This window comes from Sciurus carolinensis, chromosome 3, assembly GCF_902686445.1.
Source record: "Sciurus carolinensis chromosome 3, mSciCar1.2, whole genome shotgun sequence".
NCBI classification, from domain to species: domain Eukaryota; kingdom Metazoa; phylum Chordata; class Mammalia; order Rodentia; family Sciuridae; genus Sciurus; species Sciurus carolinensis.
In genome coordinates this window covers 43,750,952-44,011,939 of record NC_062215.1, presented here as the reverse complement: position 1 = coordinate 44,011,939, position 260,988 = coordinate 43,750,952, and the positions used below count along the sequence as shown (strand labels likewise).

General features: G+C 41.6%; 5 protein-coding genes, 1 long non-coding RNA gene, 4 other non-coding genes and 4 pseudogenes across 16 annotated transcripts; 4 read left to right on the top strand and 10 right to left on the bottom strand.

Moving 5' to 3' along the window:
* The first annotated feature begins 33,289 nt into the window (after positions 1 to 33,289).
* Lrrc75a (leucine rich repeat containing 75A) lies at positions 33,290 to 72,755 on the top strand. The gene is made up of 4 exons (XM_047546430.1): positions 33,290 to 33,680; positions 63,187 to 63,315; positions 69,545 to 69,660; positions 71,253 to 72,755. Exons 1-4 carry the CDS (start codon positions 33,435 to 33,437, stop codon positions 71,788 to 71,790), a joined length of 1,029 nt encoding a protein of 342 aa, XP_047402386.1. The 5' UTR covers positions 33,290 to 33,434; the 3' UTR covers positions 71,791 to 72,755.
* Trnat-ugu (transfer RNA threonine (anticodon UGU)) lies at positions 41,541 to 41,615 on the bottom strand. The gene has a single exon. It is a non-coding gene; the product is annotated as a tRNA-Thr (tRNA).
* A 369-nt stretch (positions 72,756 to 73,124) lies between the features above and the next one.
* LOC124980641 (uncharacterized) lies at positions 73,125 to 75,491 on the bottom strand. 3 transcript variants are annotated; one of them, XR_007107834.1, is made up of 6 exons: positions 75,477 to 75,491; positions 75,106 to 75,371; positions 74,826 to 74,871; positions 74,194 to 74,253; positions 73,720 to 73,757; positions 73,125 to 73,491 (listed from the first exon to the last, which is right to left on the bottom strand). It is a non-coding gene; the product is annotated as an uncharacterized LOC124980641 (long non-coding RNA). The 3 variants fall into 3 exon arrangements; XR_007107833.1 differs by lacking the exon at positions 75,477 to 75,491 and adding an exon at positions 75,446 to 75,460; XR_007107832.1 differs by having other exon boundaries at positions 75,106 to 75,483.
* LOC124981561 (small nucleolar RNA SNORD65) lies at positions 73,565 to 73,637 on the bottom strand. The gene has a single exon (XR_007108067.1). It is a non-coding gene; the product is annotated as a small nucleolar RNA SNORD65 (small nucleolar RNA).
* Positions 74,334 to 74,404, bottom strand: LOC124981536 (small nucleolar RNA SNORD49). The gene has a single exon (XR_007108046.1). It is a non-coding gene; the product is annotated as a small nucleolar RNA SNORD49 (small nucleolar RNA).
* Positions 74,955 to 75,025, bottom strand: LOC124981537 (small nucleolar RNA SNORD49). The gene has a single exon (XR_007108047.1). It is a non-coding gene; the product is annotated as a small nucleolar RNA SNORD49 (small nucleolar RNA).
* A 1,303-nt stretch (positions 75,492 to 76,794) lies between the features above and the next one.
* On the bottom strand, positions 76,795 to 98,430 carry Trpv2 (transient receptor potential cation channel subfamily V member 2). Of its 4 annotated transcripts, none has more exons than XM_047547280.1 (15): positions 98,157 to 98,430; positions 96,473 to 96,767; positions 93,587 to 93,720; positions 91,744 to 92,034; positions 90,861 to 91,159; positions 87,473 to 87,646; positions 86,882 to 87,037; positions 86,206 to 86,304; positions 84,783 to 84,853; positions 84,103 to 84,268; positions 82,051 to 82,117; positions 81,618 to 81,946; positions 79,993 to 80,120; positions 79,083 to 79,162; positions 76,795 to 77,286 (listed from the first exon to the last, which is right to left on the bottom strand). In XM_047547280.1, exons 2-15 carry the CDS (start codon positions 96,658 to 96,660, stop codon positions 77,192 to 77,194), a joined length of 2,277 nt encoding a protein of 758 aa, XP_047403236.1. In that variant the 5' UTR covers positions 96,661 to 96,767; positions 98,157 to 98,430; the 3' UTR covers positions 76,795 to 77,191. The 4 variants fall into 4 exon arrangements, with proteins under 4 accessions (XP_047403236.1, XP_047403238.1, XP_047403239.1 ...); XM_047547281.1 differs by having other exon boundaries at positions 76,796 to 77,286; positions 86,206 to 86,301; XM_047547282.1 differs by lacking the exons at positions 84,103 to 84,268; positions 84,783 to 84,853.
* Positions 98,431 to 103,131: 4,701 nt separating this feature from the next.
* Positions 103,132 to 105,845, top strand: LOC124979311 (uncharacterized; annotated as a pseudogene).
* An 11,110-nt stretch (positions 105,846 to 116,955) lies between these two features.
* On the bottom strand, positions 116,956 to 119,243 carry Ubb (ubiquitin B). The gene is made up of 2 exons (XM_047546608.1): positions 119,088 to 119,243; positions 116,956 to 118,023 (listed from the first exon to the last, which is right to left on the bottom strand). Exon 2 carries the CDS (start codon positions 118,015 to 118,017, stop codon positions 117,100 to 117,102), a length of 918 nt encoding a protein of 305 aa, XP_047402564.1. The 5' UTR covers positions 118,018 to 118,023; positions 119,088 to 119,243; the 3' UTR covers positions 116,956 to 117,099.
* Positions 119,244 to 138,126: 18,883 nt separating this feature from the next.
* Positions 138,127 to 147,778, top strand: Cenpv (centromere protein V). Its single transcript, XM_047543254.1, has 5 exons — positions 138,127 to 138,678; positions 141,194 to 141,292; positions 142,919 to 142,988; positions 145,956 to 146,070; positions 147,387 to 147,778. Exons 1-5 carry the CDS (start codon positions 138,275 to 138,277, stop codon positions 147,509 to 147,511), a joined length of 813 nt encoding a protein of 270 aa, XP_047399210.1. The 5' UTR covers positions 138,127 to 138,274; the 3' UTR covers positions 147,512 to 147,778.
* Positions 147,779 to 156,868: 9,090 nt separating this feature from the next.
* Positions 156,869 to 158,764, bottom strand: LOC124979064 (endoplasmic reticulum-Golgi intermediate compartment protein 2-like; annotated as a pseudogene).
* Positions 158,765 to 165,512: 6,748 nt separating this feature from the next.
* Positions 165,513 to 260,744, bottom strand: Pigl (phosphatidylinositol glycan anchor biosynthesis class L). Of its 2 annotated transcripts, XR_007107625.1 has the most exons (8): positions 260,506 to 260,744; positions 243,775 to 243,874; positions 194,596 to 194,686; positions 177,839 to 177,906; positions 174,814 to 174,845; positions 172,991 to 173,124; positions 169,403 to 169,574; positions 167,123 to 167,222 (listed from the first exon to the last, which is right to left on the bottom strand). XR_007107625.1 is itself a non-coding variant. In XM_047543256.1 (7 exons), exons 1-7 carry the CDS (start codon positions 260,738 to 260,740, stop codon positions 167,124 to 167,126), a joined length of 759 nt encoding a protein of 252 aa, XP_047399212.1. In that variant the 5' UTR covers positions 260,741 to 260,744; the 3' UTR covers positions 165,513 to 167,123. The 2 variants fall into 2 exon arrangements, 1 of the variants encoding a protein (XP_047399212.1); XM_047543256.1 differs by lacking the exon at positions 169,403 to 169,574 and having other exon boundaries at positions 165,513 to 167,222.
* On the bottom strand, positions 203,598 to 203,860 carry LOC124979068 (cytochrome c oxidase subunit 7A2, mitochondrial-like; annotated as a pseudogene).
* LOC124979067 (poly(rC)-binding protein 2-like) lies at positions 241,752 to 242,805 on the top strand (annotated as a pseudogene).
* Positions 260,745 to 260,988: the final 244 nt, after the last annotated feature.

Genomic DNA, 260,988 nt, shown 5'->3' with positions numbered 1-260,988 from the left:
CATCAACTAGGAATGCACAAGAGGTGGGGTCATAATTCTTTTCCTTTAATTACCACCTTAGGAGTTTAATTACTGGTAAGGCATTTGGTGCCCCATTCTGCAGTGATGGCAAATGACTCAGTGTATTAGTCTATTATAATCATTGTTTCTGATGTTTAAAGTACCTCAGATTTGGCTAGTGGGAAACCTCCAAGTAGTTCTAATGTCCTTTTGACATTCCCTGTCTGTTCTTTGGGCACTTAGCTGCATTCTGACACAAGATATCACAAGTTCACCCCACATTTTTGGTGCTCCCAAGCACTTCTCCAGAAACTCTAGGATGCTTTTAATAAGTAGTTACTTAGAAACCAAGCTCTGGTCCTACACATGCTCACTGGAACCTGAGTGTCATTACCAAGTCTTTCCAACCATTCAAGGTAGTTCACAAAGAAATGCCAATGAGCACTCATTTTGTCAGTTACATGTTTAATTATGTAATGAGGTTATAACTACATAACTGGGATAAACATTTGGGAGCAAACAACTAAGTCTTATTAAGCACACAAACCAAATCAAGTATTACATGTACTGGAAAGCAAACTTAACTACAAAAGATCTTATGCCAAGGTCATCAGCAACACATAGAGGGAATGGAATTTGTCAGTTAATATGGCAAGTGGGTTAAGTAGAAGGCAATTAAGAGAGCAACTAAATGTATGATACCTACTATATTGTTTTTTGTTTTTGTTTTTTGAGGGGCACTCAGCCACTAAGCCACATCCCCAGCCCTATTTTGTATTTTATTTAGAGACAGGTTCTCACTGAGTTGCTTAGTGCCTCGCTTTTGCTGAGGTTGGGTTTGAACTCACAATCCTCCTGCCTCAGCCTCCTGAGCTGCTGGGATTACAGGCATGCACCACATTGTGGCGCCCAGCTATATTGTTTTAACTATTACATGTCATAATAGCTTATTTTATAAGCTAATCACCTCTATCACCTCTTTTTTCTTTTTCCAGTACTGTTCTTGTACATGCTAGGCAAGCACTGCACCACTGAGTCTGCTCCAGTACTTCGTGTCACATTTCTTAAGACAGGTTTCTGGTACATTCTAATTCTGAGGATCTGTTTCATGCAAACTTAAGTATTAGTCTTTTTTATTTTTTTTAATTGTTGGTGGACACTTATTTTACTCATTTATTTATATGTGATGGTGAGGATCAAACTCAGTGCCTCACACATGCTAAGCAAGTGCTCTACCACCGAGCCACAAACCCAGCCCTGTATTAGTCTTTCTTACTAAGCTTTTATTTAGTCTTTAAACCTTTAAGACTGGTATGTTTCTTTCTTTTGTATCGGTTCATTTGCATGGGCAGATAAATGTATTCTTCATTCTCTATTTCTATATTTCTCCCAGTGGTTCTACATTTCACTCCAATTATTAGCTCTTTAGAACACTATCACTATTTAATATAGTGGACGTGTACTACAGTGATATGTATAAATGTGTGTAGGCCTGTAAGGAACATCTGGTCTTTCACTCTATATGGTCTTTTTCTCTAGATGGAGAAAGTGAAACCTGTGACATTGAGCTGTCTTGCGAGAGATCATATGTCATGTAGTGACAGAATAAGAAATGGAATCCATAGCTCCAGCACTTAGTTGAGTAGTTCTTGTAAAATAACAGTAAATGGAAATTCTGAGTATAAGCAATGTGTACCTACAATTTTATAAAATTATGTATTTTTATGAGATTAGAGCATTCATAGTCTTTTTTCTTCTCTCCCTTAGTTTCTTCTATTCAAATCTTTCAATGAGACTAGCCAAACTCAGAATGCATCTCCCTGTGTCAATTTTTGGTCTCTAACCCATCTCTGCCAAGTTTCAGAACTATGTATTCAATGATTACCTGGATTATTTTTACAAGAAACTTAAGTGATTTAATATAAAAATGAATTGTGTTCATCCCAAAACTTCCCCTTTTAAATTCACTATAACTTTGACAGGATGTTTGAAACCATCATCTTCACCAATAATCATCTTAGTCCTATTGATTTTTACAATGCAGTTACCTGTTTAATACCTACATAACAGAAGGCTTTTCCTGAAGAACAGTCTTAAGCCATATCAAAATAAGATCTATATCCAGAAGTTGAAAATTAATTATTTACACCTGATTGGACACTGATTGAAAAATATGCCTGGAGTATTATATTCATTCTCCACACCATCCATTACACTAGGGTCCTAGGAAGCCCCAGCAACTAAGGGGATTCTAGTAACACTAATACTGGAGGGTCATCAAGGATGGTTGGAAGGATACTCATGGCCTTTTCTGGAACCAAAAAAAAAAAAAAAAAAAAAAAAAAAAAAAAAGCAGTCATAGAGATATGGAGATGATTCACTTGAGAACCAGAACAGCACCAAAAAAAATACACAAAAGACACTTGGTAAGTATTAATTGAATAAATAAATTCATCCTGATAATTCTTAATTGTGCAAAGTGCTAGCCAAACACAGCTGTTCAGGAAGTACAAAGTATTCTTTAAAGATAACTTCTCATTTTCTAAGAAAAAGAAAGCTATCAACCATACTTTTCCTTTAATACATTTGTAGAGTGCATTATAAGCTGCAAAGCATTTATACACATACACATTTATTTCCTCTTAGTCTGTGTGTTGAACTCCAGAATGTAAAATGACTGACCCAGCTACCTACTCTCTTCTAGTACCTAGAACACTAATAATGAAATTTAACTTTAAAATATTATACAATAAAAGAAGTTACTTATGAAAACTAGAAATCAGAAAAAAGGCCCAAACCTGCCTGAGACCTAACTGCAAAAGGCTGGTAACCATTTCTACCACTGCCTCTCAGAACTATAAAGAGCTGTGAAGGGAAACCTACCACGGACTCTCAGACCTACTTTGAAAGAATTCCCACAAATCAGTATGTACTACATGTCAAACAGGCCAAATGAGAACCTGGAAATAAACCTACTCTCTTCCAGGTCCATAAAAGTCGGCCACAATTATTTTGACTTACTTTTTTCATAAGTTGTTTTATTATTTTGGCCAGCACCTCTCTCCATGAATTCCCACATCTAGGTGAACACTGTTCTGTTTTTCTACTAAGAGTTTGCAAACTACTGCTGGCTAGCAACTCAAGATAAAAATAATTTGTACATTTTTAAATGGTTGAAAAAAACTAAAAACAAGAATATTTCATGACACATGAAAATTATATTAAATTCAAATTTCTGTGTCAATAATGTTATGTAGGACCACTGTCACATTCATTCGTTTAAATATTGCCTATGGCAGCCTATGGCAGCCTATAGCCTAAAAAATTTATTATCTGTCCCTTTATAGAGAAGTTCACCACTGTCTACCCAATAGGGTGGGGATTTAGGTCTACTGGTTAAGCCAGACACAAGGCAAAATAATAAAAAGAACAATACTCTTGGAGCAGAGGAGGGGAAGGGAGAGTGTCCGGAAAAATCAACCAGGAAAGCCTTGACACATGGAAGTGAAGATGTACAGAGACACATCGCCAGAAGTACAGATTAAGAATTAGTCTCTGTTCAGTAGCAGGTGCACCATGTAGCCTCGAGAACGCTGGACACGCAATGCCACCCTCTTCCAATCTTTCCATGACTGCGCATCTATGGTTCATCTTCAATCACGTGAAGGAATGGAAGGAATGCAGCATTTGGATTATTTGAGAAGGGTATCTGAATGGATTCAAGGGGAGTGGTCTTCCCTTTCTGGAATGGCTGTTGTTTGCCTGTTTTGCCAAAGTCTTGCAAAAGGAATCGTGGGTTCAAGTTAGCAGTTTGTTCCTAATATGCCCTGTAACTCGGGCATCCTTTTCCTCTGACGTCAGTCTTTCACTCAAAGAAGAACAGCTTCTTGGAAGTGGGACCCTTTTCATTCTTCACTATAATCTCCTTTTTGTACACCCCCTCGCCCACTCCTTACCGATGCCCAACCATCTCGCCTCCTGGGGGCTCCGAGTTCACTACGCAGAGGGGTGACCCCACCTCCAGAGACCACCTGCCGTCAGACCGAGTGACACGTGACTGCCAAGGGACCACCCCACCTCCCGCAGGACAGAGTTCAGCCCTAAAGCCCACCACCAAAACGCACCCACCACCACCACCACTAACATAGGAGAGCTGCACCTCCCTGAATTGTGATTTCATACCCTTCAGGACTAGTGACAGCTCCCCAGCCCAGAGAGAAACGCCGGGGTACACCCAGCTTCCGGCTCGAAGGGGCTTCTGGGGCGCTGAGCGGGGTCGGACGCGCCTGCGTTCCTGGGAAGAGTGAGCGGCAGCCTCCGCTGCGCAGGCGCACCGCTGTGCCGTCCTGGCTCTGCCCCGCACGGTCCGCACGCCTCGGGAGGAGGCTGTCCTGCGCATGCCCCCAGGGAGTAGGAGAAGCGGAGGCATGTGAACGCTGTATCTTCTCGCCCTGGTGGCCAACTCTCCAGGACCTGCTGGCTGTGATGTGGTAGGGGTGGGCGGGTTTATTCAATGTTGACAATATATTTAAATGAGAGGGACACTTTTTTGTAAGATCTCCCTCGGAGGAGGAAATCTGGAGTTAAAGAAAGCGAAAGGCCCACACGTCGCCCTAGAGGCCTGGACATCAGCTGCCTTACTCTAGGGAGCTCTGCTTTCAAGGGACTGAAACCACTGTTGATGTGGTTTCTTGAAGTAACCGCACTGGTCCCCATTATGGCAGCCACCGTCATCTCTGCCCCACTCCCTGAAATTGCAGCAGCCTTCTTACTGTCTAAATGAACCCTCACTGGCATGTTTAAAAGTTCTCTGATGTCCTAAAAACGTCTACTCCATCACCACCACCATACACCCGCCCTATTTATTTATTTATTGGAGACATGTCTCCCTATGTTACCATAGCTGGTCTCCACTCCTGGACTCAAGTGATCTCGCGCCAGCCTCTCCAGTAGCAAGGACTATACTTGTGCCACCATGCCAGCTTTTCCACCCGTTATTTTGAAGCACATATCAGCATCATATTACTTAATCTGTAAACATTTCAGTGTCAAATTCTAAGGATGGAGACCAAATATTGCTTCTTATGTTACAATATTAAAAATAAAATTAAAAATAATCACAATATAATGAATATCAAGTAAGATTTCCATGATTGGTGTAAATTTTGTCCCTTTTTTCAGTTTATTTGAATCAGAATCCAAATAAATTCCACACCCTTCAGATAATTGGTATTCACTTAAATCTCTTTCTTCAATCTGTAAATTCTGACATTTCTTTCAATATTTTTCTTCGATTGTGGTGGTGGTTGTTTGTCCCAATGAGTTTCCCACAATTCAGACCTTGATGATTAACCTGGGCCCTGTTTTACATGTTGTTTTGCCCCATGTGTTTGCTGTTAAGTGATAGCACAACAAACTTGATCTAGTTCAATTTTTTGGCAAAAATAACTTCATAAGAGATTTGTGTTCTATCCAAAAGCATGTGATGTCTGAATTTCTCTTTTTGTGATGTAAGCAAAAATTGATAATCATTACCTAGAACCATTAATTCATTAGGTGTTGCAAAAACCTATCATTCATTCATTTATAAATAGGATTATTCCTACAAAGAAACTTCCATCATCAATTAGTTGACTACCCTAGGGTACAATTTATGTGAGAAAATGATAAATATTTGATTTGTTCCTTGATTTAACAGCTATTGTTTCCTAGTGTACTCCAAAACTGATCAGTGAGTTTTTTGTTAAATTAGTTGTTTGTTCCCTTGTTTAGTTATTTGTTCCCTTGGTTGTCAAGTGTCATTACTTCAACTGACATGTATTTCAAAGTCACTGTAGTTATTATTCTTCCTGATACTGAAATTGTTTTATCTTTTACCTATGACCTATGGAAGTTTTGTTTTGTTTTTTTTTTTTTTTCCTTTAGGTTGGTTCCCAAACCCTTTGACATAACCCTAGTTGTCTTTAGTGCTTCTGAAATGATCAGGTTTACCAGGTTCATCTTGCACATTTCCTGCCCTGGACCTGGGTTCAACCATTTCTTCAACCTAATTCCCTTCCACACCCATAGTTAACCATTTTTTTTAATTTTATGATTTTAACACAAGGAAATATGTACACATATATTCATACCTCCTACAAACTCTTAGATAAAATGTAGCATAGTGTATGCTGGGGATTGAACCCAGGGCTTTGTGCTTACGAAGCAAGCACTCTACCAACTGAGCTATATCCCCAGCCCTTCTCATTTCTTTTAGCTGCAAGTTAACTCAAGTATTTGGATGCAACATAGTGTATTTGACCAGTCCTTTAATAAGAGATATTTGGAGAGTAATGAAGAAGAAGAAAAGAGGGGGCAATGAAGAAGAGTAAAAGAAATAAATTATGTGGGACAAGTAGAAAACAAATAGCAAGCAATCCAAATACATCTAGGATTACATTAAATACCAATGAAATAAGCTCATCAGTCCAGAGTTATTTTACTATCCTGTTTAAAAGAGATGCACTTTGTATTTTAAATTTAATGTTTACAATATATTTAATTGACATAATAATTGAACATATTTATGGGATCCAGTGTAACATTTCAGTACATATATACAATGTGTGATGATCAGATCAGGGTTGGCGTGTATATCACCTGAGGCATATATTATTTCTTTCATTCAAAATTCTCTCTGCGAGTAGCTATTGTGAAATATTCTATTAATTGTTGTCAAACATAATTATCCTTCTGTTCTAAAGAACATTAGAAGTTATTCCCCCTATCCAGCTGTACTCATGTACCTCTTGTACATTCTCTTTCCATCCTTCCCACTCACAAATTTTTACAAGGCTCTGGTAACCAGTATTCTGTTACAATATTCTATTGTCTACCTCTTTGATACCAACTTTTTAGCTTCCACGTGTAAATGAGAAAATGCAGTATTTCTCTTTCTGTGTCTGACTTATTTAACATAACATCCTCCATATGTATCCATGTTGCTGCAAATGACAGAATTTCATTTTTACAAATGAATAATTTTCCCTTGTGTATATATACCACATTTTCTTTATCCATTCACCTGTCAGTGGATATCTAGGTTGGTTTCACATCTTGGCAATTATGGACAGCGCTTCAATAAACATGTGAGTGCAGATGAGGAAATGCACTTTATAATAATATAAGTTCACAAAAATACTCATCAACAGATGAATAGTTAAGGAAAATGTGGTATATATACATAATGGAGTTTAACTCAGCTATAAAGTAAGAATGAAATTACAGTGTTTGCTGTAAATGGATGGAACTGGAAAATGCTGTGCTAAGTGAAATAAGCCAGACTCCCATAGTCAAGGGTCAAATATTTTCTCTTGTATGTGTAAACTAGATCAAAGTAAGGGGAAAGGGGGAGGGTACCATGAAAATAGAAGAGATCAGAGGAACAGAGAAAGGAGATTGAGGGAGAGGAAGGAGGACAGGAAAAGAGAAGGATGGTGGAGTGAAATTGACAAAACTATGCTATGTATGTATATGAATATACCACAGTGAATTTCACCTTTATGTATATCTATAAAGCACTAATTTTGAAAACCATAAATAAGTAGGAATAGAACCAATAGAGTAGAAGAAAGGGAATGGGGAGAGAAAAGGAAGAACTATGGACTGAAGTGGAGGAAATTATATTCCATGTTTGTATGATTATGTCAAAATAAACCCCAATATTATGTATAACTATAATACACTAATAAAATAAATAAAAGTCAAGAAACCATTAAAGGGCTGGGGTTGTGGCTCAGTGGTAGAGTGCTTGCCTTGCATGTGTGGGGCACTGGGTTCGATCCTCGGTACCACATAAATAAATAAAATAAAGACATTGTGTCCATCTACAACTAAAAATTTTTTTAAAAAAGAAACCATTCAAGTGATAGAATTTATTAAAATATATAATGCACAAAAACAGATAGTAAAATATGCAAAAAAGTTAATGCAAGCACTAATCAAAAGAAAGGTGATGGTACTATATTAATACCATCCAAAAGCAATTTTAAGGCAGGAAGCATTACTAGAATTAAAAGTGATGTTTCATAATATGAGTCCACCAGAAAGATAAAACAATTCTGAATTTGAGAAGCATTTAGTAACATAACCCCAAAATATATAAAGCAGAAACTGTCAAAATTGAAAGGAGAAATAAACAAATCCTCAATCATAATATAATAATTTACTATTCGTCTCACTACCTGATAAACATATTTTTTAAAAATATTTTTAGTTATCAATAACCTTTATTTTATTTATTTATATGCAGTGCTGAGACTAGAACCCAGGGCCTCACACATGCTAGGCAAGTGCTCCACCGGTGAGCTATGACCCTAGCCCTGCAAATAGATATTTTTTAAAAGAGTAAAAATATAAATGGTTTAAAGAATGTAATTATACTGTACCAATAATTGCGTAATTTGCTCTCCATTGAACTTTCCTTAACTGTTTGAATTTTTACTTTCATGGAAATGAATTTTTTTTATAAATATCTTTGAACAAATATGTGTAAAATCTGTACAATAGTTCCCCTGTTATGTGCCAAGGATATGTTTCAAGAACCCACTGGAGTGGGCTGGGGAAATGGCTCAGCTGGTAGAGTCCTTGCCTCACAAGCACAAGGCCCTGAGTTTGATCCTCAGTATGGAAAAAAAAAAAAAAAAAAAAACCCACTGAATGCCTGAGGCTATGAATAGTACTAAACCCTATATGTATTCTGTCTTTTCCTATATATACATAACTATAATAAAGTTTATGAATTATGCAAAGTAAGAATTAACAATAACTACAAATAAAATAGAATGATTACAACAATATACAGTAATAAGTTACATGAACTTGGTCTCTGTCTCTCTGTCTCTCTCTCTCTCTCTCTCTCTCTCTCTCTCTCTCCCCTTCTCTCCTTCCTTCCTTCCTTCCTCCCTCAAAATATCTTATTCTACTTTTCCCTTTTTGCTTAAAGGAAGCACTCAATGGCTTCTCTTTAGCATATCTGAATTTCTAACATCACTCTTGTTGTGCTTTGGGGGTCATAATTAAGTAAAATAAGGATCGTTGAACACAATAATTGGTATCATGACAGTGGATCTGTTAGCCAAGATGGTTATTGAGTAACTAATGGGAAGACAGCATATACAGCATAGATATGTTGGACAGAGGGATGGTGCACATCCTGGGCAGGACAGACCAGATTTCATTATGCTACTCAGAATGATGTACAGTTTAAAACTTGCAAATTGTTTATGGAATTTCCCATTTAATATTTTTGGACTGAGTTGACCTCAGGTAGCTGAAACCACGGAAAAGAAACCTTATAGGAGGGGACTACTGTATTATCAAAGATACAAAATTATCAACTTTCAACTCTCTTTTTGAACCAGAAGTATAGCCCAGTGGTATCACATGCCTAGCATGTGCAAGGCTCCAAGGCCCCATGTTTAATCCCCAGCACTGCAAAAACAAAGAAAACAACAACTCTCCTTTTGGGAAAATAGGAACTTGGTATCCCCTGCTTTCACTTCATAACTTATTATACTCAGCTTCCCAGTATTCACTATGCTAATCTGAGGGGGAGAACCTAGTCCTTTTTCCCCATCTTTTTTTAAAGCTATATTCTCTTTGCATGTTTTAGGTTGCAAACCTGAAATCTATTGAAAATTGAAGTGTACAACAAACCAATATACCCAGCACTTTGTCTTGTCCATTGTTAATCCTGCCCACTAGCCTCATATGTTTTTAAGACATAAAACCTTCTCATAAACGTTTTCTTCCCTCTGGTTTTTCGACTAGAAGTCATTATAACTCCTCTTGAAGTGTTTGGGCACCCTTGAAACCCAAGAAAGAAAAGATAAAGGCCATAGAATTTTCTAGTGCCTTGGAGGCTGCTGCCCCCTATACCCTGTGAAGCTTGCCAAAGTGGTAGAGTCTTCCCTTTTACCAAAATGAGTGAAATCAAAAAGATAAGTTTTTTCTTTAAGTATGGAAACCAACTTTTAAGCAGTATGTTAGTTATGAGCAAGATTGAAGGTGTACCCTGGGGCCCTGGACCATTGCTATTTCCCAAAGAGTTGCAAAGAACCATTCAAAACCAGCTATCTTTTTGGAGCTATAGGAGAAGCATCTTATGAATCAAAGAACAGCAGATCAGAAATAAAAATTAATTATTAAATGATCATAGAAAGTTTCCAAGCAGTATACCAGTTGATAGCAAGATTGAAGAAAGCAGATATCTGAAGGTAATGTGTTAGTCAGTTTTGATTACCCTAACAAAATACGCAATTCAAGCTACTTTGTAAAGAAGAGGTTTGTTTATTTAGCTCACAGTTCCAAGGGCATAGTTCCTGCATAGGCTCAGTTCTGGTAAGGGACTCAGGGTGGATGGTGGATGATAGATGGTGCATGGTGGATAGTGGATGGCAGATGGCAACAGTGCGGCAAATGGTCACATCTCCAGTTAGGAAACAGAGGCAGTGGGGGACCAGGCTTGCTCCTTTTACACTAATACTCTCAAGGTCACAAGGTTGCTTGAGAATTACCTTCTGAGAACCTGTGCCCAAAGACCCAAGGACCTCCTACTGGGCTCTGTCTCCCAAGGGTTCTACCACCTCCCAATAGTGCCAGCCTGAAGATCAAGCCTTTAATCAAAATGGACGCTTCAGGGACACTCAAACTATATCAGGTATCTTCTCTGGAATGTGGCTGGGCTGATCACAGTTCCCTTTCACCTCTTTTAGCCACCCATGTTGTGTATTGCCTCCAACTACTGTCCCACCACCACTGTCACACTTCAAGCACAAGTGGGGGAATTTGGGAGGTTTCTACAGAGTCCTGTCCAACATGCCAGCCCCCACCACTACTATTTTTTTGGGGGGGTACTGGGGACTGAACTCAGGGGCACTCAACCACTAACTCACATCCCCAGTCCTATTTTGTATTTTATTTAGAGACAAGGTCTCACTGAGTTGCTTAGCACCTCACTTTTAATTAAGGCTGACTTTGAACTGCAATCCTCCTGCTTCAGCCTCCTGAGCCACTGGGATTACAGGTGTGCACCACCACACCCAGATCACCAATACTCTTTTTAAAATAAAAGTAAAAACAAATATTTATAAACCACCTACTGATCTCTCCTCACATGAAAAGAGACTACCAGTCTGTATGACAGGGCTGACTAAAATTTGGCCAAGCAGACTCAAATTACAGGAACTCTATTTTTCGACACTAATTTCTTTACTCCACCAGAGTAGCCCTCTAATCAACATCAACTTCCTTGATGAAACCAGTGGCATTTTAGGATCTTCTGTCTCCTCTCCTCTTCCCTGTTGTTAAAACACAGTGTAGGGTGTAGTATTGACTTCCCTGATTCCCCTGTCTCTGTTTGCTTTCGGAGTTCCCTGTCAGGGTCCTCACCTCCTTTATCATGTCTTCACACCCGTTCTTACATGTCCCCTTTCCCAAAGGTTTTCCTGAGGATTTTCTGGTCCACCCTCTGCTCTTCTCTCTTCAGTCACTCCCTTTCAAAGCTCAGCATTTATGTCCAGTTCAGTCCTCAGTTCTCTGCTAACAGTTCCCAGTTTGGGATTCTCAGACCTGTGGCTTTTTTCAAACCCTCCTTTCCTTTTTCCCACCTGCCTATGGAATAATAACACTTGCATAATCATCCTATTGTAGAATGAATTGAGTTGTCTTTCATATATTTCTTGCTGCCTATAGCTCATCTCCTCCCAGTTTTTTAAATGCAAAGAACATTAATTTCCAGCAAGCAAAGACTAGTTTGAGAAAAAGAAATATATCTAACAAAAAAAAAATCTGGTGGGAAAACCTACATTGTAATTATGGCTTTACTAGATAATCAAAAAGGTTTATTCAGGAAAAAAAATATACCTTCTGGAGCTTGATTTTCATATCCAGGATGTGGCTTTTTTAATTTAATTTAAAATATTTCATTGTAAGGTGAAGGTTGGATATATTCAAGGGTTATAATTTGATGGTTATATATGTATATATAGTATGCATATATTCATACATAGTATATTGATTACCACAATCAAATAATCACCACTCTTGCAGTACACTAGATCCCCAGAACTGGTTCATCTTATAAATGACAGTTTTTATCCTGTGACCAACATCTCTTCATTTCATCTCCTCACAATTCTTATTTCTTCCTTTGAATTGAATTGGCTTATACTCTCTCTTATCTCTATTTTCTAATAACTTTTTTACCATTTAATCAGTGTAAATAACTTATAATTCATTTGAGAGAGTGGTGGGGTGGGGAGTACTGGGGATCAAACCAGGACCTCACACATGCTAAGCACATGTTCTCCACTGGACTACAAATGAGAGCACATGGTTGATATGGGTTGAATTGTATCTCCCAATAGAAGATATGTTGCAGCCCTAATCCTCAGTACCAGTGAATGAGATCTAGTTTGGAAATAGTCTTTGTAGTTGTAATCTAGTTAAAATGAGGTTTTACTGGATTAGCATGGGCCCTAATCCAATGGCTGTGTCCTTATAAAATATAGGGAATTTGGACACAGACACAAAGATGAGACACCATGTGAAGAAGGCACACAGGGAGGATGCCAATCATGGTGGAATAGTTAAAATTATAAACTTTATCATTTGCAAATTTTACCATAACAAAAAAAAGTTTTCCTGAAAGAGCAAACTAATAGAAAACACTAACCTCAATGAATGTTAGTGGAATTGACTGCCATGACTCATAAATATTAGGTGCATCTTTTGGCAGGTTTATACACCTTTACCCTGCTTAACTCAGGCATACTACTATGATCTAGGCAGAAGTTTTTAAGGCTACACAAGCTTCCCTTCCCTTTCCCAGTCTCTCTAATGACAGAATTACCTGCAGAACCTGCACCAGCATATATCTTCTACGGTGCTACAAGAAGACAAGCCCCTGCTGACCTCATGGCTGAGAATTTCCAGGGTCCAATATTGAGAACTGCAGAACTCTTAGCACATCATGACTCCATCCAGACCTCTGCACTAAGAGACAGCCAGATTTTAGCACAACTTCTGATAGCATGTGACCCTGACCCTAGGATGACCCTGGCCCTCATTAAAAGACCTTCCTGAGAAAGTTCTAGACTGTCAGCAGAATTCACTGTTTACTCCAGTCACAACATAGTGAAAGGCAGATAGAACCAGAGACACCCTTATCATTACAACAGTTACTTTAGAAATCTTGCAATTATTTAAAAAAAAAAAAAAACTTTTTCTGAACTTTGAGATATAAAACTACCACCCAAAACTCTTCCTGAAAACCTGAGAACTACCTCATTATAATTTAGGCATTCAGGAGAATAACTCTTCTCTCTCACCCAGATTCTGCAAGAAGCTGAGTATCAAAGTGTGGGTGCTCTGCTGCACACTGCATTACTGACCCATCACAAAGTCTGTTTCTCTTCCAGGCAAGCACCAGCCAACAAACCCAGGTGGCCCAGTTACAGGGACCAACCCCCAACCCCCCCCCCCTTTTTTTTTTTTTTTCTTCAGCACTGGAGATTGAACCCAGGGCCTTGTGCTTAGGAGGCAAACACTCTATCAACTGAGCTATATCCCCAATCCCCAGGACTAACCCCTTTAACACCTTCAATGTTTTCCCCTTAGTACATCAGCACCTTTAAAAAGTTAGTCTTTTGTTTCAGGGAAGCTTAGTTCAGTTCCTGCCTTACCCTCTTCCGTATTGCAACAGTGTTGCTGAATAAAACCTGTCCTTACCTCTTTGACTAATGTCCAATTTTGCTTATCTTGGAGTGTCATAGCAAAGCCTAACCTCTCCTGACTCATGCTTACTGGTTGTTGCTGTTGTTTGCCACAGAAACCAATTTTTAGGGGTACCTGAACTCTTTATCCCTAATCCTCCACTAATCTCTCTTATTGCACCAATTGTAAGAGTATGGTGCCCAATAAATGGAAGCAACTCAGCAATCATCTTTAGAATGTCAAAAGTTCTCAATGTTCTCAGCATAACCTGTTTTAGTTTCAGAGCTGTATATTTCCCAAGCTAAACAGATTCAAAAAAAGCACATTTTCAGAGTGACCCTTTATAACGCATCTCATCACCACAAACAAGCAAGAAACAGTGATTTGTGAACAGAGTTGTACCTACTTCTCTGAGGGACATACATTCCGAGACACCCCCCCAATAGATGTTTGAAACAAAGGGTAGTACCAAACCTTTATATACCCTCTGTTTTTTTCTATACATACCTATGATAAAGTTTAATTTATAAGCTAGGCACAATAAGAGATTAACATCAATAACTAATAGTAAAATAGAACGGTTATAGCAATATGCGAAATAAAATTGTCAGCATTGCTACCCCTTTGCTTTGAAGTCATAATTACATAAAATACGGGTTACTTGAACACATGTAACACTGCAATACCATGGCAGTCAATCTGATAAGTGAAACAGGTAGCAGTGCATACAGTGTGGATACACTGGACAAAGAGATGATTCACATCCTGGGTGAGCAAAGAAGTATGACACCAGATTTCATAGCAATATTTGGAACAATGCACAATTAAAATTTTATGAATTGTTTATTTCTGGAATTTTCCATTTAATATTTTTGGACCATAGTTGACCAAAATCAGGGGAGGGGGAGCTGTTGCTTATGAATTATGACATTTCCAAAATGCAACTTCTAATGGCATTTGGAGCTGACCACCTAGATAAAGTTGATATAGTTCTTTGCAGTTGCCAAAACTTACAGAGATTTCTGTCCAACAACTGATTATATAGCTCAAGCAATTGGGAGCCTGCTGCTCTGGATTATGCTTTAATATAGAATAATGACAGTGCATTTAACAAACTGCTTTCCCCTCTCTGATCCTCCAAAGATGCTGGTGGTGGCTGGTGGAGACTTTTCATAATCCTCTTATCCATCCACCAGATGGCAGGACAGTGACGTCTGGCAAATCCCCTGCTTTCTCTGAGCCTCAATGTCCACATCTTTAATGAAGACTCTCCCATCTGACAAATCATAACTTGCTACTTAAACATGCTCACATTCAAGGGAAGGCTCCTTCCAAGATGGACAGGTTATTTCCTGAGGTACAATTAGGGTGGCACCAGTTTGAAGGGGATGAGGACAAAGCAGAAAGGAATCTTGGGCAAGTAAAGAATTGATGCTAAGCAGGTGTCCTGGGGTTGAATTTGCCTGAGGTCTCACAGATTATTATGGTAAAGGAGTGGCAAAGCCCCTTCATGCCTTCCCTAACCCCACCCTCATCACTCTGTGTCCTGAAGACCACTGGGCAATCGAGACTTGTCCCAACAAAGAGGCCTGCACCAGGTTGCAAAGTCTTCCCCCTCCCCACCCTCTGCTGGGCTGCTGGGGGACAGACTCACCAGAAAGCAAGACCCTTTGTGAACCACAGGCTCAGAGACAAGGCCCAGATCCTGAGGTATGGGAAGATGCAGATATGATTTATGCAGCAGCCCAGTGAATCCCAACAATACCTCACTTCTTTCTGACCTGTTATGATTTTTCAAAGCACCTTCCTTTGTGTTTACTCTCTCGACAGCCAACACTGTTGCTGAGGCCAAGCACAATATTTCTGTGCCAGAGCTGCCCAGTCTTCATCTTCTCAGAGGCATCTTCAGCAGGGATGAGGCAGGGGAACTTCTGCTCCTCTGAGGTCCAAGAACCAGCAGCACAGTGCTTGCCCTCAAGAGTTTGAGCTCCAGTCCTACAGGACCTCCTCTGGGAACTTGTGGGTTCCAGCAACTTGACTTCTCCCTTTTTTTCCCACAGCCCTAAATGTGGTAACTTCTTCCTGCAGTTATTAATCTCTGGTTACTCAGCTTCTCAGGTTTCCTCTGAGTCTTCCAACACCCATGCAAACAATCCTTGTATTAAATATCCTGTTTGGAAAAAAAAAAATGAAGAAGCAGTTCCCCAGCTAGTTGAAGCAGAGAGGAGACTAACAGATCCCAGGCTCTTCCCTCCCAAGCTGGTCCCTCCCTGGCACACTGGGCTTTAGGGAAGAGACCTGTGCGATCTGCCTTGGCCTCTTCATCAGCCTGCTCAATGGTGAGAGGCATTGTGAGCTCCAAGGTCATGAGCTGGGGTTGGGAAGCAGATAGGCCTTGTCTAACTCCATGCTCCATCACTTACCAGTCCTGTGACCTTTAGCCTGTGATTCAAACCTGTCTGGGCCTTGGTGCTTCATCTGTAAAATGCTAAATCTGATTGCACCTACATTTCAAAGTTGCAGTAAGGATAAAATGAGATTGTGTGTGTTAAGGGATACCTACAATACCTGATATGCAGTTCTTTGTAAATGATGAATCTAAAGCCAAGTAGAACATTTAATAGCCACAAAAACAAACAACTTATTTTTAAAATAGTCAAAGGATTTAAATAGACATTCTCCATAAAGGATATACAAGTGGCCAATGAGCACATTAAAAGATGCTCAGCATCACTAATCATTAGGGAAATGCAAATAAAACACACAATGAGACAACACTTCATACTCATTAGGATGGCTACCATCAAAACTAAAAAGGAAGAGGGCTTGGGAACATAGCTCAGTGGCAGAGTGGTTGCCTAGCATGCGTGTAGCCCTGGGTTCTATCCCTAACTGCAAAAATAAAGAAAAAGGGAAAAAGAAAGAAAAGGAAGGAAGAATGAAAAAAGGAAAGGAAAGGAAAAGGGAAAAGGACAGAACAAATACTGTAATGATGTGGAGAAAGTGGAACCTTCATACACCATTGGTAGAATTGTAAAGTAGTGCTGCCAGTGTGGAGAACAGTATGGGGTGCCTCAGAAATTGAAAAACAGATATGCTCTAGCAATCCCAGTTCTGGATATTTGTCCAAAAGAATTGAAAGCAGGATCTAAAAGATACCTTTGCAAGTTCATGTTCATTCCAGCATTATTCACAACAGCCAAAAAAGAGGAAACAGCTCAGCCATCCATCAACAGATGTATGATGTGTTATTGTTTGGATATGAGGTATCCCCCAAGAAGATCATGTGATAGATAATACAGGAATGTTCAGAGGTGAAATAATTAGTAGATTATAAGAGCTATAAATTAATCCGCTTCATGGATTAGTCATTTGAGTCCAATACTGGGTAGTAACTCTAGTCAGATAGGGTATGGCTGGGGATTATATCTTATCCCCCCGGCTTCTTGCTCTCTCTTTCTTCTCCCAACTCCCTTTCTCTCTCTCTCCTTCCTGGTTGCAATGAACTGAGAAACTTTTCCCCATCACACCTTTCCACCATGATGTTCTGCCTCATCTCAGGCCTGGAGTGGTGGAGTTGGCTGACCATGAGCTAGTGAAATTATGAGTCAAATAAGTTTTTCCTTTTCTAAGTTGTTCTTGTAGGTATTTTAACCATAGTAATGAGAAGCTGATTAGCAAAATATATATAAAATGTGATATATAGACACCATGGGATATTATTCTGCCTTTAAAAGAAAAAAACCCTATCAAATGCTACAACATGGATTGACCCTGAGGACATTATGCTAAGTGAAATAAGCCAGTCACAGAAAGACAAATACTGAATGACCGCATTTATATGAAGGATGTAAAATAGTCAAACTCACAGAAGTAGAACCTTCTTCCCCAAAGGAAAGCCTAGATTGGCTATCCTTACAGGAATCATGAATGGAGGAAATTGCCCTTTCCTCCTGCCAAGCTACTTCTAGTTCATGGTTTATTTGCTCAATCAATGTTTGTTGAGCATCTGCTATGTGCCAAGCCCTGTGTTAAGACTCTGGAGACACATAGAGGATAAAGGTAGGACCCTGCCCTCCAGTTATTTTCTTTCTAGTAAACAAAGTAACTTTAGAAGGTGTAGACACCATGATGGGAAAAACAGTTATCTGCAGGAGTCAAGAGAGTGCCCTAAAATGTTCTCTCCTAAGAAAAGGATGTTCACTTTGGGACTTAAAGCAGGAATAATCAAGGAGGGATAGCAATTCCAGACAGAGGAAAGAGTGTATACAAAGATGCTGGGGCAGAAAAGTGCATGTCATGTCTAAGAAACAAAGAGAAAGCCAGGGTGGACCAAACACAGTGGGTGGGAGGGAGAAGAGAGCAAAAATTAATTGGAGACATAGCCAGGGCCTCATGGATTGCTATAGGAGCAAAAGTAAAATGTAAATTAATATCACAATAGATTGTCTTGTAAAAAGTTGTCAGCTGTTAACATGCAAGTAAACTTGCCACCTATGTGGCTTTAAGTCAGAGAGATTCTCAAAGTTGAACATGCATTTAGATTACCTGGAGACTTGTACAATAGACTACCATGCCCTAGCCCAGAGTTTGATTCAGGAAATATGGTTAGGGTCCAGAATTTGCATGTGTAACCCTCTGATGCCGATGCTGCTAATCCTTAGATAACACTTTGAGAATCATGCTCTAAGCAAATCAAGTCAGTGATTCTCTCTGAGCCTTGAGCCTTTTTTTTCCTTCTGTAAAACTGCCCTTCTGTCCTAGTTGATGTTATCAGTGAGATAAAGTACAGAAAGAAAAGTCCGAATGTTTTCTCTGATATGCACGTGCTGATTCACAATAAGAGAGGGGGCGCTAGGGAAGAATAGAGGTTCCTTGAATTAAACAGAGGAGTGAAAGAAGAGGAGGGAATATGGAGCTATGAATGATAGTAGAATGAATCAGACATTATTACCCTATGTGCATATATTATTACACAACTGGTGTAACTTTTTATCATGTACAACTAGAAAGAGAAGTTATACTCCATTTATGTATCATGTGTCAAAATGCATTCTAATGTCATGTATAACTAATTAGAACAAAAAATTAAAAATAAAAAAGAAGATAATAAAATGGATGTTATTTTTAAAAAAGCACAGAAAGACCCTTTATGAAGAGCAAAAAAGACAAATATACGGAATTACCACCTTAATGATGTTTAGTAAGCACCCCCTCCCATGTGTTTCCTTCTCAAATTTATGAGAATTAACACTAGCAACTGACTGTTTAGGAGTGACAACTATTTATTTCATTCATCTCAAGTCTGTCTAACTAACTCTCTAAATGTGAAAGCATTTGACAACCACAGTGCTGGAAGGATGGATAGCTACTTCATCCTGCCTGGGAGAAACCTTCATATTCACCCCTATTGTTCCCCCTCTGAAAGAGGCTTGTTGCTGCTTCAAATGCCTGTAGTTATTTTTGTCAACCACCATTTCCTCCCACTCCTCCCAAAGAAAGCTCTCCTGTGAGTCATCTGGGAGACCAAGAGGCATCTGATAGTTGTTCAGCTGGTATCTGGTCATTGAGGGGAGGGAGGAATATTGATGTCCCCTTGGACTCACTTTGAAAAAAAACCTATAAATTCTTCATAGACTCCTAGAAACTCAGAATCTAGAATATGTGAGTATGACAAACACTTGGTGTGTATGTGTTTATTCATACTTACAGATTCAATAAACATTTGTGGAATATCTGCTGTGTATATCAGGCATTGTGTTAGGCTCTGGGGATGCAGTAGTATATGAAGCAAAAGAGCCTCCTTTTCATGGCGATTAGGTATAAAAGTCACTCATGGAACATACAACAGTCCCCCATTATCAGTGGTTTCACTTTGTATACTTTCAGTTACCTGTAATCCAAAAGTATTAAATGGAAAATTCCAGAAATAATTTGTAAGTAGTAAATTAAATGCTGTTCTGAGTTACATAATAAAGTCTTTCTTGCACTGTCATGACGTAAATCCTTAGTCCTGAGTATCTACACAGTATACACTAATACCAGTTAGTCATGTAGCTGTCTGGGTTATCAGACTGAAAAAAACATGGTATCTAGAGGGCTCAGTGCCATCTGCATTTTCAGACCTCCACTGGGAATCCTGAACATATTCCTCATGCATAAGGAGGGACTACCGTATACTGAAAATATACAGCTTGTACCATAAGAGATATAGTCTGGCAGGGAAGATAGTCATGTAATCAGATAGATGAAATGATGTGTAATAGGGCCTATAATGGTGGCGAATACCAGGAGAAGTACAGTGAGGCATAAAAGAGGAAGAGGGTTCCAACAGACATCTCAATAATTAGATATTTAATTGTGAGTGGCACGTTTCTGGTTCACTAAAGGAAGGCTGTTATGGGTTGTGTTAACCCCCAAAATATTCTTTTTTAAAAATTGACATCTGTATTCTTTCACGAAAAGCAAAACAAAAAGTCCAAAACAGGAAAGTAATAAAGAGTTAGTGATAAGTAATCAAATATTCTTTGAAATCTAAAAAAAGTCTGTATTTCCAAAAATATTCTTAAGTTGAGGTGTCCTGACATGTGCCCCTTTCTCCTTTCCATTTTCTCTCTTTTAGAAAGAGAATGACTATCCTATGATTGTCCCACCATTGTATTTTGGTAGCAGAAAACTTGTCTGGTTTCAGATTCACAACTTGAGAGAAATTTTGCCTCTGGAAGAATCATACTTGATTTAGATGAGATTTGGGGTGTAGAGCTGATACTGGAAAGAGTTAAGACATTTGGAGGTACTGAGGTTGTGGCTCAATGGTAGAGTGCTTGCCTAGCATGTGTGAGGCACTAAGTTCAATACTCTGCACCACATATAAATACATAAATAAATATATAAAATAAAGGTCCACTGACAACTTTAAAAAATTTTTAAAAAGGCATTTGGGGTGTTGGGATGGGATGAATGTATTTTGTGTGTGAGAATGACTTATGTTTTGAGTCAGAGGGAGGAGTGTTATGAGCTGAGTTGCAGTCCTCCTAAAGTTGTACATTACACTCCCTCAGGACCTCACAATATAACTATGTTTTGAGATAGGTTCTTTAAAGAAGCAATTATGTTAAAATTAGGTCATTAGGGTGGGCCCTGATTCCAATATGACTGGTGACCTTATAACAAGATCCCCTCAATGGCAAGCTTGGACATGTGCTGCCCTACCCAAGAACAAAGACTGCTGCCATGTTTTTTTCATTCAGAGCCCTCTTTGCTTTCTAAGGCTCCTAAGTGTCAAAACAGGTTTGAGGGTATTGGCTGTTTATTCACTAGAATTAGCCAAGCTACTGTGAAAATAGATCTAAAGATGTGTATTGGCTCAAAAAAAAAAACAACAGAAATTTACATCTCACTCACATAACAGACTATAGCATGTGCTATATTGATGGGTGACTCTCTCCTCTACAGTTATTCAGGGATCCAGGCTCCAATTATTGTTCTGTCATACAGCCTAGTTATCATCTACATCTGGCCAGCAGAAGGGGAAATAGATTTCTTAGAAGTCTCCACCAAGGGCTGGGGATATATCTCAGCTGATAGAGTGCTTGTCTTGGAAGCACAAGGCCCTGGATTCAATCCCCAGCACCACCAATTAAAAAAAAAAAAAAAAAAAAAAAAAAAAAAGGTGTCCACCAAGTGCAGCACACATTACTTTAGGTTACATTCCATTGGTGAGAAATAGTCACACTGCAAAGGAGGCCAGGTGAGGTGATCTCACACCTTACTATACCTCCTATCACTATAAAATTAAAAAAGCATTTGAGAAAAGATTGACCTTCTGAGAGAACCAATGACAGGCACTCAGGTACTTAAATCTAGCTATATATCAGGGTGTCTTAATCTTGACATCATTGGCATTTTAGACTGGCGAATTCTTTGATGGAGGGAGAGGAGGTTGTCCTGTGTATTATAGAATGTTTAGCAACATCCACGGCCTCTACTCACCTGATGCCAGTAGCATCCCCCCAATCCCAGTAATGACAATCAAAAATGTCTCCAAACATTGGTAATGTTCCTTGGGCACAAAATCAAAATCACCCCTAACTAAGAACCACTGCTGTAGATAACAAGAGAAATAGTCAGAATCTTCTATCAACCAGATATGAAATGTAATGAAATAACGTGCTCACATTTTCTCTTTGTCACTTGAAAAGCTCAGGGTATTACTGCCAGTTTCTGTTCACAAAATTACTGACAGAATAAGGGTTCTAACCTCAAGGTAATTCTGTCTCCTCTTGGTTGGAAACTCCCAGTAGTTTCCCATGTCCTACAGGGAATATCCAGACACCTTGTCAGGTCCCATAGCCCTCTGTAGTCTCACCTGTGTCCTCTACCCTGTTTTCTACTGATCTAGCTCCCTGGCTCTACCCCTCTACACCTGCACCCCGCCCCTTCCCACAACACCTTGAGCCCTGAAGAACCAAGTGCAGATCCAGGAATGTACCAGCAAGTATGGGGAATCAGGCATTGCTCAAAATTCTCCCTCCTCAACCAGCAAAGCTTAGTGACAATATTTTCAGTTTTCAGGATCAAGTCACACATTACACTTTCCAGAAGTATTCCTGTGGCTTCCCAGGAAAAACTGGCCACTTCTCTCATGACACTGATAGGCCTTTTATCACTCCAAACACTTCATAGTACTTTCTTACACAGATTGCTTACAGCTCTTCCCAGACCTAAACTCTGAGGACAGTTCATGTGTCTTACTCTTTTGGGGAGTCTCGATGCCTGACGCAGGATATGGAGAATGTTTATTCAGTAAAAGCTTGGTGAAAAAGAAACAAACAGTAATCTTACTGTACATGCAGATGCTGCCATGTGCTATTCCTTTTTTTTAAATTGTGGTGAAATTCAACATAATATAAAACTTACCAGCACAATTATTTTTAAGTGTTCAGTTGTGTGGCATGAAGTACATTCATCTGTTGCACAACCACCACCACCATTCACCTCCAGAACTCTTCATCTTGCAAAATGGATATTCTGTACCCATTTAACAATAATTCCCCGTTCCCCGTTTTGCCCCAGCCACTAGAAATCATCATTTTACTTTCTTTCACTATGAATTTGACTGTCCCAGGTATCTCACATAAGTGGATTAACATAATATTTGTCCTTTTGTGACTGGTTTATTTCACTCAGTATAGTGTTCTCATAGTTTACCCATGTTGTAGCATGTGTCAGAATCTCCTTCCTTTACTGGGCATGGTGGTGCATGCCTGTAATCCAAGCAACTTAAGAGGCTGAAGCAGGAGGATCACTAGTTGGAGGTCAACCTGGGAAACATAGTGAGACCCTGTCTCAAGATAAAAAATAAATGACTGGGGATATAGTTCAGTGGTAGAGTACCCCTGGGTTCAATCCCCAGTACCACAAAAAAGAAGGGAGCCGGAGAGGGAGGGATCTCCTTCCTTATTAGGCTGAAAAAGGCATACTCTTGTATGGATATGCCACATTTTGGGTATTCATTCATCTGCCAATGGACACTTGGGTTGCTTCTACCCCTTGGCTATTATGAATAAATTTGAGGTGTTTTAAACTACAAAAGTCGTGATAATTTATCAAAGCAGAAATAAGAAACTAATACAAAAAAATAGAAAAATAGATTAAAAACGTGAACAGGGCTGGAGATATAGCTCAATTGGTAGAGTGCTTGCCTCCCAACACGAGACCCTGGGTTCAATCCCCGGCACCACAATAAAAAATAAATAAAAATTTAAAAAACCATGAACATATATTTAACAGAAAAAAGGAAATAAATGAGCCAGTAAAAAGGTGAATAGATAATCAGTAGCATCAGTTATCTTAGTCAGCTTGGGCTGCCATAACAAAACACAGAAGGATGGGTGGTTCAAGCAGCATAAATTTGTCATATTTCTAGAGGCTGAAAGTTGGAGAATGCCAAGCTGAATTCTGGTGAAGATTCTCTTCCTGGCATATAGGTGGTCACTTTCTTGTTATATACTCACATGGCCTTCCCTTGGTGAGGTGGGGGAGAGGGCAATAAGCTCCCTTGATCTTCTTGTAAGGTCTCCATATGGTCTTCTGTTATGAAAGTCTCAACCTTAAGACCTCATCTACACCTAACCACTTTCCAAAGGCCCCATCTCCAAATCCCCACATTGGGGATTAAAGTTTTGATCTATGAATATTGAGGTATACAATCTAAACTATATTATTGCCCCTCAGCTCCCCAAAATTCAAACTTTCTTTGTTAAAAAATTTTAGTTGTAGATGGACACAATATAGTTTATTTATTTATTTTTTATGTGGTGCTCACACATGCTAGGCAAGTGCTCTACCACTGAACCACAACCACAGCTCCAAAATTCATGTTATTAACACAAGTGAAATACATTTTTTCCATCCCAACAATATCCAAAGTATTAACTCATCCTACTATTAGTTCTAAAATCTAAGTCCAAATTTAATTTACATATCATAAATCAGATATGGGTGAGACTTGAGGTATGATTCATTCTAATTACAAATTCCTCTCTACCTGTGAACTTTTGAAACCAGACAAGCTATGTGCTTACAAAATAAAACAGCAGGGAAGTCATAGGATAGACATTCCCATTCCACAAGGGAGAAACAGGAAAGGAGAGTTGATGGGTTCCAAGTGAGTGAAAACCTGTCTATGGTATCTTGTGGCAGCTTGGACTAAGATACCACTTATTGAGGCAATGCAAAATAAGAACCTAATAAGATTCCATTTTTTTTTAAATTTTTTTTAGTTGTCAATAGATCTTTTTTTAAATATTTTTTTAGATATTGATAGACCTTTATTTTATTCATTTATTTATATGTGGTGCTGAGGATCAAACACAGTGCCTCACATATACCAGGCAAGCGCTCTACCACTGAGCCACAACCCCAGCCCCAAGATTCCATTTTAATTGGCCAAGTAATTGGGAAAAATCAATAAGCCTATCATTAACAATACTGAAGGGGAGAAGAGGACTGGATGAAGGAGGGATCTTTCATACAATGCTAGATGTGAGAGGATGTAATCTGGTGCAGCCACATCAGAAAACAATCCAGTTTTTATTCTAAAGTTAAATAATTCCACTCACAGGGCTATTCCAAGTACAATAAGAATAGATAAGAGGGAGCTGAGGTTGTGGCTCAGTGGTAGAGCACTTGCCCAGCATGTGTGAGACACTGGGTTAGATTCTCAGCACCACATATAAATAAATGAATAAAATAAAGGCCCATCAACAACTAAAAAATATTTTTAAAAAAGAATGTATAAGAATATTCCTAGAAGCACTCTTTACAATAGCAAAACTACAAACAAATTAAATGGCCCTCAGTGAGAGAATGGAAAAATAAGACAAGATACAGATATACGACAGACCATTATACACAGTCAAAATGAATGAACTATGGTGATATGCAGCAATCAGGATGATTCTTACCAATACAATATTAAGCGGAAAACATTGCTCCACAAAAAATTCATACAGCAAGATGTATTTTTATACAGTTAAAAACAACCAAAAGTAAAAATAGATATCCTTTAGGAACATGTACAAATGCAATATAACTGCCTAAAGAATGTGGAAGCAGAGGAAAACTGTTGAGGGTGGGATGAAACAAGATCAGGCATATGTTGACAAGTTAAAATCTAGACCCTAATAGGATCACGTGGGTTCATCAGCTGAGTCTCTCCAGCTGTGTGTGCATGTGAAATGTCCATAATATAAAGGACATGTTTAAATAGTATAAAGAGGGAAGCAAAGGATGACAAACTCCAGATTCAGGGTGCAATTTACTCAAGAATTGGGAGGTAGAGCCATGAAATGGAAGGAAACCCTCTGATTCCTTGTCAGCTCTTGTCAAGCGTGTTAATCAGCTCTCTGTTATTATAGATAATCAACTTAAAAAGAGGAAAGTCTTTTTCTGGCTCATGGTTTGGGAGATTTCAGTTCATGGTTGATTGGTCCTGTTGCTTTGGAGTCTGTAGTGAAGCAGCACATCCTGGTAGAGAAAGCAGCTTATGTCATGGTACCTGGGAAGTAAAAGAGAATGATAGGAAGGAAATGAATTCACACAATCCCCTTCAAGGCCGTACCCGCAATGATCTACCTTCCTTCCAATAAGTTCCACCTCCTAAAGGTTCTTCACCTCCTGATAACATCATGGATTGAGGACAAAGCCTTCAATACATGAGCCTTTGTAGGACATTCAGATCCAAACTATAGCATCACAGACCACAGATCTTGCTTGGCTTTGTTTGTTTGTTTGTTTGTTTGGTTTTGGATGGTGAGTTTATGGTCACCTATTACATGATAAACTAAATGACTAAATTAAAGCAAGCCATGCATATAGCAATGAATAAATAACTAGAGAAGGAAAAGCATGAAGAGAGCCTGCCAACATTTCTTGATGTCACTAAGTGAATAAACCCAGAGATGCGTCCTTCTGGTGCTCTGTTTGTCAGGAGACAGCTGAGACCTCATGGATACCTGAAACTGGATGTCAGCTATCCTGCCCTCCACTGGCTCTCTTTCCCTCAGAGATCATTTCTCTCATCAGCATCTCTGAGCATCTGACAGTATGATTTCTGGTAAAAGCCTGAGAAGGTATCCTGTCTTTCAGGTTCCAGATTAAGAGCTATACTAGACATCTATGATGTCACACAAGTTGTTTACTTGTACTGTTCAATTTTCATACTAACCTATAGGGGTTTACATTTGTCCCTGGCATATGTCATTGTTTAGGGACCCTGAAACGTTTTACCTGGTCACTGAAAAAAGGTATCAGGTGTCAGAAGAGCTGATAAGAGAAAAATGGACTAACTGGGGCAAACTAGAAAGATGGCAGATCTTCCTTTGAGGAGAAAATGAACTTGTCAAAGAAAAAATTATTCAATGATGGTTGTTAAAACACCATAAGAAAGACTTTATTTAAGACTATTGCCACAGATATAGGGGACACAGCAAGATAGTCTTGCAGTGGGGGAGAGATATTTGGATCAACTCTGAATACAGCATGAGCAAGTGGAAATGTATAGCCAAGAAGCAGGATAGAGGTCAATGGATGAGAAAATGAGTCAGAGGAAACATCAAAGGTAAGAGGGATACTTGCTGCAGACAGGCCAGGGTGACCAGACATTACCTAAGGGATGGTGAAGAAGAAGGAACTTAATCAGATATTGAGGATGGGGACAGGGAATTCCTTGCTAAACTGACTTAGCAGAGTTATTTGCTAAAACTGGATTTTATAAGGAAATACACAGATGGGTCTACGAGAGGAGCCTGACTAAAGTTTTGTCAAGCAGAGAATCATCGTCAACTAAGAGACAGGGAGCCCTTTGCTGCATATGGGTTGGGAGGTGGGTATGTTTTCAGTGTCCCAGGAAAAATAAAAAACGGGTCAAAAAAAGGAAGAAAAAGAGAAAGAGGATAAATTCCATGATTGCCTCTTTTTTTTTTCTTAATTCTAGATGAACTTTTATTTATTTATTTATTTGTTTGTTTGTTTGTTTGTTTACTTATATGCGGTGCTGAGGATCAAACCCAGTGCCTCACATGTGCTAGGCAAGTGCTCTACTACTGAATCACAACCCCAGCCCTCATCATTGCCTCTTAATAAAATTATCTATCTCCTTTGAAAACAGTGGCCTTCTACACTTCCTCAACTTTCTTATCTTCTCCCTTTTGTTCCTTCCCCTCAGATTGATTTCCTGCAAATTACCAGTAGCTTCCATGTCAGCAAATCCAATAGCATTTCAGTGCTCTGGAACATTCAGTTGTTTTTAATGCGTGTCTGCCCTATACTGAATTCTCAGCATGAAACTAACACAGTGGAAGTGGTCATGGAGTATTTCCCATGTAACAAGTTCTTATTGAGCTTCTCCAATGCACCAGGCACTGTGCTATGTAGGTACTGATGGACAATGGCATCCACCAATGACAGCCTGCCCTTACAGGCCATTATGCATAGCCTGGTACAAGCAATGAGACTTGGAGAACACATGAGATGGACACCTCTTGTGGGAAGCAAGGGAATCGCAGAAGCCACCCTGAGGAGGTGACACTGAATTTAGTCTAAAGCACAAGGAGGGATTAATCTATGAGGAGATGAAGAAGGATGGTCTCAGCAGAATAGCATATGCATAGTAGAAGCATAGTACCAGATAGACCATCATAGTCACAAGGCATTATAGTCACATAGAAGAGGACATTGGAGGCATTTGTGGAAGTTTTCCTAAGGGAAATGGCACCTGAGTAAATCATAAGGGATGGCCAGGTATCCATTAAGGAGGTAAAGGACATCCCAGGAAGATAATGCAATATGTGCAAAGGCATGAAGTATGGTGTCTTGGGAGAACTGTAAGTAATACAGAATGATGACTTAAGTGAAGGACATGAGGACATAGTAGCACCTGAGGAACATCAATGTCATGTTTAATAGTCTGCAGTGTGAATGGTAGAAATCACTGAAGGAGAGAGAGAGAGAGAGAAGGGAGAGAGAGAGAGAGAGAGAACTAGTATAATTTGGATCTCAAATGCCCCCCTGCAAAGATCTGTGGTAAAGGCTTGGTCCCCAGCCTGGAGCTGCTTGGAGGTGATAAAGCGTTTAAGAAGTGGGGCCTAATGGGAGGTCTTTAGATCACTGGGGAAGTGCCCTTGAGAAAACCGTGGAACCCTGGTCCTTTCCTCTTTCCTTTTCATTTTCTGAACATAAGGAAAGCAGTTTTAATCCACCATTCCACCATATGCTCCCCACTATTGCCACCTAGCACCCTCACCAAAGGCCTAAAAGCAATGAATCTGCCTGATCATGGACTAAAATCTCTAAAATTCTAAACCTTTTCTCTTCATATGTTAATTATCTCAGATGTTTGTGATAGTAACATGAAGGTAACACAAAAAAAGAGAGGAAGGGAATTCCCAGTTTTGAACAATCACTCCAATAGCTATGTGGAAGATTCATCAGAGGAGCAAGACTGGAGATGAAAAGACAAGTTAGAAAGAAGGTTGGGGTGAAAAATGACATCTTCAACCAAGGCCATGGCTATAGAATGGAGACATATTTTAAAAGCCAGACTGATGATAATACAGTAGTACTTAACAATACAAGCTTTCAAGTCTGATAAACCTAAGTGTGAATACCAGTTCTGCCCTTTACTATTTGTGTGACCTTGGGCAAGTCATCAACCTAAGAATCAATTTCCTCACCCTGGAAATCAGGACAATAACAAAGCCTAGCTCACAGTTGTTGAAATGATGAAATACATAATACATTCAAATGACACAGCCCACCACCAAGTACACAGGGAAAGCACAGCAAATAAACACCACCATCCTTGGCATCACTAACCAGGTATAAGTACTGAAAGAGCACACAATGACTCTGTGGCTTCTGGCCTGCTATTTCTAACAGGCAGAAGAGACAAGCAAAGGTAGGTTGGGAAGGAGACCCAAAAGAGAATGCACTCATTTGTTGAATGTGAAGTGCCCACTGTTGGAAGAGACAATCCTCTATGGGTCCCTGGCTGTGTGAGCCAAAAATGTAAGACCCTGGCTTCTTTTTACCTGAATGACTTCTCAGTATTATGTTTGTAGCAATCAACCTTGAAGGATGAGGTTCCTTGACAGTCACAAAGAGTAGGCTTGCTTACTGTTTCCTACATGAGAAGTAGATTCCCCAGCTCAGTGTTTCTCAGCTATGACATAAGCCAGCATCATGTGGAGCATCCATCTGGGCTCATCACATTGCCCCTGAGGAACCTGGAGGCAAGAGGAACTGATGCAAATATGCTGATGCTCATGCTACTTGCTGTGCCCTGAGCAATAAAGTTCTAGATCTCTGGCCCTGCAGTCTGTGTCTTCTGCCAAAAACCGTATATCAATGACAGGTTAATTTATTACCTTATAAGCTGAAAAGAAAGACTTGAAGTCATCAGTGTGTGCATGGCAGATAAAACCATGAGTACAAATGGCATTGTCTATAGCCAAGCTTCGTGGTGCATGCCTATAATCCCAGTGACTCAGGAGGATGAGGCAGAAGGACCACAAGTTGGAGGCCAGACTCAGCAACTTACCAAGACCCTATGCAACTTAGTAAGTCACTGTCTCAAAATAAAAAGTAAAAAGGACTGGGATGTAGCTCAGTGGTAAAGCACTTCTGAGTTCAATCCAGAGTATAAATAAATAAATAAATAACATTGCCTAGAAAGAGGTCTGAGGCAGCACCATATGTCACACCAATAAATAAAGGCCAAGGGTAAAAAAGAGGAGCTCCAGAGGAACTCAAGAAGGAAACTGGACTGGGAATGTAGAGCACTTGCCTCACATGCACTCGGCCCTGGGTTACACCCTCAGTACTGCAAAAATAAAGAAGGAAGGAAACCTAGATGAGAGTAGTTCTCTACAAGCCAAGGGAGTAGAATCTGAATCAAAACAGAGTAGATAACAAAATGAGATGCTGCTTAAAAGCCAAGTAAATGAAGATTGAAAGCGGCCACTGAATTAGCAACTAGGTCACTGGCAAAGGCATTTCAGTGATGTGGTATGGTCAAACTGAAGTGAATAAGGAATGAATGGAGGTAAAGAAAATGTAACAATAAACATAAGGTATTTTGGGACTGAAGCTGTAGCTCAGTGGCTGAGCGCTTGCCTTGAATGTGTGAGGCACTGGGTTCGATCCTCAGCACCACATAAAGATAAACAAAAAATAAAGGCATGCTGTCCATCTACAACTATGAAAAAAAATTTTTTTTAAAAAAAGGTATTTCTAGAAATCTTGGCTGAAAAGGAAGGTGAGGGCAAATGAAACTTTTTGTTTGTTTGTATTTTGTTTTTGCAGTTGGGGATCAAACCCAGAGCCCTGTGTATATGCAAAGCAAGCACTCTGCACTGAGATGTACCCCGTTTCTGAAATCTGTTCTCTTCAATATATACATACAATTTGAGTGATCATATATGAGAATGAAACAGAAAAGGAAAACAAAAATATAAGAGCAAGGAGAAGGAGGTTGGATTCAAGACTCTGAAGGAGAGACGAGGAATGACATTCAGACTCCAGGTGAAAGACTTGTTCTCCCCAAGTGAGGTGGCATTTGCCCCAATCACACACCCTCAAGCAGGCCAACTTGCTAGCTCAGTTTTTTGGCCTATACAGTATGTCTTCAGGTGAGTGGTGTCCTATCCCTAGAGAAAGACTTAGTCAGCAGGTTTCCTTAATGGCCACTTTGCTGGGTGTCCAGTAAGCCCAAGATGAGAGACACAGAAATATCTCCCAACTGGATTCTCTTGAGGTGCCAACAGGTATGTTCTGCATACAAAGTGTATAGATAAGTTTAGAAAGTGCTGCTCTAAGTTCTATAAAGCCTGGTAGGAAGACTGATTATGCTCTGCCTTTGGAGGCAGGCATGGTGGCACATGCCTATAATCCCAGTGACTCAGGGGGATGAGGTAGGAGGATCACAAGTTTGAGGGCAGTCTGGGCATCTTAGCAAGACCTTGTTTAAAACTTTTTTAAAAAACGTGAAAAGGGTTGGGGACACAGCTTGGTGGTAGAGCACTTTGGGGTTCAATCTCTAATACCACACACACCCAAAAAATAGACCTTTGGGAATGAGTGTCCAAAGGGAAGAAAAGTCTGCTGAGGGAGATAAAAGACTTCACTCTCAAGGCACATAGAGTTGACAGAGAGGATACCTATGGGAAGATACTATGATCTACCAAGTAGGAACATCTCTGCTTGGAGTTTTGTACTGATAGAATTTTCTCCTTGGCCAAACTTTATAGTCAAGTTTCTGAACGTTTTCCTAGGTGCCAACAGGTATGTTCCTAGGCCCATCTGTGCACTTCCTTATAAAATTCAGTTTTAGCAAAGAACTCTGCTAAGTCAATCTAACAAGAACTCTGGATATCTGATTACCACCCTTCCTCCCAATATCTAATCACACTCAATATCTGATCAGGTTCCTCATTTTTCACCATCCCCCCAGGTGATGTCTGACCACCCTCTTCTATCTTCAGCAAGAATCCTGTTGGGTCAGTTTAGCCAGAATCCCCCTCACCTCTTAGTGATTTTTCATCCACTAACCTACCACTTTCCTCCTTTAGCTATAAATTTCCACTTGTCCATGTTATATTCCAAGTTGAGCCCAATCTCTCTCTCCCACTGAAAAATTCCATTGATGATGTTCATGAATAAAGTCTACTTTACCACTCTTCACAAAGAGCATTGAATAATTTTTTTCTTTAAAAGGATCCACCTGTTTCACTCTCCCATTTCTTGATGCAGACTCAAGTACTTGCCTGGTACTTTGGGCTTAGTAAGTGTTGGAGTCCAGTTCTCTATATTTGAGATCTACCTCTCCTGACCCATACAGTTCTGTTATCCTTAGACCTGAAAGCTGCACCCAGGGTCTGGGTCTGCCAACCCTCTTGTAATTGAGACCAGGGCAGTCACCCAGGCCTACCAGGGTAGCCTGTGGTCTGTCAGAGAAGGTCTCTATGTGCCTTATCCTTCTTAGTGACAGGTTCATTATTGGCTTTCCAAGTACCACCAGCTCCCAGGGTTCTAGTCCCTTATAGGCTTGGGTCTGGCAGAGGTGGCCAGGAAAGAAGGCCGCAGTAGCACATAGTTGGGTCTATTTTCAGGCATATCTCTGCTTTGTTGTACCAGATAGTAAAAACAAGAGAAGGCGGGAATTTTTCACTCCTTTCCAGTTCAGATCCTTTGAGAGCTTGATGGAAGCAACACAGCCTCTCCATAAAAGGGCACACACACACAACACAACCTTTTACTGAGTTTCCAAGTTCACAAACCAAACACCACCACCCGCGACCCCCAAACAGGCCAGGCCTCTAAGAAGCATATATCAGAATGACCCAAGATGCTAACTAAAAACGCACATCTCCAAGCCCCAAGGGAGAGATTTTCATTCAGTTGGTCTGGAGCGAGGCCTGGGAGACTAGGCTTTTGACTAGGCTCTTTCGGATGATTTGGGTGCTGCTGTTCACAGACGCCCACTCTGAGAAAATCGACTTTGGGGCTGAGAGACAGACCCTTCCCCCAGGCTCCAAACTTTCCCCATCTAGCTGGCGTACCAACCTCCTCCCATTGTCTCCCGTGGGCCTCAACCTCGTCAGAGGTCGTGGAAACCTGCGGGGGACCTGTGCAACTGACTGGCGCCTGTCCGCCGCCTTCCATACGGCGCCACGACCCGGGGAGGCGCCGTGCGGCGACCGACAGGGGGCGCAGTGCCGGAGGCGGAAAATGCAGGGATCTGGTGCCAGGCCACCTCGAGCCCAGAGCCCAGCGGCGGGAAGGAGCGCGAGCTAGTCAGGGAGGAGGCGCGCAGCGGCGCGTAGCCCGGGCGCGGGGGCGGAAGCCGGGGGCGGGGCGGGCCGAGCCGGGCCGGGCCGGGGCGGGGCCGGCGGGCTGGTGGCGAGCGCCCGGAGAGCGCGCCCGAGGAACGAGGAGGGAGGAGCGAGGGGAGCGCGGGCAGCCACCCGCCCCCGCCCCCGCGCCGCCCGCACGCAACAGTTCCCCCAAAGTTGCAGTCCAGGAGGCGGGCGCGCTGGGGCAGTCGAGGGGCGGGCAATCGGCTGGGGACGCGGCCTCGCGGCCCAGCGTGAACAGTCCGGGCGAACGGCGGCGGCGGCATGGGTACCCGGCAGACCAAGGGCAGCCTGGCGGAGAGAGCCAGCCCCGGCGCGGCTCCCGGTCCCCGTCGGGAACGGCCCGACTTCTGGGCGTCGCTGCTGCTGCGCGCCGGGGACAAGGCGGGGCGCGCCGGCGCTGGGCTGCCCCCCTACCACCGGCGCGTCGGCATGGTCCAGGAGCTACTGCGGATGGTGCGCCAGGGACGGCGGGAGGAGGCGGGGACGCTGCTGCAGCACCTGCGCCAGGTGAGTGCCGGGAGGGGGTCGGAGGGCGCGCCGGCCCCGGGAGCGCCCCGCCCCTTCACGGGACGCCCTGAGCGTTGAGGGGCACCGCCCAGGACCCCCCTTGGGCGAGGATGGAGGCTTGCCTGGCGGCAGGTGCCTTGGTGCTTGGGCTGAATCTGGGGCCTCAGGGTAGGGCGGAGGAAAGCTGGCCGAGCGAGGCCCGGAGAAGTGAACCTGTTGGACCAATATCCCCGCTTCTTTCCTCCGCAGGTCTTCAGGAATAGTTAGAGGGAGGGGATGCAGGGATGCGTGCCTGGTCTGATACAGGTCTCTTTTCTTCCTCTCTACCCACTGGACATCACCCTCTGCCAAGGGTCCTCAAAGAATGCACAGTTGTCTGCTGATCTTCACCTACCGCCTACAGAGGAGGAGTCCAAGGGCATGGCCCTGGGGCTGATGAGACACCAGTCCCTAGGTCGTTTACCTACCTGAATTGTGTTTCAAGGAGGACATAGTGTTTCCTCTCCTCTAACTTTGATGGATCCTCAGGAATTAGCCCTTGTTAAAAGTCTGAAGCGTGGAGAGACAGGAGCTAGGTTTGGTGTACTGGCCAGCAGGAACTTCAGGAGGCTGCTGGCACTCTGCCTTCATCCTGGTCCTGCCTCACTGGTTAGGGACAGACTCTGCAGATCTGGCCAGTTCCCTCTGTTTGGGGGCTGCCCTGAGCCTGATGATGTCACCCACCTCTTTGGCTTGTTTTCCTTCTCATTTCCTTTTGAGGAAAGGGGTGGCCTATGCCATGGATTTTGATGTGGGAGAGAGGCGGGAGAAATCAAAACTGCCCTCCGGAATTGCCAAACAGGTTGCCTTGGCCTGATTTCCTGGGGTAGACATGTCCAGGCCCTATGTTCCTGTTAGAGTAACCCCAGTAGAGATGCAAATGGGGGAGGGGGAACCTCAGGTGACCTTTGTGAGGTTTTCCCATTACTGATGAAAGAGGCTATAGGAATGCCTTCTTGGGAGGAAATCTAGTCAGATCCACATCCCTCCTGGATTCCAGAGCACCCTACACACACTTTTGTATCTGGTGCAGTGTTAACCTGGAGTGTGTGTTCCCAAGGCATGCACTGCATACAGGGAGGGAAGCAGCGATTTGGGGACTTTGGGAAAACATGAGGCTTCCACCCTTGCCTCTGTTTTTCTGACAACATCCAGAAAGTTGGCCCAGAGACTATTGGATCCGAAGGTGCCTTCCCTGAATTGAATCATCAAAGAAAGATGACATTCCGTACCACATAACTTTAGCGGCATGTATTTCTCTTTGTCTCCAGAAAATTGGAAACTAACATAGGCTTTTATGGTAACTCTTTCACTTTCAAGAAACAGAATAATGGATTTTCCAGACCATCATATCTCATTTTCACACCAGACAGTAAGAAGGTTTTACTGATCACGTGCTATTCCCCGGGTCCTGGGAGGGGTGATTTGGCAGATCCACAAACCCTTTTTAGGGGTTAAGAGAACAAAGTGAAGTCAACATTCTCAAGCTCCAGTTGGAGGCCCACAGGAGGAGGCTGGACTCAGTCTGCAGATATCTGGGCTCCAGTGTGAATCTCCCTGCAGGGTCCTTGACAGGGAAAACTTCCTCTGCATGTGGGTCTTGTTGATCCATTGTCACCCTCAGTGGCAGAACTGGGAGGGCTGATGGAGGAAGGAGGGGTTAATCAGACTCTCCCCCTCTTTTCGTGGGTTCCCTTGACCTCTGGCTGATGGATGACAGCTGTGGGCCTAGAGGGCTGCTCCACATTGCCTGGAATGTAGGGATCAGGACCCCTCCAGGAAATGGTAATGGGCCCTGGGCAGTGTGGGAGGGGAGCCCAGCAGTGTCCAAATGTCCATGCAAATGGGAGGAGGTCTTCTAGGGCCCCGAGACCCACTGGTGTATTGTCCAGCTGAATTTGTGCTATGCACTGAAGTGACTCTTTCTCCCAAATGGTATTTTCATTTCCAGTTTCTTTCTCTAGTCTGGAGGTAGTGATGTTCAGAAAGGCAATGATCAGTCAGTGAGAGACATAAAAATGCCTAGGGCCTCATGAGGGTTAGACCAAGGAGAACCTGTTCTTAGCACAGTAGGCAAAGATGGGGTTCGCACAGTACAAGGTGCTCAGTCCTTCCAGGATGTTGTCTGGGACCTTCAGGATGAATGTTGAGGAACAAGCCAAGGAGCTGCAGCAGTGGGAACAATGATGATCACCCCATTTGCATAGCATGTTCTCCTTTTTGATAATGTATTTGGTGGCTGAACATGTATGTGTTCAGAGCATGCACAGGGTTGAAAGGATTCTTAATACCTGTGGTTCTCAACCTCTTTTGAGTCCTTGATCTTACTTTTTTTTTTTTTTTTTTTTTCCCCTTGAGACATGGTTTCACTAAGTTGCTGAGGCTGGCCTTGAACTTGTGTGATACTCCTGCCTCAGCCTCCCCAGATACTGAGATTACAGGCAGGTGCCACCATGCCTGAGTGGGTCCTTGATCTTCCTAAGACCCTAGAAAAGCTATACCTACTCTTCCCAAACAAACAGGGGGACTGTGTACCCCCTATACACAGTCCTGCAGGGAATATCAGAGGGTGCACAGAGACCTTAAGCACTGTCTACAGAGCCTATGTTCAGAATCACTGCTCCAGTCTGATAGCTTGGCTCCCCCTGCTTGTGATTTCCTTCAGACTGGGAATATAGAAACAGGGACTTAGAACCATGTATGGAGATTCATGGTGGACTGATGGATCGTGGCTGCTGGTACCATCCCTGAATGCCCCTCTTTTGTGTCTAGGATTTGGAGAGTACTTGCTTGCTTAAAGTCTTTCCAGCTTGCCACTTGCTGGAAAGGTACCAGGAAACCTCTCTCTCAGAGTTCATGGGTGCGGGCAGGATGCCAATTAGTGATCCCCTTCCCTTTAGGGGCAGTGTAATTTGAGAAGAGCTTGGGGCCAGGGATCAAATATAGGTGACTTGCCTTTCCTTCTTAGTCTTCTGTAACCTTGGACCCACAGATAATCTTTCTGAGTTGTGCTTTCTTATTTCCCAAAAAGGGGATCTGGGGTGCTGATCAGATCAAATGCTAAAAAGTATGTGAAATTGTGTCGACACTACCAGTCAAAACATGTTCTGAGCCAGGTGCAATGGTAGCACATAGAATCCCAACTACTTGGGAGTGTGAGCCAGGAAGATTAGAAATTTGCTGCCAACCTAGGCAACTTAGTGAGACCCTGTCTCAAAAAATAAAAAATTTAAAAACAGACTGCAGATGTAGCTCAGTGGTAGAGCACTTGCCTGGCATGTGTGAGGCCATAAGTTCAATCCTCAGCACGCAAAAAATAAGTAAGACATGTTCTCAAAGCAACCATAATACGAAATAGGAGAATCTGCCCTGCTTGGGATATAGCTAAGTTAGGGACAAAGTCATGGTATCCTTTCCTTTCAGGCCTGGCCTGAGGAGTTTCTGGATTCTCTCTACCTGGCCAAGGATCAGAAGTTTGGAAATGGTCTGGAGAAGGTAGTAATGGGGACAAAAGAAACCACTTTGGAGAGAAAGACCATTCCTTTTCTGTTCCCTGCACCCCCTCTCCACAGGCTTTCCCCTTTACCAGATTGCTCTCAAGTCTTGGTCTCAGGTTTGCCATCTTTAAGGAGTTATGGGGAAGAAATGACCTCCTGTCATGGAGAGAGAGTGAGGAGTTAGGTTACTGGAAGATGGGGTGTCATCTCTTCAACCCAGCAGTTTAAGACCCCAAAATTCCACACTGGGAGCACCAGAATAAGAGGTCTTGTTTCTCCTTGGTTACAGGTTGCTCATCTCTACATGTTCACCAGCATCCCTACTATGTTGGTCAGCTTTCTGTTAGTGTGACAAAATATCTGCGATAATTAACCTGTCAGGAGGAAGGTTTACTTTGGCTCATAGTTTCAGAGATTTCGGGCCATAGTTGTGTGGCCCCATTGCCTTTGGACCATAGTGAGGCAGAACATCATGGCAGGGAGCATAAGGCAGAGGAATCTGCCCACCTGGTGTCAGCCTCAAGCAAAGAGATACAGAAAAGGTTCAGAATTGCACTATCCCCTTCAGGGATATGCCCCCAATGATTGGAAGGCCTCCCAATAAGCCCCACCTCTTAAAAGTTGTACCACTTCCCAGTTGTACCATGTAACACTCATCCAAGGCATTGCACCTACTTTTCCATAAAGAGAATGTGATTGGGTTGGTTTACTGTTAGTGTAGCACACCTCTACTGGGCAAAGCTCTTCCTACGTTAGCCTGCTGAGCCTCACCTGGCAGCATGGTTTGGACTGAAATTCCTGATGCTGCCTGCTGTTGAGGATAGCAGAGCTGGTTTCACTCTATGCCTGGGAGCAGGAGCCACATCAGCCAAAGCAAAAAAGAATCACGCGGGACCTACAGTGTTACTTGCACCTCCCAAGAGGAGTTGAATAATGGACAAACACCTGGAGGCCCTCTGGTGACTCCAGGTCTCTCGTACCTGGAGATAGAAAGATGAGCAGGATGACCTTTTTAGGTGACCTTTTTCCTCCTACACCCCAGCTAAAAAAATCTCCATGGGTGAGTTGGTTGGAAGGCCACCATACACTGAACAGGGAAGTCTCCACTATTGGCCTTGCTCTTCTTCCTTCACCTTGGAGTGCATTTCCTTATGTCCACCAAATGTACTTTCCCTTTCCAAGGCTACCTTCTTGCACATGCCAGCCCAGGCTCTCAGATCCAGTTACTGTTTAGGTTCTACCACTCTAGATGTCATTTAATCATCTATATGAAGTTTTTCCCCTGATGACCATTTTATCTGTCAGTCAAGGTCTTGTGCTTCCTGAGGATGTAGACCCATCACCACCATTGTCCATGAAATAATATTGAAAACCTGCAGGCCTGTGATGTTCCTTAGTAAGTTTGAAGATGTGTGTACACACATCTGCCACCACTGCATTATGGTATGTTCTCAGAAAGTGTTCAGATGACTTAGCTATAGCTGTGGATCTGGATGCTGATTTACCTGGGTATTGTTACTATCATGAAATCCTGTGTTTGCTTTCCAAGTAGCTGGATTTCTGGGAGTGATATCCACGGGGCCTGACTGTTCCTGGCAGCCTGCCAGGTGGTGGTGTTCTTGGAGAGAGGAGTGGCATGGTGCCTGGCCTTGGTGGCACTGCAGGATTCCATCTGTCAGGTGCAGTCTGGGGCCTCTGCTGAGGTGGCAGGAGAGGAATGGAGCCTGATGGGAGAACCAGCCTCCACATTCCTGATCTGTTCCTGTGCTGAATCATATGTGCTCCCTCCACAAAGAAATCTTCCTTTTTAAAATTCGCCGCTCTCTGACTGAGCTAAATCCAGACATTTCCAGTGATAAAGACACAGGAGAATTCTGAGGTCAGGGCCTGCTTTGTTGGTTTCCAAGGCTCCTGGGACACCAGCCAGGGATATGATAGTCTCTGTAGTGACCATGCGTGATCACAGGTTCTATGGGTAGGCCAATTATCCTGACTTCAGGACCTGGTAGGGCAGGGGTGGAGGTCTTTTTTCTGAAACAAATGCCATCTCCTCAAAGAGGACCAGAAACTGATTTGCCAATTCTCTTCAGCCTCTGCCTATGGATGTCCAGGGTGGTGCAGCCTTTCTCCCATCTTCTCCAATGTCATTTCATTTCTGTGTGTGCTTTCTTGGGGCAGAGGCCATAGATCAGGTACTTGGCACATGGTCAGTATTCAAGAAATCCTTACAGACTGGATTTTAAATGTCTCGTCAGGTACACATCCCCCTGGCCTCTGTCCCCGGAGTTCTATCTCAGGAGCCAGCTGTGTTCGACTCACACTCCCTAAGTGTTTTCCACCCTGAGCACAAACCAGGGTGGGTGGCTCTCCCACACCTGCAGGTCCGGTGCGCTCCCTACACCCCATGCTCAGGTGCCAGTGACTGTTCCCACATCCCACCACCTTCTGCAGGCAAGAGGCTCCTTGCCAAAGGGTTACCCACCTGACTTGTGTCTCTCTCCAGTTTCCCCATCAGGATGCCCAGGGTATGGAATCAACATTGGAGATCTCTCCCTAAAATGGGGATCATCAGACAGCCATCTGGCTCCATTTCCCCACCAGGAGCACCACTGCAGGTGTCATGAGAAAATACACACACATACACACATACATTTACACACATGCTCCATACCCTGGCTCCTCCTGTCTGTGTTCTTGCCCATTATCTTAGTTTCTTCAGGCTGCTGTAACAAAATATCAGAGACTGGCTTATGAATAACAGAAGTTTATTTCTCACAATCTAGAGTCTGGAAGTCCAAGATCAAGGTGGCATCAGCAGATTTAGTATTTGGCGAGGGCCCGTGTTCTGTTTCATAGACATTGCCTTCTTGAGTGTTCTCACATGGGAAGGAGTAAAGGTCTCTCTGAGGTCTCTTTTATAAAGCCCCTTATCCCATTCTGAAGGATTATGACCTTATCACCTCCAAAGGCCCCATCTCCTAATACCCTCACCTGGCAGGTTAGGACTTCAACGTAAAACTTTAAAGGGGGAAGGGACACAAACACTCAACTCTTCCACTATCCTGTCCTCTTCTGCTAAGAGAAACTGGAGGAGGGATGGGTCCAGTTATCTAAAACAGTGGATTCAATTGCTGTATCCTGGACTCACCACTACTAGAAGAGTATTTAAAATGAGAAGAGACCTTGGCACGCCAAGCAGGGGTGGAGTCCCCTTTTTACAGCGCCTGCTCTCCTCCCTACCACACCCACCCTGGCCCTGAGCAGTGCCCACGTGGCTCTCTGGGAGCATTTCCCAGCATTTTTTTTTTTTTAAACTTTTATTAGCTCAGACTCCTGGCTGCTGCAGCCATATGGAGTTCTGCCGACAGCTGCTGCTCAAAGGGATGTGGCATTTTGATGTTTCTAACTTTATCTTAACCAGGATAGACACAGGAGTCCAGCTGAGAGTGGAGAGTACCCTAGTATGCTTGCCTGCAGAGGCAGTCTCACTGGGCCTGAACCCCATGTGCTATGATTTGAATGTGTCCCCCAAAAGTCCATGTATTGGAAACCTAATCCCCAAATTCATTATTGATGATAGATGGAAGCATAACCTTTGCAATTTAATTAGGATTAAATTAGGTCATCAGGGCAGGGCCTATCATGGGACCAGTGGCTTTATAAGGAAGACCTGAGCTGACACACAATTGCTCTACCTTGCAACGCCCTCTGCCATGTTATATGCAGCATGGGTCCCTCACCAGATGCTGGTACCATGCTCTTAGACTTCCTGGACTCCAGAACTGAGAGCTAAGTAAACTTCTATTCATTATAAATATCCCACCTCAGGCCTTTTGTTATAATGGCAGAAAACAAACTAAAACACTACATTTAGCTCCAGAGCCACCCCTCACCCCTGCTTCATCCTCGGTAACCATCTTTCTGCCTCTGTCTTCCCACTTGTGTGTCTTCTCTTTGTGACTCTGTTTCTCTGTGTGTCTTTCCCTTAACTGGGTGAGAAGCCAACTTTTTAAAAATGTCTCTTGATAGTCTGCCAGAGCTTGATTGGGCTCTCTTTGCACCCCTCCTTGCCCTTGCAAGCAAGAAAATGAGGTCTAGGACCTTGAGAACTGGAAAGAATTAGAGGTGGTGGAATAAGGGACCCCAGCCCATTTCAGTTAGAGTGTTGGCCCAGCACCTTGGGCAGAATGGTGGGCAATGGAAACCCTATTTGTGTGTGACTATCTAGTCCATAAAGTATTTTTTCATGTTCGTTTTGCTTCCTGAATAGTTTCATGAAGTTAGTACAATATTATTTAAAATGCAAAGAGTGATGGGTTTTTTTTGGGGGGGTGCTGGGGATCGAACCCAGGGCCTTGTGCTTACAAGGCAAGCACTCTACCAACTGAGCTATCTCCCCAGCCCCAATAGTGATGGTTTTTAATGTTATAAAAGCAGTGTACAATCACTATAAAAAACAAAATATTGAGGAGCTAAAAAAAAAGAATATGAATTAATTCATTTTTTTCAACAATCAAGTATATTTGCTTCCAGGTACAGTTCTAGGCAACTGGGATTGCAGCAAACAATCCAGTGGGAAAGATTGGGTTCCACAGTAAGAACTGTGTCCCTCCCTCGTGGAGGAAAGGTGGGCACCCAAGAGACCAGGTTGCATTTATGTGTGTTCAAGTGAGAGTCCTGTGGCATGGCTGCCTTCGCTGGGAATCAGAGCCCACGGTTCTAGGCCACAGTGCTCATTTCTAGAAGGGATCAGAGGAGCAGTGATTGTAGGATTAGCTGCCACAGCTCTTGACTAAGGCCACTGATTCAGAGTGGCCAGAGGGGCATACACAGGCACAGGGGCACACAGCACACACTGGCTGCTGTGCAAATCCCCTCTTCCATAGGGCTCAAAAGTGGACACAGTGTTAGACCTGGGAGCTGCCGGGAGCTGAGCCTGCCCTACTTGGCATTTGAGGTTTGCATTACCTGCCCTGCCAGGCACCTTAGCAGGGCCCTGCAGAAAGGACCCCCACCTACCTTTGGGTCCCTCTCTGCCCCTCAAAAAACTCCTCCCTGGTTCCCAGCTGCTGTTTCTGCAGAGCCACCACCCACAGCTTCAGTCTGCCTAGACACTCCTCTCCCACAGAGGAGCACCAGGCAAGGAATGGGACCCCAAGGAGAGCCCCAGAAGTTCTCCTGCCTCAAGCACCGTCCACCTCAGGGAGCCAGCACTTCCACCGCAGGAAGTCAGAAGGTAGTCACCCTACATGCTGGCCCTTAGTTCTGTCCATGCAGTTAGTGCTTCCCAGAGTTCTGGGCTAAGGCTCCAGATGACAAGGAGGGACAGGAATGGGGCAGGATTTCCTCCCATGGTGCTGTGGGCAGGAAGAGGAGTCTGCCTCACACCTAGACAAAACAGACAGGATTCCCACCCTGGACCTATCCAACCTAGTACCTGCTGTAGAGCTGGTCACAGCACACTATTACCCCACCCTCACACTTGCTCACTATTATCTGAGTGAGCAAGAGAGCAGGGAGGTCAAGTCCTACCTGGTACCAGGTACAGGTACAGGGTGCAGTCTGATGGCCCTACAAGGGCTACTTGACCAATTTTGGACATTGTGGTCTCACTGGCTCGCTCTGGCAGTGGTCCTGAGTCCCTGCCAGCAGAGGATAGGTAGAGCTGGGGTTTTAATGTCCTTAGAGGTTCAAGGGGCCTGGATCTGTTCCTCCCTGGAGGAAATGGAGGGAGAGAAAAGGGTTCCCTCGGCTCCTTCTCTAAGCGTAGAACCTGCTACGCTTAGAGCCCACGTGTTCAGTAGAGATGTAGAGAGAAATCATAGCCTTTACAGAGTCACACAGTACTGGCCAGGACCCAGCCTCCTGAGCCACTATCCCATCCTGCGATGCCTGGAGAAGTACTAGAAGCCCAGGGTTGTCCTAGTGAGTAACTCAAGTGTTTTCTGAGCCTCCTTGGGTTGGTGCAAGTAGCTTGGGTTCCCTCCTCAGGGACCTGGTGAAGGAAGGGCTCTGGATCACAGAGGATCCTTCACTGTTGCAGGAGCTGGTGGGAACAGGAGAGGGGAGAGGTGAGGAATATCATGACCCCAAACACATTTTCTAAGTGACACTTTTTTAACCATTTTGGAGTTTGTTTTGTTTGTTTCATTTTGTTTTGTTTTGTGATGCTGGAGATTGAACCCAAGGCCTTATGCATATGAGGTAAACATTCTACCAACTTAGCTATTTCCCCAGCCCACTCATTTTCGTTTTTCATGGTACTGGGGATGGAACCCAAGGCTTCTCACATCTAGGCAAGCACTCTGGCCACTGAACTACACCCCAACCCCAATAGTGTCTTTTTTGTTGTTGTTTTATTTTTAACATAAGACATTGAGACAGTGGAAGCTGAGACGATGAACTAACACTGGAGAAAACAGAATTTCACAAGCTCTTGGCCTCCACATTAAAGCTTGGCTCCTCAGCTCCTGACAACCCCAGAAGATACAGAGGTCATTCACTGAGTGGGTACAGGTCACCCAAAGTTGTGCATCAACTTGGTGTCCTTCAGTGCCCTTCATACAGGGAAGCCTCTAACCCATATGATGTGTTTGTAAGAAGCAGAAGCCTCTCTTTGGGTGTATTCTCACCCAGATGCCCTTGTGCAGTGCACTCCCTGCACAGCTCTTCTGGCCAACCTAGGTGAGAGTATGCAGAAACTCAAGAGTCATCATTATCAGCTGAGGCTGATCAGAAGCCTTACTCTCTCTCAGAGGAATGGTGAAATGCCAGCCAGAATTTGACTTAATGACACAGCTTGATGCTCGTCTTCTTCTTCCTGAATTAGGGAGCTGAAGCAATTGGGCATCTTCTTCTAGAAGGTCCCAGCTCCCACTCCCACCTCTCTAAAGGGCATCAGACAGAATTTAGGACACCTAAGTGGGTCTAAAGTCAGGCCCAGGGGACCAGAGCATAAACAGGAACCTCATGATGTCCTTCCTTGAGGCTTCTAGGGGTCCAGAAATCCAACCCCACCTGGCTTCCCACACTGTTTACATTCCCACCTTGAACAGTTCTGGAGGAATAAGGTCTGGCTACGCCCCACCTGAGTAAATGATCTCCATCTCTTCAGACTCATTAGCTCCAGCTGATGTTGTTTTTCCTGGGATGTACCAGGTCTTCTGAACCTTTCATTATTCTCAGCTGCGGACTCAGGTGTTCCATGTCCTTCTGGAGTTTTGAGGCTTTGGAGTAAAGCAGTGTTAGGCAGCATCCTCACCGGTGGGGTTTCCATACAGCTGTAGGCCCTAGAGACCATTGGGAACTCAGAGGTGGAGTGGGTTTTGGATATGGCAACTCAGACACAATAGAGTCTGAGTTACCTCTTTCAAGAATTCCCCGCTCGGGCTGCAAATTAGTGCAGCCACTCTGGAAAGCAGTGTGGAGATTCCTTAGAAAACTTGGAATGGACCCACCATTCGACCCAGCTATCCCACTCCTTGGCCTATACCCAAAGGACTTAAAATCAGCATACTACAGGGATACAGCCACATCAATGTTCATAGCTGCTCAATTCATAATAGCCAGATTGTGGAACCAACCTAGATGTCCTTCAGTTGATGAATGGATAAAGAAACTGTGGTATATATATATACATGGAATATTACTCAGCTATAAAGAATAATAAAATTATGGCATTTGCAGGCAAATGGATGAAATTGGAGAATATCATGCTAAGTGAGATAGGCCAATCTCAAAAAACCAATGATCTCGCTGATAAGCGGATGATGACACATAATGGGGGGTGGGAGGGGGGCAAGATTGGAGGAAGGAGGGACTCTATAGAGGGAAAAGAGGGGTGGTGGGGAGGAAAAAATAACAGAATGAATCAAACACCATTACCCTATGTAAATGTATGATTACACAAATGGTATGCTGTTATTCCGTGTACAAACAGAAACAACATGTATCCCATTTGTTTACAATAAAAATAAATTAAAATGAAAAAAAATAATAATAATTCCCCACTCTCCAGAGTTGACTTGCTGCTTAAAAATTGTCCCCATCAGGCAGGATGAGAATAATAGAAATGGTTTTGGTGTAGGACATCTCAGAAAGGATGGTTCATGAATGAGGACCTGGAAGAGAGTAGTCTCAGGGCAGTGGGAGGGATGGAGGGCAGGGGCAGGCCTGGAAAGTAGGGAACTGAGTTATAGAATTGTTCTAGGTGTTTCCTTCTTTGTGGTGTGCATGCTAGACAAGTGTTCTACCACTGAGATACACCCCCAGGCCCTACAAGTTATTCTAGAAAACTGGCAAGAGACCCAAAGGAAAACCAGAGGAGACAGGGCAGACCTCTGGGAGTAGAGAGCCAGTGTGGAACACTGACATGTTCTACCTGGGCTATGCTTGTGGGGGAAGATGTCCACATGGGAATGCTATGGAAGGATCCAGGGATGCTGTTGGAAAGCACTGAGACTTTGCTAGACCTGTGGTTCTGGCCCGTTCACCTTTCCCCCTGCCAGTATCCCTGGGAGATCTGGACACACTCAATGTTCTCCCAGAAACCAAGCAAAGACCCTCCCTTCCCCAGGGACACCACGCCATTCCCTCCATCACAACCTTAAAGATTCATAGGTTTCTGCTTATAGATGCTGCTGCTGGCCCCTGGCCCCTCCATCTACAGAGAGAATCAGACTCTGAGGAGCAGGGCTTCAACCAGGAAGATTCTGTCTGGCTAAGGGGTCCAGTCAGCCCCTTAGGATTCCACCAACTCCTGCTCCTGAGATTCCAGAAAGTGTATCCATGACTCCTTTCCTAGGTCAGCCCCTGCCTTCCACTATCCAGAGTGACAGGCATCTCTTGATGATAGGCTATGGTATTCCCTGGGCACAGGCTGGGTCTCACCCTTAGATCCCGGAGGAAGGCTGCCCCCTCCTCCCTGCCCGGAGATGGAGCTAGCTGGATTTGGGCTGGTTTCCTCATCCAGTATGACTCATCTTTACCAGCCCAGAGGGAAGGCAGTGAGAGGTCTGAATCCAGATTCTTAGAGGTTTCATCTTGGCCTTGACCTTATGTCTGATCTAGAAATTTAAAGGGTCTTTACTTCACTCATTGTAGTGATTAATTTTATATGTTAACTTGGCCAGACTGTGGTACCCAGTTTTTGGCCAAACACAAGATGTTGTTGTGAAGGCATTTTTTAGATGTGATGAAAATGTAAATCAATAGACTTGGAGTTTTAAAAAAGCAGATCACCTTCCATAATATGGTGGGCCTTGTCCAATCAGTTGAAGGCCCTAAAAGAAAGAAAGAGGGTCCCCCAAGGACAAAGGAATTCTGTCTCCCAGGGTCCTTTAGCTACAAGACTGCAGTGTCAACTCTTCCCTAGGACTTCAGCCTGCAGACCTGCTTTTGCAGATTTCAGACTTGTCAGCCCCCACAACCATGTGACTCAATTCCTTAAAATAAATCAATTTCTCTTCCTCTCTTTCTCTGCCCTTCCCCCACTCACACACACATACATACATCTATTGGTTTTATTTCTTTGGAGAACCATAATACACTTAACTCTCAAGGGTAGGTGGTGGGTAAGGTGTAATTAGAAACTTCTAGAAATTCTGGGGTCTTCCCATCCCACTTCCTCACTGTGGGAGGCAACCCTCCAGGCCTCAGTTTCTCTCTCTGAGAAATGGGCTCTTCTCTCCTGCTTGGAAAGCAGCTTATTGGGGAGTCAGAAGAATCCTCTAAAATACTTTGCCATCACCTAATTATCTGATTGGACAGAATTCACCAAGGAGAGGGACAAATGGACTTAAATGTATTCTCCAGAAGGTGTAAACAACGGATTTGATTATTTCCCAAGCAGATTAGGAGGGCGCTGCATGACAAAGTGCTGAGAATTCATGGAATGTAGGAGCTTGTGGACCTCAGGGACCATATGGCCTCAGCCTTTCTGTAGAATCCCAATAGCACCAGAGGCTCTGGGAAAGCAAGGGAGGGACTTGGAAAATGAGTCTGGGAAATGCTGCAAATGCCACCACCCTCAGAGAGTCCGAAGGCACAGGAGGGCTGGGGGTGTAGCTCAGTGGTAAAGTGTGTGCTTAGCATACATGAGGCCCTAGCACCAAACCCCCCCCCAAAACACACAGGAGCCGAAATGTCTAACAGGAAAAAGAAAGTGGTTATTTGTTGAATTGTGTTAATACCAGCTGGTCCAAGTCTCTGCTCTCTCCTGCTTTCTGCCACTGTTGGGACAGATGAGCCTTAGCAACCCCTTCATTTGCAGGTGGGGAAACTGCGATATACAGGGGGGATTGGCTCAGGTCCATGCAGTAACTTAGGGACTAACCCAGGAATGGGCCCAGATCTCCTATCCCAGCCCTGAGCCATGCCTGGGGTGTGGGAAGCTATAACCATGGGAGAGTAAATCAAATTCTCCATTGCAGCCCCATAGATTTTTCTAAAGAGAAAGCATCTTTTGTATTTATTTGTTGCTATTGCTGTTTCTGGGATTTTAATTGAATTACACTTGGCAATGACCAGGCATCTGTTTCCAGAGGCCTGTTTCATACAGAGGGTGTCATTTTTAAAGACTTCAAAGTTAAAACACAAACAACACACAGTAATGAAGCCCCTCGCTGAGCAAAGCTGCCAAATGTTACCACCCAGCCTACTGCATCCCATGGCCAAGGCAGACCCTGCAAAAATACTTGTCACCATTCAGGAGGACCATCCTGCCAGGACACCAGGCTGCAAAAGCCTGCAAGGACCATGTGACCTTGGAGGAACAGGAGCCTTGTGAGCTGCCCGTAGGAGGAGAGCAACCCTGAAGGGGGACTAGAGAACCCCACTCCCTGCCCTCACTCCTCAACCAGGCTGGGCAAGTCAGGCAGGGGGAGTAGGTGGCCTCCACCAGCAGTTTCTTTGCTTGGACCTCTGCAGGACAGCCCTCCCTGGCAGCATCTGGCTGGCATCAGCTGGGGTCTAAAGGTCATCTCCTTGGGCACCAGGCTTTATGGTTCTCTGGGAGTGGTAGACACTAAGGCCATCTGCCCTTGAGAGGACCTTCAAAGCTAGGACCAGGGGTGGGCCACACTCACCCTAGACATGAGCAGGGTGAGGAGACCTCACCTTCAAACAGGGCTCCCAGGCACTGGTGTTGCCTTTAGGGAGAGGGTAGTGTGGTGGTTGCTCATGTTACCTTTACCAGTTTGCTTTGTTTTGGTGGTTCCCAGACCTAAGCAGTGGACCTCTGCTCCTAACTTAATAGTCCTCCCTCTTCTAATAGGCCAGTGTTCCCATTCCCAGGGCAGGAACTTCCCCTCCTAGCCTCTGCAGGGCAGACCCTTCACCCCTTGTTCTTGGGGGTGTGTTTGTGCAAATGCACGTGCAAGGGCAGGTGCACATGCATACACACACACACACACACACACACACACACACAGAGGCTACTTAAAACTATGCATTTTGAGAAACACAACATTAGGTGATTCTTTTTATTTATTAACTGTACTAGGGATTGAACCCAGGGGCACTTTACCCCTGAGCTACATCCCCAGCCTTTTTTTTTTTTGTGGTCACGCAGGATATAAAACCCATGACCTCCTATATCCCTGGGTTCCCCCAGCCAACTTAACGATCTTGAAGTGATTTTCTAAATTTAACATCCAGTTTTTTTGTTTGTTTTTGATACTGGGGATTGATACAGGGGTGCTTAACCACTTATCCACAACCCCTGCCCGCCCTTTTTATATTTTATTTTGAAACAGGGTTTCACTAAATTGCTTTGGGCCTCACTAAATTGCTGAGACTGGCTTTGGACTTGAGATCTTCCTGCCTCAGCCTCCAGAGTTGCTGCGATTATAGAAGTGTGCTACCACACCCAGCCCATATCCGGTTTTATTTATAAGTTTATGAACACCCATCATAGCCCGGCACAGTAGCGCACACCTGTAATCTCAGCAGCTCTGGAGGCTGAGACAGGAGGATTGTGAGTTCAAAGCCAACCTCAGCAACTTAGCAAGGTGCTAAGCAACTCAGCAAGGCCCTGTCTCTAAATATAATATAAAAAAGGACTGGGGATGTGGCTTGGTGGTTAAGTGCTCCTGGGTTCAGTCCCTGGTACCAAAAGAAAACAAAAAACATAAACACCCATCCTACAAAAGCAGAACTTTCCCTGGTTCCACTATAGCTGTTAAATTTTAATAAATTCAGCTTATAAATGTGACTAGGAAGTTCTCTGGCATGTTTCAAAACTTATAAATTTGACCAAATCATTCTTCAGGGCTTAAAATCATAAACCTGGGAGGCTGGCAGTGTAACTCAGTGGTGGAACACTTGCCTAGCATGCACAAGGCCCTGGGTTCCATCCCCAGCCCCCCACACAGATAATAAACCTAAAATCAGTAATTCTCACTTACTCATTTTAAATTGGAATTGGAAGGTCCATCTTGAGGTGCCAACTTCTCTTGAACTTTACAGATGTGTGAAATATGAGACTTACACATTCCTAAGCCTACTTGAACTTGATTTACTTCCATTATCTCTCTGTTTAATTCTAACCCTTTCTGGGTTAAGGCCACCCTATCACTGAGGAAGTAATTCTGGTCTAGAACAAACCAGCCCTTGGCTCTCCCTGTGCCCACCTCCAGTGGGTGATTCAGCCCATGGGCTTCTGGAACAGTGACTTGTTTCCTCTTTCTGATCTTCAGTCCTAATCCACATCAAGTCCCTCTTCCTCCTCCCCCCACATCCAGAGGACTTCATGACTGGACTGGATTTTGTTTATTGCTTGATTCTTTTAGCATTCTTCTCCTGATCTTCCTATCTCTCAGGCCTCACCTCTATCACCTGTTTAACAGAATCTTCTTGATGCCAGGATCTTGTTAGCCAGCTTTTCATTGCTGTAACAAATATCCAAGATAATCAACTTATGAAGAAGAAAGTTTTGTTTGGGCTCACAGTTTAGAGGTTTCACTCCATGATCAGTTGGCCCCATTGCTTTGGGCCTGTGGTAGTATATCATGTTGGGAGCACGTAGCAGAGCAAAATAGTTCATCTCATGATCTGAAAGTGAAAAAGAGAGGAGGAAGGGAACTGGGATCCCACTTTAAGGGCAAACCCTCAATGACCAGGAGACCTGCCACCAGATCCATCCTCTTTAAGTTCCACCACCTCCCCATAGCACCACAGGTTTGGGACTAAGCCTTTAATACGTGGGCATATGGGAGACACTTATTCAAACCACAGCACATAAAATTTACCATCTTAACCATTTTAAGTGTATAGTTAGTGGCATTAAATCCTTTCACACTCTTGAGCAGCCATCACCACCATTCATCTCCAGAACTTTTTCGTCTTCCCAAACTGATAACCCTATGCTCCCCCACCTCCACCCGAGCCCCTGGCAACCACCATTATACTTTCTACCCCAAGTAATATGCCTCTCTAGGTACCGCATACAGGTGGAATCATACAGCAATTGTCCTTTCATGTCTGGCTTATTTCACTTAGCATACTGTTTCAAGGTTCATCCATGTTAGAGCATGTGTCAGGATTTTCTTCCCCTCTTATTTTTAAATTTTCTTTCTTATACTGATCTGGGAGCCATCTTGGGGCAAGTGGTCCTACAGGAAGTATTTCTGACCAGCCCAGCCCCCATGTGGGACAGACAGCAAAGGAGAGTATGTCAGGGATACATGCACCCACAGAAGACCCAGGGCTGGTGGAGACAGAAAGTGGATTTCTGCAGTGCAGTCTCTTGGCTGGGGTCTGCAGTAGAGGAAGAGAGAAAGATCCCAGTCCTCTTTCCTGCTCTTGTCTCCCTTTTGCTTGCTATATTCCCTGAGGAAAGTGCGAACTTGGTCTCAATCCAGTGTCTTGGTTTTCTAGAGCTGATGTAACAAATTACTCCTAACTAGATGACTTAGAACAATACAGATCTGTTTCTTCATGGTTCTGGAAGCCAGAAGTCTGAAATCAGGGTATCAACAGGGCTGCTACCCCTTCAAGACGCTCCAGGGAATGTTTCGATCTTTCACTCTTCCAGCTTCTGGTTCTTCCTCCGCCTCACATCACTGCCTCCTGTCTCTTAAGGACACCTGTATTGGATTTAGGATCTACCTGGATAAACAAGGATGCCGTCATCTCCAGAGTCTTAAATTAATCATATCTGCAAAGGCCATTTTTCAAAATGAGGTCACCTTCACAGGTTCCAGGGATGAGGGCATGGGCATGTCTTTGGGGAACCACCATGTAGCTCCCTACATCCCACATCTATTTGCTGCATTCGGTGTGTTCATATACCCCCAGCATCCTCTCCCTTGGGACACTTAAGATTCTGCCCTTCCTCCTGAGAAACCACTGTCTTCCTAAAGAAGCAAGTTTTATGGGCTACAGCCTCTTTAACTCTGAGATGCCCTGGCTTCTCTCCCTGGTGGCTTCCTCAGGCTGTGTTTCCCTAACAGCACCTGACATTTCCCTTCCTTCCCCTGGGATTCCCCTGAAGGCAAGCTAGAATGTCACAGGGAAGGACATGGGAGTTCAGGCACCCAGCTGCTGCCCAGTATTCCCCAGGCTTGTGCCCTTCCTTAGGAGAAGCAGCCTAGGCTTTCTAGAGCCAGGAGGAGGAGAGGCAGCTCTGTTCTGCTTCCTGCTTACCCTCTGGACTCTAATTAATTTCTCTCTGGTGGGCTGGGTTTGATTACAACCTCATTAAGTAGCTTTGCACATTCGGGCTCTGGTGGTTTCAATATTGAAGCTGTCTACCTTTGCTGGTTAATATTCAGAGCTCACTGCCTCCTTTCTCTGGGCTGTGTTATAGCAGAAACTGTGGAGTCATGCCTAGAGGAGAGACAAACGCCAGCTCATTTCCCACAGGGCCTTCCTTCTGGGAGTGGGTATAAATCCTGGGATTTCAAAGGGAAGGGGAGAGTTGAAGTTTAAAATAGAATATGCCTGGCAGCCCCCTCTGTGGCTTCTCCCAGCAGTCCCCTCACACACCTCAGGGGACACCCCCCCAAAAAAAAGACATTCAGAGGACACTGAAAACAAAGACAGGTGGACAGTCTGAGAGGAACCTCCACTCACTGTCAGACAGATGGAGCTGGTCCAAGAAAGAACCAATCCAGGCTTCCCTCAGGAATGTGAAACCTCCTCCCCCAAAACAGTAGGAAGCCGCTTTCTCCCTCATTTTGAGGATTACACTAATTAGAAAGTCAGGCAACTGGCCCTATACCACGCAAGTGATGATTTGGGGATAAGAAGAGTGCTGCCCCCACCCTCCCTTTCTCATCCTCTCCCAATCCTGTCTGCATCCATTTCTTGAGAACAGGCTTCAGAAATTACCAAGCTGGAAGGGGAGAGAAGTTGATCTAAGAAGTGTGGCTCCTGTCCACACCTGTCTCACATCCAGCATGGCCCGTGGGCTCTGCCAGCGACAGGAAATGTCCTGGAGGCGCTATAGCAGATTTCTGTGGAGTCCACTTGCATTTGTTGGAGATCCAGGTGGGGGGTAAGCCAAGATTTGCCTCTCAATTATCTAATGCCTGAGGCACAGCCCAGGGCTGGTCTCCTTCAGCAGGCCTGATCCTGTAGAACTGGATTCAGCTCTTACCCAGGGAGGCAGCCATGAGGACAAGGACTGACTAATAAGACATGGATCTCTCAATTTCTCCTTCAAGGGTGAGCAAGTGGGGAAAGGAAAAACAAAGTGGACGTAGGATAAATGCCATGGAAGCTGAACCCTGACCTCTGAAATTGATCTATGGCAGGATGTGCAAGAAATGAACTTGGTAGGAAAAGAACAAAAGGCCACAAATAGAGGCCAAGCAGAGATGGAAAAGAAAACCAACAGGATGAGATGAAGAGGGAGATTAATAAGCAAATAGAATTACAAGGAAATGAAATGCAAGCAACTTGCAGTCTTTATTGGTGGCAGTGAAAGTAGTGAGGATGCCGTGGAATGTGAATTCAGTGGTGTGGAAGATGAATTTGAGACCCCCTAATAAAAGCACATTATTGAAAAAACGTGAAAAAGATAAAGGCAAAGATACTGAGAGCGTATGATTTTCCTCCTGAACATACATGTTAAATAAAAGTCCACATTTGTCGATAGAAAGACCCTAACATTGCAGGTGAATTAAAAGAAAACAGATTCACCACTAAATACATAGTGGCAAAAAATCTTTTTAAATTCGTTTTACAGTGCTGGGGATTGAACCCAGGGCCTCAAGCATACTAGGAAAGCACTCTACCACTGAGCAAATCCCCCAGCCCGGTGGCAAAAAGTTTCAGTAACCAGCCAGGTGTGGGCAGCAAGACCCTAAGCAACTTAGGCCCTGTCTCAAAATAAAAATAAAAAGGACTGAGGTTGTATTCAGTGGTAAAGTGCCCCTGGGTCCAATCCCCAGTACCAAAAGAAAAAAAGTTAGTAACCAAGTATCACAAATGGTGGGGGGTGGGGGGGGGGGGGCAGATATACATGCACCCTCCTATCTCCAGGTGTCTGTGTTTGCCTACCTTGGTCTTGGGCCCATTTTTTTTTCTTTTAAATTGTAAAATATATACAATATTAACTTTATTATTTTAACCATTTTTAGGTGTACAGTTCAGCAGTGTTAATTAAGTACATTCACATTGTGCAAGCAGTCTCTAGAATCTCATTTTGCAAAGATGAAACTCAATACCCATTAACTATTAACTCCCCACTCCACCTTCCCCAGCCCTTGGCAACCACCATTCTATCCTGTCTCTGAGTTTGACTACTCTAGGAACCTTGTAAGTGGAACTGTGCAATACATGTCCTTCTGTGATTGGCTTATTTTACTCAGCATAAGGTCTTCAAGGTTCATCCACATTGTAGCATGTGTCAGAATTTCCCTCCTTTTTTTTTTTTAAATTTTATTTTATTTTATTTATTTATTTATTTACTTTTATCTTTTCTAGTCCAACCATTTTTATTTCACAAATGAAACAGATATATACTGTCTTTGAATGTAATAAGCCAATGTGAAACAAAGACCAGAGCTAAGCCCATACTCCCAGGCCTGTGTTTTTTTGTTTTGTTTTGTTTTTTGTTTTTTCTTTATTTTTTTTTTATTATTGTACACAAATGGGATACATGTCGTTTCTCTATTTGTACATGGCGTAAAGGCATACCATTTGTGTAATCTCCCTCCTTTTTTAAGGTTGTATAATTTTCAACCGGGGATTGAAACCAGGACCTCTTACATTCTAGGCAAGTGCTCTACCACTGAGCTGCATCCCCAGTCCAAGGCTGTACAATATTCCATTGTATATATATATATCACATTTCGTTTATCCATTCATCTGTCAGTGAACATTTGGGTTGCTTCTACCTTTTCGCTCTTGTGAATGCCACTCCTATGAACATGAGGGTACAAATATATTTTTGAGACCCTGCTTTCAATTCTTTGGGATGTATACCCAGAATTGCTGGACTTTATGGTAATTCTGTTTGATTTTTTTGAGAAACCCACACCATTTTCCACAGTGGATGCACCATTTCACATTCCTACTAGCAATGCACAAAGGTTCCATTTTCTCTACTTTTTGACCAAACTTTGCCATTTTCTGGGGGTTTGGGGGAACTTTTTAGATCTGAGAACTAGGTTAGCCAGAGAAGATAAATTGATTTGTACTAGGAAGAGAAAGGAACTAAGCAGCAAGAGTTTATGTGGTGATGATGAGAAGCTGAGGGACAATTGGGGTGGTTAGATACAGGGAAGGATTTAGGGGACATCACAAATAGGATGCTCATTTGATGATTTTAAAATATTGTTGCAAAGATATCAATTGCCATCCAGGTGTGGTGGCACACATCCGTAGTCCCAGAAACTTGGAAGGCTGAGGCAGGAGTATTGCAAGTTCAGGGACAGCCTGGGCAACTTAGCAAGACCCTGTTTTAAAATTTTAAAAAGGGTAGGGGTTGTAGCTCAGTAGTAGAGTGCCCTTGGATTCAATCCTCCAAAAAAAAAAAAAAAAAAATCAACTGCATTATAGGCTACATTGTATGTTGAACTGACATTCCAAGAAAAGGAATAGTGTGCTAGGACCTTCCAGGAAATAGCTGGGGTCTAATAGCAAAAACAGCCTTACAGGAGCCTGGGATTGAAAAGGCAACTAAAAAAACAAAAATCCAACAGCCTCAAAACCTTCTACATTACTGAATACAAGAAGGCAGCCAAGTAACATACAGTGTCCATTTGTTTTTGTTTTTTTGGTACTGGGGCTTGAACCCAGGGGTGCTTTACTTATCCCCTGTCCTTTTTAATTTTTATTTTGAGACATGATCTTGATAAGTTACTGAGGGTCTCCTAAAGTGGCTGAGGCTGGCATTAAATTTGCAATCTTCTTGACTCAGCCTCCAGACTCACTGGGCTTATAGGCATGTGCCACTGTAGCCAGCAAAATACAACATTTTGAAGAGCATTTCTATCAGGCCAGGTTGTCTTCAGGTATGATTTCAACATAAAGAAATCTTGACATAATTTAGAGCTCAAAAAAGAAACCATCTGTGTATTCTTTCTGGGGGTAAAGCAAGTACCTAGTGATTGATGTTCCTTAGCAGTACAGTACAAGGTAGAGGTCTGAATGTCACTGTGGGAAGGTTTTGAGAAACAAGGAGCAGCTTTGAGCATGTACACTTAGTGCCAGTAATGTGTACATGTGTATGCTAACCTGAGTGCAAAATGCCAGATATGATCATCGAAAGGGTCATTTTCACATTTGAAAAATAATAACCGTAACCAGGATCTAAAATCCCCAGTTATACCAATAAAGACTAAGAAAGGAAGGGAGCTGGTCCACAGGCAAGTGTTGAAATTCCCAGGTGACCCTCCACTAGGGTTCTAGGTCAGTGCTATGGTTTGGATGTGGTTTGTCCGCCACCAAAACTCAAGTTGCTGTAATCCCAGTGGCTCGGGAGGCTAAGGCAGGAGGATCAAAAGTTCAAAGCCAGACTTAGCAATTTAGCAAGGCCCTGAGCAGTGTAGAGAGACCATGTCTTAAAATTTTAAAAATAAAAAGAGCTAGGGTCATAGCTCAGTAGTAGAACACTTGCCTAGCATATGTGAGGCACTGGTTTCGATTCTCAGCACCACATATAAATAAATTAAATAAAGGTCCATCAACAACTAAAAAAGCATTTAAAAAAAAAAAAAGGAGGGAGGGGGCTGGGGATGTGGCTCAGTGGTTAAGTGCCCCTGGGTTCAATCCCTGCTACAAAAAAAAAAAAAGCCTCAAGTTGAAGTTCATCAATGTAGAAGTGTTGAGAGATGGGGTCTTAAAGAGGGATAATTATCTTTCTTGAAAGCCTAGACAAGTTCTCTTGGTAATAGATAAGTCCTCTCAAGAGCAGTTTATTGTAAAACAGGTCAGTCACCTTGTCCCCTTCTCATTTCTGCCCACTCCAGCTCACCACTCTCATCAGCACACCGCCATTTGATACTGGCCACCCAATCTTCAACTTCCCAGTCTCTAGAAGCATAAGTCTCTTAACGTTAAATATTACCCAGTCTCAGGTATCCTGTTAATAGCAACACAGAATGAACTAAGACAGTTTCCTGGATTCTCGTGCTGGTGGTACCAGCTCTCCATTGCTAAGTAGAAAGTCAGGGCCCCAGTCCTTGGTTGATGTTTCTCCTTCTCCCAGACACCCTATGTGGGACTGGGTCTCCCGTGGGCCCCCCAGTACCACCACATAAGCTTTGTCTGCCTAAACAGTGTGCTTCACTGGAGTGGGGGTAATAGGAGACAGGAGAGATGAAGCCAGCTCTGTGTCCATAGGAGTTTTCTCAGGATCCAAAGGGAAGACCTAGAAAGTTAAACCCATCCCGGGGGGACCCCTTTCCTAACTTGACCCCCTATGCTTCCTTAGCCCCTTTCTTCCTGTTTTTGGGGATCAGGATCCTTTTATAATCTTTGAAATTATTGAGAATGTCAAAGGGATTAGATCATATCTAATGTGAGTTACAGAAATTATAACAAAAGGATTTTAAGGAATTGTTCACTTTTTAAAAATTAATAATAAGGGAGAGGGAGATCTTGATCAAAGGATATATAAATACAATTAAATAAGAGGAAAAGTAAAGTTCAGAATAGGCATCTATATAGACAGAAAGTAGGTAAGTGGAGCCAGAGTCAGGGAGGATTAAGTTAGTGGTTATGGGGTTTCTTTTTTGGATGATAAAAATGTTCTAAAATTGATTTTGGTGATGGTTGCACAAATCTGAGCATACTAAAAAACATTTGTTGTACACTTCCTTTTTTTTTTTTTTAATCATCTTGGGGATTGACCCCAGGGATCTTCTACCACTGAGCTACATCTCCAGTCCTTTCTATTTTTCATTTTGAGACAGGGCCTCGCTAAATGGCTGAGACTCACTTTGAACTTACAATCCTCTTGTCTCAGACTCCTGAGTTGCTAGGATTATAGGCATATGCTACAGCACCCAGCAAAATATAACTAAATTTTCCAAAAGAAAATAGATAACATAAAAAGAAAGGTGCCAGGCCCAGTGGTGCACACCTGGAATCCTTGCCTCCTAAGTTAGGATTGCAAGTTTGAGGCCAACCTGGGCAACTTAGCAAGAACTTGCCTGTAAAATAAAAAGGCCTAGGGATGTAGCTCAGTGGTAGAGTGCCCCTGGGTTCAATCTGCAGTACTGTAAAAAGAAGAAGGGGGTATTGTTTTATAGTCTGGGGAATCTCTCATGTCCAGCTTCCTAGCAAGACAGTTCTTTTCTCAGGCCTGCCTCCTTGACACTCGGCCTGTTGCAACAGGTTGTTTTGGTTGCTGCCTATGAAGAAAATCTAGTGTCACACAGATTATGTCATTGGAAAAAGGTCCTTTCAGAGCTGCAAAAGGGTCTGCAGGGCCCTCTCCTTGAGATCTTTAGACTACACTTAGGGAAGTGCTGTTCCGATCTCCCTGATGAATTCCTACTCACCTTTTGAGAGCCTTTACCCCTTACCCCGGCCATCATCTCATCCCATCTTAACAAGTTCCCAAAACTGGTTATTCAAACTCACATCATATTGGCTCCACTTCTTTGAGATGTCTTGTGTGGCCTTGGCGAATAGGGTCTAGGAGTTCAGGGAGCAGCTAGTGACTCACGGTCAGGCCGCCACACCCTCTGAGAATACCTCCTGCCAGCAGTGACTCAAGCGCATTTGATGATTAATAATAAGCTCCCAAACTTACTGAGAAAGAACAGTCCTTGTTTGTAGTTCCTGGAGATGGTACCATTTAGACCCAGAATGAGGAGGATGAGATTTTCCTCCATGCCTCCTGTTTGGGCAAACCACCCTCTCCAAGGCAGAGCAGAGCACAAGGAGCCCCCATGGGGCAGCATTGATAGAGACCCTGGGGCTCCTGCAGCCTCCTAAGACACCCTGAGGGTCTGGTTAGCTTCTCCCCTTCATACCCACCCTGGGGGCAGCCCAATGGGCAGTGAGACCATCATCTTCAGTAAAATGGCTTAGAGGAGGAATTGCTAGAAGACACCAAAGAGGCTGGAGTGACCTGTGATCCCCAGGATGCTGAAGTGCCTTAAAGCAACACAAGTGTTCTGTGGAGCTAGGCAGGGTCAAAATAAAGAAATAAAGCAATGAGGTGTGCAGCAGCCTTTGCCCTGCCCCTATCTGATGTTCCCTGTTGTTGTCTGCAACCTTTGGGAGCCCCACCCCAGCTGGAATTCACAGGGAGTGCCTTAGCCATGACTCCATCTCCCAGAATGCCATCCTGGCAGACCCTCTCCTTCAAAGCCCATCCTTCCTTCCCACTACCCCCATCAGGCAACAACTGCATGAAACCAGACACCTCTATGGAAAGAAATCCACTGTCAGCACTAAGGCACCAGGGCACCCAGGTGATAGGGAGGACAGAGGAGACTCCAGGAGAATGGGCTCTAGGGAAGGCTACTTTGTATCTTTTCAGACCTGCCAAACCCCTGGGTTAGCCAGTGGCCTTTTCTTGGTCCTTCCAGAATGGGATGACTTTAGCTTGCCTGGAAGTGTTGTGGAGCTAGTAGAAACACAACAAACTGAAGCAAACACCTAGTACTGCGTTTTCCAACTTTTCTTTAGCAATGGAGCTACACTTGTTTGTTTGAAGCCAAGATATATTCTGCTGAAAACCACAACCTGCAGTCTTGCTGACTCCTCTAGCCTCCCTCTTTTCTACCCTAGTCCCTACCTGCCAGCCTCAAGACCATCAGATACAGTTTGATTACTGTTGTGGTTTGCCTGCCCATTTCACAGATGCAGAAACAGATCCCAAAAGCAAGGTCTTCTGTTCACAGACTTGTAGTGAGGCGGAGACCTAGGGCCTGAGACCACTAGGTATCAAGGGTACACACAGCTGGCATGATCCACTACCACAGAGGAACAGCACAGCTTTTAGGATATACTAAAAGAAAAATAACCCCATGCCTCTGACCTTCCCATGTTGCATCTGGCCATGGAGATCACCACCCGTCTGCTTTTACCCTGTTCCTCTGCCGTCCTGTCCCCAGGAAGAGGAGCCTTGAGCTCTAAGCAGGGGTCTGCCTGGGAAGCTGGATACTGGGTTATGGCCCTTTTACTACCTTGGCCTTCTGAGACCCTACAATATAAGCCCTTCGACTTGAGGCCTTCCTGTATTCCCAGCCTCCTCCTGCCCCAGGCAGAACAGGGACATATCTGCATATTCCTGAGTAATAGTGTATGTCTTGGGATCCCATGTGTCCACACCACCCAGACACAACCTCGGGACCTTGAAGCCAGCATAGACTTCGTGCACAATGTTGCATATCCCAACTCTCCTGCTCTGACACCCTTGTTTTTCTGGAAAGTTCATGCTTTTTGATTAATCCTCAGATGTGTCTGTGGTCCAGAAAGGTAAAGAACTACTGCATGGGAAAGAAGGAACTCCTCAGGCCCACGGAGAGGAAGCAGAGGGGAATAGGTGAGGTAGAGGAGACTCTGGTCTCTACCAGAGGCTTTAACTATGTTACTTACTTTTGTTTCTCTCACTGACTTGTGATGCTAGGGTGACTTCCCCCATTTTATGAATGAAGAAACAGACTCAGTGATGTTACATAGGTTGCCCCTGGACATGCATCATAGCTGAGGGACTGAACAAGCCATAGTGGGGAAAGAGTTCAAGGCAAGTGTTACACTTGGTTCTGCAAAGGATCCAGTTCTGGAACTTGGCAGAAGCTCTTTCCACTCATCTATGCCTCACCTTGGGTCCCTAGATCTAGGTTCCCAAGAAACTATTTCAGCCATCAGAGAACCTGGCACAGGGCATTACAGTTTGTCTCTCAGATGGAAAACAAAGCTCCCAAAACTGGCCCCTTGGTATTCTCATTGAAACTTGAGTGAAGCCATTATAAGGGGTAGGGAGCAGAGTGCCCCCTAATCACTGTAGGTAGGACTCGGCCAATACCCCTTCACCCCTCTGGATTCATCTAGCAGAGACTGTTCGTGTTTCTTTCTCTCTCTCTCTCTCTCTCTCTCTCTCTCTCTCTCTCTCTCTCTCTCTCTCTCTTTATTTTATTTATTTATTTATTTATTTTTGGTACCAGGAATTGAACCCAGAGGCACTTAACCTTAACCACTGAGCCACATCCCCAGGCTCTTTTCTATATTTTATTTACAGAGAGGGTCTCACTGAGTTGCTTAGAGCCTCACTTTCATCCTGCCTCAGCCTCCCCAGTTTCTGGGATTACAGATGTGTGCCACTGGGCTCAGCAAGATTATTCTTTGCTCTTAGAATTATCAGCCTCCAAACCACTGGGCAACATCCCTACCCTCCAGCACCTCCTCCCAGCTTGCTCCCAGTAGTGAATAAGAGCAGATGTAAGCCTTGCAGAACAAGCCTAGGCTTACTCAACCCCACCATTCCTGAAATTGTGACAGCTAAAGATGTCAGCATATCTGGGCTTCCATTTCTTCACCTGTCAATCAGGAATGATGATGTGCTGCCCACTTCCTTATAGGGATTTCTAGTACTCACATGGGGAAGATGTTTAGAAAAGTTCTGAATATGTATCCTAGGAATTCAGAAGCCTGAGGTAGGAGGATCTCAAGTTCAAGATCAGGCTGGGCAACTTAGCAAGACCCTGTTTCAAATAAATTAAGAAGGGTGGAGGATGAAACTCAGTAGTAGAGTGCCCCTGGTACCCAGTACCACAAAAAAGGCGGTTGGTGGGGGCAGTCTGAATATTCCATTTAATGTCAGGTAAACCCCAGGTGGAAATCAGCTAGTCACTGCCACATTTCCTGTCCAGGGCCCATGAACTTTTAGTGTTTAGTCTAAAATTCCAGGGTAGATAAAGCATGTTTCTTCACTTTTTTAAAGCAAAGAACTCCATATTGAGCTCCCACTAACCAAACTTAGTTGTATTTGGGAGACCTACCATTTTCCTGGCATTAGGGTTTAAGCAGCTCAGAACAGTTGGAACAGAGCCCTTGGATCCCAGTCCACACTGGACAACTAACTGCTCTGGGGTACACCCATGGTGGCCCTTACTGGCAGGGTCTCTGCACAGTCCTTGGAGCTGGAGGCTCTCTGTATGTAGTGCCCCCTGTAGGAGGAAAAAAATATCTTTTCCACATGCATCCTAAAGTTCATAGCTGAAATGTCTATGATAAAAAAGAGATTCACAGCCAAGCACAGTGGTTCACACCTGTAATCCCAGCAACTCAGGAGACTGAGGCAAGAGGATCACAGGTTTGAGACCAGCCCCTGCAACTTAATGAGACTATCTGAAAAAAAAACACAAAAAAGAGCCTGGGATATAGGTGGTACAGCACCTCTGGGTTCAATCCCCAGGACCACAAAAATAATAATAATTCACAAGAGGAAAGAAAGCATACAAATATATATAAGATTTACATGACATGGGAACCTTCAGAAATAAAGCCCCAAAGATGGGTTGGGGGTATGGCTTAAATCCATGTAATTTTGTGGACAGTCATGCAGAAGTCTCACCAGAGGACAAAAGGGTATAAACTAATGGTGATAAGCTGGCGGAGAATCAGAAGGCCTGTTTATTCAGATTCTCCTTGGTATCTCTGTTTTCAAAAATGAAGACATTCCTTCCCTTCTCATAGAGGAATGATGGAATGATGTCATGATCTACTATAAAAGGTGAAAGAGTTCTTTTCCCACCTGCTACAGGGAAGAAGGGTGGGGGAAGAAACTTTTCTGCTTCTGCTGTTTTCTCAAATGGCACTATGCCATATACTAGGGTAACATGTCCTGAGCCTTGTCACTCCCAAACCCTTGTCCCTCCTCAGACCAGGAAACAAGCTCTGCTCCAGCAGTTCTGCCACTGCCCTGTGTCCCCACTCACTTCCATCCCTCTCATCTCTCATTAGGAAGACCCCACTTAATATCTCTCTGTGGGGGCCCTGATGGGGTTTTCTTCTAGGTGCCTGGCAGCAACTTGAAGAAGGAACCTTACAACTCAAAAACCTCCAAGGCAAAGAACACTGAGGTTGGGTCACCTACAGGATGAGCAGTCAGAAGAACCTCAGAAGCAGGGGTTGGGGGAGAATAAAAATCAAAACACTGTCCTGACGCAAGGCAGAGATGTTTGTTGTGTATGCTGGTTCCTAACTCTGCCCTCATGGAGAAGCACTACCAGGGTTAAGGACAGCCGCCCTTAGCTTCATCCTCCTGGAAACCAGAGAGGCAGTCTGGGGAGACTATCTTGGGAGAGGTTCACAAATCAGGATCTGCATGAACTGTGGCGCTCAGGAGCCTACAGATATGGGTCCCTCTTCCTCACCTGGAAGATAAAGAGATAGGTAGGGGCTTATTCTGGTCCCGAGGGATGTTGTGTAGATGCTTCCTTGCCAGGACTCTTGGGAAGGCTGTGCTGCCTCCAGAAGCTGCACCTATTTCTCCTGGGAATGCCAGATGATACCTGACCTCTGGGAATTTGTCCCTAACCTCTGGACATCTACTCTTACAGGATCTGGGCATGGAGTCAACCTCACTGGATGATGTTCTGTATCGCTATGCCAGCTTCCGGAACCTGGTGGACCCCATCACACATGACCTTATCATCAGCCTCGCCCGCTACATCCACTGTCCCAAGCCGGTACGGTGGTAGTGGTCTGAGCCAGCCAGGTCTTGGGGTGTGAAATGGGCACCATTCTGGGCAGAGCAACTTAGGGCCCAAGGAGAATGAGCCCTCTCCTGCAGGCACCAAGAAGGTGGGCCCAAGGTGACCCCTCAAAGGCACTATCAGCACAATTGAGTTTTATTGGGCTTATGTGGCAAATTCATTATCAATTTTTTTTGTTAATTTAAAATAATCCCTGCCAAGTGCAGTGGTGCACACCTGTAATCCCAGCAACTTGGAGGCTGAGGCAGAAGGATAACATGTTCCAGGCCAGCCTCAGTAGCTTAGCAAGGCCTGTCTCAAAATAAAAAAGGGCTGGGGATGTGGCTTAGTGGTAGAGTATCCTTGAGTGGTAGAGTTTAGTCTCCAGTACCAAAAAATAATAATAATAAGCCCTATATTCCACTGAAAAATTGGAAACTTCATCATGAGACTCTCATTCCTACAGAGCTACAGCTGAGCAGCCATCCTGTTACTGCACAAAGACATGCTAGAGAGGTGGCCAAGATGGAGGAGGCAGGAGATAGTTAAAATACAGCCCTCTTTCTCTGTCCAACAAGCCATGGGCATGGGTACAAGAAGTGTCCGCCTAGAGTGGGCTTTTCCTTATTGCACAAAAATACCATATAAGTCTAGCAGTGGCCTTACCTTGGGATTTTCCTGTTTGCTTCAGTCCTCACCACTCCCAGAATTATCTTCAACTCTGAGGTAGGGTGTCATTCATGTTATGCCACTTCACTCATGTCCCTTTCTTGCTTGACCCTAGGGAGCTAGTAGTCTCCAGACTTTAGATTTGTTGCTCAGCCAGGCACAGTAGCATGTGTAATCCCAGCAACTTGGGAGGCTGAGGAAAGAGCATCTCAAGTTCAGCAACTTAGCAAGACCCTGTCTCAAAGAAAAAAATTAAAAGGACTGTGGGGGCTGGGGTTGTAGCTCAGTGGTAGAGCGCTTGCCTGGCATGTGTGGGGCACTGGGTTCAATCCTCAGCTCCATGAAAATAAATTTTAAAAAAGGTATTGTGTCCATCTACAACTAAAAAAAAAAAAAATCTGGGGATGTAGTTCAGTGATAAAGAACCCCTGGGTTCAATCCCAGTACCCACCCCAAAAATTGCACTCAACCTCTTCTGGATGGTGCTACCAGCTCCAGGGTCTAGTCTGGCTCACCCAGATCTGTGCAGCAGGATCCTGGGTGTTGTTTTGGTGCCTTCCCTCCTGACCCTCAGTTTTCAACAACTTCTAAAAGAAGTACTTCATCCATGATAGCAGCAGGAAATCAGAGCAGGAGCAAGGGATATGGGAAGGAAGCATCCCTTCTCAGAGTAGGATCTAGGATAAGAGTAGGGAGCTGGTGTTCTAAGGTTATTCCTCTTTTAGCCTGTTCCACAATAACCCAGGAAGGTGGGACTTCACTCAAGGAACCGGAAGCTCCCAGGACCAAGCCCTATCTGTGGTTTTGTCTAAGGCCTTTTGTCTGGCTTCTGGGGTTATAGGGCTGACTTCAGAGGGCTGGGTATTGGCCAGGATTAGGATGGGAGGCAGCAGACAGCAGGAATGCTGGCCTCAAACAGGAGACAGTAAGAAAATCCAGTAATGAGATTGGTGGACTTAGAACTCAGGGACTGGTAAAGAAAGCCAGTTGGTGCCAAAGGCCACAGAGAACCAACCAGCTGTCTGGAACCACCCCAGCCTCATTCAGACTGATCTAACCTAGGGAAACAGGAAAGTATCCGTAATGGAACTATGGAGAGCGTTTGAAGGCACCAGACCACTGCATTTTCTAGAACAGGAATTGAATTAGCTTACATGTGAGAGGAATGACAGGTATATGCTATCAAAAAACATAGGAAAGGGGCTGGAGTGGTGGCTCAGTGGTGGAGCACTTGCCTAGCATATGAGAGGCACTGGGTTTGATTCTTAGCAATGCATATAAGTAAATAAAAACAGAGGTTCATCAAAACTAAAAAAAAAAAAAAAATTAAAAAAACATAGGTTAGCTATAATTTTTATGCGCATGAGAGTTGAGGAAAACAAAATTCAGTTAATGTAGTGATCTGGAAAAGGTTATACCTCACCTCAGAGCTGCAGGGGTTTGGGGCCCATGCAGTTGCCTGATGCTGATCAGGACATGGGAAGTGGTTAACTGCCCTTGTTAGGGCCCATGAGATAGAACCAGGCAGAGCTAGGAGAAGAGGGCCCTGGGTAGGCGCTGGAGGGTCCATATGTGCTGTTAGTTCAGGTTGCAATAGAAAGTACCATAAGCTGGAGTGCTTGTAAACAGAAATTTACTTTGCACAATCTGGAGGCTGGAAGTTGGAGATCAGGGTGTCTGATGAGTGGTCTCTTATTGGTCACAGACTTCTGTCTTGTGTGCTCATTGTCCCAGTTTAGCCAATGAGACTGAGGTTCCCTGAATTTCTCTCAATCCAGAGCCTTGACCTGTGCACAGCTACCCCCTTGTGGCGTAAGTGGTGCATTGACACCCTTCTTTTACTTCTTTGTTCTCTTCTTTTAAGGCTCTGCTGCCCAGGTCCAGAGAAAGGGTGGAGGGAAAGACTATGCCACCCCCCCACACACCCCCACCCCCCCACCCGCTTTTGGAATCCTGGAAAGTGGTTGGAGGAGGAGCCAGAGATAAGGAACTCAGTTCTCAGCTTTGGACCAGCTGCTTCAGGAGACTGGCAATGTTCTGTCCTGGGACATCCTGGGAATGTTAGGGAGGCCACTTGATCCCACCCACTGCTTTCCCACTTTGGCTGTACAAGGGAATCACTTGGGAAAATGGTTTAAGATCCCCATGTACCAGCTGCCCATCCATCTCCATTGTCATATCCCATTTTCATATCCTATTGTTTTGCCTCCAACATGGGCATCCACCATGACCCTATACCCAAGCCTGTGCTGCTTAAGGCCTTCTTATTTGAGATCTAGTGGCCTCCATGGTTATCTGGTGCCCACAGCTCCTGCTTCTTTGTACCTTCTCCATCTCCCGTGTGTGCAGTATTCCCCCTGCTTCACCCTTAGCATATTCCTGTCCACTCCATGTGACTAGACTAAGTAAGAATCTGAGTCTAGGAATCTGATGTCAACTCCAGAGGTTGTCAGTGAGATTGCCTAGAGTGCCATGCAATTCCTGTTTATTTATCAACCAGGCTGCAGCACCACATGCTTCTACTCCCAGTGACTCGGCAACTTAACAAATGCTGTCTCAAAATTAAAAGGGCTGGGGATATAGCCTAGTGGTAGATGGACTTTGGGTTCAAATCCCCATATATATGTGTGTGTGTGTGTGTACACACATACAGAGAGAGAGAGAGAGAGCACGCAACAGGTGGTCTGTAAAAGATGCCATCCAGTCTGAGCCCTCCCTTGCCTCCCCGATTCCTGTTCTCTTTTATTGTTTCCCCATCAGCCCTGCCTGGCCCTATGGACTTTAGTTTTCTCCTTTCCTCCTCTGTGTAATGACGATGGTAAAAGATTTATTCTTTTTTTATCAGCTGGGTTTGTGGCTCAGTGGTAAAGCACTTGCCTAGCATATGTGAGGCCCTGGGTTCAATCCTCAGCACCACATATAAATAAATAAATTACATTAAGGTATCATGTCCATCTACAATTAAAAAAAATTTTTGTAAAAAGAATTTACTCTTTTAGAGTATGGGAATTCATGCCATAAAGTTCTAGCATAACACCTGGTGTGCAGTAATCCAGGTGAGGGAATGATAGAGGCCTGGACCAAAGTGGTAGCCAAAAGTGGCCAGCCCCCAGATTCTCACCTGCTCCCGTGCCACATAACACACACACAGTCTGTTCCCTCATTCAGGGATGCCTCATGTTTCCTTTCTCCCCCTAAATCATTGATCGGTTTGCTCTTAAAGCCCAGCTCAAATATGAGCCTTGGCAGAAGTAATCTTTACCCTGTAGAGGTTTAGTGTGTTCATTCTGATCTTAAGAGTATAGCACAACACATCCATTCCTCTGTTTCTACAAGAGATTGGTTTCAGGACCCCCTGCAGACACCAAAATCCACAGATCTTCAAGTCTTATATAAAATGGTCTTAATATTTTTCCATATTGCCTATGCATAGCCTCCTGTATGCTTTAAATCATCTCTAATTACTTATAATACCTAATACAAGGTAAATACTATATAAATAATTATATTACATTGTTAGAGAGAAATGACAAAAAAAAATTGCACATATTCAGAATAGACACAAGTTTTGTTTTAAATATCTTTGATCTGTACTTGGGCTATTTATTTAGCAGGCAATCCTAGAGCAATTACTATGTGCTGGGTGACATAAAAACACTGTACAAGTAGTAACTCATTTAATCCTCCCAGAACCCCTGTGAGGTTAGTACCGTTATCTCTTCACAGATGAGTGTTGGAAGCAGAGAGGTCAATGATTTGCCCCAGGCCACATAGGAGGAGACAAAGCCAAGACTGAATCCACACAATTTGGCCTGAAGTCCACACTCATTTTATTTAAATGGTGCTAGGAATTGAACCCAGGGTTGCTTAGCCACTGAGCCACATCCCCAGCCCTTTTTTGTATTTTATTTAGAGTCCGGGTCTTTTAGAGTTGCTTTAGGACCTCACTAAGTTGCTGAAGCTGGCTTTGAACTCACAATCCTCCTGCCTCAGCCTCCCAAGCTGCTGGGATTACAGGCATGCACCACTTGCACCCAGCCCCAAGTCCATATTCTTAACTACTTAATATGCTGCTTCTCTATTATCAAAGTGATGATGGCAATCCTAATTTAAAAGCTAGCCATGCATTTATGCATTGCACCTTGCCACATTCCCATTGGTGTCCACGAGAGCCTGAGCACTTGCTGGCTCTCTGAACCATCTGGCAGGAGCCCACTCTTGGCCACTCACACCCCTAGGCCCCTTCCACCTGGCACAAGTCTGGCACATGGGGCTGCTGACTGGAATCACATGGAATGGAACTGGAATCTTTCTGGTACCTTTCTGCTGCAATTAACCCAGTGTAGTCAGCTTGGCTGATATAAAAAAAATTAAATAAAATACAGATGGTGGCTTAAGCACAGAAATTTATTTTTCTCACTGTTCTAGAGGTCAGAAGTACAAATTGGCAGGATTGCTTTCTTCTGAGGCCTCTCTTCCTAGGCCTTCTCCCTGTATCTTCACATGGTCTTTCCTCAGTACCAGAGAGACTTCAGCTCCATCCAAAGTGATATCAATACAGCAGAGTCCCCTGTATCTGGTCTTTATCCCCGCCGCCAGGGGAGTATTGGGGATTGAACCCAGGGGTGCTGTATCACTGAGCTACATCCCCAAGCCCTATTTATTTTATTTCTAGAGAGGGTCTTGATAAGTTGCTGAGGCTGGCCTGGAACTTGTGATCCTCCTCCTTCAGCCTCCCAAATTGCTGGGATTACAGGCATGTGTCACTGGGCCCAGTGGTCCTAATTACATCTCATAAGGACAACAGCCATATTAAGACCCACCCATGACCTCATTTTTACCTTAATTACCTTGTTAAAAGCCCTGTGTCCGAAAACATTCACATTCTTCAGTATTGGGGGTTAGGACATCAACATAGAAATTTTGGAGGTACAAAGTTCAGCACATAACGCCTAGGGTCTCAAACTCAGATGCTGATGGGTCAGACAGGTAATACAGATGAAAGAATTTGGCTGAGCTAGATTTGGTCCTCTTTTATTTTCCCGCTTTTGGAAGAGACGGATAAAAATATTTCACTTTCCTCTTTACTGTGTGACATACAAGAATCAGGACATTTGCTCATGGCTGTAGCCAGCTTCTTAGAACAAGTGCCTGACAACTACTAAGTGCTCAATAAGTATTTGTTGAGCAAGTGAATGAATAGAATGGCCCTGGAAGTTGGGGAGTAGTAAGGGCTGTGATGAATCCCAGTCAAAGGGATTAGCTGGTGCTCACCACCAGCCAGTTATTGCTAGAATGCCTGGAATCCAGAATTTTTAAATATAAATCTTAATATTTTTATCAATGCACAAAAATTAAACCACTGTGCAGACAAGCTCATGCCCACTGCACCCTGCAAAGGGCACCCATCCAGGGCCAACAGAGCAGATATTCCTCTGCTCAGCCTCAGAGTGCTGTGCTTGTCCCAAGAAGACAAGAAGCCTGGGGAGGCAAGGGCCGGTGTACCTCTGTACCTGGTGCACTCAGGGTCCCGCACCTGTGGTTGCCTCTGCAGGAAGGAGACTCATTGGGCGCTATGGAGAAGCTATGCCGACAGCTGACCTATCACCTTAGCCCCCACTCTGAGTGGAGGCGGCACCGGGGGTTGGTAAAGAGGAAGCCACAGGCCTGGTGAGTGATGGTCCCCTGAGGCAGTTCCTCCATGCTTCTGCCCATCCCACTGTGATACCCTCCTAGGGTAGTGGGAAGAAGGGCTAAAGACAGTCAGGGGGTGGGGGTTGTCTAGAAGGCTGCCAGGAAGTGAGATCCAAAAGAACTTAAGGGTGGGAAAAGTAGCCAGGAGGGCATTTGAGGTGCATGTGAGGAGCTGGAAAGGGATCCTGGGTGTGTGAAGTGGGAGGTGGGGAATTAAGCCCCAGATGGGGTGAATAGAGAGGGAAGGGAAAGAACCTTGTCCATCTTGTTCACCATTATGACCCTAGTACCTAGAACAGTTCCTTGCACAGAGCAGGAGATTAATAAACATCTGTTAATGGAAAGAATGAGATAGGATTTCAAACTCAGGTCTGTTCGACTCAGGGGCTCAGCTGTTCACCACACTGTTGCCCTGGTGTGATGTGTCTGCTTTGTTAATAACACTGATAACAGAAGTCAACACTTACATCATGAACAAATGCCAGGCATTATTCCAGGCAGTTAAACCTCATACCTTGAAAGCTTTAATTTTAAGCTCCTTGGGTTAACCCCTTACCGGAAGCAAAATGAGCAAACTATGACCAATCTCCCACCTTCAGCAGACCCCAAGAACAAGGAATTACCTGGTTTTGCCAGGAAATCTGTGACCCCTGAGCTGCTGGTGTTAACATATGCTAATAGAACAAGCTGTAGCCCCTTCTACTCCCTCTCCTTTCCAGGGTTGGACCTCAGGGCTTGCCTAGGCACTTGGGAATGCAAAAAATGAGCATTTCACCACTGCCTGAGCCTTTGAGCCAATATACAGAGATGGATGGTGGGGAGGGTACACTCCCTATCATGCTGAGTAGCCTGGGCCCTGGCCCCAAAGCAAGGAGCAGGGGAAAAAAGATGGGCAAAAGCTGGCAGGGAATGGAAATAACACTGAACTTCCAGGAAGCAAGCAGCTGCCACCAGGTTCAGAGTCCTTGTGCCTCCCCTGCCTACAGTCTGCAGGCCTCTGCCAGAGTATCTTCCAACTGGTGGGGAAGATGGGCTCAAAAAAGGAGCTTCAGAGAGCCTTTGTGCCATTCTTGGGTCAGCTCAACTGCCACCCAAGAGTGGTGGAAACAGAAGCTCAGCCCAAGTGATCAATAATGACAGAAGTATTTATTCATCACTCCCCTACAGAAGGCACTGTTACATGCTTTGCATTTATTATTCCACTTAACAACCCTATGGTACTACTCTCTTATCTCCATTTTTGAAATAACTGAAGCCTCAAAGGTTAAGTAACTTAACTGGAGGTCAGAGTAGGAGGCAAAGGAGTCTAAGATGCAAACACAAGTAACACATGGACCTTTCCTTGTGGTCCTGCAGGAACACCAGCCTCAAACCATTCCACTGTTAGATGTCCAACAGTGCCAGGACACAAAATGTCCCTGTTTTCTCCTACTTCTGCATTTGCAGTTTGATCTGCAAGTTTGTGAAAACGATCCCTAGAATTAGCAAAGCAGAGGCTGGCTCCATGGTCGTGCCTGTCTCTGCCTCTCAGGGAAGTCTGCTTCACTTGCTTGTCTCTTCCCTTTCAGCCTTAAGGCTGTCCTGGCTGGGAACCCCCCAGACAACACAGTGGACCTGTCTGGCATTCCACTGACCTCCCGTGACCTGGAACGAGTGACCAACTACCTGCAGCGCTGTGGGGAGCAAGTGGACAGTGTGGAGCTGGGCTTCACAGGCCTCACAGATGACATGGTCCTGCAGCTGCTGCCAGCACTCAGCACCCTGCCACGCCTCACTACACTAGCCCTGAACGGCAATCGGCTGACCCGGGCTTTGCTGCGGGACCTTACTGACACCCTGAAGGACCCCAGCAAGTTCCCCAATGTCACGTGGATAGATCTGGGCAACAACGTGGACATCTTCTCTTTGCCCCAGCCCTTCCTGCTCAGCCTACGCAAGCGCTCTCCAAAACAGGGCCACCTACCCACCATCCTAGAACTGGGTGAAGGCCCAGGTAGTGGGGAGGAGACCAGGGAAGAGATAGTGGGCCAGGAGGACCCTGGAGGGGACCCTGTGTCGCTTGCCAAAGACCACCATGAAGGCAAAGATGTTGTGACTCAGACATGACATGGAAGTGGTAAGCCTCACCAGGGAGTCCTTGTGGAGCAGGATGGCTGAGACAAGTTAGGGGCTCCTCCCATCAGGAGGCTCAAGCTACAGCAGCCTCTCCAGACAGAAGAGCAGACCCTAGCACCTGGGAAAGGGGGATCAATGCACTATTTCCCTCTGGTCCTTTGAATCTCTTATAAATCCCAGCATCTGCCTTCTGGCTCCCAAGAACTTATCCACCCCGGCTCAAGGTTCATTACCCTTCAGCTCATCCCTTGGCCTCAGATTTGGAATAAGCATATGGCTTGGAGATGGAAGCTTTGAGCCAACAGCTTTCCCCAAAATAGCAGACAGGCCCCTGCCACCCAGGATTTCCCAGTTCTGCATTAACCTTGTCCTAGAGAGGAGCAAATTCTATCCAGGCGTTAAATGTCCAGCTGAGGTTGAAGCCTAGTTCTTACCTATGCTAAGCATGGATTGAAGGAAGGTTCTTTTCTTGCTGGGCCTCAGACCCAAGTTTCAGCCTCCATGACTCCAGGGACCTGCTAAAACTAGCTCTTACAGCTTAAGATATTTAGAGCATACTGCAGTGACAAGTGCCTGTGCACAGGCATGCATGGGAAAAGCTACCAGATATCCTGGTTCTTAGCAGGGTGACACACACCTGTAATCCCAGCTACTTAAGAGGCTGAGCAATTAGACTTGAGAGCCTGGCCAAAAAGGGTGTTGCTCAGTAGCAGTTACTTGTCTACCACTTGAGACTCGCTTCAACCTCCTAATCTGTGAAGACATTCTTGGGACCATGAAGCTGAAACTATGGCAGTTACCAAGAGAGCTGTTATAAATACCTAGAAGCCTCCTCAAACAAGGTTGTCCACTTCCCCTGTACTCCTGGCCAAAAGGCCCTACCAGTTTAAAAAAAAAAAAAAAAAAGGTTTTAAACAGAAGTAACCCCTAGACCCACATTCAGAGAGACTGGGAGCCAATCATTCTTAAAACCAGATTAAACCACAATACTGAGGCAAACACAAGCATAGGGAAGCAAAGCCTTACAAGATTGGCACTAGTAAGAATTGGACCCTGACCTCCAGGCAGATAGGCAAGATTATACCCAAAAAGGCAATTAGACTATGGGCTTAAGGGTTCTAGATGGTTATGTACAGCCAAGTCATGATCAAAATGCTCCAAGGAATAGAGGCAGCAGGGATTGGCTAGAATCAAGTGTGGGTGCCTTAAAATGCTCTGGAATTTTTGCCCTCAAAGTCTAGTTGTTAAGAGGAAAAAACAGCTTAGACTGACCAAGTTTACAAGCTCAAGTAATAGCTGATAAAAGTAAAATTTAACTTTTTCTTCAAGTATGCATTTTTAAGAACCGACACCAAAGACTGTTGTTTATTATGGTACTAGTTGAAGGTAAATCAGACATTACATTGAAGCAAGATAACAGTGTCCAGCTTAAAGATCTCACCCTTCCAATATAAGAGCAACTAATTTGTACACATAAAATTTATTAAAAGGTATAGAAGCTCTTGTTGGGCAGGGAAGAACACCAAACGGGCCTGTCCTAGATAAAGCTGCCAGATAATCTTGACTCTGTTGAGAACAGCCTGATACATAAGATGAGCATGTTTCCAAATGTTGAAGGCGTTTACGTTTCCAGAATCCAAATCAATGGTGGTTACTGATCCCTGGAACTGACCATCCTATGGGGGATACAGCCTGCAAAGAAACTAAATTTTAATCGTACTTTTCTGCTCCAGTTGACAACACTCATTCACAAGAGAAAAGATATCTTCAGAAAAACCGTAGGTTCACCACTACCAATCTGCCGGTAATTCCAGCTATTTTGGGTGATTTCATCATTTGATATCCCTTTTCAAGTTAATTTTAACAAGTAGCTGCTTAGTCATTCTACTAATAAGGTAATTTGTGTCAATCAAGGCTTACCTCACCCTGGGCTGAAGTGCTGCAACCAAGTCTGAAACCTGAGGGAATGGAGAAGGCAAAAAAAGCACCTAAGTCAGACCACAGGAGAGACATTTCTTATAGCCTGAGGACTAACTTATAAATTAAGTTCATCCTAACAAAAGCCCTTACAGAAGAGAGATTTTTGTAAAATTACTGAATTCTGTAAGTCCTAATTAGCTTCTTTGGGGACTGTAACTCAAATTAGTCACATTTTAAACTTCCCAAACAAGATTATTGTTCCTTCTGACAAATGAAGAAAACTATACAGATAAAAGAGAACCCCTTTCTGGCTATGCATATCATTCTGTTCCACCACTCTCATGAACCATAACCAACATCTCCAGGATATTGTCAATAAAGGTTAAGAGCTATAATGATACACTAGATTAACTAAACAGAACTGCCAATATCTGCCATTCTCAACCACTAACCTCTCCAGAAGTAAAAACTTACTTCATGAAAGGCCAATGTCGCAGACTCCCGTTACTCAGCTGCAGGTGTTCCTTTTGCAACCTAGGTGAATACAGCCAATTGTCACAATTCAGACCAACTTTATCCTGGGCACCAGCAACTAGTTAGGTCTTGTTGACTGCAGTCAGCCAGGAGTAGTTATCGTCAGTTATCGCTTCTGACGGCACTTCCTATTAGTGATTTCATCAGAGCAGTCAAGCACCTCACAATTCAATACTGCTCTAGAAACCTGTACCTTGCCTAAAACAAAGTTAACATTGCCTTAAAAAACAACTAGAACAGGACAAGGTGGCCCACAACTACAGTCTCAGCTATGGTGGAGGATAAGGGAGGAACACCACGTTCAAAGGCCAGCATGGGCCATTTAGATCCTGTCTCAAAATTTAAAAAGGCTAGGGATGTAGCTCAGTAACATATATCATCCCTGAGTTAAAAAACAAGTTCCTACACAGATTCAGTTTAAATGCAGCCATCTCCAGCTTCTGAAGTTCCACATAATGCAGCGAAACGCTCCATAATGTTAAATGTACAAAACTAAAACACCAACTTTAATGCTTAAGGTAAGTAAGTTACAATTTAGTTACCCGTTAACCACTACCCTGACTACGTCTTACCTTATGATAGGCCGCTCCCTTCGATATTCTGTATTAAATCGGCCATCTGAAAACATGGGAAAAGGGCAGAAATTGAGGGCAGATTCTAGCAGTAATATTCAACTAAACCACTGCGGTTTCTGCGACTGCAGTCAGGTAAGTATAAACCTCGTCAGTTATCGTTTCTGACAGCACTTCCTATTACTAGTATCATCAGAACAGTCAAGCATATCTCCCTCATGGTCCCATTAAAATCCGTCCGTATATAGTTATTACAAGCTGCAGGCTGACCCCAACTTACCCAGTTTCCTCATGTTTGCACACTCCTCATGGCGGGCCGGGGTTCCGGGTTTCTTAATTTTGCGAACCCCAGGCACCTGCCGCGATGGCCCTGCCTGAAAAACACGCGATCCGCGACCTTCGGTCCACGGCGGCCGGATTCTGCTCAGCGAGATGCCCAACACGCGGCCGCAGCGTCAGCCACAAAGCTCACGTGGACACAGGCGACGCGGAGAAACGCTGTTACAACAGCTGCCCCTTCCACTACCCTTCCCAGAAACATCTTTCCTAAAAAACAAAAAGGTTCTAGCTCTTTTCATTCTTGCCGCCAACACCCAAACCCACACAAAAGAACACCCTACCTCCACAAGATCTATAGTGAAAAGGTCGAACCTGCATTGTCCACAGATCTTAAGATTTCAGAATATCTCATTCCTCACGTAAGAGGGTGAGATGGCAAAGATTCAGGAACTTCCAGCCCACTTAACACTACAGACGCCTCCCAGAACTTCCCCCGTACCCTTGAACTGGTGGTCTCTTCCACGGCGCCGAGAATTCTGGGTAACGCCGCGCTCGCCGCGTCTGCGCGGAGATTGAAGTGGAGAATTTCCAGTCGTAAATCCGGGCCTTTAGTCCTGCATCGCCCCCAGTTAGCTACGTAATCCTGAGCAAATTACTCGTCCGTTGTGAGGTTACGATTGTTCGTGTGGGAAGTGAAGACACGAGCACCCCATGATGTAGTTTTAAAGATCCCATGAAATAACACTTGAAACTGAAGAGCCAGGGCACACCGCCTGCGTTCAGAAACAATAGCTGCTCTTCAATCTGATAAACAGGCCAGTCTGCTCTTTCCACAACAATTTCAAAATATCCACAGTGTTTCAAACCCCTGACAGCCCTCATCAGTCTTCTTTTAGAATGACCTTTAGGGGGCAAGTAGAGGTATCTGGATCCATCCCCTCCTGCCCTCTGCGGTGAAGATCCTTCCCTTCTTCCCCTTCATGATTCCTCAGAGACTCCATCAGATCCCATCTCGTGGGCAGTGGGAAACCCTCCCTCGGCATATGAACGTGTTCGTTGTTCTCCTACTTGAAAAATATTCAGCACCCGGACTCGGGATATGGCTCTAGTAAAACACTATAGCATGCATGAGACGCTGGACTTGATCCCCAGCACCAAAAAAAAAAAAAAAAAAAAAAAAAAAAATCCCCCATATTATATACCCATTTTGTTATTTTGTACGTAAATTATACCAAGGGAGAACGATTCGTTTTGACTGGAAAAAACTGATAAGGCAATCATGAGACAGCAACTTTTGAGCTAGTCTCAGAAATAAGTATAGGATTTAAATGGAGAGGGAAAGAGAGGGAGACTTCTAGCAACAACCAAGTCAAGGGATCAAACAGGAGGTCCATCAACTTGCATGAGGAATTTGGTGAAAATACTGACTTCACCACATTCTCCTGCAGGCAGCAGGATTATGGGGAAGAGGTGTCTGGAAATACTTAGGCAAAGTCATAGAAGGCTGAGGATGCCTGTGACAGCATTCTGTAGACACTGGGGAACCTCTCAGGCCTGTAGAGCACAGGGATGACATGTTTGTCTTGGGTCTTAGAAAGATCTAAGGAATGGAATTGAGCATGAAGATCATGTGGGTGAGAAAGCAATGATTCTAAGCCTGAACTAAGCCAAAAAGCTCAAAGGAAACTGTCAGATATCTTAGAAGTTAATTTAATGGGTGTCTGGTGGAAGAAGGGGGATGTGTGTGGCTGCCATGACAGCAGGCATAGCACCTCAGCCAGCAGCCTGCCCCAAAGAAGAGAACAATCCCAGGACTGAGGGCAGAAGTGGGTAGCTAAGGATTTCTGTGTCCAAGTAAAACTGGGATCAGCCTAGCCCCATACCCAGAGGCATATACATAGAGACATGCAGATGTTACTAGACCAAAGGTCCCCGCAACTTTGCTCTAATAATGTTTCCAGAAGAGTTGGTTGTGAAAAAAATATATGTTTATATTTGCCAACAAAATTAAAGCTCCCCAGAGCAAGCATGTGTGGCTGGAAAGATTCTTCACTCTATCTTGCTGGCCTTCTGCTGCATCTGGACCATCAGTGGGACTGAAGCACCTGAAGAGGCAGATAGTCTTCCTCTGATGCATAATCCTCTCCAGGTTGGGAAGCCAGAATGGGGTTCTTCATGGAACCTATAAAACAGAAAGGGAACACTGTGGCTTGTCCACTGGGTCTGTCCCCACGAGGCAGGTGCCAGGGAATGGGAAGGGGCCTCAGCTATGAAAGCCCATCACACCCTAGGGACAGTCCTGAAGTCCCTCTCCCTGCCTCCTTCCTTCCATAAGCATTTCCTGAACTCCTGTCATTTGCCAGTCAGAGTCCTCCCCCCAGAAGCTTAAAGGTGACAGGCCATGTGTCAAAAACAAGAACATGTGAGACATGCTAAAGAGCAGGACAGAAATGGTTTAGGTGCTTACGAAGCTCAGAGGAGAGAAGAAGCACATTCTGTAGGAATGATGATGAGTTTAGACACCTACAGGGGCAGACAAACACTTCCAACAGAGACAAGAGCCAAGGGAAGCAAAGAAGAAGGAATGCTGCCGTGCTGCCACATGGACCCTGGCCTTGGCCTCAACATTGAAGAGTGTGGCCCTCCAGACCATGGGAGGTATTGTTTAGTAAGAGCCATGTGAAGTTTTGTCTCCATTAGTAGGAATGGCAGGCAGTAAACCTGAAGCAGAAAGACTTGTCTGAATGTCAGGTTGTAGGCTGGGCCACGATGCAGTGGTGCAGAAGCAGGATAAATGAGGGGCAGAGGCACAGGGGTGAGCTTCTGCCTGAAAGATCAAGGACTACAGATGAGTGAGTCAATGTAGGGGAGAATGGGTAGAGACCTTTGAGACCTCCCACCTGTATGTGGAGAGTGGCCTAATAAGGCAGCCCCAAGGCTATTCCTACTGAGGATGTCAAGTTGGCATTGACAGGAGACGGTGAGGTGTGGAGTGTTTGGGGCAAGATGAAGGGCAAAGTGACTCTCAGAGTCTTGGTACTGAAATGAAGGAAGGGAGCAGCAAAGAGAGTGTAATGGCATGTGAGGGCAAGGAGCTGGGAAACCAGCAGGTTTTGAGTCAAAATGAAGCCAGAAGAGCCTCTCTACAACAAGGCTTTTGGGAGACTCAAGGGGGCTGTTTGGGATGGGGGTGTTTGGGTCACAGGTACAAGCAGGTGACATTTTTCAGAAAAGAAAAGAAGAAAGGAGAGAAATTGAGTTAACAGAAGATAAGGTGAGAGCTCTCAAAAGTTCCAGAAAGAAAGTATAGGCTGTAGAGAGAGTTAATCCTCAGAACAGGCCTCTGAGGTGGGAGGAAGCAGTCCATCTCGGTGTCAAGTCAGTTGGGTGGGATTGGGGGGAACCATCCTATACTAGAACACCACAGAGGATGAACACCACAGAGATAAGGCAAGGCAAAGGGAGTGGCTTCTCCTGCAGAAGGTAAAAAGTAAAAGAGGATGTAGTAGGAAAAGCTCAGCAAAGCTGGCCTGCCATACTGGGAAGTGCCCCAAGAGCTCAGGGAGATGCCATTTGTGCTCTTCCTAACTTGTGCCCCTGTTGAGTACTCAGGCTAAACCCAAGTATGACAGGGAGCAGAGCTTTAATGACCAACTGAATGGGCAAATTACAACTCCAATAGGAAGAGAAAATGGGAATGAGTAGGTTGGAGGTGAGGCAGGGAGAAGGCTGGGCTAGAGGAAACACTAAAAGCTCAGAGGTTTCCCCAGACTGCCTGAAAACAGGCTAGCAAGGAAAGGAAGCAGAGAAGAAAGGAGATGCACCATGCTAAGGGAGGAGCAGGCATGGGGTGCAGCTGTAGAGCAGCCATGGAGGAGGTCTCAGGGTCCCAGCCCAGACTCTCTATGGCTGTATGGCCCAGCAGATGTACACATGCACATGCCCTAGGGCAGGGGCTCCAGTCCCACATCTACTCACCAGGGGCACCGCCCTCAGATGGTTCCTCGCGCACTGTGGACAGTGTCTGCTCCCATGCAGCCCAGTTCACTTCCTCTACCCTGCAGGCAACAGAGCAATTCTAAAGCTCTGGGAAGCCAGTGGTTCAGCCCACTTTGCCCCAAAGAGGGACTGAACCCCCTAAGTGGGTGGACTATGGAGACACTCTCTTGGATACAGGACGGTGAGGAGGATGAGGTTTCTCTACCCTTCTCTTTAGGGCACTGGGCCACCCACATCCCACCAGGAGCCCTGTCCTTGCAGCTACCAGATTCAGTCCCCAGGACTAGGTGACCACACGGAGGAACAGGCATCCCTCCTTTCCAGATATTCACAGCAGCCTGGTTTGCCCAAAGCAATCAAAAAGGAATTGAGATCAGGTGTGTCTTTGTGCTCCGGGTTCTGGGGCCCTTTTGTGGCTGTTTCTCAGACATAAAACCTTCATCCTATCCCCCCATTCAATTATGCATTTGTCTCTAGGTTTCCTCTCCTGACACTCCAGTCTTCCTTGAGTGTAAAAGGGTTTGTTCTCCAAGGTAAGGATTACATCTCCAAGATCAGATTGGAAGAATTGAGGGAGGGGCACAGAGCAGCCCAGCTGGGGAAGGGTTGTGTGTTTGTAACCCCAGCTAGAAGTCAACAGGGAAGGACCTTCAGTATAAGCCACTGGGAGAGTTAGATGGCCAGACAGGCAGAACCACAGGCAGTGGCAACCTGGGGACTGTGAGATCCAGCATCCCTGATCCCACCTGACCAGATGCAGTCCCCTGGCATTCCTTGGGCTTGTCTCTCCCACCAGACATGGCTACTGGCAGCTGTCTTCTGGCTTGCAAGTGGGCCCTAAGGATTCCTGGTTAACAAGGCCTCCACCTCCCCTGTCCACCTCACTCACCTGAAGCACCAGCGTTCATCAGGGCTACCATCTGGCCTGGTGCCAACTGTCAGCAGCACACCTGCCCGTTGCTTCTTCCTCCTGCACCACCAGTAGCCATTCTCCATCTCCAAGACAGAGATGGCTTTCTAGAAATAATGAATGCATCAGAAGAGCGGCCTGGGATACTGTCTGGAGGGAAAGATACACAGGGCAAGGGGAACAGGAAGATACCCCACAGCAATTTACAGTATAACCCAAAGCCCATTAAGCACATGGATTCAAATCCAGCTCCAATGCCTGATTACTTCTCTGAATCTGTTTTCGATTTGTAGACCAGAGATAATGCACCTTGGATGCTGGTTGTGAAGTCAACACATAAGTGCTAGAAAATGACTTGTTCTTATGTCATTTCAGACTCCAGAGTTTCACGCCATTAGATATAGAACTTCCTCTGCTCTACCTCACACATGTGCCTACAACTGACACCCATGAGTCACATGGGGCACAGAGCTTTGCAGGTGAGGACACCAGGTTAAAGAAAGAAGGAACTTGCCCCATGGCAACAGAGAAGTGGCCTCCTGGGTAAGGGTTTGCACCAGCCCTTCAATACCCTCCAATCCTTTCTCTGATCAGATTCATATATTGCTTCCACTATAGGCGGGTGACATATCAGCCCCACGGTTTTCCCCTGCTGGACCTGCCCCAGGATTTTATATCTTGAATACCCCACCACCACCAAACTGGCCCCACTTTACCTACGAGGAGCACAGAATGGGGGCTCCATGAGGGCAAGGTGTTGTCTTATTCTCTGCTCTGTGTGTACCACCTACAACTGTGCCTAGCCCTACTAATAACAGGCACTCAAGAAATACTAGATAATGCTGGGCATGGTGGCACACACCTATAATCCACCAATTTGTGGGGCTGAGGCAAGAGAGTCACAAATTCAAGGTCAACCTCAGGAACTTAGGGATACCTTCCACAACTAAATAAGACTCTGCCTCAAAATTTAAAAGAAAAAAATTTAATTAAAAAAAGGACTGAGCTGGGTGTGGTGGAGCACGCCTATAATCCCAGCAACTCTGAAGGCTAAGGCAGGAGGATTGCAAGTTCAAAGCCAGTCTCTGCAATTTAGCTACACCCTAAGCAACTTAGTGAGACTGTTTCAAAACTTAAAAATAAAATAAAATAAAAAGGGCTGGGGAATGTGGCTCAGTGGTTAAGTGCCCCTGGGTTTAATCCCTGGTACCAAAGGGGAAAAAAAAAAAAAAGACTAAGGATATAGTTCAGTGGTAGAGCACTCCTGGGTTCAATTCTCAGTATCAAAAAAAGAAAAGAAATATTAGATAATAATAATGATAACGCTAATGATAATAATGAATAATACATTGACCACTCACTAGGTACTCGGCACTATTCCTGAGCACTTTGTCTATGAATTTATCTGATCCTCACAACAACCTTACTAAGGAAGGAATGGATGAGGGAGTCCAGAAGTTGGTCCTGCTGAGCTTGGCCCACTCAATTAGGTACAGGGCCCTGGACAGCCCCCAGTGGGATGGACCAAACTCAGCCAGGTCCTGGGAACCCCTCAGCAAGGATGCAGAGCTTGGCAGGGGTGGGGGGAGCCTCAGTGGTGGCACCTGCAGCTTCCAAATGCTCCAGCTATCGGTGGCAACGCTGTTGACGGTCTCACTCATGAGAGCGATGAGCATGTTGAGTAGAAGGACGTAGGTGAGCAGCACGTAGGCCAGCAGCAGCAGCAGCACCACCCCGCGGAAGCGCAGCTGTTCCTGGAAAGCCAGCTCACCCATGCCTATGGTGAACTTGAAGAGCTCCAATGAGGCATCCAAGATGCCCCTGTATGGGGCTGCCTCATCCTCCTGTTCTGTCGCAGGCTGAGCTACCTCGGTGGCATTGTTTCCTTCAGGGGCTCCAGGGCCCCGGGCCTCCCGGCTTAGGCTCACCAGGGCTGTGGGAGGGTGAGAGAGGGATCCTCAGCCTAGGAGAACAGCCAGCAGCCTGAATGTGCGCAGGGAGGGCAGGGGAGAGGTGGGGACCAGAAAGGACCTTTACCTACAGCAAAGCCGAAAAGGAAGACTAAGTAGACCAGAAGGAAACGGAGTAGGTCCCTCAGGATGACCTGGAACACACAAGCCAGGAGATGGGCTGGGTCGGTGGGCCATTTACTGCATATGAACCCAGACCCCACAAACATGGTTCCCACGTATAAAACGCACTACCACACACACACACACACACACAGAGACACACACACACATATGCATATGCATATACAGGCCCTGTGAAGCCACACTGAGCAGAAGGGTCTTTTAAAATCTGCCACAGGTCAAATAATTTTCCTTCTAGAAATCCTTCAGCACCAAAAAATTAAACATAGAATTATCATATGAGGGACTGGGGCTATAGCTCAGTGATAGATCACTTGCCTAGCACATGTGAGGCACTGGGTTCAATCCTCAGCACCACATAAAATTAAATAAAATAAAGGTATTATGTCCATCTACAACTAAAAATATAAAAAATAAAATAAAATAATTATCATATGACCCAGAAATTCTACTTCGAAGTATACATGTACCAAAAAGAATTGAATGATTCCACTTAGGATGTTTGCCAGGACCCAGGAGAAGGAGGGAATGGGGAATTAGTGTTTAATGGGCATTGAGTTTCAGTTTGGGAAGATGGGAGAGTTCCTGGAGATGGGTAGTGGTAATGACTACCCAACAGTGTGAATGTACCAAATGCTACAGAACTGTGTACTTAAAAATGGTTAAAATGAGTCGGGTGTAGTGGGGCACACCTGTAATTCCAGCTACTCAGGAGGCTACGCAGGAGAACTGCAAGTTCAAAGCTAGTCTCGACAACTTAGTCAGGGCCTACACAATTTAGCAAGATCTTTTCTCAAAATAAAAATAAAAAGGGCTGGGGATGTGACTCAGTGGTTAAGTGCCCCTGGATTCAATCCTTCATACCAAAAAAAAAAAAAAAAGAAAGAAAAGAAAGAAAGAAAAAGAATTAAAATGAACCAGGCATAGTAGTGTATGCCTGTAATCCTGCTACTTGGGAGGCTGAGGCAGGAGGAGATCACAAATTCAAGGCCAGTCTTGACAAATTAGCAAGACCCTCAGCAACTTAATGAGACCCTATCTCAATATAAAATGAAAAAGGATAGGAATGTAGTTCAATGGTAGAGTGCCTGTCTAGTATGTGCAAGGCCCTAGATTCCATCCACTAAGAAAACAAAACAAAACAAAAAACACTCTGGGAGCTTCAAATCGCTTCCCATGAACAAAGCCCCTAGACAAAGCCCCTGGCTCCTACCTCCCTGCTAACTCTTCCTTTACTCTGCCTCACTCTCCCAACTCCTGGCTCTGACTCAAGCACTCTCATTGCCTTCTCCTTTGTTTTTCTCTATGAAGGATCCTTCCTCCTCAACACTGGCGACTGAATCACACTTTCAGGTCTCCATTTCACCATTACCTCTTGAGAGAAGCCATCACTCTCTGAAGCATCCTCTATTCCCCATTTTCTGTCACCGTATCCTACATATTTCCTTCACACAATCTAGCAGTTGCAACATTCTCAGTTGCGATCATTTTTGTAGTGTTTTCATTTCCCCTACTGGAATGTCAGCTTCAGAAGAGCAACAACTTGCCTGTTTTGTTCACTGATGTATTTTCAACATGCTGCAGAGCAGGGCCTGACCTATAGCAAGTACTCCCTAAATATTTGGGGAATAAATGAATGGACATGCAGATGCCCGCATGTCCCAGGGCACAGACACACAGAAAAGTGTATGTGCATATTCTCTGTTCCTTCATTAAAAAGGATACATGTGCCCATGTGTAAATACCTCCAAACACACATGTGTGCATGTGTGTGTATGTAGACTGAAGCAGGTACGTCCAGATATTCATGCCCTTACTTAAGGTGACATTCAGAGAGTGTCTGAGTGAACAACTCACAGGCAGACACACTCATCCCCTCTTCTTCCCAGGTTAGCTGTGGAAAAAGGTTCCTGGCTGCTGGGGACAATGGGAGTCCCATTGGCTGTGGTGTCCAGCTTTGTCCAGTCTGGCTGCACCTGGGTTACCTTTCTCTCACCTTCTGGATCATGACGCTGTAGATGCCTGTGTGCTGGAAGCCACGTGTATAGTAAAGCAGGTTCAGCCAGCCCAGAACCAGTGAGGACACAAGTAGGGGCAGGTACCACTCGATGGCCATGAAACACAGCACCTGGGACAGCACCGTGAGCAGGGCCTGGACCAGACTATATGGGGGCAAGGTCTGGGTCACCTTCTAGACCATTTGGTAATATTCCCCCAACTCCCACTGGCCAGCACTAACCACCACTGCCTCTCCCACCACAGGCTGCCATTCATTTGGGGCCAAACCCAATCAGGACATGAGCTCCCTCTTGGGCAAGTTATTAAGCCTCTGTGGGCTTCAGTTCCTTCCCCTGTAAGATGGGCATAACAATGGCACCTATCCATAGAGTGTCTTTGAGGATTAAGTGAGACACTACAAGGAAAGAATCGGGGATCCATGGATAAATAAAGAGGGTTCAGTAAAGGTAAAAATCACAATCTTCATCTACAAGGAGGGGAGCACAAAGGAGTCTCCACTGGATGGCAATCAGAACTCCCAAGTTCAGCCATGTTAGGAACTTCCTGGGCCCCTGTGTCCTCTAATGCCAGCCTGGTACCTTCTGCCACAACAGCCTCTCCCAGGCCTCAGAGACCCAGGGAGGTGGGGGGACAGAGGAGAGCGAGACCCCCACATACAAGAGAATTTCAAAGTAACTGTCCACAAAGGAGATCCAGATGAACAGACGGCGGCGCCAGAAGTACCACAGCTATGGAGGAAAACAGAGAGATGTGAAACTTACTCTCCAGGCACAAACACAATCTGGCTGCCCCTCAGAGCCTGGATCCCAGCTCCCCACTTGTGCCACTCACCCTGTTGTGGGAACCTGACTAGCACCAACTTGGTGGTTAAGGAAGTAGCTTTGACTTTGAGGGGATTCATGAATCCTTCTCTTACTAAAAAGAGTAGCCAAGCTGAGCATGGTATTGTGCAACTATATATATGGGAAGCTGAGGCAGGAGCATTGTTTGAGCCCAGGAGTTTGAGGCCAGCTTGGGTAACATAATGAGACCCCCATCTCAAAAAATATATAAGTAGCCGGGCACAGTGGCACACACCTGTAATCCCAGCATCTTGGGAGTATGAGGCAAGAGGATCATAAGTTTGAGAACAGCCTCAGCAACTTAGTAAGACCCTGTCTCAAAATGAAAAATATAAAGGGTCATAGATGAGGGATGTGGCTCAGTAGTTAAGCACTCCTGGGTTAAATCCCCAGTACAAAAAAAAAAAAAAAAAAAAAGTATATATATATATATATATATATATATATATATATATATGTATATATATCCATCTGAACACAGTGGGTGCATGCTTTCCAGTTACTTGGAAGGAAGGCTGAAGTAGGAGAATCATAAGTTCAAGGCCTGCCTCAGCAACTTAGAGTGACCCTGTCTCAAAAAATAAAAAGGGTTAGGGATATAGCTCAGTCATAAAGCACCCCTGGGTTCAATCCCCAGTAACACACACACACAAAAAAAAAAAAAAAAAAAGGAAGAAAAAGAAGAGTAGCCACCTGTAGACACCTAAACAATTCTAGAGGCTTCCTGGTGCTCATGAATCTAGATGAGGAGCCCAAGTGGAGAGGAAGAGAGCTCCTTCTCCCACCCCCAGCCTTCTGGGGAGCACTCTGTACTCCAGCCAACCTGGGTTTGGTGCCTATGTTCTGCCAACTCAGAGAGGGTCCTGCGTCTGGGTTCAGCCTGACTCCTGCAAGCTTGCAGCATTTCTGACTAAAGCTATCCTACTGCAGGGATTAAACTGAGCCCCACCTGCCATCAGTCTTCTGTGCTCCCCAAGTGTGGAATGCCTCAGCCAGCTGAGGGACCTAGAGCAGGGGCTTTCAGTTTGGTTCCCAGGGAAGCAGAGCCTTCACTGCCAAGAAACCATAGGAGCTATCTGCTATTCTTCCCTTAGCCCAAAAAGCATAACAGGAAAAGCACCAGGGCCCCAGAAGACAAAACCAGAACCTGCAGCCCTCAACTGAGGTAAGCGTGGTTGTTCTGAATAGGACTGGATATGATAGTCACATAGGGTAGGGAGATGGGCAGGAGTCCTCACCTGGCCCAAGAGGAGGTAGATTCCCCCAAGCAGGATCAAGATGTGGCCCAGCAGCAGCATGGAGTTTCCGGCTGTTGCTTTCAGTGGGAGGAAGGCCTGCTGAAGACACACACACTGATAGCACCTAGGACCTGGATTCTCTCCCTAGCAGCTGACCGACCATTCTGAGCCTGCGCTATGAAGAGGTCACTCAGAGCAGCAGAGGGAACATGGGCTCCAACCAAGGACCCCTGGATTCTAGTCACTTGGGAGGCACATTATATAGTGGTTATGAATGTGGGGTTTGGAACCAGACTGTGTGGTTTCAGATCCTGTCTCCACCACTTACACTCTGTGTGAACTTGGGGAAATTACTGAACCTCTCTGTGCCTCCCTTTCCCCAAATGAGAATGTTAATAATCTGCCATCCCTGAGAGTTGTTGTGAGCATTCATTAGTTAAACATGTCAGTCACTTAGAATACAGTCTCACATATGGTGAGCACTGGATAAGTATTCACTACTATTATTGTTGTTAGTTATTAAGAGACTGACCTCCATAGAGCTTGGGTATATCCCTCAAACTGCCTAAGCCTCAGTGTTATCCTTTATAGGATGTGGACAGTGGTCCCTGCCCCATCTTCCTCCAGTGTTGTTTCAAGCAGGCCTTCCTCAGAACATCCCCCTCCACGCCCTTGCCTTCTCCAGAGCAGGCTGGTGGTAAGCCACAGCAGTGAAGACCAACATGTAGACCAGGTAACACAGGAAGTTGAAAAAGAACCGGGGGATGAGCAAATCCCATTTTGCCTGTAGCAGTTTGTTCAGTGGCTCCAAAACCACCATGCGGTGTCGGTGCTGGGGTGGGAAAAAACAGAGCTATGGGCATAGGTAGAGATGGGATAGACAGATAGCAGGTATAGATAGGGTGCCCACTTCATGTCAGGCTCCATGTAAGGGCCAAAGGAAATGGATGTGGGGTCAGAATGGGGCTCCCACATCACCTGGGAGTCCCAAATATTCATTCCCCACCTGCCTCCACCCCAACCCGCCTGATCTCCAATCCAGAGCAAGTGCTGGTCAACAAGAGAGACTTCAATAGTTGCCAGAGGACCTTGTCCTGATCCCCATGTTGGGTAGGACTAAAAGCATGGAATAAGTGCAGGCCTGACGGCAAGAGTCAGGGTGTGCAGCTACAACCCCACTTGCACAAGAATAGGGCAAGCGTGGTCCATCAGGCAGCCCTGACTTGGACCAGGCCCTTCAGGCACACCCACACCCCCATGGGCTCACCGGGCTTCTGCAGTGAAAGGCAATGATCTCCAGCACTGAGTTCTCCTCCCAGCTGTCCACAGAGGCCAGGTCATACAGTGACACCCGAACAGGACCATAGCACCACTCAGTGAACTTTCGGGAAAGGGGCTGGCACAGTCCTGAGAACTCCCGCTGCAGGATGTGCCTGAAAATCTGCAGAACAGCCACATGAGCTTCCTGCTTGGACCCACAATCAGCACTCTGCAGAGATGTTCACCATCAGCAGAGGTGCAGAGCAGGCTCCCACACCCCCTGGAATCCCCAAATGGCTCCTTCCCACCTGCCTCTACCCCAGCCCTCTGGCCCTCCAGACATGTGTCCTTGTGTGTCTTAGCTCTTCCACACATTATGCCTGCTCAGCCACAGGACAACTCCCATGCCCACTCTTCCACATATATGCAGGCCTGCCAGCCAGTCAACCTGGCTCTTCCTTCCTCCCTCCTGTCCCTCTTTCCTGGATTCCTCAGATGGCAGAGAACCCCCAATCTGGGGGCTCAAGACCCCTTGAAATCAGAGACTAATGATGTACATATACATGTATATGTATATTACATATACAGGTGTATGCACTTCTGTGGTCAGAGTACACAACTTTCAACAGAATAGAAAGGGGTGCCTAACATGAACTGTTAAGAAACAATTTTGATTTCACAAATGAGGAATGGGGGAAAGAGGCTACAGATTGGAGGGCCATGCCTCTAGACAACAAAGTTAGTTGCACACACCCCAGCAGGCGCTCAAGGAAATGTGGAGGGCAGGAAAAAAGTGTTAAAACTTCAATTTACGGTAATCCCAGCTAGTCAGGAGACTAAGGCACAGGAGGATCCCACATTTGAGGCCAGCGTGGGCAACTTAGTAAGACCCTGTCTCAAAATAAAAAAAATAAAAATAAAAAAGGACTGGAGAAGTAGTTGGTGATAGAGCAAACCTGGGTTCAACCACCAGTACCAAAAAAAAAAAAGTCTACTTTTGTTTATTTTTATCTTTTTTGAGGGGGGTGCCTCTTAACCACTGAACCATATATAAACCCTTTTTTATTTTTTATTTTGAGACAGGGTCTTGCTAAATTATTGAGGCTGGCTTTGAACTTTTGAGTCTCCTGAATCACTGGGATTACAGGACTGCACAACCACACCAAGATATATTTATCTTAACCTTTAAAAAATCCTGTCTTTCTAAGTGTTGACGCTGTGTCACTGCATAGGTTGCATGCCCATGAAGCCAGAGCTGTGACCATAAAGTTCAGATACTAATAAGCTAAAAAGGAAAAAAGAAAAGGAAAAAGAAAAAAGAAAGGAGAGGTTCAGGTGGATCATGCTTACTACTTCTATCAAAAAAAAACTAGATAAATCAAATTTTGGGCATTAAAAATCAAGCTGCAGCTGGATACAGTGGTGCATGCCTACAATTCCAGAGGCTGGGGAGGCTGAAACAGGAGGATCATAATCAAGGCCAGCCTCAGCAATTTAGCAAGGCTCTGTGCAACTTAGTAAGACTCAGACTCAAAATGAAAAATAAAAAAGGGATATAGCTCAGTGGTAAATTGCCCCTGAGTTAAATCTCCAGTACCAAAAAAAAAAAAATGGAACTGCAAATGTCTAGAAGAAAATGCAAATATGGATATGCTATTATATATATAATTTATACACATACAACTATGTTATTTATAACAATATAAAATTATATAACAATTTCCCGTAACAATCACATATAATTATATACATTATACATAATTTAATGATATAATAATTGTATTATACAAAATCTGGAGAAGGAATTAAGCAATAGTAAAACTTAAAAAACCTTAATTATACTTACAGATATAATTTATTTTTGTGGTATCAGAGATTGAACCCCAAGGCCTTGTGCACCTGTGCACACTAGAAAAGTACTCCACCACTGAGCTATATCCCAATTCTTGTTTTATTTTTTGAAACTGGGTCTCACTACGTTACCCAAGATGGGTGATATTTAACTCATGGACTCAAGTGAGCCTCCCATCTAACTTCCCAGGTAGCTGGATCTACAAGCATGTGCACCATGCCCAACTATATATATACATAAAACTCTTAATGTTCTGGATGGCAAAAAAACACACCATAAATTTTTCTTAAAAAAAAATATCTGGGAGGAAAGATTGCAAGCACTATAACAGACAAAATACTAAATCCATTATAAAGAACAGTTACCAATCAATATGAAGAAAACATAATAGTAAATCTAATAGCAAAAGAGGCAAAGGATATGAAAAGACTGTCTCCTAATAGGAAATCCAGGGTTGGGAGCTGGGCCCAGTAGCTCATGCCTATAATCCCAGAGGCCTGGAAGGCTAAAGCAGGAGAATCGCAGGTTCAAAACCTCCCAGTAACTTAGTGAGATCCTGAGCAATTTAGCAAGACCCTGTCTCAAATTTTTATTTTCAAGTTGGGGGTTTGGGGATACTGTTCAGCGGTTAAGCACCCCTGGGTTCAATCCCTGGTACCAAAAAAAAAGAAAGAAAAGAAACCCAGGGTTGGAGGTGTAGATCAGTGTAGAGTACTTGCCTAGCATGTGCAAGACCCCAGTACTTCAGAAGAAAAGAAAAAGAGAGAAACCCAAACAACTAAAAATATTCCCCTATGTTGTAAATGCAATTTATTGACTGACTGCTCTATGTATAAGGTATAATTAAAAACATACATTAAAGGTTGTTATGATTTGGATCTAAATGTCCCCCAGTCTCATGTAGTAAAGATTTTGTCACCAACTGGTGGTGCTATTTGGAGGGTGGAAATTTTGGAAGGTGGGCCTACTGTGAGGAAGAAGGTCACTGGAGACCCTTGAAGTGGATTCTGGGTCCCTGGTCCCTCCTCTAGCTTTGCTTCCCAAATCACCATGAGATGAGCAACTTTGCTATATCATATGCTTTCTTTTTTAATATTTTTATTTTTTAAACTTTTAGTTGTAGATGGACACAATACCTTTATTTTGTTTATTTTTCTTTTATGTGTTGCTGGGGATTGAACCCAGTACCTCAGATGTGCTAGGCAAATGCTCTACCACGGAGCCACAACCCCAGCCCCTCCACCATTTGCTTTCTATCATGATGTTTTACCTTTCCCAAAGTAACAGGGCCAAGCAACCATAGACTGAAACTTCTGAAACTGTGAACCAAAATAAATATTTCCACCATTTAAGGAGATTTTCTTAGGCATTTTGTCCCAGTGACGGTTCATACTGAAAATTGTTCTTATTAATAGGAATATTTTATTGAAAAGTAGAAAAACCAATGCTCTGGTCCACCACTCAGGCTCTCTCCACAGAAGTTTCTGACTGAGTCCTGCTGCTACCAGGAAATAGAGGGACAGGGAAGGGGACAGCAGCTTACCTCAATTTTACCCTCCTTGGCGGCCAACTTCAGGGGTGTGAGACCCTCTAAGTTGCAAATGTCCTCAAGCTGCACAGTGGGGCAGAGGCGGGCGCCTGCTTGGAGAAGCCCATCATACATGCGGATCACCAGTGCACTGTTCTCTTCAGAGTTGTCTGCAATCATCACCAGGGCATGTAGGACTGTGTTGCCTAGGGAGTCGGTTGCCTGCAGGCTAGCAGGCTGGTGTGAGTTCTCCAGGAGGTAGGTTACCACATCCCATTGCTTAGTGCACGCAGCCAGAGACAGGGGCAGCTCACCTGTGGGCAGAGGGGGCAGCTTGGGCCTCAGGCCTCTCAGCTTCCATTCCTCCTGCTCCTCAGACAAAATGCGAGGCCTCCTTGGATCAGGTCAGGCTTCATTACCACATAAGGGTATAAAACGGGTCACCCAACTAAGGTGACCTATCTCTCCTGCCTCTTACACTATTCTTTTCAAGAACCCAGAATATTGTCACTTAATTCAGATTGATGAAATCTTTTTTTTTTTTTTTTTTTATTCCTTTTGGAAGTGCTTGGGATCAAACCCACAACTTTACTGAATACTAAGCATGCACTCTACCACTGAGCTACATCCCCAGATCCCTCAGTCAAGTCTTGACACAGGTCAGTTCTAGCATTCCCCTACCCTCCCTGTCTGGGCTTGGGTGCATGCTGAGCCTCCTCAGTCAAATGTGGATAAAATAATATCTCTTAAGACAAATTGCTTTTGCAGAGAGCCTAGTGGTTTGAAGGGTCAGGCAGATGTGGGTTTAAGTGCCAGCTCTGCCACACACTAACTGTGTGAACTTGAACAAGGACTTGCCTCCTCCATACCTTGGTGTATCCAAGAAAGATTCACTCACCGAAATAGAAGCAAGTTCCCTGTCTCTTCTGGAAGAAGTGGCCACAGGCACGGGCATGCACGTTTGCCCCATTCTCCACCAGGAGCTTCACACACTGCAGGCTCCTCTTCTCGATGGCAATATGCAGGGCACTGTGGCCTCGATAGTACTCATCCGTGCACTGGGCATTAACCAGGGGCTGGGGATTTCCAGAGTCTCTATCAATTTGCAGCAATGGCAAGATGCAAGCATTGACCCCCTCCTGAAGGTTCAGCACAGCCTTCATCAGACATGTCTTCCCTGTGGAGCCCTCTGTGGGAAAAAGGGAGGGGAAGGGGCCCACAGTGCTCAGAACTGGAGCAGCTGGGCTGCCTGCCAATAGTACAGCAAGCCCAGGCTCCAAAGTACCCCATGGGAGGATAAAAAAAGATTATTTCTATATACTACTGGTGGGAGCATAACCATGTAGCAGGGTTTTAAGACTCCAGGCAAGCCAGGCGCAGTGGCACACGCCCGTAATCCCAGCAGCGCTGGAGACTGAGGCAGGATGATCACAAGTTCAAAGCCAGCCTCAGCAACTTACCGAGGCCCTGAGCAACTTAGTAAGACCCTGTCTCAAAAAAGTATTATAGGGGTTGTGGCTGTGTGATAGTATGCTCGCCTAACACACATGAGGCCCCCTCAGCACCACATAAAAATAAAATAAATGTATTGTGTCCACCTACAACTAAAAAAAATATTTAAAAACTACTATAAAAAGGGCTAGGGATGTAACTCAGTGATTAAGCACCCCTGGGTTCAATCCTTGGTCAAACCAAACAAACAAGCAAAAAAACCTTTAGGCAACAGGTATTAAAATCAACAGATATGATTACAAGTTTCTAAGACATAACTCATCACAAATGCAACATAGTATATATATGAGAACATTCAGAGCAAAATTTGTAAGTGATCTCCCCATTTAATGGCTCTGTATCCACCAGCAAGTCGCTTGGCCTCAACCTGTTTTCCTCTTTGAAAAATGGGAATATTGGGGGTTACTGTAAGGATCCAAAGGAATAATATAAATAAAGTGATTAGCATCAGAGGGCTTGGCTCACTGGAAGTTGAGGCAAAAACTATAAATGACCTAAATTGCCATCAAAAGAAATTAGTTAACTAAATTATGATTAATCTACACAATGGAAAACTCATTCTGTAGTCATCAGACTGAGCAATTTACTGAAATGGGAAGTGCTGCAAGACATATAAGATGCATTAAGTATGTCGGGAACACATTACAAATTAGCATATATGAATGTGACGATGCCCCATTTATGTGAACATATACCTAATGTTCTAAGAAAGTCTGAAAACATATACCCTAAACCATTAATGGTGGCCCAGGATGACAAGCTATTTTTACCCTTGACTTCATAAATTTCCTTACTGTCCACATCTTCTAGGGTACACATGTGTCATTTTTCTAATCAGTTCAAACAATAAAGATATTCAGACATTGAGAAAAGATGCTCTGCAGCAGGGGAAGTGTATGGTATGTGTAATATATATCCCAATAATACTGTTCTTTTAAAAAGAGGGAGAGATAGAGCTTTGCGTATTCACTTAGCCACTGAAATGGACTTAAGTGGCAAAGACAGGTTAGGAGCCTAGTGGAATGGGTGAAAGCAGGAGGTATGACCAGGACTGCCTAGGGGCCTATCTTCAGTCAGTTCTAGTTGCAGGGCCCTCTGCAGCCATTCTAGCAGAGCCATAGAGAACACTCCCCTCTCTGATCCTGATCATGGTCCAGGCCCACTCATTCAGTCCAGCTCTCAGCCCACAGGACACCAGAGCTGAAAGGTTGCCACAGGGCAGGGTCTACCTGTATACTCTGAGTCAGTGAGGTACTTGCTGGTCCGGTTCAGGTACTCTGGTAGCCCAGCCAGGTCCTCAGGGAAACCTCGGGAGACCACGCGGAAGAGTCGATCACGGTCAAAGCGGTTTGGGTCTGGCTGGCTGTGGGGAATGCAATTTACAATACTTTCTGAAGAAGGGCCATTTTCCCTCCACCAGAAATACTCCCAATCCAGGGAGTCCTGTAAACATTGCTCACCCCAGGTTGAATAGGAGCCCTTCTGATGGCCTAGAAGGCAGACCAAGGTGAACCCAACTGCTCAGGGTCCCAGGAAGGGGATTGCTATTCAGGCATTAATCCACTGCACCCCCATGACTCTATTCATCACTGATAATTTTCAGCACGAAATGTGTATCATCTGCCAAGTACACTGATGTTTCAGACATTATCCTATAGAATCTTTTAGCACACACACCTTATGGTGATCCTAGAACTTTTGTACAGTTCTGGACAGGGTCTCAGGAGGTACCTAAAGACTGATGGTGACTTTATGCACTAGTGACCTTGATGAAGAAATGGAGAAGGGTCTGGGGATGTGGCTGAGTGACAGAGTGCTTGTCTAGCATGCATAAGGCCCCAGATTCCATCCCCAGCACCACAAAATAAAAATGAAGAAGGAATGGAGAAAAGCTCCCTCCTCCTCTCAGAAACTACCTATTGACTAATTTTAAAGTATTATGTACCTTTAATTCTCATTCCAGCCCTATAAGTTAAAAAAAAGAAAGAAAGAAAAATGGGGAAGTTTCTAGAAGGACAAGGAATCACTCTTTTCTCCATTAGACAATCAAGGAAGTAAAGTAACTTGCCTGAAGTCATACAGTGCAGAGCCAGGACTCTCACAGGGGTTATCTAATAAAGTTCCCTGATTCTGGGCCTCCAGAGAGAGTTTAGGCTAGTCAACAGGAGGCTTCCAGAAATGGTCAGAGTAACATATGGACCCAGCACTGCAAGAGAATCAGACACTATGACTAAGAACTCACACTTCTGGGAAATCTCTCCTACATGCCCCAAAGGAGCTTCTTACTTCATCAGAATCTAGCAGTCTATTGACAGAGAAGGGGAAAGGGCATAGGACACCCTACTCCTGGGCCTTGTCCATATTTACAAGGGCCAGGTTACCTCTGAAGCCCCTGAAACCATAACCAGAAGATATGAAGTAATAACCAAAGCAGAAGGGGCTACTTGATGCTTTAGGAACCCTCAAGTCACACCTTAACATCTCCTGGAATGAGTCAAGCCAGTAAGAGTCCATGATTCTCTGATGAATAAGATGATTGTTGGAATCTGTCACATTTTCAGCCTTATAGTTATGATGTTATTAGAGCCAGCCTCTGCGTCCTCAACACCAGGAAGCTGCAGTCTGCCTCATCCTGGTCCAATGTCTATCATCCACATAGCAGATCACATAGCCACAACATGGCCATAATGACTCCACTGCTGACTTGAGAGTCCTGTGGACAGTCTGGTTCACAAAAATGATCCTTCGGACAAAGCATTTCCTGCCACCAGAGTGGTATCGCAGGGTAGAGAAGCTCAGAGGGCATAGATTGAGGCTCCAAAGGGCATTGTGGGGCCCACTCTGTCTCTATCAGGCCAGCGACACTACTTCTAGGAGTCTCCCAGTTATCCTCTCCTGTGCTGGTGCTGAATTTGATCATGATCCTCCAGCACAAACAGCACAGGGGCTCTAGCCTGGGAGGGCAAGGCTATTGGTCACACCTTAGGCATAAAGAGGGAAGAGGGGGTTTTCCTGGCAGTCTTGCCTGGCCCATGTGGATTTTCCAGTCTCATGGGGTAAAACTCACACTAAGGGTTATGGCAGAACTGGAAGCAGGACCCCTGAACTTACAGTCTAAATTGTAGAGAGATCACAGGCAAATCAAAGCACAGAAACACATCATCCTCAATCCCCAATGTCCACATCCCCTGTGACAGCTTCATCCTTGGGACAGAACCAAGGAGTGCTTGGGACACTTCCAGATATCCTTGCCTCTGTCCCAGGATGAAGTGCAGATCCTAAATATCCCACAAGTTCCATGTCAGGGTTGGGGGTTGGGGCACAAAAAAAGGGGGGATTGAATGGCTAGGTTAAGTACTTTGGAGCTGGAAGAATGTGTCCCTATGAAGAAAAAGATAATCTCAGAGAGCAGAAGACCAAGAATCAGGAAGTTGGCCAGGTGTGGAGGTGCATGCCCATAATCCCAGGAACTTGGGAAGCTGAGGCAGGAGGATCACAAGTTTGAGACCAGCCTCCTCCTTAACTTAGCCAGACCCTGTCTCAAAATAAAAAATAAAAAGTTGGGGCTGAGGTTGTGGCTCAGTGGTAGAGCGCTTGCCTAGCATGCGTGAGGCACTGGATTCAATTCTCAGCACCACATATAAATAAATGAATAAAATAAAGGTCTATCAACATCTTTAAAAATCTTTTAAAAATAAAATAAAATAAAAAGGTCTGGGAACGTAGCTTGGTGGTAGAACACCCCTGGGTTCAATCCCTAGTACCAGAAAAGTGGGCGGGGCTGGAGTTGTAGCTCAGTGGTAGAACGCTTGCTTGCCTTGCACTCGTGAGGCACTGGGTTTGAACCTCAGCATCACATAAAGAAATAAATAAAATAAAGGTATTGTGTCCATCTACAGCTAAAAATATTTAAAAAGTAGGGGGGACAGGAGAAGGAAGGGTGGTGGGAATGGCAAACCTCAGAGAACAGAGTGGAGGTCGGCCTATGGGGCCCAGGAGCCATCAGAATCAGGCCGTACAGAAGTGGTGCTGGGCTGGCCACTGAGTCTGACTTGGGGTGCTCTGCAGAAGATGAGTGGGCCCCCACCTTGTCCCATCCGCATCTGTTGCCTCACCTATCATACGCTTGTTTTCGGTAGTTGAGGTTCACTTTTATCTGAGGGGAGAAGTTCCTGTCCTCGCCCTGGAATGGTGACTCCATGGGGGGAGGCCCATGCTTTCCTTTGTCAACCTCAGCACCATCTTCTTGGTTTCCATCTGATGTCTCTAGCCTGAAAGCTGGAGGGCTGGAGGGCGAGGTCATCCTAAAGGGAAGAAGCTGCTCAGCCCAACTGGAACCTCTGTGGAGACGGAGATGTCAGGGGTCCCTTTTTCCTTGCAGCCCTGGTTCTGGGTTAGTCTGGTTGGAGCCTGCAGAAGGAGATGTTTAGAAGTTGAGAGTTTGTAGATCTACCATGCAAGAGTTCAGCCCTGTAAGAGGGGAAGTGAGTGGGAAAGGAGAAGGGAAGAGAGTGAGGGGAGAGGGGAGCCCTGTGGTGTGAGGATGACCCCAGTGCTGGAACAGGGGAAGAACAGGGACTCAACATGGCTGCCTCTTTGATGCTGTCCCACAAAAAGACCCATAGCTGTTCCCAACTTCCCTTTGAGACTTCCTAACATCTGAGAGGCCACAACCCTTTCTCTACACAATATCTTACCAGTGGACAATATACGCCACAGATAAAAGTGAAATTTCTGGGATGGAGCAGGACATGCAACTCCTCAGCACAGAAGGGAAGAGTTCTGGGGAAACCAAGGGGAAAGCCACAGGTCCATCAAATCCCTAATTTGTTGCCAAGGGAAACTGAGACTTAGAAGGGGAAGTACCTTTCTCCAGGTCATCATTGGCAGAGCCAGGTCTAAAACTCTCTCACTCTATACCATGACGTTCCTCTTCAGTTCTCAGATTCTTTCAGGGTGCATCTATGTTTTCAATTTGACTCATGTCTGAGGGCACAGAATATCATCTCTCTAGGGGCTTCAGAGTGGGGTGGAAAGCTCTTTCTTAGTTGATAAACTCCCTGGGCCTTCCCAACTGGGCTGGGCTTGGGGAGGTCAGCTGACAGCGCCATATCACCCTCACAGGAAAACTGAAACCACAGCCTCTATCACATGGTGAGGGCTGGGGTGCCAGTCAGGGTCCAGGAACCCCTGGCCCCCAGTGGGCAGAAATAGAACGAATGGAAAAGAATCAGAGCTGGGTCAGAAGACAGCAGTGAAGGAAGTATGTAGGAGGCAGTGGAGAGGGAGCAGAGAAGAGTAGGCCACAAAAGGGAAGGGGACAGGGCTGGTTGCTTACAGGGCATGGGCCCACTCCCAGTTTTGGGCTCCCAGTGTCTTCTAGGACCTGAATGGGGCTTTTCCCCAGAGTAACCAGGGAAGGCCAGGGCCTGTCTGGCAGCCTCCACTTGCAGTTATGACCCTCCATCTTTCTGCCCACACCAGCATCTTACCCTGGCCACAAACCAAGCAACCTAGCTTATGTCCCCCCCCCAAAATCCTGGCTCATTCTGTCTTCCTAGTCTAGCCACCCTGCAATCCACATTCCTAAGCCCAAGCAGTAAGAGCTGTCTGTGCAGCCCCGTTTCACCTCCTGGACCCCATACACACTGGAAGCAGAGGAAGAGGTCTGGAGGTCCACAGAGAGGCAGCCCCACATAAACTCTGGCTTCAAACTGTCCTCACTCAGGATTCCCCACCTCATTGTCAGGCTTGGGGCCCGGCTCCCTCCTACCTCCCCGGAATTGCCCACCAACTTACCCCGCAAGCTGAAGCCAGGGCGTGGCGGCGGCTGGCTGCGGACGGCTGGGAGCCCTGAGTCTCTTGGGCGGTGGGGGCTGCAAGAGGAAGTGAAGATGGGAGGGGAGGCCGGGGCTGACAGCGGAGGAGCGGCAGGAACCACCCCACTCAGCTCCGAGCTCTGAGCTCCAGCTAGGGCGTTACGATCACCCTCAGCCCGCCCGGCTATCCAAGCCAGCACAGTAGGGAGTGGGGATTTAGCTCTCTCCTATCAGGACCCGCTGGCCAGCAAAGACTGACCATCTGGACCACTGGCCACACCCTACTCTAGGGACACACGCCCCGCCCCCACGGCCCGTCCCCTCCCCCGCCGCCACTGTCTTGTTCTGAAGCCCCAGGTGGGAGGGGGGAGAATCCGAGGCAGGCCTTGGATGCTCCGGCCTTGTCTTTGGTGGAAGCTGATCTGGAGAAAGGGATTCTTGCCCCACTACACTGACATCTACCTTCTGCCTTTTCCCACCTCCAGGTACCTTACTGTAGCCATGTGGCTCATAACTGAGTCTTGGTTGATCCATCAGCAGGGGAGAGAAAACTGATGTGAACGGCTCCAGGGAGAGGAGAGGCCCAGCCCAATAGATGTCTCTGGGAATGAGGCCCCACTTATCCTGCTAGCAGTATAGAGGCACTTCCCACCTTCCAGGGACTTTCCCCCAACCTCAGGACCCCATAATTCTTCCTGAGTTTCTCCCTCTTAAAGGCACTTCCAGAACCAGCCAGCAGGTGGAGACAGGGAGACTAACCTGTAGGAGCCACATTCCTTGCCCTGCTCTGCTCTGGGTTCAATCCTGGGGCTCAAAAACACAGTCACCAGCTGAAGAGCCTTTGGACTCCTTCCTCTCCCTCACTCTCAACTCCCTGCCCCAGCTTTATCTCAAAAATGTGTCTTTCTATCTAATCTAAATCACCATCTTCTCTCTCCTGTGAGACTACAGCCCCCGCCAAACTGGTCTCACTACTTCACTCTAGACCTACCCCCATTCTCATCCATTATTATTCCAGTGATTGAGGTGATCCGTTAAAAATAAGCGCAATCGGACTGGTAGAGTGCTTGACTTGCAAGCACAAGACCCTGGGTTCAATCCCCAGTACAGAAAGAAAAAAAAAAAAAAAAAAAAAAAGCGCAATCAACTCAGAGACTCAGGTAGGAGGATCAAGTGTGAGGCCAACCTGGGCTACTTAGTGAGACCCCGTCTCAAAAAAAGAAAGATTAAAAAGGTTAGGGGATGTTACTTCGTGGTAGAGCATCCCTGGGTTCAATCCTCAGCACCACAAAATAAAAAATATTGTTTAAACTAAAAATAAAAACCAAGGAATGAGAGTTTAACTCAGATATGTAGTGCTTGCTTAGCATTCATGACGCCCTGAGATCAATCCCCAGCATTCAAAACAAAAAACAAATTAAATTAAAAAATAAAAACCAGGGCTGGGGATATAGCTCAGATGGGAGAGTGCTTGCCTTGCAAGCACAAGGCCCTGGGTTCAATCCCCAGCACCACAAAAAAAATAATAAATAAATAAAAAATAAATAAATAAATAAAATAATAAATAAAAACCAGGGCTGGAGGGATAGCTCAGTCGGTAGAGTGCTTGCCTTGCAAGCATAAGGCCCTGGGTTTGATTCCCAGCACCACAAAAAATGAATAAATAAATAAATAAATAAATAAAAACCAGATCACTCCTCTCCTCAGCTTAAACCCATCCCCTGTCACTTGGAATAAAGTACAAACTCCTTATAACAACCCCAAGGAATTTGCAATCCTGTCTTGCACATTACACTCTTATACCTTCATCACCCAATCTGGTAGTCACTAACCACAGTGGTTATTCAAATTTGAATCAGTTATAACAAAACAAAGTTCAGTAAATAGAACAAACATTCAGTTCTACTGTCCCATTAACCACATTTCAAGTACACAACAGTCACACGTGGCTAGAAGCTACTGTATTGAACAGCACAATTGTAGAACTTTTTCCATCAGTGTAATAAGACTCTATTGGCCAGCACAGCTCTAGACATTCTGAACATACGTGCCATTCTCCCCAGTATGCCATACCTCTTCTGTCACACAAGCTGTTCCACCCGCCAGGAACACTACACACCACACACACACACACACACACACACACACGAACATACACCATACACACATTGATTGCCCCTAGCTCTAGCCAACTCCTACTTATCCATTGTCTCCCCATTTATTTATTTAATTTTTTGTGGTACTGGGGATCAAACTCAGGGCTTTATTCATATTAGGCAAGATCTTTACCACTGAGTTACATCCCCACCATGTTATCTCTCAACTTAAACAATGCCTTTTTTCTGGGTAACCTTTCCTAGATCCTGGACTGGGTTTGGGATCTCAGATATGTACTCCCACATTTGCCTTGCCTCTAGAGGTGATGTAGGGCAAAAGAAACAAAACTAGGTAGAAAAGAGACATAAAGGAAGGACAAGGAAATGTATTTTTATTTACTTATTTACAACTCCCAGTATCAAATAAAATAAAATTCTCAGGCTGTCCTTGAATTTACTAATTCTCCCTGCCTCAGCTTCCCAGTTGCTGGGATTATAGATATGCACCAGCACACTCAGCATAATTGAATTTAAAGTTCCGCATACTTTCCAGGCCTGTCACTTCCTAAGCCAGTTTCTCTCCCTAGCCTGTTACTCCCAAATTTCTGGGAACTCCTTAAATCTTAACCTTAATATCAATAGACCCACTTATGACAATTACCTTGTGCACTGTTAATTAGCTAAGAGATACAACATTTTATGAGATCTATAATTTAGGGAACTTTCCAACATTATCTACCAATCAGATAATGAAGAACATGTCAACCTAAGGATCCTGGTAATGACCAGATTGTTGTCATCTTTATCTACCTTCCCTCATTCACCTTGCATCAAGTTTTCTTTAAAAGAAGAGCTGGGAAACCAAAAATGCTTCTCTCACTCTTGAGATGGCATGCATTCTCCCTCAAATGTGTAGTCTTTGTTTTCCTAAATAAATCAGTGCTTCTACTGACACATGCTGAAATTCTTTCCTGTCATGTATGTCAAAACTCCACTGAATCCAGTGTCCGCCCTCTCATCAGGAACTCCTCAGGACCCTCTTCCAGAGAACTCTCCTCCCTGCTGGCAGGGGGAACTGGCATGTGTGTTCTGCTTCCTCAATCGTAACTCATTGTTGTTGTTAATATTTATTTAAAGCTGAGGATGTGGATCAGTGGTACAGCACTTGCCTAGCATGTCCCATGATCTATGTTTGATCCTCAGCACCGCAAAAAATTTTTAAAAAGCTACTTTTGTCAATTTACTGACTTCACCTTTAACAATAATAAATACTTATCAAACACTCACTATGTGCAAGACACTGCTAAAAACTTTATGTGTAACTCTAAGAGCGACTTTATTTTATTTGATTGTTTTTATTTTGTGGTACTGGGGTTTGAAACCAGGGACATTTTACCATCCTTTTTATGTTTCGACACTGAATCTCACTAAATTGCTCAAGCTGGCCTGGAACTTGCGATCCTCCTGTCTCAGCCCCCCAAGTTCATGAGATTACAGGTGTGTACCACCACACTCGGCCCAGCCCTTTTAATTTTTTCATTGAGACACTGTTACCCTAAATTTCTCAGGCTGGTCAGGCACAGTGGTGCACACCTGTATTCCCAATGTTTCAGGAAGCTGAGGCAAGAGGATCCTAATTTTGAGATTAGCCACAGCAATTTAGTGAGACCCTAAGCAACTTAGTGAGACCCTGATTCACAATAAAAAAAAATAAAAATGACTAGGGGGATAGCTCAGCAGTAAAGCACCCCTGTGTTCAACCCCTAGTACCAAATAAAATAAAATAAAATGCTCAGGCTGGCCTCAAACCTGCAATCCTCCTGCCTCAGTCTTCTGAATAGCTGGGATTCCAGACATGTGCCATTGCACCCAGCACAACCTTATTTCATAGACAAGGAAACTAGAGATGGGCAAGGTAAGGCAGCTCATCCAAGGTCATTGCTGGAAGGTGAGAAAGGATTGGAATCTAGGGCCACATCCTTACCCATTACGCTAGGATCTTGCTTTTTTGGTGTATCCACAGCACCCACATAGTGTCCAGAGCCCAACTGTACCCAAGAAGCCTTAAATGATAGGGTAGCTAGCCATAATTACAGTGCAGAGGGTATCACTGTGCAGTTGGGGGGGAAATGAAGAATGAGCGGAGACTTTTAAGTCCTCCAGTCTTCATATCAGGTGAGAATGAAAATTGGACAAAAAGACAACTGTAATTTCAAATTCAGCTTACAAAACATCCTTGAATCCTTAGCCATTGACAAAATGCAAATCAAAACACAGTGAAGGGCTGGAGTTGTGGATCAGTGGTAGAGCACCCCTCGGTTTAATCTCCAGCACCAGGAAAGGAAAAGAAAGAAAAGGAAAGGAAAGCAAGAGAATGAAAGAGAAAGAAAGAAAAGAGAGAGAGAGAGAGAGAGAGAGAGAGAGAGAGAGAAAAGAAAGAAACAAAAAAAGGAACAAAGTACTAATACAAGCTACAACATGTAAAAAAAAAAAATTGAAAACTAGGTTAAATGAAAGAAGTCAGTCAAAGAAGATTACATACTGCATGACTTCATTTGTATGAAACCTATAGAAACAGAAAATAGATTAATGGTTTCCTGCAGCAAGGAGATTTGAGGGGAAATGGGGTCTCTTTCTAGGGTGACGGAAACAGTCTAAATTTTTTTTTATCAAATTCAGGGCCTCACATATAGGCAAGTGCTCCACCACTGAGTTACATCCCAAGTCCCAAATGTTCTATTAAAAAAAGTGTCCTACTCCATCAACCTCTGCTAGCACCTCCAGAGGAGAGGAAGTGGGAGAGGAGTTCATGTCACCTGTCACCCAGATCCTCCAGCCCCACCATGGGAAGAGTCTAAGATGTTCTTCCCTAAGCTCACCTGCACCTCCACTCTGATCCAAGCTGGATGTGGAGTTGCACACAGACCAATTTCTGTATCATTGTTATCTCAACCAGGGCCTAGACCTGGAGAGCACTCTACAGTTTTTAATGGGGCCCAGAATAGTGAATGTCAGCTAATCCAAAGGGAGTTTCAGACGAGTGCAATTAGCAGAGACATTGATACTAATGCCAAATTTATTGGTGCAGGTGCTGCAACAGTAGCAGTGGCTGATTCTGGTGCTAGTATTGGAATAGTCTTTGGCAGCCTTATCATTGGTTATGCCAGAAACCTTCGCTGAAGCAGCATCTGTTCTCATATGCTGTCCTGGGATTTGCCTTGTCTGAAGCTATGAGTTTCTTGTTTGATGGTCACTTTCTTGATCTTGTTTGCCAAGTAATAGAAATTATTTCTTGAAATATTGGCATTCATAGTAATTATGGTTGTAATTCTGTCTATCTTACTCCAAAAACTACAGGGTTAGTATCATAGAAATGTGTGTTATTTCCAGTCATTTCATTAAAGATGAAAACTTAAAAGGAAAAAAAAAAAAAAAAAAAACTATGCAGAGAAGAATGCCTGTTTTTAAAGGGAAATGAATCAAGCAGAGAAGCAGAAGTTCCTCAGTCTCAATACCACTGGACTCATATCTAAAGCTTTACTCAGTCCATTCTCCATGCAAAGAAAATTTCCCCTGGAGCTGGGCATATAGCTTCACTCAAGCAGTCATTAACCTATTTTTTCCCCCTATTATAGTTTTCTTCACATTCTGTAGCTTTTTGCAAATGTTTCTGTCATTTCATTTGAATTTATTTTTGGTAGATTGTTAACAAAACAAACAAACAAAAAATAGAGCTCACACACACACAAAAAGAATGTAGCAGATGTGTCCTCTGGAGAGGAGAATGAGGGATGGGAGGGTATCTTCCTTTTTAATGTGTATTCTTTGTTCTATTTGAAATTATTGTCACTGCTTTTTAAAAACATGGCTTTGGCCAGGCCTGATGGCAAACACCTGTAATCCCAGAGGCTATGGAGGCTGAGGTAGGAAGGTGGAGAGTTCAAATCCAGATTCAGCAAAAGTGAGGCCCTGAGCAACTCAGTCTCTAAATAAAATACAAAATAGAGCTGGGGATGTGGCTCAGTGGTCGAATGCCCCCCCCCCCAAGTTCAATCCCTGGTAACAAACAAACAAACAAAAACTCCAAACAGCAACAACAACAAAAAACTACATAGCAGTCTTTTAAGTGTAAAAAGCAATTTGACTCAAACGTGTAAGAGATATCTAAAGCAAGTACAAAATTCATATGAATTCTAAAAAGAGGTGAAAAGGATGTCACAGTTTCGAAGGTGGAAACTGCTCTGGTCTTGGAAGGAAAGGTTGGACATCTTCTTCCTTGGAAAGAAGAGCAGTGGATGAGCCAGGGTCTGGATTTGCAGACTTTGCTTCTCTTTTTACCAGTTCCCAAAGTGGGCTTAGAGTCAAGGTTGGGGCCATGTCTACTGGCCAAATAGAGCCACTCTGAGCAGATTGAATGAGGCAGAAAATAAATTGAAATAAACCAGCTTGGGTAGCCTGAACCGGTTAAAATAAGGGGATTAAGGCTGTGATGCGGGGGTGGGGGGTGGGGGGGTGGCAGTGCTTAACTGGTTCTCCACGGAGGGCAAGGGGCTCTCTTGGAGAAAGAGTCGAAAGTCTAACAAGCCAGGCAAAGCCTGATGGGCCTGGGAGAATTCCTTCTCTCCCAGAAAGTGAGCCGCACCTTCCCACACCGCCCCAGGGAGTCCCAGAGGCCACTGTTCAGCAGGTCCGGATGTGCGGCTTCTCTCCCAGGACCCAGAATAGCCCCAGCCAGGCCCCAGGCCAAATCTGGAAGACTCCCTAGGGAATTTTCATTCCCAACAACCCCTGCCCAGAAATGGATATTTGATTTTAACGGTAACAAGACCACGAGAGGGGGATGTTCAGTGATCTGGGGGCACTGAACAGAGAAGAGCGAAGGAGGAAGGGTTGAGCTGAGACAAAGAGGGAGTAAAGAGAGAAAGCGCTTAGTGATAGCACAGAGGGAAGAGATGCAGACTGAGGTCAGAAGCCCCAGAGACGTAGCAGGCCAGAACCAGCGACTAAGAGAAAGACTAGGCACAAGCAGGGTCAATTTAAGCTAAAGATGCGTCAGACAGAGTCCGAGGCAGAGGATGATCCCGGCTGCATGGGACTGCAGGGCTGAGTGATGAAAGCCGACCTGGAGCCAGAGCTGCGTTTGCAGAAGCCGCCCCCGCTCCCCGCCATCCCCCCGCCTCACCTCCCTCCCACGGCGCCTCAGCCACTCCCTCATCCCAGTCGCCGACCTCCCCCCCACCCTGCGCTTCTGCACCCCACTCCGGGACCTCCCTCCCCGCCCCGCCTGGAGCGCCCCGCCTCAGCCTCCCGGCCACCACGTGCCCCTCCCGGAGCTTCGATTGCGACCCTACCCCGCCCTCCTAGGCCCTCTCCGCGGGCACGTGAGTCCCGGTGCCCCACCCCCACCCGCACCTCGGCCCCGCTCTCGGCGGTTACCCGCACTCCCCCCTCATTCCTCGGATCCCCAGGCGAGGCCCCGCCTCTTTCTCGCCTTAATCGTACAGAACGCCCCTTCCCAGGCACTAGGGGAGCGAGCCCTTCGCTGCCTTTGCTCCACAGACAATGGGATATGAGCGCCAGTGGCCTCCGCCTTCCCTGCAAAGGTGCGGGTAGGAGCTAGAGGGGTGCAACCAGGCAGCAGGACGACGTAGTGTCTCCCCATGATTTGCAGGATCCTGAGTCAAACCTGAGAGCGCTCCAGAGCGGTTAGTCAGGCCCTTTACTGCCATGTCTTTATTAATCGGTACCAAACAATCCTTTTGTTGACTCCATTCAGAGGGCAAGAAACAGAGAAAGTAACCCTCTTGCTCTAGATGACAGCACTGTTTTCAAGTGATAGAGGTGGGATTTGAAACTAGGTGGTCAGCTTCCTATAGACTAGGCTATACTCTCTCCCGGTACCTTGCTATCTCTCTCTTACTTACTTTGTGTGTTCATTTGTTTATTTATTATTTATTTATTTATTCATTTATTTATTTTTTGCGGTGCTGGGGACGAAACCCAGGGCCTTGCGCATGCTATGCAAGTAATTACCACTGTTACATCCCCAGCCCCTCTCTTTTCTTAAGAGTCAGGATTCTTAAGGTGTGACCTGTACCCTATTTTAATTTTTAAAATATTTAATCATATAATTTAAAATGCAAATTTTAAAGTGAACATCCATTTTAAGTGTATGCTTCAAAGAATATTGACAAATTAATACAACCGTGTGACCAGCATCATAAAGATACTGTGTAGAGCATTTCCATCACCCCAAAATATGCTCTGGTGCCTCCTTGACCTCCTCTCCCCCTCTGCTGGACCCTGATACCCACTAATCTGATTTCTGTCCTTGCAGCTTTGCCATTTCTAGGTGAGTGGAGTCATGCAGCATTTATCTCGTGTACCTGGCTTCTTTCAAGTCTCCATAGTTCCTGTTCTTGCTACAATTCTACAGTTGGCAGTGTCTGACCTCCCTCCCAGATCCACTGACTTTAAGAAAAATTCTTTGTCATCTCCTGAGGGTCTGGAAAAGGGAGGATGGGCTGGGTTCATATTTTAAGGAATTAATATATTGGCTAAAGAATCAGGGGCAAGAATTTATAATGAGTTTAGGAACTCTCAGAAATGCCACTCAAATTTAGACTTTACTTGTAAGTAAAGGAGAATGCTTTAGATTTGTGTGTTAGACTCTCCCTGAACCCTAGGAGCCCAAAAGCCTTTCTCAGTGGTAGGAAAGCCTATTTCTAAAGAGAAAATTTGGTGATAAGAGATCCCCGGGCTGAGTACTGCCTGAAAGTAGCACCTGGAGCCCATATAACTAGAGAGAAAATGGGAAAACTCATGCATCAGAGTTTTATTTCCCTACATTTTCTCCTTTTGACCCACTTCCTCTTCCTTTGGATCTCTGGGGGTTTTTGTTTTCTTTTTTTGTGGTGCTAGGGCTAGAATCCAGAGCCTTGTGCAGGCTAGGCAAAAGTTCCACCACTGAGCTACATCCCCAGCCCAGGTCTCCACCTTTCTTGATAGAGACTTTCTTTTAATGTCTGATACCAAAAAACATGATAGGGCTAGGGATTTATCTCCTGTGGTAGAGCACTTGTCTAGCACATGCTAAGTCCTGTAACACCACTGCCCCCGCCCCCCAAAAATACCAGTCAAATACATAGATAAGGCTTGCCTGAGCATTCCTGAAGAGTGATGTGATGGTGAGCATGCAGGAGGCCCTAAGCATGGTGTACGAATTTCCTTAATTCTCCCTGGTCAGCAGGGTTTTGCCTTGGCTCTTGTCTGGACTTGGGTATTCAGGACTCTAAAATCTTAACTTCTTTATTGAGTTATGAATGATGTCCATCCTACAAAGACTGCCAGCCTCTTCCCTCTCTTTGTTCCACTCTCTTTGTCCTTGTGGGTTTACACCTTTTTTTTATACTTTTTTGTTTGTTTGTTTGTTTGTTTGTTGGCAATTCTGGAGATGAAATCCAGAGTCCAGCATATCCCAGATATGCACTCCACTTTTGAGCTACATCCCCAGCCCACATTTTTTACTCTTTTATAGTCATTTTAGAGGGATTTGGACAAGAAGCCATGTTTAAATTGAAAGCTCAACCATAACTGTGATACTTTATTTCCTTTTTAAAGACAACCTAGAATTTTAAATTTTTAAAGTGAAGAGGTTGAGACAATGTGTGCAGACCACCCTTTGGAGATACCTTATTACATAAGGAATCAAGGAGGTAGGAAGGAGATGTGAGGTTGAGAGAGGGAAGTTGCTTGTGTAAAGATCAAAGGCATATGAAATGTTCTGGATCTGTCTTTCTGTGCTGATGGAATGACCCACTAGGCAGGGAGACATTGAGGATGCAGGGGAGAGGAATAACTGCAAGAACAAAGTTCTTAGCCACATAGTAGCACACGTAATCTCAGTGACTGGGAAGATGAGGCAGGAGAATCTCAGCCTGGGCAGTTTAACAAGACCCTGTCTCAAAATAAAAAAATAAAAAGGGCTGGGGATGTAACTCAGTGGTAGAATACCCTTGGGTTCAATCCCCAGTACCCAAAAAATAAAAATAAAGCACAAAGTACCAGAGAAGGGGAAAGGATGGCCCAAGTAACAGAACATGAACAGAAGGCAAGGTGTCCTGGATGCTGGCAGATTTCAGGCCAATAGTAGGGAAACTTGATGGCCTCTGTTTTCTCAAAGAAGAGTGAAATTAAAGTCATCAAATCAGAGTTGGGGTGGAGTGGGTATAAGGGAAGGGAAGAAAGAAAATATATCGTGTCTTAGAGAAATGGAATAAATTTGCAGGGCAATGTTCAGAACCCCTTGGAGTTTGGCGATCATGATTTTGTGTGTGTGTGTGTGCCCGCAAGCACTGGAGGTTGAACCCAAAGTTGCTTTACCACGGAATTATATCCCCAAACTTTTTTGCTTTTTCATTTTGAGATAGGATCTCACTAAGTTGCTGAGGCTGGCCTTGAATTTGTGATCCTTCTGCCTCAACCACCTGAGTCGCTGAGATTACAACCATGTGCCGCTTTGCTGTACTGTGATTATGACTTTAAAACCAATCCACTTGGGTACAGGATTTCCCCTGCCCCCAACAGTTGAGTGCATGCAGAGAGAAGGCAGCTATTAGGTTCATATGGGCTTGGGTGTTTGCTAAATGAAGAGGAAGAGGGATATTTCCAAGGGATGGATCATGTTGAGAAATCAAACTGTCTCTCCCTGCCCCCACAGAGGTGCCATTGTATGTCTTGGGATGATCAGCAGCTCCTAGGGCCCTGTATACCCCAAGGTTTAAAGGGATGCCAACCCTCTCTTGTAAATAAGCCAGCAACTCCATTACTATTATAAATAAATAAATAAGCTGAGCACTAAATGACAGCTGGTACACAAAACTGCCAAAGCAGGAGAAATTCAGGCAATGCCTCAGAGAAGTGAACAGATAACACCTGTTTTCCAAAGGATGAGGGCAGTAACCTTGAAATAAGAGAACTGATCTGACAAAGTGACCCATGTTAGGGGATGGGTGAGTGGGGTAGGCTGGTGATTCTGAATCCATTTCTTTTTTTTTTTTTTAATCATTTTCTTTTTAAAAAAATTTTTTTAGTTGTTGATGAACCTTTATTTTATTCATTTATTTATATGTGGTGCTGAGAATTGAATCCAGTGCCTCACACATGTAGGCAGGTGCTCTACCACTGAGCCACAACCCCAGTTCCTGAATTCATTTATCTCAAATCTGTAGATATGCAAAGGCCCCTCCTTCATATCTACTACCTCTGAACCCATATGTATACAAATTATTTTAATTCTAACTTTAATTATTGGTCTTATTCATTTTTGGGGGAGAGGGAGGCACTGGAATTGAACCCAAGACCCACTTAATTATTGAGCCACATCCCAAACCCTTTTTAGTTTTTATTTTGAGATAGGGTCTCACTAAGTTGCTGAGGTCCTTGCTAAAATGCCAAGGTTGACCTTGAACTTGCAATTCTCCTGCTTCAGCCTCCTGAGTGGCTGGGATTACAGGCATGTGCCACTGTGCCCAACATAAATTTATTTCTTAGCTGTTTTTCCCCCCTTTTGCAGTACTGGGAATTGTACCCAGGGGTGCTCTACTACTGAGTTACATCTCCCAACCCCAACCCTCCCCCTTTTCTTTTTCAATACAGGATCTTGCAAAGTTGCCAAGCTGGCCTTTAACTGGCAATCCTCTTGCCTCAGTCTCCTAAGTCCCTGTGATTATAGACATGTGCCACCACACTTGGTTTTTAGCCTTTCTTTTTTATTTCCTGTTCTTTTGTTCTTTCTTCTTTTGGGGAAATTTCTTTTACACCCGTTCACTAATACATTCCTCAACTCTCTCCATTCTGCTATTTGTCTATTGAATCATTTGTAATCTTTAGTACAGATACTATATTTCAACTTTCTTTTATTTCTTAATATGTTTATTAGGTTAATTTAAAATAATTTTTCTGAAGATAATACAGTTTATAGTTTTCCTTTTGAAAGTGGTGATGCTTTTGAAATATCTTTTTATTCTGATGTGGAAATTAATTTTTCCTAGAAGGCTATATTCTTTTCTGTCAGGCAAGCCCCGTGAGCTCCGGCATGTGATGTAAGGTAGATGAGCCCTAAAGAGAGGCATCATAAAAACACTTCACCTCATGAAGCAACTCCTCAAGTCAAGTTTTCACACTTTGTCCTCCAGAGAGAAGCAGCATTAGGAGCCCTCACCCTTAAACTGCCATTCCTCAGACCTGGGTTTTTGGAATGGAATGGTTACTCAACTGCAGGAAATCAGTCCCTACCTGTTTTCTCAGCATGTCACAAAAACAGGAAGTCTGGGCAGACTGATTTGACTCCAGGTATGCCTGGAACGGAGATCTGAGTCATTGCAGATGTGGAATCAGGTCCTGTCCTGGGGCAGAACCTCCGCCCCTCTATGCTATCTTCCCAGTTAGAAACAGCACACTTCTTCCCATCACCCCAGGAGCTTCTTTCACATTTGTCCCTGCTGGACAGATCAGGAGTCATGCCAATTCAGCATCTTGTGTGACCCTGACCTGGCATTGTATTTATTGTGCTGTATTACAAGTGTCTGTTTATTTGTCTGTCTTCACTTCATGACTGAGCACATTTGTCTGGGTAGCTTGCACACTTTGCACAGAGTAAGAAAGACCAATTTTGTTTATTACAAATATCATACTTTAAAGTAAAGCATAGAATAACATACTCATCATTTACCTGGCAGGTGTTTTGGATCTGAATTATGACAGGGAGCTTCCTCCCCACACAGAGTGATTTGGCTCCACCTTTCCAGAATGGTGGGGGTGATATTTGGCTGTTCTGGGCATACCCAAACCACACTGTGCAGAAAGGTAGCATCTCTACCTTCTCCTCCTTGGATTCTGTGGTTTAGGACTTGAGGAGTTGCTTCATGGGGTGAAGTGTTTTTCTGGTGCCTCTCTTCAGGGCTTGTCTACCCTACTTGAGAGAGCCCATACATTGGTTATACTTCCTTTGTTGTATGTCTTTAGGTGTGGGCCCCTTCTTTCCTTATAAATTTCCATATTAGAAGAGCTGTATAAAGCTCCACTCACTTGAGCCTGGTGGCCAGAGTTTGAGGCCCTCCTGTGCTGCCCTGACCTAAATACAAGTGGAGAAAACAGTGTTGCAAATAAAACCAGCAAATTATTTTAAGTGTATGAAGTCAGCCTGCAGAAGAGCAGCCACTTAGAGGAAATCAGCATGTTACTGGAAGCTTTTGTACATCCCCAACCTGAGTTCTTGTAGTTTGGCAGAATTGAGAGTGGAGACACCAACCGCCAGTAGTGGTAGAAGCCCACAGAGGCCAAGAGGATTAGATGCCACTGTTTTTCCATCTCCAGACTCTTCAAGCACCTGCTTTTTTTTTTTTTTTTTTTTTTTTTTTTGGTACCAGGGATTGAGTCCAAGAGCACTTAACCACTGAGCCACATCCCCAGCCCTATTTTTTATTTAGGACCTTCCTAAGTTTCTGAGGCTGGTTTTGAACTCTCCATCTTCCTGCCTCAGCCTCCCAAACTGCTGGGATTACACGTGTGTGCCACCATACCCAGCTAAGCACCCACTCTTGCCCCTTCAAATTCCCCTCATTGTCTCTGAAGACAATGTCTATTTTTTCTTTTCTATTTTTTAATTCACATAATAATTTTATATATCTATAGGATACAGTGTGACATTTTAATACATGTGTATATAGCTGTAATGATCAGATCAAGGTAATTGGCCTAACTACCACCTCAGATATTTTTCATTTATTTGTATCAGGAACATTAAAAAACATCCTCTCTACTAACTTTTTGAAATATTCAATTAATTATTGTCAACCATAGTTACTCTATTGTGTTACAGAACAAAAAAAGTTATTCCTCCTACCCAACTACATCCCTGTGCCTGTTAAACATCCTCTCTCCATTGGAGGCCCCATTTTTCTAAGTTCCTTTTTCCATGTCCTTGGGTGGCTCATCACTGTCTCCCTTCTCAGTCTAGACTGGTGTGGGGATAGGAGCCATATTGTTCCAGTAAATTTTGCCATCTGCTTCCAGGAAAAGCCCAGTGGGGACAGAGAGGAGGTTAATTTAAAAGACTATCAGAAATTCTGTATTTAAGTGTTGGAAAAAAAAAAAAAAAAAAAAAAAGCAGGCCCTTTCAGCTTCTAAAGGAGATTATGCTGAAGCCTGATGCTTAGAAAAACAGTTTTTGGGAAGGCTGCTTCTCAGGAAGCCAAGGAAAAAAGCAGGTGTTGGTGGCTGGCCGCTAATCCACAAATGAAAGGTAGAAGCCATGGATCTGTCCCAAGGCTGCTTGGCATGGTAGGAAGATGCAAGTAAAGTTTTTGTCAGATAAGACCTGAGGCCCTTTTCTCCCCACCAAAATCACTGGAAACATGCCATTTGTTGGAAGCAACAGCCAGTATTTTCCACTCATGGGGTAAGAATATTGGGTGCATTACCTCTTCCTCAAGCCTGGCTTTTGGGAGGCCTCAGCCACATATTGAAGGAGGCCAAGGGGCTGGGTCACTGTGTTGTACCTGCTATGCCCAGAGTATACTTAGCCCTCTCAAGTAAATAATTCACCTAGGTTCATATAGTAGGCTCCAGAGAGCAAGGCTGATGGATGACTCATTGTCACTTTTCTTAGGTACCTTTTTATGCCAGCTGTTGACATGGGGCCTAGACCCTTCACTCAAGTTTCAGGAGAATATGCCTGGATAAAACTCCACGATGACTTAAAGAGTTGGCAAACACCAAACTGTAAAATTATACCCTAGTGTGGATGGGAAATGGTATAAAAAGATGGATTGTGCAAAGGACATAGGCAAACTGCCTTTAAAAACCCATAATTCATCCATATTGTGGTGTCAGGATTTTCTTCCTTTTAAAAACTATTACATTGTATATGATACTGTCTTTTTGAAGGGCATTTTGTAATAATCAAAAAATTTAAATGTTGTTTTTTGACATAGAAATTCCACCTGAATACTTGCACTTTGGTGTCAAGAGACAAGAATATTTATTGCATTATTAATAGTAAACAGAAACAATCTAAATATACATCAGTAAGGAAAAGGGTGAAATATGGTATATCCACAAAATAAAACATATCGCATTTCAAAAATAAGGTACATCTATATGTACTATTTGCATGAAAATGTCTCCAAGATGGGCATGTTCTGTATGACTGCACTTATGTTTAACTGTAGAAGTATGCTTTTATATGACATAATCATGTGAACACTTTTGAAAATATCTGGTGGTAAATATACCAAACTTTTTGCAAGTGGCATAAAAATGTGGGAGAATGTGAGAAAAGGAAACTTAGGAGGGACACTGAAAAATTACTTTACTGTTTTACTCCATGTATTTGTTGATTCTTTACAATTGATTGTATGCCTTATTAAAGTAAAAAAAAATATGAATACTGGGAAAATAGAAAACATGCCAAACTGAATATATTTGGATTATAGTGTTAATGAGCCACAGTGAATCATTATTCTAGATAGCAACATTTTTACATAAGCAATCTTATCAATCTTTTAAATTGAAGACATTTTTCTACTGTATTGTTCTCATTTCACTAAAAGCTGGCAAAAACTTATCTTGTACTGGCAGTAGGTGTTAACCTTAGAGTCTAGGATCTACTACTTTCATTATTACAAGCAAATATTCTTTTTATTTATCTTTACATATAGGTGCTATCATTCTATCAGGAAAGATGACAAAAAATAGTCTATTTTATTGAATTCTTAAGTAGAAGGGAAACAATGAAGATTACAGCTCAGGATGCCAGTTTATTCTAAAAACTGGAATCTCAAGTATTTGAGATTCCTGACTGAAGTATTTGGACGAAGAGCTATAGAATATGTATTGTTCTTCCCATTTTTTTTAATTTTTTAAATTTTTTTTTTGGTACCAGTGATTGAACTCAGGGGCACTCGACCATTAAGCCACATCTCCAGTCCTATTTTGTATTTTATTTAGAGACAGGATCTCACTGAGTTGCTTAGTGCCTCGCTTTTTCTGAAGCTGGCTTTGAACTCACAATCCTCCTGCCTCTGGGATTACAGGCGTGCATCACCAAGACAGGATCCATCTATTCTTTTCTTTTTTTAGTTGTCTTTGGATCATTATTTTATTTATTTACATATGGTGCTGAGAATCAAACCCAGTACCTCACACATGCTAGGCAAGTGCTCTATCACTGAGCCACAACCCCAGACCTCCATATATTCTTTAGAATCTGGATCAGTATTGTAACGGACAACTACTCCTGACAGTTAAGAGAAGTTAACTGGACAACGAACATTAAGTTGAATCAACTTGTTCTGATACATGAACAAAGCTTTTATCATGATTTTACCTAGGGCCTTATTTGTACTTCACTAGCACACTACCGCTGAGCTACACCTCCAGTCCTTTTTTGGTTGTTTTTAATTATTATTTTTTTAATTCTAAGTACATATCAATTTCATTTGGGAACAGGAAAAATGTGAACATTTCAGAGTAATCGTAGTAAAGTAATATGTGGTATTGAAAATTTTTTCATTATCTTCGATATTTTTTTCATAGATGTATATTGGTAATATTTCATTCTGCCATCCTTCCCATCCCCACTGCCCCACCCTTCCCCTCACTCCCTTCTGCATAATCCAAAATTCTTTGTCTTCCCTACCCACCCCATTGTAGATCAGAGAAAACATCTGGTCTTTGGCTTTGGGGATTGGCTTATTTCACTTAGCATGATATTCTCCAGTTCCATCCATTTACCTGCAAACTCCCTAATTTCATTCTTTAAAGCTGAGTAATAGTCCATTGTGTAGATGAACTACATTTTCTTTACCATTCATCTGTTGAAGAGTATCTAGGTTGGTTCTATGGTTTAGCTATTGTGAATTGAGCTGCTATAAACATTGATGTGCCCAGCCCTTTTTTGAGACAGGGTCTCAATTGCATTCTGGCCTGGGACTTGCAATCCTCCTGCCTCAGTCTCCTGAGTCACTGGCACATGCCACAGCACCTTGTTTAAGGAAGGTTTTTTAAAGGTCTGAAATAATTTTTTCCATTGCTACCCAGCAAAGGCTTTCCTGGTCAGAATATTACCACCACTCCCAAGGCTGAAGCATCAACTTGTCCTAACAGACAGGAAAATTGTTTCTCACAGAGCCTAATTTACCAAGTAACTCAGGCACTTCAATTTGGCATTTTGTTTGAAGTAGAGGGCATTTTCAGAACCAAGTTTTTGAGAAGTTCCTAAAATGATGCATCATTTTCAGATACACCTAGAACATTGGAGGCTTATTTCTAGATGTGACAGTTATCCCAATTTTTGTAATACACCTGTGGGTTATTTCTAAAATGTTAAAACACTCCCAAGATCAACTAGTGATTTAAAATGTTACTGCTCAGGATTATGATGCACACCTTTTTCTTTAATGAATTTTTAGGTGTAGATGGACACAATACCTTTGTTTTATATGTGGTACTGAGGATCAAACCCAGTGCCTTACATATGCTAAGCAAGCACTCTTACCACCGAGGTACAACCCCAGCCCTGTGATGCACACCTTAAATCTCAGCTATTTCAGAGGTTGAGGAAAGAGAACCCCAGATTTAAGGGTAGAAAGGGTAACTTTCTGAGACCATCTCAAAAGTGCTGGAATGTAGCTCAGTGGTAGAATACCCTTGAGTTCAATCCCTAGTACTGCAAAGAACACATCTTTCAGTGCACTTATGACATTTTAGTGCCAGGAATTACTTTCCCACTATAAACTTGAAAAAACCAGGAAGGTTTCCTCAACTTCTCTTTCTTATGTCTTCCCCATGCATTTTTATCCCAGGTTGAGAACTTCATTGCATTTAATTGGTGGTACCCGATCTCCAAGTACCCCCAAATTTTTGTCTATTAAAAATCATAAATGGGCAAGCACAAGGCCCTGGGTTCAATCCCCAGCACCGCAAAAAAAAAAAAAAAAAAAAAAAAAAAAAAAAAAAGGGCTGCCTCCTATTTAGTGGTATAGCAGCAGAGAGAACTGCTTACCTAAGCCAAGAATGAGCATCTGTACCAAGTACCAAAAACCTCATTTGTAGCAATGTCTTCAAGTCATTAACCCTCCATGTAAGAAACCCTTATTTCTGGCCCATCTCACCAAAACCAGCAAGTTGCCTTAAGTCAGGATATCCTCATAACCTCTTCTGAGCAGTTCTCCCTCAGTCTTCTTTCAACTCAAGTGACTCGTGTTCCATTTGCTTCCTGGCTTATAAATTAAAATTTATACAGCATAGTAATGGGATTAGGTTTCTACTTCACTACCCTGGATTAAGTATTTGTTTATAATTCACTGGATAGCACTAGACACACATCTCCAGCAAATAAGACTTCAAAGTACTTATACCACCAAATTTGCTGTCGCCCTAAGTGTGTGATTAGCTATAGGCAGGCATGTTTGTTTCCCCTCAATGTGAAAAAAGGTCCATATTGTTTATTTACATGTTTGTCACCATTTTAGTAGGACAAAAGCTCCCTCTCCTTAGCACAATCAAGTGTTAATTTTGGCCACATTACCAACTTCAAAGTGAAACCCTCATCCCAACACCATTTTAACTAGTTAAGAGGTTGTAACATCACTACAAAATTTCATGACAACAGACACCAAATATGCTACCATGCAACAAAACTTTATTAACATTTTGGACAGGTTCAGCTATTACTGAAACTGGTAATTTCTAAACTTAAATTGGGGCAAATGGCTACGTGCAGCATAATACTATCACTGCACACCATGAATGCAGACAGAAGAATTAACAGCCACCCCTCAGGCGCAGGACCAGGTGCAGGGTGGACTCCTTCTGGATGTTGTAGTCAGAAAGAGTGCGGCCATCTTCCAGCTGCTTGCCTGCAAAGATGAGCCTCTGCTGGTCAGGGGGAATGCCTTCTTTATCCTGGATCTTGGCCTTCACATTCTCAATGGTGTCACTGGGCTCCACCTCCAGGGTGATGGTCTTGCCAGTCAGGGTCTTCACGAAGATCTGCATACCACCCCTCAGGCGCAGGACCAGGTGCAGGGTAGACTCCTTCTGGATGTTGTAGTCAGAAAGAGTGCGGCCATCTTCCAGCTGCTTGCCTGCAAAGATGAGCCTCTGCTGGTCAGGGGGAATGCCCTCTTTATCCTGGATCTTGGCCTTCACATTCTCAATGGTGTCACTGGGCTCCACCTCCAGGGTGATGGTCTTGCCAGTCAGGGTCTTCACGAAGATCTGCATACCACCCCTCAGGCGCAGGACCAGGTGCAGGGTGGATTCCTTCTGGATGTTGTAGTCAGAAAGAGTGCGGCCATCTTCCAGCTGCTTGCCTGCAAAGATGAGCCTCTGCTGGTCAGGGGGAATGCCCTCTTTATCCTGGATCTTGGCCTTCACATTCTCAATGGTGTCACTGGGCTCCACCTCCAGGGTGATGGTCTTGCCAGTCAGGGTCTTCACGAAGATCTGCATACCACCCCTCAGGCGCAGGACCAGGTGCAGGGTGGATTCCTTCTGGATGTTGTAGTCAGAAAGAGTGCGGCCATCTTCCAGCTGCTTGCCTGCAAAGATGAGCCTCTGCTGGTCAGGGGGAATGCCCTCTTTATCCTGGATCTTGGCCTTCACATTCTCAATGGTGTCACTGGGCTCCACCTCCAAGGTGATGGTCTTGCCAGTCAGGGTCTTCACGAAGATCTGCATTTTGACCTATAGTTTAAAATGAAAAGTGTCATCTCAAAATCAATCTACTTTAATATTGAAAAAAAACCTTTACAAATATTTTTCCAAAATGCCTTAAAAACACGTTGCTGTGATAGACCACTTGCCTAACAGCAGAATTCAATCGCCAGTAAAAGGTGTGGGGAAAGCCAACAATCTCTCAAACCTACCTCCTACTTCCAATTTCACTACACTAGTCAATACAAAATTCGTTTACAGTCAGTGGTTTTTTATTGATACTAGGGACTGAACCTAGGTATGCTTAACTACTGAACCACATCCATAACCCTTTAAAATATATATTTTTAGTTCTAGATAGACAATACATTTTTATGTGGTGCTGAGGCTCGAACCCAGTGCTTCACACATGCTAGGCAAGTGCTCTATCGCTGAGCCAAAACCACAGTCCCATCCACGACCCTTTTTGAGACAAGAGTCTCATTAAGTAGCTGAGGTTTGGCCTTAAAATTGCAATCCTCCTGCCTCAGTCCCCGGAGTAAATGCGATGATAGTCGTAAGCCACGGCACCCGGCTGTCATTAGTGGTTTCAACTTAAAATCGTTAGAAAAGCCAAAGCGCTTTGTAAACTAGCACCCCCTTCTTCCCTATTGCTCCGGTTAAGCGCCCCTCCCCCGCACTAATTTCCCCGAACCTAATTATGCTGATACAACGAAGACAAAAATCCTACCCAAGACCCCAAACCCCCATAAAACAGGGGAGGCACGTTTCCCACATTGAGATCCGATAACTAAAGATTCCCGGAAATCATGGAAGACTACCTTTTTTCCACCTTTCCCCTCTGAAATAAATGCGATGGAATCTCCATCGGTTAAGTGTCAGTTAGTCTTCGCCGGCGCGCGCCAGCAGCCCCCGCTCCCGCCACAAACGAGGCCCCTCTCTCCCGGAAAGGGTAGTGCCGCGTCACGTCACCTAGCCCTCCCCTCCCCCCATCCCTCCTAAGCCCCCTCAACCAGGCCCAATAAACCGCCACCGTGACCTCACTCAAGCCTCCTCTCCAATACTACCAGATCCAGAACTCCGCAGACCAGTACCTGTTATCGAATGCGAAGAGGCCTCCAACCAGCCACGTCGACCAACTCTAACGCACAGAACCACCGCTCCACAAAGCCTCTCGCCACTGAATGCGCCGCTACGGCGGAGCTGAAATTTATGCAACGTCTGTTGCGTCACTTATCACCTCTACGTAGTCGTTGTCTCCGTGCGCCGCTGAAAGTAGTTCCTTCAACTCCACATCCCGCGGCGCGTTAGCCTTTCAACTAGGCCCCAAATTCCTCCAAGTAGAAATAAAGGATTCTAAAAAATTATATTTCTTCTCATTCTGGTGCTCTATCTCCTACTTTACGAAAAAGTGGAAAAATCACCAGGCGGATGAATCCAAGTTCAAGGAACCTTCTTCGAAAGCTCTGGAAACTTCCTTGCGGCGCCTGCGCTGATTGGTGAGGCGGTGAAGGTGAAGCGGGCGCTGATTGGTAGGGGACGCGGAGGTTCTATTGTTGCTGGGCTTCAGTAGTCGTTAGGAGCTGATTTTGCTAAGTAACTGAGTGCGCGTGCGCCATGGAGAAACACCTTCCCTAAAGACGGGTATTTCCAGCCGGAAGTGGGGGGTGAATGTCGTTTCTCCTACAAAACAAGTTTCGCTGTGTTGGCTGGGAAGCACGACTTCCCTTTCCACGCCTTAAGGAAGGCGCCGCCTTCACACTCAGAATTAGCTTTTAGGTACTTTGTTTTAATCCTAAATCTATAAATCTAGACTCCGGAGTGGGGCTTTGTCCGGGGACACGGCCCCCTCGCGGAGGCCCATCCAGAAAGGAGAGCTCGAGCTCAAGGTGACATGCTGGCGGGTTTTGGATCTGGCAGCGGTAATACATGTAAATCCTTTTTCCTCCCCTGTGTACCACCTCACTGTTAGGAAGAAGGAGATATATGGATAGGGGAGCCGAAAGCCCGTGTCAAGAGATGGAGAGTCCATCCACAATAAAGTATTTCTTCCTTTGAGGTGCTTACTGTTCAAGAGAAGCAAAAGCAGGAGTTAAGCAGCTAGGACCAGACGACTGGTTTCCCTATACTCTGGATGTGACCGCACGTCCCGCAAGGAGATAACCCCATTTAAGTGAGTAAGGCAGGGTGTTTGGATCACGGTTTCTGGCGGAGTCATGGGTGTAAATGAACATGTAAATGAACATAAAAATGTTTATTTCTCCAAGAATATCACACAAAGTAAGTCACTTATAAGTTTGCATGTTAGTACAAATTAGGTATATTTCACTAAGGAAAGGTTACCAGTCATTAAATTGTCACCAGTTAAGCCCTAACATTAAGACTGGATCAGTAAACACGTACTTAATGCCTAGATCATTTTAAATTAAAATGATTTTCTGCTGAGCGAAAGAAAAAGTTTATTTGAAAGTTGATTCAAATGATTTGGAGCTAATTTATAAAATGTATATTATACAAAGTATGATTTCTCAATTTTGTTAGCCTAACAGTGAGTTAGAACTTGGTTCACCAACCAGCAGCTCCTGAGTCATGCATATTGATCAACTGATTGAGCTAGAGTGCCGATCTCGTGACCAGCGTGATGATTTCACTGTGGTTCTAGCAGTTGCCAGAACTTAACTCATATTACTTGCTGGTTTAATATTTCCCAAGGTAGGTCATTTGGTAACTTCAATACAACCAAATGTTTTTAAAAGGAGAGTATATGCTATCATGATACAGTAAATAAGATCAATTTTTTTTAGGTTTATAGACAACTTTTAGTAATATTATTTCTGGTAATAAAGTGCAAAAGTTAATTTGTAAGCAAATTACATAAAACAGTATTTGTCACTATGCTCATGTTCGCTTAATAAAGTGGAGTTTCCTCTTTTGTTCACCTGAAAAACAAAAAGTTGTGACAGTCTGAAGTCACTAAAACAAAGCAGAAAGACATTTAATCTCCATAAGAATGTTTTTTGCCTAGACTTACCTTGAAACTGAAGAGGAATTGATTCTGAAATTCTTAGTGATTTTACCTGGCTACATGTCTCCTACTAAAAATCTGCAAGAAAACTGGTTTCAATTAAAAATGCTCAGTTGTTTCCTTGACATCATCAGGTAATATTTAAAATACGGTGTTAGTCTGTGGTTTGTAATTTTTGTATTTCACACTTGACTGTTTATCCGAAATCAGTTATGAGATTTATGCCTAATTTATTATAAGCAAGTTGAAACTTTGATATTGAATGCCCAGATGAATGCAGCAAAATTCTTTACTGTCTTCATAAATCTATCCATATAAAAATAGCTCCTTCAGAGCTGGTGAAGGAACTTAGTAGAAGAGTGCTTCCTTAGTATGCATGAAACCCTGGGTTTAATCCCCACTCTTAATAAAACTAATTAAAATAAATAGCTGCTTTAAAATGTTTTTTTTATGAAAGACTGTATACATACATGAACACTGAGTTAACAAGTACTGTATAACCATAAATTTGCTTGAGCTTTAAATTTGTTTCTTTTGCTCATTTCTTTCTTTTTGCATTGCTGGGCATTGAACCCAGGAGTGGTCTATGACTGAGCTACACCCCCAGCTCTCTTTGTTTGTTTTTTGACATAGGGTCTCCCTAACTGTTGAGGCTGGCCTCAAACTTGAAATCCTCCTGCCTCAGCCTCCCAAGTAACTGGGATTACAGGTGGGTGCCACTGCATCGAACAATTTTTTTCATTTTTAAGTGGGGTAAAAAAACATGTAAAATGACCACCTTAACCATTTTTATTGATATAGTTTGGTAGTATTAACTATGTATATATTATTGTACAACAGATCTCAAGAACTTTTTCACTTTGTAAAACAAACACTATACAGTGTAAACAACTCCCCTTTTCCCTGCCCTTCCCACCTCTGGCAACCATCATTCTGCTTTCTCTTTACCAGTTTGACCGCTTTAGAGATATCTCATGTAGTATTCATCTTTTTGTGACTATTTTCATTTAGCATAAGGTCATTGAGGTTCATCCAGGTTGTAGCATGTGACAGAATTTCCTTCTTTTTTAAGACTCATATTCCGTTGTATGTACATACCACATTTTCTTTGTCCATTCACCTGCCAATGGCTATTTGGTTGTTTTCACCCTTTGGCTAATTCTGAATAATGTTGCTTTGAACATGGGGGTACAAATATCCACTTCAGTTCCTCCTTTCAGATCTTTTGGCATATATATCCAGAAGTAGATGGTCTCCAGAGGTTCTTTAAGGTTTAGAAATAGGCTACAAATCTTGTGCTAAGCTACCCAAGTAACCAAGGTAAAGAGATAAACATTAGACATGAATCAGTGTCCCAAGCTGTGTGTGGTTGCATGTGCCTTGTAGTCCCAGCTACTTAGCTGAGGCAGGGGGATTGGGAGTTCAAGACCAGTCTTGGCAACATAGACCCCCCCCCCAAAAAAAAAAAAAAAAAAGAAATCACACCATCCCTAATATACAGACAGAATTATTGCTCAAGAGAAGTAATTTTTTTCTTTTGAATTGAACCCAGGACCTTGAGCATGCTAGGCAAGTGCTCTATCACTGACCTATACTTCCAGCCCCTAGCCCTGAAACAGAACTTTTTCTTTCTCTCTGGTTTTATTTATTTATTTTTTGGTACTGGGGATTGGAAGGAACACTCTACTACTGAGCTACATGCCCAGCCCTTTTTTATTTCAAGACAAGGTCTTGCTGAGTTGCTTAGGATGACCTGAAACTTCTGTTCTTCCCACTTCAGCCTCTGGAGCAACTGGAATTACAGGCGTGTGCCAACATCCCTGGCATGAAACAGAACTTTTTGTGAGAGAAATGTCTCGTATAAGTTCTTACAAAGAACACTTCATGATGAGTGGTTGAAACCCTATACAACCCTCTAATGGAGAGAATCAAGAATTTTACTATAGCTGTTCCCTTTGATATAGACCAGCCCTTGGTATAGACCAGTACTTGATATAGATCAGCTGTTTTATGACTATTCAAACCAGTTTTTTCAGTATCTCAGATACTATGGTTTGGAACAGGGGTAAAAATGTTGGGGTAAATAGATGGGCCATAGTCAATCTACTATTGGTGCTCTTTCAAAAGTAATCTTCATTAAAAATGGGACAGAAGAGTTCTCTCCAAGAGCAAATTCAAATGCCTTAGGTATTCAAGCTTGTCTTCTTGCAAATATCTCACCTAACCAGTCATCTGTGCTACCAACACAACTTGAAGCCTGTTCCAAAAGCTCACCATCCATTTAAACATAAAACATGGAAGTAACTCTACATAATCATATGAGAAACACTATAATAGAGGAGTGTATAGGAAACAATGATGGCATAAAGGATATGCTCAGCTGCAGTTGGTAGGGATGGGGGGGGTCACTTTTCTGGAGAATTCACCAGGATTGCCAAGGTAAGGTTCACACCCCTTGGAGGCACCACTCCAATGTAGGGTGATACCCATATAGGTTACCCTTTGAATCCTCTTTAAGAGTGTACTGGGACACCTTCTTATTGCACCATCACTGGATCCCTAGGTATGTAGTAGATGACTTTTCAGATGTCTCTTTTGATTTAGGGCTCCTAGCTACTAAGCACCATACAATCTACAGTGGGCATCTTTCATTACTGGAGAATCCAGGAACTCAATTCACACCACTTAGTACCTACCACTTTCCTATTTTCTATTATACTTGGAATAAAATCCAAATTCCTTACCATAGCATGCATCCTTCTCAACTTTTAACTCCCTTCAGATCACCTTCAGTCACCTTCATCCTGCCAGACCCAAACACACCAAGCTCATCCTTTTGCTTCAACTTCATTCTCTTTTTCTCATCAACCAGGTTTCACCTCAGAGGTGCCCTACACAGAGGCCTTCTTTATCCACCCACCATACTATGCTGAATATTCTTTTAGTGCTTTTGTAGCATTTATCAACAACTGAAATTATCTGGGAAAGTTGCAACCCTTAAAAATGTGGAGTCAGGAGGCCAGAAAGAAGAGCCTTCACGCATGAAATACCCACAATAGACCTTATTATAGAAGATTTCTGCGAATACTGTTCTGTAATGGAATCTTTTTTTTTTTTTTTTTTTTTTTTTTTTAATGGTGCTAGGGATCAAACCTAGGGCCTTCCACATGCTAGGCAAGTGCTCTACCTCTGAGCCATGACCCAACTCTTTAATGGAACTTATTACAGGAAATTTCTGAGAACTGATAAGCCCTTTGCACAAGGACATTTGCTAGTGATAGCTGTCTCCAACAAGCTAAGCCAATCCCTGTAGCAAGTCCTTATAACTAATAATTTTTATTACAAATCAACTTATGAGGACTATGCCTTTAAGTCTTGCTTTCATTCCAACTCCCTCAGATGTGCATATGATATAACATGGATATCCTAGATTACTTTCACCTGCTCTTCCTAAATAAACTCATTTGGTGTAGAGAACCTGTGGAGTTTCTTTTTAGGTTGACATATTCAATTCATTTACTCTTCTACCTCCTGTAGGTTGGAAGCCAGCTTCATGAGGTTAGAAACTGTCTCATTCATGTCTGCACAGATACAAGTTCTCCTTTTGAAAAGGAAATTTATCTTTATAAGGGAAATTTACTTTGGGAATAGTTGTCTACTTTGGGAATAACTGCCTTGTAGTATCCAGAAAGAGTTGTGCTTATAATGGATAAGCACTAGCCAAATATTTCTAAGACATTAGGCAGCTGCTATTGCATGTATAAACTCAGATGTTTTTCAGAACCCCCTTGATATTTGTCTGGATTGGCTTCTTTTCATTTGTTCAACAAAATTGACAAGTGCCTACTACCTTCTAGGCACCAGGTGCACAGGTTAAGGCCATGAGAAGATAACAGATAAGACAATGTTCCTGGTTCCTGGACCTGACTTTCTAGTAGGGAGGCAGAGGAAACCAAATACATATCTAAAATGACACATGGTATTAGGTGCTATGGAGAAAAACAAAGCAATAATTCATGAAATAATGCTGCAGCTATTTCAGATGGTAAGATGGCCTCTGAAAAGGTGATTGAGGAATGACCTGCTTAAAGTAAGAACCTATCCTGCAAATATGGACATAGGGGATTCCAGCAAAAACTATAAGGAATGTGCTTGACGGTCCAGGGTGAATGGCAGAGTACTGTGTGGCACAGAGGAAGAGAGAACAAAGGAAATGAGTTGGGAGTGGAGGGAAGTTTTTCATCGTGTGGATTGGTTTATAGGTGATGGTGAAGTTTGGATTTTATTCTAATTGTGCTGGGAAGCCCCCTTGTCTGTCTTGTTTAACACTGTATCCTCAAGGCTGTACATAGCACATAAATACCAGGTTTTTTGTTTGTTTGTTTGTTTCAGATCAGTCTATAGAGTTAATGTATCTCCAAAATTCCTACACGATATTATGTATAACTTGAAATAAGAGTCCAAAATTTATATGGATGTGCAAAGGGCCAAGAATAGTCAAGAAAGTCTTGAAGAGCCAAGATAAACAAGATATTTTTACATTATAAAGTTATAACAGGACAATGCTGGTGGCTCAAGATTAATGGAACAGAAGAGAACACAGAGAAAGAACATGGGTGTTTAAAAACCTAATATACTAAGAATGGGGAAAGGAAGGGACTCTGGTGCTGGCACAGTTGGAAAAATGAAAATACATCAGTACTCTGTGCCATACCCAAAATTAAATTCTGGTGTGAATTCAAGGACTTCAAACATGAAAAGCAAAAGGCAGAACAATATACTTTTTTTTTTTTTTTTGGTGGCATTGGGGTTTGAATCTAGGGGTGCTCTACTGCTGAGCCATATCCCAGTCCTTTTAAATTATTTTTATTCTGAGACAGGGTCTTACCAAGTTGCCCAGGGTGGCCTCTAACTTGCATTCCTCCTACCTTGGCCTTCAGAGTAACTGGGATTACAAGCATGTACCACTGCATCTGACCAAAACTGCATATCTATCTGTGTGTGTGTGTGTGTTTGTGCGCACGCGCACGCTCGCAGAACTGGAAAATGGAGTCCAAGGACATTTTACCACTGAGATACATTCCCAATCCTTTTTATTTTTTATTTTGAGACAGGGTCTTTCTCAGTTGCCGAGTGTCTTACTGAGTTGCTGAGGCTGACCTCACACTTGGGATCCTCCTACCTCAGCCTCCCAAATCAGTGGAATTGCAGGTATCCACCACTATGCCTGACTTCATATACTTTTTAAGAGGAAATATAGGCAAATGTCTTTATGACCAAAGTAAAGACATTTGACAAATAAATCCAACCACATTAACATTAAGGACTTCTCTTTATTAGTATGCCCAACAAAAAAAGTGACAAGACCAGTCATTCATTTGAAGAAGATACTTGGATCATATTTATTTGCAAGGATTTTTACTTACGATGAGGTTGTGCAATAAAGCATTCTACAATGATGGAAATGCTCTCTCTGTATTTGTACCATCCAAAAGCCATGAGCCATGTGAAGCTATTGAGCACTCAAAACATAGCAAGTGAGAGTGAGAATAATTTTAAATTGCATTTAATTTTAATCACATTTAGATTTAGATAACTGCATAGAGTAGTAGCCTCCACATTGGACAGCACAGATCTAGAATATAGAAAGAACATAAAAGAGGAAATGGGGGCTGGGGTTGTGGCTTAGTGGTGGAGCACTTGCCTGGCATGTGTGAGGCACTGAGTTTAATTCTTAGAACCACAAGTAGATAGATGAATAAAAAAATAAAGGTCCTTCAACAACTAAAAAAAAAAAAAAAAAAAAAAAAAAATATATATATATATATATATATATATATATATATATATATATATAAAATAGGAAAAAGAATGGAAGAAACAACCAGTTGATCAACTGGATTAGTAATCAGGCATAGACAAATTGACAAGATACCATTTCACAACTTACTAGTGGACCAAAAAAAATTAATTTTGAACAACCCTAGTGCAGTGGCACATGCCTGTAATCCTAGCTATTCAGGAGGCTGAGGTGGGAAGATTGTGAGTTTGAGGCCATCACGGGCAACATAGACACTCAAAAAAATTTTTTTAAATACTATCAAGTGTTGGGTGGGATGTGAACCAACAGGGGCTGTCACCCACAGTTGGCACAAAAGTCTCAGAAGAATGCATGCAGTATTAGTTAACTTGTTCAAAAATAGACAAGCCTACTGGAGGCTTGGTATGTAGCTCAGTGGTAGAACACATGCATGCTCAAGGCCCTGGACTCACTCTCCAGTGCCAAAACCAAAAAGTCCCACAAGACTTAATAACATTATTTAAATATACATATATGTGTGATAACAGTACGCTATGCAGTGTGGTGATTACCTGGCAGGGGCAGGGGAGGTTCAGGGAGAAGATGCCAGGGAACATCAGGGAAGCGGATAAAGCTCTACTCCATAACATGGTTGTACATTTAATATTATTACTTGAACTCTACATATACATTATGTATGTTAGTATAACAATAAAAAGTTTTTAAAAAAATCTTTTTCCTATGAGGGTAGAGACTGGGAGAAGAGGAAGGTAGGGAGACGATTCTGTTGAGGCCAGAGAATGTGGGAAGTTTAGGGCATCCAAGGTCATTGTCCATCCTTGAGCTCTGCCACTTGGCAGCTATGTGAGGGTGAGTTAAGTAACTGATTCGTTTTATCAAGAAAACATGGACAATAATAGTGTCTGCCCTGTGAGGTCTGTTAGACAAAGCATACAAAGTGCTGCTCAGCACAGTGCCTGATACTAAGCACTTGGGACCACCACATAGGGCTGTGCAGGAAGAATTCAGTTAGAAGCTTTGACAAAGATTCTTTGGTCAAATTAGGCTTCTGAATGTTTTCCTAGGCCCATCTGTGTGCTTCTTTGTAAAATTCAATTTTAGCAAAAGAACCCTGCTAGGTCAGTTTATCCAGAACCCCCTCTTTTGTATGTAATTGTCCTTGAACTAATCCTCATCCCTCACCATCCCCCAAGTGATGTCACCCTGGCCTGTCTTTAGTAAGAATCCTGTTAGGTCAGTTTAGCCAGAACCTCCCTTAAACCTGATATTTTCTCTTAGTAATTGTTCATTCACCCACTGCACTTTGCTCCTTGGCTATAAATTCCCCCATGTTGATGCTGTGTTTGGAGTTGAGATCTATTTCTCTCCCTACTTCAAGACCCAATTGCAGTGGTCCCTACACCTATCTTGATGGTCTGGAAAAAATTTTACTTCCTGTTCTTTGACAAATGTCATTGAACATTCTTTTCTTTAACAGCATGAGTCAACTTGCTAGGTTGTCTTTCCAGAGGAGACTTATTTTTTCTAATTGTCACAAAGATGAATGATAACCCTCCAACTGCTCAGAAAATAGCATTTACCAAGGCAGTTTGATAGGAGGGATATACATATTGAGATAATACCAGGAAAAGAAATGAAGCCTGTCACATGATCTGAGAAATTTGGGGACAGTGGTTGAAAGAGGACAGGCTGGCCAGTCCTTCTTAACCTCTGTCACATTCTTTTCTCCCTGGTAGGTAGCTGGAGTATCTTACAAGCCTGAGTGCAAAATGGTGCTCAACTGTTTTAACTGCTTGTTGTTATGCCTTTCTAGTCTGCATGGCAAGGGCCTCCTGCCACCTAGTGGCTATTGTGGATTTTACACACCCCCCAGGAGCTAAACAGCTGAACTGTTTAGAGGGAGCCTTACCATATATAACTCATCTCGAGCACAGAGAAATCTGAAAAGGTTAATGTTTTAATTTTTTTTATTGGTGTATTATAATTACACATAATAGTGCAGTTCATTGTGCCTTATTCATACATGCATATAACAATTCGATTAATCTCATTCCCCAGTACCGTCCCTTTCCTTTCCCTCCAGAGCAGTTATTTACTTGCTTGCTTATGAACCTATTTTTCTTTCTTTCTTTCTTCTTTTTTTTTAAATAAGTACTGAGGATTGAACGTTCACTGGGCGTGTTGGCGAACATCTGTAATCCCAGCAGCTTCAGAGGCTGAGGCAGGAGGATCACAAGTTCAAAGCTAGCCGCAGCAACTTAGTGAGACCCTAAGCAACCTAATGAGACCCTATTTCAAAATAAAAAAAGGATTAGGAATGTGGCTCAGTGATTAAGCACCCCTGGATTCTATCCCTGATACCCAGAAATAAATAAAATAAAATTTTAGGTGTCACTAAATTGCCAGGCTGACCTTGAACCTGCAAGCTCAAGGCTCTGAACTTCAAGGCTTTGTCTCAGTCTCTTAAGTAACTGAGATTACAGATATGCGTGACCAGGCCCTGCATGATTCTATAGTTCTATCTGTCCTGTTCCCTAAATCAGAATTTATAGAGCAGTGTTTTAGAGAAAACAAATTGAACACACTATCCTGTGTTCAGATTTCCTTTTTGTAAAATCCTGTACAAATTTACCAGGGTTTTTTGTTTTGTCCTTTTAGAGTTGTCTTGACTTTCATTTTGTTAGCATATAGCATGGATTTATTTCTCATATCTTGAGTCACCAGAGACCTTAGCCTATTGGTTTTGGGAGCCTAAACTAGAACCAGAAATACTCATTTAAACTTGTGTGTGTGGGTGTGACTGTGGGTGTGGTACTGGGAATTAACCCAGGGCCTCAGACATGCTAGGCCAAGTGTTCTACCACTGAGTTACATCCCCAGCCGAGACTTTTTAAAATTGTGGTAAAATACAATAGGCATAAAATTCACCTTTTCAACCTTTGTTGTTGTTGCTTGTTTTGAGTCAGGGCCTTACTACGTTGCCAAGTCTGGCCTTGAACTTGTAATCCTCCTACCTCAGCCTATCATAACTGGGATTACAGATGTGCACCACCATGCCATTTAACCATTTTAGGTGTACATTTCAGTGGCTCTCAGTATATTGACATCTTTGTGCAACTATCCATCTCCAGAATTTTTTTTCCCCATCATCCCCAACTAAAAGTCTATACCCATTACTACTTTATTTTGTTTTGTTTACAGGAGTGGGGATCAAACCCAGGGCCTTGAACAAGACTGTATCCATTAAACACTAACTTCCCATTCTCCCTTTCCTAAGCCTCTGGCAACTATCATTTAAATTTTGTCTCTGTGAATTTGACTTATTAGGTACAAAAATATCCACTTTTGATTTTCAGGAGTGGGCTCTTATATTGTGAATCTGCTGCTATGTTTTATATCTGCAGTGTGTAAACTATAAGTCATTCTCTTTTTTACTTGTGCCTTAAAATCAGGAAGAATTTCTTTATTGTAAATTAACTACACATAATATAAAATTTACTACTATAAACTTTTAAGTGTACAATTCAGTGGCATTAAGTACATTCACAATGTTGTGCAACCATTACCATTATCCATTTTTAGAACTTTTTCAACATCCCAAACAGAAACTCTGTACCCATTAAATAGTAACTTCCCATTCCCTTTTCTCCAACCCACTGGCAACCTATTCTACTTTCTTAATGAATTTGAATCCAGGCAGAATGTAATGTCACATCTGGTAGTAAGTGTTGCTCATGTTAGATTGGTTGCAGAAGTGGATAGGTTTCCTGTTATCCACATGGGACACTTCAGTTCAGAAAACAGCCTATATTAAATAGAAGTTATGATTTAGCAAGTCTTAATCAAAACCTACCCAAACTCATGTATCTAAAAGTATACAATATCCAAAGATAATGATGCAAATATTTCCCATCTAAGGGTTCAAGAAGATGGGGCTGTGGTTGTGGCTCAGTGGTAGAGCGCTTGCCTAGCATGTGTGAGGCACTGGGTTCGATTCTCAGCACCACATAAAATAAATGAATAAAGGTCTATCAACATCTTTAAAAAATTTTTTAAAAAGAAGATGTAAGATCCTGTGATGTCTTTGAGTTCATTCTGTTTTTGTAGTTATGTTTTCTTTTTCATCTTTTTTTTTTTTTTTTGTGGTACTGGGGATCGAACTCAGGGCCTTGTGCTTGCAAGGCAAGCACTCTACCAGCTGAGCTATCTCCCCAGCCCTTCTTTTTCATTTCTAATGTATAAATGCATATTTTGTTTTTTCTTCTCTATCAGGCTTTGCAGTTATTCATCTTGTCAACATTCAGACAGGAGTGATTTTTTAAGAAGATGCACATCTGGGCATAATGTCTGGACTCTGTGGGTAAAGGAAGAAATATACAAGTTTTCACATTGGAAGAAGAGACTTTGTTTTAAAAGGAAAATAAAACTAGCATTAGAATTCTCATTTGCCGTACTGAAAACTAGAAGATAGTACAATAGCATCCTAAACCAAAGAGATAGACTGTAACTAGGAGTCAAAAATTCTGTTCCCAGATAAAATGTCATTCATCTTTTGGGGGGCAAAGTGAAGACAGTTAAAGACATCAAGTGTTCAAAATACACTGATGTACCCTAACTGAGGTAAATAAGTTCTCTAATGAACTGATAATTATATTAGAAACATGATCTAAAAGTAAGGTAGATGAATAGCACAGTACTTGTGAACAATTAGTCTTGTGATATAGTAATTTTATCCAAATGAATAGTTGATTCATTCTGTAAACATTTTGGGCACCAGAATTAGTCCTTAGTGCTGTGGGTCCAACCGAACAAAATTCATCAGGAACTCTTGGAGCTGACATTATATGACACTATTGAGATAATAATGAGATAAGAGAGAGTGTAAATGTTCAGGGAAGTGGTCTTATATATGAGGTATTCAAAGAGGGGCATAGGGGCCAATGATAAAGTAGAAAACTCTTCAAATTCTAAAATTTTATTCTATGGGAAGCAGGTGGGGGAATAAGCAGATAAAAATATTCAAAAACACTTATTGCTCAATTTTGCAATATTACTAGAGGAATACAGGTTTCATCATAATTACTAGATATGAAAAGGGACACACCAGCATCATAGACAACAGAACTTCCAAATCAACAAAAGGACAAAAGGGCAAAAAGGAATGAAGAAAAACTTCCATCTCAGTATAAAGAAAACAGTTCAAGGCAAGATATAAACAAATTTATGAATAAAATAAAGCACAAAGATTCCAGTTCAATGACAGTTCAAAGAACACAATTCTATTTTTATTAAAAATGTAAGGAATTTTAAAAGTTCATCTATTTATTTGCATTTGAAAGGATTAAAGATTGGAAAATAAGGGGGGCAGTGAAAGTAGATATAGATCATACAAATGCACACAGCAGAAGTAGAAATTGCCATCAGATACATTTGAAATCAGATGCACTCACAAGTGCAAAAAGGCCACTATTTAATAAAAGACATGACTGCATACATAATGTAAGATAATATATTTTCCATTCTTATTGAAATCATAGTTGTTCATAAAGATGGCATAAGGTTCAGATGTGTTTGCACCAAACATGGCCAAAGGCAATAAATATTCATTTTCAGACTTCGGCAAAGTAGGCCAAAAAATGGTGGGGACCATAGCACATGCCTGTAATCCCAGTGGCTTGGAAGGCTGAGGCAGCAGGATTGAAAGTTCAAAGCCACCCTCAGCAATTTAGCAAGACTTTAAGCAATTCTGTGCGACCCTGTCTCAAAATAAAAAATAAGGACTGGGGATATGGCTTAGTGGTTAAATGCCCCTGGAGGGTGGGGGAAGCAAATCATAGAGGAATAATACAGTTTATAAGCTTGCTTTACCATAGAGAGCTTTCTAATTTTCAGTGAATATGTCCTTTCTGTTGACAGAAATTAGTTATGTATCTGGTTATAAAGGAAATGATAATAAATTTCATGGTGATTTTATAATACAGAACTTTAGAACCCAATAAAATGAGAAATCAACTATCAAAAAAAATTTTTTTTTTTTTTTTTTTTTTTTTTACAGTGCTGGGGATTGAAATCAGGGCCTTGTGCTTGGGAGGCAAGCGCTCTACCAACTGAGCTACATCCCCAACCCCCCAAAAAATATTTTTAACTTTGCTTGGGGGTTTGGTGTATAGCTTAGTGGTAAAGTGCTTACCTAGCATGTGGAAGGCCCTGAGTTTCATCCCCAGCGCATAAAAAACAAAGTAAAAAACTTGACTTGGAACTGAGTTACAGTGGTGTGTGTGCTTATAGTCTCAGCTGCTCTGGAACAGGGGCAAGAGAATCATTTGACCCCAGAAGTTTGCAACCATTCTGGACAGTATTACAAAACCCCATTGTTAAAACCAAACCAAACCAAAACAACAACAACAAAAAAGAACTTTGCTTGAAATTAAGAAATAGTCTATTCAGATCAAAAAGGAAATCAAAATTACTAGGTCCAATAAATGAATTTAATTTAGCAAGGCCAGTGCATACAAATTCAATATGCAAAACAATTGATTTCTATATACTAGTAACAAACAGTTGGAAAATGGAATTTAAAAACACCAGCTGTAATAGCAAAATATCAAATATTTAAGCATGAATTTAACAAGATGTGTTGCAAAATTACTGAGCGAAATTAAACTGGATTCCATAAATGAAGAGATTTAACATGTTTATGGATTAAGTCAATCTCTTGTGTTAGTCTACAGATTTAATGCAACTCCAAACAATTTCATGGAGTAGTGGTTATCCTTGGCGAGAATTGACTGGGAGAGAGGACAAAGAATCCTTCTAAGATGCTGGAAATGTTCTATATCTTTATCTGGGTGGTAGTTATAGAGGTGTGTATGTATGTAAAAATAATTGAGTGTATGTAAGGCTCAGCTCAGTTTTAAAATGAAAAGCATGAATTGGGCTTTATTTTAAGAACATTATACCATAAGTTGGCTTGAGGGTGGAGTTAGAGGAAACAATTTAATAAAGTTATTGCAAGCCCAAACTCATGAAGGTGATTAAAAAGACATGTGCCTGGAACAGTCTGACTCTAGGAGTGAAGCTGATTCAATCAAGGGGTTACTAAAATAAGACGAAAAATATTGGTTGGTCTAACTCTTAGGAGAGAAGTGAAAGAATGAAAAATAAAAGAAGTTAAGACTGGGAAATGAGTTTTTCACAGAAGTATGGTTGATAGTGTAACAGGTTTTTTTGTTTGTTTTGTTTTTTAAAGAGATCAAAAGCTGACTTTAATTGGAAATGCACAAAACTTGGGCCAAGACAATCCTGAACAACAAACATGGAGTACTTTGTCTGACTTCAGAACTAAGAGATTAGGCTAAATAGTTACAACAGTGGTATTGGTGTAAAGATAAGTAAATCAGTGGGACAGAATTGAGACATAGACCCACATGTCTGTTTTTCGACCCACATTTGTTTTTTTAAATTTAATTTTATTTTTTGCAGTATTGCAGATCGAACCCAGGGTCTTTTGCATTCTAAGCAAGTGCTCTACCACTGAGCTATGTACACTGCCAACCCTTTTTAAAAAATTTACTTTGGGACAGTGTCGTTCTAAGTTGCCTAGGCTGGCCTGAAATTTGCAATTCTGTCTCCAGAGTTGCTTGGATTACAGGAGTGCACCATTGTTTCTTGCTTGGATCACTTTATATTTGACAAAGGTGCGAATGTAATTCAGTGGGGGGAAAGAAAGACCTTTTCAATAAATAGAGATGAAGCAACTGGATATCTATATGGGTGAAAAATGAACCTGGCCTCTATCTCACACCATATGCCACAATTAATTTCAGATGCATAATAGATCTCAGTATGAGCTAAAACTACAAAATTTCTGAAAGAAAATACGTAATGCCAGGTGTGAAGGTGCACGCTTGTGATCCCAGTGACTGGAGGCTAAGGCAGTAGAATTGCAAGTTTGAGGGTAGCCTGGGCAATTGTCTCAAAAAATCAAAAAAAGTCCAGGCATGGTGGTGCATAGTTGTAATCCCAGCAACTGGGGAGGCTGAGGTGGGAGGATCAGAAGTTCAAGGCCAGTCAGCAATTTAGTGAGGCCTTAAGGAACTTAGTGAGCTCCTGTCTTAACATAAAAAAATAAAAAGGACTAGAGATGTATCTCAGTGGTAAAGCATAAAGTGCCTCATGGTTCAATCTTCATTTAAAAAAAAAAAAGGCTGTGGATGTAGGTCAGTGACAGAGTGCTCCTGGGTTAAACCCCAGTATGCAAAAAGGAAAAGAGAGAGAGAGAAAAAAAAAAAGAAAGAAAAAAGGAAAAGGAAAGGAAAAGGGAAAGGAAGGAAGGAAGGAAAAAAGAAAACCTTCATGATATTTGGGGTAGGCAAGGACTTTTTTCAGTGTGATGTGTACTTCATCAACAATTAAAATAAGTTATTGGAAACCCAAAACTCAAGAAGGTGATTAAAAAGCCAAGTCAAAATACAAAATTTCCACTCATCAAAAGATTAAGGAATTGAAAGCTGCCATTGTGAGAATACATTTTCAGTGCATATGTGAGCTTTCAGAGAAGTGCTTATGAACAGGCAACTCACAAAAGAGATTCCAATGCCCATTTAGCACAGAAAGAGTGCTCAAAATCACTACAGGACAAAGAAGTGCAAAAGAATACAAGGAGATGTCTGCACACCCTCCAGAAAGGCAAAATTTAGAGACTGGTGAGGTAGGGCACGCAGTGGCTGGGAATTCCGGCTATTTTGGAAGCTGAGGCAGGAGGATAGAAAATTAAAGTTCAGCCTGGACAACTTAGTGTCTCAAAATAAAAATAAAAAGTGATAGAGCACCCTGGGTTTCATCCCTAGTACTGCAAAAAACAAACAGCAACAAAAACCAAAGTGCTAACTTATGGTCCAGAAATTTGTACCAAAAAAAATGAGTCCATAAAAGACTGGAACACGGATGTCAATAACAGCTTTATCCATAATTTGTACAAATTGGAAACAACCCAAATACCTGTTAGCAGGAGACTAAACTTTGATATATTCATAAATCAAAAATTACATGTCAATAAATAGATCTATAGCACATGAATGATTTTCAAAAACAATCTTGAGTGAAAAATGTTAGATTTAACAATTTTACATGCTGTTTTAAAATGATGTTCAAAAATAGGCAAAACTAGCCAGGCACAGTGGCACATGCCTGTAATCTCAGCAGCTGGGGAACCTGAGGCAGGAGAATCACAAGTTCAAAGCCAGCCTCAGCAAAAGCAAGGTGCTAAGCAACAAAATAGGGTTGGGGATGTGGCTCAGTGGTAGAGTTCCCTCACCCCTCAAAAAGGTAAAATTAATCTATAGTGATGAAAGTCATAAAAATAGCCACCTCTGTGTGTGTGGGTTTTTTTTGGTCTGAAACCCTGGTGTGCTGGAAATATTCTGTATCTGAATTGGTGGTGATTACATAACCCCTCCACGTAAGATATGCACACTTCGCTGTATGTAAACTATAATTCCAATAACCCTGTGGCTACTAGAATAAAAAGTAGACCCAAATCTTCACCATGTCAGCCTAGGATCTGACTTCCTTAACAAGACCCCTAAAGCACAAGAAGTTAAATCAAGAATCTATAAATGGGATAGATTCCAACTAAAAAGCTTCTTCTCAGCAAAAGAAACAATCAGTAATGTGAAGAGTGAGTCTACAGATTGGGAGAAAATCTTTACCACATGTGCTTCAGATAAAGCATTAATCTCTAGGATATATAAAGAACTAAAAAAAACTTAACACCAAAAATCAAATAACCCAATCAATAAATGGGCTAAAGAACTGAACAGACACTTCACAGAAGAAGACATACAATTGATCAACGAATATATGAAAAAAATGTTCCAACATGTCTAGCAATTATAGAAATGCATATCAAAACAAAGATTTCATCTCACGCCAATCAGAATGGCAATTATTAAGAATACAAGCAACAATAAATGTTGGTGAGGATGTGGGGAAAAAGTTGCACTCATACATTGAACACCAAATGGTGCAACCATTATGGAAAGCAGTTATGGAGATGTCTCAGAAAACTTGGAAAGGAATCACCATTTGACCCAGTTATTCCACTCTTGGGTTTATACCCAAAGGACTTAAGATCAGCATACTACAGTGAGGCAGCCACAACAATGTTCACAATAGCTAAACTATGGAACCAACCTAGGTACTTTTCAACAGATGAGTGGATAAAGAAAATGTGGTATATATATGATGGAATATTACTTAGCTTTAAAGAAGAATGAAATTATGACATTTGCTGGTAAATGGATGGAGTTGGAGAATATCATGCTAAGCGAAATAAGCCAAACCCAAAAAACCAAAGGTCGAATGTTTTCTCTGATATGCGGATGCTAATTCACAATGTGGGAGGAGCTAGGGAAGAACAGTTACTTTATATTAGGTAGAGGGGAGTGAAGAGAGGGGAAGGGACATGAGGGGAGGAAGGATAGTAGTGAAGCAGACATTATTACCTCATGCACATATATGACGCATGACCCCTTTGATCCTATAATATATACAATCAGAAAAATGAGAAATTACTCTCCATTATGTATGATTTATCAAAATGTATAAATGCATTCTACTGTCATGTAAAATTAGAACTAATTTAAACATTTTAAAAAATAGTAAATTGAAATGGAAATAGAAAACAAAAAAGTAGAAAAATGAGTAAAATGTTATTTCTTCGAAGATATGAATAAAATAGGTTTAGAGAGTATCTGGGTTCCATTCGTGGGTCTCTGATTTTTTTCTCTCTAAACTTTGGTTCTGTGTCAATAAAACCATGCTAATGGAAATCCATGCGGGGTTCATTCATTTAGGATTAAAAATAAAATCTATTGACCATCGATATCCTTAAGATACTGTTTCATTTGACCGATAAGACCAATTTTAAGGACTATGACTCTAGCTGCCATTTATTCAGCAGGTGGCACGTGCCAGGCCGTTTACACACGTTAGGGGCACGATGGCTCCTGCCAGGTTAGGTCTCTATCTTGGAGATAAAGTTACCCCGGATTTCCAGCTAAAATATTGCTGGGAATTCAGGCCTGACTCAGGTCTCCCTAGGTCAGGAAGAAATGATTAGGAAGCCCTGTAGATTCACGGGTGGGGCGGAGGCGGGTTCACAGGTCAAATAGGCTCTGGGTGTCTACTAGCGGAGGCTGGAGGCGCAGTCGCCCTAGACCTGCGGGACACAGCGGGGCAGGTGCATGCCCTCAGGTCGGGGGGGTGGGGTCTCCCTCCTGTGGGCAAGCGGGCGGTAGGCAGGTGCCGCGGGCCCGACTGGGGCAGACCCGCGCAGCGCCCCCTGGGCCTGCTGGTTGGCAGGCGGCGGGGGCGCGCACAGGGCGGCGGGGGCGCGCGGCGCTGCGAGGCCTGCGCGCTGGGCTGCGGGAGCCATGCGGCGGGCAAGGAGCACTGTGGCCTCCAAGCCGCGCGGGCAGAAGCGGTCGGGTTCCTCCGGGGCCCCGGTGGTCGCCTCCTCGGCCCCTAGCAACAGCCGCGCACGGCGCTCCACGAGCAAGGCCGGGAGCGGGAGCCCGGCGGCCAGTAGGCAGCCGTCGGCGAAGCGGGGGCCGAAGCCTTCGTTGCCGCGGGCCCAGGAGGCGGGCCGGGAGGAGCCGCCGCCGCCGGCTGAGCAGGCGTTGCTCCCGACGCCGCCGCCGCCGCCCCCGACCCCCGCGACCCCGACGTCCTCGGTGTCCACGCTGGACCTGGGCGAGCAGCGGGAGCGCTGGGAAACGTTCCAGAAACGGCAGAAGCTGAGCTTCGAGGGCGCCGCCAAACTCCTGCTGGACACCTTGTGAGTGCAGTGGGGCCGGGCTATGCGCGCGGGAGCCGGCTCCACGCTGACGCCCCTGGGCGCGGAGTCGGGCTGGCGCCGCTCGCGTCCCTGCCGGCGTGCGGGCTGCAGGCACCTTTCAGCTCTGCGTCTGCCACGTAACGGCGCCTACGCGCCTCCGGGGTTAGCGGCGGGTTTGGTCCTAATTCTAAGGGCCTCCGGGTACCGAGAGGGGCTTCGTGCAGAGCCCGCGCTCCTTTCTTGGCTGGCATACAAAGGGTCTCCTGGCCTCCAGCGTCGTGCTCGGGACATTTTCTCTTAGGGCGCGAGAGACTTCCCCCCGTGAAAAGAATATAAACCCCACGATTGCTCTTATACCCGAACTCCTTTCTTTGCGTTCGCACATATGTTTTTGGAGGCTGGGCGAGAGGGAAAAGTAGAGAGGTGGAGAGACGCATGAGTAATTTGGAGCCCACTGGGAAGCGAAATCCCGTTATTGTTCAAGCAGGCCTGCGGAGGAGCGGGGTGGGGGGCGGGGGCTATTGATTCGGGAGAGAAGCGCGCGCAAAGCGGTGCCCGGGAGCTCGGCGGCAGGGTGCGAGGCTTTGTGTTCTCCACCAACAGGGGCTCCCGGGTGCTTTCTGTCCATTCCGCTTCTCCATCTCTGTTTCTGAAGGAAAAGAATCTCCATCTCCATCCTTTTATCTGGAGAGAGGAGTATCTCGGAGGTCCATGATGTAGAAAAGAGATTATTCTGTCAAGGATTGCCCTCTTCTCCAAATGTTACGTGGATCCCGTAAAACCTTTGTGCTTTGCGAAATATTTTTACATCATAACAATATATCTCAGTGTCATTTTTTAAAATGAATTGAACAATTTGGGTGGGAGAATCAAGACTTAAGTGTAACCTAACAATTGCATAACAACTTTAGAATTACTCCTCTTGAACGAAAGAAAATGCTTGTCTTTGTTCCAGAAGAAATTCCTTTAGTTTTGGTGTATCTTCTCAGAAAGTACTTATTTGGTTTTTGTGTGCTTCACTTTTTCATCTATTATCTGGGACTATAAATTGAACATTTGAAAAAAGATTCATCCATCAAACATTTTTTGAGCCACTTGTGCCTGCTACTGCTAGATATAAGGGTTACAAAGATCCTTAGAAATGTAAAACTCAAATTTGAGATAGTTTTTTTTTTAACCCTAAACCAAACTGATAATGGTCTAAAAAAAGATATTAAAATGTTGACATAAAAGACTAGATGCTTTTCATCCATCAGATTGGCATGAGCATGTATTTTATTTTTTTAAAAAATTTTTAGTTATAGGTAGGCCCAATACCTTTATTTTATTTTTTATGTGGTACTGAGGATGGAACCCAGGACCTCAAGTGTGCTAGGCGAGCACTCTACCACTGATCCACAACCCCAGCCCATGCATGTACTTGATTTTTAAGTCATTAAGTTAACTTTTGTGCAAAATTGTGTCTAACACTTGTATGGTTTTTGTTAAAATATTGAGTAGAAAAAGTTCGGGGGAATATGTAACAAATAAAGGATCCCTTTTGCTTTAAAGATTACAGGAGACTTTCATTTGAATGCCATCAAATACAGTGACGTTTGGATTTTTTTTTTTTTTTACAATAACCATTATGTACATGCAAGTAAATTGAAATACATTAACTTGTAAATAAATGTGAAAAGGCATTGTTGTAATCAAATAATGGTAATTAAAGGTGCAGTGAGCTATTTTTCTGTGATTATTGCTCAAAAGGTTCAGTGAAATATTTTCTTATTCACTGTTGATATTCAGTCCTTTTCGAAAGTGATTTGGTATTTTATTGAATCTTAATGTTCAGTTGTAGTTTCTGTGGTTTTAAAGGATCAAAATTGTATGCAGTGTGTGTATATAGTTATATAAAAAGTCAGATACATGAAAAATCCTAGAGAATAGAGCAAAATTATAAGAGCTTTTGTTATTGTCCCAAAAGGCTTCTCTGAACCACAGACCCAGTTGGGTGCCCTGTCTTACTTTTCTGAAGCAACCTCTAGGATCTTGATCACAATCATAATTAAATATTATTTGGATAATTTGTTTTGATTTGCTTCAGGTCAGTAAAGGCAGCAACCATGTCCACTGTATTTTGTTTACTGCTCTCTCCTTGACTTATAAAAATTTTTATTAGCCATTTGAATAAAAATGTTTGGGTGGTGAAATTAGGCTTCTTTCTTTCCCATATACTTTCTGAATTGTGGTAATGTTTAATACAATTTGAGAAACAGCACAAAGAGCTTGTGGACAAAGAAGGCACTGAATCCGTTCTTTTATAAAATTGACTGTGCCTCCTTAAAAAGCAGAAATGCATTTGGTTGTCCTGTAGAAAAGACTTGTTCTATCCTGCCTTTTAAATTTTTTTATTTTTTTATATTTTTGTCCTGCCTTTCATTCAACAACAAAAAGAGTATGTACAGGAGCCATGCCATAAGGCCTCTGCCAGACTATTCAGAAATTCTTATCTTTTGATTTTTGTCTCATTTAGTGAATACCAGGGCCTGGTGAAGCACACAGGAGGCTGCCACTGTGGAGCAGTCCGTTTTGAAGTCTGGGCCTCAGCAGACTTACATATCTTTGACTGCAAGTGAGTATTTTCTTTTCCTGAATTGGCTTAAAAGAACTAAGGAGTTAAAATGCAGTTCTTCAAAATAACCTGGGGAGTTGTGCCTGCAACATTGGTCATGAGCTGATAATGTTGAAGTCAGCTGGTGGGTACATAAGGGTTCATTGTTTTATTCTTTATCTTTGGGTATGGCTTGAAATTTTCAGTAATAAACGTTTTAAAGAGAAGAGGCTAAAAATAATAACCTGCTGTTTGTGTGTATGAGAGGGAAAGAGAGAATCTTCAGATTCTTGTGTCTGTGCATGTGTGTGCCACAGAGTTCTACAGCACAGTCCCACATGACACAGAACAGGGGCTTCAGGATTTGTGTCTGAGAGAGTCATCCTTCAGACTGATATTGTTGATGATTTGGGAGTTTTTAGCTGAAGGTGGATCAGTCTGGACACTGAGTGGAAAGCCTTGGGTAGAGTCGTTGTAGGAGTCAAGAGTTGGGGAGAGATAGAATATACACCTGTAAATTCTACATGCGCTAGACCTCTATCCTTGGGATGAGGCAAGTGGTACCACCAACGTGTGGAGGGCCTATTTCTTAGCACATACTCTGGCATTATGATAGGGCAAGATAACATGCTCTGACTTCTGGACTAGTCTTTGGCATTACCTAGTAATTCAATAGTATCCAGTCCTTTTTGACTCTGAATGGTACCTGAATGATATATGAGTAATAAATACTGTAGAATTACTCAAATGGAGAATGGACCAGGCTTCTAACAGTAGAGTCCAGATCTGGAAAGAAGCATTGAAGAATAATTTATTATAGGATCCAATACTAAGTCCCAGTTTTTTAAAAGGTGAATTGAAGAATTTGGTGTATAACTCAGTGGTGGAGTGCCCGTTTGTATCTGTGAGGCCCTGGTTCATTATCCCCAGCATGCACAGATACAACATATATCCCCACAAAGACAGACACACAGACACACACATGGTAGGTTAAAAAGATGGAATTTTGATTTAATTTCCAATTTGGTATTTCTGGGGACCTGTTTTACTTGAAACTAGATTTTTCTCTCTGACATGGAGATGAGGAAAAGGCAAAACCTAAGCCTTTTAGGCTTTCCTTTGTCTGTTTTTGGTATGAATATCTCAGAAGCATAAGTTTATATCAGTGTCTGAAATTTGTTTTTTTAAATATACATATATATTTTTAGTTGATGGATCTTTATTATATTCATTTATTTATATGCAGTGCTGAGAATTGAACCCAGTGCCTCACACATGCTAGGCAAGAGCTTTACCACTGAGCCACAACCCCCATCCATAAAATTTATTTTTTAATGTCTCTAAAATCCAATGTTTTCTTTCACTGTAGTGAACTGGGGGGTGAGAGATCCTGTTGGCCCTGGATTTCTGAATGGGGCATGACCACTATTGCTAGGTTTGGGACAGGCAGGCTCCATTGCCAAACAAAGCAAAGAAAGGCCCCAGGTGGCCAGTCCATCTGCCTCAGCTCCCTCTTTCCTGGGTAGTGCTGAAAGAGGTGTCCTCTTTGAGGTCAACTGGTTCCTTAAACATATCAGGCTGGGCTTCTTGGGCACACAGGATGCAGATGGCTATTCATAGTCTGAAATTTGCTCTTTTTTACTGTAGCTGCAGTATTTGCAAGAAGAAGCAGAATAGACACTTCATTGTTCCAGCTTCTCGATTCAAGCTCCTGAAGGTTAGTGCTTAATAAGAGCAGGGTAAGGGAGGGTAGTACCATAGGAGAATTGTGAACCCCAACTTCTAGCATACCTTCTATAGAGGAGGAGGAGCAGGGAGCATAGCAAGGCCTCTCAGGGTCTTTGGTTTCCCCTTTTACCCAGGTTTTATGTTTACTTTTAAAAGGTGATGTTATTTTATGCCCTGCTCCTGCTCCTTTTTTTTTTTTAAAACCGTACTAGGGGTGAAACCCAGAGCCACATGCATGCTGGGCAGGCACCCTACCACTGTGCCATCTTGATTTAAAAAGGCATGTTTGATTTTATTGTGGAAACATTTTCAAATTCAGAAACTCAAAAAATAAATTTGCTGGGAGTGGTGGCACATGCACATAATCCCAGCTACTCAGGAGGCTAAGGCAGAGGATGGCAGCCTCAGCAATTTAGCCAGACCCTGTCTCAAAAAATAAAAAGGAGCCAGGCATGGTGGTGCATGCCTATCAGTGAACTGAGAGGTTGAGGCAGAAGGATCAGAAGTTTGAGGTGAGTCTTGGTAACTTAGACCCTGTATCAAAATTAATAAAGGGCTGAGGTAAAGCCCCCCCTGGGTTTCTTCTCCAGTACTGCAAAAAAATATGCAAGTCAGTAAATGAATAAAATAAAATTAAATAAAATAAGCTGGATACATAGTTCAGTGGTAATTGCTCCAGTATTATAGAAATAAATTAATTAATCAGTTAAAATCAAAGATAACCACAGTTAATATTTTGCTGCATGTCCTTGTGCATTATTTTCTACACAAATAAATGCATCTAAATATATTGTCATATGTTTTTATCAAAGTACAACTTTATCATTCATTCTTTCTATAGCCACTTTTGTCATTTTCCAATGAAAAACTTACCACGATTTTACAACTTTTATTTTGAAGAGTTTTTTTTTTTGCACTTTGTACAGAATTAGCAAGGTAGGGGAAAATATGTGTATACACAGTGAAAAGTTGCCCTCCACTGTTCCACAGGCCCCAGTCTTCCTTTCCCTGCCGTCCAGTTCTTTAGTTGACTTATCCCATGATTCCTGAACTTTAAGGTCATGTTCAGTCCCCATCCCCCCCATGCCAATTATAAACATCACTGTGATGAACCTCTCTGAGGATAAATCTTTGACAATTTAGACTCTTTCTTTGGGATCAGTTCCCTTAGAAATAAAAATCTCTGGGTCATAAAATTGAAATTTATAAAAGACTTTTAGCACATTCTAGGTATTTGGGTTGGGTAGGCCTTTAAGTCCATTCTCCGTTCCTACTTTTCCCATCATGGTTTCACAGACCTCTCTGTGTGTGTTCTGGGAGTTTGGTGTAGGACTGTCTCCTTTACTAGACTGCAAGTGTCTCCAGGGCAAGTACCACTTTTTTTCGTGTCTGACCCAGCTCTTGGCCTGGTGGGCTTGGCACTGAGTGGGCTGTCACTGAATTCCTGGGAGGAAAGACTGGCCACAAGGATGATCACGTGAGTCCTGCTTAGTGAGATTACATTCAAAATGTCCGAGGCCATTCATCTCCTTTTCTTCTTCTTTTTTTTTTTCCACTTTTTATTGAGATGTAGTCTCACCATGTTGCCCAGGCTGACCTTGAACTCCTGGGCTCTAGCAATCCTGCCTATCTCCTGAGTAACTGGGATTATAGGTGTGTGTGCACCACTATGCCCTTGTCTTTCTCTGCCCTGTGACCCTTGAATGACACCTTTCTTTGTGTGGGGTATCTGGTGACAGGGAGGTACTCCAGGTGGGCAGCATTCTTGTTCTTCATTTTTAATTACAGAAGAGCACAAATGTGTGTCTGCTGCCTGCTGGTGGCTGTGATCCCCCTCAGCTTTTTCCTCAAGCACCCATGACAGCTGATTCCAAGGGCAGCCCTGTGCTCCTTGGTCAGGAATTTATGTTTAGGAAGTTTCTTCTTTGGATCTACTTGACCACGTCTTCCTGGTGCTCTGGGACACTGTTTGCTTCTTCTGCCCCACCCCATCAGAGGAGTAATTTTTTTTTTTTAAGTAAATACAAAACATATTTATTCAAATATTTGTGGGGCACCTACTATGTACCAGGCACTTTTTACTGAAACATAGCAGTTAACATGACAGACAGGGCCCTTGTTCTAGAGCTTACATTCTGTAGGTGGTGCAATGAATAAAATGCTATTGTAGAGAGCTGAAGTTGAGCAATATGACAGAGAATAAATGGATAGACAGAGAATAAATAGCTTGATTAGGAAAGGTTCCTTTGAGGTATTTGATCAGCATGATGAAGACAGTGGAAGGACATGGGCAAAAGTGTGTTAGGCAAAGGTGACAGCCTGTACCAAGGGCTTGAGCTTGGCATGTTGGGGAGCTGAACAATGACCATTGTGACTGATGGACAGTCATTAGGGCATGGGTGAGGGAAAGTGGCCTGAGATGGGGTAGAGTAGCCCTAGGTTTAATCCCCACTACAACAAAAAACAAACATACAAAAAATTTATATTACCCATTAAGGAAATTAGTCCTTTGTAATGTCTGGCAAAGATACATTTTTGTCTTTTGTAGATTAATCCAAGTATTGTCGACAGTTTTCTTAAGACCTTGAGCCACTAGCGCTCAAAGGAGCCAGTCTTTGGGTGATCTACTCTCCATTTAGGCCCTAAGAAGTGGGCATTTTCACTCTTTGACTTTCACAGGGCATTCTGTCTTCCCATGGATCAGGGAAGACTCAAGGCTGGGTTGTTCCTCTGAGAGCCATGAGCTGGCACTCTCCAGAGTGCATGTCCCCAGGTAGTATAGATGGATCCCTATCCTCAAGAAGCTTCTATTCTTTTGTGGGATTTGGGACCTGTCCTCATACTGAGAGCCCTACAAAAAGGCTACCCCCATTAATTCTTTTAAAAGATTTATTTTTTAAATGACTTAAGAAGCAGTTTCTTTGTAAAAAGAGAAAGCCTTATTTGTTTGTTATAGGGAGCAGAGAGCATAACAACTTACACATTCAATACACACAAAGCCCAGCATACCTTCTGCAAGAGATGTGGTGTTCAGAGCTTCTACACTCCCCGCTCCAACCCTGGTGGCTTTGGTGAGTACAGGGGATGGATTGCAAACTCTGGGGTTCTTGGGGTTCAAGTGCTTGGGCAGGTGGGCACTGGCCTGTGTGGTGTGCCTTCTGCCTGGCTGGGTGCTTTCACAAGCATGTGTTTTAAGAACAGAGCTCTTCAGCAGAGTTCTTTGCAAATGGTAGCATCTAAGACTGGCTCTGGTCAAATGTGTCATTCCCATATAGCAAAGTCTTTGTCAGAGTCCAGCCAAATCATGATTCTTGTTCTCTGCTGATTCTTTGCTAATATCACTTCAAAATTTTTTTGAGGGCTAGGGGTGTTGCGCAGTGGTAGAGTGCTTACCTAGCAAGTGCAAGGCCCTGGGTTCCATCCCCAGCACAAAAATTAAGATTAAAAAATCCTGTTGGTTCAAAAAATGATCAAGAGAACTTCCAAGGTCCTGCTTAGGTCTGGGGAGAACTCCTGAGAACTCTACAGAAGTTAAAACCAACCCTTAGACAGTTTCTTAGAAAAATACCATTTGCAGTGTGAATGAGGAAAAACTAGAGGTTGAAGATATTCTGCATATACACAGCCTCCAGAACTGTGATCAGAACTGTCATCTATCTTGTGGCAGGAGGAGGGGAAGGGCATGATATCACCTTAGCACCTTTGTACCCTGTTTCTTCAGCAGCTCCCATTTGTTCCTCATCTGCCACCTGGAGACTCCTTCCTGGTGTTCCTGGTGGAACAGGGTAGTTTTGAAAAGTATAAAATCCTGTATAAATGAGAAGGTATTTAATTCTTTTTTTTTTCTCTTTAATATAGGGATTGAACCCTGCCTTTTTTTTTTTTTTTTTTTTTCCCCCCCTCAGTTTTGAGACAGGATCTTACTAAATTGCTCTTGAATTTGTAATCCTCCTGCCTTAGCCTCCCAAGTCTCTGGGGTAAGAAGCCTGTGCCACCATGCCTGGAGGGAGATATTTAATTCTTAGAAAACTAATACAGCTAAACAGAGGAAAAACCTGAGAATTCTTCAGGTGGCAGTCAAGAGACTGCACTAAGCCTGAGCCTTTCTACTATTTCTTTTTCTCAGCTTGATTTTGAATGATGTCTAGCCTTGAACATCCAGTGTTCAAGGAGCTTGATCTCCTGTCTGGCAGATGAGGACTATAAGCCAGAAAGCTGAAGTTGTAAGCTGTGACCAGGGTAGTCCCATAAGCTTAGGTTGCAAGCTGGAGGGTATCACTCAGAGATATGGTGTATAGGACAGTGATGCTTGCAGGTAGGGATTTGTTCAAGATCCAGTAGTCTGTGGTTTTACTTGGGACCTCTCTATCTGTGCCACTTCCCCTAGGAATTGCCCCACACTGCCTGGATGAGGGCACCGTGCGGAGTGTGGTCACTGAGGAATTCAATGGCAGCAATTGGGAGAAGGCCATGAAGGAGCACAAGACCATCAAGAACATGTCTAAAGAGTGAGCTTCTGTTTCTCCCTTCCTGAAAAGGAGGAAAGAGTAGGGCTAGCAGCTCTGTGGCCCCTGGGCCCTTCAGTGGTACCCCTGTTGTGGCTGACCCAGGCTGGTGGCCAGTAGCTACCTTGTTCTCTCCAGTTCGCTCTAGCTACCAGTTTCTTTAGGCAGCTCTTTATCCTTCCTCAGCCCGGATTTTGATGTAGACTAGTTGACCCTCTTCCTTCTTTTCCCCAACTTTTGTGTGATCTTTTGGAAAATAAATATTTTTAACATTAATGAAGTCACTGTGGTTCCTCATTTCCTTTGTACTTTGATTTTTACTCCTGAGGTCATTCACTCAACAGCACCTATTAAGCACTATCAAGATGCTTGCAGGGCTGGGGAGATAGCTCAGCTGGTAGAGTGCTTGCCTTGCAAGCACAAGGTCCTGAGTTTGATCCCCAGTACCGCAAAAAAAAAAAAAAAAAAAAAAAAAAACATGCTTGCAACCAAAATAGGAAGAAGAGATAAGACATGTGAACAGCAATTACAACTAGAAGATTATGAATGACCATAGTTGATGTGAACTGTGATGAACTCTGGGAATTCAAGAGAGGGTAGACCAGGAAGACTTGGGGGAGGTAGAGTGTGATGTGAGTCACATTATTTTTTAAAGATGAATCAGCTTTTAAATTTCTTTTCTCTCTGTAATTGTGATAAAGTACATGTAAAATAAAATGAAACATCTTAACCATTTTTTAAAAATATTTTTTAGATGTTGATAGACCTTTATTTTATTCTTTTACTTATATGTGGTGCTGAGAATTGAACCCAGTTGCCTCACATGCTAGGCAAGTGGTCTACCACTGAACCACAACCCCAGCTCCTGTCTTAACCATTTTCATGTCTACAATTCAGTAGTGTTACGTACATTCACAGTGTTGTTCAGCCATCACCACCATGCATCTCCAGAACTCTTCATCTTGCAAAACTGAAACTCTCTTCCTATTAAACAATTTTTATTCCATTTTTATTCCATTTTATCTAGGAAAGATGAGAGAAGGAACTGTGAATGGAGGTACAGCAAATACAGAAGCCAGAATGTGGATAGTCTTCATTTTAGTCTCAGGAATATGACCGTGTGTGTGTGTGTGTGTGTGTGTGATTGAACCCAGAGGAGCTTTACAACTGAGCTCCATCTCCTGTCCTTTTTTTTATTTTGAGACAGGGTCTCACTGAGTTGCCAAGGCTGACCTTGAATTTGTGATCCTCCTCTGTACTCTGTACTCTCTGTTCTGCCATGTGCATTTTTAAAAAAATGACTTTTTTTATGCCAATACATATACTCTCATTAAATGTTATATAGCATTGCATAGTATGGGTATAGCTGAACTTTTTTTAACAAATTTTGTTGCCAGTTTTTTTTTTGCTATTATACAGTGTTGATAATGAACATCCTTTTACATATTTGGTGTACATGGCTTTTATCTGAGAATATAGATGTGGAATTGCTGGATTGAAGGATATGCATACTTTAAACACTAAACTTCTAAACTGCCCTCAAAGTGTTTATATAGTGTTCTGTATGCAAGATCATCAACCTTTAATATAGCAGAGTGACCTCACTGACACCTTGATGTTATCAGTCTTTTTAACTGTGACCACTCTTGGACAAAAAAGTTATAATTTTTAAAATTTGCATCACTGTGATTATCTGTGAGATTAAGTACCATTTTGGGATTGGGGGCCATTTTTTTTTTTTTCCTGTTCTGTCAGTTACTTGATTGTGTCCTTTGTCCATTTTTCTTTGAGTTATTTTTTGATCCATTTATTTAAAAAATTAGTAAATAAGGGATTATATTAATTAATTTTTGGAGTTCTCTATTCAGAATAATTCTCATATTACAGATTACAGGTATTATCTGTAGCTTATTCTCTTTAGGTTTTTTCTTTTTTTTCGGTGATGCTGGGGATTGCACCCAGGGCCTTACGCATGCGAGGCAAGCACTCTACCAATTGAGCTATATCCCCAGCCCTCTTTTTAGGTTTTAAATTAAAAAAAAATATTTATTTTTGTGGTACTAGAGAATGATTCCAGGGGTGGTTCTATCACTGAACATCCCCAGCCCCTTTTTCATATTTTATTTCAAGATGGCCTCACTATGTTGCTGAGGCTGACCTCAAATGTGCAATCTCTTAACCTCAGCCATGAATTACATCTGTGTGCTGCTGCACCTGATGGTTTTTTTTTTTTTCGGTACTGGGGATCGAACTCAGGGCCTTGTGCTTGCGAGGCAAGCACTCTACCAGCTGAGCTATCTCCCCACCCCCACCTGATGGGTTTTAATTTTATTTTTTAAAAAATATTTTTAGTTATAGATGAACACAATACCTTTATTTTTATGTGGTGCCAAGGATCAAACCCAGTGCCTCACATGTGCTAGGTAAGCACTCTACCACTGAGCTATAACTCCAGCCCAGGTTTTAATTTTTTTTTTAAACATTAAAATAAAAATTGTTTTTAGTTGTCAATGGATCTTTTATTTTATTTATTTATATGTGGGTGCTGAGTATCAATCCCAGGGCCTTACACATGCCAGGCAAGCGTTCTACCACAGACCCACAACTCCAGCCCCTTTTGATGGAGCCAAATTTATGTTCTTCCCCTGCCCTCCCCCCCATCCTTCCACCTTGTGTTTCCTGACTTTTTATGATTAATTTTTTGTTTGAGACTCCCTTTACCAAAACCTGTATTTACCTGCACTTTCTTCTGATAACTTCCAAAACTTGTTTGTTTCTTGGTTTTGTTTTTTTAACATGTAGCTCTTTATTGGTTTTTTTTTTTTTTTCCTTTAAATTTCACCAAAGGTATGAGGAAGAGGTTAAGTTCCTCATCCTCTAAATGAATAACTGGTTTCTCAACACTTTTGTTGGTTAATCCATTCATTCCTCGTTGATATAAAATGTTTCATTTACTAGTACAAAATGTTATCCCAGCTATTTAGGACACTGGGAAGATCACAAATTAGCAGCAGGAAAATCATGAATTAGAGGCTGACCTTAGCAATTTAGTGAGACGCTGCTTCGAAATTAAAAAGGTCTGGGGATATAGCCAAAAAAAAATTAAATAAAATAAAAGTCACATTTAGTTTTTTCCCCCTGGACTCTTTTCATTTGTTTGTTTCATCATCTCCTTTTTCTATGGTTCTACAAATGCCAAATTGTTTTAAACTCTTAAGCTATATAATGTGTTTTAAATAATTCCATAGGGTAATTCCCCCATATTATTCATTCTTATGCATTTTTGTACTCCAGATGAATTTTATTTACTTTTTATGCTGGAAATCCCAGGACCCTACAGGTTCTAAGCAAGTGCTCTTCCCCTGAGCAACAACCCTAGTCCTCCAGATTTTATTTATTTACTTATTTGGTATGGGGATTGAATTTAGGGGTCTTTACCAGTGAACAATATCCCCAGCCCTTTCTATTTTATATTTTGAGACAGGGTCTTGCTGAGTTGCTTAGGGCCTCGCTGAGTTCCTTGAACTTATGATCCTCCTGCCTCAGCCTCCCAAGTAACTGGGACTATAGGCATTTGATGCTTGGGTTTTGATTATAAGCATATTGAACTTATAAATAATTTGGGGGAGAATAGGATTTCTGGTACTCAGATTTTTTTCTGTTATTTTTTTTTTCAGTTGACATGTAATTGTACATGTTTATGTGGTATTGTGTGATATTTTGATATGTATACACAAATGTGTAATGATCAAAGCAGGGTAATTAGCATACCTAGGACCTTAAACATTTATTACTTATTTGGGAAGAACACTCAAAATCCTCTCTTCTAGCCAACTGTGATGGTTTTTCCCAGTAATCCCAGTTACTCAACTCAGAAGGCTGAAGCAGGAGGAAGTGCAATTTTGAGGTCCACTTGGGTATTTTAGTGAAAATAAAAAATAAAAAGAGATGGGGGTATAGCTCAGGCATAAAGACCCCTGGGTTCAATATAAAACAAAACAAAAAATCCAAACCAAAACACCTCTCTAAATTGTTAGCTATACCTATAGCTAACCTACTTAGCTGTAGAACACTAGAACTTATTCTTCCTATAAAATTTTTTTATCCATTAGCTAACCTCTGCCTTTCCCTGTTACTCCATGCACTGGCTGTCATATTTATCAGCTGGAAAAGTGGCAAGTCTCACCAGTTGGTTTGTTCTTCTGTGTTCCTTGGTTAAGTTTTATGCTACTCTCCATCCAGATGGTACATACTGTGTTAGGTTTATCCCTAGCTATCTTATTTTTTTGTTTATCCAAATGGGATCTTGTCTTTATGGTTTTTTTAGTTTAGTTTTGTTTTGTTTTTCTTTTTTAGTACTTAGTAGAGCACATGCTGGGCAAGCTCTCTACCATTGAGCTGTACTCCCAGCCCTCGGTATAGTAAATTTTTATTAGGTCACCTTGATGAATTTCTAAGCCAGCCTGCTGAAACTATCAGTGAGGTCACTGGCCAAAGTCAGATCCTGCTAATGGTCCCATAAGTGGAAATTGTCTTACCTTAAGTCTCCTGAGCCGCCATCAAGTTGGAATCTTCCTGCTTGTTTGGAAGCAAGAATCTGATACCAGCAGAGAGGAGCTCCGGCTAAGACAGTAAGTTGGGATGTTGCATGCTCTGGGTAGTAGCCTAGCTGCCCTGGAGTGAGCCCTTGCCCGAAGAGCAAGCCAGATAGAGCCCACCCACATGATACCCCTCTCTCCTCGTGTCTTGTCCAGGAAACTGCCTTTCCTATGATATTCCTACACATGCCCTACACTAAGGAATTTGGAGAGTTGTTTTCTTCAACTCTTTTTTTTTCCTTCTGAATTCATAAAGGAAGGAAACAAGAACTTCAAGAACTTCTTTTTAAAAAATATTTTCTTAGTGTTGATGGACCTTTGTTTTATTTATATGCAGTGCAAAGAATCGAACCCAGTGCCTCACACATTCTAGGCAAGTGCTCTACCACTGAGCCACAACCCCAGCCCTGACTTCAAGAACTTCTGAGGTCATATTCATCTAGCTATAGTTGTTTGAAGTCCAAGTGCTGGAATTCTTTCAGGTCCTTTTCCTGAAATCAACCTCTATTTCTTTAAACCTCAAGGTACAAATGCCAGTACTTACTTTTGTGACTGATGAAAAGCTCAAGGATGATCTGTTGACTCCCTGTTCTGCCACTGTCGCTTTTGGGGCAGGAGGAGCAGTACAAAGTTACAGGATGCTGCAATGATTCCAGTTTCAGGTTTTCCAGCTTCTTTTTTTTTTTTTTTTTTTTTTTTTTGGTGCTGGGGATCGAACTCAGGGCCTTGTGCTTACAAGGCAAGCACTCTACCAACTGAGCTATCTCCCCAGCCCAGCTTCTTTTATTATTATTATTATTATTATTATTATTATTATTATTTTTTTTTTGGTTGTAGATGGACACAATACCTTTATTTCTTTATTTTTATGTGGTGCTGAGGATGGAACCCAGTGCCTCACATGTGCTAGGCAAGCACTCTACCACTGAACTACACACCCCCAGCCCAGTTTTCCAGCTTTTGCTGTTTCCTGGGGTAACCTTCCAGACAATGATATCATCATCCTATGATTCTTTACATTGACTTAACCAAATCAGCAAGAGAAGTAACACTGGCAATTCTGAACTTAAGGCTCTGACTGACTTTTTATAGATAACTAGAATTCTTGCCCTCCTGACCTCACTTCTCCCAGGTGGAACTTAATGAAACCATGTGTCATTCAGGTTTTAATTACTGGTCACTTCATTTCAAAATCATGTCATATTTTCAGCATGGGATGGAATTCCCATTGGCAAGGCAAGAAGGCTACAGGTAGTGCACACACAAGGGTCAGCAATCTCAAAATTCAGCCGGGTCGTTCTATTCAAATGTGAAAAATGGACTTTCATTTTTGTCTTAATTTCCATATTTTGGCTGCTACTGAAGTTGAATAGTTTTTTCATATGTGTTTTGGCTAAATGGTCAAAAGTTTCCTCTTTTGTGAATTTTCCATCCTTAACCCTTTGTGTGTGTGGTACTGGGGATTGAACCCAGTGGTCCTCTAGCACTGAGCTACATCTTTTGCTTTTATTTTTATTTTTAGACAGGGTCTCTCTGTTACCCAGGCTGGCCTTGCACTGGGGATTCTCCTGCCTCAGCCTCCTGAATAGCTGGGATTACAGGCATGTGCCACCATGACCTTAATCCATTTTTCTTTGAGGACATTTGTTAAGAATATTAGCACAGCACAACCTTTAAAAAAAATTCATTGTTTCAGTGGCAGAGTTTTTGCCTAGCATCAAAGCCCTGTGTTCACTTCCCAGCAACACACACACACACACACACACACACACACACACACACAGACACACACACACAGCTTTACTATGAAATCTCCTTTCCTTTACATTTATGGGTTTGCAGCCTGGCTTGGTAAGGTCAGTTATATTCCAAGGTGTGTATGTGTGTGTGTATGCATTTCCTCTCCCAAATGTCTTAAATGATATTTTAATTGTTACAGTGTTTATATATGTCTTTAATTCATCTTGAATGTATTTTCTTATATCCAGGAGGTAGAAGTCTACTTCTTTCCCAATGCATGGCCAACCATCCCGACATCATTTTCTCCAGTGAACTGAAATGTCACCTTTATCAATGTTTTCCTCACACAATTTGAGTCTGTTTTGGGATTTTTCTCTTCCATTCAATGTCTATTTACTCTTGTGCCTATATTTTACTGTTTTTTTTTTTTTGCGGTGCTGGGGATCAAACCCAGGGCTTTGTGCTTGCAAGGCAAGCGCTCTACCAACTGAGCTATCTCCCCAGCCCTATTTTACTATTTTGACTGCAGTGACTTTATACGTTTTAATATGTAAGAAGGCAGGCCTCACATTACTGTCCTTTTTAATATTTATATTTTGACTATTCTTGGATATTTTTTCTTTTTTTAATATAATTTATCTTATATTAAAATTTAGTTTTATTTTAATTAAATTTTTTATGGTACTGTGGATCAAACCCAGGACACTGTGCATTGAAAATTGCTCCAGTTCATAAACAAAACATGACCAGAGGCAAGTACTCTACCACTAAACTACATTCCCAACCCAGAATACCTTTTTTTTTTTTTTCTTTTTTTTTTGTGGTGCTTTGGATGAAATCCAGGACCTTATATTTACTAATGAAGTAAATCTTTGTTTAAGTTACTGAGGAACCATCAAACTGTTTTACACAGCAGCTGTACCATTTTACATTCCTATCAGAAGTATGAAGTCTCCAGTTTTTTCACTTTTTTTTTTTTCTTTTTGTACCAGGGATTGAACTCAGGGGCACTTGACCACTGAGCCACATCTCCAACTCTATTTTGTATTTTATTTAGAGACAGGTCTCACCCAGTTGCTTAGTGCCTCATGTATGCCGAGGCTGGCTTTGAACTCGTGGTCCTCCTGCCTTAGCCTCCCAAGCTGCTGGGGTTACAGGTGTGCACCACTGCTTCTGGCTCCCATCATTTTTTTTTTTTAAATATATATTTTGAAGTTGTTGGACCTTTATTTTACCTATATATATGCGGTGCTGAGAATCGAACCCAGCACCTCACACTTGCTAGGTAAGTGCTCTACCACTGAGCTACAACCCCAGCCCCTCACTCATGTCTTCACCAACACATATTTTCCTTTTAAAATTATAACCTAGTGGGTGTGAAATGGTATCTCACTGAGATTTTATTGTTGTTTGGTACTGGGGATTGAACTGAGGGTCACTCGGCCACTGAGCCACATCCCCAGCTCTGTTTTGTATTTTATTTAGAGACAGTGTCTCACTGAGTTGCTTATCGCCTTCCTTTTGCTGAGGCTGGCTTTGAATTCTTAATCCTCCTGCCTCAGCCTCCTGAGCGGCTGGGATTACGGGCATGCACCACAGCGCCTGGCTCACTGAGGTTTTTGATTTGCATTTCCTAAATGACTAGTGATGTTTTTGTGCTTGTTGGATATTGATATCTTCTTTGGAGAAATGTAATTCAAGTCCTTTGTCTACCTAAAATTTTGTTGTAGCTGTTTAGTTGCAAGACTTCTTTGCATATTATGGGTATGAGACGTTTGTCAGATATAAGATTTGAAATATTTTCTCCAATTTCACTTTCATGATAGTGTCCTTTGATGTACACAGATTGCGATTTTTTTCTTTCGTTGCTTGTGCTTTTAGTGTTATATTTAGGAAACCATTGTCTATTCCAAGGTCAGAAAGATTTACACCTCTATTATCTCCTAAGAGTTGTACAGTTTTAGTTCTTAAATTTAGGTCTTTGTAGTAATTTTTCAAATTGGAATGTGTGAGTCTTTAAACTTTGTTCTTTTTCCAGATTGTTTTGGCTTCTGGTTCTCTTGGAATTCCATATAAATTTTAGAATCAGCTTGTAAATTTTTGCTTAAAAAAAAAGGACTGAGATTTTAATAGTAATTGTAAAATTCATATAAATCTTCCTTAGGCTAGGGGTGTAGTTTAGTCTAACATGTGCGAGACCCTGGGTTGGATCCTCAGGATCACTATAAATAAATAAATGGATAAATAAATAAACTAACCAACCTTATATCTTTATGTTGAAGTTATTTCTACGTATTTTATAAGTTCTCGACATTCTATTTTCATTTCTGTCAAGTAATTGCCAATATAAGAAAACTTTTTTTGGTAAAGATATGTTATATAGCTGCTTTACCACATTCTCTCATTTATTATAGTAGACTTTATTAGTATTTCTTGAATTTCTAACACAGTTGTTTTTTCTAATACTTATATCAGTTTTTTATTGTTCTGTGTCACTTCATTAGCTTGAGCCTTCAAAACAATATGGATGTTTTCCTTTGAAAAATGAAATAAGTCAACACATGGAAACTCTTAAGGACAAGAGAAAAACAAAACTATAGTTATTGAGAAAAGAATCGATAAGTAGTCACAAAAGTGAAAATTCTACCTTGACTTGGTTTTTTTTTTGGGTGCTGGGGATCAAACCCAGGGCCTTGTGCTTGCAAGGCAAGCACTCTACCGACTGAGCTATCTCCCCAGCCCCTTGACTTAGTTTTAATATGCTGGATTTTGGCAAGGTCTTCATTATATTTGTTTTTTTTTTCCCCTCCTATTTTTCTTAGGAGTTGTCACCAGGAATAATGGCTGCATCTTGTTATCTTTCAACATCTATAAGTAAAATAATATGGTTTTTCTTTCTAACTTGCTGATATAGTGAATTACTTTAATGGATTTCTTACATTCCTGGAATAATACCCTACTTGGTTGTGGAGTAGTGATTCTGTAGATGCACTGCTGGGGTCAGTTTGCTAATCATTTCTTTCATACTTTTGCATCCATATTCATGAATAAAATTGTCGGTTTTCTGTTTTTTTTGTGTGTGTGTGGTAATTCATATTTTGTCTAAGAATTGGAGAAATTTTCTATTTTATGCTTTAAACAGCAGTAAAATCATCTAGGCTAGGAACATCTTATAATTGGTAAATCTATTGCAATTGCCCTTCTAATTTCTCCAGTGGCTCTGTTCTGTTTTACCTGTTTTTTTTTTTTTAATATTTTTTAGTTGTCAATGGACCTTTATTTTAATTATATGTGGTGATGAGAATCAAACTCAGTGCCTCACATGTTAGTCAAGTGCTCTTCCACTGAGCTACATCCGCAGCCTGTTTTACCTTTTTTTGTTTGTTTACATATTTTATTCTGACATCATATCTCTTAAAAACAAAATAACTCAGACAATTGCAGTTATCAATGCCTTTTTCTTTAGATGTGGTTTAATTCCCTTCCTTTAGGCTTTTTGTTACCAAGAAGTAGTTTGAATTCAACACTGTCCATTTGTTGTGAGTTTATCAGAAGGAGTCATCTTCAAACCAATACTACAGATGGACTTATTCACTGATTACTGTGTAATTTCTTCTAGGACATTTGTAACAGGCACAACATATACAGGATTTCCATTTGGTTTTCTTTTTCCCCTTTTTTAAAATAAGTGTGTTTCTAGGTTCTCACTTATATTTTCTTTTCTTTGAATGTATTGCACAATATTTTATGATTAAAAAAGGTTATGTCTCAGGCAAAAAGTTTATCTCCTTCATTCAGGAGGTGCTAATGTGTATTATTTTCTAAAAGAGGTAAGTGGTTGTCTGTGTGGCCACCCTCAAAGGGGACAGAATGGACAGATTTATAGTCTCCAAGTCTGAAACGGCAGCAAATTATTTAAACTATTAAATTTTCCAATTCCATGTAACATGCCTGTTGTTGAAAAGATTCCTCCAACAATACCACAAAGTCTTAACAAAAAAACTGCCAGGATGGCATATGCTCCTCAGTGACTGTCACCAAAAGAGAACTGAGATCATATTTCATAAATATCCCAGGGACTCCATGGCTGCCTGCAGCATGGTTAATGATACATTCCTTTTCTGTCACAGAAAACTGATGGGTATCTGCTGAAATTTTATGTGTATGTAGTTTTGTTGGCACAACTGTAATAAAATATTGGAACATCTGGTTGTAATCTATAGCAATTTTTTCAGTTCCATCTAAAGGATTAATAATTCCTGGAATAAGTTCTCCAAAGGACAAATGATCTATTCTGTGAGAAAGTTGTAAGAGGGTTGACAAGTGCTGCTAAATGTGCATGACCTCGAGGATGTGGAATTGCCTTGCCCACCATTATGTGAAAATTCCCTGCTACTTTATGCATATAGATGACCACGAATTCTGCATGCATCTGGAGACTGTGATGAATCATCTTCCCTTGGTGGAAGTGCTGTTGATGCACTTTTAAATATCACATCTTGAAGTGAATGCTCTTCTTGCAGCCTACTTTGAATCAGCTGCAGCATCCTCTGCCACTCTTTCTGCTGTGGTGAAAGATCAAATATTACTGGTTCATAAACTAGACCATCTGCAGATGCAACCATTGTTTCTGCTAAATCCAATACATCTGCTCCAACATATTGACACCTAACGGCAACAGTAATATCTATGTTGATTCTCAGTTTGCTAGAAAAGTCCTTGTCTACTTCATATTCATACTTCTTCCATGTATCTTGACACATCGAGAATTCCATTATTTTTAGTAAAGCCATAGTGGTAAATGCTATTAGAGAAACTGTTCCCCTCTGGCTGAAGTCTCTACATAGCTGTCAGGAACCTTTGGAAAGACATCCAACTCTTTCACCAAATTTAAGGTTTTTTTCCCAATTCATTCGCCTCATCTTCAGGAAAACCTTCCTTTTCCCGCATACAGTCATGCTTGTGTTACGGTCCCAGTTGACTGCCATGTTTCACAGAAGCCCGGGCCGCCGGGGATCCCATGTCCTGTTTTACCTTTTTAAAGTATGTTTTGGTATGGTAAAATCTCATCAATATAGCATGCTGCCATTGGATACAATCCCATTGTCTACTAGTGACAGTTCCCTGACTAGTCTCTATTCTCAAATGCAGGCTGGCTGACGCTCTTCCTGGGCTGTGGGGTGTGGGAGGGAATTCAATTGGAAGTGACTAGCTAGTTGGGACTTGCTCAGTTTGAGAGCATGTTTTTACTTTGCAAGAACTCAACAAGAGGAGCAATCTGAAGTTCTTCATTTGAAGACAACTATCAAGTCCACATTGTCTGTTGTGGGGTCTAATCCCCACACAAACCCTTTCTCTTCTCCCTTTCCTTCCATTCCTCCTAGCTGCACCTAACCCCTCTTGCAGTCGATCCTGAGCCTCACCCTGGGCAGGTTTCTCATTCCCTTCTAGACTCAACCAAGAAAGCATAAGAGCTGTCTGCTACAGGAAATCTGGATGGAACAGCTCCATCTGCAAGTCTTTTGGTGTGCCTGATGCTGAGTCGCAGAAAGATTAAGATACTGGTTTTCATGAATCTTGCAATAAGGAAAACTTACTTTTTATGGAATTGAAATATTCAGGCCCTATTTAATACACAGTGGAAGGGTTTTTTGTTAGTCTGATATTTGCTCAGAAAATCATCCTTTTTCTCTAGAATTCCAATTTTGTTTCATGGAGTTGGAATTTTTTTCAGTCTTTTTCACTTTTGTGGCTATTTATCCATTCTGTTCTCAATAACTGTACTTTTGTTTTCTATATTCCTTAGTGTTTCCATGTACTGGCTTATTTTACTTTTTGAAGGAAATTTATTGCCCTTTCTACAATTTTGTTTCACTTATGTTATCTTTTATCTATTAAATCCCTTTTCCTATTGATTTATATTGTTGATTTTCTTAAATCATGTCATTAATTTAAGTCTATTGCTTTAAAAATAAAAGCATTTAAGACTGCAAATTACCTAAACACAGATCCTACATAAGATGTAAATTTATCACTTTTTAAATAATTTGTAATATCAGTTTTGGTTACTTTTGATCTAAGGGTTAGTTAGGAAAGGATTTTTGTTTTTTTCTTGAGACAGTTTCACTATATTGCTCAGGCTGGCCTTGAATTCTCCATCTTCCTGCCTCATCTTCTCAAGTAGCTGGGATTTACAGGCATGAGCCACCATGTCCTGCTAGCAGGGGATATCTTGATTTCCAAATAAGCCCCTTTCCTGCATATGGTAATCTTATTTATGTGCATATTGTTTGATTATGATCAAAGAATATAGACTGTAAAACGTTATTTGTTAAGAATTTCTCAGCAGTCAATAATTGACTTTTGTAAATATTACATGAGAAGTGAATGTTAACTCTTTAAAATGGCATTTGAAAGAATATTGCAGATTTCTAATATGGCATTTTGTTTCATTTTTTAAATAAAGATCTTGTATTTTGCTGGGCATGGTGGTGCACACCTATAATCCCAAGGAATCCCAACAGCTAGGGAGGCTGAAGCAGGAGGATCATGAGTTCAAAGCCAGCCTGAGCAAAAGCAAGATGCTAAGCAACTCAGTGAGACACTGTCTCTAAATAAAATACAAAAAAGGACTGGGAATGTGGTTCAGTGGTTAAGTGCCCCTGGTTTAATTCCCCATACCAAAAAAGAAAAAAATATATTTCTGGGAGGATTCACTTTATGTATCTGGTTACTGTGGTCTTTGGTGCATGTCTTCTCACAGAGTGAATCTATTATAAAATATCCATCTTTGTCCAGTTAAATGCTTTTTTATGTATATTCAACTGGTCTGGTTTTATAGTGTTGCTCTTCCTGTTTGCCTAGAAAATGGTATATAGCTGATCCTTCTATTTTTAGCCTTTGTAACTTGTAGAATACTTAGATTTTGTTTTCAGGCCTCATCCCTGCTAGGCAAGCACTCTACCACTGAGCTACATCCCCTACAGTTTGTCTTCTGACTTAATTTGATACTCTGTTTTGGTGGGGAAATTTATCCCATTCATATTTTCAGAAGTAAATGATATCTGACTTTATTATTTTCATACTACTTCCATTAAATTTATTACATTTTATACTTTGCTTTTTTTTTTTTCCTTTTTTTTTAAAGGAAAAAAGAAAACATTTCTTTTGCAGGCTTTTAAGTTTCTCTTCATTTTCTGTTTTCCCTTTATGAACTTGGAGATGATGCTTTTCTATTCTGTAGGTGATTACTCTTCAATTCCTAACAATCCTGATTCCCATCACATGCCTACTATTTTTCACCCTGCACCATGAGGCTTTCCCTCCCTTAGAATGCTGTTTAGAATACTTCTATCTCCCTCCTTTCACTTGGAATTTATGACTTTCACAGCATGTTTGTCTCTCTCTTTTGCTTCTTTTATAAATCAAAACTGCTAGGGAATTTAGTGGGCTCTTCCAAGGTGCTGACTCAAATCTCAGACGATGGACGTTTCCCTTTATTATCCTCCCACCCATCTGTGGTCTTTTCTCCTTCTGGAACTTCTTTTAATTTTGGTAGATGGAACTGAACACAGAGGCACTTAACCACTGAGCCACGTCCCCAGCCCTTTTTTATATTTTATTTTGAGACAGGGTTTCCCTAAGTGCTTAGGGCCTTGATAAGTTGCTGAGGCTGGCTTTGAACTCTCAATCCTCCTGCCTCAGCCTCTGAGTCACTGGGATTACAGGTGTTTGCCACTGCGAAGATCCTTCTGGAACTTCTATCAAGACATCAGGACACTTGGGGATGTAGCTGGGGATGAGACACTGGGTTGGATCCACAGCAACACATGCACACACACACACACACACACACACACACACACACAAAACAAAACAAAACAAAACAAAAAAAAAAAAAAAAAAAAAAGAAAAAGAAAAAGAAAAAAAAAGGAAAAGAAGGAACACCCGGATGTATTTTCAATTCCTTTTTCCTTTTTCGTTGTGATTTCCATTTCTTGGCTTCCTCCCAAGCCCTCTGTTCTGGGATATATCTTCTACTTGATATTGCAGATTACTAATTTGGCCACTGCTGAGAGCATCTTTTTTGTCTGGGCCAATGTCAGTGCTTTCCTTTTGGTTTTTGATAGTCTCTTTCTTTAACTACTTTAGTGAGATCTGCCTACTCCATAGAATCGAATTCCCCTCCTCTGGACCTCTTCAGTTGAGGGGTCCCCTTTTTGTACTGGGTGTGATCACTCTTGGTTTTTGTTTTCTTCAGGGGACAGGGCTCAGGAACAGTGGACAAAGGGTGAGTGGTGGGAGACCTAGCATTTTCTGTTCTCAGCCAGGGGTGAGAACTGGTAAACCATCAGCCCTTTGCTAATGATGGGGTGAGTGGAGGACTACCTGATCTCTCATGACAGGAAGGTAACTCTTTCCAGACCATACCAGCCCCATCCTCACCCAGGTGGCCTCCTAGGACTCTGTAAGTGGACATAGTCCCTCCCTAGGGATTCTTAATTAGATTTTTTTGTTTGTTTTGCAGTGGGTAAAACCAGGAGATTCTGACCTTTGCTTCAGGCTTTAGGGGTGCTGCTTAGTTTAGTGGATTGTTAACTACACAAGAGCATCTGGGGACCGAATGTGATTGCTAGGAGGAAGAGCTGCTTTTGGATAATTTGCACAAATATACTTTCCCCAGTGCCCTCTGGACTGTATTTCACCTAGAAGGTCACTTTGACACCAAGGCACTGTTAGTGGCTGCCCTATTGGCCTTGAGAACCTTCCTTCCCTCTTGTGCTGATATCCCTTGGCTCCTTCCTGGCCCTCAGACAGCCTACTTCTGGCATTGTCCTCTTCCTGTGACTCAGAATAGAATCTGCAGCCTGAAGTTGCACTGTCTACTGTTAAGACTCCAGATAAGGTGCTGGGATAGAGACGGGGGTGGGGATTTGTCACTCTCAATGACATTGACCAGGCATTAAGGAAATAAAAACACTAGTTTTTAAAATTTCTCTCCTAGACTTTTATTTGGTTTATTTAAAAAAGTTGGAATGTACAGTAAACAAAAGAGACAGAAAATAAGTTTCAAATCTCATTAACCGGAAGAAATACACACCTTTCTAACCTCTGATATTTAAAAATATTTTGGGGGGCTGGAGTTGTGGCTCAGTGGTAGAGTGCTTGCCTGGAATGTGTAAGGCCCTGGGTTCAATTCTCAGCACTGCATATAAATAAATAAATAAAAATTTTAAAAAGATCCATTAACAACTAAAAAATATTTTAAAATATTTTTGAATAGGTAGTATTCAAACATGAATATTTGCATGTTATAAAATTCAAAAGGCATAAAAGGTATCCATTCCCTTCTCTCACCCAGTTTCCTTCTTCAAAAACAAGCTCTAAAACTGGTGTGGTGTCCTATGCCTGTAATTCCAGCAGCTCCCGGAGGCTGAGACAAGAGAATCCCAAATTCAAAGCCAGCCTCAGCAATTTAGCGAGGCCATAAGCAACTCAGTGAGACCCTGTCTCTAAGTAAAATACAAAAAAATGGCTGGGGATGTGTCTCAGTGATTAATTGCCTCTGGGTTAAATCCCCAGTGCCCCCAAACAAACAAACAAAAAACCTAAGCTCTATTACCTGGATAAACTTTATGTTTACACATAATCATATGCAGGCATATCATCCCCGCTCACAAATGGTTGCATTCTCTAACACTGTTCTGCATCTTGTTTTCATGCCTTGGATATTTTTCTATGTGCATATATTGCCTTATTTAAAAAATAGTTTTATCATAATCTTTTTGGTACAAGGGCATTGAACCATTGAACCACATCCCTAGTCCTTTTTTTGTTTTGAGACAGTCTCACTAAGTTGTTGACAGCCTTGCTGAGTTGTTGAGGCTGGCTTTGAACTTGTGATCCTCCTGCTTCAACCTCCGGAGCTGCTGGGATTACAGGAGTGTCCTACCATACCCGGCTCATAATCTATTCTATCGGTGTACCCACAGTTTATTTAACCAACCCTTAATTGAGGGACATCTGGACTAGTTCAATATTCTACTATTAGAAATAGTGTTTCAGGACTGGGGTTGTGGCTCAGTGGTATAGCGCTTGCCTACCACGTGTGAGGCACTGGGTTCGATCCTCAGCACACATAAAAATAAATAAAATAAAGGTACTGTGTTCATCTACAATTAAAAAAATAGTGTTTCAATGTCCATCTTTTTTTTTTTTTTGGCGGTGCTGGGGATTGAACCCAGGGCCTTCAGCTTGCAAGGCAAGCACTCTACCAACAGAGCTATATCCCCAGCCCTCAATGTCCATCTTTGACATACCTTTTTAGTCATGTGGAGTAAATCCATAGTATAAATTAGTGGATAGGGTAATGCTGGATCAAAGTGTATGTAATTTTTCTAGAAATTACCCAATCAACCTCCACAGAGGTTGTCCAGTTTATATGTCCACCGGCAATGTAAAAACAGCTAGCTTTTCTTTAATGAATCAAGTTTTTTAGGCCAGTGACATTATACTGCTATACAAATTATTTAGACTTCACATTATATCAAAAGTATTGCACACATCAAAACTATTCACAGGTGGCTGGGGTTGTGGCTTAGTGGTAGAGTGCACACCTAGCACACGTGAGGCCTTGAGTTCGATCCTTAGCATCACATAAAAATAAAGGTATTGTGCTCACCTACAACTAAAACATATATATTTATTTAAAAACCAAACCAAACCAAAACAAAACTAATCATAGGCCCTAGTGTGGTGGCACATGCCTGTAATCCCAGCAGTTTGGGAGACTAAGGCAGGAAGATCTCAAGTTCAAATCAGCCTTAGCAACTTCGTGAGGTCCTAAAGCACTCAGTGAGACCCTGTCTCTAAGTAAAATATAAAAAAGGGCTGGGGATGTTGCTCACTGGTTAAGCACCAGTGGGTTCATTCCCTGGTACCCTTCCCACCAAAAAAACCCAAAAAACAAAACAAAACAAAAAACCCAAAAACCCACAACCAAAAACCTATTCACAGATGGGTGCACAGTGTGGTGGCACACACCTATAATCCCAGCAACTTGTAAGGCTGAGGCAGGAGTATCACAAGTTAGAGGCCAGCCTTCAGCAACTTAGGGATACCCTGTCTCACAATAAAAAAATTAATAAAAAGGGCTGGGCATGTACCAAAACAAAACAACTCATGCATAAACAATAAAAAACCTTTTATACATATAAATGTCCACTGTTGAAGGATGACCTTCCTAGTTAGTATTTTCCTGTGGATTTACATATATATCAAATACATATATCTACTTCTATATTTGCATGTGTTGTATTTGTGTATACATATTCATTTGATAAAAATGAGGCTGCACTATTCCTAACTTGCTTTAAAATTTTTAATATATTGTGAACATTTTCCTTGTTATAAATTATTAATCACTGGATTTTTCCAGTATTGCTATTATAAGTAATAGTATGATGATCTTTCTGTGTTAATTTTTACTTTCTAAGTATTTTCTTAGGTCAGAGAGTATGTGTAACTCAAAAGTTTTTAATACATACTGCGAATTGCTGTCTGGAAAGACTAGTTCAGTGACTGTCTTCCTAGTAGCAAGGTAGAGGTCACCCAGTGCCACCACATTCCAGAGTAGTTTGCTTTTCTTTTTTAGTCGTCAGTGGACCTTTATTTTTATTTATTTATATGCAGTGCTGAGAATCGAACCCAGGGCCTCACACATGCTAGGCAAGTACTCTACCACAGCTACAACCCCAGCCGGCAGTAGTAGCTTGCTTTTGGTCATACTTTTATATGAAAGATTTTAGGAGATACTGACAAATTTTGAATGGACAAATCACATACCAGATTTGTATTTTCAATTCCATCTGCAGGGCTAATAGCTCTGTCAGTCTCATGTGGCCTTAGGATGCCTACAAAACAATGGTGACACTGAGTAAAGTGGTCCAAGTTGGGTGGAAAGTCTAAATAAGTAGATCTCCAACCTGTTGCTATGGAGAAAGCAATTCAGTGTTTTATGTGGCAGGTAGGGGAATACTCACTGGGCAGGCAATGCATACCAAGGTCTACTTGATTCTTTCTCAGAAAAACAGCAGCTAATCTTTCCTGGCACTGTGAGGGATAGTCTTTGTTATGTACCCTAATGTATAGTTCTCTTTTCTGAAGTTAGACCATTATTCTTCCCCATTCTGCAGATAAGAGAATTGAGGTAGAGAATCTGGTGTCTTGTCATAGGTGTGTTGCTTGTCATTCTGGTTTCAAACCCACAGCCATGTGCCTTTCTATTCACCATTAAGCTTCCCTGCCTCAGGTACTTTTCTGGACCATAAGCTGGACTTAGCTTCTATGCCAGTCCTCTCAGAAAGTTTTATTTGCAGGACAATTCAAAGACATCAGGTTCTTACTTTTTTTTTTTTTTAAGTTCCAGACTTATCTTCCTATTTTCTATTTCTCCCGAAAGACTGAGCTGAGATATTCAGTTATAAGCTGTCTGAGAGTCTGGCTCATGCAGTCAGTTCTGCATACAACAGAGCCCACCACTGTGAAGGGTACTTGCGTGCACCAATCAACTGTCACGTTAAATAGGGTGATTTCCCTAGTTCTGACAAATAGGTAAATAGGTCACAAAAAATGTAGGAAATTATGGTTGAACTAATTCAATACAAATTGTTACATTTGTGTGTTGTGTATTTTTCTTTTGGTACTGGGGATTGAACCCAAGGGTACAGTGAGCTACATCCTCAGTCCTTTTTTATTTTATATTTTGAGATAGGGTCTTGCTAAGTTGCCAAGGCTGACCTTGAATTTGGGAGGATCTTCCTGCCTCAGCCTCCTGAGTTGCTGGAATTACAGGTATGCGCCATGAACCTGGTTAATATATTTCTTATATCAACCAAAAACTGAATAAGGCAGCCTACTTCAGAAGCAATGTAAAAATCCTACCTGTGAAGCATTTTTAGATCATTTTGCATTCATTTATAGCAACTTGTCCAGGCTGTGTGATAGGTGTTTCACATATACTTTGTCATTATGCAAATTATTTTTCACAAGAATTTGAATTATCCTTGGGTTGGTTTGTTTTTGGTTCTTCAGGGTTTTTTCTGCCCCCAGAGGAAGAAGTCAAAGTTTGGGTGGCCCGCTGGCCTACATGGCCACCTTTTGCAGAGATGCTTAGCTGGGAGCTCCTTTGGCTCAGGAAGATAAGCCATCTCCAGGTAGGCCCCTTGTCTTCCTGGTCTACTTCTCTCCTTTGTTCCTTAGATCTGAAAACTCTTCAAAGCCTTAGAGGAAGTGCAGTGAGTTGATTCTCATGTACCTGGAGAAGAGAATATAGAGGCGGCGGAACCAGAGGAGTTGGCTTCCATGGCAGTACATGGCTCTCTAGAAGAATCAAAGAGGACCAGTTATGGACATTTGCTCTGGAGTTATTTCTGTTACTTTCAGAGTTGGTCTCATCTGAAATCCTTCCTCCCACTAATATGCTCTGTGCTATAGCATTATTTGGTTTCTTTCTGTAGCCCATAAACCTATCTGGATTGATCTTCCTCTTTCATCTCCTACTTACTCCCCTGTGATTATAGCAGATGATGCTAAGGGTAGCTAGAGCACTTACTACTGGCACAACAGTCTACAAGCATCATCTCAATGTGAATAACCTTATGGACTATGTACTATTTTTATTTCCTTTCTTCCCCCAGTAAATAGATGAGGACACTTATTAATCTCAAATGGTGTAAGTAGCAGAGTTGAGATTGAAACCCAGAGCTATCTGATGGATTCTGGAGCTTCACTTTGCTCCCCTACCTTACCTATACAACACAAACTGAGGTGTTTTATGGGAAGCAATCTAGAATGCTATGTCCAGACCTCTCTGGATTAGGTAAACTGGAAGGCATAAGCATTATTAGAAAAAGAAAAAAAGGAGCATTCACAGGTGTGGGTTGGCCTTCCCACGTAATGAGGGAAATGTATATTTTCTTTTTATTTGGACCCAGTATTGTTGTTTTTAAACAGATCATGGCAACTGATTTAACTATGTAGGATATATATAAAAAGTTGCTATTGTTCTCTAAGTACCATAATTTTAAGTTAATATTATTGCAAACCTCTATATAAAGCTTAATGTAAGTATTTCTTGTCAGAACATATGTGGTTTTAGAGCTGTAAACATACTTGTGGTAATCAAGATTTGGATGTAAAGGGAATCAGGATGGAACTATCCCTATACAATCTATTTAGAGAAAATGTTACATAGTATTTTTCCATAGCAAACAGGACTAAAAATTGTAAGTGAAATTTACTATCAGAAACAAAAAGGAGAGAAGCGCACAACTGTAATCCCACTGGCTCAGGAGGCTGAGGGAGGAGGATTGTGAGTTTGAAGCCAGCCTCAGCAAAAGCGAGGCACTAAGCAATTCGGTGAGACTTTGTCTCTAAATAAAATACAGAACAGGGCTGGGGATGTGGCTCAGTGATCGAGTGCCCCTGAATTCAATCCACAGTATCCCACCCCCCAAAAAAAAGAAACAAGAAGGACACGTGAACTCAAAGAATAATGTTAACATTTTAAAGACCATAATAAAAATGAAATGTTTATAAAAACACTGGTAGAAAGGATGACCTTTGTAGTCTAAACCACACTTGATCTGTCAACTTGAAAGAGTCTACATTACAAGGGTTTCCCACATCAGAGTGCACAAGTGCCTAAATCTTTCAATGACTTTTAGCATTCCTTCAATAAGATGGGCACTTAAATAAATCATTCATTGTCAATTTGGTTTTTTACCAACTGTATTTTTAAAATTATTTTTTTGCTCAAAATTCCCCCCCCCCAAAAAAAAAAACTCAAAATTGGGTATAGTTTTGTGTTTCTGCTTTTGGGGCATTTTCACTACATATCCTTCAAAATAATGATTTTACTGGCTTACTATTTCATTCACTTGCTGAATATTAGTGCCTATTTTAGCTACTATAAATTATACTAATGAGGGCTGGGGTTGTAGTTCAGCGGTAGAGTGCTTGCCTAGCAAATGTGAGGCACTGGGTATGATCCTCAGCCCCACATAAAAATGAATAAATAAAATAAAGCCATTGTGTCCATTTATAACTAAAAATTTTTTTTAAATTATACTAATGAACATCCTTGCATATGAGTTCCTGGACACATCTTTGTTCATTTCCTTAGTATAAAATTCTAAAAGTAAAAAATTATTAGATGAGAGTCTGTATAAATAGTACAATTAATTATATTTTAAAAGAAAAAAATTAAATTCACTTTAAATTCTACCACCTGGAAGTAATCACTGTTAGCTTAGGCAATTATCTTTTCCACATTGCTATAAATAAGTTCAAATAAGTCACTGATTCTTTTCCTTTCCTCACCTTCCTTTCTCCCTTCCTTTTTCCCTTCCACCCTTTCTTTCTCCCTTTCTCCTTCCCCCCTCTCTTTTTCTTTCCTTCACTGGGGATTGAAGTCAGGTGTTCTACCTCTCAGCTAAACCCCCAGCCCTTTTTATTTTTTAAATTTTGAGACAGGGTCTCAGTAAGTTCCTAAGGCTGACCTCAAACTTGAGATCCTCCTGCCCTCGGGGTCTTCAAGTTGCTGGGATTACAGGCATGTGACACTGTGCCTGGCTTTTATTTTCTTATTCTCAAAATAATTTGGCTGTTCTTATATGGTCAAGATGAGACAAATTCATGCTTCATGGTCCATACTGTAGTCATGATAGAAAACTATAAAAGAGGATACAAAAAAGGCACAAATGGGTCGAAAATAAAACCAACAGCACCATGAACCTACAAACTATAAAGAAGAATGAGTGGTTGAGGTGGAGGGCTCACTTACTGAAGGCCCAGGAAGACTGGGGGCATTGTGGGCTGTACTAGACTGGGGACCCAAATTTGAAGCTTGGACTCAGGGCCAGGGGCTCCCCAGTGTATGGAGGAAAATATGATGCCCATTGCAGCCACCAGCTACACCAGCTGCAAGTTGAATGCCTGGAGAGCAGCACTGAACCTTGTTACCTGCTGACTGGAAGTGGCATTAGAGGACCTGATTCTTGCCTTCCAGCAACTGCAAACTCCCTGGACAGGGAAGGGAACACAGAAGGAGTGGAGGATAAAAATCCCCAAATTCAATAACCTATAGTATTGTCCCCCTGATATGCAAAGCAGACTTCTGGAAGACATGAAGCAATCTAATGCAAAGACAAAAATCCTAACAAAATCAGCAATCAGACCATGAATATATTCTATGAAAATAGTTTCATAGAACAGTTTGTACAAGACTAAAAGAATTAGTTTAGGATGTTCAAAGAGCTAAATAAAATAAGAAAGAACAGGAAATTATGAGATAGAAATAAACATAAGTACAACAATAGGTGGACAGGAAATAAAAAATAAGAAATTTTGGAAAACAATCTGAAATAGGAAAAATTTAAAGGAACAATTGAGAAACAAAGTGGGCTGGGGTGTAGCTCAGTGACAGAGTATTTCCCTAACCTGCGGGAGGCCCTGCGTTCCATCCCCAGTACTGCAAAAAAACAAAACCAAAACCAAAAAAACCCGAAGCAAAAATTGACAAAGACAAATGGACAAATCTGGATTCAGGATGGAAGATCTTCACATACCTGTACCAGAAAGTAATAAACTGAAAAGTAAAAAAATTAGTATGGATATAAAAGTTTTGACTCACAGAAATATTAGGCTTCATCTACTAGTTATATCTAGCGCCCTGAACGCAACAAATAGAAAATGCATGTCCTTTCTCAGGTACACATGTTAACATTTTAAAAAACCGACCATAAACTAGTCACTAAGAAAATTTCAATTAACTTTTATGAATCAGTATCACAAACCACACTTATTAATCACAAAAACAGTTACATAATAAAATCAACAACAAAAACAAAGGAATATTCTCATTATTTGTGGCCATTCTATAAAGTCACTAGAACAATGAATTAATGAATACTGGACCACTGCTCCTTGGGAATACAGGGTCATATTCCTGTAACCCTCTGGTCACATTTTCATTAACACATCAATACATAACAGTGTTTTATGTGTTCCTGTTTAAAGAGAACTTATTTAATATATATTTTGCTGATTGATTCACACTGAACTCATGGTCAACAGAACTCATTCCTGTGAATGACACTTATCTAATACATGTATTTTTTCCATAAGGCCCATTATAGCCTCTTTTGCTTAAGGACACTAGACAGCTTCAGCATACTTCAGACATGTAATAAAACTGAGCCACATCCCCAGCCCTTAGAGACAAGGTTTGGCTAAGTTGCCCAGCTGGCCTTGAAGTTGTGATCCTCCTGTCTCAGCCTCCTGAGTTGCTGGGATTATAGGTGCACACCACTGCTCCTGGCTACCTCAGTCATTTTAAACAACAAAGTCACCAAAAAGAATAAAATAAGAAAATGTGGCATTAAATACATCACAAAAAGATACTTTTTCTGTAGTGTGAGACCTGAAACAAGGTAGTTTTGTCTCAATCTTCCTGGAAACATGCATGTGTGGCTCAAAATTTTCACTGCTTTTTAAATGACTATGTCAGTACCCACAAAAGCAAAAAGTAAGAAATAAAAATTATCTACAGTCCCACCACTCAGAAGTAATAATGGTTAACATGTTGGGCTACATGCTTCTATTATATAATGGGCTCACACTCTTATTGATTTTGGAGTTACAAATGAATTTTTGCAAGTAGGCAAAAATGAAACTGCAAATAATAAAGATTGAGAAACACATCTGTAAACTCTAACATACATCCCTGAAACCTCATGGATTGAAAAGAAACTCACAATGGAAACTATAAAGGAATAAATTAAAGGAAATTAATAGTATAAAGTGTAGTTTTTTTTAAAGATTGAAAATAAAAAGAAGGCTAACCTTTCAAGTTTAGGAGATTTTAAAAAATAACAATAAAACATGAAGAGAGGACAGATATAATAATGAACAAAAATTAATGAACTATCAAAGCAACAAGAGGATTAATATTTCTGCTCAACACACATTCTTAGCATCTAGCAAAGTGCCTCTTAGTAGGAATAAATGCTTACTGTGGAAAATTTAGAAAATAAGGCTAAGAAAAAAAATATAATTATCTTGAATTTCTAAAAAACAAAAACAGCACTCAGTTTTCTCTCATTGCTACTTTTGTCTCTAAGGTAGACTTAAGTCTTCTATAGATTGCACGTAGAGACAAATTGGAGCTAGTCTCATCTTCCCATCTCTAATGGTTCTGACAGTCACCTGCCCCACTGACAGCTAAGTTTTCACCTGTAAGTTTGGCTCTTCCTTAGCTGGCAGATGGGCTTTTGGCAGTTTGTTCCAGTGGCTCTTTACAGAGGATCCTGGCAGGCCTGAATTCCTTTTAGACTCAAGTTAGGAGTACTGCTCTATATATAATAGTGGAAAACTGGTAAATCTGAAATGTTTAATGATCAGGAATTCATGATATATTTTATGGCATATCCATACAACTAAGATAGGCACTCATTACAATTGGAACACTTAGTGACATAGGAGAAAATGTTCATAATATTTTGTTAAAGAAAGTAGATTTTAAACAGTAGGCAAAGTGTGATCTCATTATATAATAGAAGCATGTAGCCCACCATGTTAATGATGATTACTTCTTTTTTTTTATTGTAAGCAAATGGGATACATGTTGTTTCTCTGTTTGTACATGGAGTAAGGCATACCATTTGTGTAATAATAAATTTACATAGGGTAATGTTGTTTGATTCATTCTGTTATTTTTTCCCTTCCCCCCACCCCTCCCACCCCTCTTTTCCCTCTATACAGTCCTTCCTGACTCCGTTCTTGCCCCCCTCGGTAACCTTAACTCTAACTGATGATTACTTCTGAGAGATGTGATTGGGGATAATTTTTATTTCTTAGTTGTATTTCTTGATTTTCTACAAGGAGTATATGTCACTTAGGTTCTTTGTTATTTTATTATAATCAGGAAAAAAGTTCAAAGTCATCGAAAATCTGTGCCTGCCAAGGTCTAGCTGGCTTAGTCCTAACACTTGGGGAGATACTGAGCCCCTGTGGAAGGACTAAGGGAATTGCCTCTGCAGAGCAGAGCCCAGATCTAACTGAGGTGTCCACGAATTTGCAATCCTCACCTTGGCCTGTGCCACTTCTTCGCTGGTGAGCACGAAGAGGACATCCTGAGTATTCAGCAGAGACCACAGCAGGTCCAGGAGGGAGAGATATTTACGCAGCACATTCACAGACTGAAGTGTGAGCACAGAACACCCTGGTGGGGAGGGGATGGGGACAAGTAAAGAGCCTTATTGCTCCCAGTCAGATTTCCCCCGAACAATCCTACCACCTGTGTGGCTTAGGGCAGGGCTAGAGTTGCCAGGTGTCTTCACAGCACCAAAGCTACTCTTTGCCATTTATTCTTGCAGAGAGGAAGAGTAAAAGGGCCACAGGAGACCTGGCAGGCCACTCTCTCCCTCACTCAGTGCTTTAGAATGAGAAGAGGTGGGCTGCTAGAGGTCAGGATCTGGCTACCTTGAGGTCAAGGGAAAAAGGAATTTCTGTACTTAGGGGACCTAGAGACCTGTTTCTAACTCTTATTGTTCAAGAACTGACCCAGAACTGACTGCTCAAGAAAGCCCCTTAACTGCTTTGAATCTCAGTCTTCCTCTCTCCCTCCCTCCCTTCCCAGCCTGCCCTTGATCTGGTCTCAAGTGATTTTCCAGCCTTAGGCTCTCAAGTAACTGGTACTATGGTGCCATTGAACCTGGTTTGCTTTTTTTTTTGTGGGTACTGGGAATTGAACCCAGGAGTGCTCTATCACTGAGCTCCATGCCAGCTCTTTTTATTTTGTTTTGAAACCTAAGTTGCTGAGGCTGGCCTTGAACTTGTGATCCTCTTGCCTTAGGCCTCCTGAGCTCCTGGGATTACAGGCATGCACGACCACGCCCAGCCTCATTGATTCAATCTTCATATTCCTCTGTGAGGCAGGACAGACCAGAAACTGGCTCAGAGGTTAAAGCAGGAGTGTCATGCAGAAATGATCAAATAGGGTCAAATACCTTCCTGTGGGTTAGGAAGAGTTTCTATTTCAAGCAGTTTAGTCCATCAGGCACATGTTAGGCACTTATATCTTGGTTTATTAATTGGTGGCTGTAATGTGAGTTTGGATAGACAGACTGCAGAATACCAGAAGTGGAAAAGACATACCCTATGAGAAAACTAGACAGGTGTGGGGACAAGCATGGTCTTTCTGCATATCCAGAATCAACCCTGCTGACAGAGCACTTGCCAACGGATACAACCTGACAGATTTGAAAGTGTGCCTCTGCTCGGCTGAGGGCAGCCTCTGTGTACAATCATCTCTCCACTTGAGGGAAATTTATTCTAGGACCCCTGCAGATACCAAAATCCATGATGCTCAAGTCTCTCATAGAAAATGACAGAGTAGCTGGGCATGGTGGCATACAACTGTAATCGCAGTGACTTGGGAGGCTGAGGCAGGAGGATCACAAGTTCAAAGCCAGTCTCAGCAACTCAGCAAAGCCCTAAGCAACTTAGTGAGACCCTGTCTCAAAATAAAAAATAAAAAGGGCTGGGGATGTGGTTCAGTGGCTAAATGCCCCGAGGTTCAATTCCTGCTACCAAAAAAAAAAAAAAAAAAAAAAAAGAAGGATATGACAAAGTATTTACATAAAATCTGTTTACTTTAAAACATCTCACTTTATAATACCTAATACAGTATAAATGCTATGTAAATAGTTGTTATACTGTATTGTTTATGTATTCAGTACAGACACCATCTCTTCAACCCCAAGTAATTTTGATATGTGGTTGTTGAATACATGGATATGGAACTTGAAGAATTTGCGTATATAGAGGGCTGACCGTATTTGCAAATTCCCTCTGTAAGTCTCTTGGAGGGATAGCTTCTAGAGGCTTCTGCAATAGGGACAGGTCTTACCTTTAGGGAACTTCCCTTCTGAGTGCAGGGCCCTGGAAGAGGGAAGGGCAAGGGTGAGAGAGGTGAGAATTGCCTACTCCTTTGTGCTAACGTGAGGGGACTTCTGAGGGAGGCTGGCAGGGCCCATGGTTCCCTCACATAGGTTCCCAGGTGGTTTCTTTTGCATAAATCATCAGATTTCTGGGATTCCATACCTCTGGCTACAGTTGAAGGGACCAGAGTGGATGCTTCACCCAAGGACAACTAATCCAGAAGCAGGTCTATGGCTTATGAAACAACCCTGTCAAGCTTTGCTTGTTTTTGTCAAGCTTTGCCTGAGATGAAGGTGACTACCTTGGATTCTTCAAAATTTTTCTTTGTAACTGTGACCTGAGTATAGTAGGAGAATATTTTAAAGTAAAGGAGAGTATTTTAAATATTTAAAATATTCATTGACATTTCTTTTTTTTATATGTTTTAGTTATAGATGGACACAATACCTTTATTTTATTTATTTATTTATATGTGGTGCTGAGGATTGAACCCAGTGCCTCATACATGCTAGGCTAACACTCTAACACTGAGCCACAACTCCAGCCCCTCACTGATATTTCTTTCCTGATATTTCCTTTCTCTTTTCTGACCTCCCTTACCCTCAATACCACCCCCACCTTCTGACAGTGAAGGCCATTCTGTTCCCACTGCTTTGACAGGAGAGATGAGATGAACCAACAGCAGTAATTTCTGAACTGCTTTAATGTTTTGTTGTTTTGAAAGCTGGGGGCAGAGGAAGGAGTGGGTAACATTCTGACTCAACACACAGACACACTTATTCCTATGTGACTTGGGAGCAGGGGCTAAAGTAGAAAAATTGAGAGACAGTTGAAAAGTCTGGAACTGACTCCCTGGCACAACCCTGAGCAGTAGAAAAACCTGAAAAAGGTTCCTGGGATTCTGAGAGGAAGATGATTTGCCCTGCATTCTGGACAGAGCCCTGGAATATCCAAGGGAAGGTGTGAGACTGAAGTGCCCACAACGTGCAAACTACGCTTGCAGCTCTTATAGCCATAGAATACTCTTACTGCAGGGCTGAAGAGGAAGCCCTGGGTATAGGGACAACAAGGGGTCTCAGATGGGAGGAAAGCCAGAAAGAGACTGAGAGGTAGCCAGAAAGGTTAGAGAGAAAGGAAGACCAGCCAGTACAAGGCAAGTCAAAGTGGCATTTTGATGAGAGCCAAATGCCACAGAAAGGCCATGACAGGTGAGCCTAAAATGGATCTGGTGAATTTAGCAGGCAGGAGGTGTCTATGGAGAAAACAGTTTTAAAAGATGGTTGGTGTGTCCACAAATTGTTTTATATGAAGCTCAGTGACCTCCATTAGTGCAGGGAGAGGACCAGAAATGTTGAGAACCTGCATGCTCCAGCCACTTTAGGAAAATGGTCCCGGGCAGTTCTGTCAGCAGAAAGTTGTCCTCTGGGTTCTCTGTCTAGAATGAAGCCTTTCCTGCTTTCCCCACTTCAGTGGTGACTGTACCAGGGTTAAAACCAGTCAAGTCAACCTCAAGTGCCCTGGCAACCCTGACTGCTAAGGTACTCCTGATTTGTTTGCCGGAGACCTAATCTGATCTTTTCTCTGGTACAATGTATATACTTGGTGAAAAGTCACAAGGCTGAGTGTGCAACTGGAGTGAGGTAGAGACATTATTCCAATTCTCCAAGCGGCTTGCATGCATACTAGTCTTGGAAGCCCAAGGTCTCAGGGTAACCACGTGTTGAGAAAAACCACTCCTGGACTGCCTCTATGTATCTTAAAAAAAAATTGCATCTCTGGCTTTATGTAGGGAATGTGTCTTTCCTGAATTTGAATGGATCTAATGCAATGAACAATACATCTTTATGGCTGTGGCCTCTGGCTGGGCCAGGAAGTGAACAGTCTTTATAGGAGGGAGAGCAGTCTGATCTTTCCTCTTTCTTTAGAATCTCTTGATTCCAAGAGATCAGGGAGAGCAGTCTGAAAGAGTATCTGGATAAAATTTCTGGCATCTTCCATTAAGTGATGTATGATTTAGGGAAAGGCTTAAAGGTCCTAATGTGGATTTGCTTTCACAGGTTTCTGCCAGAAGACAGAGTGGAGAACCAGGATTCCCGGATTCTGGTTCTGTCTCTGCCATTGTTGAGCCTTGTAGCACTGGGTTTACCCCTTCATTGCCTTGGTCAAGTGAAGCAGCTGGACGTAATGACTGTGAGGTCATTTCCAAGTTCAAATATTTCACTATTCCAGACTGAGAATGTTGAACATGCATAGAAGAAGGTTATAAAACAACTCTGATTTCCAGCTGTCCCTTTCCTTCCTCAGTATCTAAGACAAGACCACCACACTGCTGACCTGGGTCTTAGCAGAAGCACTTTACCAGGACAAGGAAACATGGTCTGTGTTTGTATGATCCTAAGTCACTTAATATCTCTGAGGTTCCATTTTAGTTTTACAGGCTAAACAAAGATAAATATCAGTAAAATAGGGTAGCTTTGAAGAACAAATGAGATTTAATATCATATATGGATATCCTCCTTTTACAAAGAAAGCCTGGAGATAATATACAAAAATCTATAACAAAAGACAAAAGAAGTGAGAGTAAGGGGAGGAAGAAGATGAAGCTGGGGGCATCTGACCCACAGGACTCATGATTTAAGGAAAGGCTTGAAGTCCTGTCCATGTGGTACAGAGGTTGCAAAATTGGCCCTGAAGTTTTCTTTGGTTGAAGTAAAGAGAGAAATAAAATCAATTACCCCATAGGTGGTATCCAGGGAATTTTTAAAAATTCACTTGTTTAGGAGGTGAGCATTCCTACTAAGACTTATTAGAGATTTCTCATAGAGAGAACATGGTGAGATGTAGTGAGCAACATAACAAGTGATGACTGTATAATTCAATAGTATATTTCCCAGAATTCAGATAACCAGGGGTAAAAGTGCTTCAGCAACTGTGATCCCTAAGCAAATGGACAAACCTTGTCCTACCCACCTCCATCACCCAGTGAATCATACCTCACGGCTGTGTACAGAGCAATGTGATTGCTGTGACCACTGACTCCCCCTGCATCAAAAGTCACCACCTGTAGAGACAGACAGGGTTTTCACTCAAGACTGTCAGAATGCTTCTTTTACTGCCTCAGCTTCCAAGTAGCTATTGCCATTCCCTTGGGAAGTAAAGGAGAGGGAAGAACCATGACATTTTTCAAATTCTGAAAATAGCCAAACTGTCTTCTGAGTATATCAATGGTGTGTAACTTCTGGTTTGGCTGATCATACCATACTATTTTTGTGAGTTTTACTGTTTACTTTGCTCCCGGCCAGTGCAGCAGAGTAGAATTCAGTCATGACAGAAACTTGGGTTTGGAATATCTTTGTTGCTTATCTGCTTAGCCATTTATTAGCATATTAGATTTTTCTGGGCTGGCTGTTGTATGACCTTTGTTCAGGTAGATGTTGTCTGATTTATTTGAACTCTTTTCCTTGTGCTATACAGCAGGTACAAAAGTTTCAGGAAGGCCAATGTCCACCATGCTCTGGGGTTGGGTTGATGAGAAAAGCTTATCTATTCATATACTATCTCTGTTTCCATTTTCAGAGATATGTCAACATCTGTTTATTATTTACAAGTTCAGTCTAGGTTCCCACATTTCAAGTTAGCACAGATGGATTAAAAAAAAAAACAAAGGATATTTTTATAATGATAATCCAAAGAGTAATCTGAATGATAAAAGAAATATAGAAAACAGGACTAAGACACAGAATGGTTGGTTAGGAGGTGATGGAAAGAGGCAGGTTCTTCACAAGGAAAGGTGACCACAAATGGATGAGGGGACTTGGAACAGGAATTAGAATAGGTTGGGAAGGGATTCACTGTTCGTCTTTTTTTTTTTAGAACTGAATTAAATCTAGGGGTGCTTTACCAGACCTTTTAAAAATTTTTTATTTGGAGACAGGGTCTTGCTAATTGCCCAGGCTTGACCTTGAATTTGTAATCCTCCTGCTTCAGCTTCCTAAATTGCTGGGATTATAAGAGGCATGTCATTGCACCTGGAGGTCTTTCTATTTTAATTATAGGTCTTTCTATTTTAATTATAAAACATGTTGATTGGCTGTCCTGAGATTCAGGATCCATTCTTTGAGAACATCATGAAGAGTCAGTATCAATTCAGGTGAATACAGAGTAATCTCAAGAGGGTCTCCTAATACCAGAGAGAAGGGTTCTGCCATGGGAACAACCCTCTTCATTAAAACTGTAAAGTTCTCTGATAGAGCCCCTCTCTCCTTCTCTTTGTCTCAGGCCCTTATTGCAAAGTGTCCCTGGAATCAAGTACTCTACATAGGAAGGGTTTACCTGGGGTGGGGCAATCAAAAATGAACATTACTATTAGAAGTATGTACTTCCATCTCTCCCAAATGCCAGCCTAACCCCTGAATTGTCACTGTAAAATCTTAACCTTTTAGTGTAAAGCTCAGATCCCAGTTAAAGGACAAGTTATCTTTAGAATGGTTATCGGTTTCTGACGACTTAGTGTGAATGAGTGCTCTGGAGTAAGATTTCTTGCTATACTGAATAATTATCCCTCAAATATGTCCCCTGGAGCCTTATCAATATTAACTCATGTGGCAAAAGGGACTTTGCAATGTGATTAAGTTAAGGATTCTGCAATGGGGAGGTGACCCTAGATTTGTTGGTGGGCCCAAATAGAGTATCAATGGTCCTTATAAGAAGGACATAGGAGGATCGAAGTCAGAGGAGAAGGTCATGTGATAAGAGAAGCAGAAATTGGCACGATTTGCTATGGAGGACGAGATCGTAAGCTAACACCTTAATTTTAGCTCAGTGAAACTGACTTTGGGAATTCTGATCTCCAGAATGGTAAAAAATAAAAACAAAACAACACCAAAAAATATTACTGTTGTTCTAAAGCCACTAAATTTGTGTTTATATGTTCAATGGACACGGGAAGCTTATATATCTTGGAGGGATGGTTTGGAAAATGGCTATATTGTTTACATGTTGGTCTAAGATTGGTTATCTTCCTGCCCACACCAAAGAATTTGACACCCTCCACTGCATCCTTACCCTAAAGTTAGGAGGAACTGAACCCGGTGCCTTGCTCATGCTGGGCACATGCTCCACCACTGAGCTACGCACCCAGTACAATGCCCATTTCTATTCACTTCTAAGGTACAACCTTCCTCTTCAACAATCTATGGCTCTAAATACTCCTTCACTTGATCTATTTCTGAAGTCATATGTATGAATATAAAGGCATATTTGTTGCAATTTGTCCATTTTGCAATCTGATTGTCCCACCTGGGCTTAATCCTTTTAAACTGCAGGTCCACCCATCTTACAAACAACTCCTGGCCTTTTGAAGACTCTGCCAGTAGGAAAGATAACTAATGTGTTATTTTTAGCAGAACTTTCTCCCATTTATTATCCCATTTGGTTTCCAAAATGATCCTATGAGATTGGAACTGCCTTAAAAAAAAATCTATTAAAACAAAAAGGTTAAATTGCCAGTTCTGATCCTGATTTTTCCATGCAACCCAACCAGGGGAGACTCAAGTCTAGTTATCTCTGACACTGGTTACGCATGGTGCCTTGGGCAAGTCACAGACTATATTAACAGAAGTTATTTCATCGTGGGATATCTTGGTTTCCTCATGTATGAAATAGGGAAAGTAACACCTGCCCTGCTTACCTTGATGGGTTGAGGTGAAGATGAAATATAGCCACGTGAAAGTCTTTAAAAAATGTATAGCAATCAGTGTTAGAGGCCTTGCCTCTAAGTCTGTCACCATCAGATAGAACTAGATCATTATCAAAAGGAATGCTGGGGGGCTGTGGTTGTAGCTCAGTGGTAGAGTGCTTGCCTGGCATGTGTGAGGTACTGGGTGTCAGGGACCAAGAAGTTCTCATTCTGAGAACATTCTGACCTTTACAATAAGCAGCAGCGCCCCTCCCCCCCCCTTCCTGGCTGATAATTCTGACAGTATGGCGCCTATGGCGCCCATGGCTTCTCTTCTGGGACTACACTTTCCCGCCGGCGCGAACTTCACCTTCCCGCCAGCGCGAATTTGCACCCTATCAGGAACCCAGCAGAAGAATACAACCAACCAGGCTGCACCTCGTCATACCCCTCATTCCCGCAGCATAAATACCCGTGAGAACAATAAAAATTTGCAGCTTGATCAGAATTCCTGTCTTGCTGTCTCTCCCTGCGTCTCTTGTCCCTTCATTCCTTCTCTCTTAGGTTTGCCGTCCGCGTTGATGTCCCGCGGGTCGGGACAGTTGGCGCCCAACGTGGGGCTCGAGCCTTTGTTTGAGAAGTGAACGCTGCCCTCTGGGGAAGACTTGGCCAAGCGGGATTCGGGATCGCCTCGGTAGACGCGACCGGGAGTCAGATCCAGGAGGAGAGTGAGGCCAGCGCAAGGTGAGTGACGCACCATGGGACAAGCAGTTTCGTCACATGATTTGTTTCTGACAGGTCTCGAGGAGGCCCTCAAGACTCGGGGAGCGCGTGTTAAGAAAAAGGATTTAAGATCATTCTTTTCATACATAGAGGATTTGTGTCCTTGGTTTCCCCTCGAGGGGTCAATTGATGGTAAAAGGTGGCTCAGAGTAGGAGACTGCCTCAAAGATTATTATGAGACTTTTGGTCCTCAAAAGGTGCCTGTCACTGCCTTTTCTTATTGGAATTTAATTAATGAGATTCTTAAAAGCTCACCCTTTGACAGTGGTACTTTAAAACTTGTAAAGATTGGGGAGCAGGCAATGCAATCCACCTCTCGCCCCCCATCGGCATGCCCTTCGGTTAGTATTCATATGCCCCCTACTCAACCTTCTCAGGACCCTGGGACCCTCCCAGACCCCGGGAACCTCCCAGACCCCACCTTACCAAAAAAGTCCCCTAAAAGTCCCCCTAAGATTTATCCGGTTTTAAATCCCTATGATGACGTGACCCCAGAGGAGGAGGCTACCCTGGAGGGGGCAGCGGCTCAACACCATTCTCCAGACCTGCCACCTCTTAAAAATCCACTTCCCACTTATACACCCCCTGCCTTTCGTGCTCCGGCCCTTCAGGGACCTACTGCCCCCCCAGACATTTTTTCCCCACTTCCCTTGCCTAATCTAACCCCTTTACGCATAGGCGTAAACAAATCCAACATAGGCGGGAACAAATCCAACTTTTAAAAGAACTAAAAGCCCTTGATGCCGAGCTTCGCTCACTGGCCTTGGGCACGGAGTTAACACAAACTGGCCCAAGACCCCTCAATACTCGTAAGGTGAAGCCACGTGGTCAGCCTGTTCTTGCCTTTCCAGTCACTCGCAGTCAAGCAGATCAGCCCGCACAAACTGAAGCAGAGAATTTAAAAGGAAGTCAGGAAGAGGAATCAGGGGAGGAACAAGAGGTAGAACCAGAGAGGGAACAAGAGGAGGACCAGGAATCAGGGGATGAGGAGGAGCCCACCTCTGGACAGAGTGGAGCCCTTGGTTCTTATAAAAGGCTGAGCCTCCGCTTTCTTGAAAGACTTAAAAAGGCTTGTACACAGTATGGCCCCACTGCACCTTATACACTGGCCTTGCTAGAGAACCATAGTACACAGTGGCTCACCCCTAATGATTGGAAATTTTTGGCCCGAGCCACCCTCAGTGCGGGTGACTTCCTGTTGTGGAACGCAGACTTTAGGGAATACTGTCGGGAAACTGCCCCAAAAAAAAAAAATTCAACCAAGGCTTCCTCTAAATCCTGGACCTATGTTAAACTAGTGGGTAATGCGCCATTTGATACTAACCCTAAACAGGCACGCTTTCCTACTGGGCTCCTAGCACAGGTTCAAACTGCTGGTTTGCATGCTTGGAGACAGCTCCCTCAAAAGGGCTCGGCCACCACCTCCTTAGCAAAAATTCGTCAGGGTCCTGACAAGCCTTACAGTGACTTTGTTGCTCGGCTTAATCTAACTGCGGAGCGCTTACTTGGACCAAGTGAAAACGAGAGCTCCTTTGTAAAATATCTTGCCTTTGAAAATGCCAACCCAATATGTCAAGATGTTCTTCGGCCCCACAAAGATAAAGGGGACCTTTCTGACTTCATTAGGCTGTGTGCCGGGGTAGGAACAGCCCATGCCATGGGTCTCGCCATTGGTGCCGCCTTCACCAAGGCCCTTCACCACCCTGGCCCACGTACTTGCTTTACTTGCAAACAACCTGGCCATTTTGCGCGAGACTGCCCAACAGGGAGACTGGGTCAAGGACCCATATCTCCTCAAACAAGGACTAAACCACCTCCGCTCACCCTTTGCCCTAAATGTGGTAAAGGTCGCCACTGGGCCAAGGAGTGTAGATCCAAGACCAATGCCCTTGGACAGCCTATTCCCTCTAACTTCTCGGGAAACTCCTCTCGGGGCCAGCCCCTGGCCCCGACCACCCCCAGAGCAAACCCAGGGGCAATAAGGTTTGTTCCCTCTCAGACTCCCAACCCAATCCAGGCTCCCTGTCCTTCTCCACAATCACCTCCCTCCAACGTGCTACCCCAGGCAGCGCAGGATTGGACCTCTGTGCCTCCACCGATACAATATTAGACTCTATGCAAGGACCTCAAATAATACCCACTGGGGTTGTAGGCCCCCCTCCACCTCATATGTGTGCTCTTATTCTTGGGAGAGCTCCTACCACCTTACAAGGTGTTCAGGTCTTCCCTGGCATCATTGATGATGATTACACTGGAGAAATTAAAATACTGGCCACAGCTGTTAACGGAGTAGCTGCCATCCCTGCAGGAACAAAAATTGCACAATTAATACTCCTTCCCCTCAATTCAGGAAATTCACCAGGAAACACAGCCTCTTTAGGTTCCTCTGATGTGTATTGGGTCCAACCTATCTCCCACAAAAGACCCACTCTTACCTTATTTATTGAAGGAAAGAAATTCCAAGGGATCCTAGATACTGGTGCGGACGCCACAGTTATTTCTCAAAAATATTGGCCATCAGAATGGCCCCTCACCTCATCACTAACTGACCTTAAAGGAATAGGGCAGTCAAGAAACCCCTTAGTTAGCTCCAGGGTGCTTAATTGGACTGACACAAAAGATAACACAGGGAATAAAGGAACCGTTACCCCCTTCGTTGTTCCTGATCTCCCTGTCAACCTTTGGGGACGAGACATTCTAAGCCAAATGAAAGTTATTCTTGCTAGTCCCGACTCTTTAGTCACTCATCAAATGCTTCGTATGGGCTTTATCCCTGGTACAGGCCTTGGGAGGCTAGAACAAGGACAGGTTGAGCCTGTACAGCCCATACAAAAAACAGACAAATTTGGACTTGGGTATGTGGATTTTTAGTGTCGGTCCCTGACCCTCCTGTACCCCATGCAGACAAAATTATTTGGGAAACTCAAACTCCTGTGTGGGTGGATCAGTGGCCCCTTACCCAAGAAAAATTAGAGGCTGCCTCCATGTTAGTACAGGAACAGTTGACAGCCGGCCATGTGGAACCCTCAACCTCACCCTGGAATACTCCTATTTTTGATATTAAGAAGAAATCAGGCAAATGGTGCCTTTTACAGGATTTGCGCGCTATCAATAAGGTTATGCGCCCGATGGGGGCATTACAGCCAGGCATCCCTACACCGGTAGCTATTCCTAGGGACTATTATAAAATGGTCATCGACTTAAAAGATTGCTTTTTTACTATTCCTTTACATCCTGATGACAGACCCTATTTTGCTTTCAGCCTCCCCCGCATCAATTTTCAGGGCCCTATGCAAAGATTTCAATGGAAGGTCCTTCCCCAGGGTATGGCTAACAGCCCTAGTCTTTGCCAAAAATATGTTGCTCAAGCAGTAGACCCTGTGAGAGAGCGGTGGCCACAAGTTTATATATTACATTATATGGGTGATTTGTTAATTGCTGCACCTAATACCTATGATCTTAACAATTGTTATTTGGATCTCTATAAAGCCCTTACTGCCTTGGGACTTCAGATAGCCCCTGATAAGGTTCAAACACAGGACCCCTACACCTACTTGGGCCTCAAACTTCAAACTAATCAAATTCAAATCCCTAATATACAATTGTGTGTGGACCATCTCCACACTCTTAACGATTTCCAAAAACTACTAGGGGATATCCAATGGCTAAGACCATATTTAAAACTACCCACCTATGTGCTTTTGCCTCTTAATGATATTTTAAGGGGAGATTCTGACCCTTCTTCTCCTCGAGAGCTTACTCCCGAGGCTCGGCAAGCATTAATTCAAGTCACAGAAGCCATCGCTCAACAATTTGTTACACAAATATCTTATAACCTTCCTTTGGTTTTGGTTATATTACACACCCCTCATACACCCACGGGACTATTCTGGCAGCGGGATCCACATTTTAAAAATAAGGGTTGCCCCTTGCTCTGGGTTCATTTGCCCGCCACATCCTCTAAAGTTATTGCTGTCTATCCTGCTCAGGTAGCTTCTATCATTATTAAAGGTCGCTTGCTTTCTCGACAACATTTTGGCAAAGACCCTGATAACATTCTGATTCCATACACTAAGGATCAAACCCAATTTTTGCTACAGACGAGGGATGAATGGGGTATTGCTCTATCAGGCTTTTTGGGAATAATCGATAACCACCTTCCCAATGACCCCCTTTTGCATTTTGCTCAGTTACATCCATTTATTTTTCCTCGGGTTACTCGGAAGGCTCCTATTCCACAAGCCCTTACTGTTTTTACAGATGGCTCCAGCAATGGCCGTGCAGCCTTTGTTGTTGATAATCAGCCTACCACCTTTGACACTGCTTATCCATCAGCACAGCTTGTAGAATTGTTTGCTATAACACAAGTCTTTATGACATTTTTTGATAAACCTATTAATATTTATACAGACAGTGCTTACATTGCCCATTCTGTGCCCCTATTGGAAATTTCACCCGCCATTAAGGCTTCCTCCAACGCAGCCTTTTTGTTTAACCAGCTTCAACAACTAATTCAGGCCAGAAAACATCCATTTTTCTTAGGACACATTAGAGCACATTCTGATCTTCCCGGTCCCCTATCACGGGGTAATGCTCAGGCTGATGCAGCCACTCGGTCCCTTTTCCCAGTTCTTATTGGATCCATCCAAGAGGCCACAGATTTACACAAACTTCACCACTTAAATTCTCAGAGCCTTCGGTTACTCTGTAAAATTACCAGGCAACAAGCAAGGGAAATTGTAAAAGCGTGTCCTGCTTGCGTTGTCTCCCTTCCTATTCAACATCTGGGTGTTAACCCTCGAGGATTACTGCCCAATCAGATTTGGCAGATGGATGTTACTCACTTTCCTGAATTTGGGAAAACAAAGTACATACATGTTTCCATAGATACCTTTAGTGGCTTTATTTTTGCATCACCGCATTGCGGAGAAGCTACCAAGGATGTCATTTCTCATCTTGTCTCAGCCTTTTCCATAATGGGAAAGCCAGCACATATTAAGACAGATAATGGCCCTGCATATACCAGTACCAAGTTCAAACAGTTTTGTGCCACTCTTCAAATCTCTCATACTACTGGAATTCCATATAACCCTCAAGGTCAAGGCATTGTGGAACGTGCACACCTCACCTTAAAAACCTGGCTTACCCGCCTTAAGGCCTCTTCCCTTGCATTTACCACTCCCAGGGATCGCCTTAATCATGCATTATTTGCTCTTAACTTTCTTACCCTAGACAATGAAGGACATTCGACCGCAGACAGACATTGGCATCCCTCTTCTAATTCTGCTCGCCCATCTGTTATGTGGCGCGATCCTTTAACAAATAAATGGAAAGGCCCAGATCCCGTCCTCATTTGGGGACGAGGCTCAGCTTGTATTTTAGATCAAGAACAAGCAGCCCCAAGATGGTTACCAGAACGCCTGGTCAAACAGGTCAATGATTTACCACAACCCAGGGACGGAAACCTTCCCCCTGAGGATGAATCTTCCTCTCTTATAGATGCAGCTGACAATCTATGCGAAAAATCCCCTGAATGACAGACCCTGTTCTTGCACAACCTTTCACACTTCCTTCCATAGTTCTTGTTACTCCTCTGCTCAAACCTGTTCCTCAGGGGGTAAAATCTATTTTACTACCACCTTGTTAAGGTCCCATACAGGATCAACTGGAGGGGATTGGTCTAATACCCCTGGAAAATTAAGAGTTACATCATGTCCTGCAGACTTAGTAGGGCAAACAATTTGTTGGTCTACTATAGCCCCCCTACATGTATCTGATGGAGGAGGCCCCCAAGATTCTAATAGAGCCAAACAAGTCTATGAGAAAATTCAACGGATGTACGAGGAACTGCATCCTAGTCTCTTATATCACCCACTAGCATTACCTAAACACAGACCTTCTGAGATAGACCCTGCCACTTACGATATTCTTGAAGCCACTTATGCCTTGCTTAATCGGTCTAATTCTCCCTTGACTGCAGATTGTTGGCTTTGCTTGCAGTTAGGATATCCCGCTCCATTAGCTATTCCAATTGATTATAGAAATGACTCAGCTGCTACCCCTACTAGAAAAATTGCTGGAAATGTAACCTATCCTAATACACCATGGTCCAATTTAACCAGTAAAAATTGTCTACCGACTCCACCATTTTTGGTACAGCCATTCACATTTTCCAATACTACTTGCTTTTTCTCACCTGGCTATAATAATACCTGGGATTTAAATGTAGGGATTATGACATTTAGTGATTGCTCTGAGACATTCAAATTTTTACAGCCATTGTGCCCCCCTAATGGCACCGTATTTGTCTGTGGAGGTAATAAGGCTTTCACTCAACTGCCAGCCAACTGGACTGGACTATGTGTCTTAGCTGCCTTGCTCCCAGACGTAGATATTATTCCAGGAGATGAGCCTGTTCCTATACCAACAATTGATCACATTGCAGGACGAGCTAAACGTGCTGTCACCTTTATCCCTTTACTTGCAGGACTTGGAATAACTACAGCAGTGGCCTCAGGTACTGCTGGTCTGGGGGTCTCTCCTACTCAATATACAAAATTATCCAGACAATTGATTTCTGATGTACAGATACTCTCAAGTACCATACAAGATCTTCAAGATCAGGTGGATTCCTTAGCAGAAGTGGTCCTACAAAATAGGAGAGGTTTAGACCTTCTAACTGCCGAACAGGGAGGCATTTGTCTGGCTTTGCAGGAAAAATGCTGTTTCTATGCCAACAAGTCAGGAATTGTTAAGGACAAGATCAAACAGTTGCAGGAAGACTTAGAAAAACGCCGACAAGCACTGGCTGATAATCCACTATGGACTGGATTCAGTGGACTCCTTCCCTATCTCCTTCCCTTCCTAGGTCCCCTCCTTTGCTTGCTGCTTATTGTATCTATAGGTCCTTTGATATTCAACAAGATCATGGCTTTTCTTAAAGCTCAAATTGAGGCTATACAGGCGAAACCTATTCAGGTTCATTACCATCGACTGGAGATGATGGATCGTGATGGTGATCTTAAAAGACCATCACCCCTGTGAGCTGAACTGGACAGCCAATGACGGGTAAGATTCGTGAGAGCTCATACCAACCTAAGACAGGAAATGAGGGCCAGAGCCTCATTATCCAATGATGGGTAAGGATGTTGCTCTGCCACGGACAACCTAAGACAGGCGCAGTTCCCGAGGGATTGTCACTCCAGCCCTATACCTGTTCAGGCAAGCTGTGCCCCCGTCTCTCCACATAACCTCTATCACCCCCTTAAAATAATGGTCAATAATTTTATATAAGAAAGGGGGAAATGTCAGGGACCAAGAAGTTCTCATTCTGACCTTTACAATAAGCAGCAGCGCCCCTCCCCCAGCTCCTGGCTGATAATTCTGACAGTATGGCGCCTATGGCGCCCACAGCTTCTCTTCCGGGACTACACTTTCCCGCCGGCGCGAACTTCACCTTCCCGCCAGCGCGAATTTGCACCCTATCAGGAACCCAGCAGAAGAATACAACCAACCAGGCTGCACCTCGTCATACCCCTCATTCCCTCAGCATAAATACCCGTGAGAACAATAAAAATTTGCAGCTTGATCAGAATTCCTGTCTTGCTGTCTCTTCCTGCGTCTCTTGTCCCTTCATTCCTTCTCTCTTAGGTTTGCCGTCCGCATTGATGTCCCGCGGGTCGGGACAACTGGGTTCAATCCTCAGCACAACATAAAAATAAATTAATAAAAATAAAGATATTAAAAAAAGAAGGAATGCTAGGCTGGACATGGTGGTATATGCCTGTAATCCAAGTGACTTGGTGTGTGGGGGGTGCTAAAGAGGATGGCAAGCTAGAGACCAGTCTGGGCAACCCAGTGAGACCCTGACTCAAAATAAAAAATAAAAAGAGTATAGCTCAGTGGTAGAGTGCTTGCCTTGCATGTGTGAACCCCTGGGTTCAATAGTCAATGGGGAGCCAGATGTGGTAGCACACACCTATAATCCCAGCAGTTCAAGAGGCTGATGCAGGAAGAATATGAGTTCAAAGCCAGCCTCAGCACTTAGCAAGGCCCTAAGCAACTTAGCAAGACCATGTCTCTAAATAAAATATTAGAGACCCTGTCTCTAAAAAAAATTAATATAATTTTATTAGATAAAAAAGGGTTGGAGATGTGGCTCAGTGGTTAAGCGTCCCTGGGTTCAATCCCCAGTATCCCAAAAAAAGTCAATGGGGAGAGGATGATGGGTGTGGAGAGGATGAATACTGGAGAGCATTCAATTGGCTAGGGGATTTGGGGCCATGTGGAATTCAGCACAATTACTTTTATTTTTTGGTGCTGGAGATCAAACCCAAGACCTCATGCATGTTAAGCACATGCTCTACTACTGAGCTTTTCCTCCAGACCTCATTTACTTTTAAATTTTCTAAGGCATTTGTTTCTTCTTCATCCTATATCATTTTATATTCTCCCTCCTTCTTTCTTTTATTTTTAATTTTTTTAGTTGTAGATGGACACAATGCCTTTATTTTGTTTATTTTTATGTGGTGCTGAGGATCAGACCCAGTGCTTCACATGTGCTAGGCAAGCACTCTACCACTGAGCCACAACCCCAGTCCTCACTCTTCCTTTCTGTTGCAAGTAGGGCTGAGCTGATTGTATCCAGGTCCCTGAACTTTTGTAGATTTGTACATGACAATAATGGCATTTATAGTTCTTTACAGAACACCATCCAGAAATTTTGGATCAAAGGAAATCTTACTCAAACCCCCCAAATAAAAAAGACAACAGTGAGACATCTTAAGTTTTTTTCTTCCTCCTCCTTTTTTTTTTTTTTTTTTTTCCTTGTGGTGCTGGGAATTGAATTCAGGGCCTCATACATGCTAGGTGACCAGCACTCTACAGCTGAGTGAATACTCACAGCCCTAGGGCACTCTGGTTTCTAAGACACTGGTTCTTACCTGGGGATGCTTTTACTCATGGACATTTAGCAATGTCTGCAGACATTTTTATTGTGACAACTGAGGAGGGAATTTGCTACTGGTATCTAGTGGGTAGAGGCCAGGGATATACCCAAACATCTATAATGCACAGGGCAGTCCCCACAATAAAGAACTATCCAGTCCCAAATGTCAGTAATGCCATAGTTGAGACACCCTGCTCTAAGGGGCAGGGAGTAGGAAGATTTGGTTTGCTGATGTAATCCCAGTTCTCAACACAGTGAATATCCCATAGCAGACATTTAACAGATATGTATTGAATTAAGGGCTAAAGAAGAGGTTAGGGTCCAATATCTAGCCTGCCTGACACCTAGAAAGGACATGATGAACCTCCTGAACTGCTTTCTATGGAGGGTAGCTTTATACTTTCAAGAGCCCTATCCACAAAGAGTCACTCTTTGTGGTTCTCATGATATTCCTTAGTGAGTAGAGCAGATAGCTCGCAAGCATATGATAGCCATGGGGCCAGATGGAACCAATTCCTGCCATCACAACATGGAGATGGTTGCAGAGTAAGCTTTGCTTCAGACAAGGGTGTTTTTGATCTCATTCTGGCACGGTCCAGGTGATAGATTCTTCCTGTGGCCCAGCACTGTGCTCTCCACTTCTATGTTTCTTCTTTTTTTTTTTTTCCTTGATCTCAGTTTTAATAAATTTCACCTCCAGAAATTTTCACCTTTCTTTCTTTCTTTTTTTTTTATTGTAAACAAATGGGATACATGTTTCTATGTTTCTTTACTGGTGCTTCATGTCTATCACTGTGCAGTTAGTATGTCCAGTTTGAACAGGGCTCTGGGGGACTCCCAAGATTTATGCACTCAGCAAGGTACAGGACACTGCCCCTGAGAGACCTATTGCCTGCCTAGTACTAACCCCTTGGCCCTGGTCCTACAGGGACTGTGGGATTATGAGAAAGAGCACATAACTTTGACCCTGGGAGCTGAACACAAACTCATACTTAGCTCTACTACAGCTGGTTATGGCTACACTGGCTGTTTTAGGATGATCCTATACATCTACTGTGGCAATAAGTTGAGACCAAGAAAGCATTCTCAGCTTAAATTTTCTTATTAACAGCAGAGGGTATTGCAAATAATTTATTAATAAAGAGCTGTTTTAAAGTGCTTTCTTTGTTAATGCAATAAAATTAATTGAAGATTCTCTTGACAATAAAGGCCCTCTTACTGAATGAATGTGAACAGCTTAGTAGCTTAGCACACATTCAGGAAAGACCTCCAGGCAGTGACGGAGGAGTTCTATGAGGAGCTCTCTCTTGGGATTTGTGCCAGTTCTTGGAGATTTAAAGATCTCAGGTGTGGTCCTGGCCTTCATGGATCTTACAGTCTAGTTTGCAAGACATAGTCCTTACCTGAAAGGATAAACAGCAACACATGCCCTATGTGCAGTGCACACTGCAAATACTGTGAGAATCCCAAAGAGGGCTGAAGAAGTCAAGGAAGGCTTCTCGGAGAATGGGGTCTTGAAGTAGGCCTGGATCAGAAATTACTTTTCTGGGACTCAAATATAGGAAACTTAAAAAAAAAATGTATATTTTTCATTGTTGATGGACCTTTATTTTATTCATGTATTTATATGTGATGCTAAGAATCAAACCCAGTGCCTCACACATCTAGGTAAGTGCTCCACCAGTGAGCCACAACCCCAGCCCAGGAAACTTTTCTGAAAGCCAGAAAGGCATGCCAAGCTGTCTTGTGCCTTCAAGATCCTCCCACCCTCAAATACTCAAGACCCAGTTTAGCTGCAATACATTCTGAAAAAGAAACTTAGCCCTTCAGCAAGGACCAATCACCAGTGTTCTGGATTAAAGTAACAGCCAGATCAGGGAGGACCTTGAATTCCAAGTTGAACAGATGAGAGTATATCCTAAAAGTAGGAGTGATTGGGGGAGATCAATACCTCTTACACACTGAGGTAGCAGAGGCGGGGAGACAGTATTTGGGAACTGGTCTGGGGAAGCCACTACCATGGGAAAATGTGTTTGCCAAGGCTGAAGAGCCAGTCTGAAGATTAGCTCTGTCTACATATCTAGGCTATGGAGCCCTAGGAAGTTCGGATGTGAAGGCTGGGGAACTGTGCATTAGGGGAAGAAGGCCAGCCTCTCTCAGCATGACTGGGTATATGACTCCTAAATGCAAGCATCTAATCCTGCTTCTTTCATGCTTAGACCCTCTAGGAAGGAAGAGTGGGGATGTATAGGCCTGAAAAAAATCATAAAATCCATTTTTTCCATTCAGGAAAATAATTAGATGGAGTGGAAGAACAAGATGGCAGGGTCAGGGCCCTTGAGGCCTACTTATATCTTAGCCTTTATGTGACTCAGAGTGAGCCAGTGAAACGAACATTTTGTCTATGTATACTGTTTCAGTTATCTTTTTGGTATTAGAAAACAGTTTGGTCTAGTACATGCCTGTAATTCCAGCAACTTGGGAAGGTGAGGCAGGGAAGGCCAGCCTCAGCAAAATAGCAAGACCCTCAGTAACTTAGCAAGATCCTGTCTCAAAATAAAAAAATGAAAAGGACTGGGGATGTAGCTCAGTGGTAAAGTGTCCTGGGTTCAATTCCCAATGTGAAAAAACAAAAGAAAACAAAACAAAAACAATCTAGATGGGCATTCAGCTATTTTGGGGGCTGAGGCAGGAGGATGGCAAGTAGAGACCAGCTCAGCAACTTAGTGAGACCTTGTCTCAAAATGAAAAATAAAAAGGGCTGACAATGTAATTCAGTGATAAAGGCCCCTAGGTTCAATTCCCAGGACTGCAAAAAATAAAAACAAAAGCAAAAATCCAGTCTGATTAGTATATTAGTGAAAATCCTTGTTTAAGAAAGGTCTAGATGAATTTACAATGATGAATTCATCATTGATAAAAGCCTAATATGTTTCTCTTACCAGCAGGACTTGCTATTTATCTCTTCATTCATTCATTGTACTGGCGATTGAACCTAGGAGTGCTTTACCACTGAGCTATATATCCAGCACTTAAATTTTATTTTTTATTTTGAGACAGGTTCTCACTATGCTGTTGAGGGTCTCCCTTAAGTTTTGAAGCTTGGCCTTGAATTTGCAATCCTCCTGCTTTAGTCTCCCAAATCAATGGCATTACAGGCCTGTGTTACCACACTCAGCAAGGATCTTTTGAAGAGGATTAAGCAAAACTTAAATCAAATGAGAAGGACTTTAAATGGTGTAATTTTAGATATTAACCCATGAAGGATTATTATTATTAGTAGTAGTAGTAGGAGTAGTAGTAGGAGGAGGAGCAGTAGTAGTAGTTTTTGAAATTTAGACAACAAGCCTCCTTGGCAGCTTTAAAACTGACCATAGCCTAAATCCAGATCTGCTAATCCTAGCAGAGTTGAGGTAGGTGTTGCCAGACTCATCCACTTTTGCAAGTACATGTGGATCTCTACTTTTATATAATTCTGAAATTTTCCTCTTAAGTGGGTATATATTTATTCTCATGATTTTCAGCAGTGAGAAACAGACTTAAAATTCTAGCATCAGGGCTGGGAGTGTAGCTCAGTGACAGAGCATGTGTTTAGCATGTACAAGGTCCTGGGTGTGATACCCAGCTCCCAAACAAAAAAAACAAATAAAAACAAAAACAAAAAATTCTGCCAGTTTCACATACTTATAATCCCAACAACTTGGGAAGTTAAATCAGGAGGATTGTAAGTTCAAGGCCAGCCTCCACAACTCAGCGAGACCCTGTCTTGAAATAAATAATTAGAAAAAGGGCTGGGGATACAGTTCAGTGGTAGAGCACCCAGGGTTCAATCCCCAGTACCGCAAAAATACAAACAAAAAAATCCTATCTTTACCACTTGCCTACACTGGGCAAGCTGTCTGGGCTCTGAAAACCTCCGTTTCCTCAATGTCAAATGGAATTATAACATTTGCCTTAGAAGTGAAAATGATACTTTAAATGTGAAACTGCTTGGTACAAGGTGAAATTCTGTATCATTGAGAGTCACAGTGCACACTGCTGGGAATCTGAGCTTTCAGGAGGTGGGACAGAGGTGGAGGAGGGAGGACATCATTTGGAAAAAAACCTCTGTCTCTATCAGAACATTGATAATTCAGTTACTTGGTTTCATAAAAGATCTAAAAGAATTAAAAGGTGTGTTTGTTCCTCGAAGGTTTAGAAGAGAGCTGAAGTTTTGATCTCTTTATGGAGTGGCCTTGGAGCAAAACTGGAAGTGGGAGGGTAATCACATGACAAGTTGCAGAAACCAACTGTTAAGATAGGACAGGGATCCCAGGATTTTCTCTAGGGATGTAAACCCTTACCAGGTTGATGTCATTGACCTCTACATGCTGGAGGAGAATGTTGGCCACACCCTCTGTGTTCCACTGCACTCCTGGGTCATCTGGGAAATCACTGCAAGCGAGAAGCACAATTTGAACATTCTATTCAGGAGCAAACTTCTCCCTAAGATCTAGTAGATATGTGCCTGGTTTTGTGATAGGAATTACATTAGGAGTTGGAGGGGGGGTCTCTACCTTTGAGTTCTCAGATATCAGTTAAAGAGATTAATCTTTACACATGAAACAACTTTACATGTGAAACAATGCTTAATTCCACACAATACACTTTCAGAGCTTTGTGTTTGTTGCTGAGAGGAAGAAACAACATCAGTAAGACAAGACCCTATCCATAAGTTGGGGAGACAGATGTGCTAACAATGAATTTGAACAAAGATAGTATGATGCACTTTGTTAAGACTAACAGTAAAAGGCTGGGACACAGTGGTGCATACCTATAATCCAACTTGTTGGGAGGCTGAGACAGGAAGATCACTTGAGTCAAGGAGTTTGAGGCCAGTCTGTGTAACACAGAGAGACCCATCTCAAAATTAAAAAACAAACAAACAAACAAAAAAAAACCATGATTTTTTTCTTTTTAGGTTTGAACCCAGGGGCATCTACCACTAAGCTATAGCCCCAGCCCCCTTTTTATGTTTTATTTTTGAGACAGGGTCTCTCTAAATTGACCAGGCTAGCCTTGAACCTGTGATCCTCTCAAATTACTGGGATTACAAGCATGTACCACCATACCCATGCTTCGATAAAAAGTACAAAGTACAAAGGTATGTTAGTTCTTTTAATCTCATAACCATCTTTGAAGGGAGCCTTTACAGAAGAAGTTAAGAAGCCTGCTTATGAGGTAGCTGGATGAATCCTGGTTTTCTGAATTGGATGTGAATTCTGGTTTTCTGACTGCCAAGAAGTCTTAGCACTAGGGAGCCAGTTGTATTCTTCCTCCACCAGGAATGGGGCCCACCACATCATAGGAGCAGAGGTCTCTGCCAGAGTAAGCTACAATTTACCTGTCTCCACCAGGTCAAACCTATTTTTTCCCACCTGCTGAAATCCTTTCTGCCCCAATTTTTGTACATGGATCTGTGTTACCTGATATGAGACCAATGATTCAATTTGACCCCTTTTGCATTATTTACAATCTTTTTTTTTTTTTTTTTTCGGTGCTGGGGATTGAACCCAGGGCCTCGTGCTTACAAGGCAAGCACTCTACCGACTGAGCTATCTCCCCAGCCCTATTTACAATCTTATAAACAGATTCCTGTCTCTCTTTCAGTTCAGGTAGGGACAATACCCATAATGCCACTGAGAACTCAAAAACTCTTTTTGCTCCCTATCTGGCAGGCTGCTATAACCTCCCAATGAACTGGGGCCATTATTTGACCCCCTTAGGACCTTGGGCAAAACCTGGAGTTTATTCATCAGGAAAATGACATGAGTCCCTGTTAGTCACTCCATGTAGTTCTCAGAATGTTCGCGCAGTGAGCAGGGCAGACTTCAGCAAGTGGGGGAAGGGTCAAGAAGAAAGTAGGGGGCCGGAGCTGTGGCTCAGTAGTAGAGCCCTTGCCCAGCATGTATAAGACATTGAGTTCGATTCTCAGCACCACATAGAAATAAATGAATAAAATAAATGTCAATTAACATCTAAAAAAATATTAAAAAAAAGAAGAAGAAAGTAGGACCAGTACGCAGTCCAGCCTTGTTCTATGTAAACAGAGCTGGATATGGAGTATAAAATATGACGAGCTGAGCTCAGACTGTGAAGGAGAATTAGAAATACAGGAACCATAGAAAGTACTTTGAAGCGATAGCAGGCTACATACATGCTCCTGACTGGGACAGCCAGATAAATGTATCAAGGCATCATTTTGGAAACCAAATATGTGAGTAATAGTCTCATGGAACTTTAGCACACAAGATGGGGGAGCAGTCTAAGAGAAAGGGCAGGAAAGTTGTTGGCTACACCCACTAATGCTGAAAGATGAATCCCAAAGAGTGCCATGAGTGGTGTGAATCACGTGGAGTGAGGTGCACTGGGGCAGGCATTACTCCACACCTTTCTTCCCTGACATGCTGAGGAAGCTAATTACTGGGGGGATTCTGGACTGCCAGCATCTGCTCTGTGCCCATCTGATATGGCAACATGTTATTGTGACCAATTCCAAACACTTCTTGTCAGGCATTCAAGATTCTCCAAAAACATCTCCTATTTTGATCCACTTTGTTTCTCTAGTTGAGAGAGCAAATGAGATAATACATGTGAGAAAACATTTAAAACTGAAGGATATGCAAATATCAAAATAGTGACATTATTGCTACATTAGATTAATTTAAGTCCTTAGAAAAAAGAAAGAACTTCTCTGTCTTCCTTGCTCTGAAGACTTTGCAGAGCATTCCAGGAAAGGTATCAAATAAGCAACTGCAGTTAAAGCAGGCAATCATAAGAATTCTTATTTACATGTGTTTCCATCTGCTTGAAGTTCTATTTTGTAGCTATTTTATAAAATCTCTTATGAACAGGTTTTAACAGGTATGCAATTTAAATTAAAAAGCCCACAAATATGGAGGTGTGAACTCAAAATGTGTTTTGTATGGTCTGGGGAACATGACAAAAAAAATAATAATTTGGAGATCACTGGTCTAATCTACTCACTGTTCATTTTTTAAAATTTATTTCCTGGATACTTTATTTTACTACTACTTATTATCATTATTATTTTTAGAAGACAGGGTGTTGCTATGTTGCTCAGGCTGTTCTCAAAATCCTGGGCTAAAGTGATCCTCCTGCCTTGGCCTCCTGAGTAGTTGGAACTACAGGTGTGTACCACCATTCCCAGCTATTTTCTGGTATACTATTCTGGTATATATATGTACATATATATTTTTAAAGTATTTTTGTATTTGTCGATAGATCTTTATTTTTATATGTGGTGCTGAGAATCAAACCCAGGGCCTCACATATTAGGCAATTGTTCTACCACTGAGCTACAACCCCAGTCCTGATACATATTTTAAAACAACTTTATTGTGGTATAATTTTATATAAAATCTACCTGTTTTAGGTGTATAATTTAGTGACTTTTAGTAAATGTTCAGAATGCCTACATTTTATTTTACTAGTGTTCTGCATCTATTTTTTTTTTTTTTTTTTTTTTTTTTTGGTACTAGGGAGTGAATCCAGAGGCACTTAATCAATGAGCCACATTCCCAGTCCTTTTTTGATTTTAATTTAGAGACAAGGTCTTACTGAGTTACTTAGGGAAGCGCTAAGTTGCTGAGGCTGGCATTGAACTTGAAATCCTCCTCCTTCAATGTCCCAGGTCACTGGGACTTTAGATGTGTGCCACTACCTCCAGCTATTTAATTCTTGACTCTCTAACCTATTATAAGTTCCCTGATGGACAGGTGTGACATTAGTCATTTATAATTCAAGATCCAGTCAGGAAAATGGAAAGCAGTAAGTATTCAGAAGGAATTTTTTTTTTTTTTTTTTGTGGTACCGGAGATTGAACTCAGGGCTACCACACCACTGAACTCTATCCCCAGTCCTTTTTTGTTTTATTTTTTTAAATTTTGAGACAGGGTCTTGCTAAATTGCTGAGGCTGGCCTCACACTTGTGATCCTTCTGTCTCAGCCTCTTGAGTCATAGGATTACAGCTTTACACCACCAAGCCTATCTAGAATACAGAAAATTGTTTACCCATTTGATAGGAAGAAATGAGAGGCTAAAAAGGGAACAATGAAAGAATCCAGAGATTGGCAATAAAAGGATGCCACCACCTTGAGGATGGATGGACTCCACAGTCATGAAATTGGGTGATGGTGGAACTAGGTTGGTAGGAGTTAGTCAGGAAACATTGAATCACCAAAGGAGCTGCCACCTGGGGTGGAGGGAAGGGGAAATACCCTGTTTTTTTCCTCCTCTACCTTCCAGTCTTCCATTATCACCATCTATTGGTTAAACTTATCCAGAAGCCACTTAGCAATGGAAACTAGTTTCCATGGTGCAGAGCAAAGGGATAAGGTATCAGTAATGTCATGTTTACAACAGATGCTCAGTGGATTTTTACTTTTAATTGTTTATTAATCTTGGCCTTACTCCTTCAAAGGACAGCAGCAGCAGTCTGGCCACCTACCTCTCACTGTCTAAGGAGTTAAGTTTAGCTCTATGGGAATGCAGTAACCCACCAGGTGCTTTGGTACAGAGGGTGACAGGGAGTATTGCACGGAGGACGGGGGTAGGGAGTAGGATGTGTATGTATATGTGTGTGTGCTGGGAATCACAGGGCATGCAAGATGCAAAGCCTTAGTCAGGTAAGGGTTAACAGCTAGCTCTATCCCAGAAGCCCAAAGACAGGATCCTGTACATGATAAGGTGGTTCAGGGTCATCAGGAGGTAATGCGACTTGATGGAGAGAACACTGGGTAGGATGATAGAGTACCCGAGATTCAGTTCCTTTGCTTGCCTTGTGACCACAATGGGCTCAAGCTGTACCTGATGACCTCCTCAGAGATTACAGCTCTGAAATCTAAGATACATATATATGTTTTTTTACAGTGGGATCTTGCTACTCCTGGGCTCAAGTGATCCATCTGAGTAACTGGGACTATAGGCGCGTGTTGCCACACCTGGATTCTCCACAGCTTTTATAGAAATTTTAATGAAAGAATATGGACATCTCTCAGATATTGATGTGTCCGGGTAAATTTGCCAAGATTTAAAGTGGAGCAACTCTGAGAAAAACTGATGGAGATGGAGTCAAGTTTTTGGCCAGGTTTTGTCTAAGAAAAGTTGAGGATGATAACTTCAGAGAATTGAGTGGGACAAGGGGCATCAGATACTTCAGGACAAAGATAACTAGGGATTGCATCAGGAAATTGTTGAGTCCTCTTTACTGGATGTACTGATGTCCTTTCAGAATTCTAGTTAATAGAATTCATTTTTCCCAGTTCTGTTAGCTCAGAAATAACAAAACACAAGCTCTGAATGGTCATACCTCATACCTAGACCTTCTGATTCAGAGACCTATGGTCTTTCCACTCTATGACTTTACATCTCAAATCAATCAGGTGATGTTTCCCAATGAAAGCCAGCAAAGGAGAACTGAGAATGAGAGGTAGAGCTTCAAGGTTGTTTTCAAAAGAAGTCTGAGAACTACTTAAAATTATTTAAAAGGCCTATTAAAAATTGTTGGGGCTGTGGTTGTAGTTCAGTGGTAGAGCACTTGCCCTGATTCAGTCCTCAACATGGCCCCCTCCAAAAACAAACACTACAAAAGAAAGAAAGAAAGAAAGTTAGTTTAAAGAAAATAGGCAATTTATAAAGGAAGACATGCAAACTGCCAAAATAACAGTACGTTCTTTCTGATTCTTACAAAGAATCAAAGAGATACAAGATTAAAGCAAGATATATATGTGGAGAGGAACACAGGGAAAAGGTACTGTCATATACTGCTGGTGGGAGTTTTAAGTTGCTAAGAAGACAATTTGTCCATACATGATTATGTGTGCCCTTTGACCCTATCTTTCTAGAAATTTATCCTAAGGATATAGAGAATTATAAAGGACAAAATCAGAGCAGGCAGAAATACCACTTTCACTGCAATTACAGAAGAAAGAGGTCAGCAGTTCTGTTGCTTTACCACCAGGGAGCAATTTCTCTAACTTCCTGAATTGTGGCTTATAAAAAAATGTTAAAGATAACAAAGAGTTTTTTAGACATGTTCAGAATAAAAGGTAGAAAGCATAGATACACCCAAGGTATGAAATGTTAACATACAATAAAAACACCACACCTCCTCCCAAGTTCCTAAACTTTAATTTTGCAGTCTTCTTGTAAAGAATGAGGCTCACAGGAAAAAGAAATAGAAATACATTTAAAGAAGTTGAATTCTGAAAACAAAATAAATCTATGAGAGAACTTCTACATAAAGGGTACCCAGATATCCTAGTCTCAGTTTCCAGAAAACAGAGCCTAAAACCAAGGCCTAAGCTCAGTGTGTCCTTTATTGGGGAATGTGAGCTCCAGGAGCAGAGATGTTACAGAGGGAGGGAAGCACAGGAGGAGGGAGGCCTTATTGACATGGCACCAATTCTGGGCATTGGCTAGGCAATTCTATAGAACTAACAAGTTTTATGAAAAACATCTCAGACCTGTTCACCTGTAGAGGGGGAGAAAGAGAAAATATTTCTCTCCATAGAGTGCTGGCTTTCCAGTAGTTCAGGGTTGAGTATACTTGGGCACCTGAGATGCTAAGAAATGGCAGAGAAACCCTAGAGGAGGAAAGCAAAAGGGGCAGAATGAGCCTGAGGCAAGGAGCTGTCAGACTGAACCAACCAGAGATTGGTGGACTGCATAACCTTGGAGAAGAGACATCTAGAGGGAAAGGTGCCTGCCCAAGACACTAGGGCAGAGCTATGGGAGAACAGAATCTGCTCATTTAATGGATTCGTACTAACTGCACATTATGTATTAAATATGGGGCTAAGTTTAGGGACCAGGACAGACACAAGTCATGGTCCCTTCCTCAGGAAGGTTTGGGTCTGGTGGAGTGAGGTTTGGGATCCTGAAGGATGAGAAAGAATTTGACAGGGAAAGGAGAGTGGGGCAGGTAGGAGGTCAGGAATTTCAGATAGGGGTGGTGGCATGACTTGTTGATGCCACAACCACATGACAGTATTTCTGAAGCATATCAAATACCTTATGGAGATGATGGCTCTGCATTTGGATCTAAGGTCTCTGAGGAGAGAGAGGTTGAAATTTTGGAAGCCATCAAACATGGGAGAGGAAGCCGACTCTTGCCATTCCTTTGATTTGATACCCACAAAGCATGACAAGCCCTTCCTGAGGGTGGATTTAGCAAACCTAGTGTTAATAATACTGTTGGAAAATGACCAGAATCCCAACCCCACCCTAGACCTCAATGTTCAGTAAACAGGACAGCCTCTCAGCCCGTGAGAGTTCATAAAAATAACGTTTGTTTTCCTACTGGCAGAATATCCTCAAACTCTGACCTTTTCTACACATTCTGACTCACCCTAGCTGGCACTCTTTAGAGCAGGGTCAGGAGAGTCATGGAAATGCTCTGGGAGAACTTTCTGTGGGGAGATCAGTCCCTTTAGGCATCAAGTGAGGGAAGCCTCCTACTCTCCTTTCAAACAAGCCCATGCTCAGACCCCCCCCAAATCCCCACAGAGTCCTGCATGCAGAGGCTGATGACACGTTCTCTGTGGAACTCCACCAGGGCTGGGTAATAGCTTATCTCTCTGAAAACTGAGTCCCACTTTTGCACACTGCACTCTGAACTTTTACAGACAGAGGCAGCTCACACGCCCTTATTTGGTCTTGTGGCTTGTACAGCCCAGGCTGGAAGGCTCAGCTGCCCTTCCTCCACCCACCTCTGGCACATTTCTAAACTCTATTACTTCCTTTGTCATCCAGAGCAGACAAAGGTCAGTAGGGTTCAGTATAACACTAGGGCAGAAAGAGCATGAAAGCCTACCTGGGGCCCTGAAGACACGGGGGCAGGGAAAAGAGACCACAGGCTACACTGCTCACTGCTCCACAAATATCTGGAGTCAGATTAGAAGGAAAATAGATTTCATTCAAAGCCAGCTCCTTGGCTTGCTCAAACTACATAAAATCCATTTTTCCAAGTTTTGTCTATTTCCATGTGGGTGGGAGGTTGAATCCAGTCACCTGGGATCTAGGTGGGGTCCCTGGGTTTGGCTGCTAGTAACATGACCACTCTGGGAGGCAGCAACTGTCTCTTGGTCTAGAGGTCACGCTGGAATGTAGCTGCTGGAGCACAACTCTTGAAGCATACCAAAAACCAGGGAATGCAAAGGAACTGGATATAAACTGAAGGAAAGCTGGAGACTGACATTCTACAAGAGAGCCCACCAACTTTGGGGGTATCTCTATGTCACCAAGGACTAGTCTAAGACAAACAGAGAAGAAAAGAACAGAGGTGGGGGTTGGGGGAGGGAAATGGTAGGAAAAAGGAAAAGACTGGAGAAAAACAAAGAGGAATGAAAAAAGATGGATATAAAAAAATTATCTACTTTTATGGAGTCTGCTCTGATAAGGGCCTCATTCTCAAGCAGTTTAGGAGCCCAGACATAAACCAAATGTTCCAAGAGACCCTGTCCACATTAGGGTTCAAGTCCCCAAACCAAATCATAAGATGGACTTTTATCCTTTCTCTCAGGACACAAAAGAGATAAGCAAATCATGAATGTTAGGTACTGTATGAAAATCAGTTACCTGTGCTCATCTTTCTTAGAAAGATGCACTTCAAATCATTGCAACAAAGCTCACAAAATTTTTATGAGAAATGTTTCTTCAAAAACTGTCAATTCACCGGGCATGGTGGGTGCATGTCTGTAATCCCAGCAATTTGGGAAGATGAGGCAGGAGGATTTCAAGTTCCAGACCAGCTGCAGCAACTTAGCAAGACCCTGTCTCAAAATGAAAAATGAAAAGGGCTGGGAATGTGACTGAGTGGCAGAGGGTTCCTAGGTTCAATCCCCAGTACCAAAAAAAAAAAAAAAAAAAAAAAGCTGTTGAATGTGTCTACTAAAAAACAGAAAAGAATCTACTCAATAAATTTACTTCAAAGAGGTTCAAAGAGGCAGATGCTTGCTTGTATCCAAACCCTTTTTCCTCTCTCTCTCCTTACTTCCAGAGACTGGTGGTGGCAATGGGTTTCCAAGGGCAAAAAATCTTCAAAGGTGAAGATTGCTTTCAGCTGGGGTTGTGGCTCAGTGGTAGAGTGCTTGCCTCACATGCATGGGGCACTGGGTTCGATCCTCAGCACCACATAAATAAATAAAACAAAGACATTGTATACATCTACAACTTAAAAAAAAGATTGCTTTATTGATGGCAGTGTAAATCAATAAATATTGATCCCCAAGGAAGAGTTCAGTTGCATAAAACTGGACCAAATGATTTCTGAGATGACTGAAGTCAATCCTGTTCCTTGGGAAACAAAACCATGGTCAACTGACATATGGCATATACTGTTCAACCAATCATAAAAATCAAGGTGGTTCCATACAGGAGAGTATCAGTTCCCCCTCTCCCACCCCACCCTATAGGTGCACTGGAATTCCATTATTCTCCTGGAACAGCTGTTGTTTTTCTAGAATTTTATTTTCAAAATGCCTGTGTAAAGCAGTGCTGATGGTCCTCTGGGAAATCTGAGGAAGACCCAGCAGGTTCCACAGCATCTTGGCTCAGTTACTACCCACTAACCTGTGTCATAATAGTTTGAATAGAGAAGAGGAGGAAGGAGCTTAACCTTTAACCTGTCTCTAAATCTTATATTACCTAAAATTTCTACCTCATTCTTTAAGCATGAGACATTCTTGTTGCTAAGCACTCACTGGAATCTCCAAGAGAACGAGAGAACTGCAGGGAAGCTTTAAGTAGAAATGATGCTTTAATATTTAGGTTCTGCTGAGCTGCAAGGCACTTTGCAAGATGCTATAGGGATATAGAAGGGTAGAAGAATTAGAGAAGCCTTCAAATAGTGAGATACAAGTGGAAACAACTAAACAAGGACTAACTAAAAAAGGACTAACTAAAAAAGGACTTTTTACTAACTAAAAAAGGACTAACTTTTTTACTAACTAACTAAAGGACTTTTTACTAACTAAAAAAGGACTGTAAGAAAGTCAACCAAATTGCTACGAAGGTTCAGAGAAGGAAAATATAATGTTCTATGGTATGGATAACTGTTTCATGGGAGTGTAGCTCAGTGGCAGAGTGAGTGCTTGGCATAAGTGAGGGCCTAGGTTCAATCCCCAGCATGAAAAAACCAAACAAATCCCCCAAAACAATAAAAACCAAAGAAACAAGCCCTGTTTCACAAAGAAGGATGCATCTAGGCTGGATTAGGATGAACAGATCTTCTGACAGAGGGCTGGGATTCCAGGTAGATCAGAACAGCCTGAACTAAGGTATGTACAGGGGTGAAGGCACATGTGTGATTTAAGAACAGGAAGTTCAGTTAGGTGAGGCAGACAGTACCTGTCACCTTATAGAGGACTGCTATACAAAGGTGCTGGGGGAGGGTTTTAACAGGGGTATGGCTAGGTTATATAAGCCTTAGGAAATTAAACTGGAAAGAGTCTGAGGAATAAATTGGGAAAGTAGAGGACAGTTAGGCAATTACAGTAGTCCAGCCCAAAGGTAGCAGCCAGGGGAATGGAAAAGAGGAGAGTCAAAGGCTATCATTAAAGAAGACTACAGTTGGGCACGGTGGCACAGGCCTGTAATACCAGTGTCTTGGGAGGCTAAGGCAGGAAGATGGAGAGTTCAAAGCCAGCCTCAGCAACTTAGTAAGGCCCTAAGCAACTCAGCCAGACCCTGACTCTAAATAAAATACAAAAGAGGGCTGGAATGAGGACTGGTACCAAAGGGTTAAAAAAAAAAAAAAAAAAAAAAAAAGGACAACTTTGCTAGATTTAGCAGCTAACTGGATTGTTCAAACTAGGAAAATGACCTGAAAGATGACTTCAGGACTGGGAATGTAGCTCAGTGGTAAAGCACTTGCCTAGAATGAGTAAGGCCCTGGGTTTGATCCCCAGCGCTGCAAAACAAACAAACAAAAAACCTTGCATCATTTTAAAGTCAAATGCTGTCACTATCTAGTGATTACTTGGTAAAACAATCCAAAGAGCCATAATAGGGAATTTGGTTGACTTTCTTACACTCCTTTTTTTGTTTGTTTCCCCTTGGATTTCACTATTTGAAAGCATCTCTAATTCTTCTGCCCATGTGTATCCCTATAGCATCTTGCATAACAGGTAGCTGAAGTGGTGGCTCTTAGTTACAAAGAACTCATCTGAAGATAATCAAAATTAAAACAGCACATTAAAAATTCTCATAAAAATGTGGGGCCACAGAGAAACTATTTAAGCATTGCCTCAGGTAAGCAAGAACTCTAGCTTGAAAAGCTCTCCAGTAGAAACAGGGGAAGATGGTCAGGTTCAATGACAAGACAACAGAAACAGTGTGGAAAAAGATGGAAGTCATGAGAGAGATTAGAGGAGGAAGCAGAGTAATCAAGATAAAGCTGCCAACAGGTTGAGGAAGATAAGTACTAAGAAAAGGCTATTGGTTTTCCCCCTTGAGGAACACTGTGAGGCAGAGTTAGGAGAACTGGGGTTGGCAGAAGCCAAATTTATGAGGGTGGGTCACTGGGTGGTAAGAAACCAAGCAGTGCTTCCAAGAAGTTTGAGAGTGTTAAGAAAGGGAGAAACAGAATGGAAGCCTAAGGGAATAGCAGTCTGGGAAAGGAATGGCAGTTTCTATAATCTTAAGGATGTCTGAAGATGGAAGCAAAGGAAAAATAGTTTGGTAAAGAATAGAACTGCTTGAGAGGGGAAAAATAACAGAGACAAGACAATAGGAGAGGGTCTGGGGATATAGTTCAGTTGGTAGAGTGCTTGCCTCACAAGCACAAGATCCTGTGTTCAATCCCCAGCTGCAAAAAAAAAAAAAAAAAAAAAAAAAAAGACAATAGGAGATATGGTTAAAAAGAACAGGGCAATTAGTGGCTGTAGAGCAAAAAGCTATTGGTTTCCTTTGGGTTAGCTCTTCCTGCTTCATTAGGTTCCTATGAGGAATAAATAAGGTATCCACTGGGCATGTGGCAAGTGTCCCAAAAATGTTAGCTATAGGGCTGATTTTTTTTTTTTTTTTAATACCAGGGATTGAACCCAGGGGTGCTTACCCTCTGAGTCACATCTCCAGCTCTTTTTAAAATTTTATTTTGAGACAGCCTCTCATTAAGTTGCTTAGGGTCTCACTAAGTTGCTAAGGCTATCTTTGAACTCATGATCTTCCAGCCTCAGCCTCCTGAGCCTCCTGTGCCATCATGCCCAGCCTGTCTGGCTGATTCTGAGAGTAGATGCTAATTTAATGCAGGGAAATGAAATGAACAATGGGATATGACTACTCACAAAGAAGTGGTCACTCAACAATAGACAGGTCTATGTGATTAGACTGCAAAATGTGAAGGAGAATAAAGCCAGCCATAATAGGTCTTCAATATTCTGCTTAAGTGATTGAACACAACACGAAGCCTTTAAAGGTTTTTCAGAATTCAATCTCTGGTTTAGAAAGTTATATATCCTGGAGAAAGATTAATGGGAGAAAAGTCACCACAGAAGTCCTTACAGGAGATGATGAGGGCCTCAATTAAGATGGTGGGAATATGAAGATGGAGATAATTATGAGCAATGATGCAGAATTAGGCTCTGCCTGTCTAGAGAAGAGAAATGAGGAAGGCTGAGCAAGAGAGCCTAAGGTATTTGCCACAGGGACTGCAAGGAGGGTGGTGGTGAAGCAGCACAGATGTGAGAAATAAAACTTTCCTGGAACAAGGCTTTTAAAAACCTACAAAGAGAGAGCCAGCAAGAGGGGGAGCCAGCAAAGGAGACAGAGAGGGAACAGTATAGGAGAATGCCTCTCTGACTGGCTCTGGATAGTGCATAAACATTTACCCAACACCAGCAGTATGCTAAGAGCTAGGCTGGGTGCTAGTGACTGAGCATGATGAACACAGGATCTAACAGTTTATAAAAGCAATGTTCTGGTAGGTATTCAAGTTCATCAGTCAGATGAAGGATATATTCCTTTCCTGTGAAAAATTCTCTGAGGAAGGGGAATATGGAGCCCACATTAAGAATGACTCAGAAGCTGTGATTGATCTGTGAGTCTGGAGGCAACCCTCACAGACCAGGAGGTGAACTCTGTGATAAGGCTTTAAGCTTGGTCAGTGGATTCTGAATGAGCTGAAGTGAACTCTTACTTGAATCCAATAACACAAATAATCACAAGGGCTTAGGATGTAGCTCAGTGGCAGAGTGCTTGTCTTGTATGTGTAAGGCCCTGGGTTCAATCTCTAGTACTTAAAAAAAAAAAACCAAAAATGAATAATAACCATAAACTCCTTGATAATTCAATAAGAGCTTATGTTTAATAAGTGATTTAAATTAACAAGTGATTTAAGAATTTTCATAAAATCTTCACATTGTCAAATTGCTTAATATATTTGAACATTTCTTCTGTGAATGGTGGCATCTTGAGAGAGATTTTGCTCCTCAGAAACGTTTTTTGAAGTAGGCATTATTCTTTCTATAACTGATTGCCAGCCCATAATGGGGGCTGAGTTCTATGACTAGCTTGGATAATTTATCCAACTTCTTGCTAAATGCAAACATAAGAACATTGGCTATGGTTTAGATCTTAACTGTCTCCCTGAGGCCTCAGATTGGTGCTATGTGGACGTGTGGAAACTTTCAGAGGTGGGGCTTAGCCAGACATGGTGACGCACCCCGATAATCCCAGAGACTGGGGTAAGAGAAAAGTTCAAAGACAGCCTCAGCATCTTAGCAAGGTCCTGTCTCAAAATAAAAAAAATAAAAAGGGCTGGGGATGTGGCTCAGTGGTTAAGTGACCCTGGGTTCAATCCCTGTACCCCTCCGCCCCCCAAAAAAGAGGTGGGACCTAGGGGGAGGTCCGAGGTCATTGGGGGCATGCCCTTGCAGGGGACTGTGGGACCCTAGTCTCTTCTTTCTCTCTTTGGCTTCCCAGGCATGGTGAATAGCTTGCTTCACCACTTGCTTTCTGCCACTAAGTGTTGCCTCCTCACAGCTTCAAAGGCAATGGTGTCAAGCAGCCATGGACTAAAACCTTCAAAACTATGAGCCAAAATAAAACTTTCCTGCTTATAAGCTGATTATCTCAGGTATTTTCTTGTATTAACAGAAAGTTGACTAACACAATATCTGTATGTGCTGCATTTTGCATACTTAACTTAATGAGTATTCTGCATTGCTTAAGATTGTTCTTAAAAAGAACAGTAGTTTGAGAAAGAATGCCTTTTTCCTATGTGATAATGTTGATTCATTAGCCATACAATTTAAGAGTTACAAGGAACTCTTGCAAAAGCCTAAGTTGTACTGTTAACCTTAGAGTCAGTGTAAGGCTCTTTCATGAAACCAACATGTTTGGGAGTATAAAATTGTTCCGGACCTTAAACTCTACTATAGAGCAATAGTAACAAAAACGGCATGATATTGGCACCACAATACACAGGTAGACCAATGGTACAGGATAGAAGACACAGAGACATACCCACATAAGAAAAAAAAAAACAAACCCAGACCAATCATCATCTCTAATTCAGCATTTCATTGTGTCATCTCTCTCTTAAAACTTGGGCTTTTCTAAAGTTGTAAAGAACAACAATATGGGTTCTTTCTCCTCCTTCCTGTACTTTCTCTGAGACCCTGGCTGTGGGGGATAAGGACAAAACTAAGCCTAGAGACCCTAAGGCATTTCTGTGACACCCAGAACAATGGAGGGCTTTCAGGGACTATGAGCCAGCAAGGCTGAGGGGAAGTCAGGATACGTGCCATTTCCCAGGAAGACCCTGTTTGCTGATGGTCAGATAGTATTTGTAAGGTGAGTCTTGAAAGAGCAGTGGTCTCCATACAGGGAGGTCCACCTCTATGGTGAATTACAGTTCTGATCTGCTTATTAACCCCATATAAGCAGTGACCCCATGAATAGCTGCCCTTTCCTCTAGGACAATACCAAAATTTCTGAGGAGTAGGACCTAAAGGTTTTTATTAATCTAGCTTACTTTGGCTGGTTTACTTTTGCTTCTATGCTAGACCTAGACCAATATTTCCCCTAGAAAATTCTATCATGGGAACCTTTGTCTTCTTCCTTCTTAAATAAAAATTTGCCAATATTAGCATACAAATTATTCTAAGATTAATATTTCTTAGATATAGACAAAGAACTAAACATTAAACATTGCTGCAGAAAATATATACATTTACTGGGTAGAGATTTATAGGGAAAATATAGAAGAAAGAATCCAAGGGACTTCAGTATGGCAACTCACACCTATAATCCCAGTGACTTAGAAGGCTGAGGAAGGTGGATCACAAGATCGAATACAGCTTGGGTCACTTAGTGAGACCTGTCTCAAAATATAACGAATGAATGAATGAATGAATGGATAAAATGGATAAAATCCAAGTCATTTCAAAATCTTTTCCAATTGGACTGATTCTACTCCATGTGGTTACTTCTTTGTAATGTGGTCAGAAGTCAGTTTTCATTATTATAAATGTTAAATCAGGCTTTTAAAATTCATTTTAAAATTTTTTTAAAGATATATTAAATCTGGCTTTGCAGATAGCAAATTTGTATTATACATTCTTAGGGACAGGATGGCCTTTTTTTTTTTTTTTTTTTTTTTTATTAACAACCTCTTGGAAAATCAGGCATTTCCATGTTCTTTAAGAGCAGTTAAAAATATTTAAGACTTTTTTTAGGTAATATATAATGCTCCTAAAATTAACATCTAAAAATTTATAAAAACAAGCTTGTAAAAATGAGTTCAAAATGAACTACCATTCACAGTAACGTTTTCCAAATGGGATCAACAAATATCTGAGAGTCTGTGGCGAAATTCTCTGGGGTCCATGAATTCTTAGAGAAATATTACTTTAGACAACAATAAAAAATTCTATGATCATTTCATTGACAACTTAAAGTGAAAACATTCATGTGACTTTAGCACTTGCTTTGCGTGTGTGTGTGAATGTGTATGTGGTGTGTGTGTGCGTGTGAGAGAGAGAGAGAGAGAGAGAGAGAGAGAGAGAGATATTGGGGATTTAACCTCGGGGTACTCTATCACTGTGCTACATTCCCAGCCCTTTTTTATTTTGAGACAGAATCTTACTGAGTAGCCCCAGCTGGCCTCAAATTTTTCTGCCTTAGTCTTCAGGATTATAGGCACACACACCATGCCTGGCCTTGCATTTATACATGTAAGGACACAAGAGTATTCTGCAAGTATCTGAGTTTTGTTTCTTCTCTTTCTTTTTTTTTTTAATATCAAGAGATCAGCTTTGGAGTATAACTCAGTGGTAGAATGCATACTCAGCATCCTGCAAAGCTTTGGCTTCAATCCCCAACACCAATACAAACATACATCCCTCCATCAGCAGTACACCCTAATATAAACTATGTAGCACTGAATGGTTGGGGATGTTGATAATGGGAGAGCTGTGTGTTTGTGTGGGGACCAGGGACTTGTGGAAAATCTCTGCACTTTCTGCTCAATTTAACTCTGCACCTAAAAAAAAGTTTATTAAAAAAATTATGAAAAAAGAACCCAATGCTATATATAAGCTAAGACTGAATAGAAAGATAAGTTAGAAGAAACAAAAAGATCCATCCATTACTTAAGTATTGTGGGTTGAAAGTCTGCCCATGTTTTCTAGACAATAAAGGCTAGTCTATCTTTATTAACCCTCCTCTTCCCCAGTATTACCAGGACCTTAAGCCTCTTCCTTCTCTTGTGTAGAGTCAATATGCATCCATGCAGGCACATCTGGTAGAACCCAACCCTAGGAGCAGATAAGGCCTAGAATTACCAATGTGAAGGCATATTTTAGACTTAGTACCACAGGGCCCATAATGAATCCTAATGTCTGTGTGTGCATCAAGTTCCAGTCTTTCCCTCAACAACACCCATGGTTTACCAAGTCTGTGTGCTTGAGCTTCTGCCTTGATTTGCCTGTCTTTTCTTCTATGGAGAATGAAGACAGCCCTGTTGGTCAAGGCAAGATCACATGTTAAAGTCTAGTGACTTGACTAGTTTCCTGTCCTAGATGCTGGCTATGGTCTAGCTCCAAACAAGGTCAACCCAGAATCACAACAGGAACTTGCCTAACTTTGACCATCTCATTAGCTAAAAACATTTGCTGTAACTGGATCTTGACTGGATCTCCTTGGAGATAGACACTACTCTAATTCACTCACCTGATCCTCACACTACTAAAATCTCACAACTGACTCACTGACCAATGTTGTTGAGGTTCCCACACCTCTTGTAGACACACCTGTCTGAGATGTGATAACCTGGAGGAAGAGAGGTACAATAGGAACTGAATTTAGGTGTAGCAGGAAGAAATTTATAAAACATAGAGAAAGTCTCTTCTTGTGAAGAACAGTAAAATAAAACTAATGAAATTTTAAATTAGAAATATACATATTTTGTTCAAGAATAATGCTGAGCCTGAGACTATCCTAAGTGGTCTCACTGGCCTTGTAGCCAAAAGATCTCATCATCTGGAAGACAGTCTTTTGATGCTGAGCCTAATTATGCCTATAGAATGGCCCCAAATAACAGAATGGGCATCTAAAATGTGTAGCAGGGCACAGTGGTACATGCCTGTGATCCCATCAATTAAGTAAGACCTGTCTCAAAATAAAATATCTGAGCATATAGCTCAGAGGCAGAATGCTCCTGGGTTCAATCCCCAGTACCCCACATCACACACAAAAGGTCTGGAGCTCCTAACCCCAGGCCAGGTCGTTACAATATTCTCAGAGTTTTTAAAAATGTGTATCTGATCAAGTAATTTCTTGGTTTAACATACTTCAAAGCTCTTACAAATTTTTCTCTTTTGCTGTGTTGGGGACTCAACCGAGAGTCTCAAGCATGCTAGGCAAATACTTCATCACTGCATTACACCCCTAGCCCCTCTCCCTACCAGTAGTATGTGTGTGTGTGTGTTTGTGGATGGAACTCAGGAGCGTTCTACCACTGAGCCCCCTATCCCCTTTTTTAAAATTTTTACATAGGATCTAAGTTACCCAGACTGGCCTTGAACTTGCAATCTTACTGCCTCAGCCTCCTGTAATCACTGAGATTACAGTTCTGCATCACTGTGCCTGGCCGTCTTTATAGTTTTAATAAAATGTTTCAATTCTGTAAACTTAATCCAACACAAAATCTTTGTGACCTAGTATCCCTCTACCTATCTCACTTCATCTTCTCCCATATTCCCTCAGGCATGTATACCTCAACAAACTGAAAGAACATACTCCATATGGAATGCATCTGGCTAATTCCTATTTGTCCATCAAAGCTCAGGTAACCTGTTTCTGGCATCTCTCCTGACTCCAGAATCTGAGTCCATAGCACCCTTTGTATGTTGGTCTTTGGAACAGTCCTTCTGTTTCCTCATATCACGAGTTTGTTGGCTTTAACTAGACTTTAAGCTTCCAGAGGACAAGAATTTACTTGTCATTTTGTATTCCTAGGACCTGGTAGTTGAGATATAATGTAAGTTCAAAAAATGAATCTTAATGAAGACTAAATGAATGAACAAGTGGATCGAAGGAAACTGAAAAAAAAAAGGGCCTCTCATGTTTTCTCAGGATCCTGTTTCCTCCTGATTTTCATTTGAACCTGGCTTCGTGGGGCACTGATGTTTTGTACATAGCCCCAATGACAAGGGCAGAATGTGTATTGAACATTGAGAATATAGGCTTAAGGAAAGTGCAGAAAATGAGAAAAAGACCTAGGTAAAACCTTTGGTAGTTAAGGCCCAGACACATGAAATAGAATGGCTAAGGGAAACTGATATCAAGTGCCTGGAAAAGTAAGAAAGAGTAGGGGAATTAGAGCCATATAATGTTCCAGAAGTAAAGAGTAGTTTCCAGAGGTGGGGCAGTGGTCAACAATGACCAGAGTTGCTGTAAGCTCAATAAGATTGGGACTGCAAAGTACCCTCAGATATGACAACCACCAGGAAGTGACCAGCAACCCTGGCAAAGAGGAGCTTTAATGGAAGAGGGAGGAGGGAAGATAAGTCAAGTTTGACTGCACTGGGGAAATGAGGATGAGAAGACCTGTGTATAAGTAAAACTGGATTGTAAAGGAAGAAAGAGAGATAGGGTGGTAATGGGGGAGAGTTAAGTGAATGTTTTTATTTTTGTTTCTTTGAAAATGTGGTGCTGGGATTGTACTTATTTTTAATAAAAGAATCTTGAATAAACAGATATGGAAAGAACCTAAAACAATGAAATAAAAACAAATATAAGGGGCTGGGGAGATAGCTCAGTTGGTAGAGTGCTCGCCTCACAAGCACAAGGCCCTGGGTTCAATCCCCAGCACTGCAAAAAAAAAAAAAACAAAAAAAACAAATATAAAGGCAAGTGAAAATTTCCACTAAAGCATGCTCTGGGTATAAGAAATTATGGAGTACAGGTCAGGATTATTGATGAAATGTCAGTAATGCAGCTGTAAATAACAGATGTCTGGTTACAGTCTTGGCAGCTAGTTCTAGGAAACAGATCATTGGTAATCATACTCTCTGAATTCTTGGAATATATTTCACAGGTAAAGCAGTGGAGTAAGCAGCAATTTAATATTCACAGGCTGTTTCAGGCTAAGGATAAAAGACAGGTGAAGACAAGCAAACTCACAGTAGGGAGTAGAAAAACTGATTTTCAAAAAATGAGATAAAAGGCAAAGGGTTAGTGTTATCAATACCAGATGCCAGTTAATATCTGAACTTCAGGTAAATCATGAATATTTTGAATAAATTATGTCCCATGAAAAATTTGAGACATACTTATCATTTAAATAATTATTTATTGGAAATTCAAATTTCATTGGGCATCTTAAATTTTATCCTTAATCCCGTTTAAGGTACCTATCTTTTTGCAGGGCAATTATTGTTTGTTGAATCATTACGTATTTGCTGTGAAAAAGCCCTTAAGAGATAATCTAACACATCACTCTTGCTTTATGAACAGAGGACTGATGATCACAGCACAGATACATCTGCCTCCAGTCATACAAGGTAGAGTGAGGTAAGATCCTACAGTCCTACTACAGAAGAGTAATGCCACTGTGCCTGGCCCAAGTTTATTTAAGTGTAGCTTTTGGAGACACAATAAAATTCTCTGAAATGCCTTATAATCAGATTAATTTAATATTTATTTATTAGTTAATTTGTGGTGCTATGTGGGGATGGAACCCAGGGTCTTGTGCATTCTGGGTAAATTAATTTTAATGGACTTTATTTAAAAGAGAAATATAGCCAAGGCATGGTGGTGCATGCCCGTACAGCTTGGGAAGCTGAGGCAGGAGGATCATAAGTTCGAAGTCAGCCTCAGAAATTTAGTGGGGTTCTAGGCAACTTAGTAAGACCTGGTCTCAAAATAAAAAATAAAAAGGACTGGGGATGTGGCTCAGTGGTTAAGCACCTCTGAGTTCAATGCCTGGCACCAAAACCAACCAACCAATCAACCAAACAAATAAATAAGGAATACAGGGACTGGGGGTGTAGCTCATCTGTAGAGCATGTGCTCAGCAGACAGAAGACCCTGGGATAGATCCCTGGCAACAAAAATCTTTTTAAAAATTAAAAAAAAAGGAGAAATATAAATATATATTCTCTGACTTCTTTGGGAGCTGTTAAGGAATTTCTTTTTTCTTTTTTTCTTTTGTGGTGCTAGGGAATGAACTCAGAGCTGTGTATATGTTAAATATGCTCTCCCACTAAGCTATATCCTCAGCCTGTAGAACTATTGAGGGAAAAGGTGCTTTGTTAAACTGAACAATCATTCATAAACTACCTCAGTTATTAAAAAAAAAAAAAAAGAGAAATAATAGTCTGTACAGGAAATGAGTCCAAAGGAGAGCATGCTAGATGTAACCCATGTCTGCTTTAAGTTTACACAGGTAACACCTAGTATGCTTGTAGGCAGGAAGTTGATAATCATCTAATGAAAAAAAAAAAAACTGAATAAATCTTTCTCAGGTTCTACTTAATAACATGAAACTATTGTGGGATCACAGAGGATCAGACCAGGAAACAACCTGTAAAATAAGAACATGGGCCAAGTACCAAAAACTAGAGTGAGGATTAAATACAGCAGGAAGATAGAGAATGATAGTGAGGTTGGCAACTGATTAAAAGTATAGATTAGTGCCAAGGAGAACTCTGTTAGGATACAGATTTGGCTCTGTAACTTTGTAAAGACTGATGAATGAAATGAAGATTATGAAGAAAATCTTGGTTGAATATTTAGAAGATGTAAGGACTCAATCTTCAAAAAAAAAATTCCTTCACTTTCTGTATTAGATAGCTCAGAGGACTATATGAGCAAACTAAGTGCTTTGGCAATGCTTAGAACATAACTCCTTTTCTCTAGAGTACACTCTCACCAAACCCCAATGCCTAGATCCTGTCTCCTGGCTCCAATCCTCCTGCCCTTCCTGCCTCTTTGGGCCACTGGAGGCTTGAATCCCCTGAACTCTTTTTGCCTCTGTGAATGCCTCTCTGGTCCTGGTCTCTGGAATAGTCCCTGCCCTGACTTCTACTCCTGAAGGATGCCATTGCACACTCACCTGGAGGCTTAGGGATTAAAAATGCCCACAATGTCACTGTCCCTTTATCATAGTTCCACTTTAGAGACATTTCTTTGAGAAGTGTTTCATTACAGGAGTAATGATATTTAGATTCTCCTTCAGCTCAGTCAAGACTGATGAAAGGGCTGGGGATGAGATAGCTCAGTCGGTAGAGTGCTTGTCTTGCAAGCACTAAGGCCCTGGGTTCAATCCCCAGCACCACAAAAAGAAAAAAAAAAAAAAGACTGATAAAAAATGTATTTATGCCTTACACTATAGATGCAAAGCTTTCCTCTGAACTGTGATTTTAAAGTTAAGGAAGACACTGAATTAGAGGATGAGAAGGATAAAAGGATGACACAGTAAATTTGCAGTGTAGTTTTGTGAAACTTCACTCTCCTATTAAGCAGGAGGAAGGTGAGATGGGTGAGATGGGGGTGATGGCCAAGGGAGCCCCAGCCAAGAACCAAGAACCAAGAACCAAGAACCAAGAACTGTGAGTTGCTTTTGTGATTTTGTAAGAAGTAACTGAGATCATAGTTACCTGGGCCTTTAATAAACACAGGTACCTAGGTTCTACTGCAGTGTTGAATCTAATGGAGTAGGGGATCAAGAATCTGCTTTTTGGCTAGGTGCAGAGGAGCATGCTTAAAATCCCAGAGGTTCAGGAGGCTGAGGCAGGAGGATCGCAAGTTCAAAGTCAGCCTCAGCAACTTAGTGAGACCCTAAGTTATTTAGAGAGACCCTGTCTCAAAATAAAAAAACAAAAAGGGCTGGGGATGTGGCTTTGTGATTAAGTGCCTCTGGGTTCAGTATCTAAAAAAGAAGAAAGAAAAAAAAAAAAAAAAAAAAAGAATCTGCTCCCCACCCACCTGCCACACACACACCTGGTATAAGAGCTGAGCAGAATACAACGTGCCTCCTCCAGGAGAGCCTATGAATCCTCCTGTACTATGACTAATCCTCCCCTCTGGGTTGGCTGTCAATAAAGGTATAGAGTCTTAGTTTGGGATCATAAAAAGACTAATTGCTAAATTAGGAAAAACAAATTCAGATTAAGGCTGAAGAACCCTGTCATAGACTAGTTCCAACAATAATTCAAAGGAATTTCTCAGATGATGCTATTTGATGAATTCAGAGATTAAGGAGATTAATGAACTTGGTTTCCACCACCCCTGCCCCCCAGAAAAAAAAATGAAAGAAAGAAAAAGAAACTACTGATTGAACAGCTATACTTGCTAGTAAATATCCTAGATACTTAAAGTTCTTGATTCAGTCAACAAGAAGCCTATGATGTGGGTACTACATTGATTTATAGATATAAAGTCATGATTTCATTTGGTCAGTGTTATCGGGCACAATCAATGAAGTAATGAAAGATATTCCAGTCTTATCCTAGAAAGGAACAAGATCATTTAAAGTGTTCTAGAAAGAGACACAACAGCCAGACAAACTAAACTATCTGGATTCTCTATATCTTGGTGTATGTTCCAATGTGCTACTTCCTTCCCTTCAGGATGAGAAGAATCTTTTCTGATGAAGGAAGTACAATTCCTATTCTCAGTGGTGAATAATACTGAGAAGCTGCCCAGTGTTGGAATGGCTCCCAACAGAATACTTAGGACTTGCACTCTTCTTAAAGAATAGGATCTGTGATGTTCTTAAAGGCCTGGGGAGGAATCCTGGGGTCCCAAGCCCCCAAATCTCTTTTACTTGCTGGGCTTATTAATTCCTCCTGTTTCTAAGAAAGTTCCCTTTATTCTTTTTTATTTTTTTTTGCAGTAATGGGGATTAAACCCAGGGCCTTGTGCTTGCGAGGCAAACACTCTACCAACTGAGCCATATCCCCAGCCCAGTTCCCTTTATTCTTGATTCCATTTAGCTTTTGGTGACTAAAACTCCACTTGGGCAGTCTTGAGTGCCTGTATAATTACCACATTAACACCTGAGGCTCCAGTCCTAAATTACCTGTCCAAATCACCACATGATCAGAACTTTCTTACTGTCTGTCCTATTGCATCATTCCCAAACCATTTATGAGGATGACCTGATTATCATTCCTATCTTCATTATTGTATACCTGTTCTTCTTCATATATACATATATATATATATATATATTTTTTTTTTTTTTAAATTTTAAACTAGTTATTTATTCATGGTCATACAAGAGTTTATTTTTTTTAGCTAGAAACAGAAACTAAGTTTCCTAACAGACCTATTACTCTTAAGGTAACACTGTTCTTGTTATTCCTAGGGAAAGTTCTCTAAAATGCCCTTTCTGTTATCTCAGTGTCATGTTTCCTCTAATATGGGAAAGAATAAAGTAAACCACTACACTGAGTCAGTTGGCTGATTGCTCACAAAGGCCCTTACCTTCTTAGAGGGACTCTAAGAAGCACTATAGAAGTTGACATGAAATATTATAAAACTGAGTCTATCTATTCACAGCTTTTCAGTAATATTGGGGTGTGTTTGTGATAAGTGGTTTCATTTAAAATAGGTTGTGTGGCATGCACAAAATTCTTTGTGGGGGCATTCCAGATGAGCTATCTCAAAGAGATAAGCAGTTATCTTCAGAGCAACTGATCTACCTCAGGTACTGACACACTATGGGCAAACAAATGAAGAGGGGTTTCCAACATCAGCTTCCACAAGAACATCCCAAAAGTATAAGCCCAGGGCACTGAGGGCACCAATTATAACTGAATTGTTCTTACTCTATGTGTAACTCCAGGATGAGCAGCAGTGGGGATTATTTCATAATAGTTAGTGATTCTTCTAGAAGGTTCCGGAACACTTTAATTAATGCCCCTAATAAATAAATAAATTGTGCCATAGATATTCCATGAATAATATAATTTGCATTTGCATGTAAATGTATATTTGTAAAGTATGGGGCATATGGAATACAATACATCAAATCATTAATAGTGGACCTCTGAGGAGCAAAGTGGATGGCAGAAGAATAAAGGGAGGCAATCCTTTTTTCACTAGGTGTATTTTAGTACTGTATATTTTAAAAATGATAGCTTTTGGAAATCCATATGCAGCAAAATGAAATTAAACCTCTATCTCTCACCCTGCACAAACTTAACTTAAAATGGATCAAGAACCTAGGAATTAGAACAGAGACCCTGCACCTAATAGAAGAAAAAGTAGGCCCAAATCTTCATCATGTTGGCTTAGGACCAGACTTCCTTTACAAGACTCCTAAAGCACAAGAAATAAAAGCAAGAATCAATAAATGGGATGGATTCAAGCTAAAAAGCTTTTACTAAGCAAAGAAAAGAGAACCTACAGAGTGGGAGAAAAATCTTTACCCCACACACTTCAGATAGAGCACTAATCTCCAGAATTTATAAAGAACTCAAAAAACTTAACACCAAAAAAATTTAAATTAAAAAAAAAAAGAAAAACTTAACACCAAAAATACAAATAACCCAATTAATAAATGGGCTAAGAAGCTGAGTAGACACTTCACAGAAGTTATACAATCAATCAGCAAATACATGAAAAAATGTTCAACATCGCTAGTAATGAAAGAAATGCAAATTAAAATTAAGATTTCATCTCATTCCAATTAGAATTGCAATTATCAAGAATATAAGCAACAAGGAGTGTTGGTGAGGGTGTGGGGAAAAAAGAACATTCATACATTGCTGGTGGGGTTGCAAATTGTGCAGTCACTCTCGAAAGCAGTATGGAGATTCCTTAGAAAACTTGGAATGGAACCACCATTTGACCCAGCTATCCCACTCCTTGGCCTATATCCAAAGGACTTAAAATCAGCACACTACAGTGATGCCACTATGCCAATGTTTATTGCAGCTTAATTCACAATAGCTAGATAGTGGAACCAACCTAGATGCCCTTTAATAGATGAATGGATAAAGAAACTGTGGTATTTATACATGATGGAATATTACTCATTCATAAAGAAGAATAAAATTATGGCGTTTGCAGGTAAATGGATGGAGTTGGAGAATATGTTAAATGAAATAAGCCAATCCCAAAGAACCAAAGGACAAATGTTTTCTCTGATAAGTGGATGCTGATACATAACTGGGCAGGGGGGATGGGGTGTGGGAAAGGGAAGAATGGAAGAACTTTGGATTGTGCAGAGGGAAATGAGGGGAGGGGAGGGGAGGGGGCAAGGGGCGGGAAAAAGAAGTACATGTATGATTGTACAAATGGTGTGAGTCTACATCGTGTACAACCAGAGAAATGAAAAACAGTACTCCATTTGGGTACAGTGAGTTAAAATGCCAAACTACATTCTGCTGTCATGTACAACTAACTAGAACAAACAATAAAAAATAATAGTTTTATTTAGATATAATAATTCATATATCATACAATTTATTCATTTACAGCCTAAAATCTTTTTTTTTGGTATCTTTACAAAGTTGTGCAACCATCACCACAATAAATTGTGGAACATTTTCATCACTTCAAAATTAAACCCACTAGAGGGCTGGAGATGTACTCAGTAGCAAATTACTTGCCCACCAAGTGTGAAGCCCTGGCTTTGATCCCTAGTATCACAAAACAAAAACAAAAACAGCCAAAACTAACAAATCAACAAACCAACAAAAAAAGGGGGAAAAAAAAAAAAAAAGCCCATCAATCATTCCATTACAGAAACTAGCTGGTTAAATTTTGTCTCAGTCTTGAAGAACTAGGTTTATCTAACCATAACAGTTTGACCAAACTAATACATGCAGCAACACATGGTCTTAAAATTGCAACACACATGGGCAGCTGCAACTTTTCTTATCCCAAGGGCTTTTAAACATCCCATAAGTGACTAAGAATTATTTCTTGGAACTTAATGTTCCAAGAAATAATATGAAAAACTGACCCAATAACGTTTCTTCTGGATATTAACTTGTCTATAATTATTTGTTGCATTTTAGAGAAATACTTGCCTCATATATAAAACTTTTGGTCCCCAATACAATTTCTGTATAGGCAAAAGTTAGCTGGCTAATTTTGATTAATAAAAAAAGGTCTATTCTGAGTTTTCCTTATATCCCTCTCCAGTGTTCCCATGAGAGGGCTCGAGTTTATTACAATGGACATATTCTAATATGGATATGTCATTAATTATACAAGAGTTGGCAAAATGGAAAGTGTTTCAAAATATCAGATATGTTAAGCAGAGCACATAAACCTCCATTTCTAAACTGGGCATGGTGGCACATGACTGTAATCCCAGTGACCTGAGAGGCTGAAGTAGGGGTACCACCAGTGTGAGGCCAGTGTGGGCAATACAGCAAGACTCTGCCTCAAAATAAAAGTTAAAAAGGACCAGGAGTGTAACTCATGGGAGAGTGATCCTGGGTTAAATTCCCGGTACCACAAAATAAACAAACAACAAAAGAATAAATAAGATAAAACTTCCATTTACAGAAGAAGAGCTACATCTAAATATGTCTTATTCTGATCGTGAAGAATAATCTCAGGAGCTTTAGGTAAAATTACCATCTCATCTTATTTTACAAATAAAAAAAGAGGATCCCAAAGAGGGGAAATTATTTGCCTAAGGGTACACAGCTGTTTTATGACAGAACCACAACTAGAACCTGCATTTTATGACTCTTAGACAAAAACCCTATCATACTATCTATATTTTCCACATTATCTTTACTTCGATCTCACATTCCTTGCATCCATTCTTCTTTCAACTGCTAGTAGTAATCCGTCTAAAACAGAAATATGAACTTTTAATTATAATATTAGTACTATTTTCACTTTATTCTCTTCCTTCAAACTTCATTGGAAAAAAATACAATAAAAATTAAACAGCATCAACTTTAATGAAGCAGAAAACCCACCAATTCTGAAAATCACAAAGCATGAGACATACCTGCTTAAAACTATGAAACCTGCCCAGAAAGAGGAGGCATACAGTCATCCAGTACATGCTGCACCTAGGACTTATAACAGGATATGGAAGTCCCTCAAAATGTAGTCTTACCAACCTCAAAGGCATCCAGTGATCTTTCATGAGATCTAGAGACAGTAAATGATCCAGGAGAAACTTATTTTAAAGGAAATGATGCCAATAAACTATATTTAGGTTGGGGGTATAATTCAGTGGTAAGCTCGCCTAGCTTACCCAAGGCCCTAGGTTCCATCCCTAGCACTGCAAACTAAACAAAACAAATACTCCCCCTGAGTGAAAGTCCTATTTCCAGTGCCTACATTAAGCTTCTTTGCTCCAGACGCATATGATGAGTTAAGAAAATATACTAAAAATGTAGGTGCCTCCAGAATAAAGAAAAGAAAATTTGATGAGATAGTGTTGATGATAGTAAGATTCAGAAGAAGCTTCAGATGGCTTCAGCTTGATACCTATGTCCTCCTCTGTCCTTTGAAACTATTCTTCAACAGGTAGCTGGCCCTATTCAAACATGAGATACAATCCCAAAATAACCCACCAGCCGGAAATCTCCTATGAATGACAACTTAAAAAATAAAAGAAGAAAATAAATTAGGAGATGAAAACCCTATACAATTTCAAAATATCTTTCAGAGTCTCAAAGAATTATTGGTAGCCTGATATCTAAAATAAATAAATAAGAAAATAAATAAAAAAAATTTTAAAAAGAGAGGAGTATCTTAAAGAAGAGATTTAAGGGCTCCAAGGAGAGGTTTTTGTGTAACAGAAATGGAAGTTAGCATAGAGTAAAATATAGGAAAATAGGGAAGGAAAACAATAAATATGCATCCACTGAAAAAGAGATATGATGGTGGGCTGCAGTTGTAGCTCAGTGGCGGAGCACTTGCCAAGTATGCGTGGGGCACTGGGTTCAATCCTCAGCACCACATAAACAAACAAACAAATAAATGATAGATAAATAAATAAATAAAAGGTATGTGCCATCTACAACTAAAAATTAAAAAAAAAAGACATGATGGAAATGTTTGAAGAAATCTTAAAGAACACTGACACATAGGTTACAAGTTATGGAGGACAAAGAAGATATAACATGCTCATAATTAATGCTGTTGAAGAAAAGGACAAAGCTAATGGAACAGAGAAGATAAACCAGGATCTACAGATTAAAAGGTTTACCGTGTCCTTGGAAAAACTAATTTACAGCAATCAACTGTAAACATAAAACATAAATGGGGTTGGGGGTCTTATCTCAGTGGTAGAGAACTTGCCTAAGATGCATAAGGTTCTGGGTTCAATTCCCATTCCCACAAAACAAAACAAAACAAAACAAAACATACTGAAATTTTGGTATGTCTGCAACAAAGAAAAGAACTCAGTATCCAATTAGAGGCAATATTCTGAAAGAGACAAAAGTCAAGTTGGTACAAGACAATACAACACTTATTACTAAAAGACAGTAAAGCAATGTATGCAGAGGAAAATGTTGTCCCTTTGTTTCTATGAGAGATGAGGGGGTGGGACTGGTCCCAGGCCTCTTGCTGGATACCAAAATCCATGGATGTTCAACTTCTTTATATAAAATGGCATAGTATTTGCATATAACTTAGGCACATCCTCTTGTATATTTTAAATCATTTCTAGATTACTTATATTACCTAATAAATGTAAATGCTATGTAAATAGCTGTTATACTGTGTCATTTAGGGAGTAATGGCAAGAAGAAAAAGTATGTGCATGTTCAGAACCAATGAAATGAATTATTATTATTTTTTGTTACTGGGGATTGAACCCAGGGGCATTTAACCACTTAGCCACATGCTCAGTTCTTTTTGTTTTATTTTTATACCTTTATTTTATTTATTTTATGTGGTGCTGAGGATCGAACCCAGTGCCTCTCACGTGTGAGACAAGTGCTCTACCACTGAGTCACAATCCCAGCCCTTATGTTTTATTTTGAGACAGGGCCTCACTGAGTTGCTTAGGGCCTTGCTAAGTTGCTGAGGCTGGTGATCCTCCTGCTTTAGACTCCTGAGTTCCTGGGATTACAGGTATCCCCAGCCCTAAAAAAAGCTTTTTTTTTTTTTTGCCGGGCAGTTGAGGGTTTATGTCTGGTTGAATCTGCAGATAAAGAACTTGTAGATGCAGAAATTTCGGATACAAAGGGCTGAGTGTACAATAATTTCATAGCTGCCCAAGATGTCCTTTAAGTGTAAAGACAACAAATGAATATCCATAAACATAAAAACATAGCATCCATGTACTATTCTTCAAAAATTGTATTGGTAATAAATTCCTGTCAATTTGGGGATGAATAAAAGCAGATACTGGGGAGTAGATAAACCAGGCTGTACTTTGGTTAATTCAACAGAAGATTAAGATTAAACAAGTGTGCCTGAAGTGGTGGCGCACATCTGTAATCTCAGTGGCTCGGGAGGCTGAAACAAGAGGATCTCGAATTCAAAGTCAGCCTCAGTAAAAGTGATGCTGTTAAGCAACTCAGTGAGACTCTGTCTCTAAAATACAAAACAGGGCTGGGGATGTGGCTCAGTGGTCAAGTGCCACCATCCCTTCCCCGCTCCCCGCCAAAAAGACTGAACAACTGTGAGAATGATGGTGTTTGAAAAGAATGTGTAATGAACCTTGACAAAGTAAAAGTAATAATATTATGGGAGTTTGGGGAGGAGGGTTTCTAGGAAGGATCCAAGTAAGCTCACTTCCTTCAGGTAGTCAGTGGAAGTAGGTAATTTGAAACCAGGGTCAAAACCAAGAACACCTTACTAACTACATTCTTAAGACATTTTATGTTTTCTTCTCAATTTTGGACAGATTTTTTAAAGGTATTAATCCATTGTAACTGGATTAGGTGGAAACATTTATCTGAAGTTCATCTCAAAGTTTCTCAGTTTCACTTCAATTTTTTCCTTTTTTCTTTTTTTTCTTCATTTCTTCTTTATTATGGGGGATTAAGCCCAGGTGTTCTCTATCACTGAGCTACATCCCAACCCTTAAATTGCTCAGGTTGGCCTTGAACTTTCAATCCTCCTGCTTTAGCCTTCCAAGTACCTGGGATTAAACGTGTGTGCTACTATGCCTGGCTTCAATTTCTTTCAAGTAACATTCAATTTGATTTGTTTTGTTACAATGATATCACCTATGAAATTATTTCTAATTTTCTAATGTTATAATTAAGAATGCATACATCATTTTATCTTTGTATATGCACAGAAAGGTTGCAGAGTACTGACAAGGGTTATCGCCAAGTGAGAGGATCTGGATGGTTTTTATTTTCTTTTTACCTTTTATATATATGTATTATTAAAAACTAAGTATTAAAAATACATATATAAGATGGGCATGGTAGAACACATCTGTAATGCCAGCAATTTAGGAAGGGAAGGCAGGAGGATTACAAGTTCAAAGTTAGTCTCTGCAATTTAGTGAAGCCCTAAGCAACTTAGTGAGAACTTGTCTCTAAATAAAAAATAAAAAAGGCTGGGGATGCAGCTCAGTGGTTAAGTGCCCCTGGGTTCAATCCATGGTACTAAAAAACAAAAACAAAAATATATGAAGCCAGGCACAATGGCACATGCCTGTAATCCCAGCTACTCAGGAGGCTGAGGCAGGAAGACTTCAAGTTCAAGGCCAGACTGGACAATTTAGGGAGACCTGTTTCAAAACAAAAATTAAAAAGGACTGGGCATATAGCTGAGTAGTAAAGCATTCCTGGGTTCAATCCCCAGTACCAAAAAAAAAAAAAAAAAAAAAAAAGAAGAAAAGTAAAATACTGACCATCTTGTTACTTTGTTCAATGTTTCTTCATTAAAAACAAGCAAAAACAAAAGCAGAAAAAAGAGATATTTAGTATCACATAAAATAATCTAACAAATACGTTTTATAATTAATGCATGCTCATTATCAAAATTATGGAAAATACAGAAAAGTGTAAAGAAAAAGTATATTCCTTTTAAAAACTTAATATTATATTATGAACAATTTCCAGGGTTATTAAATATACATAGAAAACTTTGGATTGTGGTTTCATATTCTGGAGCATGGCTATATAATAAATTGTCTACTGCTAGACAATTAGGTAGCTAGCATCTTCTGCCATTACACACAGTGCTGCAGGGAATGTCACAGTCACGACATACAAAATCACCTTGAATTCTAATTTTATGATATTTGCAAACCTCTTCCAAACAAACTCTTTCAACAGGTAGTATTAGACACAAATGCTCTTGGGTACCATTTTACTTCTTTTGCACTGACTCCCCTGGTCATGTTATTTAAAGGTTAAGTCTTTCTTTGGTTCCCAGAATAATCTAGCTTTAAAATAATATTGAAGCAGCTTTCAGTTTTCACATAATAGCTTCATATCAGGTAGGTCCACTTTGGTCTCCTTCCCAAACATTCTGGTCCTTTGCATCCTTTAGGAGAAATGAAGCCTTCCCTGCCTTATTCTTGCCAACAGGGACTTGCACTGTGCCTTTAATCCTCAACCATTCTCTTCTTTGTATATTTGGAGAAAAGAACTGTAGGAGGCTTTACTTTAATCCCTTAGGTGATAGGACACTTGGTCAGATCCACATTGGCAACAAGCATATGTATGGTTTTTTTGATTTTCTATTATGGGGTGGGGGGGGTCTCTTACTGGGTCTTAAAGAGGAGAGAGGGTTTAATTATCAACATGATCCCAATGGACCCAGATTCTTTTTTATGCTTCTCTCTTTCACTATACGATTTGCATTAATTTTTTGGAAAACACAAGAACTTACAGGAATTGCTACCAACTCAGGCTCATTTGTTTCCTAGTAGGTACTGGATTCTATTTTCTTGTGCAGGTAAACTTAGTCTGTAAAAGTCTTGGGCTTTTTAATGCCACACTGATGTTAAGAAAAGAACTGGTTAAAAAAAAAAAAAAAGAATATTTTTAGTGTTGCTGAAACCTTAGAGAACAATGTTGCCCAGTCTATTGAATGACCAAACAGATTTAGAAAAATGCTTCCAAATCAAAGCATTTAGAACTTTCCCGAAGGTTAAAAGTAACTATGTAAGCTGAGAATTCAGATTTTAATTAAAGAAAGTAAAAACAATTTCCTTTAGGTCTTAGAAATCTGTTTGCTAATCTCCATTTCTGGGTAAACAGAGAAGAAACAGGGAAAGGGGTTGCATAGCATGGGCATCATTGGAGTTCTTAGAGATCATACATTTTTATGCTAACCATAAGAAAGCTTATGGTACAAATGGAGTGATTCACTTATCCAACATAACATAACTGAGCACCTACTGTTTATTAAGGGTTATGACAAAGGTTACAGATAGTTACAGAAGGGCTTATGACCTAGACTAAGAAATTAAAGTACATGTAGGATTTAATGGGACAGTGAGATTGAGATATAAGTCTAAGGAAACCTGGGCAAATCGGGGATGGTGCCTTAGAATCTAAGGTAATTCTTAAGTTGAAAAGTTTGAAGGATGAACAAGGAAAAGGTGAGGGTGCTAGGGAATGGGGGAGTATGTTAAGAGAAAGGGATTAGCACATGCAAAGATGTGGGTGCAGCAGGGTTCAGTGGCATATGCCTGTAATCACAGTGACTTGAGAGGCTGAGGCAGGAGAATTCCAAGTTCAAAGCCAGTCTTGGCAACCTAATGAGATCCAGAATTAAAAATAAAAAGGGTTGGGCTATATAGCTCAGTGGTAGAATGTGCCTGGGTCCCTCCCCAGTAATACAAAAAGAAAATTAAAAAAAAATTGTGGATACGTAAGAAAGCATGGTATGTTTAAATATGAGACCAGGAGATGCAAGGAAGGGGTAAAGACTGGGGCACTTGACTGATTTTGTTGTAGAAACAGAGATGATGTGTGTAAACAGGTGCTGGATGATGAGGCTGAGCAGGAAGACAGGGATTAGATAAGGAAAAGCTTTATTTTTCAAGTTTTATTTTTTAAAAGTATATATATATATATATATATATATATATATATATATATATATATATAGTTGTTGATGGACTTTTATTCATTTATTTATATGTGGTGCTGAGAATTGAACCCAGTGCCTCACACATGATGCCAGGCAAGTGCTCTACCACCAAGCTCCAGCCCCTCAAGTTTTATTTTTAATTGACAAATAATAATTATATATATTTATGGGTACAATGAGATGTTTGATACATGTGTACATTATGATCAAATCAGGCTAATTCACACATTCATCACTCCAAATTTGTATTTTTCTTTTTTTTTTTTTAAACTTGGTTGTATGGGGCTGGGGAAATAGCTCAGCTGGTAGAGCGCTTGCCTTGCAAGCACAAGGTCCTGAGTTCGAGCCCCAGTACTGCAAACAAACAAAACAAACAAACAAACAAAAAAACTTGATAGTATGGATTAAATTTTAAAATTTTTTAAATTTTTTAAAAAAATTTTATTTGTTCTTTTTACATGACAGTAGAATGTATTTTGACATATCATACATACATGGAATATAACTTTCCATTTTTACAGTTGTACATGATGTGGAATTACACTGGTCATGTATTTATATATGAACAAAGGAAAGTAATGCCTGATTCATTCTACTGTCCTTCCCATCCCCATCCCCCTCTCCCCCCTTTCAATCAGGTGAACTTCTTCCATCTGATCCCCCCCACCACTGTGAGTCAACACCCCCATATCAGAGAGAACATTAGGCCTTTGGGGATTGGCTTATTTCACTTAGCACAATAGTCTCCAGTTCCATCCATTTATGGGCAAATGCTATAATTTCAGTTTTCTTTAAGGCTGAGTAATATTCCATTGTGTATATATACACCACACTTTCTTTATCCATTCATCTGTTGAAGGGCACCTAGGTTGGTTTCATAGCTTAGCTATTGTGAAATAAGCTGCTATAAACATTGATGCAGCTATGTCACTATAGTATGCTGATTTTAAGTCCTTTGGCTGTATGCTGAAGTGTGGGATAACTGGGTCAGATGGTGGTTCCATTTCAGGTTTTCTGAGGAATCTTCACACTGCTTTCCAGAGTGGTCGCACTAATTTGCAGTTCCACCAGCAATGAACAAGTGCACCTATTTCCCCACATCCTTGCCAACGTTTATTGTTACTTGTGTTCTTGATAATTGTCATTCTGACTGGAATGAGATGAAATCTCAATGTAATCTGAATTTGCATTTCACTAATTGCTAGGGATGTGGAACATTTTTTCATATATTTGTTGACTGGATCATACTTCTTCTGTGAAATATCTGTTCAGTTCCTTTGCACATTTATTGATTGGGTTATTTGTTTTTTTTTGGTATTAAGTTTTTTGAGTTCTTTACATGTCCTGGAGACATATCTGAGGTGCAGGTGGTAAAGACTGTCTCCACTCTGTAGGCTCTCTCTTCACGTTCTTGATTGTTTCCTTTGCTGTGAAGAAGCTTTTTAGTTTGATACCACCCCATTTCTTGATTCTTGACCTGACTTTCACTTTAGGAGTCTTGTTGGATTTGGTTCCTAAGCTGATATGATGGCGATTTGGATCTATTTTTCCTTCTAGTAGGTGCAGGATCTCTGGTCTAATACGTAGGTCCTTGATCCATTTCGTGTTGATTTTTGTGCAGAATGAGAGATAGAGGTCTAATTTCATTTTGCTACACATGGATTTCCAGTTTTCCCAGCACCATTTGTTGAAGAGGCTATCTTTTCTCCAATGTGTATTTATGGTACCTTTGTCTAGTATGAGATAACTGTATTTACACGGTTTTTCTCTGTATCTTCTATTCTGTACCACTGGTCTTCATGTCTGTCCCAATTTGTACTTCTTTGACTACAAACAGCTCTGAGACCTTGCAAATTTTGCCAAATGACAAATCACGTTTCCAAAGCACTTAATGGGCTGGAGCATGAGTTATAACTGAGGGACTCTCTTTGTTTATTTCACCATAATCAGAACTCTCCTGAATTCCCACGTGTTTCCAGTCTGAGTGCTCAGGAGCAGTGTTCCCAGCTCTCCTTCTATTTATCCTTCAGAATGAGGTCCACAAGAAGACCATAGTAGTTATTAAAAAAAAGCTTAAAGGCACATTAAATTTTCAGGGAATTGTGTTGTTTTTTTTTTTTTTTTGAACTGTGTTCTGTTTTGAACTCATCAAATATTACCAAAGTATATACAGAATTATTTCTAATCTAGCATTCACTTGAATAGGCAGAAGAAGTTGAATGGAGAGGGAAGAATGATTTACTAAATATGTGGGATAATCCTTAAAAAAAAAAAAAAACAATTTAAAAAGTAAACAGGTTTGCAAGAAAAATCAAAATTATACAGAATTCTGCGAAATTAAAATAAGCGTCCCTCTTCTATGGTACCAACTGGGTAGTAGCTGCTATTAAAGAGTCTGTTATGTATCATTTTAGGAATTATCAATGAATAAAAATATGTGTATTTTTGTTTTGATATACAAAGTAAATAATTTTATAGATTCTTCATAATATGTCAAGAAGTACAAAAGTCCCAAGTAAGTACTAAATCTGTAGATTACATTTTCAAACCCCATACACTTTCCAGGTATCCTGGAAAGGCTCTCTAATCTCCCTGCTAGACCTGACCTTTAGCACATGCACAATGGAACAGAAATGTACAAATGCAGCCACAGTGACTGTCATGCCAATACCTGTATTCATCTACTATCCTCTAAACTTCACTTTTCTTTCTTCATCATCTAGCCTGGTGTCTTGCTCGTTCACTGCATTTAATAATAGGTATCTGTTACCATCTGTGGAACATGCATTTTAATATTATATAACTCATTAAATTAGCAGAACCAATCTCTTAAGAAACTGGGTAAGGTTCCCAATAATAATCATTTAATTGTTTAATGGATAAGATTATATCTTCTTAAGAACTGATTTTTTTCTTATAAGGGGTTTATTTGGTGAGCTCTTCTGGTTAAATGTTTCCCTGAAATCAAGCGTTGAAGTTCAGAGCAGTAAGAAAGCACTAACCATACACAATGTCAACTAATGTACTATTAAGCCCATGATGATATTTCAATACAGTAATAAAGTGGTGACCTACTTCACTATAGAAAGTCAGGAATCAGGCTGGGTGTGCTGGCACATGCTTGTAATCCCAGCAGCTGTGGAGGCTGAGGCAGGAGGACCGCAAGTTCAAAGCCAGCCTCAGCAAAAACGAGGTACTAAGAAACTCAGTTGAAACCCTATCTCTAAGTAAAATACAAACAGGGGTGGGGTTGTGGCTCAGTGGTCTATTCCCTCTGAGTTCAATCCCTGGTACCTCTCCACCCATCCCGCCAAAAAAAAAAAAAAAAAAAAAAAAAAAAAAAAAGAAAGCCAGGAATCAATTCTATCTCCATCTCCCTGTTCTCTTTCTCTCCCACCAAGTGAGGATATAGTGAGCAGGTGCCATCTGAAAGCAAGAAGAGGACCTTTGCCAAAAACTAACCCTGCCAGACCTTAATCTGGGACTGCCAACATACAGAACTGTGAGAAAATACATTTCTGTTAAACCACCATGTCTATGGTGTTTTGTTATGGCAGCCCAAGTGGACCAAGACACATTTTCATACCATTAAGTAACAAATACCTAAATGATGTGGAAGTGGCTTTGGAACAAGACAATGAATAAAGGCTGTAGGAGTTTTAAGGTATATGCTAGAAAAAGCCTAGATTACCATGAAGGGACAGTCAGTAGAAATGTGAACATTAAATTCGATTCTGGTGAGGTCTCAGGAAGTCAGAAGGAGAGCTGGAGAGAAAGCCTCCATTTTCTTAGAAAATACATAAATAATCATGAATAGAATGTTGGATGTAAAATGCCACTCTGATAAGGTATCAGATAGATAAGAGGAACAAGTTATTGGAAAATGGAGAGAAGGTCATCCCTCAAGTTACACAGAACTTGGCTGACTTGTGTTCTAGTGTTTTGTGGAAGATAGAACTGTGATGGATAAAATTAGATATTTAGATGAGATTTCTAAGAAAAATGTTGAAGGTGCTGCCTGGGTCTTTCCTAATGCTTATAGCAAAGTGTTAAGTTGATAGATGGATGGAAGGAGGAATTGTAAAGCAAAAATGCACTAGAACTTAAAGATTTTGGAAAAATTTCAGCCTCTCCATATTGTAAAAAATGAGAAAGTCTGTTCTGAAGAGAACCATTTGATGAACAGATTAATACGAGCAAATTACAAAATTGGCCATCTCAGTAGTAATCAGGAGACAGAAAAAAAAGAGGCACAGAATAAAAGAGGGCTGCTGGACTCCAAAGATCCAACAGGAACAGACAGACAACAGAGTTATCTGGCTATGTACATGCATCATATTTCAGTAAGAGGGAAACGTATTCCACACATGTACAACCATAAAAATGCGAAGTTATACTCCATTTACATATGATATGTCAAAATACATTCTACTGTCATGCATAACTAAAAAGAACAAATTAAAAAAAAAAAAAGAGGGAAATGTGATCCCCAATGGAGATTCAGAAATCAGCAGGTTTGCTACTCTCACCATAGACCCCAGTGGGCCTAGAGCACAGAGTATTGAACCAAAGAGGTTATTCTTCAGTCTGAAGAGCTAAAGGAATGCACCTTCCTAGGTTTTGAACTTATTTGGATCTGTTACCCTTTCTTCTTAAAAATATGTATAATACAATATGTATATATATAAAGAAGCTAATTTAAAGATTCAAGGAAAATGCATCTTAGTTGGTTTCAGTTGTTATAACAAAATTCTATAGCTCAAGTGGCTTTAACAACAAAAATACTTTCTCCCTTTTGGAACAGGATTATCTGTCTATTCCACCCTGTCCCACCATCATATTTCATAAGCATGTAACTTGATTTCCCAGATTCCAGTTGGAGAGGAATTCTGTCTCAGGATGAAATTTGAACTCACACTTGCTTTTGGTGATATCTAGATTAGACTGTAGAACTTGGATTGCAGAGTTAATTTTTGAATGAGTTAAGAATTTTGGAGGCTGTTGAACCCTTGCCTAGCACATGTGAGGCACTGGGTTTGATCCTCAGTACCACATAAAAATAAATAACTAAATAAAGAGTTAGCTGGTGCTACCAATTTAAAAAAATAATTTTGGAGTCTGTTGGAATGGGATAAATGTAATTTGCATGTAATAAGGAAATCAATTTTGGTGAGTTGGAATGGAATGCTATGGACTAAATTATGTTGCCCTAAAATTCATATGTTGAAGCCTGACCTCCAGATGTGACTGTATTTGAGATGGGGTTTTTAGCAGGAAACTTATAGAACTGGTGTCTTATAAGAGGAAGCCAAAGAGAGATCTCTCCACCATGTGAGGATACAGCGAGAAGGTAGCTATCTGCAAGCAAGGAGGAGAACCCTCATCAGAAACTGACCCTGCTAGACCTTAATCTAGGATTTTTGGGCTGCAAAACTGAGAAAGTATTTTTGTTGTTAAAGCCACCTGAGCTATAGAATTTTGTTATGACAGCTGAAACCAACTAAGATGCATTTTCCTCAAATTTTTAAATTAGCTTCCATATATATATATATATATTATACATATTTTAATATGTGTATTTTTAATACACATATTTTTTAGTTGTCAATGGACCTTCATTTATTTATTCACATGTGGTGCTGAGGATTGAACCCAGTGCTTCACACATGCCAGGCAAGCACTCTACCACTGTGCTCAACCACAGCCCCAAATTAGCTTCTTAAAAATGTTTATTTTTACCCAGTTTACTACCTCTCCACTGTATCCTTTCACAAGTAGGGAACTGAGGCTGACACTTCATGATCTTCCCAGAACAGATTAAAAAATATAATAAATTAAGGCAGATGATGAGAATAAAGGTCTTGATAACAAAAGGTCTTTGGCTTCACTACTGTTCTCACAAATCAGATCTGTCCCTGAAAAAAAAAAAAGAACAACTTGTGTTGCTGGGCCAGAGCAGACACTGCACAGGTAGAAACAAATGGGGTGCCTGGCATAAACCCAAAATATTATTAATACTAATATTAATAGGGAGAAAACAAATCACAACATATACTCACTGAGTAAAAGGGTCATATCATATATGAAAACAGGAGTTAATGACTTCTATAAATTAACTTGAAACCATATATTTTTTCAAGGTTGACAGAGGAAAAAATTTAGAAACAGAAAAAAAGTAATCTGTTTAGGTCATATAGTTAATAACCTGATAAAGCTGGGGTTTCAGTCTGGGCAATCTAGCACTATCTAGATCTGTGCTCTTTAAAATATTACAAAATTCATTGGCATAAGAAGAGAAGAAATTCTCTCATGATGATCACAATAGTTTACCCTGAACCAAATAAGACTGAGAAAAAAATCTAAACCTTTTCCTCATTACTTTGTTGGGTACTGAAATGAACAGAACCCCACTCTCCCAATCTAATAAAATGGACATCAACTCCCAACAGTGTCTAATATGATAGAGAATATATTTCATATTCAGCAACCAACACCATTAATAATCAAACACTAGATGTGTTCTTAATCAAATCATTAAGATACATAAAATTGCCTGCTCTTAATCATGTTGCTTAACAAAGTTTAAGGAATTTTTCCTAAAGCAATAAGAAGTAAAACAAAAATAAAGAGGCATATGTTGAAAAAAATTGTAAGCATTACTTGCAGATGATTTACCTATAAAACTTAAGAGAAGCAAGGGAAATACTGGTAGGTTTTTGACAGAAGTTTTGTTAAGTGATAAACAGAAAATCAATAAATCTACATACTAGCAGTAAATTCTTATAAAAACCTTATTCACGATAACGACAACAAAAAAAATCAATCAAAATCACCTTAGCAAGAACTACGTAGTACATAGTTGAAAAAACTATAGGTTTTGGGGTGTAGCTCATTGGTTGTGTTTGCCTAACATGTGTAAGGCCCTGGGTTGGACCACCAGTATTGCAAAACAACTAAAAACCTATCAACAAAATAAAAAAAACTATAAGAACCTGGGTGCACACCTATAATTCTGTTTAGTCACCTAGCATGCACTAAGCCTTGGGTTCAATCCCTATGACCACATATATACAATCTACAAAAGTTCTCTACTTTGACCCAGTAATTCATCATCTAGGAATGTACTTATGGTTCAAAGATTTACTAATAAAATTTTAAATTCTTAAATATTAGAAAAATTTGAATATTCAATAATATTTAAATATTCAGTATTCAATAATAAATTGTGGTACATCATTTTTTCTTTCTAATAACAGATTTTCCTTTTAAAGTGGTACTGGAAATCAAACCTAGGGTCTTGAGAATTCTGGGCAAATGCTCTAGCACTGAGCTACATCTCCAAACCTGTGGTAAATATTTCTGATCAAATCTTTACAACCATTAAAAACTTAAGGTCACATGCCAATAATTCCAGCTACTTGGAAGACTAAGGCAGTAGGATTACAAGTTTGAGGCCAGTCTGGGCAATTTAGGGAGACCCTGTCTCAAAATAAAAAGGGCTGGAGATATAGCTCAGTGGTAGAGCACCCTGGCTCAGTACTGGAAAAAGAGAGAGAGAGAGAGAGAGAGAGAGAGAGAGAGAGAGAGAGAGAGAGAGAGAGAGAGAGAGAGAGAGAGGCTTAAGTATTATCTATCTGGTTAATATTGAAATGTGAGTAGAGGGTTGGGGTTGTGGCTCAGTGGTAGCGTGCTTGCCTAGCATATGTGAGGTCCTGGATCCAATCCTTAACATCACATAAAAAATAAAATAAAGCTATTATGTCCCTCTACAACTAAAAAATATATTTGAAAATTTTTTAAAAATGTGAGTAGATTTGGGGTTTCATATAAACCTTGACAGCTGTCAATGGAATTGGTAGCTTAAAAATGGTGAGCTTTTAAAAAATGAAAGTGCTAAATGTAATAAGGTAGATTCTTACATTTGATGGTCATCATCTAAAAAATATTTTTAAACCAGGTGTTGTGACAAATGCCTGTAATCCCAGAGGTTCAGGACGCTGAGGCAGGAAGATCGAAAGTTAAGTCAGCCTCAGCAATTTAGCAAGGCCCTAAGCAACTTAGTGAGAACTTGTCCCAAAATAAAATAAAAGTTTAAAAGGAATGGGGATGTGGCTCAGTGGTTAAGCAGTCTTGGGTTCAATCCCTGGCACCAATAAAAAATTAAACAAACAAAATATTTTTAAGTCTTATTATTATATTATGTCATGAAAAATTCATATTACCAAATCTAAATAATTTAGCATTACTTTAATTTTAAAACAGAATTGGTTATCATACTTCAATATATTTTACACAATGTGTGATAAGTGCTCCACATGTATAAGTTCATTTGGTTATCACAACAAACTGTTTCAGAAGAATTTATTTATTTTTTATTTTTTTAAAAAATATTTTTGTAGTTGTAGATGGACAGTATGCCTTTATTTTATTTGTTTATTTTTATGTAGTGCTAAGGATCGAACCTGGTGCCTCACATGTGCTAGGCAAGCATTCTGCCACTGAGCCCCAATCCCAGCCCACTCAGAAGAATTTAGAATTTGCCTAATTGCATTATAAATAAAGTTTGGATATAAATAAAAGATTGTCTGATTTTAAAAGGCTTAAGTATTATTTAATGGCATGGGAATATGATACAGTGCTCTTGTGAAAAAAAAAAAAAAACCAGGATGCAAAACATTCTATACCATCTGATGCTAATTTTATTTAACATGGGTCAGGCAAGCCTCCTTTTCCTTATAATGTTCTAAAGTATCCTCACCCCACATCTCAGTTTATAGGACACCACACTTCAAATTATTTTTCTTATCATTGTTTGCATTTTTACTTCCTCTTCCTTTTGATGATCCCTACTCTCTTATCACTCCAACTAATCTATGGGTAAATTCATTCATTTAAAAATTTTTAATCCTCCCATAAGGATGTCTAATCTTTTATCTCTCTATAACTCATTTCTTATCCTTTGCAAACTACCCTAGCTAATCTTTACCCATCCAGAAGTCTAGGTGGATTTCCATTATCTCAAATTCTATTCCTTGAAATCTTGTCATTGCAACCTTTTAAGTAAGTCTTGACTTATTCCCTCATCTCCATCTCAGACACTGTTACTCTAAATTGAGATATTTTTCTTTCACCAGGACAAATGCAATAGATTAACTGGTCTATGATGCTAATCTCTTCAATTCATGCTTTATCAGTGATTGTTCTAAAGCAAAAACTTCATTCCTCTTCACTATTCAGTTTACTTTTCTATATTGATGTTATGTTCAAACAGAAAGAGATACATATTCGGCCAAGGCTAATTCATTCCCAGTTTATGTGAACTCCACTGCCTTTCCCATTCTAATCTGTGTATATGGAGTGGGGAGAGCTAACTAAAATAGACGTTGGAATGAAAAAGGAACCTCATTGAGAATGATTGAGTTCATGAACAACTCAGAGAGCCAACCTAAGTCTAACAATCCACTGAATTTTTTCTCAATAAGGTATTAATAAACTTAGAGCCACTGATAGCTTCTTCCCATTCCCAAACTCTGTTGAAGATCTTTTAAAAGTGCTAGGCAGTTCTCCAAGGCTATCATACTTCCTTTTGGTCTGCTTTCCTTGGTTTTCTTCTACTTACCCTACCTATTGTTAATCTTTGCTATGGAGTTGACACTTCCTTGCTCTGAATTCCAAGGAGTCTAATACTTAGGTTTCATTAATCTAGCTCAACAAAAAATAAAATTCTATGTGGGGTATAAAGTATATAGGCTTTGCAACATGGCAAAGCTAAATAAGCTCTTTTCCTTCCTATAGCCATTCCTAACATTCTGCTGGCAAGTGTCATCTGTCATTATAAAGTCTGAAAATACTAGATACTAGTTTGTCCACTGTGCAGTAGTAACAGTGGTTGGGAAGGTAGTATAGAGATGATGGTGGGAAGTCACATAGGACAGCAGACCCGAGAGAAAGTCTGTTGGGGCTTCTATTTTTTTCTCCATAATATAAAGAGATGTGTAGAAGGAAAATACCCACTTTCTTGGCAGGACACAATTGTGCTTGCATGTCACATCTGAAACTACTACAATTACTTTGTAACCACAAGGGGAGGCATGTTGATAACTGTGTAAAAGATGGGAAGGACTTGGGTTTTTTTCTTGTTTGTTTGTTTTTCAGGACTTGGGTTTTTGATGATGCTGTTGAGCCACACTGGACTTATCTTGCTTCTGGATGACTTCATATATGAGAGTACAAATCTTACTATTGAAGCCCAGCCAAGTGACCATTCATTTGTAATTTATTACTAACTCATGTGTGCCTATTGGTAATAACTCCCTTCCCTCATCTAAGAATGCACTGGTTCTAATCTAAGAACAATCCCCCCACGCCTATACACACACCAAACCATCCAAAAAACAATTGGGACCACAATTGTTGGAAAAATGTAGAAATTAAAAATAAACAAGTGGTAAATGAAGGTGATGGGGACCTTCTTTGTGTACAGACTTGACAATTTCTTATTTGGCAGCTTTTCCCTGATCCTTAGCTGTGTACCTGGAATCTACATAAGGGAAACAACTTACTAGTAAGCCAAATGAACTGTGTTTTCCTCAGAGACATCCCATGTATATTCCAGAATATGAGGTCAATTGTTTAAGTAAGGTTACAAGTTCATCTTAGAAATGGGTTAGTGTTCATTTACTTAAAGATAGGGACACTGTCCAAACTGGGATTAACTCCCAGTGCCTGATAATTATGACACACCTAACTACAGATTTCAGTTAAGATACAACTTCTTTCTTTAGTATTCCTGTCCTGTAAAAATAGCAGAACAAGCTGGGCGTGGTGTGCATACCTGTAATCTCAGAGACTTGGGAGGCTGAGATAGGACTGCAAATTCAAGGACAGCTTCAGCAATTTGGTGAGGCCTTAAGCAACTTAGTGAGACCCTGTCTTAAAACAAAAAAAGGGCTGGGGATGTAGCTCAGTGCACCTAGTTTCAAGCACCAGAACCAAAAAAAAAAAAAAAAAAAAAAAGCAGAGCCAATTTTGTGTTTTAGGAATGGACTGAAAATGCTGGCAAAGCTACCACTTTTGACTTTTTATATATATCTAGGGTGATAAATTTTTTTCTTTGCATACTAAAAGGAGCTTGTCTTTTCATCACAGTTTAAGTTATTACCATCACGGTTGTTACCCAGTAACATAAGAGCAAACCTAAAAACAGGGAAGCAAGTACAAATTCATTTACAATAAACCCTTAAAGCTATCTTGCTAGCCAGAAGCATATTTTAAAGCCTAAAATGTTGTAAAATTCACAAATGCCAGCTGTTCTTTTATAGGTTGAAGAAGTAAGTCGGAAACAAATACAGTAAAATATATTCATATATGCCAGGAGATGGAAGAAAAGGCATGTAGTATGCATGGTACATAAAAAAAATTATTATAGAAATTTTCAGATAGAAAAGTTAAAAAATAGTATAACAAACACTCATATCTTCTATCGAGATTCAAATTGTTAATACTCGCTATTTTGGGTTAATTTATGATATATATGTGTGTGTGTGTGTATACAAAATATGCATTTGTGTGTATCTATATATATAAAATATGTGTGTGAATGTATATATGGGTATATGTATGCATATATTTTCTGACTTATTTTAAAGTAAATTATAGATGTTATGGTCAGTTATATTTAATCTTGGTTTTCAATTTCTGCCCTTCTGAATAGAAGATCATTTTATTCCATGTTTTGTGAAATTCTTAAGGTTAAATAAAATGAGTAATGTTTGTGTTGTTGGAAAGCAAGATGGTCAGTGTAAGAGAAAAGATTCAATTGTAAGAACTAAAGATGTTAAACAAAATTCCTGAAACATTAACACTGAATTGTAATCATCAGTATAAGTTACTGATTTTTCTTTCCTCTTAAAGAAAAAATAGACATATCCTAGTTCTGTTCACTATCAGGGCCAGTTAGCAATGAGAAATAAAAACACTTAGCAAATAATGCTCCTAGTGTGTTGGCTGTAGTCTTCAAATATCATTCCATACTAAGACAAACCAAGGCTTCCTGGAGAAATGACTGATTCCAAAATCAGGGCAGGGAGGTATATATAAGAAGGTATTAGAGTTTTGTTGTCCATGAAAGTTAGGAAATCATAAAAGAGTAAAGACAGCCATCAGAATATACATGAGCCACCATGAAGAAGCTCACTAGTCAAAGATAGACAATTTAGGAATCAAAGAACCTACTGACTGTTTTAGTCAGCTTTTTCACTACTGTGACCAAAAAACCTAACAAGAACAATTTCAGAGGAAGAAAAATTTATTTGGCACTCAGAGTTTTAGAGGTCTCACTCCACAGATGGCCAACTCTGTTGCTCTATGCCTGAGGTGAGGCAGAACAGCATGGTAGAAAGGTGTGGAGGAAGAGAGTTGCTTAGGACATGCACCAGAAAGCAGAGAAAGCTCCACTCATGAGGGACAAAAGGCATGCCCCAAGTGACCACCACCTCTAGACACATCCTATCTGCCTAGCTGCCATCCAGTTAATCCTTACCAGCGGATTAATGTGCTGATTAGTTTAAAGCTCTCATAAGCCAGTCATTTCACCTCTGAACTTTCTCGAAAGCATAAGCTTTTGGGGAACACCTCATATCTAAACCATAACCATGACTGAACCTAAAACGTGGAATATATAAAAACACAGACATTCCTAATGAAATTAAAAGTGTCCCCCATCATCCAAGAAACAATGGATCACAATTAGGTTATCAATTCCTTATTCTGAGAACATCAATTAAATGGAAAGAATTGAGCATCTATCTTGCCTTATTGGTTCAAATTATATAGTAAGTAGTTAAACAGTCCCAGTTAATCGCGAAAGTTCTGCAAAAAAGAATTATAGCTAGTACATATAGAACATGTGAGACAATTAAAAACTTCCTATTTTGTAACTTCTAGTTAATGATTCAAGTTATAATCATGAGAACATTACATAAAAAGTTGATGGGTTTCTTTAAAATGAGGGAAACAGCTATTGCCATCTGAATTCACTCATCAAGTGCTGAATCACTAAAGGTGAGATAACCAGACAGTAAGCATCTCTTGATATAATGTATATACCTTGTTTAGATTTTGATTTCAAAAAAACAAATTGTACAAAGATATTTTTGAGTTGCCTGGAAAAATTTCAATATGGGCTTGGTGTTGGAGGAATCAAAGAATTAGTTATTATTAATTTAGTTAGATGTGATGATAATGGCATGATAGCCATAGGAAAATGTTCATGTTCTTTAGATTTGCATACCTAGGTATGTAAGGGTGAAAAAGTCTGATGTCTGGGATTTTCTTTAAAATACTTCATGTACACGAAAGATGTTAAGTGGGGATAGATGTTAAGTAAAGCAAATTACTGGGATATTACTGGAATTAGGTATAGGCATATGGGGGTTCATGCTACTGTTCTTTATATTTTTGTGTGGTTTTGAAATTATAATAATTTTTTTTTTTTTTTTTTTTTTTTTTTTTTTTTTGTGGTACTGGGAATCGAACTCAGGGCCTTGTGCTTGCAAGGCAAGCACTCTACTAGCTGAGCTATCTCCCCAGCCCTAAAAAATTTTAAAGATATAGATGTATAGAGAAATATCTATCTCAAGACAAAACATTTTGAACACAAGTTGAAGAAAGTTACTTCCATTACATCATTTAAAAATAAATGTGGTCCAGACCAGCAGAGGCAGTAGCCAGAGCAGCCACAGCCTGCACCTCCTCCCCTCTGCCCTTGCTTCCCTACCCCCAACCAGCCCCAGGTCTCTTTCCCACTTCCTCCTGCACCCTGCCTTTCTCCTCTGCCCACCGTGGGGGGCCTTCTCACTGGCCCCTATTGTCCTCCCCACCCCCCGCCACGTCTCCCACTCTTCCCCTTCCCACCTGCTTTCCTTTCTCCCTCAGCCTGCAGTTTTTGGTTTTCACCCTGACCAGTGACCAAAGACTTGAACACTGATCTACATGGACACTGGTGTGATTGAAGGTGGGTTAAATGTCATTCTCACCATTCAGCTGCTTATGCATGGAAAGAAAGTATCATTGGAAAGAAAGGAGAATCAGTTAAGAAGATGTGAGAGGAGAGTGGTGCACATAACAACATCTCAGAAGGAAATTGTCCTGAGAGAATCATCACTTTGACTGGACCCACTAATGCCATCTTCAAAGCCTTTGCTATGATCATTACAAACTGGAAGCTTGTAATAGCTTCCAATAGCACAGCTGCCAGTAGATCCCCCAATCACTCTGAGGCTGGTGGTCCCTGCTAGTCAGTGTGGCTCTCTCATTGGAAAAGGTGGTTGCAAGATTAAGAAAATACGAGAATATAGGGGCTCAAGTCCAGGTGGCAGGGGACATGCTTTCCAATTCAACTGAGCGGGTCATCACTATTGCTGGCATTCCGCAATCCATCACTGAGTGTGTCAAACAGATCTGCGTGGTCATGCTGAGACTCTCCCAGTCCCTCCTCAAGGGTGTGACCATCTCATACCGGCACAAACTATTAAGTTCTCCAGTTATCTCTGCAGGTGGTCAGGACAGGTACAGTACAGGCAGCGACAGTGCAAGCTTTCCCCACACCACCCCGTCCATGTGCCTCAACTCTGACCTGGAGGGACCACCTCTAAAGGCCTATACCATTCAAGGACAGTGTGCCATTCCACAGTCAGATTTGACCAAGCTGCACCAGTTGCAATGCAATAGTCTCATTTTCCTTTGACACATGGCAACACTGGATTCAGTGGCATTGAATCCACCTCTCTAGAGGTGAAAGGCTATTTGGGCATGAACTCACCATTCCAAATGACTTGATTGGCTGCATAATCGGGAGTCAAGGAGCCAAAATCAATGAAATCCATCAGATGTCTGGGGTGCAGATCAACATTGCAAAGCCAATGGAAGGATCTACTGACAGGCAGGTTACCATCACTAGATCTGCTGCCAGCATTAGCCTGGCTCTGTATCTAATCAACGTCAGACTTTCCTGGAGACGGGTGGCATGAGGAGCAGCTAGACCAATGCAGATTCATCCATAATCCCTTTCTGCTGTTCACCACCACCCATGATCCATCTGTGTAGTTTCTGAACAGTCAGTGATTCCAGGTTTTAAATAGCTTGTAAATTTTCAGTTTCTACACATTTTATCATCCACTCGTGATTTTTTAATTAAAGCGTTTTAATTCCTTTCTCAGTTCAGCTGTTAATGCTGAGATACATATTTAGTTTTATGAGCTTCTCCCCCCACCTTTTTTTCTGGCTCATGAATTTTTCTGTTTGTCATGGAATGTAAGAGTGGACTACTTATACATTTCAGTTTAGTTATGTAATGTCAGGAATTTTTCAAAAAAATTAAAAGATGGACTGGAACTTTTTCTTTATATAAACTGGATGCCACAGTGATTCATGTGGGGTTTTCTTCCTGTTATTTTTGTACCTTTTATCCCTTACAGGACCCTGATTGGGTTTTAAATAGAAGCCCTTAGTGCAATTAAGATATTTTCTCTGTTCATCACTTTCATGTTTTTATTCACCCTCTATCCTTCCTTCCTACAAACCTGTACCTAGTTGCCCCTTTTGAAACCCGTGTACAGATTGAAGAGTAGACTTTTCCTAGGACTTAACTGTAGAAAAGGTGTGAAGTTCCATGGTCAGGGGGTGCACACGTTCATATACATGGAAGCAGTTCACCTGTATCAGATTGGGATTCACCATCATGGGAAAATCTGTCCCCTTGTTCAATCTTGCATATTTAAACTAAAACTTGTTTTAGTTTAAAACTTTTTGTTTTTAGCTTAAAACTTTTTGTTTTTGTCTCTTGTTTTCAGTAAAAATAAAACATATAAATAAATAAATAAATGTGAAGCAGTTTTAAGTGGAATTGTCAAATAAGATGTTCTTATCTCCCCATACTAATTTTTTGGGTTTTTAGAATGTACAACTCCATATTCATTGCTAATTTTTACATTATTAAAAGATAAATTACCTGTCATCAATAATCATTACGCGAGAGGGCGGAATCCCCAAAACATCACAGCTCTGCAAAAGTTCTTTCTTACGAATCTCTCCTTGATTGTAGTAATTTCCTGAGGATAACAAATATAGTGATAGATTTCTTTAACAGTGGAGACCTGTTTATTCTTTTTTTTTTTTCCTGTTTATTCTTGTTCCATTTTTTCCCTAGAGGATTTAAGCTATCTGAAGAATGTGTAATTATAATAAGGAGTTGAAGAAAATATAATACTTAAGCTTACTATAAGATACTCCTGTCAGAAGACTACGAGAAGCAGTATACTCTTTAGAATCACTAATTACTTGTCTATCTGTCTAGCTGTACATCTGTCATCTGCATTTCAATGATATATTAGAGGGAATACAGAGCATCTTGGAGTTAAGAAGATTTAACACTGACCTTTATTGCTTGGGCTCCTTTAAATTATGACTCCTGAGCTGGGGTATAATTTAGAGATAGAGAGCTTGTCTAGTGTACCTGAGGCCCTTGGTATAATCCCTAGCAAAATACACACACACACACATACACACACTAATCATCAACTATCTAACATTTATATAAAAAAAAAGGGTGCTACTCTTGGGTATTGTAGGAAAATGTACAGTTACCATTTGGGAAAACATCCTCTCTTGAAGTTTAGTAAACAGCACTCCAAAAAGTTTAGGTATTCTTTATTTTCCCAACATATATTCTATAGTCTATAAGAATAATCCTCCCTCTCTATATAGGATTCTTCTGTAGCTTCACAAATAATACAACGAAATTGGTACCATTTAAATTGCACATTCATGTGAGCAACTGCCTAGTTAATATACTCCTTAATTCAAGTTTCTGACAAATAATTACAAGTGTGATTTGTGCATGTTACTTAACTTTCCAGAATCACAGTTTCTTCACCTGTAACATGGCTAAACTCATAAGTTTTTCTGGGCAATTATTTGAGATAACACATATCAAAGTACCCAATTGGGTACTGTGTTAGTTTTTTCTTTCCATGAACTCTTTACTTTTACTTCCCTGCCTCCTCTTTGTTTCTTTCTGAATTACAATTCATCTTTATCATCCAGATCAAATGTCAAATGCCTTCTTCTACTTTCCCTGGCAAGTAATCATGTCTACTATTCTACCTCTATGAACTTTTCTCCACCATCAAATTATTAATTTGTAAATGTCACTGACCTTGCAAGTCATGGTCTCATTCAACTTTGTATCATTCCTAATATCCAGCACACTGCAGGCATTCATGAAGGACTTTAAGAGAAGCTCTGCTTACTGCAGGTAACTCAAAGAAAAACTACCATGTGAAACCCTTCAACTTGGGCTGGGGTTACCCTATTGCTAGAGCTGAACTGTCCCAATAGGAGACAGTCATTACATTGTATCTGATAAAGAGACTAATACCCTAAAAAGACTGTAGAGAACAGTTTTAATTCTGTATTATCTTCATCACACTTTCCCCCTCAGTTTTCTTTTTCTTTTTTTCTGGCAGTATTGGGGAGTCAACCTAGGGGCACTTTACCACTGAGCTACATCTCCCCCTTTTTTATTTTTGTTTTGAGATAGGGTCTCACTAAATTGCTTAGGGCTAAATTGCTAAATTGCTGAGGCTGACCTGGAATTTATAATCCTCCTGCCTCAGCATCTCAAATTCTTGGGATTACAGGTATGTACCTCTGTGCACCTGGGTGAAAAGTTTTAATTTGTTAGAATGAGAAATGGGCTGAGAGTCAATGTATTATGGTCCAATCACATCTGGTTGCCCACTAGCTACATGACTTTTTTTTTTTTTTTTTTTTTCATTTTGTGTGTGTTTTTTCCTGGGGATTGAACGCATGATCCTGTGCATGCTAGACAAGCGTTCTATCATTAAGCTTCATTCACAACACTTTTTAAAAGTTTTTATTTTTGAGACAGGCTCTTGCAAAGTTGCTGAGCTGGCCTTGAACTTGTGATCCTCATTCCTCAACTTCCAAGCAGCATTATTCATTCACAAGCATAAGCCACTGTGCCTGGCAGTTCTTGAGTTTCAGGAATGTCAGCAAGGTTTTCCCTTGAATATGACCAAGTAATAAAAAAAAAAATGTATTTGGAAGAAAAAAGGTCCAAGTTTCTTCCATTGTAAAATAAGGGGCTCTTTCTTTTCTTTTTCCACCCCAAGCGGACCTTATCTGTCCCCATAAATAAAGTCTTTTGCGTGAGTTCTCGTGTCTGCGGAGCGTTTTTCTGGGAGCTACCCACGAGCCACAATTGAGCCAGCAACCCCTAACATCTGGTGCCGAAACTCGGGATGGGTTTTTCCGCTGACTAAGCAAGCAGATTCCCATCTGATAGCCCCGGCGCCAGCGGATAGAGACTCACCTTCCATTTACCTGGACGCCCAGTTTTCTGCATACAACACCAGACTCCAAATTGGTGAGTTCCCCTTAGGCAGGCCCCCTGACCACTTAAACACATCTCGGCTGATCTGAGAAGCGGTCATTAAATCTGGTGCTCTCAAGACTGCTGAGGTGTGGGGGTACCTCCTTGGTCCCTATAGCTGGTCCTAGTTGCTGGGTGGATTCCTGATTTTATGGTGCTGAGATTCTTTCTCAGGGTTTGAGGCTCTTTTATATTTTTTCGTCTCGCTTGAAATCCTGGCCAGGTCTTCAAACTCTCTTGTCTAATGCCTGGTTAGACACTGGTATTGGTGACGACTAAACCTCTGTACTAACCTTCTCATTGCCTGGCACGTGGTTTTTGGGACGCCATTAATCACTAGCTAGGTGGGTCTCAGTCTTCACCATGGGATCCAGGACATCCAGCCCAGCAAACTCGTCCCTGAGATGTTTATTAAACCATCTCAACACCTTCACCTGTTCCCTGAATTAGAGCTAAACTGTCCTTTAGATAGTAAGTCAGATGGTCTATTTATGACACCCTAAATTCTAGCTTTATACTAGGTATAATTATATGCCTAATTACACTAGTTATAATTAAGTACATATGTGGGCGACCTGGTGAATGGAAAGAGACTTTTCCCCTTCATGTTTTTCCTTTCTTTCGTGCTAAACCTAATCTCTGCTCTCCTCAAAAACCTGAATATGTTCTCTTGGCCCCCCCCACCCACACTTTTAATCCTTCTTTCTCTTCTCAGTTTAATCCAGCTGATGAGTCATCTCCTTACAGCCTCCTACTGCAGAAGCTCCTGTTCATTCCTCTCCTTTGCCTCATTCTGTTTCTCCTTCCGCTCCTCCATTCAGCCCACCAAGTCGCCCCACCACGCGGTCTCGTACACACATTCTAGCTCCTTTACGGGAGGTAGCTGGCGCGGAGGGAGTAAAACCTGAACACATTCTCTTGGCTTATTACTTATTTTCAAGTTTTTCTTTCTCACTTCTCGGCTCTCCCTGCAGGCTCAAGCCCTCCAAACCTATTAGTCCCTTTCAGATTCAGATCTCAGTCAAGGGTTACATTGAAATGTAAATGAAGAAAGGTGCAGTAGGAGACCAGTTTCAAACCCAAGGAAAAAAAGTGTCCATTTTAAATTTCTCCTGGGCTACAACTCAAAATACTTTTCTCCCTTTCAACTTTTCTCTCCTTCTCATTTTCTCATGCTTTAATTAATAACCATTATCATTTTTCTTCTAGGAAATGCTGTGTTTTTGAGCTCACAATTTTCATCCTGCATACCTAGGTTAATGATTTTTGATCAGTTCTTTTTATCCAACTCCAGAGTTATTTTTTGAACATCCATTACATTGCAATGGAGATAAATATTACAAGGCCTTTGCTTTTGTGTTAAATATAAGTGCACATAAAAATTAAAATTTAAAAATGGATCCAAATATTTTTAATTCACATGATTTAAAGAGGTTCAATTTAAATTGGGTAAACTAATAAAAGTAAAATGTCCTTAAAATTAACTCACAAGTCTCTAAGTGGTCAAACTAATAAAATATTAATGTTTATAAAATGTCTAACATCAATTTTTCTAGGACTTTTCTTCAACGGAAAGAGACAGCAAATACTGTTGGCACACTTGTCTGATGTCTTGGTTTTTCTACAATAAGCAACATGTATGGGATTACTCAAATGTGTTTGTTAGAGACATCTGATTAATTTATAAAGCTATTTCATGGAGTAACATACTTAAAAACATTATTCTTTGTATGTTAAATGTGTTCATATTTTCCAGGTATGCAAGCCTTTAAAGCAGAAAATTTATCAAGCTGCTGTTCTCCAAATTAAACTTGTCTGTAATGGTAAACCTATCATTTAATGTTCTATTATACGACCTGTCATCAATAGGGTATATGTAAAAAGACATTTAAGAAATAGTGTAATGTGCAGTAGCAAAAATGGGACAACAGTAACTGAAATTGGGGTCTCTGATGACCTCATGGCTGTGGCATGCCTGGTGCCTGGGAGTGCTCCTGTGCAAGGGCACAAGATGCCTAACTGCTGTGGCAGTACATTAATCTCAGGCACACAGCTCTTGGGCAGGAAGGAATTCTTTTGCTAGATAACCAGTGTTTCATTAGCTCCCTTCTCTGGTTCCTGCCCACCTTACAGTAACTTTGGAATTGCTGACATAACTCTTTAGATCCGCATTTCTATCAGAGAACAGAGCTCCATCTGATCTCAGCTTAATCTTCAAAATCTGTGTTTATATACTCCTTTGCCCCTCACTGAAAAGCCCCACGTTAAGGCTCTGCCTCACCACCCTGCTACCATTACAATGGCTCCAAAGTAAGCCTGACTTTAACTCATTTAAAGTTGTGTTCAAAAGTCTGATGTTTGTTGTACTGTGATCTCAAACGGGAACTCAGCCAAAATTCAAGATAGCTATTGCACAAACTGAATGTTTTACTGTTAATGATTCCATTTTGTATTTTCCTTGTAAACTCTAATTGTTGCCTGATCAATATCTTGCAGAAGTACTGCTTCAAGAGTGAACATCATAAATTAACTTGGAATAGTAAGCCATCACCTATAGAACAGATAATGTAAACCCCAATTAGATAAAAGGGAGTAAATAACTGTAAAGTTATAAACATTAAAGCTAAAGCCCAGTACTCTTACTCTATGACTGGTGAGACTGACTTGCTTGATGGTTAAGATCAAACTTAGAGATTGAGATTAAATACAGAGGTCAAGAAAAGTCCATATTTGGGTCTTGTCCTCAAAGTCAGTCTGAACCCAGGGAACAAGAGGACTTCTCCAAGGAGCTTTAAAACTCTGGGTCACACAACCTCCTGACCAAGGAGATTGATGAGGCCACTAGAGGAAAAGCCACTTAGTGCATCTGCTGCAGAGGAGGGTCATGGAAAAAGGGAGACATCCCTGATGCTTTCAAGGAAAGCCACATCATCGAGAAGACCCTGCCTAACCAAATGGCACTAATGGAGCTAAGAAGCTGCTCTTAAGTTCTCTATGAGTGACCCCTGTGGAAACTCAGCTGACTCTTTAACAGACAGGAACAGGTCACTTTGACCAGCTTGATCTTAAACACCTAGCAAATCAGTTAAAACCAAAGTATAGCCATTCTTGGGCATTTAAAAATAATAGTAACTATCAAGAGAAACTGCTAGAGTCAGAAGTTTTTAGTCAGTTTAAGGCCTACAGACACAGGTAGGCTTAATCTATGTTTGCTAGTATCTCTACTGAATAACCTAGACAATGTTAAAGCTCCCAAATAAAGGCCTGTCCTCGCCAGCCTTTGCTAGGCCTTGTTATGGGAACAACTTCTCAGTTCTTCCACCCCCTGGTGAGGAATTATTGACTTCTGTTATCTTTATAATATGCATTAGCATGTTCCAGATCCTGCAACATTTATATTGTATTAATCTCATTTCAGTACTCATGTCTTTTTGTTCTCTCATGGAAGCACCCATCCCCAGATGCCTTTACAGCCTGCTCTCCCCCAACCGGACCTCTACCATGAACCCCTCAATTGACCCAATTTCTAAAAAGGAACCTCCAAACTGCTTGCCCCACGCTGCCCACTTCCAGCTCGAAGAAGTCAGATCAGTCATCACCCCTTTTCCCTACAGCAGTGAAGGAGTTACTAGTATTAGAGGGGTAAATGAAGTCAGAATTGGGAACAGGCAGTTAGTGTAGAAATAGGGGATCAGTCGGATCAAGGAAATGAAGTCCATGAAAATCATCTGCCTTTGGAAACCTGGACAGAGAATGAACTTTTTACATCTCACCTGCAAAACCAACCCCAGTCACCTAGGCAGGAAGGAGAGAGAAGGCTTCAAAAAGAACTGGAGAGCAAGATTTTTTTATTTTTTTATAAAAAAGGAAATGGGGGAATGTAAGGTATAAAGCCCTTCTCTTCCATTACAGGAATTTCCGGCCTCCCCACCACCTGTCAATCTGTGCTCCGACCGCCTCTTCCGTTACAGGAATTTCTGGCTTACGCTGCCGTCATCTTCCTGCCTCCCACGTTAAGTCCTAACATGTTATTGGTCCATCAGTCAGTCTGCAAAAATTCTCCTCCGCGACTGGTTCCTCCCAGCCCGCGAAATTCCAATATCTGGGAGAAGCCATACGCCATCTTTTCTCTTTCTTTTCTTTTTCCACCCCGAGCGGACCTTATCCGTCCCCATAAATAAAGACTTTTGTGTGGAAAAAAAAAAAATTAAAAAAAAAAATGTAAAATAAGGGAGTCAGGCGTTATGGTGCACGCCTGTAATCCCAGTGGCTCAGGAGACTAAGGCTCCAGGAGGATTAGGAGTTCAAAGAGCCTCAAGCAACTTAGGGAGGCCCTAAGCAACTGAGTAAGACCATGTCTTAAATAAAATATAAAAAAGGGCTGGGGATGTAGCTCAGTGGTTAAGCATCCCTGGGTTCAATCTCTGGTACTAAAATAAATGAATGAATAAATAAATAAATAAATAAATAAATAAATAAATAAATGAGAGAGTTTATCCTCTGCGTCAAGCTCTACCCAGGATAACAAAAACCATATCATACAGCAAGAATTTAAGCAAAGATTTTGATATATCACTAATGAAAGAGTGAAGGGCCAAACAGGAACGAGTGAAGTGGCCAAGAGATTAGGGATAGCAGAAAGTGACTACCAACATAAAGGCAGGAGGCAGTATTACTGAAACAGAGGATTGGGCTCCCAAAGGAAGTTGAAACCAAGAGGACTTGATCTTCTTCAATTAGAATGTATCTACATACCCCAGGTTAAGAAATCATGATTTAAAAATGAAATTAAAATTTAAAAATGGGCAAGTGACTTAACTAAACATTCTCCAAAGAAGATAATAACCAATAAGCATGTGAAAAGATGTTCATCGTTAGTCACTAGGAAAATGCATATCAAAACTACAATAACATATCACTTCATGTCCATTAATACAGCTATAGTCCTAAAAATGGAAAATTACAAACATTAATAAGGATATAAAGAAAGTGGAACTGGGTTGGGGATTTAACTCAGTAGCAGAGCAAGTGCCTAGCATGTATAAGGCTCTGAGTTACGTCTTCAGACCTGGAAAAAAAAAAAAAAAAAAAGAAAAAAAGAAAAAAAAAAGTGGAACCATAGTTCATAACTGGTGGGAATGTAAAATGGCAGAGCTGCTTTGGAAAACAGGGGATTCTTCAAAAATTGAAAGATAGGGCCTGGGTTTGTAGCTCAGTGGTAGAGTGCTTGCCTAGTATGTGTGAGGCACTGGGTTCGATACTCAGCACCACATAAAAGTAAACAAACAAAATAAAGGTATTGTGTCCATCTACAACTAAAAATTTTTAACAAAATTTATTAAACATAGAATTACTACATGACTCAAGAACAGTACTCACAAGTGTATACTCAAAAGAACTGGAAACTGGTACTCAAACATACTTGTAACATTGATGTTCAAAGAAGCATTATTCACAATAGTCAAAAAGTAGAAAAGTCTAAGTGATGAACAAAAAAACAAAATTTGGGGCTGGGGATATAACTCAGTTGGTAGAGTGCTTGCCTCGCAAGCACAAGGCCCTGGGTTCAAATCCCCAGCACCGAAAAAAAAAAAAAAAAAAAATCTTTACCTGCCCCAAAAAAACAAATTTGGTATATATATAAAGTGAAATATTCAGCCATAAAATGAAATAAAATTCTGATACTTGCTACAATACTGATGAACTTTAAAAACATGCTAATCAACATAAGCCAGACATAAAATGACAATTACTGTATGATTTTACTTGTGTGAGGTACCTATAACAGTTAAATTCATAAGAGACAGAAAGTAGAAAATGGTAGTTGCCAGAGGCTGAGGGGAGGAGGACATGGAGTTATTGCTTAATGGGTTACAGTCTTTCTGTTTTGGATGATGAAACAGAGGAGATAGTTACACAATCTTGTGAATGTACCTACTACCATTGAATTGAACAATTCGAAATGTTTAAAATGGCAAATTTTTTGTTATGTATATTTTACCACAATTTAATAAAACACTAATAAAAAGAAACTGGATTTTCACTGAATTAAAATCAGGCTGAGGCAGGAGGATCACAAGTTCAAAGCCAGCCTCAGCAAAAGCAGAGTGCTAAGCAACTCAGTGAGACCCTGTCTCTAAATAAAACACAAAATAGGGCTGGGGATGTGGTTCAGTGGTTGAGTGCCCCTGAGTTCAATCTCTGGTACCCCAAAAACAAAACAAACAACAACAACAAAAAAACCCAAAAAACTTTTCATTGTGAGTTATCACTATAAAACATAAATTATAGGGCTGGGGATATCGCTGTTGGTAGAATGCTTGCCTCACATGCACAAGGCACTGGGTTCAATCCCCTGCACCTCCCCAAGACAACAAACAAACAAACAAATTAAAAAAAAAAACCCATAAATTATATATTTACAATTGATGAAACAATTATTATAGAACAAAAAAATTTAAAAAACCATTTAAATAAAACACACATCTATGCAGTTAAGATCAAGAAACAATGCCACATGCTGTTATCAACTAATCTAGCTATATTTGTGAGAAGTTTCATTATTTCCAAAAGGACTGCATTCATACTGACTTTTACTTCTGGAAATGCTTCTTTTGTTAATTTCTCTGATTTCTGACTTACAGTTGGTCATTAACAAGGCCAAACATATGGGAAACTATCTTTTTCTAAATACAACAGGCAATTATTTATTAGATGAAATGACAAATATATATGAATGAGAACAGTATCCAGCATATTGCAGTGAGGTTACAGCAAGATTTTCGATATTGAGCTCTTCAAAATGCATTACATTTTGTTGATTATTCCCTTTTTTTCTGTACTGGGGACTGAACCCAGGGACACTCTACCACTGAGTTATACCCTGAGACAGGGTCTGGCTAAATTGCTGAAGTTGGCCTCAAATTGCAATCCATCTGCCTCAGTCTCGCGAGTTGCTGAAACAGGTCTGTGCCACAGTGCCCAGCCAATTTTAACCATTTTTTTAAAAAAATAATTTTTAGTTGTCAAAAGGATCTTTTATTTTATTTATTTATTTATATGCAGTGCTGAGGATGGAACTCAGGGCCTCACACATGCCAGGCAAGTGCTCTACCACTGAGTCGAAACTCCAGTCCCCCATTTTAACAATTTACTGCACCTGGCCACATTCTATACTTCTTTCATATTAGTACTATTGTACTTTCTTTTCCACACTTGCTTCTTTTCTTTTTACTGTTCACAGGCCCTGTTTTATTGTTTTTATCACTGTGAAATTTCTCTCTCTTTTTTTTTGGGGGGGGGGGTACTGGAGATCAAACTCAGGGACACTTGACCGCTGAGCCATTCCTCAGCCTTATTTTGTATTTTAGAGACAGTGTCTCAATGAGTTGCTTACTGGCCTTGCTTTTGCGGAGGCTGGTTTCAAACTCATGATCCTTCTCCTCAGCCTCCAGAGCCACTGGGATTCCAGGCATATGACACTGCACCAGGTTAGAATTTCGCTTTAGTCTCTGAAATAATTTCTTCCCTAATGTTTCATTAGCATTTTTTTTATAGTTTCTCATTGTTTGATCAAATCCCCTATTTTTATAATAAAAAATCTAAGATTATATAAATAACGAAAAGCTCTGAAAAGTGTAACATGCTCTAATTAAGTAAGCAATCAGCAAGACATCAACTTTTATTATTATTATTATTTTTTGAGACAGGATCTTATCTTACCCAGACTTGAACTCCTGGGCTCAAGAGATTCTCCTACCTCAGCCTCCTGAGAAGCTGGGACAATATGGGTGTATATACCCACCTGACATCAACATTTTCATATGCACTTACACAGTTGTTGAGTTTTAAATAGAGGGTATATATAAGGTTATCTGGCATATAAATTCTAAGCTAATTATAAGAAAAAAGTAAGTAAACATGTTTAAAAATATATAAAATTCTAATAAATAGCCCATCAGCATCAGTGTTTATAAACAGGCATTGTTTTCAGTTAGTCACAGGATGCCTATGTATTCTTTGGTTGATATGATCATATAACTGTACTAACAACTTTTAGACAAAAGTACCTAAGTATTTAGATATATTTGTAAACAGAACCAGTGAGATAAACTTTGAGTTATATTCTGATTTTTTTCTAACTCCCTTAAAGTAAAATAATTTATATATTAAAGTATAACCAATTTATTCCATTCTTACATTTTTTTTTCAATGCTGGAGATTGAATGAAAGAATGCTAGGCAAGCATTCTACCACTGAACCACATCCTTGATCCTTATTTCATTATTAGTAGGATGCAATCAACACTCAAGATCATGTTTTTAGAAATTCAAATGTATTAGGTTAGAAAGAATAGAATTAGATGAAAATAACACTTTTGAGGGTGGTTTTAAATATATCTCAATAATGATTACTTTGATGAATTAACAATTAAAAAGCAATTATTAAAAATCACCTGATATACTCAGTGCCATGGCACATACCTGTAATCCCAGCAGCTTGAGAGGCTGACAGGAGGATTGTAAAGCCAGTCTCAGCGATTTAGCAAGGCTCTAAGCAACTTGGTGAAATCCTGCCTTAGAATAAAATATAAAAATGGGGATGGGACTCAGTGGTTAAGTACCCCTGGGTTCAATCCCTGGTATTAAAACAAAACAAAAAAATAATTTCTTATTCAGGAAACATGATGTATCAGATACCAAACTCTCTTAGCATAGAATACCTGAACATGTGAGATAAAGATAAACATTCATGAATGTATGACTGAACTATTAGGAAAGCAAGGGCTTTGTTTGAAGGACCAAAACAATAGGTAAGCATGAATCCTAAGAGGTATTATGGGGTTGACCCTAGGGTAGCTTGAGAGCATTTGCATATCCTCCACAAGCTAAAGTCAATGATGAAGGCTTAGACACAAATAAGGAGATGTTTGTACAAAAGATAGGACAATTCCTTCAGGGGAAAAGGTAGAAAAAGAAACCTATTCTAGACAGAGATCACTGGGATACATTCCTTTCTTGGACTTGGTTCTAGTAAAAGGGAAAAGAAGAATGTTAACAACTAAGATCCTTAACCACCCACTCACTTTTACTTGTTGTGACAGACTGTTGTAAAACAAACAAAAAATCATAGTACTTGATGCTCCCCAACGGTGAGTGGAATCTACTTCTCTCCTTAAACCTGGAGGTAACTTCTGATTTCCTTGACAAGGAGATTGTAGCAGAAGTGATACTGTATGATTTCTAAGGCTAGGTCATGAAAGACAATATGGCTACCCCTAGCAGCAGAGATTCTCTCTCAGGACACCTGTGAGGAAGTCCAAGACGCAGAGACAATGAATATACCACATGTGGATATTCTGGTTGACATCTCTAGCTAAGTTCCCAGATGACAGACAGAGATTTGAATGAATCTTTGGGTGATTCTAGTTCCTAGTCTTTGGTTCCTCCAATTAAGGTACTGAACAATTGTGGAGCAGAGACAGTGTTCCCCGTCTGAAACCGTGAAAGCCAAGAATTACTATTGTTTTAAGCCACTAAGTTTTGAGATAATTTGTTACAGAACATTAGACAAGTAATATACTTGGGTTTGGACCCTGAATTTATACTACCTCTGTGGCCTGAAAAATCTCAATCTAATATTTTGGAGTGATCTGTGGTAGAGGGTGTGTTTAGCTGCTTGGCCAAAGTAAATCATCGAAGTATTACCACAAATATGGTTCTGAGAAACCATATTTGAAATCAAAGTGTTTACTTTCATTTAAAAAAAAATCATAAAATACACATAGAAACGAGTCACCCAGAATGAGTTATCAGAACAAAGAGCAGAATCAGATACACAGATTGTAGAAATTGGAATTACTAGATCTGTGTTTTATACATAAAGAAATGAGAGGACATCAAAATATGAGAGGATAACAGACTATAATATTTGCAACAGGAACCTCTAGACATAAGACATAGATTAAAAAACAAATAGCATAATTAGTATCTCAATACATATGTAAGATTTTAAACATAAAACTGTTAACAGTCTAGCATGGTGGCAAGCAACTACAGGTGCCCCCTGCTCAGGAGGCTGAGGTAGGATGATTGTCAAATTCAAGGCCAACCTGGAAAACATGGCAGGACCCTATGTCTTATAAGAAAAATATTGGGGTTGGGGTAGCTCAGTAGTAGGATGCATGCTTGAAGCCCTGGGTTTGATATCTAGCACCAAAAATGAAACTATTAGCAGAGATGAAAGAAGGCCAATATAAATGAGACATATCACGATAGATGGAAAGACTTTATAATATAAATGTCAAGTATTTTTATATTAATAGTCAGTGAAATTTCTATAAAAATGCCAGCAAAATTTTTCCTTGATCATGACTAAGTTAATTATAAAATGTATTTAAAAAAAAAAGTCAAAATCAGCAAATATACCCTGAAGCAATCTGGCCATATCAGGTAACATTGCTATAAAAGCTACAGTAATTAAGATAGGACTGTCAGACTATGGGAACAGTACATACACCAAAAATACATAGGAATATGATGTATGAGTTTGCAGTGCAATTCAGAGAGGAAACGATGGGCAATGAATTGGTTTTCTTGACTACAATCTTTCCTTTCAGACCTTTTTCTACATTGCCATCAGAATGGTTTTTTTTTTTTTTTTTTTTTTTTTTTGGTACCAGGGATTAAACCCAGGAGTACTTAACCACTGAGCCAAACCCACAGTCTTTTTGTATTTTATTTAGGGACAGGGTCCTGCTGAGTAGCTTAGGCCCTCGCTAAATTGCTGAGGCTAGGTAAATTCTCCTTGCCTCAGCCTCCCCAGTCACTGGGATAACAGGCGTACACCAATGCGCTCAGTTAGAATAAGCTTTTTAAAACAGAGAAATGATTACATTTCATTCAAAACTATCAGTGACATCCTATTATCTAGATGTGCATATTAGTAGGTATTTCAGTGGTTACATAAATTTGAGAAATGCTGGATTTAACAAAATTAAATAGTTTGTGTGTGTGTGTGTGTGTACCAGGGACTGAACCTGGGGGCACTTAACCCAGCCCTTTTTATATTTTATTTTGAGACAGGATCTCACTAAGTTTCCTAGGGCCTCACCAAGTTGCTAGGCTGGTTTTGAACCTGTGATTTCCTGCCTCAGCCTCCAGAGCTGCTGAGATTATAGGGCACTGTGCCCAGCTAGATTTTTTTTTTTTTTTAATACTAAGACATCTCAATGATGTTGATATTCTCATAGAAACTGTGAACCTCTAAATGGGGGATAGTACATCTGGCTAAGTTCCCTAAATTGTCAAGCCAAGGTATTCTTTTTTAAAAAACAGCAGCTTGATGAAATAACATTTCTTGAAATGTACACTGGAAACCAATATAGATATTTCATCAACTGACATGGCATGCAAAGTAATACAAGAGGCAGATTGGGTATAATGGTTTAACACAGAAAAAAGCTACAGGGCCCTGGCTCCTTCATGTTGTACCTACTCACTTTGGTTATTATTTAAATTCTTTGTGATTTAGTTGCTATATGTGTAATATGGGAATAAGCATTATCTCCTTCATAGGGTTACTAACTGGATTAAAAGAACCATCAGTAACAAAAAATTATCTTTTCCCCTGCTTCTCCCTTCTCCTTAACCTGGAGATCTAGTTAGAATGAATTATTTATACAAGTTCAGGACTTACTGATGCCTTTATTACTGCCTAGAATGATTTACTCTGCTTCATGTGTAATCTACTCTTATTTTTAAAGTCTAGCTTAAAAGAAAACCTATTTGGAGAAGCTTTCCTTAATCTAACCTCCTCAAAGATAATTAATGTATTTTTCTATTTGGTACCCATTGTACTTTTTCCATTACATCATTATAGTTTTCATTACAATGTATCATAAATTATTAGTTTCCTGTTCTGTACATGAGAATGTTAACTAAGGAGTGTGGAAAATGTTCAATACATATTTTTGAATGAGTTGGGAATTTAAAATATAATTTAAAAAAATATAAGACAGAACAATTTAAAGTGGTAATTTAGATTCAGAGGAAATAATGAAGGACAACAACAAAAGTGCTGACCCATGGGGCTGGGGTTGTAGCTCAGGGATAGAGTCCTTGTCCAGCACATGTGAGCCACTGGGTTTGATTCTCAGTACCACATAAAAATAAATAAAATAAAGGTATTGTGTCCATCTATAACTAAATAAAATTAAAGAAAATTTAAAAATAAAAAAAAAATGGGGGACTGGGGTTGTGGCTTAGTGGTAGAGCACTTGCCTAGCATGTGTGAGGTACTGGGTTCAATTCTCAGCACTGCATATAAATAAAAGAATAAAAATAAAGGTCTATCAACATCTGAAAATTTTTTTAAAAAAATAAAAAAAAATTTAAAAATGCTCACTGCTTTTTGTTTTCTTTTTAATTTTTTTATTGGGGATTGAACCCAGGACCTTGCATATATTAGGAAAGTGTTCTACTACTGAGCTACATTCTCAGCCTTTAGTATTTTTTATTCAGAGGCAGGATTTCTCTAAGTTGTCCAGGCTGGGCTGGAATTTATAATCCTCTTGCCTCAGTGTCCCAAATAGCTGGGATTTCAGGTGTGAGTCATCATACCTTGCTACAATTTTTATTAGGAAAAAAATCCCCAAACCGTGAGGCTGGGGGTTTATATCAATGGTCGTGTTGGCCCAGCATGTTTGAGGCTCTGGGTTCAAACCCCAGCAGCAAAACAAAAAACAAAAACAAAAGACAGAAAATGAGACAGAAAAAATTTGGGTTTCTGGTACCAAATTTTTACGAACCTACTGAAGATAAGAAGAAATTTATCAAAGAACACACTGCATCTATAATATTTTGCAAATAAATCTAGGCTTCCCTTGTAGATCTTGAAACAAAACCTGCCTATAATTTTACTCCCATAGTTGTAGTATAATATATAAATAAAATTAAAAGCAAAGAAAAAAGCAGATTGTTACTTGCAACTATTTGCAAATAATGTCTTTAAGAGAAGAGAGAAGAAAAGTGCTTAGATTCAAATCCTCAACAAATAATAAAGATGGTTTAATCTTACTGATAACAAAAGATTAATTTAGGGGGAAAAAACCTAAGAAATTTATTAAAAAATACTGATTAGTGCTAAAGAGGATAATATATTGAGAGTATATTGAGAGAGACACTCTCATTACTACCAGTCAGAATGTAAAATTGGCATGCTTTAGGGAATTTGAATTGTATGAAAAGCCTTAAAACAGTCAAATTTAGACATCGAGCTTAATGAAACAGAATAAGGACTACCATAAGTGTTTAATAAACATATGCTAGGTAAGTGAAAAAGAAATGTAAAGTGAAAAGAATACAATTGTAGAGGCTGGGGAGATAGCTCAGTCGGTAGAGTGCTTGCCTTGCAAGCACAAGGCCCTGGGTTCGATCCCCAGCACACACACACACACAAAAGAATACAATTGTATAAAATGTGATTTCTGTGAAATTTGTATAGAAAGGATTGGAATGACACAACCAAATGGGAAAAGAGGTTATGGGCAATTTAAGAAAATTTTATTGAGGTATAATTTGACATACTATAAAATCCACACATTGTATGTGTACGCTCGATCACTTCATTTACACAGCTGTACAATTATCACCACAATTAAGAAAAATTTCACAGTGAATTTTGGATTTCTCATTTGATCTTTTCTGTATCAGAACGCTAGACCTATTCGTTGAAAGGCTTTTCCACGGAAAGTTGAGTGGAAATGAACTCTGAAATTATCTACAAAATTAGTTTATCTGAGTCCCTTCTCCAATTTGACACACGCAACTTTCTAGCACAAAATGGATTCAACCAGCAGAAGGTCCTTTGCTATCGTTAGAAGAAAATTTTAAGGGTTGAACAGGCACCATACAGCATAAATTCTTTTTTGCTGTACTAAATAGTAACATCACTGTTCCTGATCCTTCTGCAAATGAAAGGTTCTAAGAATAACTAGTCGCAGTTCCCAACGAAAATGCTGGTACTGAATGGAACCAATGAGAAACTCCTTTTCTGCTCCTCAATCCTGCTAGCGGAGAGTGGAGTATGCACGCTGCAGACATCCCCCAACTCACCTGGGAGGCCAGCAGCTCCTTGTCAGCCTGTGAGGAGTTTAAAGAAAGGGCCTTCGGTGTATTCATTTAGTTCCCTACAATAGAAAACCCTTGGGGAAGAAGTATATTAAGGTTGGCTAGAACCTAAATCCCTCACAGCCCCGGCTCCCGGCGCCCATCTACGGCCTCCTACCTGCAGAGAAGCAGAGCAGGGACACCCGGTGCTTAAGGCGAGTCAAGCCTAGCACTGTGGGAGCAAAGAACATGGCTTCATCGTCGGGGTGCGCGATTACAAGAAGGGTTCGGCTTCCGGATCTCAGCAGGCATGCCTGCTCAGAAGTTCTCATTCGTTCTGCGGAGTCCCAAACGCAGAGAAAAGCCCATGTAAGAACCGCCGCCAACACACACAGGAGACCCACCACTTCCATGCTGGGTAAGTGGCACTGCGCCTGTGCAGTAGGGAAAGCTGCAGTTGGCTCTGGCTCCGTCAGGAAAACCGCACCCGCTGAAGTTGCGTTCCGCGTTCTAGTGCATCTTTGCTTGCGACTTAAAAGTAGGATTTGTCGTTAGATACTGAAGCTTCCCAACATACTGTGATCTTTCCATCTTTTGCACACGAGGTCTTGTGCCTGCTGGGTTTCAGAGCTGAACCGAACCCCATGCCGTCCAATTTCAT

Excerpts from the sequence above, each read along its gene's own strand:
- Lrrc75a (XM_047546430.1), top strand. The coding sequence starts at position 33,435 with ATGGGTACCCGGCAGACCAAGGGCAGCCTGGCGGAGAGAGCCAGCCCC. Across the intron at positions 63,316-69,544 it reads ACATCCACTGTCCCAAGCCG|GAAGGAGACTCATTGGGCGC; the intron begins GTACGGTGGTAG and ends TTGCCTCTGCAG. Across the intron at positions 69,661-71,252 it reads AAGAGGAAGCCACAGGCCTG|CCTTAAGGCTGTCCTGGCTG; the intron begins GTGAGTGATGGT and ends CTTCCCTTTCAG.
- Trpv2 (XM_047547280.1), bottom strand. The coding sequence starts at position 96,660 with ATGACCTCGCCCTCCAGCCCTCCAGCTTTCAGGCTAGAGACATCAGAT. Across the intron at positions 93,721-96,472 it reads CGAAAACAAGCGTATGATAG|CCAGCCAGACCCAAACCGCT; the intron begins GTGAGGCAACAG and ends CATTCCCCACAG. Across the intron at positions 80,121-81,617 it reads GGAGCATTTGGAAGCTGCAG|AAAGCCATCTCTGTCTTGGA; the intron begins GTGCCACCACTG and ends CATTATTTCTAG.
- Ubb (XM_047546608.1), bottom strand. The coding sequence starts at position 118,017 with ATGCAGATCTTCGTGAAGACCCTGACTGGCAAGACCATCACCTTGGAG.
- Cenpv (XM_047543254.1), top strand. The coding sequence starts at position 138,275 with ATGCGGCGGGCAAGGAGCACTGTGGCCTCCAAGCCGCGCGGGCAGAAG. Across the intron at positions 138,679-141,193 it reads AAACTCCTGCTGGACACCTT|TGAATACCAGGGCCTGGTGA; the intron begins GTGAGTGCAGTG and ends TGTCTCATTTAG. Across the intron at positions 142,989-145,955 it reads CTCGATTCAAGCTCCTGAAG|GGAGCAGAGAGCATAACAAC; the intron begins GTTAGTGCTTAA and ends TGTTTGTTATAG.
- Pigl (XM_047543256.1), bottom strand. The coding sequence starts at position 260,740 with ATGGAAGTGGTGGGTCTCCTGTGTGTGTTGGCGGCGGTTCTTACATGG. Across the intron at positions 174,846-177,838 it reads GCTCTGTACACAGCCGTGAG|GGCCCTGCACTCAGAAGGGA; the intron begins GTATGATTCACT and ends TCCCTCTTCCAG. Across the intron at positions 167,223-172,990 it reads AAGAAGTGGCACAGGCCAAG|AGAGCCATGTACTGCCATGG; the intron begins GTGAGGATTGCA and ends TGATTCTTCTAG.